This window comes from Peromyscus eremicus, chromosome 10 (genome assembly GCF_949786415.1).
Source record: "Peromyscus eremicus chromosome 10, PerEre_H2_v1, whole genome shotgun sequence".
NCBI lineage: Eukaryota > Metazoa > Chordata > Mammalia > Rodentia > Cricetidae > Peromyscus > Peromyscus eremicus.
The window spans coordinates 42,227,991-42,516,348 of record NC_081426.1 but is presented as its reverse complement, the minus strand read 5'-3'; the positions used below and the strand labels follow the sequence as shown (position 1 = coordinate 42,516,348).

The window sequence follows — 288,358 nt, the reverse complement described above, 5'->3', positions numbered from 1 at the left end:
ATTGTTCAGTGTTTAGCCTCCTACAGTTTCTGAAGGCTGATTATCACCCTGAACTCATGAATATTTTCTGCGTTAACTGTCCCAGCCTCTGCTTCTACCATCACACCTCCTTCCCTATGGGTCTCTCTCCCTCTCTTGCCTCCCTCTTTCTGGTTAAGGATTCATGATTTCCTTGGGCTTGCTTGGGTGCTTCAGAATCTGCTTATCTCAAACACATCTTGGCTTGCTAGATTCAACGTAGTGAAATGCCATACACCAGGAGGAATGAACAGAAATGATAGAATTTCTCGTAGATCTTAAAGCTCGAGGTCCATTAGCAGACTGTTAGGTTGAGTTCTTCAGGTACCTCTGATTATACTTGTGTACTGGTCTCCTTCACATCCTGTTCTTATAGGGCTCCTCCTGTATATGCACATCTCTGGTGTCATTTTCTCTTTGTATGAGGAGCCAGAAATATGGAAATAAAGATCCACCCTCTGACCTCGGATAACCTTAATTATGCACCCACCCCCTTGATCTGTCTGATTTTCTTCTCTCTTTTTCTTTTCTCCCAGTCCCTCACCTCCCAGCAAGGCTGGAGATTGAATCCAAACAGGAAGCAGAGCTTCAGGAATGTTAAACAATTACCCTTTTAAAGGCCTTATTTTCAAATCAAATCACACTGATGCTTAGAGGCCAAGCATAGGAATTTTGATGAGCTACTTCAGGTCTTATCAATCTTTTTTTTTTTTTTTTTTTTTTTTTTTTTTGGTTTTTCGAGACAGGGTTTCTCTGTGTAGCTTTGCGCCTTTCCTGGAACTCACTCGGTAGCCCAGGCTGGCCTCGAACTCACAGAGATCCGCCTGGCTCTGCCTCCCAAGTGCTGGGATTAAAGGCGTGTGCCACCACCGCCAGGGTAGGTCTTATCAATCTTTAACTTGATCATATTAGCAACATCTTCTTAGTGACCTGCTTTGTAGTTTGAGATTTTAAAGAGTTGAACATTACCATTTGGTAGGAGCTGTTTGTTTTTCTGGCAATTCCAACCACTGAAATGTTTACCTTCAGTGTACCTCCATTATTAACACTTCATTCTATTTGATGATCCCTATTTCAAAGGGATCAGAGAATTCCAGGAAACTGGCAAGCCCACATCCACTGTTAAACTTCCCCAAATTGTTCTTGGGACAGTCAGATTAATCTTGTAAAAATGCAAATCTAGTCAAGGCATGCTCTCCCTTGATACTTACAGGAAATCTCTTATAAAAATCCAAACATGAATCACAAACTACATTGTGTGGCTCTTCTGGAGGTCTCTGTGCCTAACCATATTCTCTGTATTCAGTTCCCATGCACACTCATCCATCCACACCTTACCTCCTCCATCCTGGGGAATTTGGACTTGCTAATTTATCTCCTTAGGCTGCCCTTTTTTAGGTTGACCTAACTCACTAATTGTAGGATTCTGGAAAGAAGTTAACAAAATGGACTGCCAGGAACGGAACGCTGTATCTCAAGTCATCCAGAGAGAGACAATAACAAGAGCTGGGACTATGTATAAGGGATCACACAACTTTGGTTGGGGAGAGTGGGGATGAACACAGCCACTTGGAGAACTGGGAGGCTACAGTGGTCAGGAAGTAGAGGAGGAAATGCCTGCACCTCTCCTCCCTCTCTAGCCTCTTCTATGGAATCCAACCTGGAGGCACAGTATGGTGAGAAAGGACAGGATAAGAGGTAATGTCACCTCTCCATAGATTCTGGTAGCAAATTTCCCTTTATTACACTTTTCATAAATATAGCCTGTTTTAATTTTCAAGCCTATTACAAATACTTGCTCACTATCTTGGGGTCTAATTCTGTGATGTCAAAAATTATACCAGTTTTATCTACAATTGTATCTCTGAGCCGGGCGGTGGTGGCGCACGCCTTTAATCCCAGCACTCGGGAGGCAGAGCCAGGCGGATCTCTGTGAGTTCGAGGCCAGCCTGGGCTACCAAGTGAGTTCCAGGAAAGGCGCAAAGCTACACAGAGAAACCCTGTCTCGAAAAACCAAAAAAAAAAACAAAAAACAAAAAACAAAACAGTTGTATCTCTGATTCCAACCTAGGTCAGGCATACTGAAGAGACATAAGAAATAGATATGAAATAATTGAAGGAAAGGAGAATTATCTATCTGATCAAGAAATGACTGTATTTTATTTTTATTCTTTTCTCTGCCGTGTCCCATAATGAGGTCTGCTTGGCTCCTTTAGTGACTCTATTGATGACGATCAAAGTTCCTTGCTAAACACTTAGATTTGAAAGTAGAATTTGTCTCTGGCAAAGTCGGTTATTGTCCCATCCAATAATGGTAGCACTAACTCCTCTAGCTCCTCAATTGCATTCATCTCCTAAGCTTTGACAACACACATGCAAAGGACTGTGGTGGTCCTTTCTCCTCTCAGCTCCCTTCTATTTTAATAGCATATAAAGCAAACTCTAAATGACAAGCACAAAGTTGTAAAAACAGGAGAAGTTGAGTGATGGGGGATGACATAACTTAAACATGTTGAATTCTCATACCGTTTTTTCCCCAAAGAAAATTGTTTATATTCTATGCAAAAGCTCTTTGGATTCTCCAGTGTGTCTCTTTTCAGGTTACATTCGGTCTTGCCTTTCATCCTTATTTGTATGCCATTGAGCTGTACATGTTAAAACCAAAAAATATTTCATACAGAAATCAGCTACCAATTATTTCGCTCTTCAAATCTGTGGGGGCTGGATAGATGTAGGAGGCAGATGATAGGATGCCTATTATAGGACAATGTCTTCTAGACTTGGCAGGGACTCTGTATCCATGAAATACCAGACATGGTTACCTAAACAAGATCTAAATGATGACAACATCTGTTGACAGGAAACATGGATAGAGAAAGTTCTATGAAGTTACATTCCTAGGTGGTGAGCTGCCAGCAATCAGTGGCTCCTGAAAGAGCAGAAACAAGCCTTTCTCAAGGACAAACATTCTGATAAGTTATCCAGTCCCAAGTGTTCAGCCTAAAACATATGTATGTAAAATCAACAGCAAATGGGCATATATATATATATATATATATATATATATATATATATTGTGTGTGTGTGTGTGTGTGTGTGTGTATGTGTGTATCTGTAATGATGGCAATGGTAGAAGAGGTCATGAACTTGAGAGAGATGGCAGATATGTTACAGGGGTTGGAGCTGGAGTCAGAGGAAAGAGGGATGGGAATTATGTGACTGCAATACTCACATAGGAAATTCTCAAACACAAACTTTAAAATTAAAAAAAAAATCTTGGAACCAATACAATGTTTACATGAGCAGAAATAAATTGTGAAGTGATCCTTGAACATACATGAAAAAATTAAATAAAAGAAACTCTGAAGGGGTGAGCACTTTAAGAAAAACAGCTGCTTACAGAATATGATTTGAGATAGAATTTTCTTTCTACTAGTCTAAGGTCAACAACAATAGAATCTTATTGCACACACCAGAAAACAGCCCTGTATTAAGTATCTTGACATTCACTAAATGTCAGCAGTTAAGGTTGAAATTTTGAAGAGCCACTAAAGCAAACTGTCTACTCTAAGTAGAGCCAATTAGTGAAGATAATAACAAATTTAATACAGTAGTTAAATGACATCTTTAGAAAATGTGTTAATGTATAGAGCTTTCTTTAGAAATATATTCTAACTGCCAAGCCAGTTTCTAGCAAGCTTACTCAGATAATTTAGCTGTCTGAGAATGACTGTAAATATTATGCAAGGTTTGCCAAATTTCCAAGAAAAAAAATGACTGAACAAAACATAGTATTAAGTATAATTCAGTGTGTCACTGATGGTTTGGAAGGAAACAGGGAGTCAGGACTGAGTCTTTTCAGTATCATAAACATTTCTCAAATGAACAAAGGATCTGTTCAAGAGAAGACAGGCTAGAAAGATTACAGACTGGTAGTCAAAAGGTCATTGCACTGTTTAATGATGTTGCAAAGGAAAATAAAAACATTAATATTGTGTTTTGTTTAGTACATTATTATATATGCACTGTTTTGGTACACATCAAAAAATAAATCCAACTTTATTGCTCAGTTGTTTTAACCATAGGCTTATATTACTGTGGATTTTTTTTTCAGGAATTAATACTTCTTTTAATTCATTATACGTAACATTTTAAAAGTTAAAAATAATTTTGGAAGTGACAAGGGTTTGATATTTCCTTCTAACCCTGAATGATTTTTAAGATATACTTCCTGTTTGACATGATTTATGGATAATGTAACATGAGGCTATGATAGGATACAATGAAGTGAAATGTTGGCCAAAATAGATGCAAGAAAAATAGAGACTGTGGTGTCAGGCAATGCTCAATGGTTAGATAACACAAATCAATCAAAGTAAGTCGTCTACCTCATATAAACTAATAAGTCAGAATTACCTTTGAAATACCTAATGTATTACCCTCTTATCTCTCCAAATGTGACTTTACACAACAGATTTTTATAACATCAGGTGAAAGGTTAATTGTGACTAAGTGTCATACAATATTTAATATGCAAACACATGCTGTTTTGAGATGTATGTAGAAGTGGAAAGTTCATTGCCTGAGCATGCTTATGATATGAATCTACCAGATATCGGATTATGCTGTGTTCTTCCATGGATAGAGATTTCACAAGGAATAGAGACTGAGAAAATGAGAACCCCAACTCCAGTTAATTTGAGAAACTTAAGCAGATTTAAACAAGTTAAAATGTCTTAGTGATTGCCGTTCCTGGCATACTCAAGTGATTCAGTCTCCCAGAAGACAAGTTGAGAATTCTTCCTCCCAGTTCCTCTGGATTTGCCACTCAATCACACAAGACACTTTATTCATTTTTTAAAATTGATTGTATTCACTCAGTCTTTTCATAAAAAAGTAGAAGGATTAATCATAATAGTCTCCATTCAACTTAGAGTCTTGATAAAGAAAAATAAATCAATTAAAATTTGAGAACAGCTTTGCTTTCTGAGATGCCAGAATACTGAAGTTTCCTTTAAATCTCAGCAACTCTTCTGAATGAAGGACTGTAACACAGTGGCACCTCTATAGCACAAAGCTCTCTCCGCACACCAGAGCCCACATCCTTTGGTGATGGGTCAATAATGAGTGTATTGTTGAATTTGGGGTGCACAGGGTACTTATCTATCTACAGACAGATTAGAGAATATTATCTAAGAGGTATTTTGAAATGACAACTGTTAAGATATGTGGCATGCTGTGCGAGATGTTACTTAATTACTTTATGTTACTCAGTGGAGTGAGGAACACCCCGAGATGATTGTAAGAGAAACTGGTTTTGGAGGAAGAGGAACAAAACTCAGTGTTTCTCAAAGAGGGAAAGCTAAGAAACCTATGTGTCCCTCAGCAGATTTAGAGAGTAAGAAAGAAGACAGTGGTTTTTTTTGAAGAGCAGTCAGGAGAGTGGAAGTAGTACATCTCATCCCATGGTCTGAACTTCATCACTTTCTGGGTCAACAATCCACAAGGGCCAATCCTGTATCTTACCTGCCTGTGCTATGCAAGTGCTAGAGCTATGTGTGCAAAACTCTAGGGCAGGCTGCACTTCTAAAGATTTCTAGGGCAAGGTAGAGGGCTGGCTCACATCAATTTTCAGGAAAACACAATAATCTAAGCAGAACCCATGTAGAGGTGAGCACAGCAACACACGCATTCCTGTAATCTCAGGCCTCCTACATGAGATGCAAGGCAGACACAAGAGAATCACTAGAAGGTGGCAAGCCAGCAAATGTGGTACATACCATAGTGACAACAAAACACACTTTCTCTCAAACAAAGCAGAAGGTGATGACTGACACCCAAGGTCTCCCTCTGACCATCCCTCAGTCACCATGGCATACATGTGCCTGAATACATACATACAAACTTGAAAATCCCTTAATAAAAAATTAAAAAACACCTCTATTATGCATTTTAAATTATCTCAAAGATGATACACATATATTTATGCCAATTTACCTCTGATTTATAAATGTGTGTACCATGTAATAGTGTAAATAGGCATCTTGGGCTCAGGATTGTCAAATAGATATATCACAAGCATGAGTATATAAAATCTATCTCCCTCTTCCATTCAACTTTATCATATAACTCTAGTTCATATACCTCTGGAGTATATCCCTGCAAATAAAGTCCAAATACTTGTTAATATTAAATAGATTAATAAGCAATGATTCTGGTAGACTGTGGAGATTGTGTTCAAAATGCTACATCATTGCTTCATATGTACTGTGACTTTGAATCTGTAATTTTATTTAACTTGGACAAAGTTACGATGTATACTTCTTAGATACTGCCTAAATAACTAAAGTCCAAATAGGTCAAGAACCTGGTCATAAGCTATTTGGTCAGCATTACTGGGCTAAACTATGCTATCCCAAAGTCAAAAAATGAAGTTCCAAATCTCAGTAATTTAAAATGTAACTATATTTTGAAAAAGTCTTTAAAGGGCATGAAGCTAAAATAAAACCTACAGAGTAAGTCCTAATCCAATCTGGCTGAAATCTTTATAAAATACAAACTAAGGACATGGAAATATAGAAAGGGAGGGATGGAGGGAAAAGAAAGGGAAGAAAGGAAAGAGGAAGCATAGAAACAAGGAGAACAAAACCATCCATAATCCAAGAAACATGGCCTCAGATGAAACCGACCACCACTTTGACACCTGACTTAGGGTTTCAACCCTTCAGGAGAGTAAGAAACAGGAGAATGATGACTTTAGATTTGGAGGAACTCAGTCTGTGTTATTTTTTGCAAGTCCTAATAAGCTATTAATTCATAAACTAGATTTAATGATGTCTGGATTCAGAATGAACTGTAGCTCAAATTTCCATAAACAAACTCAGCTTGCTAGAGCTCTAATATTTAGAGTAATTTAGGTAATTCTCATTATGCCATCTGTTAGTTGAGGTCTTGCAAGAAGGAAGTCACAATGCAACATAAGTTGTGCAAGCATTTAATCAAGGGAAGTAGATGTCAGAGAGAATTGTAGGTAAGCCTGGAGGAGTTAAACTATGATGAAAGTCTGACCCCAAGTGAAAGATGGAGAAAGAAATTGGTGGATATGGTCTCAACCACTAGACCATATAATGGCAGTCCTCTTAGGAGCTTAGGAAACAAGCTAGCTTTGAGATGAGTCTCATTGTCTACACAGATAAGTCTGTCCTTTGTCCTCCACAGACTTAGTCATTCTCCAGAAGAATTTGTAGGAGACATGGCCACAATACAAAAATATGCACGAATACAGCAGCTACGAATTGCTCAGCTACAAGTTTGTACAGGGATATAGGCCAGTGAGTACTCATAGGCATCTTATCTTCTAATTACATGACAATAGGAAGTATTCTGGATTTCCAGAGATGAATTATGTTGATAACAACGTAAGGAGTTAGTATATACAGTCATAAAATGCTTGCAGAATATGTGAGCATGTTGAGGGCTTGAGAACAGTTAAGGAGCAAAGGAATATAAAAGCAAGTAAGTAACAGTAGAGGAATAACTATACCCCTTTCGTCAGCAAATTTGCAAAACAGTCAGAGTTGTGTATGCAGAAAGTCAAATATACAGTTAACAATAATCTCTGAAAGGTTGTTTAATATTATGTATATTATCAATGTATATATCTTTAGTTTCTTTGCTTTAACATTATGTACACATGTTTATGTGTGTGCATGTGCATACACATGTGGAAGCCAGAAGTCATCATTCACCAAGAGCCCTTACTCTGACTCTCTCCATCTAATTTTTTAAACACGTTCACTCATTGAATCTGAAGCTCACCAACTCACCAGGGATCCGGCTGTCTTTGACTCCCACCCTCACTTCATTCCCAGCCCTTAGGGTTACATGCGTGCACTGCCTCACCCAGCTTTTTAGGTAGATGCTGGGTAATCGGAAATAAGGTCCACAATCTTGTTCTGCAAACACTTTACTGACTGAACGATCTCACCAAGCCTGAATTTAAGTTATTTTGAGTGTACTGAAATAACCGATAAGATTATTTATCAAAGATTATATATCAATACTGTGATCTAATGGATAGTATTTCTCGGGAGGGTAATGATTTTATTTGGAGTTACAATTTTAAGAAACTAGATCATAGCAGAGCAAATGCAATATAATATTCTAAGACTCTCTCAGGTTTAGAAAACACCAACATGATGAATGGTGTGATTCTGATCTAACTGTCCCATGATTTTATTAAATGACAAAATCAATGCCAAAACTAAAAAAAAAAAAAAAAAATAGCTGTTATTGAATTGAAATGGAAATTTGACCTCTACAAGACACCATTTTGGCTACCCTGTCATGACAGCGTTTTCCTTATTAATTTAAGTAAACTTTAATATTCCTTCCAAACTTAATATTTTATATTTTAAAGGTGTTAGATTCTGATGAGCTCATTTTTTTTTTGGTAATTTTCGAAAGCCTATGGCATGTCAGATGTCTTATTCCAATACTGCAGGAATTTTGAGACTCCCTTTGTTTAGGGGACAATCAAGTCATATGACTATGATACTGCGCATGGAGGAGGCAGGGTTTGGATGAAGAGCTAGAAACACTGAACATAAGTTTTCTTCAGTCACAAAGGGATGGGGAGGGAGTCCTGAAGAGGCAGTGAGGTGTCAGAATTTGTGGATGAGTGTGTGGAGCAAATGCAAGCGTTATGAGTGACAAGCTCCTGGAGACCAATGGGTAAAGCAAAAAGTGGTATGTAATTTTTATCTGGGAAAATATATTAAACATAAATTGGGTCATTTTAGCCATTTAAGCATATAGTTCAGTGACATTAAGTACAGGTACAGTGACAATATTGAGCAGCCATCATTAAAATAACTCAAACTAAAGCTCATATCCACTACTTATTCCCATTGATAGCTACAATTCTCTCTGCCTGAGTGAGTTTTATTCTAAGTATCTGAGATATTTAAAAAAAACAGATTTAATATATTTGGCTTTAGTTTCTAACCTAATACAACTAGTACAATGTTTTAAGCATTCATCTATATTATAATAATTTTGAGAATGCCATCCATTTTTAAGATTGATAATAGTCTAGTGTGTTTATATTATACTGCTTATCTTTCTTTCTGAAAACCATTTTGAGGCCAGTTTAGGCTTCTTTCGTGATAAACTAGCTAGGAGAAAATTCATCCAGTGTTTTTTCAATTATGCCATAGAAGCAAAGTGCTGAAATTAGATTCTCAATGTAATAAGCAAAAGCATTAACACATCCAAAGAGACATCTGTTGAATATAGCGATAGACTGAAACAGGGGCTTTCTCAACAGCACTTTGGAAAGAACATTTTAATGTGACTACTGATTATTCTTTAAGGCCCTCATTAGGCTGAGTTTTGTAGGCTTGGAGACAGTGAAAACGAACTTCACATTGTAAATGTGTTTTTATACCTAACCAAGAAATACAAGCATTCAGCAGAGATATGTGTGCCTATAGATTTGGTGACTGAGAACGTTTTCTATAAATCTGAATTATAAATGATCATTTATAATTCAGAAGCAGGTGCAATGCAAGTGTGCCAAGCTGTTGTGATGAGAAGTGTTATTTCCCCAAAGTTGGCCCAAAATAATGCCGTTTATGAGAATATGGAAAAGTACTGATAGAAACACTCATGTGCTCTGAGTATCCTAAGCATTTAAAGACTTTTAAAACAATGGCAACTTGAGAACAGGATAGTTACAATTAAGACAGATCAGAACTTTCAGGAATAAGAATTGAGTGAAGTCTTGAGGGATCCCAAGGAAAGCAAACACACCTCTTGTAATGTAACCAGAACATAGATGTGGTAGAAGCAGTCTTTCTAGAGTTAATGAGGAAGAACAGCAATGCTAGGTTAGTGCTCCACAAGACAGCAAAGGAGCCAATTATTTTCATTTATTGAAGTGGCTGCATTTTATTCCTGTTCCCTTAGCTATCCCTAATTATAATCAAAGTTATTATTCATCTTTTTGCCCAATTATATCTTTACTGTGCATTTATTGTTGTTACACATTTCATCTGGAAATAGTTTTAAAATTAAATTAGATAAATATTAACCTAAGGTTATATGAAAAGATGATCCATCCAAAAGTCATTTTAAAACTAATTTCATGAATCTTAAGCTGATGGAAGTAATACCAATCTAAAATTCGTATTATTTTTAAATAAAAATCCATGTGTCTATTAAGAGTGACTCAACATTTACCTTCTAGTTTATTAAATTTGTATAATTTAGTCTATTTTTTTAGCCACAGTGTTTTTCAAAGACTATAGACTATCACAAGGCATAAAATATAAGTTAAAGAAAAGGAAACACATGGGTATGCTGATGTAAGGGGGCACTAGCTTATACTCTACAATCTCCAAGAGAAAGAAAGAAGAAGAGGGAGAGGAAGTATTCATGCACACAAGTGTTTATAGATGACAAGAAAGTCATAACCTGAATTCTAAAAAAAAATAAAAATGAATGTGTTAAAAGAGGAATAAAGTGAATTTCACTTACATGAAGAAAGTAAAATCTGTAAATGTAAAAATCTAAAATAAAATGAAATCTGTCATGTACAGAGACTTAGATTATGAAACAAAAATCATTAAAATTTTAACATAAATGCCATGTTTCACATTTGTCATTTCAGTGTGCACACAGTGTGCTGTGTGCTGAAATCAGTTTGGAGATATGTCCATCTTGTGTACATTGGAATTGATCTCAGGATATGTTGTTCTTGCAAGTCTAGTAATAAAGGCGACCTCATTAGTCTGTAATTTTTCCCCAGTTTTGCACCCGAAGCAGAATTCTCTTGTATGATCACTTAACTTGCTTGCAAAACTTTTTTCAAATGCAATTTTTGCTATTTCCCAAAACCAAATCTACCATGTAAAGGTTATGGATTTTCCTGGCACTGAACATTCAAAAGAACACACCATGAATCCGGTGGGCACTTGCCATTGGGAATTTCACAGGACGCTATGCACTTCAGTAGGATCATTAGATTAAGTGTGCAGCTCCTCCAGGGACTGATGCAAAATGCACTCTTTTTCACTTACCAGTGTAATTTCTCTTGCAGTTAAAAAAAAATTAAATCAGGTGCATCAATTTATAGCCACACCTGTATGCTTCCCATAAAGACCAGGGCAGTGTAGACATGTTCCTGTAACAGCAAATCACAGGACATTCCCATTGTTTTCTCTTTGTTGTAGTAATAGTGATTTCTGTGTCCCTTATGGCTTCTAATTTCTTCAAGACCTGTATTCTTCATAAGAGACAGAGATATGTATAAGAAGCAGTAGGGAAGAGACTATAATTGTCCTTCTGGGTCAAAGCCTACAGTTAGGTTATGCCTGTTACTTCCTAGGAAGCTGGGCATGATCCAGAAAATCATGTCTGTCTTTGAACATCAAAGCTCATTATTTTGTTTGAAAAGCAGTCCTTAGTATTTCCTTAACATGAGAACGCACTGAGGCAAAGCAGTTTTCAAAGAGGCTAGAGTTAGAGTACACTGTAGGTTTCTGAAAATATGTAGCCCAGTGACTTTGTCTGCAGTTTTACTAACTATTCATAAAGATGTACTTCCATCCTAGGGAGGGAAACAGAAACAGTGATACCTTTTGTAGATGGTACTGATGTACAATAAATTAGAGAAGGTATGCAAGAGAGAAGCTGATAGACTTCAGTGAACTGTAATACAGATAAATGCAAATCTGCAAAAGAGAATGGATATGATTGTGATTCCCTACATGTACAGAAAAGAAGTGGATGATCGATGTTTAACACAAAAAAGTAGAGAAATTTGCCAAGAACAAATAAAATCCATGAAAATTCTACCAGATAGCAGTTCCCATGCATAGTCAAGGCTCAGAATAGAATGTGGTGAAATTAACCCTCAAGATGATATAACATTATCTCAGAACTTTAGTCATTCATTATCATTATTATACTTATTATCTAACATGTACCACTAACTGAGCCAAATATTGAGTATACATTGTAGATAATATACATTTGAAGATAATATGTATATTGAAATTATGTTTAGGATCATGATATGTGTAAAAGTAACTGCTTGTGTGTTCTACAACATCTCATATGTTTGATTGGATTTGAGATTTTCACCTGTGAAAACCAGATCAGTGAATGAATTCTCTTACCTTCCTTGGTTTATTATGAACGAGGCTACATCTCCTCCTTCATCACTTCTGAAAGGAGCTGCTGGGTGTCTGTTTTCACGTTCGTGTGTGTGTGTGTGTGTGTGTGTGTGTGTGTGTGTGTGTGTGTGTGTGTGTTTGCAATACAGTATATATTTTGCAAAATGTACAAGGCAGTCAAGAAATCTTGTGATGCTGATTTGGAGCAAAAGATGAAAGGAAAAATGGGTGTCTGAGTCCAAAGTACTACAGAAATACTAAATCATTTAATGTTCTTGCATGAAGTATTCAGTGAGTATCACCTTGTATTTTTCAAAAAGGAAAATTCCAATAACTAAAAGATCTATTTATATTTATTTTAACCCATAGTACTATTAATTTTGTAAGTAAATTTTGATTTTAAAGAAGACATTTTATATCACAGAACAACTCTTTGGCAATCAAAAAACTCTGGTTGCAACCAAAATCTTTAAAGATATAATGACCTCCCCAAATCATTTTTCAACTTCCCACATGAAAAAAAAAAAAAAAGATCATAGGTGGTATAAGGAAAGGATGTTTGGGGTGGCAATCCTAGAAAATAGAAGGTTTCTAAGGCAAATTCTTTAACAAAACATACCTCAGATAACTGGGTATGATTTTTCTTTGAAGCTAGAATGGGAAGGGCTAGGTCCAGCCCCAACTTGGTATGCCAGTCTGTGTTGACTTCCCAAAGGAGGCCTTACCCTCTATGAGGAGGGAATGGAGGTGGGATGGGGATAGGTAGAGGGGAGCAGGAGAAGAGGAGGGAGACAGAACAGGGGTTGGTATGTAAAAGGAAAAAAAAATTTAAAAAAAAAATAACCCACTTCTCTCTTCCAATCCTGCCTCCAATCCTCATTTCTGAGCAGTATTGCTTGATGGAAAGATTTTGGCAGGCACAATGTGCTTAAACAGGTTTGTAATCATCCTAGATAGGAGGAGGGCATTTTATTTCAGACTAGGAGCAGACTATGAAGTGGAAGAGTCATTAGAAACAAAACCAGATAAGCTCCAATTAAACTAACTGCTCACTGGCAAACCCCAGATGCCTTGGAGGACAGCTTTGCTTAACTAAGGTTTACAAAACAAACAGGCTGGTTTCAGGGGTCCATTTGGAATAGCCCATCAAAGAATGACTCACAGTTAGTTATTTTGGTTAGATCACTTCTCATTTATTGTCCCCTGGGCAGTGGGTGGGGATGGGGGGTGGGGAGGGAGGGCTGTAGGGAATCAGGACCACTCTGTGGCACCACTGTTTTCTTCTGACATAATTACTGAGGAATTCAGGGAATCACTAAGTTCAGGTCTCTTAGTTGTATTTTAGAGCCTGGCTGCATAGGGATGTATTTCTTTCACTAGCCTCGCTTTCACAATGACTTTCTGTAAACCCTAGGACATGATTACTGTTACTCCTAAGATCAGTCCTTCCCAGTCCTTTGTTCTTTCATGGATTTTTTTCTTGTGAGGTATATCTAGTTTTTGAGATAACTCACTTTCGCTTTTCTGTCTTCTACAAAGAGTAAAAACGCTGTTTACCCATTGGTTCCAGCCAGGGATCTTTGGAAGCCACCATTGCCAAACTCTAGTTGTTAGGACTTACTAGTCATTTAAGAATGATTTTAAAAGGCAGAATTTTTATTCTTGCTATTTATATTAATTATAAGTCCACTACTCATCATAATACACACTTACACTTTGGTCTGAAAGCCATACCTTTTACAGTGGAATACACACCTTATGCATCAGGAAGCCTTCACGGGGATTACCCGGAAAATCACATGGCATATTTACAGGGACATTAGCCTTCAAATAGAAAGGAGACTTTGCTCTGGGAACTTTCCAAACTAAATTTACATCCAGGTGTTATGTTTCATTGAGAGTGTGCACCATATTCAAAATATAGATCATTAAAGGCTGCATGTAAATTTCAGAAAAATTAGTGTCAGGAGAAATACATAGTATGCTGAAGAAGCTGCTGAGATTAAATAAGAGGGAACCCAAGGTACCTATCAGAAGACCTGTTCTTCCTTCACACATCAGGTCATGAAAAAAAAATACAGATGCCAGATTCCTCAAATTTGAACATTTCATTTTGAAATGAAATGTTATCAAACCATATTTGTTGAGAAATTCATCATCAAATTCATCCAAACCTTTAGCATAACTTGAGAAGTTATTTTGTCTGATCCTTTAGGTAAGTTATATATTGAAAAATGATATAGATAGATAACTAAAGATATGATGTACTCATGAGCTTTATTAAGTAAGTATTAATACATTATCAACTACTTGTCAATTAAGTAGGCAGAATTAAAATAATTCAAGCTTGCTGTGACTAGGCATATCAGTCTTTATTCAAAAAGCACTTCAGTAAGTGGGAAATGTGGATGATCCAAAGGAACTCATTAGCTTTACCTGAACCATACATATATCATCAGTGATCATATTCTCCTGGATATTTGAGCAAGATATAATTTACCGATCAAATGACTGGGAACTTTTAGCTTGCAGTGGTCATGAACTGAACCATTCCATGTGACCAGACTGTTATCAGGAGAACATCATCAAATCATTCTAGACATCTGACCTGCAGTTAACAGAATCCCAGGACCACTGGTGTTTTACAAAGAACATCCCACTTTAGTATATGATTAATTTCCACAATAGGCCTATACTTAACATGGAAGGACCTATACATTAGTTATTCAGATGTACTAATAAGATATTGGTAAGCCAGAGCCAAGTAACACCTTGATGATCCCTCTGCTTCCAGAGTTGTTTCAACTCTCTCTCTGTTTCTTCCCTGATTCCTTTTCAATGTGTTCACATTCATGCTTTAGCCATTCCCTTTTACATAGTCCACCATCACCACTTAAAATTTTAAAATCCCAATGAAACCGAAAAACAACCATTTTAAATTCAACATCCAGTGTCTCATGCAGTTGTGCTTTTATCTCACTGCTCTTTTGGAGCAACAACACTCATATTATAAGCCTGAAGTTGACTTTTAATTTAATGGGAATCTGCCTTACTTCTAGTTTTCAGTAAGTATGGAAAGTTTTCTCTTCTTTTTCAGTTTCTTGACACAGCCTTTTCCTCTCTTCTTAACTTCTCAGTTCTTTCTCATTTTCACTAACAATTATCTTTCTGGTAACTGTCCAGTACTCTGCTCTTGGTCAGCTGTACTCCTGCCTTGGGTCATCCTGCACACACACTCTCATGGTTTGAACACAGTGCCATGGTAAACTATCTAGATATCCCAACAGTTATGATAAAGTAAACATTATGCTAGCTTCACTAATTCTATATGGCCAAATTCATTCTTTCTTCCTCTATCTCATCCATCAGTTTACCAGGCAATAAATTTGGAGTCATCTTTATACTCTTTATTATTTAATCAAGCAATCAGCCACAGTTATTGTATACCTCTAAAGCATCTCTTGAATTTTCCCCTCCTTAATTCATTGCTAGTTCAGTTGACTGCACAGGCTTTTCCTTCTGATGCCCGAATGTTACAGTTCTAAATAATATCATGTCTTTAACTTATGATGATGTACCTCTCTTCTTTCCCACACTTTTTAAGATCACCCGATAGCCAAGAGGAATGAAGATACAAATCTGATCATATCACTGTCTTCCATGAATTCTTGAATAACTTTTGATGAGTTTCAAATGTCATAGAGTGGCACAGCTGGCTGATGTGATTGGGCTCAAGGCATATCACACCAGCCCCATTTGTAACTGCTCACCACTTTGAACTAACTCATTTCCAATGCTATGGAGTTTCTAACAGTTCCCCCAAAACGTATCATATCATATAGCTCTAAAGTTCCATATCTTTCATTAGGCATCACCTCTGCCCCGAATTCTGGCCTTAACCTTATAAATGAAATAATTCTTGCTAATCATTTAAGACTCTGCAATACCATATGACCCTAGATGATGGGTGTGCATAATGCTCGATGTGGCTGCTTGTGAAAAGAAGCTGCCATGTCTATTTAGTAAGACAACAGCAACAGCACCCACTTAGATGGGAAATAACATATCTTGGGCTCCTCACTATTCAACCACTAATTTGGAAAAACTATATGTCCCTGGAAAAATCACTCCACTACTGTGGTTTTAAACTTCTGTTTGCCTTTAATAAACAATTAAAGTAAATATTCTCCAAATTCTCTTTTGCTTCTATTTTCTGTGTCCTTTCTCCAGGAACAACAACATTTCAGAATTGTCAATAAATCAGCAGTGTAGTACAACTACAAGCCTTGTTGTTTATTGATCATTCCCAGGTAAAGTGGCTTTTATATTAAATCAATACATGTGTTAAATGTATTCAAAGTAATTGCTTTATATACTTAAAGCAAACAGTGCCCCTAGAAATGAGAACTTCCTAGCCCCACCTTGTGGACCCCAGGGTTACTTTCTGTTTTCTCTTCCTTGATGAAACCTACCAGCTCTGGAAAGAGAAAGCAGAAAGGAAGGAAGGGGCATGCACTTTATACTCTGTCCCAGACTCACATCTTATCACTGTCATTAACTTCCTTTGTGATATTAGCAAAGTTATATAACTATGTTCCTTCACTATTAAAGTGGGTGCAAGTGCTACTGTGGGACATCAGTAGATCAAACATATGTCAAACTCAAGACAGTGTGTATGAACAGTGGTGACATTCAGCTGTTATACTAATTAGGAGAGAGAAAAATAGGCAAGAACGGTTGCTAAGTTTTTCTCAATAAGGAGGCATTTATACCACTGTTGGTAATGGGGAATCAATGTTATATTCTTGTGTTGGCTTAAAAAAAAATTCAGATATGAGTTGAATTTACTGATTTGTTTTACAGACAACAAAGATAAAGGTCAGGGATGTCAAATGACTCATCCCAAAACAAGTTGCCACCACCTGATACTCCAGAGACTTGAACCTATGCCTCTGGGACTAAATGTAGTCCCTTTCGTTGGAACCACTTTAATGTTGGCTTCTATCAGAATCACCCATAACACTGCTGAAGCACTGATTGCTATGCTGACCCTTGAGAGTTTGATTCAGTGGGTCTGGAATGGCCAGGGACTCACACTGTGAAAATGTGCCATGTGTTGCTAATGTTGTAATATGAATTGTGCTGCTGCAGATAAATGCATTCTGAACTGGTTAGGAAATGTTCTCAGCTTTCTTAGACATGTCACCTGTAGAGACAGAAAGGGTATGAATGCCGAAACTGCATGTCTTGTCTAATTCCTATTGCATTTTGTATGGGGAGGCACTGAAAACGTCATCATGTGCAGTCCTTTCCCTTGCTGGCTTTTGCCAGCATATGCTTAGATAAGAATATAAATTTCTGAAAAATCATAGTCCCAGATTTATTTGATAAAAATTGCAGTTTGCCTTGGCTGATGTGTGTGCAGTCATACTTAGAGCTTACAGAATGCTCTGTGAAAGCTGTTGTGTCTGAGATGAGAAATTGGCTTATGGGAATCATCATTTACTTTGTGCAGGGGGAAACAGTGCTGCCTTTGTATTTCCAAGGAGAAAGAAAAATATAGCCCAGTGCCTTCTGCAAAGATGAAGCACGAAATGAGTGGAAGGAATCAACAATGCCATCTATTTATCTCCTCCGAGAAGAGGGCAACATGGCCTATTCCTAATTTTGTTTGTTAAGTGTGCAGTGAGGACTCCCTGCTCAGGCTTCCAACTCTTACATCTGCACAACCTGCTAGAAAGGGCTTTAAGGAACTTGAAAGTGAAATTACCATTGGTAAAATTGTTTCTGAGGAGACTAGCCTTTCACTTGGTGCCCAGAGGAAAGAGAGGTGAGAAAACAAATAGGCAAGCAAGGCAAGGAGAAGTCACTGTCACAGACTTCAGATTCAATTAGATCCCAGCTCTAACAAGTGTCTCTGCAAAAGGAGAAGCCATTTTTAAACCGCTCAGTTTCCTTATTACTATTAAGTACAGATAATATACAGCTCACAGTGCAATCCTGACGGATAATGAGGTACGTATAGGTGATTTGCCACCACCTTATCTTGAACAAAGAAGGCACTCCATAAATTCTTGTCTCTTCTTTCATTACCTCATTCCCTTTCTCCCACAGCCCCTGCTCTGCAGGAGGCAGCAAGCAGCTGAAAAGGTGCCACTTAAAAACCCTACTTTTCTCATCCTTCAATTAGGTAAAAAAAAAAATTCTGCTCCACCCAGCTCCAATATGAAATCTCCAGGGTACCTCTCTGCACTTAGAAACATCAGGTGCTCTCCACTTCAGCACCCACCTTCTAGGCAGGGCAGGTTGATCATGTTAGCATTCCAAAACCTTAAGTTACTTTGAGTATGTTTTAGTTTCTCCATTAGCAATATCTCATGAAATTCAATTGTGTATTTTTTCCTAGAGAAAATTTGGAATCATTTTATTTATTTACACTTCAATACTGTATATACAAGAGTGATGTATTACCCCTATTTATGTTCATTAAAGGTGGAATAAAGTGTAATTGTGACAGTGAATATTTATTAGTTTGCATAGATATTTTACCAACTGTCATCGCATCATAAAAACAAAAAAAAGAAAGAAAGAAAATAAAAACACTGACTGCATGTCAAGTTTGCCCTTGATGCTGGGGACCATGAATGAAGCTGACAACAATTCTGCCTAATGGCATTTAGAGTCAAGTGAGAAAAGCCCACGAGTGAAGGCAATGCATCGTCTATATCACTGTGTTAAGGGATAAGGAATATGAAGGAGATTTATTTATTTATTTATTTATTTATTTATTTATTTATTTATTTATTTATTTTTGGTTTTTTGAGACAGGGTTTCTCTGTGTAGCTTTGCGCCTTTCCTGGAACTCACTTGGTAGCCCAGGCTGGCCTCAAACTCACAGAGATCCGCCTGGCTCTGCCTCCCGAGTGCTGGGATTAAAGGCATGTGCCACAACCGCCCAGCTCTGAAGGAGATTTAAGGAGCTGGGTTAGAATTGGAAATACAAGACTGCAGTTTTGACTAAAGTACCTTCCAGGCTTACCAAATTCAAGGTCAACAGATCTCTGAGTACAAAGGCCCTGAAATGGAAGTGTGCCTACTATAATCAAGGCACCATAAGGAAATCTGTGGGGTCAGTGTGAGGAAAAGTCAGAATAATAAGAGATGAAACCAGAGAGTTGTCATCTCATACTCCATTGTAAGTGACATCTTATTTTTGTTGTTGCTGTTCCCTTTTTTATTAATTGTTTTTATACAATGTATTTTGATCATGTTTCTCCCTTTCTCCACCCCTTCCAGGTCCCCTTCCCTTCCCCATCCAACCTGGTCTATGTATTCTCGCTCTACCTCTCACTCTCTTTCAAAAAGGAAACCAAAAATCCCCAAGAAACAAAAATAAAAACCAATCAATACAAAAATACTCCACAAAAGCTGGGCGGTGGTGGCGCACGCCTTTAATCCCAGCACTCGGGGGAGGCAGAGCCAGGTGGATCTCTGTGAGTTCAAGGCCAGCCTGGGCTACCAAGTGAGTTCCAGGAAAGGCGCAAAGCTACACAGAGAAACCCTGTCTTGAAACCGCCCCCCCTAAAAAAAATACTCCACAAAAAACCCACAAGAATGGAAATAAAAATCAGACAAACTATCAATAGGACAGAAAGAAAAAAAAGCCCAAACAAAACATTTTTTTCTTTTCTTTCTTTTTTTTTTTTTTTAGAGTAAGACCTATTGGAGAATTTACACAGACACACCTCATGATGATTTGACTATATTTAAAAAGGATTTGCCCCGACCTTTCTCTCCACAGAATAGACTATGGGGAAGCAAGCACATAAGATGATCATTTGGATGCCTCAGCCAGGAAGAACAGGATGGGGGTTTTTATCTGAGGGGTCACAGTGAGATATTGGGAACTGACCAAACACGTTTTCTCATGGTTTATATGGGAGCCGCAGGTTCTCCTATACAGCAAGTCTGGAGTAGCTGCTGTTTACCTACCCGGGGAAGTCATCATCCTGAGAAAGCTGGAGGAGGTGGAAATAGTCTACCCAGCAAAAGCCAAATGGTCACAACAAATTATCATATGATTTCATGTAACCTACTGAATTCTCCTTTGTACCGCTCCTTGAAGACTGCATGCTTACTAACACATGCTTTGGCTCCCTTGTTGGTACAGAACTACACACATCACTTTATCATCTGGTTATCCAGTCATTACTTTACAAATAACCTCTTTCAACTGGAGATTGAAGGAAAACATCATCCTGTAGTCCTTTCTCTTCTATCCCTCACAGTTAATTGCTTATAGAGCCTATTGGTTCAGTTGCTTCTGTATCTCTGTGTTCAGCCTACTCTCCTCATGTAGTCTATGGCATTCCAATTCACTTCCTACCTGGCTTCCTGAAAGCTCCTTTTCCTTAGTCTCTTTGCCTTTAGTTCACTAATCCTCATACCTTAACCCCAACCAATTCTGAATATACAGCAGCCATAATGACTTGTCCAACTTGATGGTCTGTTTACAACTAACTATTCAATGGTCCCCCAGGCTTCTTAATGTTAAGAAAGAAAACCTAATGCTCTTAATGGCCTTCAAATAGCCTTTCTGGCTGGACCTGCCTATGGAACTGCCACATACCTTGAAGTAGAATATTTTCCTGAGACAACTCTTCTTCTTTGTTGTCTTTCCCAAAGCAATCTTATATGGGAAAATGAGCTGTTGCCATGTTTTAGAAAGTGTGCTTTCTCCCATGGTCATAAGCTCCTTTGCCCACTTTCTCCTTACATGTAACATATTTTCTCATCTTTTGCTACCCATGTTCTTCCTTCATATGGCAGCTGCATTGAGGCTTCGTTCTAGGTAATCTGAGTAGTTTCAATTGTGACTGATGTTTTCAATGAGTTCCAATGCTGAACAACTTTTCCTCTTGGTGGAACATCTCACAACTGCTTTCCCAGTTCTGCATTCCCTAGGGGTCTACTGATGCCCAGAGAACAAGAGCTACCTCAATTATATATTGCTATACACCACTAGCACTTTTTGAATTGCCTTGAGTAGAATGCAAAATCATAAGCAGTGTATAATTGATCCCATGAATTATGTAACTAAACACACTGGTTAAAATATTCAGCATCCTCTCTTGAGTATCTGTTTGTAAAATCTTCCTAATCTTATTTATATCTAAGGCCATGACCTTATACTCTGTCACTGAAAATGCACTGGTATATTGGAAAAAAAAGAAATGTAGAAGAAAAGTCTAGGATTCTGCTAATTAAAACTTGAAGACTACTACAATAGACCCAATTAAGATAAACTTCCTCTTATCTTTTCCTTTAAACATACAAATACAAGCAATAATGATATGAGACAATAAACCTAATAAGGTATCTATATTATGGCTGTAAGCATTTACTGTGTTACATTTGAACATGCCTTTAAACATTATGTTTTCTCTTACCTGCTTGTCCTTTAATCACATGCACATATAGAGAGACCTATAAGGAGCCCTCATGCATTAACTTGTCTACAACAAATTGGCCCTAGGTTACAACGTAAGTTGAAAGATGGTAATATTTCTATGTTTGATACAATGGGCCATTACTTCTTTGTCTTGATTCTCATGAAACAGCATTTGCTAAACTTTCTGTGGACCTCTCTCATGACTTCTGCCTGTGCCCATTTATCTACTTTTTCTCCTGAGAAGGACATTTATTTGGTTTCCCTCCTGTGTACATCTTTGCTATGAATTCTGCATTCACCCATGTCACTTCAGTTATTACCATTATATGAGGGGCTTAATCTCTAACTCTGACTCTTTTCTCAAGGCATGGATCCACATTTTAAATCATCAGCTAATCTCTCCTTGGATTCTCTTTTTCCCAAATATAATATTATTCACCTTCACAGAAGGGATAGAGTGGCTATCTGGATAGTCACGCCTAGAGGTGGTGATCATAGGAGTGTGTTCCCAGTGCTCTCATTTACTAGGTGACCTATCAACACATAGAGATTGAGCTAAGGGTTTGCCTGACTCCGAATACAACAAACAGGATCATCCTGTTTGATGCTTGAAAGTTGGAGGTGAATACATGCACTGATAGAAATAAGCACTGTAAGGTTAGCTGAGATAGATGGGGGACTGCCACTCAACTAAATGAGTTCCTCTGTTCTGCTGCTTTCTAAGTCTTGATGCTTCCATCCTTCTTCAAATTCATGAGTTAGCTCAACTTATTTTCAACATATCCAACCACGTTATACATTTCACTAATTAGTACCAGTGAAACTCTGGCAAGCAATTGCCCTTTGTTTTACAACCAGCTAAGATGCTGCTTGATGTCTGCTGACTTCAGCCTGAGTTTCATAATCTTTTGTTAGCTTCATTTTTCCATCTGTGTGACTGATGGTCTCTACATCAGATTGGGAACAGCCTATCTACAGGGCTTCTGTCCTCTTGCTTCTTTTATCTGTTCTCAGGTTGTTGTAGTTGACTTTAATTTTTACTATAACTATATGAAGCAAAAAGGGCACAACTATATGTGTCTTATTCACCTGGACTGCTCATTGCATCTTTATTAAACTTTCTTATAGATATGTGAGGCTTATCATCTTGGCTCCATCATATGTTAAATCTCTTGGGTTTCATATTAAGTGCAAGTCTAGAAGGGGAGGTAAAGGAGGTACACATACTGCTGGTTCCAAAAAGATGATGAATGTGCATGAGAAAGTAGGTTTAATGTGCAATGGGATTTCAGAGGCAGCAGCAAAGAGAGAGGTTAGAAATCAGCAGGAGGGTTGGTGGAAAGAGAATTGCTAATCTCAACTTTGGACTGTTGCTGATAGAATCCATGTGGTATACATGTGAAGCCCTATATGAGAAAAGGAATTCATCTTCTGCCATGTAAACATTCAACCACTCGTTATGGTAACTCTATCACCAGCAAGCTCTTTTCTAGGTGCTAGAGGCAGCATGATGTCACCAGTTACTAAGAGGGCAGCATACAGGTAGCATCTATACAAATAGAAGAGATAGAAAATGAATATGCTAAAATTTTTTAAAACTGGATGAATTCAGAAAGAGTGGGGAATGCTGCGCAAACAGAAGTACTGGCATTTGATGGAGTGTAACTGGGCAACAGTGACACAGAGTAATTTGCATGGAGTTGATCCTGTAAGCATGTGATGAGAAAAATTAGAAAGGGCACAAATTTGACAGAGGGGTCACTGTGTACAGAGAGACTCTGAATCACAAAGGCCAAAATAGCAATCATCTTGATTGACTCCAAAACCTGAAGGATATATATATATATATATATATATATATATATATATATATATAGAGAGAGAGAGAGAGAGAGAGAGAGAGAGAGAGAGGGGAGAGAGAGAGAGAGAGAGAGAGAGAGAGAGAGAGAGAGAGAGAGAGATGGACAGACAGAGAATCAGAGACAGAGAGACAGAGAGTGTAGTCTGTAGTAAAACTGGACTGAAATGTTACTAAGAAGGACCCAGAACATAGTGGGTGTGGTGAGAAATCCACATGCAATTAAGAGCTACCAGAGGGCTATCAGTATGGAATTTACACAAAGAACATTCATTTCAACTTGGCTGCTGTGAAAACTGTACAGGTGCGAATGTGACTGTAGCCAGCCAGGTGTTTGTTACATGGCAGCTTGCCACATGTAGCTCTGGAACATAGCAAGGGTCATGTTAGCATATTAGTAAGAGTGATCAGGTACAACTTATGTTTTTGAGGTGGAGCCACCAGGGTGTGTTGACTGCATAATAACAGGATGGCCTGGGTGTTCCACCATATAGTGAACACTGAATGAATAATGGTTAAGTCATTAAGAGGAAGGGTTGAGTTGCCATTCTTGGTCCAAAGCAGACTCCATGTACTTTCTGATAGATGTCCATCTCTCTTCTTTCCTGCTCATTTGCTGCCTCTGGAATCTCTCTACACTTTAAACAGATCTTCTCATGCACACTAACCTTGGTGTCAGCAATATATATATATATATATATATATCTTTAATTCTCCTTCTAGCCTCTAAGCTCTATGGTATTATTTTTATCTTTCACAGCTCTTGCATGTCTTACACATGGAACAAAATAAGTATGAGTTGTTCTGAGGAATGACTGGAAGCAGAAACGAAGTGAAGCAGAAAGTCAGTGAAGGAAGAGACCTTAGAGAAGTGGGTTACTCCTCAGTCTAGCCTCCCGGAACCCGAAGAGCTCTCCAGAGACTGAGCAACAACACAGCTGTAGTTGCTAAGCTCTGCCTCGATAGGAGGCTAAGGATGGAGTGTCCAAGGCAGGTTTGAGGCTGACGACCCACTGTGACTCTGGTTGGCTAGAAGACCAGGCTCTCCTAGCAGAAGCAGGTTCCTAGCTTGCTCTACCGCTTCCCAGCTTTGTAATGTGTGTCTTAACCATTCTAAATCACAGCTTCCTCATGTGTAAACGTGGATATAAAAGAAAGAGCTCCAATCTGGGTACTGGAAATCATTCTCATTGTTCTGACCAGGAGAGGACTTAACGTGCCCTCTGTCCTGCCCAAATGCTTTGACAGCACCAAATCCATCGGTTGCCCTGACAAAACTGTGAGTCAGGCACTGGACCAGTCCCCTGTTATGAATCACTAGCATAAAGCACCACAGCAACCAGCAAGAAAAAAAGCTCCCTAGACACACAAGAGAAGAAAAAAGAAAACGAAACATGGACAGGGAGCCAGAATTACCTGCTTGTTAAACCCAGTTTTTCTGCTGTTGTTGACCTGAATAAAACAAACCTTCATAGCTGCAATGTTCTCATTTTTAAAATAGACTGCTATAAGACACAATGAGACAAAGCCTATAAAAGTACAAATAGAGGCAAAACTACTCTAATAGCATTGGTACATGCAGATGTTGGCAGAGTTAAACTGGATTTTTAACTGAACTGTGTAAGAAATCAAGGTGGTATTCTTAGGACAAAGCATGCTGTCTCTAAAGAGAGTTCTCTGACCACTGGAAAAAGTCATGATGTCATGGCTTAGTACTGTCTCACATTCAGATGAATATGGTATGTGTGTGCATGACAGCGTGTGTGTGTGTGTGTGTGTGTGTGTGTGTGTGTGTCCGCGTAAGTGCAAGGTTATACGTGTGCCCATGATGTGCATCCATTATGATAGCAGAGTAAGACACAAGTCACCTTCTGTGACTCTATTCCTATAAAATGGCGTCTCTCACTGAACTAGAAGCTCATAGCTTAAGCTATGTTGACTGGCCAACAAGGTTACTGATATTTATTCCTGTGCCTGAAAATCTTTATGTAGTTGTTGGGTTTCAAACGTGGGACCTAATGTCTGCCAAGCAAATAATCTTACCAAGTGAATATCTGTACTACTCTCTACACTGCACATTTTAGCTGGAACTGAAAACATCTGTAGCTGAAGCGCTTAATTCAGTTCTAGTTTTATCTACCCTAGGATGTCTGAGACAGTTCATTGGGGTCTTGTGTGAGAGTTCTTTCTCCAGCTGAGAAATAACTGTGCCTCCACCATCACCTGTGATCCTCCTGGACACTGCATAAGAAGGAGTCTTATCATTTTCATATATATATTTTCATATATATATATATATATATATATATATATATATATATATATATATATATATCTCAGGGGATATTCCTGAAACTCACTTTGCTCCTAGACTTTTCTCCAGGTATGTCTGACCACTAGCATGAGAGAACAATGTTCTTCTGTCTGGGCATTGCCTTGTATACTCTCTAAATGGTTGAGTGTTCCTTTCCTAATATCTCAAAGTGTAAATATGAAAGTTCAGAGATAGGATGGCTAATTAAAGTTGCCTATTCCTTCTGGGAGACAATTATCTTTCTATGTACTACACATGTGTGCATGTGAGAGTGCACTCCTGCACACACACGTACATATACACTTTCATGAACCATTATCCCAATGAGCTTTCTTTTTCCTAATCCAGTAGAGTCACTGTGTGTAGATTGTACTTTAGACTATCTTCTTCCTTAAAGAAATGTTTCTTTTCAAAATAATTTTGGGATTACCAATCTTTGAATGGTCGGCAGAATAATAGTCCTCTAAAAATAACTACATCTGAATTTCTAAAACGTGGGGATGTTTTAGGTCATATAGTAAAGGGTACTTAGGTTTGGTGAAATTAAAATTGTCAGTCAGGTGATCATAAAGGAAGTACTATATTCTTTATTATTCTGTAGACCTGATATATAAACAAACATGGTGGCCAGGAATGCAGAACAGTTCATGTCTAAGTGATGATGCAAGGTGGAAAAGACTCACAGGATGATCACCCAGGAGGCCACCAAAAGCTAAGACAGCCTGGAACCTCTGGAAACTAGAGAAAGAAAGACAGTAGATGCTTGCTTTAAGCTTGTTCAAGTAATGCAGGCCACCGTTACCATAATTTTAGCCAGTGATAGCCAGTTCAGACTCTGGCTTCAGAATTTCAGATAATGAATCTGTGTTGTTTTAAGCAACAAAACATGGAGTAATTTGTCATAGTAGCAATAGAAAATGGATACAGCATTATCCATTTACAGCACTACAATCACAGAAAATAAGCAACCTGAGATATCAGTTGGGATGCTAAGTTTGAGGAGACAGGTCATGAAGATAATTCAAGAAGAAAGAGACCCTTTCCACTTCCCGAGCTTCTGCATTTAAAGCAGAAGAAAGGGCTGAACACATTTTTTTCTTTGCTGGTTTATTTTAAAATTAAGACTTGAGTGATTATGGATGAGTGATGAGTTAAGAACACTGACTGCTCTTCCAGAGAACACAGGTTCAATTCCCATGCACTTGGCAGTTAACAAACATCTGTAACTCCAATTTCAGAATATCTAACATCCTCTGCTGGTCTCTGCAGGCACTGAATGCATGTGATGCACAGACATACATGAAGGCAAAACCCTTGATACACACAAAAGAAAAACAAGTAAATATTTTTAAAAGTAAAACTCGGTCCATTTCCTCATTCGTAGGCAGCTCCAGCATCACTGGCTGCTACTTCACAATGGATCCTGGAAGCTATGCCTCCATTGATGCTCCTGAGTTACGATAGTCAACATTTAAAAGCAGTAACACAGAAACAAGTAATATTAGTCTATCCTTCATGACAACCTCACATGCCTTCATTTTGAGGTCAATTTCTCTGATGTTCTCTCTAGAATTTCATTCTTCTGTAGTGTGCATTTCTTTCCAGCTTGTGAAATAGCTGGTGTATATGTATTTTAACTCCTGTTGACATAGGAGGAAGAGGGCCAAAGTCCTGGCTGTGCCACCTTGCTATCAGGCCTCAGCCAATAACCCCAGAGAACTCACACTAAGAGAATCAATGTCAGCCATGACCATGACCCACTTCCTGCATCGCAGTGGACCTTCTCTAATCGTCCATTCTCTCAGTCCTCTGTTCAACATGAATGGAGAAGGTGGGCAGCTCTCAGCTCTGAGAGATAGGACATGACTCATGGGTTTCATTTACTCTGACACAACAGAACAGAAACAGGATCTCAATGATAACTACGTCTTTCTTCACACATGCTTGTATGTTCACTACCAATGGAGATGGCATAGGAAAAGTAGGGAGAGAAGGCAATTGGGAAAGAAGACATGGAAAACAAGAGGATTTGGAAACATTTTGAAAAAATAATTTTGAGGACTTTGCAAAATATCATGTGAAGTCCTTACAAGTCTATAAAACAACGTATAATCCAGAACATTGCTCATTATCTCTGCAGATTTAGAATGCATTTAAGGCTAAGCTTGCTGGGTTCAATTTCCCAAAGCCCTGCTCTGGTGCAAGGAATGAGGTAATGCAGTGTGAAGAACACTCTCCAGGCTCTGAGCATCATGCATGCAAGAACTGAGAAAATAAAGCTGATAGCATGGGTGTGATGAATCCAGGCAGTCAGGACTCTGTGAGTGGGGATGTGCCTCCACTTGAAATCAGACCTTGCAGATAGGACTAAACGCAGTGTGGCTGGTGTAGTATCCATGTAGATGCCATCCACTCTGTTTTTTTTAAAAGCCTCTGCTCCTTTCCAAAGGCCATGTTGAAGCAGTTGCTAAGAAAGCCAAACTGAACAGGTTCTCTGTGTGTGTTGCTGCAAGGACTCTAGCCACCGCTGGAGCAAGAAAGTAAAACTAACTCAAGAGAAATAATTATCTGCCTGTTGCCTTTTCTGTAGTCCTTGTTTATTCCTGCTTTAGACCAAAGTTGGGTTATCAGTGGATTGCTTAAATCTAACGCAAGCCCCATTCTTTTTCAGGTTCTTGAATGTCTCACAGCCAGCCATAGATTTGGTTATTTCTTCTCTTACATGGCTCCCGTCCCCTTTTCTGATTCTCTCTCCACTCCCTTCAGTTTCTCTCCCTCCTCCTTCTATTTGGAGCCCCTTCCTGAAATCATTTCTTTCTTATTTTTCATTTAACCCTGCTAAAGGAAGGAATAAACATTTAGACTTCAGGATGGCATTAGGGACATCTTATGTTTTTGAAGACCAGTGACATATTAAAACATGTTAATCATTGTGCAATGGATTGTGATTTATTTTAAGAAGAAATTTTAAAAAAAGATAATGTTCACACAGAACACACACATTCCTTTACATATATGATTCCTGCATTTTAAGTGAGGAATCCTGAGGCCAGGCCCCAGTTCTTCCATATCTGGCATGGAGTTCTGGAACAGTTACTTAAGCTTTTGTATCTCAGCATCTTCAAATATAAGTATTAATATTATTATATTAACTATCTCTACAGGATAGTATGGCAGTTCATAGAGACAATCTGTATAATGCACACAGTACATTGTATGCCAATTAGTAGGGGGCTCAGAGTTATTCATATATTGGTTATAATATAGTAAATGAAAAGATAATCATTATTGTCATGGAGAATCTCTGTCCTAAGTGAAACCAGCAAGGTGGCATATAACAGTTTTTAGAGAGAGGCCACATGCAAAACGATGTGAAAAGAGATAAGAAATTGCATGCTTGGAAGAGAATAACAAACCAGGAACCCATGCAGTTTAAGTCAGAAAAGAGACAAGAAGGGGAGGGAAGAACAGGGAACTAAGGGAGGGGAATAAATTGTAGGGAGAAGGAAAAGGAAAGAAGGGGAAAGAGGAGAAGGAAAGATGCATGTCACCAAAAGTTGATCTTCAAATGAAAGTTTATAAAACATCTTAATAACCAGATAATTTCTTTTTATGATAATTATATAATGTACATGCTCTGATCACAAGACACCTAGAAACTATTATAATAATACACTGTGTAATGTTGCTGCAAGTTTCTTAAGATGAAAGAGAGTTCCCCCTCAATTCACTGTCTTAAAATGTGATCAGCCTTATGGATTCAAGAGAGCACTCGGATCAGGAGGTTGTGTTGCTTAATTGTTTAATGGACATCTATATATGTTTTTTTGAAAAATCCATTTAAGACACATTTAGCAACCTTTCAGACTGATCTCTGAGCTAAGTGAAAGCATGAGTCTTGTTGGCCAGATAATTCCCATGGAGACCATACAAGGAGTTCCTCAGTGTAACCTAGGAATTGCAGGATGAAAAGGCATTCAATATCTCAGGGCAGAGAAGTAGTTTTGAATAGAATAGAGACATCTGAGGGTGAACAGTTTCCATTATTGTGGTGGAAAAAAATCTTTTAATGAGAAGATACCCAAAAAGTTACACGTCAACATTGTCTGTCCCTTGCTTTCTCTGTGGGATTTTGATGTTAAGAGGCCTCTTCTTACTACTGCCCAGTTAATCAACAGTTTGTGGATACCCTTTGTCCTGCAGGGAAGGCTTTATACTCTCAAACTCAGTTATAAAGACTTGTGTTAGGCCTCTTTCTTTATTGGAACCTCCCCCAAAATGCCAGACATACTAATGGCTTACTTTTCTTTCCTTCAATTAACTGAGAGAATACATTTTTCCTCATATCTGTTTAATTTCTTAATGTGTCATCCTAGTATTACTAAATTGGACAGGATTTAGGTAAGCTTAGAGATTTAAAGTCATTTTGGTTTTTTACCTGAGCCCTTAGATCTCCAAGAAGTAGATTTTGCCTCTTTTTTATGCATCTTCATTTTTTAAAGGTTTATTTATTTTATGGGTATAACTGTTTCCCGTGTGTGTGTGTGTGTGTGTGTGTGTGTGTGTGTGTGTGTGTGTTTGTGTGTAGGAGATGATAGCTGATGCCCAAAGAGACCAGAAGAAGGTGTGGGATCCCCCTGAAACTGGAGGTACACTGTTTTGAGATGTCATGTGGTTTCTGGGAACTGAATCCAGGTCATCAGCAGAAGCAGTAAGTGCTCTTAACCTCTTAGGCACCCCACCAACTCCAGCATCTGTATTTAATAGGAATTATTTCAAAAGGGTGTGTGTGTGTGTGTGTGTGTGTGTGTGTGTGTGTGTGTGTGTGTGTGTAGGTAAAGACATCTCTTCTCCATCTCCCTTATGTTTATTATCTGGACCTGCAAATTAGAGTAACAAGACAAATTAACAGGGTAAAACCAAAGAGTTTATTAACACATGTAATGTGTATAAATTTGGGATACTCAGACATTCAGACAAAGTTTTCTGTTTATTTGGTTTTCGGTCTTTGGTTTTTTTCAAGACAGGGTTTCTCTGTGCAGCCCTGGCTCTCCTGGTACTCGTTCTGTAGACCAGGCAGCCTTGAACTTAAAGATCTGCCTGCCTCTGCCTCTGAAGTTCAAGTGCTGGGATTAAAGGCATGCACTACCACCGCACTGCAAACTCAGACAGAATTTTAAGAGTTAGACTTTGCAGATTATATGCCATTTCAACAAACAGTGATACATTGTGAAGAAATGTCAAAAAGAAGTGGATTTGTTCTTCTAGGGGTGATAAATTACAGAAAGTAAAATATATGGTGGAAACTAATGAAAATTAAGAGCTGTATAGGCTCAGCTCAGTGCTGCACAGTAGAGGGAGAGTGCCTGCCAAGGAGGAATTTGTGTATTTATCCTTTGTCACATTAGACAGAAAGTGAAAGTCACATATCTCTTTTCATATATCTTCCATATCTTAGTTACCTTCAGCTCAAAATAATCCTTATAACAAAGTGACATATACTGAAATGGCCATTCTTTACACTATCAATTATTGTTTAAGTTTAATGAGGTCATATGTACAGTATAATCTTGTTTGTATTTCTGAAGAAATAGTAGAATAGGCAAGATTGACAGCTAATATGTCTTTAAAGGCATTTTTTCTACTGTGTTCCATTTAGTTGTATATTTATATGGAGTCAAGAGTATGGGGGTTGCATTGTTGCACACCTCTGACTGGTTTAGTACAAATGAAGGCAGGGTAACATTTTAAGCAGTTACAAAGACATGAAACTTATCAGATATTATCATTGATAACATCTCAGACTGAAGCTGCCACTAAAGAGAAGGAAATAATCAATTTAATGTTTCAGTAAGTCATCTCCTTTGAGAGATTGAAGGATCACAGTGGATCAGTATCATGAAAGTAGAAATCTACATTTCTCTTTCTCTGGCTGGTCCACAGATGTGGCCTCACCCCCTTACTGTTCACTTCTCTAAAAGCTTTTGCCAGTATTTTTACCTCACAGTTTCTTACCAGAGCCCACAGATAAAGTACTGGCCACTACTTTGTGGCAGAGTGAATGGAGTGGGGAAGGGCAAATGTATAAGACCTAACACCTATGATATCTATGTTTAATGCTAATTTTTCCAAGTGCTATTACTGAGCACAGACACATTGCTTAACTATTTAAATCTTGAATTTCTTCTTTGTTGATTAGAGTAATAATATGGATAGTAAGATTTATGAAGGGACAAGGTTTATACAGAAAATTACTGGCACAATACAAATATTGATGGCTATTATATGTTGAATGAATTGCTTTCAAGATTTTAAGTCCTGACTTTACCCTGTATTGATAAAACCTTACAAAAATAACTTCATTTCAGTGCCATTTTGTTTTTACTTTTTTTAAAGCAAAATATGTGGTTGAATGGTGGTTAGGGAGATAGTTCTTTTGAACATTTAATCCAAAATGAATACACTCTCATAAGGGACAGCAATAGTGGCTCAAATTTATTCTTGGTACCCAGGAAGAAAAATAGCTCTGTAACTATGGTAATCAACAAGCAAGTCTTTCTGGGGCAAGAACTAGAACCCATCTAGGGCAAGAGCAGCACACCCAGGAAAGGGCACAGCTACTTCATCCAATGAGACCCTGCAGAGCCTCATAAGCATTAACATTCCAGTTATCTCCCAAGTCCTAAGGTGGAGCGAGGGTACCACAGACTGTGCTCAGATATCCACGTTACAGATTAATTTTCATAGCTGCTAGGTCAGAAGGTTGTAGCATTTCTGTCTTAACCTGGCAGCACTGAGGGTCATAAAGAGTTGTTTCCTCAAGCAAAGCAGACCCAGGATTTAGTTCAAGTCTGTATAACCCAAGTGTGTCTGACATCCTATTTCTAGTAAGAATGAGAACTCTTGTAGTTCACAATGTTTACCTCTGTTTTAAAACTCTCGGCACCACCCCTCATACTTGACTTACCCTCCTGTGCTGCTGTTGTGTCTTGTAGAGCTATCTATTCCATAGGCCACTGCACTCATTGGTCACCTTCTGTCCGGTGCCTCATCTCCTACTAAAATTTTCCCAAAACATGGGATGGGAATTGTTCATTATTTTAGCAATAGGGTACCATTCAAAGCTGATAGTGGCAGCTGGATAAACACCAGGGAATAACTGGATAGATACCTATTGCTTCTCAGGCATGGTGCCCACAACTTGGCAAGCATGTTAACTTTGGTTTCTTAGCCTGTAAAATGAAGATGATCATAATACCTATCTTACTGAGCTATGGGGAGTAAGTTAATTCTTGTTAATTTCCCATACATTTGTGCCCATAGTAAGTGCTTAGTAAATGTTAACTGCTATTAGAGGCAGTTTATTTCCCACAATTTCCTTTAAATTGAGAGCTCTAACTGAAGTATCATGATACTAAATTAAGAATGTGAAATGTTTTCAAACAAGTTGAGTGTCTTGCAGAAGCTCACAGAACATAGGAGCACAAAGTGAGTTTCTTAGGGGTCTAAGATATGGCCAGGAAGCACTCATGGATCCCAATGAGCTATAGGTGTCCACAGTCCTGATTCTCCTTGCAATTCCACCAGTATTGATGGCCTAGAATTAGGCAGATCGGAGAAAAGCAGCTAAGTGAGTAAGCCAGTGTGGTCCTTGCATGGACCAGAGTTCTGGATTTCCTTCAAAGCTGCCTCTTGCCTTGGAGTGGCTTTGAGATTGGAGAGTGATAGGATCTTTGGGGCTAAGGGCAGACCAAGATTTCCTGTTGATCAGGATTGCTGGAGTCAAAGTATACACTGATGTATTCTGAAGCAGACTCTTTTTTTTTTGTTTGTTTGTTTGTTTGTTTTTGGAGATAAGGTTTCTCTGTGTACCTTTGTGCCTTTCCTGGAACTCACTTGGTAGCCCAGGCCGGCCTCGAACTCCCAGAGATCCGCCTGCCTCTGCCTCCCCAGTGCTGGGATTAAAGGCGTGTGTCACCACCGCCCGGCAGAAGCAGACTCTTAACAAGAGGACCTTGTTCTTTCTTTTAAGCAAACACTGTGATTTTTATCATCAATTAAGTTTATGAAACTTTGCCTAGCAGAAACTGAGGCTAGACTTCAGAGTGGTGCTCATCCTCTGACCCTTAAGTGCTCTTCTCTGCGCTGTCCTCGATCTCTGTTGTTGTGTAAACCCGAGGACTCAGTGGGTCTTGCTATAGTGTGCTCAGGGACCAGAACAGCTGGAGTGGCAGAGTTGATCTTGGCTACGTAGTCGTGGAAATGTTTCAGTATTATACTTTTCTCCACACAAAAAAAGAAAGCAGTCACAGGGACTTTGGCACCATCCACTCACTAGAACTGCCCCTCCACCCTCCCCATCTAGAGAGCAGGCTGAGCTTTCTCCCAGAGGAAGCTCTGGGAAGCAAAAGCAGCGGCTGTAGCAGAAAAGGGACACTGGTGCTTCCCAGGCAGCAAACTAGCTCACACAGCCTTGCCCAGCCTGGCATCATCAATGCTTGGAGCACTAGCTCTCCGGGGCAAGTTCCTTGGGAGTGTCTTTTCTCCACGGACCCTGAAAAGTCTAGGTTCTCCAACAGATGTTTCTCCCTCAGCTCTGAACTCAGAACACCCACCTGCCTGCTGCAGCGCAGGGTCCGGAGCCTGGATGCGCTGTAGCTGAACTGAGCCCCTCCAAGCAAATGCAAGCATCAGCATGAGAGGCTGGACTTTAGCCCAGGTCTGTCCTCACCCCGGGGGGCCGCCTGCTTGGCACTGTGCATCTGTGAGAAGCCGCTGCTCACTTTCCCCCCTTGCAAGTCTTTGTTCCAAGCCAGACATTGCTCGGATTCTCTAATTAACTCCCTCCACTCCAAAGGGGTCCGGAGGCTGTGATGCTCTGAGAGCTTAGAGGATGCTGACTCTAGAGTGGGAGTCGGAAGGACTGCAAACAGTGGGTATTGTTGTGATTATATGTGCATCTCTGAAGCTGCTCCATTTGCTGGGACTGATTGATTTTTCAGAAGGTAAAGTGGTCGCTCCCAGTCTGTGCGCTTGGTCAGGTCTGGTTCTGAACTGGATACAGATGCTGCAGAAGTTGCAAAGGCTTAATGCCCAAAGCAAAAGTTTTAGAATATGCATGCTTGACATAGAGAGCAGCCTAGCACCTGGACAGTTCATTTCTGTTTACCTGGACAGCTGATACTGGGAGGGAAGTGTTTTGTAGCCTTCTCTTTCTACTCGAAGCCAATTATTTGGGTTTAGGGTGATTTGTGGGTTAAATGTGTCATCCTGAGTGCTTGCTCTTGGTTGTCAAGTTCATTTTGGCTACCACACCTTGAGGTCATTGGTGATTCCTTCCTCTGGAAGAGTCTTGAGTTTTGAGGGAAATGCCGTGTGTGTGTGTGTGTGTGTGTGTGTGTGTGTGTGTGTGTGTGTGTGATTAGTTAGGAGTTGCTGGGCTGCTGATTATGATGTGAAATGATATAAACTGGAGTTAGCGGGTATTCAGCAAAAATTTGCTTGAACATTTACTTTGCAAGTGTTTCATTTACAATTGCCAATGAGCCAGTTTAATCATTTGTCTCCTGACCAGGGAACCTGTGCACACAAGGACAGCACGATGCCTCCGAGACGTTATCTCTCTAATAAAAATCTCACCTTTACTATCTATCCCAAAGTCAATCTTATTATTGAAATAATGGCTATCCAAAGAAAAAAGTTGATTAACTTGGCTTTTAACTATTTGAATATACATCTCCTTGGAAGTTTTTAACTTTAGTCGCCTGAAGTTAATTCTGTATACAAGCTCTCATTTTTTTCTTCTTAAGTGAAAGAATTTAGACTCTGGGGTCCTTGCTCATGTTACTTCCAGTTACATGTATGCTGAGCTATGAACAATCATCTCTCACATGGTACATGATGAGGGATATGGAAATATTTAACTCTCCATACTTATAATAATCATTCTAATTTCAAGAATGATAGCTATGAAGACATCATCACCAGTTACATCAGGTACATGTGTTGTTTCTCATAATATGTTAATATTTATCAGTATGTTATAATTTCAGTGTCCTTTCCCCTCTACAGAATAGGTTCAATAATGTATAACATTGTTAAGTCAAAATCCATGCAAAGTTCTCAGGCAATTTTCACATTTTTAAAGTATTCACAATATATGGCAAGTTCTGCTTATGTATAATGAAAAAGGTACTGTAATGAGATGAAATAAGACCAGAGAAGTTGATTTCTTCCTTATTTTACACAGTAATTCCATTTAACTCCTAATTGAAAAACAATACATAAGTAAACTTCTAAGTATGTTAAACAACGGTCTTTAATTCTCTTGGGATTCTGCCTCAATGGGTTAACATGGTATTTATGTAAATCCAAATAGAATAATTTCAATTTCTACAATCACAATAATATGTATTGATATCAAGTTAGTCACCTATTAGTATTTGTTCTCTGGATATGGTGTTCTCACAGTTAGTGTACTGTGATCAAGGAGGCTTGCTTTAGAGCTGAGTACCAAAGTCGAGAATCACCATGGAGATATTTGAGGGAAATCAACTTTGCCTGTACTGTAAGACATTAACTACTTTTTCTGTCATTGGTGATTGCATTATAGAAAGTTTACAATTAAAAGCTTCAAACTAAAGACCTGAGGCAATGACACTGATTTTCAGTTTTAAATCAGTTAAATTAAGTGTTGGGATTGACACTTCAAGTTGGAGCTTCAAATGTGTGGTAATAGAATTGTAAACCCAACTCTCCTTAATAGATTCAATGAATTTTGAGTTGATTTGAATGACAGCCTTGGGGTGGATATCCAAGTTATTGTTATAGATATACTTGAGTCTCTCTATGTACCCATAAATACAGATATACCTACATATTTATAAATAGAGTGTGATGTACAATAATCTGAGATAAATCTGTGTTCAATGAACCAGTCTTAATTATGTACAGTGCCACCATATAGAGCATAAGACCCATATTTATTTGGTATGAAGAAAGATTGGTTTTGCCCTATAATACATTTTAAATAATGCTGGTCTAATCCAGCTCTCTTAGTTTATATAGATAATAAACAAAGGTAGGTGAGTTATCAAAAACCAAGCCATCTGGGAACTGAAAGAAGACCCAAGTCAAATACCACTGAGTTCTACAGATTGCTTTTCTTGCCACAACCTTCTGTTCTTTCACTGGCTTCTTCTAAGATATGTAAAGAGAATAAATAAAAACATACACAGAGAGATTTTTCTTGTCTAGGATTAGCTCCAAAGACCAAATAAACCATCAGGGAGAAATACACTCACAGAAAATAAGATCATGCAAGAGCCAACTGATTTATGTGATGCTTGGACCCCAATCTAAGTATGGGATCTAAGCATACTAAGACTCCTGACCCTCATTACAGATTAGAACAAAAAACAAGTAGTCTCCTAAGCATCCTTCCAAATTCTGCAGTGAATTTTAATCATCATTGACTTATATCCAATGATACTGAGTGGTAAGTCCATGTAGAGTCAAGTGATGATGAGATTCAGGAAGGATATGATAGCTGCAACTGAGTCTTTCTATATACACTTCTTCACAATATGACAATCTCTAAGCATAGATAAAACCAACCAGAGTCTATAATTACCAGCCGTGTTGGGAATCAAGAAAATGGTAGCTAAAATTCAAGCCACGAGATATCACATTAATTCTTTGTCCTGGCAATCACTAAAAAGCAGACCAGAGCCAGGTGTGGAGGCTAATGCTATTAACCTCAGCACTCAGAGCACAGATACAGGAAGATTTCTGTGAGTTCAAGGCCAGCCTGTTCTACATAGCAATTTCAAGGACAGCAAGGCTTCATAGAACGATCCTGTCTCAAAAACCAAACCAACAAACCAAACAAACAAACAAAAACAAAAACAAAAAACCACCAGACACTGGCTATACCAATATAGATTGCAAACCATTTCACTGAGGTTATGATGCCAATCAATAAAATGGCTCACAATATGCCTAACTTGGAAGAGTCTGCCATAGAAACAAATGGTGAGAGAAACTATTTCCCATATTAAATAGTTTTCCAGGTTTGACAAATTTAAATTAAAAATCTTCAATTTAAATGCAATATTTAGGAATCAAAGGTTTTTTTTGTAAAAATAAAAAACTAAGATGAGTAATGGAGGTTGGAGAGATGTCTCTGTGGTTAGGAGCACCAGCAGCTCTTTCAGGGGACCAAATTTGATTCCCAGCACTCACTTAGTAGCTCATAACTATATGAAACTCTAATACCTTCTTCTAACCTCCCAGGGCATCAGGCATGCAAGTAGTATACAGATATACTTGCATGCAAGGCATATATACAGATAAAATGGTAATACAAAATGAATAATGGAGTATTAATATAATAATTGAGGTTTTACACATAGTCACTAAGAACAGAAGTAGGGAAAACATAAGATTGATATCATTTCATACTTCTGGAATGTCATCAATATCATATTGCATTCTGAATATGAATGTTGAATGTTGGGTTTTGATTGATATGATGAGATGCTGAAAATGAACATTAATGGAAGATTCCCTCAGAGACCTCACATCATAGTAACAGAAATCATTCTCAAAGACAATAAAAGAAATAAAATTCTGAGCATAAACCTAGGCAATGTTTCTCGGAGGCAGCATTAATGTGGGAAATCTTTAAAAAGAGGTCTATGGGAGGCTTTCTTAGAAAAAGAGAACTACTGCACAACACCTAGAAGTGAAAAAAAATTTTCTCAAATTGGAGAATGAGGGAAGAGAATTCCAATTTGAAGAAAGAGTTAAAGCTGGATTCTTATGCCCCAGGACTGGGTGGAGTATATGGATACAGGAAGGGAATATTTATTCCATATAGAACTGTGACTGATAAGGTCACAGAGCATTGGTTCCAGTTACACTCATTCCCTAACTCCTCAGAGCCATTGACTCTAATGCTTCAACTTTGACGAAATAATTAAGGGTAAGAAATATTTCACATAGATTACCCAGAGGGTAAGTAAAAGTCTGTTCAGAACAGAAAAACTAGCTAAACAATTTATAATTCACATGAGAAAGATGAAAGACCATAGAATTTTCTCCACAACAAAATACAGTTTCAGCAGAAATTTCCCAATTAATACAATATCTGTGGCCTGCAGCTGTTCTAAAACAACACTTCTTTCATTTCAAGGAAATGTGACTTTAAATATCTTGCTTATGAGATAAGAAATGTGGAAGACACAGTTCATAGTTCTTCATATAGGAGCTCCATTGTGGAGAGACTGAAAAATTCTGATAGATGAAAGGATCTATCTTTCTTTCAGTATTTTCAATTGTTCTGTGTATTTTAGAAAAATTTCTACAACCAAATATAGAAAAACACAATGTAATTCACCATATATGCCTCGAGCAGTTTCAATAATGATTCATATCTGGACATATGTGTCTTAGCAATAGTATCATTCATTTTTTTTTTTATTTTCTGCACTATGTATTCTGTTTAACCCTAGAATAAGAAGATGAATAGAAGATGAGTGAGTATTCACATTAAAGAACTCTTAGTTGAAAATGGAGACTGGGCAGACAAATCAATAATATATATTATATGTCATATAACATGATATATATATAATAAACACACACACACATATATAATAATCAATCTATTCCATGAAGATTGTAACTAAATCCAAACAAAAAATTCAGAAACATTCAGAGATGGACAAGATAGAGGATCCTTTAAGCTGTCTTGTTATTGATAAATAGAAACATATCGAATTCATATGCAAGAAAGGTGCTTATGCAAGTACTATATATAAGGCAATGGGTGACATAACACTGCTGTAGAAGCACAAGGACCTGGTGCACCATATGGGGTTCCTGGAACAACAACAAGAATGTGTGAAAAGTAGACACAGTTTTATTTCTCCTTGGTTTTGATCATCTATGATGTTTAGCACTGTTACACACACACACACACACACACACACACACACACACACGCACACACACCAATCGCACAAATGTAATTTACTTCATGCACTAAGAGTAGAATCCAAGACCTGCAAGGACATTTTCAAGTATCCCTGGTAGCCTTAAAATTGTTTATTACCTGATTACAATTTTGAAGATTTATTTTTCTGATTTCATAGGAAAATTCCTCTCCTACTGAATTCTGTGATACATGAGGACCTATGACCCTAGGAATTAATTTAAGCTGAAATATCTAGTGGTGAGCAGCAGATGCCTGACTCGGATGGACTTTGGTTTGGATGGGAAAACAACACATCCAGTTTTGAAACTAGGAAAGTATTTTAGATTTAGAGCTACAGTTTATCATATATGCATGAAGCACCTACTGTGTGGAGGAGAATTGAAGACAGCAGGATATTATTTTCATGTCCTTAAGAAGCTTACAAATTGCTTAGAGACCAAATGGCTCATGAATAACTTTTGCAAGATGGGAAAATATCTTGCTATACAAAAAAGCAAAGCTTCTAGAAAAAGCTCCTCCTATCTTCTCCTGGTTGCTAGATTTCAGGGATGGGTGGTCGGGGTTTCATGAATGAAGGTGGTAATATCTGAAACCTCAGGAGTTAAAAGATCAAAGACTTTGACCACTGGTAGAGACTAATGCTAAAGTTAGAGATATCAATTATAAATTTTTATAAAATGCAGCTTCCTAAGCTGTCTTTTGAGAGTCACATTGGCACGAATAGTAAATAGGTCTATGGATCTAGTTAAACACCAGGTGTCTTCTCTGGACTTGGCAAACTGCTTTAGACTGATATTCCTTGGGACTATGATTCCATTTTACCCATTTGCAGAACTCATTCCCTATGCAATTATGTGGAGAAGAGCTGCAACCTTTACTGGGTGGTGAAAGTAAATGTATGGAACAGGGTTTCTATCTCTCAGTCCCTTGCAGCCATAGACATCATCAGAAAAGCATATCTGTAATCGAATAGGTTGATGTGATTTCCCACTGAAGGGAGATGTACTGCACTACACAGGAAATGTAGAGCATATAAAAAAGAGGGTTTTGGCAAATATCAATGATTTTGGAGTCTATGGTGAGTACATTTGAAGAGGATTTAAGGAAGCAGGGCATTGATCTGTAGTGTGTGTTGCTAGGAAGATAGTGACTATCTCTTGGGTCATCTTAATCTCATCCACAAGTAACAAAAAGTAGACAAAAGTGAAGGCTATAATTAGTACAGAAGAGATAGTTATTTGTGCAGTAAAAGAATAGTCATTCTTCTGATTGAAAGATTCTGTTTTTATCTCTACTCAGATGTGATTTCAGAATGGCCTTGTTTTAGTCTGGATCAGTCATGAAGATAGAACAACGGACTCTGATGTTCATATCCTGTGCATTCTCTATATGAGAGAACATGAGAACACTAACATGAACTAGTAAGCCAGGCAAGCCCCTGCTAGATCCCAGTGCTGCTTGTCTATCTCAAAGAGGATAATGAGAAGAAAGTGAGGGCAGAGAGGTCAGGAGGTTTGATTTTTCAAACCCAATTCAGTAACTCCATGCAAATTACTAATTTCTTGCTTGAATTCTAGTTCCTTTCTCTCTAAAATGCTGCTGCTGATGCCTTGTCTTGATGCCAAGATGTTGCAGGGAATGAAAAAACTGTAAGGAAAATACTGAGTTCTGTGTCTCACCCATGAACAGGAGCCCCCGATCACCTACCTTCTAACTATATTGGATAACAAGAGCTGTTTAAATTCCTGGGGCTAGACCAGTGGCTCTTAAGTTTCAGATGTCTCAGTACTAACTTGATAGCCCAGGAAGTCACAGATTCTGGTGTTTCACCCTGAGTTTCTGATTCAGTGAGGTCATGATGGGATCTGAGCCCTTACATTGCTGATGGTTTCTTCAGTTGGTACTGCTTGTCAAAGGACCACAGTTTAACAACCACTGAGTTAGTCAACGGATCTGAGAGACTAGACCCTCTGAACCTCTAACAAGACCTCCAGTTTAGTGAAGTTCTTCATCTATTGGACCTTATTACAAAGTGTTTAATGGCCATATTTTTCTATATTAAGTTTATTAGTTTGTGGCCCATAAAGCCTGACACAACTCTTTAGGAAAAAAGTGTGGACAAAGCTACAGTAAAGCTTTATTAATGCTTAAATTAGAATTCCACAATATGCTCATGTACCATGAAATACTTTTTTGTTTAAGTTGGAAATGGTCAGTATGTTTGTCACATGTTAAAATATTTTTTATTCATTTTACATACCAATCACAGAATCCCCTTTCATCCCTCCTCCTGTTCCCCCAGCCCCTGCCTCCCCCTGACACCTATCCCTCATCCCCTCCTCAACAGGGTAAGTTCTCCCATGGGGGGACAGCTAAGTCTGGTATATTCAATTGAGGTACAAACAAGCCCCTCCCCACTAAATCAAAGGTGAGCGAGGTGACTGACCATAAGTAATGGGATCCATAAAGCTGGCTAATGTACCAGGGATAGATTCTGATCATACTGCCAGGCGCCCCTAAAACAGATCCAGCTACACAACTGTCTCCCATATGCAGAGAGTCTAGTCTGGTCCTATGCAGGTTCCACAGCTGTCAGTCTAAAGTTTGTGAGTTCCTTTGACCTTGGTTCAGTTATTTTTGTAGATTTCCCCATTATGATCTTGACCCCACCCCCTTACTCATATAATCCCTCTTCTCTCTCTTTGCCTGGACTCCCGAGCTTGGCCTGGGGCTTGGTTGTGGATCTCTGCATCTGCTTCCATCAGTTACCATGAAATACTTGTTAAAGTTGTTTTTTAGTTACTTCTATATAAAGCAATCCTTATCTGGTATGTGGTACAAAACATAAGAAATAGAATAGATTTGGCATACACTAGCAGGGCTATCCTTTGTTTATCCTGTAAACCTAATAATTCTGTAGTTCTTATAACTTTTTATATAACTTTGAATTCAATATTAGAACATCAATATGTCTATATTAGATTACTAAGCCTTCATAAATATTTAACATTTGTTATATTTTATAATACTTTAGCTTTATAGTTTTCTCAGTATTTGAAAGTTATATAATAAAATCTTTGCATATGATGTTGCTTATATATGTTGTATTATGTTTTTAGGTTAGAATCTTGCAAGAATAATTTTTGACAGGACAAGAAAATAAATTGCTTTAACTGTCTTGACATTTATATAAGGTGTGTTTGTTTTATAAAATGATCACACAAATTCATTTGTTACACTGACATGTGGAGAGGTTGTTTTTAGGTGATTTGAACTTACCAGATTATCAAAGCAGCACTAAAGGACACTTAGTCCCCTATTTTGAAGGCAGGCTCTAAAGGTGATGTTGGGAATTTATTGACAACTGGTGATTTCAAAATACTGTTTTACTGTACTGCTAACATCATTTATATATATATATTTGGAAATTTAACTCTGTTCAGGCAACATTCTCATTGTAGCCTGAAGATGCTCCACCTTTTTTCTTCTCTTTTTAATTAGAATGTGCTTCTCTTGTGAACAGGGCTCAGCTATTTGTCAAATATGAAATCTAACCCATCAATCCTGGCAATGAGAAAGAATTAGATTATTCAATTTTTAAAAGATGGAAATTTTTGTACAAATTAATTTAGATTTTGTAGCTCTCTAGATTTGTATATCTCTAGAAAAATTGATGTGAAATTATTGCTTTCCATATTCACATGAATGTTTTCTAAGCCTTAAAGAACATGGGTGAGATTATGTCTCTTTTTAGTTTATATCTATGTTGTTGTTTGAGTATGAAATGTTACCCAAAGAATGTCATCCTCTGAAGGCTATGTCCCTAGCTGGTTGATTTGGTCATAATGAGGTGATTGTATCAGTAGGGCTGTGACCTAATCACTCCTAAATCCACTTATATGTTTATAACTTGATGGTATTCCTGAGAGTTGATGAAAATTTGGTGGCTGGGTCTACTTTCAGGAAAGAGGGCGTCAGAGGCATTCCTTGTCCTTGTCCCGTTCTTCTAATACTCTCTACTCTCTGGCTTCCAGGAGGTGACTAGCCTCCTCTATCACATTTTTCTACCTTAACATAGGCCCTTAAAAATAGAGGCAGTAGACTATTAACTGAAACCTCTTAAGCCACAACCCAAAGCAAACCTTTCCTCATTGAAGTTGCTTTCCTAGGATATGTATCACTAAGAAGAAATCTTCACTAATACACCCATGCTCTTTTCAAGTAGGGGAATGGGGCATCTTGCTAACCGTGACAGGTCTGGAATCAAAAATCATAGGTATTTGAAGACAGAGGTTACACTATGCTCATGAAGCATGCTTAATATGGGTCCAAGAAAAATCTCTAAAGCATTCTGAACCCTTCTTCATGTTCATAAACTACATATCCTAACACCATAACATTATTTTTAGAGAGTTCTGAGTCCTAGCAATGATTTTGATATCAAACACACACCCTCAATTTATTATATAGCAAGTCCTCATTAATGCTTCATGTTATAGATCAAATGTTCTCCAGTGTTTAAGTGTCCCGTCTTTTTACACAGTTATTGGTGGCAAAATACTGAGCATCATGAAAAAAGTTGTCAAAAACATAATGTGATTTTGTGAATTTGTGTTGTTACTTGCCCTATAATCAGTTCTATAGTATCTTAAAGGTATTTTATTTATCCATTATGATACACTATGCAATTTGATCAAAGATACTAATAACTAGTCTAGTTTATTTGCTGCTCAATGCCAGAATTGGTGTCAAACTGGAACCTTTAGAAGGTGAAGTATTTTTTGTAGTGTTTCGTATTGCCCTATTCTAACATTTCTCGCAATGCAGAGACTTTTCTTTTAAATCAATGATAAGTGAAGCTATGAATGAAAATTCCTCAGGGTCACAAAATCAGGATAATGCATTTGAAGTTGAGTCCCAGACTCTACTTCATATGCTATACAGTTATAGACACATGACTTTATAGTTCAGCCAATTTGTAGTTATGAAGGACCTGTCTGCACACATCCTTTAATGAATAAACAAGAAAATATCAACAATTTAGCAGCAGTGATGTAAACTGATGATGTGATTCTCGATTTAAACAAATTGCAAGGGAAAATGGATAATGATAAAACAATGAGAAAACAGACACACCCGAATGAATAATCAAATGATACGTCTGTCCTTACTGTTTCCAGCCTCTTGAACACCACTAGCTCATTGAAGACGAAATTAGTGCAGGCTTCTCAACATCATTTGACTGAAAAGTGAAGATTAACTCCTTCTCACAATTGTGACTGCTTAAAGAGACCCGAAGGGAATCAGTCAGTTCATTGCTTCACAATCAGAGTAATTACATAGCTAGCACTCCCTTTGAAAATGTACCTCATTAAAATACTGCAAGAGCAGGATTCCAGACTAAAAGTTTAATGCTTACAGAGGAATCTAGCCTCAGTGTTGTATATCCCTCCTACAGTGAGTCAACAATAAAACTAATGTACAGTTTAATATTTTATAGAATTTACTCAAGAAAAAAGTGCAAAATCAACAAAGAAATTCTGATGATGCAAAAAATCTTTATAAGCCATGGGGCTGACTTATCTAGCTAATATATTTTAAATACACAAATTTATCAGTAACAGGGATTGTTCCTGTCAATGACTTTCTAAGACTGTTAGGGAAAATTTTCCATGATGTGGGTGTCCTCAACCTACTGCACCACAGAGGCACCAGATTATGCCAGATCTATAGGGGAGAATTTGAAGTCTGTGATGTTTCTTACCAAAGATATGCCACCCTCTTAGAAGAAATTTAAGCTTATCCCAACAGTGGAGGGAAGTATGTCCAATGGATAAGAATGGCCTGGGACCTCGAATGATAGCAGCCCTCTAATCAGCTCTGCATTCTGAGAACTACTCATTTTTTTGCAAATGATATTGGTTGTAGCATTTCCTTATGGCACCAGATTCTTCACTATGAAACTTACACTTTGTGTTGCAGAATGAGTCAGAGAAAGACTGCTGGTATAAGCAGCATAGTATGTATTCTGAAATGCCATGCTGTGCTTAGAAACACTGTTGGAGTGTCCAATACAATATGAATTCTGAGATGCCAACAGTGGTCTGAAGAAATTCCCATGAATCAACAGGCTTTAGAGAAGAGACTGAGAAACCCTGACTATCCTTCCCTTCCTTTACTTCTTAAGCCTTCTAAATTTAGGTAAGGTCTGTCTCCATAATTAACTATGGTAAAAAGCAAATGAAGACAGATCTCATAGGGAGGGTTAATTTAAACTCACATTCTTAATGTCTTCTGTCTATTTCTCTTTGATAAGAACAAATCTTTAAATTTTGTCTTAAAGGAAGTAAACAAATGAGAGATTTCTAAACTTTCTTTTACTATAGATTAAAATTGACCCTCTTCTCTGTCATCACGAATTACTCCACAGAAGATTGGGTTTTCTTTCAAAGAACAAGAAAATTGGTGTCCAAATTAATCAAAAATGCTTACTTCCGTGGGAGCAATTAAGCGCTTTAAGGATAGGAACAGTCACATCTCTGTGGCCTGGGGAAAATAAACACTGTGAGCCTCAATCCTGCATAGCAAATGGTTCATCATAACTTTAGGCTTAACACTGAGTTAAGCTGGGGAAAACCATCAGGAAATGAGATGAAGACCAGAGGATTCAGTTAATTATAACATAAAGATTGTGCTTAACCACAGCAACAGTACATTTTTTTTAATGTCAAAGCAATAGCCTTTTGCTGTAATAGTGTGTAAATTATAGATATTTCTAAAAACAATATCTGAATGACTATTTGAGCCATGTATTTTAACTATGGCTAACATATGCATTTCTGTCCTCAAATCAAATCAAAATTTTCCTTTCACTAACAGCAGAGTCACTAGTTGAATGTAGTGGGTTTGATTTGGGGTGTATATACCCACATACATGCCACTTAGTTCCTATGGAAGTCAGAGGACAACTGGTGAGGGTTGGTTCCCTCTTTTTACCAGGTGGATTCTGAGGAATAAACCTAGTTCCTCAGGCATAAGAGCAATTGCCTTTACAAACTGAGCCGTATTCCCAGGCCCAGGTTTGAATCCTTGCTCTATTATTCATGAGATGTTTAGTCTTGACAACTTATATCATTGTTCTAAAACTCAGTCTTCTCTTACACAAAACAGCAACAGATCTTTATTGTGTTATTGTAATTATTAAAGGCTCAGGATTTTTTTTATAATTTATAGACTAAACATATATAAAATGTTAAAGCATCCAGTACCATTGATAACTCCCAGTAAATCTAAGTTCTTTAGTAGTTAAAATACATTAAGATAATTTATACAAAAAGTGTAAATTGTTGAATAATCCACAGTCATGTCAAGCAGAGACTACATTGTTAACAAAGGACAAAATGAAGAAGTTGACGTGGACCTTTGATTACAAAGAAGATGCAAGACAAGTGTCTGATTATCTGAGTTAAAAGAATGAAATTACTAAATTATAATTAAAAATAAAATTGAAATCCATTATGCTGTTTAATTTTATTGTTTATGTGTCACTATGTGTGAGTGAAGAAAGAACAGCCAAGTGATACCACAGTGATTTAGGAAGATGTGTTTCCATGGGAACCAAAGGAATGGTAGTAGAGGAGAGGGATCTGTTTTCTTCCCACTGACCTCTTGATTCTTTGCAACAGAAAGTCCTGGTTTCATAGGTTAACATAACTTGGATTATTAGTTATAAAGTCACTTCTAATCAAAATGTGAGTAGATATGCATTGGTTAATCTTCCCATAAAAGGGTATTTCAGTTTGTTTTCATTCATGCAAGGTCTGCAGCTAGGATCTTCTGGGATTTTGATTCTCACATGGAATCTCTATATCTTTCATATACATGTCTTTTTGTGAGCCAGGCATCATTTATTTTTTGCACAGTACAACAAACATACGATCATTTATGAGGCATGGATGGAAGAGTGAGTTATCTATATTTATTTTCTTTTTTACTTCAGTTTTCTTCCAGAAAAAAGAGAAGGCTATAAGAGCAAGCAGGGAAGTATGTTATTTGTGACTATTTGTTGACATCCTGTGGTCATTTGAAGTAAGATTGGGTTGCTTTCCTAGGTCTTCACTTCTCAAAATTATAAATTCCCTTCAAAATCTCAGAAATCAGGCCTTTATTTAAGACAATCTTCTATGATGAGTGCTTTAATAATAGAGAATAATAGATAACATTTTAGAGCAGATTTATCTTATTTGATGCACAAAAGATCTTTAAGAACATTCCCTTTGTAACTGGGCATGCTGTATGCAAACCTGTAATTTAGAGGCAAGAGACTTAGGAGTTCAAAGACATCCTCAACTACATAGTGAATTCAAGGCCATTTTCAGCTACAGGGCATCCTATCTCAATGAAGCAATTTTTTTCAATATTAAATAATTCCATGTTTAAAATTGTTATTTTGGGGGGTGTCTGTGTGATTTTCCTTGAGTATTACCATTGAAAAGACAATAAATACTAACTTAAATTGCTAACTTCTTCTATTCTGCTTTGTTGAGTCATTTTATTAAGATTTTTCTTTGAAAATTTCATACATATACATAACATATTTTGATAAACCTTCCAACTTTCTCTTACCTCCCTCCCATGCCTATCTTCTTCCTTCCCCCTCTCAAGTCTCTTTCCCAGTTACATAGTTTTGTGTGTTTTTTCTTTCTGTTTTGTAACTTACTAAATTTAATGAGGACTATCTATTTGACTGTTGATTTAGAGATATTCATTGGAGTTTGGTGGGTTCATCAGAGAATAGGTAACCCAAGGAAATGACTCCCCCTCTCCCAGAATCTGCGTTGGTTACCAATAGCTCAACAATGTGAGACAGAACCTTTAAGCAGCTCTCCAATGTATGTCAACTATTGGAGGGCCCATTCTCATGGAGATCATGTATAAGCAACAGCAGCAGATGTGAGTTTCTTATTGAAATTGCTGTGTCTTGTCCAAAGGTAGCTTTTCTCAGGCTTGGTCTCTGTCTTCCAACTCTTCCATTCTTTCTTGGCCCTCTGACATCTTTTCAGAGCCTTTGAGTGATGCTGTAAATGTCTTCCTTAACCCTGAGCAGTCAGTCCTGAGCACCTTCAGCAGCCATGGTCTTCAAGTCTATCATTGTTCAAAGGAGAAAGGAGCTTCTCTGATTAAGGCTAAGTAAGCATTGTCTATGAGTATAAACATAAACATTTAGAAGGCAGTTTGATACTTAAGAGGCAGAGGCATGTGGATCTCTGAGTTTGAGGCCAACATCTATAGAGTGAGTTCCAGGACAGCCAGGGCTACACAGAGAAAACCTGTGGAAAAAAGAAAAAGACAAAGAATTCCCCCATTAGGGCTTATTAGTTACTGTGCTAAGGGTTTTTGACTGAGCTTGCTGTACCAGTATGGATTCCCTATTAAGAAGCAAGCCTCAAATCAAATCAAGTCAAATCAAAGAGCTGTTGCTTACTGCAATAACACTTGTGCCACTATTCCACAAATGTGCACATCTTACATATCAGGTTGATATTGCAGTTTTTTCTTGATATTGCATTTTTTAATGTGAGGAATTTTACATAATTGCTGGTAGAAAAGGAATATCTCATAATATTCAAAATTATAGAAATATATTTTGCAAAATTGGTCCATGGCATAAGTTACTCCAAATATCAAAATATACTTACGAAGTATAAAACTCTTCAATATATATGATTCCTATGAATGATCAAATGTGTCCAAAGTCACAGGAAGAACTTTCTAATTCTCTTATATAAAACTGCATGTCTATTCCTTTTTATCAGAACCCTCTTGCTCCTTAATCTTCCATTGTTTGTAGTACTAAGGCATTGATTTCTAACAGATTTTGTTTTATCCAAAATCTATTTTTTTTTTGCTTTGGGGAAGCTCATTGTTAGATTCCTAGCACATCACACACACTGGGTTCTGAATATCAGTTAATTTAAAGAACACTTTTGGGTCAAAGTTTCAGTGGTTGTAGACACCCATTCCTTCAGAATGACAAATCCCTTCCATATGGCTGAGAGCAGCAATTCTCTGCTATGGCAAAGGCTATTCTAGGGCATTGGCTGCAGGGTGAGTACACATAAGAGGCAGAACAGAGACCAAACCCAAGCATCCAGAACCAGAACAACAAATAAACTGAGAAAATTCTTTATTGCTTTCCTGGCTGTGACCAATTCTGTCAAAGTGCTTCTGAAAAAGTCACTTAACACTAACAAGGCCAACCAGGCCTGCCTCTTCCTCCCAGATACTGGTTTAATACTCCATATGGCATAAATATTATTATTACCATGCTTGCACTTGACTCTTTATAAAATGCTTTAGGAATGTAAGTAAAGATATGTTCAAGAAACTTAAATTTGGGGTAAGGGGTATTCAAAATCAGTCCAGGAACCATACTTCTATTAATTATTTTCTTTATTTCAACCTAACTGTGAAGTACTAGCAAAGAAACATGCCACAACAACAACAACAAAACCACTTTAGAAAGTGCTCATTCCTTAGGGATGCACTTATCCTTTATAGTCAATCACTTCATGCTGGTCCATTCATCTATGCCTGGCATAAAGTCAGATAACATTGATATTAGAGACATCACTGGCAAACACTTCACTGAGCCTGGTGTTTTCAAAGCATTTATTATCTTATTTAATCCTTGATGTGATTCAGTGACGTGAGTAATCCCACTTCCCTCATTTTTCAGCTGATGTGCTTTGTTCCTCATATCACAAGTCTGGAGATCCAGAATGTAGGCACAGGCACAGGAAGACTTCTTGCAGAATTCAGCTTTAGCAATCATTATCAGCTCCAGTAATGACACTGTTTCTCAATAAATGTTTCAAAATGGGACCAGAGATGTACAAACAAAAATGCCATAAAATGTGATGGAGGTGACCAGGGGCACAGAAACTGACTCCATTTATGGAATTTAGGAGAAGTCTCAGAAAAAGAGATCTTGAGTTATTTTTAGACTGATTAGCAACTTTTTAGGTAGAGAAAATTGACAAGAAAAACAGGAGAGAAAATTTTATAATTTGTGTCTCCAAAATGTACTTTTCTTAGTTTCTAGTAAGTCATAGCAATATTTTCCTTATGGGTAATAAATTTAAAAATAATTTCCATATTTTGGAAACTTTTTTTAAATTATTTATCAAAGTCCACACTGGTAACTCTCTGAAATTACGACAAGTAAATGTTGTCTAAGTGCATATTATTATAGGCTAGGCACTGTAAGAACACAAGACAGGAAGGAGATGCTGTTAAAGTCAATTTCAAAAGCTGGTCATTTATGCTTGTCACTTCTGCCTATGGGCCAAAAGGGGAACTGCATCATCTACTTGGCACTATGACTATCTTCTTTTAAACTGCTCTTGGATAATGGACTTAGCTCACATGAAAATCACTTATTTCCAGCCCTCACTGTTTCCAACTAAACTCTTTACAGCAGGCATTAATGGAGACCTTTCCAACCAGTCCAGGTAATCATTTAGAGATTTATATGCACTTACAGGCTTTAACAGATACCATGATGGTTGGATTTCAATTTTGCTTGACATCCCACAGCTGTGAAGAATTAATCCCCAGTGTTGCAGCCAGCCATGTCAATTTTTTCACAAGCTGTACATGTCCATCTGTCATTCCCCCGGCAGTAGGATTTCAGCAACTGTGGCTCTTCCTGCTGGTGAAAATCAGCATACCTCTTCCAGAAATGCTGGATGTCAGAGACCCCAAACAGGGATGACTATTTTGATTCTTCCTGTCAACTACAGACCGTTCATAATTGAGCTTGAATTCTTTTTTATGAAGGGATGTGTGTCTCTCAAAAGGGATCAGCCATCTTGAAAACATTCCATAATAAACTTCTGAAAGAGATGTTCTTGCTGATCTCTGAAGAATTAGGGGCATTTAGAAAACTGAGTCTTCATTTCATTCTCACTTTAGTTGAGGGTTATTCTATGTGTATGTCGCGTGTCCTGGATTCTGCTTACAGGAATGTGTTGTGTTCCCCTTCATCAGCTTTTACTGTACAGTAAAGGCAAGCCATCTGTGCTGTTCTGTCCTCCAGGGGAAGCTTTGGCTTTCCTGACTTACTCAGTGGCACAAAGCTGTAAGACAGTGTGCTAGGAACTCTGCTTACCCTTTAACTTCACCAGTCCTCTTCCTTTTCAACATGCACTTCCACAGCAATTACCCTCCCCTCTAGTGAAGAACCAAACACTGCAATAGGTTTTGTAGAATTTGTTTCCTCACAGATAGAAGTTCCATGGCCATTAATATTTCTGCTTACCACATCCTATGGATCATAAAACTGAATCTCCCCAATCCAGTGAATTTTCCTGCCGGTCTTCCCTGCTACATTTCCCTTACGATAATTTCTATTAAGTCTTTATTCAACAGGTTTCCTGAACAAACCAGAGGACCAAAGAGTAGCAATTTGTGTAAGAGAAAATGTAGTATACAAATGAAATCTTGACCTGGCTCAAAGACTTGATTCATCATTTTCTAAGATGCTGGAATCGAGACCCAGGTTTCTTGTATTTCCTTAAGGAGTTTACCAGACAGGCTCCTGAGTCAAATCCTTGTCCCCATGTAGGCTGCCCTTGTAAAGGAATCAGAGATCAGAAATTCAATGAGCCAACAATATCTCCTAAAACATATGCAAATTGAAGCATTATTTTTAGATAATTCTATATTTTCTCAGACTGGGGATTAAATCATAATTACTAATGTTCTTAAAGTAGTGCATAATTGTTGTGCTTACAATATCCACAATAGTCCCCAGAAGGTATGCACATGCATCAGCTTAGTTAATTGCCTTCCTAACCCTGTGTTATGAGAAAAACCCATATCTGAAGGTCATGGACAAGAAATTTCAAGAGATGCGGTGGGTGTGTAAGGTTCCTTCTCACCAAACACAGCATAAAGCTTTAAACTCAGGCAGACCTATACACAGTCACTCTCCCCTCTGCTGTGTGTTAGATGTGAGAACGTGAGTTTCACTTTTCTGTCAGCCACTCACAAGCAATGTCTCAGACCCTTTTCCTAACCTTTCTCTGAACTTGAGTTTTCCCACCTGAGAAACGAGTTAACACATTATGTATTTGTTATTATGACAAGTAGTGATGAACAGAGTGTGCCCAACACTGCATTTGTCCTCCTAGTAACCATGAGCAGTTGTATCCCATTATTAAAAATCAGCAGCAACATCAGTAACAAGAACTGAAATGCCTACTTTCAAGGTCACTGGTGTATACGAAAATTTTTGGAATTTGGAGGAATAAAAACTGAAGTATATCCTGGGTCTTTTATTTCCTAGTTACATTATTCTGAATAGAGTTTAGGCTCAATGTCTCTATTTTTCTCTGCTCATCTCTTTTCCTCAGTTCTTGTTTTCCTCTCATATTTCCTTCCTGTGGTTCCCCTTCTACTTCCCCTTCTTTCCAACCTCTCAGCTTTCCTTTTTCCCTCCTTTCCTTCTTCCCCTTCATTCTCACTTTACTTCCTTTCTTCCTTCCTGGCTTCCTTCCTCTCCTTGTTACCATTCTTCTTTTATAAAACAAGACACTGTTAATAAAAGATATTAATACACACTAGAGTTGTCATAAGGCTCAGCTGAGCATCAGTATATAATGTGTCTGTACATTACAGATGTGTAAATGATAGCAGTTGTTTTATTCCTCATTTCTGATAGGTGCTTATTTCACTATATCATTTTGCTCAGTACAATCAAAAGCTTTTCTCTACAGTGCCTCAGACATTTATACCAGTGACCACTCATTTTTAAGAAAGAGATTCTGCTTTATTTATTTCCTTTACTATGAAGAAGGTCAAAGCGAAATAGAAGTATTTGTATTCCCTAATCATGAAAAATACATTCCCTTAGCTTGCTTTTATCTCTATTCTTTCTACTTACCTTTCATTTTCAATCTATTATTGCATTTTTATACCATAAGCTACTTTGAAAACATCATTCTATTCATTTCTTAAATATAAATTCTAATTCTTTAGAATTTCGTGCATGAGTACTCTATTTATATCATTTCCACTCTTCCTTCTATCCCCTCTAATACTCCCATTTCCATATCAACACTCTCTACAATTCTTTACCTATTTTTTAGATTATTATTGTTATACACACACACACACACACACACACACACACACACACACACACACACACCATTGAGTCCATTTAATGTTGCTTGTATGTGTCTAACAGGGATTCTGTGGGATTAAATAATGTAATGAGGGGCTTGTCCTAACCCTGTAGAGAACTGATTCTCACAATCTCAGCTCTTGACCTAGGGATGATGCTTTGTGAGATTTCCAATCCCTGTTAGAGTGTGTGATGATTTGAATGAGAATGGCCCTCATTGGATCATGTATTTGAATAATTAGTCCTCAGTTGGTAGAACTGTTTGGGAAGGATTAGGAGGTATGGAATTGTTGGAGGAAGTAAGCTACTGGGGATGAGATTTGAGGTTTCAAAAGCCCAACACCATTCCCAGTCCTCCCCCATTCTCTCTCTCTCTCTCTGCATTCTGACAGTGCCTTGAAAGGATGCCAGGGTTGTAGCCATCATAGAGAAGAGTCAGACAGGGGGCAGCAGGCCCTTGGACAAATTGTTCTTAAAACAAAACCAAACCAAACAAACAAAAAACATCAGAGGATGTGCTGCCCCTCTGCCCCTAGACCCACACAATTAGGAACTGCACAAAAACAAGTTCCAGACATTTCCTGCCGTAACCTAAAGGATATAATATAGCATAACTGTCATAATAAACAAAGCACTAGATATGTCCTGTGGGATGTTTTCTGCTGTTATAGATTGTATACCATAGCTGTCAGGGGGAATGAGTTGCCTGCAGATAAAAATGGGATGTCTAACTATCAGAGGAAATGAATCTACTGATAATATAGATACAATAACATAAATTGCTAGAGGATATGGCAATTTTCTTGCAGCTGCAACTCTCCAATCAGTTCAAACCAAGTGTCTCTAACCTGAAATAAGCACCAATCCTGAGCTTGTAACTATATAGAGTTGGAATTCCCCTAAATCCCTAGTCAACTTGCAACATTAAAAAGATTCTTTGCTTTTGCATTGGATTTGGTCTCCTGGTGGTCTTTGGTGGACTCTGGGATACAACAGTCTTAAGATATAAACTTCAGTTTTCCACTCCAGCACCATGTTTGTCTGTCTTCTGCCATGCTCCTTGATATGATATTAATGGACTCACCCTCTAAAATTGTAATCCCCAATGAGAAGGATGCAGCTTCTCCATCATGTTAAAGGGACACTATCTCACAACAGACTTCCTGGTCCTCTGGCTCTTACAATCTTCCCAGCACCTCTTCCAGGGAATTTCTTGAACCTTTATTAGGTATAAGGGTTAAAATTTACATCTATCATTTGGATTTAGGCACCCTGATGCCAATTATCAGTTGTTCTCTGGGTTTTTACCACTTCTGCATTTCTGTTTTAACCCCAATCTGTTGCAAAAAGAAGATGTTTTGATGAAGGATGATAGCTACACTTATCTATGGTCATAAAGAGGAGTATTTAGAACGCAATTAGGAATTATTCTGATGAAGGATAGTGGCTATCAATTGTTCTAGGATCCATGAGCTCTCCAGCTACTGGTAAAATTATAAAACATGATAGCTATATAATAATGATTATATAATATTTTTATGATAAATAATAAACAGCATCATGTTTTTTGTGGATGTGACTTCTTTTGGAGGTGAAGGCTCATTATTCTTAAATGCAATTTAATTTATTGTAAGTAAACACTGAATGACCACCTAGTCTCACTCCACTAAAATGGTAAGGTAAATTCCTATCAACAGGTTTAGAACTAAATTTAGAAAAATAATATGCAAATTTGAAATAGGAGATTTTGGAACTTCAGTAAGTGTTAAGAGTATATAAGAAGGGATAGCAGACGGGCTAGTAACAAACTCACTGAGCACTGCCAAAAAGTAAAACTATAAAGCACATCTCACTACTTCCAGTTCATTCAAATAATAATCATTTCAATTATACCACAGTAACCTCTTTTGCTCTCCTGTAAAATGGGAATATAAAAGTAGGAAATTAGTCATATTGAGTGTCATCTCTTAAATTAACTTGGGCACATCATTTCTCCAGGAGTTATGAACATAGAAACACAAAATTGAGAAAGATGTTTCTACCTGGCCCTGTTTTCCAAATTTAAGTGAAAAAGAAATCCAGAACACTAGAAGGCAATCTGCACGAGGTGGTAGTTAATGTCCTCTATAAATGATGACTTTTGAGAAGGAGGTTGAAAGAGATGAGACAATCTAGGCCATTTGCTAGAAATCTAAGAGGATGGTGGATAATAGGATTAGGGAACTCAAGCCATATCATAGGAGTAATAATGTAAGTCAGGGATGACAAATAGATTTCATCTTGCCAGCCAACTGTAGCTAATTGGCTGTCAAGAACATAAAATTGAGAAAGATTAGAGGATGCACCTCGGCTCTGCAAGATAGGGCTCTGTGACTGATTAGTGATGTCTGCCAAAGTACAGGCATGCTAGCATCCAGCAACTAATATCTCTATTCCATAGGCAGTAGCTGTCTTACCTGTTTGTTTGATGATTATTCCACAGTATCTTGGGATCCTTATTGTTGTTAGTGATCTTTGGTTATATCTTGATTAATCTCTTCGCTCTCATAGTGATTATTCTTTGTTGACTAAGGCAAACTATAATTGAGATTTTAATTATCTCTATACCAAGCATAGTATTTTATCTACTTTAAATATGATTCTAGTGTTTAATTTTAGCATCTCAAGCATTTTATTAACAAACATGTGCTTTGTGTCCACTTTGGACAAAGTAACGCCTGTGTTATGCCCTTGGGATTATTAATAAGATGCAGGTTTAATATGGAATCTCTTCAATCCTTCCATATACAAAGGACAAAATCATTCTATATTGGCAACTTAGTATACCTGACATGGATCATGATTTATTAGGGATATGATTTATTATTTTTGAACCCATCTGGTTTTCTACATTCCTGTAATCATTTCTATCTCTAGCTCACATTTCATTTGAGCTAATACTTGCTCTTGAAGATAACTTTAATTAAATGTTATACAGATATATATGATGCATAGTAGATGTATTTTATAGCTTTATAACATAAGGATGTTGACTTATGATTTGTTCATAATATTGCCCTTAAGCCATACACAGAAAACATTCACATTTTTGTTTTTGTCTTTGAGAAGAGCAGGTAACTATTTTCTGTGTCTCTTCTTGTATACTTGCAAAACACATTCTCATTTCCAGAAGAAGTGGCATCTAACCTGGCTGTCTGGGGTGACTGATTATTGGAGAAATATTAGTAAGATGAGAGAGAGAGAGAGAGAGAGAGAGAGAGAGAGAGAGAGAGAGAGAGAGAGAGAGAGAGAGAGAGAGAGGTATGACATGTATCTCATTGATTCTGCCCATTAATAAAGTGCCACTCTTTGCTGGGTATTTATGATACACAGTGCTGGATCCCAGAGATTTGGTACAATTCTCATGACACTCTAATCATCATGTGGAACAAACAGACAGACAAGAATGAGAGGTGGAAGTTCAGGCCATGAACTACAGGCAAGTCTTAATGGTTTCCTGTGGGAGAGACACTGATCTGCTTGGAATGGATAGTACAGGGGAAAGGGAGCTGAACACATCACTGGCTAAATGAAGAATGGGGAGTAGAAATGCATATTTTTGTGTCATCAAATATCAATCTTATAATCTTGGGAAGAACATTGGTCTGAACATTCAATTCTCTCCCATTTGTCTATATCATCTTTGGTTGGTAGCATTAAGCACTGAAACTTTTGAAAGCTCTGGAGAATCCCTACGCAAATAAATGGGACTTGTTCACATAAAAAAGATTTCTGAGAAATAAACTCATTATTACTGAAAATCTAGGTGTTACAAACACATTTTAAGAAGTGAAAGGAAGCACATAAAATCTGATTTTTGTTATTTATCTATGATCAAACCATCAGAAGGGAGTTAAGTATAGTGATAGTATAAGATTATTGTCATGATAAAAAAGAGCCAAGTTTGGTCTTCAACAAATCTATTTTTTTTTTTTTTTTGGTTTTTCGAGACAGGGTTTCTCTGTGTAGCTTTGTACTTTTCCTAGGACTCACTCTGTAGCCCAGGCTGGCCTCGAACTCACAGAGATCCACCTGGCTCTGCCTCCCGAGTTCTGGGATTAAAGGCATGCACCACCACTGCCCGGCTTTCAACAAATCTAATCTTCAACTTACAGAAGAATAAATCAATTTCAAACGGATTTTAACAACTGTTAAATCTTTGGCTACTTAAATGAACCCAGATTTTTATTCCCCCCCCATCCTGTCCTCCCCCACAGGAAAGTAAATTCATAAATTCACAGAAACAGAGCAATTCAAGCCCAATGTTCAAATTACTAGAATAGACTTCTAGTCTGGTCTCATCTATATCAAAACTTAATACCTTTAAGAAGGAGTTTTCTATAAAAGAAATTAATTTAATAGGCGATTCAAAGATCTAAGAATGTCATCTGCAACCCATTTTCAAATAAAAATATAGATTGTATATTTTTTTTTAAAAAAAGAAGTTTTCTTGAGACTATCTCTTTTAGTAACATTGGAAGGTCTACCTATAAAGTCTCGCCAACATGACTGACTAAACATGAGTTGAACAAGGACAAAAGTAGACATACCAAAGTAGACATGGGAAACCCACAAGGCTTCACAACCCTACACAAAAACAACAAGCAACTAAAGAATGCTGAGAGAAGGAAAAACAGTCTTCTCCAGTGAAGAGCACACTAGTTGAATATTCAATACCAAATGGTTAGCCCTGAAAATTATGCATAGAAATAACATTATACAGACTGAGTATATTGTATTTGTATTTATGAATATATATATATATATATATATATATATATATATATATATGCATGTCACCACAATTTATGACAAAGGAGGCCATGAATCTGAAAGAGAGCAAGATGTGTATATGGGTGAGTTTGGACAGAAGAAAGGGAAAAGTGATGTAATTGTATTATAATCTCAAAAATAAAAGAAAACAGTGGGTACTATTGTAATTTTCATAAAGAAGCATATAATGTCTATTCAAATAGGTACTTCAGTGTGGGGTGCAGGAAGAGATAACATGTAACAGCAGTGAGGTTTTTGTTATGAAGGAAGCCATCTGACAACAATTACATATATCTAATCACTTCCAGGTTACATTATTTTCTACACAATATTAACTTACTAGTAATTGCAGTATTTTTTTTAACCAGGACTTTAAAATAATACATCTAAAACTTCTACCAAAATATTTGAAATATATAGAATTTCCCAGGATTCATAATATATTAGTATATCTTGGTCTCTATAAAATGATGTATATTAATCGTGAACAGCATGTCTTGATAGCAAGTTTACTTTTTTCCAGCTCTAGAGTCTAGAAATTGGAGATCAAGTTGTCAGTTTAGTAAGTTCTTAAGAGAGATATCTTCTTAGCTTTGAGAATATCCATCCACCTTTTTTCTGTGTCCTCACATGGCTCCACCTTTATGCAGATGGAAGGACGAAGAGATGGTAGATAGATGATAGATAGATAGATAGATAGATAGATAGATAGATAGATAGATAGATAGGTGGATGATAAATATGGACATAAAAGTGTTAAATTCTTTAGTATGTTTTTTTATAAGGTCACCAAACCTCCTGGATCAGCCTCTTTCAATCTGAAGTGCTTTACTAAATGGCCAATCTTCAAATACAACCTATATAAATTTCAGGGGGCTAAAAACATTCATCCCACTTTAAATTCAAACATGCATTTTGAAATTAAAGTTAAAAAATGAGTCAAAAATAACAGAAAAAATGCAGCCACAATGTTGTATAGCCTACATTCAATGTTACTTTCTTGAAAAATTCAGCTTTAGATTGGTTTGGGGGAAGTCAAGTTGGTTTTGTAAGAGTCTTGGAGCAAAGCGCCATGATTGCATTAATAACTGCAAAATCTGATTCCTGAGCTATAATCTCATTGACTTCCACATCATATGTCTCTCCACTGCTTACAAAGGCTAAGCCTGTGGACCTACAAAACATAGAATGCCTTTAATGGCATCACATTCGCCTGTTCGGAGTATTGATTGCATCAACGTGGAGTTAAATTGCCACCAAGAAATCTAGTTAGATCGTTATTGGGTGGCTTGGGGATTTTGATTGCAGAATGGCTGAGTGGATGTTTCCCAATATCAGAGACAAGTAACAGGGATTAAAAGAAACTCAGGCTTATTCATCATGGCCAGCTTAAGGAAATGGAAAGAAAAGGTGTACATAACAAAGAAATCAACTGAGCTCTGGGCTGTTTTTTCATTTTCTACTTACCATCATGACTCATAGTCAAAAGGAAAAGGAACGAGTTAAAAAGACTCAGGAGCCAATATAACAAAGAGTCAGGCAGCTAAAGGCTGTATGCTACAGGTCAGGAAGGCATTTACTTTCCTTCCTTTACAAGTGAAAAAAACTGTAATTTTGTTCAGTGGCAGACACAATCTTTGCTTCATCCAATTAGTAAACCATATGAGAAGAAAGTTCAAAGCAATAATCCCATAGTCAGCTCTCCCACCAAGGGTCTTCAATCTGTGGCTGTAGAAACCAGTGCTACACACATATCATATGAGATTCAACTTGATACAAAAAACACAATGTCTGTGTTCTAACATTCAAAAATTATTTTTGCGTAGGGACCCAGATTTCAACCCCTCTCTTCCCTTTCCTTCCTTGGAATATAATATGTAAAACCTCCAGATTATTTTTTAATAACTGCAAGCTAATTGGTCATTATTTGCTAGTTAGTAATACTTTATATTTTACCCATACTTGAGAACATTGCCATTAGTATTATTTTATGAAATCTCAACTGAAAACAAAGGAAGTAATTTTCTTTTCTTTTTTTATTTAGAGAATATTTTATTAGTTTTTGTAATCAAATCCACATAGATAAGACCTTACACATTTAATACAGTGTGTTACCCCTGTACAAATGGAAAAAAATTAAGTTCAACATTTCTAGACCAATATGGCTGTTAATTTCTGTACAATGCCAACTCAACACGGTAAACTGGGATACTTTTTCCAAAGTTGACAGCACAGCTAGTTTCCAAAAATTCAAATTATATATATATATTTATATATATATATAAATATATATATATAAAGATCAATAATAGCAGTATGTTATGCATCAATAGCAGCATTAGCTTTTCCAGGTTCTGCAGTCACTTGAACAAAATTGTAGAGACATCCAGTACACTCCATTAAAAACAAAAAAAAAGAAGTCATTTTCAACATAAGCAATGCTGGTATTTTGAGAAGGCAAACGTGTTTTACTGGTGCCCCTTAAATAATCCATGCCCACTTCCAGGTGACTACCTGAGTCTGTCTTTCATAGGGATCAACCCAAAACCAAGTGCTTTAGCAAGGTTAAATTGGGCAAAAGGTCATATCCCACAAAATTTGTGGTGGTGGTTTGGCAGCTGCCTCCATGCAGCAGTGTATAGCAAGTAAGTAAGTAATCCATCTAGTCAGAGTGGACAGTGGCTTCCCTCACTAGGATGATTCAAAGCTGGGGTGGGAGAGAGGAGCAGAAGCAGTGGCTAGGGTCTCAACCTTGCCAAGTCTGGTCTGCTATACATGTAGGGGAAAGACTGGCCTAATGAATTGAAAAATTAAAGTTATCATCAAATCTCAATGGAAATGAAAAGCCTTGGTCAATATCTATTGATTTTATGTTCCTGAGTCTTGAAGTCTTCCAATAGGACACATACTTTACTTAGGCCTTTGGGTTCAGATTTAACTCCTAGCTCGTCAGCACTGCCAATAAATGCAGTGCCATTTTAAAGCAGGAAAATGAGCTGTGCTTTGCCTTTGGGGTTGCAGAGTTTCCTCAGAAAAGGATGATTTTTGTTGTTGTTGTTGTTGTTGTTGTTGTTGTTGTTGTTGTTCTGCTCCTCTTTACTCAGTCTGTTCATGGCTGTTTCACTGGATACCAACAACAACCCTGGAAAAACAGAATATTCAAGAGTTTATCACTTTTTTTCCCCAGATTGTACAAACTCAGTCTCAGGATATTGAAGAGGATTGCTCTACTAGTGAGCTATCCATGTGGATCTGGGATCTGAGATTACAGAGCCCATTCCCCACCAGTGGCACCATATAAAGAGATCAGATGAGAAGCTACCTAGATGATACTGTGATGCAACCTTCACATGATACCTATTCAGTACATATTAACCATTATGAATGTCAGTGATTGATTGTCATTGCTCTTGTATGTCTGTCTCCCCTTCTCAGAGAGAACAATAAGGAAGTCAAAAGATGCTTGTGACATCCAATTTTTTTTGTGCATCGTGATTGTTTTTATCAGGAGGAATGACCATTTACATATAGAACAACTGACTTGCATATATAGTAATGTAATGGAGACTAGGTTACTGGGCATATGAGGTGACTGATATTCAGCTCAAATGCACAAGGGCTTGCCAAAAGCTGGAGAGGAGTGGTGGTCAACGGCTTAACATCTGGAAACCCTGAACATGAGATAGCACCAATGGCAAAGTGGTATGAGTTACAGAAGAGGAGATAGACTTGAACTTTGTCACTAAAGACTATGGGCAGCAGAGAGAAGAGATATCAAGAACCCCAGAGAAAAAGAATCCAAGAGCCCCTTTCTAGCCCTCAGCATTACTTAATGCAACGTGTTAAAGAAATACCATAGGCAAACTGTCTTCCAGGATTCTTGTTCAAGACATCCTAGTGGAATCTGACTAGTTTCACATGGATGAATTTTGTAGAACAAACCACAGTTTGTAAACCACTGCTGTTGACAGTGGGGGACCACTGATTGCTTGTGATTAGGCACCTGCTCCTAATTCACACTGATGAATTTATCTCCATGAATTAGTTTGAACACCAAGACACAGTGATTGCCTTATAGTATTTAAGGAACATCAGAAGGGAGGAAGAACAAGATGAGGATGGAATGAGAGAAGATACTGCACTCCTGAGGTCAGCCTATGAAACTGTGTGGTGCAAACTCTGAACTGCAGGCATTCTACTTTCTACGCGTACACACTTCATGGATTAGACCAATTGTCATTTACTTCTGCTCTCTGAAGAGTGTCTACCTCTTTATCATACCCACAGGCCTTGTTTGCTCCAGCCTGGGCCACTCTTGCCTAACTTACTTTAACCCTATCTATTGTCCTATACTCCATAACGTATTCTCATTTTGAATTATCCACTTTGCCCAGGAGATCTGGCCCTAGTATGTACTTGTTTTCTCCTCCTTTAAGCTTCAAAAGAATTTTCACCTTAGAGGAGGCACCCTGACAATCAGTTTTACTACTATAGGTTGCTTGGTCGTTTGTTTGTGTTCCCACATATTCCCTTCTTCACCAAAACCACTGTGGTTCAAGCCATTCTAATTCAGCATCCTTGTGGCCTTGTTTCTTTACCTACACCTGCATCCAAACCACCTGGACAGTGTCTTTTCTGGAACAATTTCTCAATAAATATCCCTTTAATAATTATACCAATATACTGTTGAAAGGACCCCTGCCACTTTTGCCCCATTTCTCTTCTCTAAATCTTTTTATTTTCCTACCTCATTTCCTTTTCTCACTAAATGACACTTGATTTGAATGGCTGTCAGGGGAAATACAATGCCTGCCACTGGAACCTGTCATCATCCACCTGAGCCCATTCCCCCCACACCTGTCACCATCTGGAAGAATACCCAGTGATTTCAGACTGTGTGGACTTTATGAAAATGGAAACATGTTGGAGAGTCCCGGAGGGCTAAACCATTTTAAGAGCCCTTGTGAGATTTAGAAGAGAAGGTATTCTTTTTTTGGCAAGGAGTCTGAGAATTAGGTTACATTCTAAATTAAGTAGGGCAAAATTTATCATATATGGCCCAGTTCTGCAATTAGAAACTTGCCCCCTACACACACACGGGTAGGGGGAGACACATATAGGAATGCATGCATGCATGCACACATACTAATTCTAATTCAAGTTGATATAACATAACAACAAAGAGATTTAGCGTTTATAGTAGGAAAGTTCTTTCATGGGTATCATATTATATAAAAATGAGGAAACAGCATAGTTGTGACCGTACCTATTTTACTGATACAAAATCAAAAGATTTCAAGATGGTGGCAGAAACTATACAGCTAAATTCAAGTCCTGTAACCTATGGGCTCTGCTAGGGGTTATTCTGGAATCTCAAGTAAGAGTCAGTTTCTCTTATTGGAGAATGAGGTTCTTGGGTGATCTCCAAGAAGATGATTCTCCTACTTCCCTTATTGATGGATAACTGATTGCCAGTCTGAATCCGCTGGTCTGGTTAGGGCATATAGTTTATATTTCTAGCTATTATAAATAGCTATTAAATGATGCTTATGATGCTGGACCATGGTCAGTATTCTGCAGAGGCAGACATTAGAGCTGAATGATCTTTTTATGTGATAATTCCCCTGAGTTTTGTAGGCACGAGCAGAAGTTGAGGAATATCTACTCTTCTGCATGCAGTTCTACTCCCATTTATGTGGGCTTTATGAGAGTCACTAAGAATTATTGAACTGATTTGCAAGGATCTTCCTGTACCTGCAAGAAGCTATAAATAACTTGAGTTTAGCAGAGATGAGAGTATTTGGCAAGCGAGGGATTTCAAATGGAAATTTGAATCTGTAGAACCAAATAGGGTTATTTTTTACAACTGTGCAAGTGACTATGTCTGAGTAGATACCACTATTCCTATTCCTAAAACTTAGATTTATTTTAGGATGAAGGTGAGCCAAAACCGATACCAGATGTATAGCCTGAGGCTCTGGGAAGTACCTGGGTTTCCTGGAGCAGAGGGAAAGTAACCAGCAAGCCTTTCTTTCTTTCTTTCTTTCTTTCTTTCTTTCTTTCTTTCTTTCTTTCTTTCTTTCTTTCTTTCTTTCTTTCTTTCTTTCTTTTCTCAAGACAGAGTTTCTCTATGTAGCATTGCTGTCATGAACTCACTCTGTAGACCAGACTGGCCTTGAACTAATAGAGATCTGCCTGCCTCTGCCTCCTGAGTGTTGCCTTCCTACTTTCTTTGTCTTGGAAGTTTACCAGTTGAGGATCTTCTGTGGGTTTGTATTCCAGAGGAAGCTGTTTGGACTGACACCAAATAAGTCACTGTATTTCAGGATTTTAAGATTGTTTTATCATCTAGTCAAGCAAAGGTGAATTCTCCATTATGCCTTGACAGAAGGGAAAACCTGGGCTACTGAAGAGTGTGCTGTCAAGTAGTGACAGTGAGTGAAATAAACAGGTTGAGTGAATAGTCGTTGTTCGATTTATGGGAATGTAGCTAGAGTCAGAGTTAAGGTTCTGCTTCAGTCCTTCGTAAGACCACAGCATGGATCAAAGCCCTGATTTGCTTAGGTATGGAACTGTTCTGAGAGATCCTATAGATAGATGCCTTGTAGACCCACTGCATCTGAGAATAATAGGGAGTGTAAGATGTAGGGTTGAATTAGTGTACATAGCAATGGGGAGTGTGATAGCAATAGAGCTGTATTGTGCTTGATTCTACATGCTTGACCACAATCCCCCAAAGACTTAGACATGAATGCTCTCATCTGCAGTAGATAAAAGAAACTGGGTTTCAGAAAAAAAGCACCTGGTCACGGCATCCTAGGATTATTGATACATTATGCTATTTCTTATTTCAAACTTCCATAATCAATATTTTCACCCCTTTTCGTGGCTTCTCTTTCCTAAGTCTTCCAAGACTATGCCCTTGAACATTTCTTTGATTGATCTATACTTCCAAATTTCTAATAAATTAACAAAACTGAAGACATGGTGTTTTATTGAGCTTGTATAGGTTCTCTATGCACACTCCTTATTACAAAGCTGATTTGATCTCTTACACATATCACTGCCTGCCCCTCTGTGTGCAGATAGTGCTACATGATGACATGAATATAGGTTCTCAAATCAGAGACAGCTGGTATTCAAATGCCAGCTCACCAGTTTATTAATTGTATAGACACAAACATCTATACTGAGCTCAGCTTCCTCTCCCATAAATTGAGATTAACAATTCATCCTGAGCCTATTAATATAATTAAATGTGAGTTGAATGGAATTTTCTGTGCCATCTAATTAGCATTGGCAACACAGTATTTCACAGGATAGGGGGATGCAGTAGTCAAAAAGCAAGTTGTAAATTGCAGAGAAGGCTTGTGAACTTAGGTATTGGTTGTTAAACATTAGTTCTAACTCAAATGGGCACTTCTGCTGTTAATAGTCAGGAGAAGATATACCATTGCGGGATGTATACTATTTGGCATCCTCACCTCTTTCTAAGAGCATGTCTAGCTGAGCTCCACAAACCAATGTATCTTGGCAACCTCTCATCCTTTGAAGAACAAAAAGCACTATAACACACTTGAGTTTCTCATCAGAAAGTCCTAGCTATTATATTGTTAAGAAATACATTATATTGTTAATAAAGACTGGCATAAAATGCCTGAAAAATTCTAGCTTGACTCTAAGAAACAAACTAAATGCACACATTTAAACATGCTACATATATGTACTTTGGGATTTTTGTTATTTTCATAAGTGTAGTTCTTAATCACAATGATCCTTGTTTACACTTGAAATGAATAACCTCAAGGCAAAGTATCCAGACTGCTTAGAGTTACCTATGAGGGATTAGTCTCTATGATGGACAGTGCATCTTTTTGGACAATCTATGTAATGTTCCTTGGACCTTTGTTCACCTATCTAAGCATTGTGGATAACAGTGGCCTTTCCACACGGTGGAAACAAAAGGGGATGACATACATCAGGGACCAAGAGCTTAGATGATCTCCAGAAAGAGTAAGCTTGGCATCTCCTTCTGTGGTTGCAATGTCCTTGGGGGTCCTCAGGATGTAAAGCTGTATAGTCTTTGGGTCAGAGGAATTAGGTTGACAGATTTCATGCTGAGAGACACAGGCTGAGTTCATTTCCCTTCTTGAATCTAGTTGGTTTCTCTGAAAGAAGGAAATAGTTCACCATGGATTATCCATCATTTGAGATGCAGAAATTAATAGTACATGTCATTTCCCTTCCTATACTTTCCTGCTCATGGCATCCATGGCAGAAACCCACTTAGAGAAGACAAGGTTAGAGCCATACCAAATGTCAGTCACACCTCTTCCACCATACTCTTGACTGAGATAACCCACATTTGCTCTTCTCTTCAGTTGCCTTCCAAAGATATCACCTCTTAAAGAAGCAACAATGGGCCACCTCTTCCTGCTTTAGTGGGTGGTAAAAAAATTATGATCTTCAAACTCCTTTCCTTCTGCACATCTCCTGTTGCTATCAAGCTTCTCTTAAACTTACAGTCTCCGCATTGGTGAGTCTTTGACCCCTGACCTCTGTTTGTTTTTCACTCTCGTCCTTGCTGTTCCAAGAAAGTATGTACACTCTCTATACATACATTCTGGCTATGATGGTGGTGTTTTCCAATCTATCTGGGGTCAAGTCTATATTTCAAAATAAATCTGGACTTTCGACATTATACAAATGATGAACTGTGAATGTTTTCAATGAAAGATCAAAGGTTGCACACTACTTTCTCATCATTTTTTATATTCTTGGTAAATAACATCTTATCTCTGTCTGTAACATGTGTCATTCCTGTTTTGTTAGAGAGCTCTACTTCAAAACTAATAACAATGACATTTTAAAATATAAGACTATACAACATTCTTTAAAAGAGTTAACCTTTCGCTGTGACATTTCATTGGGCGTCTAATTAGCAGTAACATTTTGTTGTTTGCCATCTGAAACTTAAGAGGTCTGTAAGCCTCAGAACCCTAAGCATGCTTAAACAATCGGTCATCATAATGAGGATTTGCGTCTTTAGAAGCTTCTCTTCTTTTGCCCTTCTTCCCCATTCCTTCGACCCCATCATGAACTTTTGTAACTCCCTGTCTGTGCTGGTTTTTCTAGGAGTAGAATATTTCTCCTTTATAATTTTCCCTTTGAGGTGACTTTTTTTTCCTTTTTGCCAATTATGAAAAGTTCATGCAAGCTCCACTTTTGTATAGTCAAGGGACATCCTTAGCAATTTGTCTAGTAAAGCACAGGAGAAGTTCATTATCAAAGCAGAAAAAAAAAACCTGTTATTTCATACTTTCTTTTATTTTGCATTATGGACTATTTCAATTCTTAAAAGCTTTATTCACACATACATTTATGTTATAGATGTTGATATGAAGTAATATCATGCAAATCATTAAATATTCAAACATTTATTATTTAGGTTTTCCTATCCATTACTTTCATATCAACTTTCAATGGGGAAAAGAGAAATCAGATTATTATCATGTCAAGTATTTTAAAAGCACTAATTCATGTAATTTCACAATAATCCTGTAAGGTAGGATTGTTATTTTCATTTCATTAAGACATAACAACATATTCAGAGTCTTAAGAACTAATTATTTTACATGTGAAATGAGATTCTTATTTCTCTGTCTTCCTGGATAATTGCCTAGGTGTTAATTTAAGAAATAACATTTTCTAGAAGTAAAGAGGTAAGCTATACACCGTGTCAGTATTCTAGACGTCGATGAGAGCTCTAGTCAGAGCAGTGAATATTGGGAAAGGACTATGGAGCAGAGAGCCAGAGACAATAACAGACAGTAATATATATATATATATATATATATATATATATATATATATATATATATATATATTTCACAACAGTTCCAGAGGTTTTGATAGGACATTGAAAGTGAGGTTAGAGATGATGATCAATGAGACCAGACAAACAAGGTGGGTAGCTAGTGAAAGTGTGCAGCTCTTTGTTCAGATGAGAAGTAAATGTGTAGGTGCTGTTCTTTTGGGTTCTGATGAGAAACATGGCTTGCGGGGGATGGGGGGTTGCCTGCTCTTAACTAGAGTAACAGAAGCTAGTTGTTTGATTCCTCGGTAGACTAAAGATGAGTTACCAACACCGAACTTCGGGAAGGATTGCTAAAAGCTGATTAGTGGACCCTATAAAGTGCTAACAAACAGCTGAGAACACTGGCTGGGATTGTCTGGGTTCTGACTATCCTCTAAGTCATTCAGCACCAAAGCAGATGCACAAACTTTTATTGTTTTCTCTCTGTTCTATTGATTTTGCCCCAGTCCTTAAGGGAGCAGTAAACTTACACCGAACAATGCACATACAGGCACACAAAAAAATCTTTTGTATGAGAAAAACCTTGGGACTTTTCAACATATCCAAAACTGCATTTAGTATTCATGGTGACATTTGCATGAGCTTTTTATCTCTTGAAAGTAAAAATGTGTATTTATAAGAAAACCTATTCATGCTTGGCTGGCTGTTTCTTTTGTTGTTACTTAAAATTGAAAGCTACCAAACTCGCAGTTACTTGATTTAGCTTCGGTAACCTCGAGGGGAAAAAGAAATATTTCTCTTTTTAAAAACTATCATTAAAATATGAATGGAGGAAAGATTAAATCTGTTTAAAGCTTGACTTTAGTAAGATGCAGAATAATTATGGCCTAATGAGTTATCTCAGAGGCTAGATGGGCAGATTGCAAGTAGGTTGTGACCAAGGAGTCAGCCACTGAGAGTCCAGTGACACCATCCAGAATAAACACTCACTTTAACCTAATTAGATCTGTGAGGAAACTTATTGAAGCCAAAAGAAAGATTATATCCTTTCCCCTTGTGTGATTAAAAATTGATTCTAAATAATGAAAAACAACCCCAAATATTAAAATAAAGTGAAGAGAGTTCAGTGTTCAGATTTTCTTCATCATACAAGTGTTCATTATTTTTCCTCCTTTTCACTGTAGTGAATTCTTTTGATTCCTTAAGGTCACCTTTGGCTGGAGGCATGTCCTTCTGAACTGATCCAAAAACTGTGCCTATACACTTGATGCAGGTGTTCCAGGCTCAGCCAGCCCATGTCCCCAAGGGGACTTCCTCACTCCTCTTCTCTGTGCACGGAGTAGGAAAGACACTGAAAATGACATCTTTTTCATTCAGCAAAGGCTCAGTGTGCTGGTCTGCCTGCCTGAAATCATGGGGTAGACATCGTTGAGGTCCCAAAGTAGCCACAGGGCAGACTTACAAGACTGACTATTATTCCTTTGTGATCTGCACTCTGCCTTTAATAACTGAGGTTTTATTACTAGCCATTTTTCAGGTAGCAGCCTTGAGCTACATTTAATTTTGTTTTCTTTAGAGCTGGATGGGAAGGGGTGAGGAGCAAAAACTGAATAAGAGAAAATCTCTGCCTGCTAACTACTTGTAGGCCACCTAAGGCTACAGATATATGCAAACAATACTGAAGAAATGAATGTATGTCCTTAAATGCTACAATATATACTTTTGATGCTTCTGACAGGGTGGTGCGTTAGTCAGATTTTCTGTCTCCAAGACAAAATACCTAACTTAAATAGTTTAAGGGGAGATTCATGTCACGTTTTCAGTTCCCAGTTGTGGGCTCCATAATTACGGGTCTATCATAAGGTAAAGCATCATGGCAGCAAGAGGCTACTCATTTCAGAGCGACAACAATAGGAACAAAGAGAATGAGGACCAGTTTTAGGTTTCAAAGATATATCTTCATTAACCTATTCCTTCTAGCTAAGACTCATCTCTAAAATTTCCACTATGTCCCATCGTGCCATCAAGATCTGTGAACCATGTTTTTCAGCACATAAGACCATGAGGGACATTTCATATTCAAACTATGAGAATGAAGGTGGTAGGTATGGGAGCTCCAGCTGGATGGAAGGGAGCAGTTACTTAAGCATTATAGTGGGTAGCTGTTTCAGCTTTGACCTGGAAGTACTACCCCCTTTGGGATTCTGTAACTGTCACGCCTACAAGGCAGAGCCCAGACAGGAGCCTTTAAGACCCAAGATCCAGATGTGCCGGCTCTCTTGGTTCCTGGATCCTGGACGCTGGAGGTAGATTGAGCAGAGTTTTCCAGAGAACACCTCTGGACTGCACTACACCTTTCCCTGGTCCTGTAACCTATCCCTTTACTTGTAAGTTACCCCACAAAATAAAACTCCCTTTTAACTACGTGGAGTTGCCATAATACTACAACCAATATCTGGTGCCCAACGTGGGGCTGGAACCCACGACCCTGAGATAAAGAGTCTCATACTCTACCGACTGAGCTAGGTGTAGCACAGTCCAGTGGTGTTCTCTGGAAAACTGCTCAATATACCTTCAGCATCCAGGATCCAAGAACCAAAAGAGCCGGCACATCCGGATCTTCGGTCTTAAGGGCTCCTGCCTCAGCCCTGCCTTGTAGGCATGACAGTTACCTAAGCCTCAATGGGGGTAGTACTTCCAGGTCAAAGCTGGAACAGCTACCCTGTTCTACAAAGCATGGCTGGTTTGGAGAATGTCTGGATAGATATGCTGAGAGAAGGGTCACCATGTTCCAGTGGGAGAATCCTAAGCAATTTTTTTTTTTTTTTATAATATAGAGTTAATTTTTCGCAAATACTATAGAGTTATTAAAGGACATTGTGCAAACAGATGATTTGATAAGATTATTTTTCTGAAGAATTCATATTAATGGTAGTACAATGTTAGCATGGAAAATATGGACAGAAATTACAGCTGAAGCCAAAGCAGTAGTACTGTGGTAACTTTTTAGGTTTGTAGGCAGTAGAATTAGGACTTTAAAGGTCTAGAGTCTGTTCAAATGTAGAGACAAGTGGTAGCCAAAGGTACAACGTGATCCCTAAGTATCTAGCTAAATAATAGGGTTAGTTCAATCATGTCACCTCTCAGGAAGTATGTTCTAGAAAGCATCCTTGAGTGTTATCTGTTATTGAACTTCACAGGATAACGTGAATAGTTAAAATTAAGAATGAAAGAAGTAAGAGTTTCTTAAGAACAGATTGGGAAAGAGTAATCAAGGACTTGGAAGAGGCAAATCAGATGGAAGGAATTCAAGAAGGACCCAGAGGGCAGGAGAGAGGGCTCAGTGGATAAGAACAATAGCCACAGAAGCACAAAGCCTTGGTTCATATTCCAGCACCAATGTAAAAATGCTGGGTATGATCACATGTACCTATAACATCAGCATATTAGGGAGAAGAGACAAGAGGCTTCTGGGTATTTCTGAGCACCAGAGTAGTTTCTAGTACAGTGTGAGATCCTGACTCAAAGGAATAAAGTGGAGAATGATAAAGCAATACTCAGTTTCCTCTTCTGGTCTGCACATACACTCTTGTTCATGCACTCTCATGTATGCAGAAACTACACACACACACACACATACACACACACACATACACACACACACACACACACACACACACACACACACACGAAGATATTTGATTTAATAGTATATGGTGTATAATGATCTAGTAAACTGAGAAGGAACAAGGACAGTCTCAAAACACAGAGAGATATCATGTGTTTTATAATCTTTCATTTTATTAATGCTCTATATCACATCAATTGAGTTGTACGTGACTAATCAGCCTGACATGCTACCTCCATTCTATATTTCTTATTGGCATGTGGGAGCTTTTGATTCCTTCCAAACTTGTAAAATTATATTTTGCTAGGAATTTACCCATTTATTCTGGGTCATTCAGTTTATTGGCATATAATTTCACATGATAGTTCCTTCTGATCCTTTAATTTTGAGGGACCAGTTTGTTGCTGTGTGTCACAACATGTGGGTTCACATAGATCCATGGAAGGAAGACTCAGAGGCATCTTAAGAATGAATCTAACCTTTCATGGCTGCAAGGGAGCCCAGCCTCAAAGGACTGAAGCACTTTCCCTTTGCCTCAGGCCAATTTTATTTCTCTCCAATACAATTTATCCAGTTAATTTCCATATGCTCAAAACAGCCTGAAAGGTGCTCCCAATAATACAATGCCAAGTGCAAATTCCTTGATTTGTCAGGTACCATGGTTTTCCAGGTTCCCTGAATCAAGTTTTGCATAGGTCTTTGTATTCTTGGGAAACTCTGAGACAAGATTCACATAGAGGGCAACAAGGGAAACAAAAGGTGTCTGCTAAACAAAAGATGGATTAGGGCTAGGTGCTAATCTGGAGCCAGGCCAGGTGCAGCTCACCAGGAATGCCACCACACCTATTGGACTTTCCAATTTTGTTTCTAATTTCATATTGCATTTCTCCTTCCCTGTCCATTCGTTCTCCTCCCCCTCTATCTTTCTCCCTGCCCCTGTAGAGCTAAGGATTTGATTTTTACTCTTTTCAAAGAAGAAATAGTTCTCAGATATATTGACTTTTTTCCTTTAGCTTTTATGATTTGTATTTGATATACTTTTGTTCCAATTTGCTAAATTTGGATTCAGTTAGGTCATTAGGTATAATGTTAGACCATTTTGAATTTTAAAAATGTTACATTTATTACTTAAAGTTTCCTCCTATAAGTACTTTTCTGTATCCGATGGGTTTTAATATATTTTCATAGTCCCTCATCTCAAAATATTTAGAAAATATCCCTTTGACTTCTTATCTATTGGTTGTTCAAGAAAATATTCTATACTTTCTTAGTATTTGTGAATTCTCCAAGATAATTTCCATTACATTTTTTCATTTCTCAGTATTGTAGTATCACTTTCGGTAAGAAGAATAAAATATGAAGACATCATAAGCACTCACACAAATACATGGCCTTTATGCCAATGTTTCTTTCTGCTATTCCTCTTAAAAGGGAGTAAACTGTTCCTGTGGAATCAAATCGTGTTTTTAATTATTAACAAGCTCAAATAATAGTTACTTAAAAATAACAGTGCCTAGACAAATGATAGTTTAAAAATATATGTTGTTTTGTTATTTTCCATTTTAAAATATAGTTTAAAATCTAAATAAATCTAGCACTTTTATTTTGTTGCAATTATCAGCTATATATAACTGCAAGGGTGTTAGAAAGTTGTAAATAAATCCCACACACACTTTAATTTAAACTCTTATAAATACTGAAAACAAGTAGCTGGAATTCAGTCTCAACCCTCCCTCCAGAAGTTACAATGCTAGCATGAAATGTTTCTGTCATTCACTTTTCTTTTCCATTTTTGATAAAGTTGATCCACAATGAAAGCAATGTTCTGCTAACAAAATGTCTTTTTCCTTTAAGACAATTATTATTATTATTGTTATAATTTCAGAGAACTCTAAAGGTGAAACATTAACTCAAATTACTTAAGGTATATATATTTATATGCTTGAATTATAAATATTATAGTTTTCCCATTTGCATGTGATATTATTACTCTAGGAAACAGCAATTTAAGATTTTATTCCCATTCACTTCTTAACCTTTTTTGCTCACAAAATTAATCACCCACATTCTTGCCTCTCCTCTCTTCTCTCCATTCCCCCCTTCCCCTCCCCTCTTTCCATCTCCCTCCCTTCTTCTTTCTCCCCATATAATGTGTTACAGCTTAGAACTGGATATGTAAGTGAAGATACATTGCATTTCTGATCCTCTTGCCTCCTTGAGTGCTTCGGTTACAGGTGTATCTGAGAATACCAAGTCTTAGGCTTGTGTCTGCTAAGCAAGCATTCTGATAACTGAGCTACATCATCTATTTACTTATTTCCTTGGGCACAGGCTATATAGTCACATTTCTGAAATAAAGCCAGCAGAATAATAATAATAATAATAATAATAATAATAATAATAATAATATAGGAAGGCTGCTTTCTGATATTTTGCCTTTAATTTCTTGCTTTGCATAGAGAGAAATGGAGACTGCTTTTGGTTAGATAATTATACCCAGCAGCCAAAGCCATGTTTTATCCAGCAGATAAAAGTAAGTGAAGGTTTAAGTACCAGAGGGCTACATGAACTCCAAGACATCTCATAAGTTCAGTAGTGTTGAGTCAGTGCAGTATGTTGGGGTGATTCATGCATGAAAATATGTAAAACATTCAAATGTCCACAAGTATGAGTGAATTTTTTATTTCACAACACCGGATTCTGAACTGACAAGATGATTGCTCCAAGAGTACTCTAGAGGTTACCTTTAAGTTGCAAGCCCACCTCATGTAGAACATGGTTATATAGTTCGCACACTTATTTTTATCATTATAGCTAAAGGTCTCTTTACTATAAGAGGAAAATGCAATAAATAAAAAGGTAGCTATCTAGTAATGTAATCGATGAGTGCGACATACTTTTCACCCCTCGTACACAGAACAGAGGAGTGGGGATAGAATCTGAATGCGTTCCTGATTTTATCTGTGTACCCATGTCCTCGCAACTCAACTCTTGTTTCTCTTTTTTGCTTCTTTTCTCTTTTTTCTTTTTTTAAATATATATTTTTTTCATTTTAAGTATCAACTACAGTTTCTCTTCCTTCTCCTCCTCCCGATCCCCACCACATCCCCCTCAAGCCCAAACCCCATCCACTCATCAGAGAGACAACACTGTCTGACACATCAAGTTGAGGCAGGCCCAAGACCCTCCCTCTGCATAAAGGTTGAGCAAAGTATCCCACCATAGGGAGTAGGCTCCAAAAAGCCAGTTCATACCCCAGGGATAAATTCAAGTCCCATTGCCAGGAGCCCTATAAGCAGACAAAGCCACACAACTTTCACCCACATTCAGAGGACCCAGTTCAGTTCCCTGCAGGTTCCCCGGCTGTCAGTCCAGAGTCAGTGATCTCTGGCCAGCTCCAGTCAGCTGTCTCTGTGGGTTTCCCCATAATTATCCTGAGCTCCCCTGCCTGTACAATTTCTCCTCCCTCTCTTTGACTGGACTCCGGGTGCTGGGCCCCAGGCCTAGATGCTTCCATCAGTCACTGGATGAAGGCTATATGATGACAATTGGGGTAATCACTACTCTGATTACAGGGAAAAACCTGTTCAGGCACCCTCTCCACTATTGCTGAGAGTCTTAGCTGGGTCATCCTTGTGGGTTCCTGGGAATTTCCCTAGCACCAGGTTTCTCCCTAACCCCACAAAGGCTCCTTCTATCAAGATATCTCTTTCATTACTTTCTCTCTTGGTCCCTCCCCCTTCTCAACCATCCTGTTCCCTCATGTTCTCATCCCCCATCCCCTCTCCTCTCCTCTGCCCTCTCACAGTTAACCCAGGAGATCTTATCTATTTCTCCCTCCCAAGGCATTTCATGCTGTCCCTCTTAGGGTTCTCCTTGTTACTTAGTTTCTCTGGGTTTGTGGATTGTAACCTGGTTATTATCCTTTGCTTTACATCTAATATCCACTTATGAGTGAGTATCATGCTTGTCTTTCTGGGTCTGGGTAACCCCACTCAGAATATTTTTTGTTTTTGTTTTTCTAGTTCCATCCATTTGCCTGCAAATTTCATGATGTCATTGTTTTTCACTGCTGAGTAGTACTCCATTGTGTATATGTACCACATTTTTTTAATTTTTTTTTCAATTGAGGGGCATCTAGGTTGTTTCCAGGTTCTGTCTATTATGAATAATGCTGCTATGAATGCAGTTGAGCAAGTGTCCTATGGTATGACTGAGCATCCTTTGATTATATGCCCAAGAGTGGTATTGCTGAGTCTTGGGGTAGATTGAGTCCCAATTTTCTGAGACATTGCCGTACTGCTTTCCAAAGTGGCTGCACAGTTTTGCACTCCCACCGCCTATGTTTCTCTTTAGCAAGCAATGCTAAGGCCTCCAACACCAGGCATCTCTTTCAGTCTCAAATCCCTCAAGGTGAAATTTAGAAGGAGTTATCTCAGCAGGCCTGAGATTGGTAATGTCAGGTCGATATGTGTCCCTGTCACCTTTGTCTGACATCTAAGAACTAGGGTTTCAGGAAGACGCACATTATTTCCTTAGCTGACAAGAGCGGGTGACTGCATCCAAACTAGATGTACAAAACAATGCACTCCTGCAAGCCTTCTGGGAGTTTGAAATCTTAGCAGCTATGAAGCAGAGGTTGCTTACAAGACCAGATCTCAATAAAACTCCCTACACCAAGTCTCTAATGAGCTTTCCAAGAGAACGACATTGGAAACTGGTGTGACAACTTGTTGCTGAGGGAATTAGCTGAGTCCTATGTGGTTCCTTTGGGAGACAGCTCCTGGAGGCTTGCACCTGATATCTTCGGAATTTTCCCAATTTTTCATTCTCCTTTGATAATGCTTTGGTGCCTTTCTGCAGCACACAATAAATCATGGCCATGAGTTTGACTTTATACTGTATCCTGCTAGTCCTAGGAGCAACTGCCTGAGCCCAAGGATGAGTTCCCAACACATACTTGCATCGTACACAGTGGCTTATTCTTCGTCTCTAATTTGTGCTTCTAGCTGGGTACTAGCAATGTAAATTTTTGGAAGAAAATAGTCTTCCAAATCATTTCAAATGTAATTGTTGGGCTGGCAATATGGTTCAGTGGGTAAAGGCGCTTGCCACTCACTGAGCCTGATGCCCTGAATTCAATCCATGGGACTAACATAATGAAAAACAGAGTCTCCCAAGTTGTCCTCTTCCCTCAATAGTTGAACCATGGCACATGTGTGCCCACATGCATATACACACAGGAAAAGAGAAAGAAATAAGGAACTGAAATAGTATTTTTATAATTTTAAAATAATATTTTATTAATTCTATAGGAATTCCATACATGGTGCTTTGATTATATTCATCTGCCCTGCTTTTCCAAACTCCTTCCAGATTCCCTCCCTCCTCCCTAAGCTCTTTAATCCCCCTTCCATTTCTTTTTGTTGTTGTTGTTTTGTTGTTGTTTTTGTTGAAGAAGACACTGTCTCTGAGCGGACTTCCTGGTCTCTGGCTTGTACTGTCTTTCTGTACCCTCTCCTTGAGTCTTATATGTGGAGTTTGTATTATACACACAGCTTCCAATGGAGAAAAGTAATCAATAGTTCTTTCACACTGTAATGCTTATGAACCACAACTGCAAGATGAGCAACACAGCAAGATATTCTGAAAGGCGCAATAGTGACATTTATATCCTGGGGGTAACCAACAGCTACGAAATTGGACTTAAAACTCACTCAATAGGAAGGAATTCATGCCTAACACTAAACTTAGCCAACCACAAAATTTCACTTAAATGTTGTCTCTTGATTTACCTTCCTATCTGAGAAACATATTAACTAACAGTAAGTAATGATTTAATATTGATTATATTTTTCCTTTATTTTATATTAGATATTGTCTTAGTGTTCTATTGCTGTGAAGAGACACCATGCCTATGGCAACTCTTAAAAAGGAAAGCATTTAATTAGGGCTTGCTTGCAGTTTAAGAGATTTAGTCCATTATCAGCATGGCAAGAAACATGGCAGCACACAGGCAGACATAGTGCTGGAGGAGCTGAGAGTTCTAAATTCAGATCCACAAGCTGTAGGAAAGAGGAAGAAACTAGGCCCCCAGTGACACACTTCCTCCAACAAAGCCACACCTACTCCAACAAGGACACTTCTCCCAATCTCGCTGAAGTAGCACCATTCCCAAAGGACCAAGCATTTAAAAATATGGGCCTATGGGGGAGGCATTCCTATTCAAACCACCACATATATCAATGCCAAGCATTTTGTATACCCAAATAGCAATGTCAAATGAACCTATGTAGTGTTTACTGGGTGCTTCCGCAGCTCTAAGTTTGGCATATAACATGTAATTTCCTGACTTTCCACTATGTAGCTCAGTGAGGTCAGTAGTTGGCATAGCATTCCCTTGGGACAATATTTGCACTTAGGTTCTAAAATTATTGACTTTAAAATTTACTATTATGACTATCCCAATTTCTTTATCTATAAATAAGTACTGACAGTATGCTCCTACATACTTTACTGTGAATATGAAATGGCTTCACATAACACATGGTGTCCACACAGTTAGTGCTTCCTCCAGTACCTGAAAAGTACAAAATCACAGGCGCAGATGATAACTGCCCAAGGTCACTCCCATAAACACACAGGTGGGTCTGAGTTCCCCTGGAACACTTGGCTCTGTATTGCCCCTAAAAAAAAAAAAAAAAAAAAGATGCTGCGAGTAGACAGGAAAGAATATATGTTGTTAAACATGTTATAATTCTTTTCATCCCTTCCAGTTCATTTGAGGAAACTCATAGGTCATTGTTATGCTTTAGCTTCTGAAACTTGGTATCTTCTCTCAATTTCTATGGCAGCAAAGAATGAGAAAGGTTTGGATCCTCTACTTATTAGGCAAGTCCCATAAGAAAATGCCCTATCATAATAACCCTCCCCCCATCCAGTGTTCCATTTGCCCCATCTTGTGATTCTGACCCTGTTTTCCTTTGTATTCGCCATGTACAACAGCCTTGACAAGATGGGATTTGTGCACATCAAAGCATTTCAAATGAGAGCCCCTGCACCTCACAGTTAGCAGTGTTGTACAAATCTGAATCATTTCGAATCTTAGCCTGGACACACAAAAGAAATGGATTGCTTGCTAGAAGGACTTTCAGACACTCTCCAGTGTTACATTTATCCTCCTAGAACTGAAGAATCCGTGGAAGCGAAAAAACTGCCAACTTGAAATTTCAAGTAGTTTTCTTATTCATATCTCTTGAAAGTTGCATATAATTTTTAGGCTTCGATATTATATATTTTAGTTCATGAAAATTACATTCTGGAATAATTTAATTACTTAAGAATGATATAATGATACCGTGCTTTCTTTTTTATAATTCCTTTGTTCCAAATAACCTGTGGTAGAAATAAGTAGAAAATAGTTGCTTACACTTCAAAGCAAGAGCCAAGAATGTAGAGAATTCTTAATTTTAAATATAAAGCTGAAGGCAAAGGGGGAATTGCATTTTAAGGCCAGTTATACTAATACATGAAATAAGGACAAAAAAAGAACAATGCTTTACAAATACACTCATTGTGTCCTTTCCTTGTACTAGGGGCTTTCACGTTTGTCTCCGAAGAATGTGGAGACACATACATTTATATGCTTGACATTTGACATGGTAAAGAACAAAGGTCCTTCTAAGGTCTTACTGCTCAAAAGCAGTAGAGGTAAGGATCATTCTTCTATTCATGCTAGGGATCTCGTATGTAAATAATGAGGATACATGAGGCCCTCTCCACTCCAAGGCTTATTGTCTATGGAGTTAACACTCAGATGGGCCTTGTTCCTTTTTATTACAACATAATAAAGCATGTCAATTTTTTAAGCACTATAACCAGCTATTTTTAAAATTTTCATTTCTTTATGTGTATGTTTGTGCACTTGTACATGTGTGCTGAGGTATGCATGTAGACGTCAGAGAACAGATTTTAGGAAATGGCTCTTTCCTTCCACCACGTGGGATCTAGGGATTGAACTCATATTGTCAGGATCAGTGGCAAGCACCTTTACACTCTGACCCCTCTTTCCAGCTTTAACCTATTGTTTTTAATACCTCTCATATTTTCCATGGCCACCCTGATCATTACAACCTTCCAAATAATTTTTATGTAATAGATAACTGAAGATAGAAGGTAAAGAGTAAAGTCTTACATTGGACTGTTACACATAAACATCATGTCTAAGACTCCTTTTTGTATCATAACATCTCAACAGAAGAGAAGTTTACCCTGAAAATTTTATGGTTCAGATTATAAGTCCTTTCATTTGTGGAATAATTTTGTTTGTTTCCTAACTATTTAGACTCCACTTATAAATGTCTAGGTTAAAATATGTACTTCTTCCCTTTAATTTCAAATGCTTTTCTGTGTTAGAGACTATATACTACAAAGAAAGACCCATAGCATGTAGCTGGAATTTTCCTGCCTGACTCACAGTCAGGACGAATCTCTCTCACCCGCCAGTCCCACAACCACTCAGACCCGACCAAGTAAACACAGAGACTTATATTGCTTACAAACTGTATGGCCGTGGCAGGCTTCTTGCTAACTGTTCTTATGTCTTAAATTAACCCATTTCTATAAATCTATACCTTGCCACATGGCTCATAGCTTACCGGCGTCTTCACATGCTACTTGTCATGGCAGCGTCTGGCAGTCTCTCAGACTCAGCCTTCCACTTCCCAGAATTCACCTCTCTCCTTGTCCCGCCTATACTTCCTGCCTGGCCACTGGCCAATCAGTGTTTGATTTATATATATAGAACGATAGCCACAACAATAGCATCCTAAAGTGAAAGATTCAAGTGCATAGAAGGGGGAAGAGAAATGAGGAAGAGGGTATGGTAACCAGTACTGGCAACCCTGCAACCTCCAGTAGGAAAGACACCTGGCTGCCATGTTTTCTGCTGAACCCACACTTGGTAACACAGCATCAAGAAACCTGTAGGAATATAACAAATATGTGTTGAAAGACTGAAGTAAGCTGAGGGATTCACTGCCAGGCTCAGGGATCATAGATTGCCCATAGAGAAAATGAGACTCTCCCCAAAAGGTATCAAAAGAGGGGAAAGACAAAGAAAAGATGTCCCCAGCATCAGTCCACACTATGTACTGCTTAAGCTATGCTATCCAGTACCACTTACTTACTTTATTATTACGTAAGTAAGGAGTTGATCTATACTTAAAATACCTCTTACAAACTAGATCCAGAGTGCGCAAAAAAGAAGTTGTTGAGGATTTTTTCCTGTGCAGAGGTGGCGATGCCCTGAACACTTACCGAGGAATCTTCTGGCAGGTTAGCACCCCATCTGCTTGACAGTTTAGGTTTAGCAGAGGCAGCAGCAGCAGCAGTGGGCTTGTTTAACAGCCCTTTCAACTCAGTGGCTTAGTGATTTGGAACAATCCATCCCTACATAAATAATTCACAAAGAAGGAAATCTCTGCTGAAGAGTCTCAGCACTTCTGTTTTAACGCAGGGCTGTTTTTCCTGGGAAGGAAGGAAAATAAATTTTAAAGGTCTTGTTTACAAAATGTCAGAGTTCACCATGTGGTGAGAGGGGCCATCCTGAAGGAAGACCAAGTTAGGGTTTCAACGTGGCAGTCTCTTCCACATGTCTATCAGCTATTGGGTTTTATCCAGACATGTTTGCTGGCCAAACAACACAGATTTTCATAGAAGAATCTAATTTTATCCCTGTGTTCTGAAAGGACATCATTTTTTGTTAGGTGTAAAGTGTGTGTGTGTGTGTGTGTGTGTGTGTGTGTGTATGTGTATGTATGTGTGTGTGTGTGTGGTGTGTGTTGCAGGGGGTTGAACCCAGGACCTTGATCATGCTAGGCAAGTGCTGTACAGCTAAGCACTCTATGTAGCTCCTTGTCTTTGCTGAGTTTTGAGGATTTTCTTTTGCATATAAGGTAAATTTGGAGTTATTTCTTAATAATTTTTGCAAAGGTATCAAGTCTTTTGGAAATTTTGCCACTTCATGGAGTATGTATGCTAAGCACTCAAGGAGGAAAAACTAATCAAAAGCTTATTCTTGGGCCCTAATAGTAGCAAATAGCTTAGGAAATAAATGACATCTTTCCTGAGACAAATCTCTCCATTTGGTTAATACAATAGTCTTAATTTAACCTGCATCTCTAGAAGCTGTAGAAAAATAGCATGTGTAATTACTGTTATGGGATCCTTTCAGTGACTTAAGATGAAGCCCTGTGTTACCCCATTCTAACAAATCTCCCACCTATGTACATTTATTGTGGTTGGTACTTAAGTTCTTTAAGGAATAACATCCTGTGTTGGATTATTATACCTATACTGTCCAGTACTCCCAAGTAACTTTCACATAATAGCACCAAAAAACTTCTCTTGCCACTATCAATACCAGGATCAATATTTAATTAGCAACTCTTATATAATAAGTGTGCTTGGAATATTCTAGGTTGTCACAACCATCCTACACTGGGAGGTTGTCACAACCATCCTACACTGAGGGTTTGTGGTTGAAGAATGGGATTCAGCGGGATGAAATATGACTCAAACTTATATATTTATATAAGCTGTATCAATTAGTACTGATTGGAATGAACTCATTTACCTCTATTGTTGCCAGAGTCTTCCAAATGCTTTAGTTGAGAAATAAGTAAGACCAATCTCTCTTTGTTTCTATCTATTCCCCCACACACATCATTCTATTCCTGTGAGAGAGAAAGTGCAAATGAAAACAACAAAAGAAAGCCATGATCATAATCTTAGGTAGAAATAAGTGCCATGAGCTGGATATGATAAGATAAAAAGGGAGATTATGCAATCTACTTTTAAAAAGGAATTACTTATTTTAAATAAGATAAGTAATAAAAAATTTTTGTCTAAATTTGTCAAATGTTACTGGACTGGACATTGTTAATATATATAGTGGAGTTTTTATCTGAATCTGTCAAATGTTAATGGACTAAACATCTTTAATGTAATCTTTACTGTGTATATCGTATATACTTATTGGACATAATTTTTCTTGTATGAGTTATAAACTTTTTTTAAATTTTAGACAAAAAGAGAAAGTGGTATTGTATTCCCCCAAATATTGTGCATGCTAATAAACTTTTCTGGGGTCAGAGACAGAGCAGCCACAATATTAAACATAAAGGATAGGCAGTGGTAGCATATGCCTTTAATCCTAGCATTCTAGAGGCAGAAATCCATGTGTTTGAGGATACAGACAGGCATGGTGACTCATCACGCCTTTAATCCCAGAAAGCAAGCCTTTAATCCCAGGGAGTGGTGGTAGAAAGAAGAAAGGTATATAAGGCGTGAGGACCAGAAACTAGGAGCATTTGGCTGGTTAAGCATTCAGGCTTTTGAGCAGCAGTTCAGCTGAGACCCATTTTGGATGAGGACACAGAGGCCTCCAGTCTGAGGAAGCAAGACCAGCTGAGGATCCGGCAAGGTGAAGTAGCTGTGGCTTGTTCTAGTTCTCTGATCTTCCAGTTCACCCCAATACCTGGCTCAGGTTTGATTTTATTAATAAGAACTTTTAAGACTTTCTGCTACAATGAGCCCCACACATGGACTGGCAGGATAGAGTATGATGAGGTTAAGGAAGTGCAGCAGATCTCTGAAAGCATGCCTACCTAAGGTGTACTGGATCAATGAGAGTGAATGAGAAGGCCAAGCTGCTCCCCAACCTGAGAGCATACTTTTCTAGGGAGAAATAAGAGAGTCTGCAGTGTTCTGTGCCAATCTACACTGAAAGACTAACATATTAGAAAGAAGGGATTTGTATAAGAGGACCTTTAACAGTAAGCAGCATTCATGTTCCTTCTCAATTGAGCAACTAAGGAGGCGCTATAGAAACAATTATATTGAAGTTAGGGTAAGGATAAAATTTGATCATCTGTTTCAGGATAACGTCCCCAGCCCTGAGATGTTATCATCAATCATTTCCAAGAGTTTTTGTTTTGTTTTAGTTTGGTTTGTTTTTTCGTTCTTGTTTTTGTTTTTTTCAAAAATTCAATTTTCTTTCAAGATATTTTCTCATGATTATCATTATGAATAAGCTATCTGTATTGATTAATCTACAACATTCCTAAGAATGGAAATAGGTATGGTCTTGTCACTGTTGCATTTGAGGACAAAGCATAGGGTGGATGTGATGAACATTTCTCAAAACAGTGAGGAAGCATTTAAACAATGATATACACACTCCTCTGGGGAAATTGGTTAAATCTAGAATCATCTAATAATTAAAAATGATAAACTAAGGGAGTCAATGGTATAAGGATGAAACTAAGAATAAAGAGAAGAAAAGGGGGATGAGAGGGAAAAGGAAAGAAAAAAACTGAATATGACTACAGAAAGTGTATAAGGTATTAAGCAAACACAATTTAGGCGAATGCAGAAGCTAATCATATCATCAGTTATTAGGAAAGGCTTTTCCATGATGAGTTTAGCCTAACTGTTGCTGCAGGACACTTCAGGTTCAGAATAAATGGCTCTGATAGCTCGGTAGTCATGCGTTCCATGGGCAGGCCTTTGCCAGGGGCGGGTGGTGGTGGTAGTGGTGGAGGAAGAGAATTTTTTTGTACTTTTAAACTAGATTTCTATTTAGCAGCATCTAGACCTGCTGTGATTATAAGTCATATTATTTCTGACTGTTTTTGAGTGGATGCTAAGGGCTACCAATTAAAGTAAGTTTCTGAAATCTCTTGAACTCATCTATACATGGAACAAAGAAAAGAAAGTTCATTTCCCTTTCCTCATGGTTTCCCTCTTCTATATTGTAATTCCAGTTCTCTTTCTACTGAATAGCACAAAGGAAAAAAATATGAACGGAACAGCAATACCTTCGGGATAATGCAAGCAGATTGCTTTCTGGACAGTCGGAGCAGTGTTATTCTGCTGGAGAGCTGGGACTGAATGCTGTAGCTCTATTTTGATGCAGCTTTCAGTGTGGGCATACTGATTGCAGAACACTGATGATTTCACTGATTCAAAAGCTTTGATGAGAACTATGAGTTCAAGGCCAAAAGGACAAAGGACATAATAGGATTTGAGAAAGGGACAAATACCTTAAAAAAAAAAATCCCTTAACTTTTCTCTCATCTGTTTTGCCTCATTTTCTCTTTGAAACATACTTTTTGGTGAATGTTTTTTTTTGTCAAATTTAGCTCTGTTTTTACTTTCTTAACACTAGCATAGTAGTGAGGGAGGCAGAGGGGAAAACAGAAAAAGTCAGCTTGGCATGATAGGGTATATCTGAAGGACTGAATACCAGATACAAGATATATATATGGCTGTACTGCATAACTGAAAATCTCTTGAGACAGAGGCAGCATCACCATTAGACCATATTGTGTAGTATGGTAACCACAAGGAAGTCAAACACTTCTCCATTATCACTTTGATGTGATGTAAATAAGAAAGCTTAGTTGGGGTCAAGAAGAGATGCCTTTGTGGAGAGTAGAATAGTTAAAAGAACTTTAAGGGAGGAAGGAGGATGTCTTACAAAATAGGCAGCTCTGAGCAGGTAAGCCCAGAAGAACTCTGAAAAATGAACTGCTTCACCTGTTTCTTTAAACTGATTCTCTTAGAAGGAACCCAAGTACATATACTTTGGGACAAGATAAAATGTTCTTCACTTACCAAACCATGAATCCAAACACAGTATGAGTGAAAAATTAAAATTCAGTTTGAAAATACCTAACTCCATTGTTCATAAGAATTTTTTGTCATTAAAAAAATCAGTCTTATTCATTCTTTCCAGTGGCAAACTGAGATAAAATACTTTATAATTCTTACACATAAAATAAAAGGTTTAACATTGATAGTGTATGTGAAATATTTTTTCTGACTCATGGATCAAAAACAATTCTGTTTCAATCTATATATTTGTTTTCATATACATATTATACTCTCACATACACACCTAATTATGAATGTAATTTCTTCTTTAGACAATATTATTCTTCTACAGAACAAAGAAAAGATTTGCTATATTTCTGTGAAACTTAAAGATAATTTTAGTAGAATGCAGTTTTCGAATAGTCTGCTAGAGTATATAGGTCTTCTTTGTATTGCTCAGAAAGAAAGTTGATGTTATATTAATTGATATACCTTAATTCACTGACCATAAAGCAACACAAATAAGTTTTCTTCTTTTGAAATGCCTGGAAAAATATCCCTAGTCAAATATCTTTATGGTTTTATTTTTATTTTTATTTTTTTTGGTAATTCACCCTTCCTACAAAGTAACGAGCCACTTCTTCCTCCTGCCCTGTGCCCCCGCTGATCAACTCTGAGGGTGAACTTCAAAAAGCATTGCTGATATCTCCCTTGCAAGAGCTGGTGCATGAGACTAGAAAGTGAAGTTATTTGAACAATATTTCTTCTTGAGGTACATAGGAGGAATTTTCATGTAGAGAATAAACAAGATTTGGTGTCACTTTATAAAATAAAATATGCTATACTGGAAAACTATAAACTAATATGCAAGACTATCATTTGAAGGAAAAAACCCTCCAGGCTTTAACACAGAAGTCACTGTAGTCCTCTTTTGTTTTGTTTTGTTTGTTTGTTTTTCTAGGCATTGAAATGATCCAATGGTTCTGAGGGAACTGAATTCTCAGAACTTTCTGCTAATTCCTAAACATTCTGGTAGAAAGTCAGGTTTGCTTGTAAGGGAACTTAAGGCAATATGTTTTTTAAAAGAACTACAGCAATCATGATGTGCTCTCCAACTAAAATGGCTTCTACCAGGGATGAGGTCCTACCATAGGAACAAATTCTATACAGTTTTGTTGGATTATATTTGAACCTTGAAGAGTCATAGCATACTTCAATTATATCTTAGGCCACATGCTCAAAAGCAACTAAAGTCAAAGGGTGTCCAGTGAATAAAAATGATAACGTTTAACTGTGATGAACTTGGTTATTAGCTCTCATCCCTTTTGTGTATGTGATATGTTTTTTTTTTCTAAATTTTAGGGCTCATTGCTATTAGATATATCAAATGATAACAATAATTTCCTTAATTGAGGCTGCAAGAACACAATACCATAATGTGAGTGTCTTGTAATTAATAGAATTTTATTTCTCACAGTTCCATTAAAAGAGGAATCTAAGACCAAAGCATTGCTAGATTTTATGTATAGAGATGGCCCATTCCTGCTGCCACTGGACCAAGTTTAAGAGACTATTATTTCCCCCACTGAATTACTTTGGAGCCTTATAATGAGAGAAAGTAGTTAATCATAAACATAAGGGCTTATTTCAAGACTCTCCATTATATTCCATTTATCTGTGTATCTACACCAAGGCAATATCTCACAGTATTGATAACTGTAGCTTGGAGTGGGTTTGGAATTTGGGAAGTGTTAGGTCTGGGAAGAGTTAAAGCAGAGAGAATACAGTGGATGGAGACCATTGCTGCACCAATTGACTTCTAAGAAAGAAAAGGAAAAGTCTTCAGGGAAAACTCTGACTTGTCAACCAGCCCATGAAGACATTGTAGGAGAAGGCAGTGAAGCCTCTCTGTACTCAACATCCCCTCCTTTACACTGAGCCATTTGATTGGGGAATTGTGAAGCTGCGAACTGCTACCAGAGATTTATCTGCTCTCATCTCTTTGTATAAAATGGTTTAAAATTAAGTCAGCCCATTTCAAAGCATGAGATACAGGGAAATAAAAAGTTAGCTTATTTGTACTCACAACCTATTAGTGTTCCCACATTCCTATACAATTTACAAGACAACATGCATGGCCCATGAATAATGAACCATGGGATCTGATTATCATGAACAAAGTCAGCACTGCATGAAAACAATTTACATTTTAATTAATTGGGCATTTATTTTAAAGCTTTTACAATGGGCAACTTGCTATATGACCTTGGTAAAAAAAATTTTATAAAAGCAAATGATCATTTTTATGTCAAGTAAGACAATTATTTGTTTAGCAAAAATGAATGGCAGCTATGTAAGAAATTAACAGAGAAAACATGCTAAATCAGCACATTTTTGTTGCTTTTTTTTCTAACATGATGTCTTCTATGGCTTTCCCTCTGGTTAGAAAGATAGTTTCCACTGAGGCTTGGTTTTGTTTGTCTTGTTTCTTGGGAGAGGAGGTAATGAACTGAATAAAAGTCTTCACTTTGATGTTCCCAGAATATTAGGGGTGTGGGTATATCTCGTTAAATCTCCAGGAGAAAATAATTTTCATGCTAAAGAGAGGGGAAATCTTCCTTAATTAGTCCAAAGGCTACCTCTGGCAGCTGCAGCACTCTTGGAATTTTCTGATCCAGGTGAGAGGATCAAGAAAACACTAGAACAGCAGTGCCTTCATGATAAGCCAACTAGATTGCTTTCCAGTCAGAGCAGCACTGTTCCACTGGAGGGATGATATTGAAGGAGGTAGTTCTGTTTGGATGCAGAGTTTAAAATAACGACGCTGATGGTTTCACCGAGTCAGGGTCTTCGATGAAATGACAAAGGAAATAAAAGGATATGGAGAAGAGACAAAAAGGCAAAAAAAAAAAAAAAAAAATTCTCCTGAATTTCTTTTTCTCATCATGTTCTGCTTCATTTTCCTTGAAGACATACTTAGTGGTGTGTGTGTGTGTGTGTGTGTGTGTGTGTGTGTGTGTGTGTTGCCATATTTTTCTCTGTTTTGCTTTCCTATCCATGGAGTAGTACTTAGGAAGGCAAAAGGGGACAAGAGAAAGAAAAAAACAGAAGAAAAGGAGAACTTGACAGGTCTTGAGGGAAAGGATACTTGAAAGGTGAAAGGAGCTGGTTTCCCTTGTCCACATGCTAATGATAAAGGGTGGACATGAATACATAAATATTCACATGTATTCATTAAACCAGATATTTGGTGAGCCTAACATGACAAGAACTAGTCTAGATTCTAGCATACATAAATCAGAGCTCCTGCTTTCTCAGAACAGCCCAAACTTAACCTAATGTCCACAACTCCACAAATGCTACTTATCTTTTACCTTTCCTTATCTACAGAATTTCAATCTCTGTAAATCTATTGCCTTCTTCCCAGACACCCAAGCAATGACAGTTACTTAATTTATCCCTCAAATTCATCTTATATACCTATGAAAAACATGAATATTCATTACGTTATAAAAAGGCCAGGACTCAAGCTAGAATGAAAGAAATTAAGTGTTTTTTATAGGCAAAGGAGCAGATAAAAAATATAAAAAAACCTAGAGAGGACAGTATCTATACGGTGTAAAATAGGAAGTGATAGATAGTCCTATGTGAATAGAATCATAGGAGCAGATGAGGAAAGAATACTGAAAAATAGTTAAGTTTTGAATACTGAAGAACTCTCACTTCCATATATAAGAATGTGGTTTGTATCTGCTAGGCAATAGGAAGGTATAGTCACTTAAACTCGTCTCTCAAACGACTATAGAAATCCTGACATGGATTTCACACCTAAGCATGTATTGAATGAATTAGTATTGAATGAAGTATGTAGTGAAAGAATTTAATAACTGAAGAATTTTTGTTGTAAATATGTTTTAGAAATATTGATCCCATCAAAGTATGAGATGTACATGAGTCTTGGTGATTGCTTGTGATATTTTGATGATGCATTCATGGAAGAAGGCAAAAGCAGCTGATTAAACAGAATTTTCTTTGGCCTTCTGATGATCAGAAGTAATCAACACCTTCCCTTTCCAACCTTAGTTTATAGTGTTGAAGAACATCACCCACAAAGTACCTTTCTCAGTTGTTATTCATCTACCCCAACAACAATCAGCAAACATATATTGAAAGACTACTGTTAAGTATGGACTAAATACATATTTTGAAATTCATTTGGTAAAGTCTGACCTTTCGCCTCATCAGAAAGCAACTGAACCTTCAGATAAAGAAGAGGGGGTTGAACTACAATGAGGTAATTAAGGTAGGCCTAATGTGCTATGACTATTATCCTTTTAAGGGAGGGAAGAAGAAGAAGAAGCAAAGGCTAAAAGGACCACTGTGAGAAGGTGACTATCTGCAAGCCAAGTGAAGATACCCCAGAAGACACTGAGTCTGATGACTCTTTGATCTTCTACTTAAAGACACCAGAACTTGCCAGGTGGTATCTTTAATCTCAGCACTCAGAAAGCAGAGGCAGTCAGATCTCTTTGTGTTCAAGGCCAGTGTAATCTACAAAGTGAGTTCCAGGACACCCAGGACTGTTACAAAGGGAAACCCTGTCTCAGAAAACAAAACAAAACAAACAAAAAATAAAAAAGATACCATAACTTTGAGATAAGCCATTCAGTATTTTGTTAAAGTAGTGCTATCAAATTAAATGTGTATAATGCTATTTCAACCCTGGAACATTCTTGGGTTCTGAGAAAGCTGAAAATTCCCTCCTTAGAAACAGCTCTTCCTCTTTCCTCCCACCATCCTCCCCTTCCCTTCTTCCTTCTCAAGATACCTTATGCTTGCTTTCTCTTTCCTGCTAAGTCCTCCAATGACGACAGATAAACACAAGTAGAATTACATAGAGTCTTACACATTAGTTTTGAGAGAAAATAAAATTTGAAGCAAGTGCATGGGAAAATCTCATAAAATTTAAATATTATTAGTTTTTAAGATTACATTATTAGTTGAGTATTTTATAATCAGAGTACGGGATGAAAACTGTTAAAGCTTAATTAAATTAGCATTTTGTTGAGGACTCTGCAATCAATGGTACTAGAGAAATAGATTAGTTGTTTCAATGCTGTGCATTAAGCATGGATCATTTTGTATTAATTTTGAAAAATATGTAATATAGTTTTTTTCTGCTACAATGAGCAACAAACTTTTAAAAAGACTGATAACACGAGGAATGAGGAGTCGGTTCAGTCAATAAAAGTGTTTACTGTGCATGTTCTAGATGCATCTATAATCCCTAAACAGACAAGATAGGAGCAGATACAGGTATATCATATTCTAGGAGTTTGCTGGCCGGCCAATCTACATGAACCATTGGTTCCAGGTTCAGTGAGAGACTCTGTAGAAAAGAATATAGGTGGATAGCAATAGAGACAGAATCTCACTCCCGACCTCTTGACTTTCATACTGACATAGAAGGGCATATGTACTCATATACACATGTGAACAAACTTACACACCACACACACACACACACACACACACACACACACATACACGGTAAAGAATGTGGAAATTACCATTTTATTTGTCTTTCACAAATTCTTGAAAGCCTCAAAATTATAAATGAGTAACTAACAAATAGTTCCAGATGAGAGCATTGACATCTGAAGGACTCTGCCTGGGTTTTGAATAGTGTGTAGTTGAAAAATCAATGTAACTGAATCAGTTGTACTCCATCCAATAAATTGCAGATGAAAAATTCCTCTGGGCTTTAGAATCTTGACTCTGATTGTTACTAGGTTGTCTGTGAGTACTATTCTATTCTACCAGAAAAGGAAAACTTGTCACATAGAGAAGTGTAGGAAGTTCTATACTTAAATCCCTTCTCCATTCATTTTGCCCTCTTAGGATTGAAGTAAGAAGAAACTCAGTGCAGTGGGAGAAGCTGTTCTCTAAATTGTTGCCTCTATAACTCTTTAGATGACTGAGAGGAGCCCATCAAGGGAAGGCAGGCACCCCATGCTGTGGTTGATTTAAAGTGGTAATCCAATAGAGCAAGGGTGTAAGGACGGGAAACCTGTCTGAAGAAGGCAGAGGCTGATGGGAATAACCAGACTGTCAAGATAATACAAGTCTAGCAGCCATTTACTAGTTAAGAACTCTTCTTTCTTCCCATAACTAGCCTTTGCTGATTGATGAATTATAGAATAGTACCACCAGCCTGCCATATATACAGACTCTGCATGTAACCATTCTGCCTTGGGAAAGAGGAGATATCTCTGTAGCTAAGGATGCACTGCCTTTTTCCCCCTTTTCATTACTCCATAGTTAAGACAGCCCAGCATCTAATTGGTTGTATAGCACTTCCATTGTAGTAGGTATTAAAATGAATCAAGGGTATAAAGGGTATGAGAGAAGAGACGCACAGGTTACGTATGAAAATACAATGTCATTTGTATAAAGCGTTTGAACATTTGAGGATTTGGTATCACAGGAGAGGCCGACTCTAAAATCAATGGCCCAGGAATAGTGAGAGAGTGCCATATTTACAAAGTCTGTATGACGCTCTCCTCTCCCCACAGTACCTGCCTGGTTTTTGACCAGTTAATTTGTGATGTTTCATCTACTCAACAGTTAACTGTTAAGAGCTTAGGTTCCAGTAATAGATTATAGGGTTCAAATTTTGGCTTTCCCAGTTGCTGTGTCATTTGAGCAAAACACTATCTTTCCAGGTTCATGGTCTTTTCACTAGATGGGGTGGATTGTGATACCTTTCTCATAGGGCATGTGGTGATGACTGAGTTAATACATGGAAGGTTCTCGGGAGAATGCCTGATGTAAGGCATTAGACATAAAGGAAATATGCTGGGAATAACTGAAAAACTAGACAAAAGACTTTAAGTCAAATGGAGGGTAACAGGAAAATAGCATAAATGTAATATATGAGTGAAAGAAAAAGCAACCAAAGAAGAAAATATAAGAATTAATATACTCTCGGAAAAAAATAGAACTAAGAAACCTCAAATAAAAGAGCATAAAGATGAAAGTGTGAGTCATATAATAATAATTCAACATAATCCTTTGCTCTTTATTAAAAAATGGAGTATTTAAAAAATATCCATTTATACTTCTTAAGGTAATTTTAGTTCCTTTAGTGATTATCCACTTGAAAATAACAGTTTCATTTTTGCAATATTTAGAAAAAGGCTGTGGTCTATAATTTATGTCATTAGTTTTCATTATGAACAAAAAAGGTTGCTTCCTTTCCCTTCACCTAGTTGAAACAGACATGGCCCTTCAAAGCAGGGAGCCATTGAGCAAGGTTGTAATGAGCAACCCTGGCTGAACAGGAAGACCAGCTTTAAATCCTTACTCAACCTACATTGGCTTTGCAAATATTTGTCCCATGAAAATTAATGGACATTTGAAAGTGCCAAACAAAACACTGCCCTAAAATAAAGATCTACATAAGACATGGTTCTGTCAAGCAGAAGGAAAAACACATGGAGCTGAAATACACCATTAAAATTCTGGTTTGCATAGGTAAGCTCATCATACATCTTAGACAGTTTGCAGTGTTTTCAAATCCTTGCTCTCTATCTGTATTTTAAGAATTTGTCAGCACTATAAAGAATAATGATTCTGCATCCAGAAGCAGCATACTGCTATTGGCCTCATATATTTTTATCCCAGTGGTTTATGAGACCTAATTTTAAATTTCATACCACACATAATGAGGCTAGAAAATGCTTTCCATATGAGAAACAATGGCACAATATTAACTTCTTACAGCTTATCTCTGTTAGATATGTTTTTGTAAAGCATTTTTCATGTTTCTTCATTCACTCAAAAACTAAAAAAGATACATATTTTCATATTGCAAGTACATATATCAAAGGTAATCGAGCTGGTTAATTTACTCTGAATTCCCTTTTATTAAAGTATTCTGATATATCATCAGGATGGGATTGAAATTGGGGCCTGCATGAGGACACTGTGGTTCCTTGCATATCATTCCCAACCCACAGTCCCTTATCCTGGGACTCAACACAAATCAACTGGTCTGTCTAGGGCTCCTTGAGAGGGGAAATTATCTGAGCTTCTCCCCGGGTGGGGTGTCCCACAGGTGTCAAGAATGTTTTTTCTAATTTTTTAAACTTTAGACGGGAAATATCGCATGTCCCCAAAGAGAATGATCAAGTTACATCACTACTAAACTCTATTACCCTTTAGACTATGGACAAAGATGAGTAATCATTTTCATTGTGGTGAGATGTCCAAAAACCAAAATGTGTCAAGGATTTTTCTGGGATAATTCACTGGACATTTAAAGTGACCCTGAACCAGTGTCAGTCTCCAGAATTCCATAGATCAGAGCTGATATGGCTCACTTCTCTGTAATAACTTTCAAAGTCTGGCTTGGGGAAGATCCCCAGGTGAGCTTCTTAAATATTTCATCTTTCATTTCTTTGGTCACAGAATCCCACTCTGTGCCTGAGGTTGACCTCAAATTTAGAGAAATTCTCCTGCCACCATAATACTGGGATTACAAGTCTGAACAACCAGGCAATGATGGGGAAAAAAAAGATTCCTTTTTAGTGCTGAGCATCATGGTACATTCTGTAATCTTAAGACTTGGGAGGTGGAGACAGGAGACTTGCTGGTTTGAAGCCAGCCGGGCTACAAGTGACTTTTTGTTCAAAACTGAACAAGATCAGAAAAAAATGTTTTGTTTTGTTTTTTTTTATGATTCTTAGAAATAAAATACCTAGAATGAAGTTCTGTTACATATCATGCTTAAGTTAATGAGATAACTAAATTCTTACCTGCTCATTCTGAAGATAACTTGCCTTTGAGCATCACAATAACTGCCCCTATTTTTGGTATTTTTATGGTTCTCATTAGTTCGGTTGTGATCCCAAGGTCACACAGCAAGTAGCAAAACTATGATTCAGTCTCTTGCCTTGTTATCCTGTTATTATTGATTAGGTTTTCATTGTAGTTTTGGTTTTGTTTCTTGTATTTTGAGAAGATCTTCAGCTGTTTCCCAGGCTTGCCTGGAAGTTACTACAGACCCCAGCATACTCTGAACTCTTGCTTCATCCTCAACATCCCCAGGGCTGGGATTCTAAACTTGTGTCACCACACACAGCTCAGAGTTTATGTCTTAATGTGTAGTAAATCTCTGTCATTGGTACCACTTTTGTTTGAGTCTGGTTATATTTTGATACGATTCATTGATTGGCAGTTTATTCTTAGAATAGTGCCCTCTACTTATGCCTCATTCACAGTGAATTAAAATAAGAATCTGAAAATAGAGGCATTCCAGATGACTATATAGCATGTTGTATATGGTACCTTCTAAAATTTATGTACTTACAACCGCATGCAGATGCTGTTAAAATGCAAATTCTGATTCAGTAACGCAAAGCAGGATCTAAAGCATCTGCAGTTTTTATAGAATACCAGCCAAAGCTGAAGGATTATCACATTTTAAATAGCAAGGGCATAAGGAAAGAGCAGCTCAATGTGAGAAGAGGTGACAGGAAGACTCAGCGGGACCACCACCAATTAATTAAGCTTTGCATTTTCTAGGTTTGTGAATATTTTCTTGGGTGAAGTACGCACTATGATAGCAAGTTTGCTAATCTCATTGGACTGTGTTTTAATGGTCACATTAGAAAGTGCCCTGTGAAGTAAAACAAAATAATAAAGGATATGCAGATCCCACCAAGATGAATCTCATACTTCTTAAATTCAGTGTGCCAGCTCCAACACTGACTTCAGATCTTCGTATAAATGCAGCTCTCTGTCAGGCAGGTTTTTCAATTCTCTGTGCACATGTGATCCCGAGATCATAGTGAATTCAATGGATTTACCCACCTAGAAAATAAGATAAGATCCATAATTTCCCTTGCCCAGGAAGTCATTTCCACTAGCTTCCTATGAAATTGTACCCTGAGAGCACAATATTGCTTTCTCTCCATAAAGATATCTTATCTCAATTTCATAACTCCCATCACTTCTTATGACCAGAGAGTGTTTTAACAGCACTGCTTTCGCACACTATTGAAGTTTATTGCCAATGCTAGCTTCCTTCCTATCTTCCCCAAATCCTACCAACTGCTGTTCTAACATAAGAAAATCACCAAGAAAGGCTGGTACCGCCTGAAATTCTTAAGCCTCAGCTTTCCAGTGACCTTTTCCATCTGGTGTCAGGTTTGCTAGGATCTGGCAGTTCAGATGGTCCCAGTGAAATGCTAGTTGTGCTGGGAACCCTTGAAAAAAACTCATGGCTTACTGATAGATCCACTCTTCATCCTTTTCAATTCAATGAACTTTCATCAAGTATGCAACAAACATGTATTGAACATTGAAGATCTTGCTGGGGAGAAAAAGATGGGTTAAGCATGATGGGATTCCTCAAGCCAGTTTTGTACACACACTGCCTTCAATTTTAAGCTTCTATCCTTGTGGGAAAAACATCCTTGGATTCAGCATCTACCTTTCTAAAGAGTTCTTTTGGAGCTTATTCAAGTTAATATATATTAATATATATAATTATTTTAGTTATTTACAGTTTAGTCACCACAGACATTTAAAACACGATAGTTTTGGTTTCCCACACTTCCCTCTATCCTATCCCTCACAGGTCTGTAAGAGACAAGGATTCTGATCTATTCGACACAGTTTTAAAAGCTTTGAATTAAGCTGGGCAGTGGTGGCACACGCCTTTAATCTCAGCACTTGGGAGGCAGAGTCAGGCAGATCTCTGTGAGTTTGAGGTCAGTCTGGTCTACAAAGCGAGTTTCAGGAAAGGCACAAAGCTACATAGAGAAACCCTGTCTCATAAAAAAAAAAAAAAAAGCTTTGAATTAGGGAGGAAGATATAGGCGAAAGAGGTATAGGAGGAAGAGAATTTTCCAATTTGATTTAGTTTTGTATACAAAATCCACCATCTATCCAATAGAAACCCTAAGGTCCCCAGGAATCACCCCAATGAGTATTTAATGCAGCTTAAGCATTAACTAGTATTTGCAAAATTTAATTGAGTGAAACTAGGATTTTTCAGGATTAAAAATTTAGCTTCATTTTATTTACAATGAGATCTACTCAGAATGAATATATGGGGATTATGTTTTATTTTAATAATATACTCTGGAGGATCCCAGGGAATTTAAAGTCTCTTTGTTTCTGTTTTGAGGGTTCTTGGAGATTGAACCCTAGAAATTTGGCTTACTAAGCAAGTATAATGCCTAGCATTGGACTACATCTTCACTCATAACTGAAAGGTTTAATGGGTTGTTTCATAAACCCAGTAAATACAGCCAGTCTATTCATGAGCTTGGGTGATATTTCTTCATGGCAATATCCTAAATAGCTCACTATTATTCATTCAGTAGGCAAACCTTGAAGTTATAAAGTTTTTGATGAATGTCACAAAACTTTGAGTGTTATATTATCTTACCCTTTACACATAGAGTGAGACTATTTTTTAATTTAATTCTTTAAATTTCTTTTTCATTTTTAAAATTTTATGTATATGGGTATTTTGTCTGCATGTATGTGGGTGCACCACAAGTATGCAGTGCCAATGGAGGCCAAAAGAGGGCATTAGATCCTCTCGAACTGGAATTAACAGTGGTTGGTGGGCCACTCTGTGGGGGCTGGGAACTGAAGAGCAGTTAGTACTCTTAACGCCCCCACCTCATCAGGACTATATTTTTACACGGACTATTTCATATTTGTGTCTTAAATTTGACTGTGTGACTAAAAAGAATTTTACTTTGAATATTTTTATGTGGTCAAGATAGTTTCCATGTAATAAGAAGATTCTAGAAAATATCTATTGACTTGCCATGGCCTTCTCTTTTTTGTCACAGCATAGCCTTCTCAGTGTCATGATAAATTGTAACATTATAGGTTTTAGTTTTTAACAAATTGAAATACTGAGCTGCTTGCAGATTTACCTGCATCAAGGACAATATTTTACGTTGTGAGCCTGCCTGAACACATCAGTTACTAAGAAGCAAATTAGTAGGAGAAGCCATCCATATCCATCTTAAGGACATTGATTTGTTGTCCCTGATTTTTCCATTGCTTTGATAGAGGAAGCAGGATTAAATCATTAGGGATCTTTCCACCCACACTGATAAATTGAACGTAAATTATATTCATATTTATATGATATATGGATTATCATTTATGTGATACACACATGGCTAACAACATTGTAAATAGTATGAGTTCATCACTTCCGTTGATTTAATCAGTTGAAAATCTGCACTTACTCTCTAGCTGCCTGAATTTGAATCCTTCACTATTTTCTGGTGGGCACATAGTTACCTAAACTTTCTGAGGTCATGTATATCACAGGGGACATTCCCAGCTTTCACAATTTCAATGATGAGTGATAATTTATAAAAAATTGTAGGTTTCCTACCATGCTATTTGTGGGTCTCATCTCAACAAGACACTAAGCATTAAATATAGGCTCCTCATAATCCAGTGTAATCTCATTTTAGCTGACATCGTCTTCAAAGATCTATTTCCAAAAAAAGGGGGAGTCACATTCTGAGGTTCTAGATGAACATGAAATTTGAGAGACAAAATTCAACTCAGAACAATGTCCTTGTAGAAAAAAAAAATTATAAGGGATTGAAATCCTAAATCTATGTAGAGGCCAGGGAACCAAGAAAAATGTGCTAAGCAAAACATTCATACTGTAGTGTGATATGAGGTGAAGAACTACAGAGAGAGAGAGAGTACTTCCTGTCCCAAAAGGGCAGCTGCTAGACAGACCTAATTATTGCCATGAAAGAACACACATGGTGTTGCAGATTTTGCAACTTTTCATGAGCTTGAAATCTAACGTTTTAAGTGAAATATATATTAAAACAAATATCCTATAATTTAACAGAGAGAATTAGAAGGCATCAGCTCTAGCCCAATAGGAATCCATTTGCAATATCAAAATTATGAAAGGGAAGTTGTTAAGGAAATGTTCCTGGCCAAGAATAAAATAGGAAGTCTCAAGTTTGGTTTCTCATTTGATTCTGACCTAACTGCTCTGGGGTGATCAGGCATGCTGAATTTTCAGAGGCATTCTGGCAATGCTAATTCGCAGGCAAGGTATGGATTGCAAACACTTAGTGTCATTGATTATGTTATTGGATTCTCATTCCAGCTTCCTAGCATGGAGTCTCCTTGTCATACAGTCAATAAATATTTATTGATTAAATTAACAACTGATAACCTTATAGAAAAGACCCATTGTTAAATGATGAAGAATAAGTACTGTGGCCTAAAAGGACTGAGCCTATGGAAGTAGCATCTCCACTGGAACTTATAATGGATTAGATGTTATTTCTTCTCATATTTGAAGGATTTTGCAGGAACAACTACTCTGCTCATTCCTTCAATTCTCCGAGATTAGTACGTGCCATATATTATTAGCTCCATTTTTCAGATAAAGAAATTGAATCTCCTGGTGCAGCCTTCTCTTCAACTGTATTATTATTATGTACCATTAAGAAGATGATGGATGGCCTATAGAAAATGAAATGAAGACTAGTTTTTCTAGCAAAAGGAATATGAGTCACTAAGGCTTCAAGTGATAATCGAAGGTAGAATAGAAAGTCTTAACCAAGAAGCTACAGAAGGAAACAGGAATCAGACTATGACAGGAAGCAAATATCCTTCTCTATGTGAAGAGTGCACAGTGAGACTCACTGAATAAATGAACTCATACATTGCCTGGAGCCATTGTTACTGTAACATCCAACTGAGAATGTCAGCCCAGGGACTGGGCAGATGGACAGGTGGCCTACCCTTGTACTGCCTGCCATGCACTGGCTGAACACCTCTCTAGCTTTAATGTACTTAACTGTAATTTGTCTTTTGTATTAACCACACATGGTGCTCTTGTGAAAGTTGAATGAGCTAAGGCATGTGTTGCCCCTGCCTTGTAGAAAACACTGTCCATTATTGTCCTAGCCCTGCATTTCAGGAGCTGTTTGCATCCTCCCTCAGAGAAAGGTCATCACCAAGGTGAAATTTGTTTGCCTTTTCTGTACTGTGTTTAACTCCTCTGGGTCCACATTTGCCATCTCAGCTAAAATCTAAGCTATATGAAACCAAGAACTGTGTTTTTGCCAGGTCTGAGTAGGTATGCAATGAATACTGTTGAATGAAACACCAAGCTATATAATATTAGCCATTGTCTCACAAAACATGTTTTTACCCATTTTACTCAGAGTAAAAATCAAAGTCATTATGATGGACTAAAAACGGTAGAGGACATTAGAGAGAGAGCTTGAATGGAATGAACAAGATCAAACAAGTTGTTTTCACCCCAAAGTTCTATCAATATATTATTAGTGAAGAGTGGACAGGCAATTGGACAACTATAACACAGGATAGCCTGGACAATGACTAAGATACACACCAAATACTGTGCATAGGGTTGGTAGAATGAGATTATCTGCTATATACTAAGTATTCTATTAGATTCGAAACTAAACTTTATAAAATCAATATGCATTAAAAACAGTTTTCAAACTGTATCTTGATCTCTTACTATCAATATCAATATCACTCAACTATAGTTGTCTTTCTGGTTAAATACACAGTTAACTCATCAAAAAGGAAAATCTGAAGTTATAACAATCTATTATTAAAGATGTTCAATATTTCAACAGTTGAAAACTGGGCATGAGTAGAAATGAAAGAGTTAGCTTGAGAAACATGGTAACCTTGTAGGTCTGATACGTGTTTTTATACCAAAGCAGATTACTGTTACAAGAATAATGTATAAGAAGAGACTTCAATGTGGGTGCTTAATGACTGCTGTATCAAAGAGACTTGGCTGTTATTTTTTAAATATGCCATTTGCTTTGGTTTCTGAGCCTTAAGCACATTTCTCCAACCATCCAATGACTAATGAAGGAGAGACATATCTAGCCAGGAGCTGTGTGTACCTTACTTGAATCTCCTTCCCAGTCCCGGAAAGAGCAAAGGCCACTGTTCTTATTTCTCTCCTGGTGTAGGTAAGATCAAAGAGGCTCTGTGGAATTAGGCTAGTTTTCCGGGCTTACAAACAAACAGTGCAGAATTCTAACTTAAACTAGTTATCTTTTTTACTCTGTGGCTTTACTATGATGCCCCACCACCACCACATCCACCCAGTCTTCAGCTTCTTCTTTCCTGCAAATTGTATGTTTTAGAAATAGCATTTTAAATGATGTAACACTCTTCTAGTGTTTGTGGTGTAGTGAAGTGGCCCTTCAGCCAATGACTGCATTAATGTATGGGGGCGGGAGGTGAACCACACTGTTTGCTAATACTGTATGATCATGAAATGTGTCCTGTGAATCAGGACATTTTGGAGCACAAAGGGTTTGATAGCACCAGCTGTTAGGGCAGCTTACAGCAAACCGGTAAGGAGACCTTGTCACTCTAATTACAAAAAGCTACTGATAACCTAATATGCCACACAAGAGACATCCCAATATAAGACATTTTTGTAATTCATACAGAGAAGAAAGGAAAAATGGATTTCAGCCAGGAATCCTAAAAGATCACAAGGCCGAATGGAGATGCAGCTCACAGACAGAGTACTTGCCTAGTACAGGCAAGGTCAAATAGAATTAAATGGAAGGAAGGAAGGGAGGAAGAAAGGGAGGATGAAGAAAATAAGGGAGTGAGGAAGGGATGGGAGGGAGGGAGGAAAGACAAAAGAGAGGGAGGGAGAGAGAGGGAGGGGGAGGAAGAAAGGGAGGAAGAAAGGGGAGAGGAAGGAAAAGAGGGAGTAAGGAAGGGGTGAGAGGGAGGGAGGAAAGACAAAAGAAAGGGAGGAAGGGAGGAAGGGAGGAAGGGAAGGAGGGATGGAGGGAGGGAGGAAGAGAGGAAGGGAGGGAGGGAGGGAGGGAAGAAGGGAGAGATGAGAAAACAAAGCACCAAGAGAAACTGACACCTCTTTTCTCCAGCCAGCAGCCATTGCTCTCTAGCTAGATGTGGTTTCCCTAGAAAATCAGGACAGTTGAAGTAATTTAGAGTGCAGACATATCAAATCAGCTACAAATGACTGGTAAAGACTACAAGCATCCAAAATAGAAAATATCTTTAGTCCCTTGATTTTCAGATTAAACGTGTTCACCCTGTGTTGGATGTGGAGAGCTGTGCCACTTTGGTTGTCTTGTGTATTAAACTTGCTCAAGGGAACTTACAATTATTATTATTGTTACTCTACTGACTAAATGCATTTCACAACGGTTCACCAAGAATAAAATCAACACAAAGTTAACAAGCTCAAATGAATGAGTGGTTAACTGAGTCAAGAATAGAGAGAAAGAGAGTAAAAGCAGAAACAAGAAAGAGATAAAGGGAAACAGGAGGAATGGGGAGATACAGTGACAGGAGGAAGGAGAAAAGCAGGAGAGTTTATCAGAGAGATGAAAGGTACAGGGTAGACAAAGACAAAGACAAACGGACAAGAACTAAGAATGAAACAGAAGGAGCAAAAGAGACAGGCATTAGGAGAAAGCAAGGACCCGACAGATACTATAGAATTCATCATTGAATACATGGGAGACGAGCATCAGAGGACATCAAGGACCTGATAGATACTATAGAATTCATCATTGACTACACAGGTGTCTTTAGTTCCCCTGGGTGGAGTCAAACATGTTCACCTTCATTGTTCCTATAGATTATTTCCAGGCAATTCCATTGTATGCTGATTGATTCTTTCTTAGTTAACTAATAGAGAAAGTAACTGCTTTATAATCAGGCAAAACAAATCAGGCCAATTACAAAGGCTAGCTTTGGGCATCTAAAAATGAGGCATTAAATTAAGCACAAGTATTTCTCCTAATGGTGAGCCATGGTAATTTCTGCTCCTCTTCTTAATGGTGAACCACTAAGGATAGGCATAGGACTCAGTAAGGATTGCAATTGTGTAGACTGTCAGGACCTTTTAGAAAGTATTATACCATAGTATGAATTCTGAAAGTATCATGTGCTGTGTATTTCAGGAACAGATTTGACAATATGTACTGAACACTGAGAGAAAAAGAAGGAGGTAATGTATGTGCAAGAAGAATTCATGAGCTCATCTAAAAATAAATACTTTAACAAATAGATAACATTTGTTACTAGTGAAAAATATATGTCCTACCTTGAGTATCCAAGTCACTGTTAATGAATCAGCCTGTTGCTGACTCCAAGGAAAACACCAATGGAATCACAGTGCCTCTGAAGCTCCAGTGGATTTTGTCATAGATATTGATCCAGAGAAAGGCACTACATCACTCAAAATGTGATTGGCCATTTTCTTTTACCTGATATTCACAAGCTTAGGAGCCACAAGTAAACATGTGCATAATTTTTAAACCTAAGTTAGAAAATGTACAGGTCCTGAATGATGGAGTAGGAGCCTTTATCTCAAAGCAAAACTGCAATGTTTGCTATCCACTATCCTGCAAAATGAGAAAAGATTATCATAATTCTCATTATTATAAAAACTGCCCCTCCCCCTTACCACTATCAGAATTTGTTGAGTTCTTAATTCATGGTCCTTCATTCAGAATTGAAACATATTACTTATATACGATGGTGTTCCTTGTGTATCAGAAAAAGACAGAAAGTGAAAATGAACATTTGCATATAAAACTACATCACCAGAGCAATGGAGGAGTCAGCTGGATGAAAAATCTATTTGTTTTCTGTAATGGAAAAAACTTAAGATGAAACTTCACCCACAAGAGTAGAGAATGCTCTTCCATTGACAATACTTCAATGGAAGTGCCCCATGGATGTGCACAATTGGTTTTTACTTTTTGTACTCTTTCGTTTCAGGAGTTTTGAAATGGTAGCATGTCAGCAGCTTTGGTTTACTTATAGATGCAAGATAGGCAGTTGGTTTAGTTTTAATAATAACAACAGGATTTATGAAGCTATCATTAGACTTTGTGGTTTATGTTGCCAATTAATTTAAAGTACTATATTTTTATATTATAGAATCCAGTAGTATTACTTTAACAAGTTAGTTATACAAATGATTATATAAATAATTCAATAATGAAGTTAACACTTTATTTGTATATACATAATGTATACTTTGATAACCTGAAAATGTATGTGATGCCTTCCTGTCTCATTGATATATGTTTGATAAAACATGACTTCACTGCTCTCCACTCAAGCATCCTTTTTAGCCAACATATTTTTAGTAATGTCTCGATCTACGTAACTCCCACCATAGTCTACCAAAAGAAGTCTACATCCAATCCCTGTTGAATATCTGATATACTGTATGTTTTTCTATATATGTTTTACTATTTATTCTTTATCTTCTGTAATCTAAGATTCACAAAAAAATAAGGTGTTTTTAATGTATTGCACTGGAGTAGTAGCTAGTAGGTACTGAAGAAACAGTTGAGTGAACGAATTAATGAACAAATAGAATTTTATCACAAAAGAACCAGAGTTATCAAGAGAAATCAGTAATCTAAGCATCCCATGTGTTAGCGGTTAGGGTAAATGTTGCCTGTTGGCTACCTCACAGCAGAGACTTTTATGTAAGCACTGCACATACAATTATACAAAGGAAACCATTTGTTTGTAAATACACATTTATAATAAACATTTTGAATAGTTTAGTATATAAATGATTATGGGATGTATGGTAATTTGTCTCTGAAAATATGTCGTCTCTGTGGGGGTGAGCTACTATGGTAACTTTCGGGTTACCTCCCCGCCCCCTGATTTCCTTTTAGTATTACTGCTGGAGAGTAGAGCGCCATTCTCTAACTCTGTCAGCACTGTCCTCATCAGAGGAGCTTCACACTCAGCTACCCTTTAAGGACATGGGGAGAGTCTGTAGAAAAGTAAATTATGTGAATTCTAAATGCATCTCTAATTACAGCCCTGTAGATGATGTTAGACTTCTTAGTCAAAAAAAGTACATAGTCTGTTTTCATGCTTTGGTGGATATAGATTAAACAATTTATATATTAGACACTGTGAAAATGGTGGAAATACAATAACGAATGAGATACATAGTTACAGATTCAATTATGCAGTTGGATGTAATTCTATCAATTTACAGAATTGGGATTTGTCCTCAGTAGCTTTTGTCTCTCTATTAGGTTCCTAAATTATTTTGAATTAACTATATATTTTATGTATGACATTTCAATTCCTCTATTGAAGCTTTAGACATACTTCTTGGTATTACATTTAATTGTGTCCTAGCATCTAGAAATTGCAATGTATCTTCTTCTTCATATACTTTGGGCTACTTGGAATTAACATGGACCCACTCTGTAGGAAATATAAGAACCACATAGTGGTAAATTCCACTTACCCCTTTTCAATCTTCATGCTGTTTGTTTCAGAAAATTTTCATCTGTAAATATCATAAACTTCACAGTACATTTTGTTTTTAACATATATGATAAGGCAACAAGTTTTTTTCTATTAATTCAAATGTTGTGAAATTCTATAACTTTTAAGTTTCTATCTGGAGATTTATGTGTCCATATCACATATCATGATTTGAATGAGTATAGAAATCTGGTTTCGTTCTTTTTGTATCAAACCTGAGAGCAATGAAACATTATTACATTATCCAAACTGTAATGTATCCCACAATACACTATACCGTTGTATTCCTCCCTCATAAGTACTTTTTTCTTTTTTAAATTTTTTTTTCATTTTGGTTCTCTGTGATTCTTTTTAAATTTGTCTTGCTTGGGGGCATTAGGGCATTTATTTCTTCAAAAATCTCTCTCTGTTCTCTTATTCTCCAGTCATTTTTACATTCTTGGTATTTGGCACAGGTCCCCAGACTCTCATTAAATATCTATTCCTATTATTCAAACTTGATTTATTTCTTTTGTTATCTGCTCAAGCTTTATAACCCATTTGTTAGCAATCCCCCAAATGCTAGTAAGTCACACTAAATAAATGAAGTTTTGTACCATTAAGGTAAATTTTAATTAAAATATAATTACACCACTTTAGTCCTCCCCTTTCCTTTTTCTAACTCCTCCCATGTCTCCTCCCTCCAACTTTTTCCATGCCCCTCTGACTTCCTACTTCCTTTCAAATTGCTGGCCTCTTTTTGTTTCATTTGTTTACACACACACACACACACACACACACACACACACACACACACCAGCACAAATTTACAAATAAAGCCTGATGAATATGTTTTTGTTGTTTGTGTGAATATGATTTCAGGGATGACCACTTTAATTGGATATCCAGCTAGGAGGCTTATTGCTCAGAGAGAGTAATTCTCTCTCTCTCTCTCTCTCTCTCTCTCTCTCTCTCTCTCTCTCTCTCTCTCTCTCAGCAGTCATTAGTTGCTGTAATTCTTTGTCTAGGGAATAGATCTTATGAGATTATTTTCTCTTTTTACATTAGTGTGTCTGTTGATTTTGTCATTGTCCAGGTCTTGTTTAGGCAGCCAATTCTAGGAGGCACAGTCCCATAATAAACTCCCTGGTCCTGTGGCTCTTAGAATCTTTTTAATTTTAGATATCTCACTTTCCACCTTCTTGCTTTTTTGTGTTGCTTTAATCCCATTTCTGGAGAGTTCCCCCATATTTCAACCATCATTTTCTTTGAAGCCATTTATTTTTAATTCCAATATCTGTGTCCATCTGAATTCTGTTCATATTCCTTCCTTTTTTTTCTTGACTATGGGTTATGAACTGCCACTTCCATTGCATGTCAGGAGGTGCCTCATAGTATAACTGACACTCTTACCTCGTAATGTAGAAAGTTTAGGTTGCATCGACTCTCTTTTATTTTTAATTTTATAATTTAATTTAATTTTACATATCAGCCACGGATTCCCCTGTCCTCCCTCCTCCCACCCCCTCCATCCTCCCCCCAATCCACCCTCCATTCCAATCTCCTCCAGGGCAAGGACTTCCCTGGGGATTCAGCTCATCATGGTAGATTCAGTTGAGGCGCATTGACTGTCTTTAAATAGTAATTTATATTATTCTAGAAAATATTTCAATGTGCAGTTTTAAGTATTTCCAGCTTTTGTTTTATTTCCTTTTAACTGACCTACAATTTGGGTTATCATGAGAATGGTCCTCACTCTTGGAAATTATCCTTCCTCCCATGTAGCCTTTCTGAGCTCAAAAAGAATGACAGAGGCCTTCAAAACCATTGGTGCCTTTAGTTTTATCTTCTTTTCTTATAAGGGTGGGTAAAGTTGTGTGTGTGTGTGTGTGTGTGTGTGTGTGTGTGTGTGTGTGTGTGTGTATGTGTGTATAACTGAGCCAGAACTTCAATACTGCTGAATACTTGGGTCTTCTATCATTTTATTCTTAGCCCTGAAGCAGCTTCTGCTGCCTCATACGCATTATGATACTCCATCTCGAACTTGCATTTCCCAACCCTTACTCAAAAATCTACTGTGTAATCCTCACACAGGTTCCAAAAACACTCCTCACTAGGTATAAAAATCACTTCTCTGTTTCCTTAAAATTACAGCTACTGCAGAAGTCTCATTCATGTCTGGATCTCAGCTCAGTGAGCTTGGACTTCATCTTTATAAACTCTGTGGTGATCATGCTGCAAGTCAGAAAGAACCCTTATGGGTTCACCTCTTGGGTTTCTCTTCTCCCAAGCATCCACAGTTCTATACTACTTATTTTCTATGCTTAGAATAGTTTGCCTTAAAATGTTTATTCAGGTATATGATTGTTCACAGGGACAGGGCACCCAATAACACTTATTCACTGACCACTAAGTGTCGTATTCTCCAACACTATATCACAGTAGGAAGATACTCTTTAAATATGTGCTTTTGTAGTTAGTTATACTGCCTGTTACGGAAAGAAAGGGGAAGCTACAGAAACCATGCTTTCTGCTTTATTGTGTTAGGCACTCCTCAGGGACCACTCTTAGAACAGAAATCACAAGGGCGAATGGCCATGAGCGAGGCAAAAAGGAAGAGAAGCAAAATTCTAAAGTTTATATGCAGATAACAGCCTATTCAAAGGCTCCAGGGCTGGAAGGAATGTGGTATATTCATATAAAGAAGAAAAAGAAGGTCTAATATTCTCTGGGTTCACATGACAGAACTGTTATTGGGTCAATATTTCATATGTTATTCCACCTGACGGCAACAACTTGTTGAGCAGACATTGTGCTAAGCTTATATTCCTAGAGAGGAAAATGGAAATATAGAGAGATTAAGTAATCAACCCTAGATTTGTACTATGATATGACTAGGGGCTGACTGCCTCCATGTCTGGACACTAAACAGATACATTTTTAAGGAGAAAAGTGTAGCATGAGCTGACATCAGAGAAAGAAAGGAAGAAGGATGAGAAGAGGAAGAGAATTAATCATGGCCACACCCTGCTCTATACTAGCTATTTGTAGCTACTTTTACTTCACCGAAATAAAAATACCTGATGGAAATAATTTCAAAGAGAAAAGGGTATTTGGTATCACTGGTTCCTAGGGTTTCAGAGCATCATGGCAGGTAAGGCATGGCGAGTGGAGCAGCTTAGATCATGCTGTTACACACCTAGGGTAGAAACTTCATCTTAAGGCAGATCAAGAAGCAGAGTGAGACAAAACGTAGGCAAGGAACACATGGACTGAGTTACCTACTTCTTCCAGTTAGGCCCCATCCCCTGAAGATTCCAGAATCTACCCAGATAACACCATTAACTAACGACCAATCAATCAAAATATATGCCTAAGGGGGGGGGAATCATTCTAATCCTCATACTCATAAAACATAAAAATGTATTCACAAAAGAGACATTTAGAATCATTGCGTGAAGAAAACGCAGATGCCTAAAGTGTAATGCAAGGCCACTTAGAGTGAAATAGTAAAAAGCAGGGACTTCTAAAGTTTAATTTAGAGTGACAACTTGTTGATCTTACCAAATAAGAGGTGAGGCAACAGGGGTAACTTTAATAGTTGTGAGTAGTTGGGGAGGAGGAATCTTCCCTTCCCCACATAAAATTTGAGCTGGTAAATACCAAAGTTCATGGAACAAACAGGAAATCAAGCAACCAGGAAACATCTCTTTTATTTCTGACAAAATTACAGAGTCTGGCTAGATGTCAAGAAATCTAATCTGAAGCAAAGAAACCAGGACAGAAGTTCCCTTGGGGTCGGTCTGTGTCCCACTACAAAAGGCTAGCAGAACCTTCTTCCCCAACCTCTTTGTCTCCTAGCTATGACAGGGTGTGATAAGACGAGATGCTGGACCACTAGGGCTAGTAGAGCAAACAAGCAAGAAGTCTCTCCCCGCAGGCCAGGTGGAGACAGAAGGGACAATTTGCCAGAGGAAAGTGTCTGAACTGTTTCAAAGGCAGACTGGGGGTAGAGATGTTGACCATCGGTGAAGGGCTGACTACTAAGAAGGATGTAGCACATACCTTACCATGACAGAAAGGAAACAACAGAGAACACAACATGCCTGCCTGAGAATGAAATGTAAGACTATAATGCCTCAGAATTTCCTCAGGAGGGGGTGCCTAGGTGAGAGGGTTCTTCCAGAAACAGAGAAGGAGGAAGCAAATTGACATGTATGCTACAGAAATCAGACATAAAACATAGAAATTGATATTGGTCTTTATACGCCCAATGTGAATTTATTGACCTTTTATTTTATGCCACAGCATCAGCCTACTCTGAGGAAGTCAGTGAGAAGGTTGTTTCACATTAGCTAAGTGTCCAGGCTGGGAGGACGATTTGTGAGTTCCTACAACGTCAGAGAGGATGATTTAGCCAGTGATCAAGGAGCTAGAGCAGTAAGGAGTGGATGAAAAGTGCCACATTGTGATGCACTTTCAGATCATGTGCAGACTGGGGGACCTTGGTCCCAGACAGCACGAAGTTCTAAGAGCTCTCTTAATCAGGAGGATGATCTGTTGTGATTTGCATATTTACCTCTTCATTTTGTCACCCCCTCACATAAGAGTTTTAGCTGCTGTGTTTTCATGGTGAGGTGGAGATAGATGTCTAGGTTCAGGGTCAGGGCTTGCTTAAAATCCCAAGGCAGGAACAATAAAATAGAAAAAGAACAGAGGGCATATTTGCCACATCCCCATCACAAAGAATTCTAACTTCAATTTAATTGATTCTCTTGGGGTTGCTTTACATCAGACAGCTTCCAAACTAGTTCAGGGGAAGCAATTTGTATTAATAAGCAGATACCGGCTTTCAGGCATTTTGAGTGGCTAGGATGTTGTTGAATTAAAAGCCATGGGTTCCTGACAAGACCAGTTGTCTTGGGTACTTTCTGGATTGCCTATGGAGCCACCACGGGTTTCTGTAAGTCTCCCCCAACTGCCTGAAGTCATGGTTTCACTCTGAGTTAACACTGTGGAAATACACCGTGCTTGCTTTGGAACGGCTTCACTTGAACAAGCTCCATTCATTAACGTCACTATGTGAGAAATGTGAAGGATTTCCAGATATCCGGACTCCTCAACATATGCTAATGAGACTGCTTGTCAAGGACATTGATTTTCTCACTTTCAGGGAAGGCAAAGGTACTATCAGGTGATTGCTGTGTGTGTGATTTATGAGGGCAGTCACCTCCTTTGTAATCAAAGAAGGGAGCAAGGAGAAGAGAAGATTGTGTTGCAGGCCCTTGACACTGGTTTGAATATTGAAATTTCAATCCAACTGTTTCCAGTGGTATTTGTTATGCTTTCGATCTGAGACCCAAAATAAGCCACCAAATTTTACTCTTGTCATCCACTGAAAATCCTTTCACTCTGTCTTTCTTTGGTAATCATCACCTTTAAAGCAACGTAAGAACTTTACATAAAAGGTAAATAAGGAAACCAACTTTGGGGGCCCTAACCCACTGTCTGTGTTTGCCTGAGTGAGCAGCCTGAGTGAGCTGGCCATCTCCCCATCCTGCTTGCCCAGCTTGCCTGGTGACCCCTGCAGCCCTGGGAGTCCCTCTGTGCAGAAGGCACTAACAGAACCGCTCATGTATTTTCTAGGTTTCCTCTACGCTCAGAACAACACCAAGCGCAGCATTAAAGAGCGGCTCATGAAGCTCTTGCCCTGCTCCGCTGCCAAAACGTCGTCTCCTGCTATTCAAAGCAAGTTTCCTTTTCTTTTCGCCCCCAAATTGTTTGCTTTGCTTGTTTAGGTCCACGCGCAGTGCAATTTCTGTTTCTAAAAAGAATCGATATATCATCTCCCGTGAAGCAATGTCTATTTACAGCTCGTGTTTATCTGAAACACCGCGGTACAAGCAACAGGTGCTTTTCATTTGGCAGGCTGAAAGCTTGGCGTCGGTGTTGGTAAAAGAGACCCATGCTTTCTGACATCGAGGCATGTCTGCTTCATCTGAGGCCTGGGGACTAGCCTTAGGGATTGCTTTGCCTAAAATGGTTGCACAGCAGCTGACAATTTAAGCTATATTATTTTCCAAGTTTCTTTTTTTTTCTAGTTGCAACATAAAATGTCCATATTTATGGAGTGCCATGTGGTGTTTTGATACATGTATATTCTGCGTAATGCTCAGATGGATAAACATATCCATGTTCCCAAACATTTGTCTTTTCTTTGCTGCCAAATATCCAAAACCCCTACTATAGCTAGCTTTTCTGGGATAAATGACATAGTCACCAATGGCCACTCTGATATACAATAAAACCTATATATAACTTAGTAACCATAAATTAACCTTCCTCATCCCTTGTTCCAAGCTATGCTTCTCGGTACCTGGTACATGCTATTATACTTTCAACTTCTATGAAATCATCTTTTAAAAAGTCTATGCATAAGTGAAATGATGCAGTATTTGTCATTCTGTGTCTGGCTTATTACAGTTAATGATGTCCTGTTCCACACATGTTCTCACATATGACAACAATTTATTCTTTTCCAGGCTGAATAGTGCTCCTCTGTATATATGAACCACATTGAATATACATATTTACCCAGTAATAGTTTCCTAGTAGGTTAATTGTTTTTCTTGGCTACAGTGAATAGTTGTGCAATAAACATGGAAGATGAAAGTACATGTGTCTCTTTAACATATCAATTACATTTACTGTAAAGAGGGATTGCTAGATTATATGATATATACACATATAGAGGCATCTATACTATTTTTATTCAATTTCTATTGTAATTTCATTTTTTAAGCATAAATTTCTTTCCCTTTGTTTATCCTCTGCCCACATTGGTTAAGGTTCTCTAGAAAATCAGAACCAATACAAAAACACAATCATAAGCACATACATATACGTGCACACATTTACATATTCTATGTGCACATATGTACATTCCTATGTGCATATTTATGTCTAAACACACACACACATAAATACAATTATTTTGGCTTATAGGACTGTAGCAATGGATGGGCTGGAAAGTTAGGCAGCATTGATGCTGTGAAATAGAATTCAACACCTCAACTGATTACACAGGACTCACTCCCCAGATCCAGAGTAATCTGTCCTTTACTTGTAGTGTGCTGATTGTAGCCATCACCACTTTTATATACTGCCTCCACATCAACACTTAGATTAGTGTTTGATGGAATAACTGAGCACTCTGGCTTAGCCAGGTTGACACATGAAACTAACTAGTGCACTGGTCTGCCATCTCTTTCTTGACAACTGTGTGGCATCCTTGTGGATTACAGATAGAGAGCCCCTAAAGGGAGGACATTGATTAATTTTGTAAAGATATTAAATGCCACTGACTCTGTAAACTTAAGAGGAGTGTATATACAAAAGAAAGTTTATATTAATTCATTTCCAAGCATCAAACAACTCCTAGAATCAGACAAGAGAAGGTGGTCTTTCCTACTAAGAAAATAGAGCATTAAGAATATTCAAGCTGTCTGTGAAGAGACATATGTTCACCTAACTTCTTTACATTCTGCCGTATCATTTTGTAGAAAGCATTGATTCAATTGGTAATTTAAACTATAAATACCACCACATTTCACAACACAAATGGAGAAAATATGGAAGGAACTTCAAAAAGAAAAGTATATTGAGTCGAAAGTCCTATAACTAAAAAAACAAAGCAGTTGTTTTGAATGATAGTGTAACATATTAGTGAGATTTAGCAGGAATGTGGACCCATTCAGTGAATACTTTTCATAAGCTAGTCCCTGTGAATTATGTCGAGAGCAGTCAACAAACCGCATTTCAAAACACAGAGCAAATTCCAAAATAGTAAGTACATGGTAGTCTACCCAATTAAATCTTGAATAACAATAAAAAATTATTTTTTTTCCTAGTAGAAATTTCATGTGCAAAATCAGTAAAAGTATTATTGTGGCACACTGTTTTATTATTTTTTTTCATTGCACACTTACATACTTCGCACTTATACACACACAACAGTTCACTAGTAAGATGTAACATGTCAGCAGCAACCTACAAGGCTATAATACAGAGGAATGAATGAACAGCTTTAATCTGATACGGTGCTGAAGCTGCAGGGTTTAGCACGGCTTGTCAGAGATGACTGGCTATTAGAGCAATTGTTTTTCTCCTCCCAAAGTGGAGTCAACATTACCAAGTCACCTGATATTTGCTGAAAACATAGTCATTCATATAATATATACAGTTAAAATGTAAGTGTCAAATGTATCTCCATATTTGCTTAGGGAAGAACAAAATTGTCAGATTCTGCTAGCATTTTCCCTGCATGAAATATCTAGCAAACGCAAATCAGTTTAACTCTGCCCTACCCTAAAAGGAAGTTTGTTGAAATTACAGCCAAAATGTTATAAACACAAAGAATGAGAATAACCAAAATCTCATATTTGATAAATTCAACATCCTCATCCATTAGGGAAATAAAAATTAAAGTAGCATTAAAACTTTATTTCATGTCTTTCAGCATGGTTATTATAAAGAAAATGAATAGCAACAAATTATGGTGAGGAAAGAAATCCCTATATATCCACTAATAGGATGTAAATACAGCCTGACACTATGGAAAACATGTGAAGACTCCTAAAATATCCACAAGAAGATCTAGTCTATGACTCAGCTAACTCATTTCTGGGTATATACCCAAAGGATGCTAAGTCAATATACAACAGGGATACCTGTACACTCCTGTTTATTATAGCACTATTCAGAACAGCCAAGTTACAATATCAATTTTAGGTGTATATGAACAGATGAATGAAGATAATGTCATATGAATAATAGAGTTCTATTCAACTATAATGAACAAATGTATATAATTTGTTGAAAACAGCTGTACATGAGACTATTACTATATATATTATAAATATAATATATATAGTCAGTTTTGAAAGACAAATATTTCATATTTTCTCTCATTTATGGATACTAGATTTTATAATGATACATTATATATAATATATGCAGTTATGCTTAAAATATATACACATGTAAAATAACTACATGTTATACTTGAAAGAAAATTTTTGTAAAACCCAGGAACATAGACAATTAATATATACTAATTTTTAAAAACTAGAAAGTAGTTGTTGTTTACATCATCCTAAACACATAACATGATTTGTGGGCCCTACACATCTTCAGAAGACTCTCCTCAGTAGCAGCTATTTTCAAGTATCCAACTCTCACAAGAAAACCTGTCATGTAGGAATAGCTTACTTGAAAACAGGACAATGAATCCCATTACTATGTGTCTTAGTTAAGGTTTTTTATTGCTATGAAGAGACACTATGACCACTGGGAACTGTTGTAAGAAAAACATTTAATTGAGGTGGCTCGCTTACAGTTTCAGAAGTTCAGTCCATTACTATTATGGTGAGGAGCATGGTAGCATGCAGGCAGATGTGCTGCTGTAGCTCAGAGTCCTTACATCTTGATAGGCAGGCAACAAGAAGTTGACTGTCACATTGAGGGATACTTGAGCAAAAGAGACCTCAAAGTCCACCCCCATAGTGACACACTTCCTCTAACAAGGCCACACCTCCTAATAGTGCCATTCCTTTGGGGGCCATTTTCTTTCAAACCACCACATTATGTTTGTTAGCCAAGTGATCATATTAGCTCCCTTCTGTGGACTAGATACTAACATTTGTGCACAATGTAAAAATATACCATGAGAATATGGGGTGAGAGGTGGGTAGATTAAACAAACAGCAGATAAGCAGAGGCTTATAGGCCCCTAGAAGAAAGGTATACTCATGCCATGTCTGGGCTTAGAGAAACAGAAGATGAGTCTTGACTTACCTGAGAAATTCTAGGCATGATTGACCTCTGAGTGGCAGTGGGAATATTCTATACATGACATCATGAGACTTCCAATGCTGTGTGTCTGAGAGCTAGCTTCCTATAGAAAAGCCTAAGCTCTTGCTAAGCCATGAAGCACTTTGGGCACAGAATTAGAAAACCTAAAACTTGAAGGATCAAGGGAAGACACCTACCTGGTCTCCCCATTTAGTATAAAAGAGAATCACTGGTCCTCACCAGATAGCAGGATTGCTTCTTCTGAAAACTACCGATGAGACCGTAGCCATCTTTATGTAGCATTTTGCAGTGTGCCTGAAAAAGCCCATCTATGAACATGTCTGTGTTAGCCTCCCCCTAAGAGTGAGTTTGCTTCTTCTCCTTTATCACGGCCTGTTCTTGACCACCACCTTCTCCATCCCTCCTCCTCCTTCACTTTATAGTCACTTATTCAATGCAGACTTTAAATATTATTTCTGTTGTGCATGATTCACACTAAAACACTAAAAGAAGTAGCTCATGGTAAAGAGTTTATGAAAGACCATATCTTTCCAAATGTTTGCAAGTAAAATATTTAATAAGGGGTAAAAAAAATGCAATATTCCACATTAAAGTTTTAAGCACATATCTTGATTCTGATGGTTGAGAAAACTGACAAACCAAAGTTCAAAATTGCAACTACCTTAGAAATATTTTGGAAAGCTGTGCCTGTCTTTGAAGACAAAGAAGTAATTGCTTAAGGCAATGGTCTATGTTCTCTTCTCCACTCAACCCACCTGGTAGTAGTTGACAATTAGAAATTGATGTAATCTAGTGAGCATTAATTTGAGGTGTAGAGTTCTGCCTTGTGTTAATAACTACTGAACAAGAGTGAGAAATGAGATAAGACAAATAGAGGCTAGAAACATCTGTCTAATAAATTAAGGATTGCCTTGTTCAAGTTTTGACCCACTCAGCTATCCCCGATCACTGAATTTTCCACTAATCTTTGAGTGTCCATCCCAGCCTAATGGCCTCACTCAGCAGTAGTCTAGGAGTTCCCCTGTCACTTGTCTGGCATCACCAGCTACCCACTTTCTGTTCTCTCCTCCCCTTTTCGTTTCCCCACCCACCATCTGACTGCTCAGTGAACTAATGTCAGTTTTCTCTCTCAGATGTAAACTCACCTCTTTACATCTTGTGCTATGGCACTGGTTGTGTCCACTGCATTTTTCCAAGAATAACTGAAAGAGATAGAGAGACACACCATCCGAACACATATTGGATTCCTGTTGTGCTTGTTACTAAATAAATTCCTGGACTATTTTGCCCCACAGTTTCCTTATTCATTCATTATTCCACAGTCTTTGATTTATTTAGAGAGATTATGTGAAACATTCATGATACTCTAGGAGAGGAGGGCATTTTTCAAGTTATATCTCTCATGAAACTTATTTGGGAAGGTAGAGATAACATGAAACAAAGATAATCCCCTCCTGATGTGTACTGTGAAGGAAGCAAATGTGTGGTGATATATTTAAAAGTGGATGTACGCTATGGAGATATATGGGCTGGGTCAGGGCAAACCTCACTAATGAAGTAATGTCTGAGAGCCTGAAAAGAGAAACTGATGGAAGTGAGGGGAGGAAGGGAGCATAGCATATTGGAGATACAGAAAGCTTTCTGTTACCATCTAAAGATGTATTATTATTGTCATAGGATTAAATAAAATAGTTTACATGAAGCACCATTAGAATAAATAAATGACAAGTTGTAACCCAACAAATATGACCTGAGAAGGGTAGTTATTTGTCACATAAAATATCTAAAAAAAACTTGGCACAGTACAACGAAACCTTCCCAACTTGCAGAGTTAGGTTTCCAGCCCCTAAGCCTATGTTTCCAGCAGTTTTCAGGCAGAGCTGTATTCATCACCTCTGGCATCCACTGAGAAGAACCCCGTAATTTCCACCACAGTTGCTTTATTCATAGGCCTTCAAATTAATAAGGAATCTGGGAAATCACTGAGTGTGAACTTCTACTTACAGGAATGTAGATTTTACATGTTCCCCTCTGTCCTCTTCTCTCTGATCCCATGTTTGTCCTTCCTATTGGCTAGGAATGAGAAGCCAGAACGTCAAAGTGTTGATGATAGAATTCAGCCTCTTCACTGAAAGCACAAGGAATGGGTAGAGAGAGGGTGGAGCCAGGGGAACATATAAACGTATTACGACCTAAATTCTGTACATTGGTAGAGCCAGAAATTGCTGACTTCAGATGCAGTACAAGTTTCAAATTCAGTCACGTGATTTTTTATATATATTCTTAATCCTAAAACACGGCAACTAGCATATATATGTGTGTTGATGGATGAATGCTTGTTTATATAATCAAGGAGCTTGAGAACCCATTTCACATGTGGCTTAGAATCAAGAATTTCCAGCAGCAACACAAATGTGACTACAAATTGCTTTTACTTCCAAAACAAAATATGGGCTGAGCCTATGGCTGTAACTCTTAAATCAATAGCCAAATAATTCACTTTATCTCTAAAAAGTAGCAATAATTTTCCTGTTTATTCAAATGATGTTATCATGACTAAAAGGGTACTTACTGATAATAGCCAGGAACTCTTACAAAAGAGGAAGGATTAAACACTTGATTATATGTGTGTTTATATTTATGCACATTTTTATTTAAATCAGGGTCACAATAGCACCCTTTTAGTAATGTTTCAGTGTTCTCATTCAATCAAAATCATTTATTTGCAAAATTAATGTTTTCGTTCAGAATTTTTATTGACTTGAGAAAAGGTAAAGAAGAGATGGGACAAGGTCATAATCCTTAGACTAGACTACTCGTAACTGATAATGCAATCACAAGCGTATTGGCATGAATAATTGCAAGGCATGATTTCCTAACTACAATAAGAGTCTTGGTGTCAAATGCAGCTTAAGGTTTTGGTAGGTCTTATTTTTCCTGGTAACATATTCTTCATGAGAATTTTCACATGCCCGTGTTGGCAGAGAATTCACCAGAATTTTTTTGTTGGTAGATTTTTTTTTTCTCAAAAGGAACATTCAACTGCCAACATAACGGCAATTAGAAACACAACAGCAACCCCCAGGAAAGTTCTTAAAAAGTCTGGTTTCTGACAAGTAATTAATCTCATGCTATATTTTCCTTGGTTAATTTAGCTAAAACCTCCAAACTAGGCAAATAGGAAAACTGATGGAAGATCTGAGGAATGATCCAGGATAATTTTTAAAGTTTATTTTTAGCTTTTTTTTGTGTTTTTTTTGTTTTTTGGGGTTTTTTTTTTTGGGGGGGGAGTGGGGAGAGAGAGGTACTTCATTGCATTCATGAGCTGTATAATTACTATGATCGGATTCCCAGATATTAAACTTACTTTGAAATATCTAATGCAGTTCTAAGTTCTACACAGCTCAAGTTATGAACTTACTATAATATACATAATCATGCAAGATGGACACCGTCCTACAGAACAGGAAAGTGAGGCATAAGAGACAAATTACCTTGCTTGATCACAGCATCAGGAAGAGACAGGGAAATGGTCTGAAGCCTGGAGTGGGGCTCCAGAGTCTACACAATTTTCCCATTATCTAGTTATGTTCAACATTTTGAACAGTATATACAAAGTCAATTTTAGGAAAACAAGAACTTTCTCCACTTACTTTCTTGAGGCCCATTTATCTGGAAACCTTGTGATAGATCCTTGAATGAATGTATCCTCTTTCTGGGATACTATGTTTAAAAAGTGGAAACTGTTATCAGGTCTTCTTTCATTTAGGGTCACAGGAGCCACAGAGATAACATTTCTCATTTTTGATTAAGGCCAATCATGGATGTTTTAGAGCTATATGGAATTCTATTGTTTCTTGGTATCTGAGCACCCATGATATGCCATATAGGAAACATTAGAAGCATCTTTTAGCTTAGATGTAAAACCAATTGGCACTATTATTTACTTATTGGTGATATGTGTTGCTAATTATATTTGTCCTCTGCCTTTGTTGTGGCTTTTTAAGGCTTACCTTTCTTCTAATTATCTTATTTCATCAGCATAAAATTCTTGTAAAACAACAAATGTGGAGGGTTGTTGTTTCCTTTTGATAAAATGAAAGAGGGGAGGCTTACCCCAAATCACATAAGTATACATAGTTACTTGAACGGTCTAATAACCAATGGAAAATATAGAACATTCTTTGTCCTGGTCCATTGTATATCTACAGAAAGAGACTTTATTAAATCATGAACTGCTTTTGACATAAGCCGGCCAGAGGCAGGCAACAGAACAGCTGTTACTGTGAACAGATATGGTTTATTTCATTTCATGGTAGCAGAGTTAGGGGGCAATATATTAAAGATAATAATACCAAACCAAAAGACAGCTACAGAGAACTCTATCTGAAGACTGCCATTACACTGAAATAAACACGTATGTCTAGATCAGTAAGGAACAATGAGCATAAAAAAGCTGATGGAAGAGGCACTATTAAATGGAATTAGCTCTGAGGATGTCATAGTGTGTGTCAGCTTATTTGGTTCAAACAGTTTTATGACTGATAAACTACACCAAATTTATGATGCTTTAATCTTTTACTCATTCCCTTATCTACAATATGGACATTATAATGATAAATATTCATTGAGCATGCACAGAGGGTTAGCAATGTATCTGACTTTTATGTTAGTGGACAATTGTGCTTTTATTCTACTGTCACGACCATGATCACAACTACTATAGTTGCTTGTATAAGACTGAATAATATCAGGTGTATTGTACAGAAATCTATGTGTCTGCAGAGCTCTTTAGAGAAGAATGATCACTTCATCAGAGGAGCTAAAGCAGGTACTGAAAAGATGAAACTTCACATAATCTGGTAGGGGGTGAGAAGAAAGGGAAAGGAAAGGAGAGAGAGCAGAAACATCTGCCAGGAAGCTGCCCCAAAAGTCTATGCGAGAGATGGTATCATCAGCCACCCTTTATTGAGTTTAGCACTATAGCACTAAGACAATTATTGTTAGTATTAACTGCAAGACTCTGAGATAGACACAGTTATATTCCTGCTTAAAAGAAAAAAAACTAAAATGAAAATAGAAATTAAATCATTAACTAGCAATCTCATATTTAATTAAAGTCAAAGAAGTTTAGCACTGTAATATCTGAGCTTAGGGAATACACCCTGAACTGTGCTACCTACAAGAGATGACAGGTCCAACAAGCAGGTGACAGTGGTGGAAGGGAAACTTCAGGTGGCCTGTGAAGGTGTTAATCAGACATAGTGGAAATAATTGCTGTTGCTAAGTGAATAATAGAAAAGAGATTTGACCAAAGGACCATGGTGGAATTGACCAAGATAAGAAACACAAAAAGAAGGACATGAAGTGAGTTCAAGAGAGTGGCAGCATTACTTCAGACATGCTAATTTAAAGTGTCTGAAGAAAATGAGTAATGCTTGAAAAAAAAAAAAGAGGCCTGAAAAAAATAAGCAAGCATGAAATAGGCTTTATTAATTAGTGTAACTCTTTCTTCTTATTTTTATTTGTTTCCTACTTTTTGTGACTATTAATTTGAGTCACATTTGTGGACCTGAAAAGCAATTTCAAAAATATTTATAGAAATACAGTGGAAAAAATCTTTATTTTTGTAAAAATGTTGAGTTTGGTTCACCACAATCTTTATTTTATTAATACTGTGATGCTGTTCACCAGTGTAGCTAACAAGAGCTTTTACTCACCTATTTTCCGTTTGCAATGAGCTAAGAAGTAATATTTAAGCTAAATGAGAGTCTAGTCAGTAAGACTGGTTTCTGCAGGCTTTCTTTAGACACTGAAATGGGAACCTAATACTTCAAACAGACTCAATTTTCCACTCCACCAGGTGTATAAAATACAGACTATTGCTGCATTATCTGCTTTGATTGCAGGGTTAAAGCTTAGCTTCTTACTTTCAAATTGCCTTCTTGCCAAGGGATTTAGAGTAGCATGGTTGATGCTCAGCCTTCCTTTGCTGAAGCACTGGTCCAACTTTGCCTGCAAAGTTTCATTATAAAGAAAGATGAAGATAAGACAAATTATGAAGATAAACTGATAGGGAAAGCCTTATTCATCTTCCAGCATAAGCATTTCTATCTGAAACTGTGTCTGGAAAAAACAATTATACATTAAAGATTTAGAATCCTGAATCTGCTTTGAAGTAAACATGTCTCTGTTGGGTATTCTGGAAGAAATTAAAAGCATCCTTAATTTACGTCAATTGCAGCTTAAAATAATTAATGCTTTAGATGAGTAAATGTTAGATGTTTCAATGACAAAATAATGTTATACCAGTAGAAAGCATGTTTGGATACCTAAGATACATCATGCACTGTGCAAAATCTTTTAATCTTTAAATCTACTTAATTGCTGTTATTATTCAATTGTCCTCATCACCACTATATGGATGAAAGACCCAATATTTGCAATTTTAAGTGAATTGTCCTAAATAATACAAGCACTACATAGCAACATTGACAGAACTCAAGCCCGGGTCATTTGGTTATTTGACAAAATCTGTATCAAAATCTACAATGTGGTAGGTATTTTCCAAGCTGCAAAAAGTGTATCCACAAATGAGCCAGTCATGAATCCAGCCATGTAATGATCAAATATCTAATGGAAAAGGTCATGGACTATGATTTTCTTATTCATAGCATCCTTCTAAGGCACAGTTGAAAATGATTGACAAACATCATTTCATTTCAACCTCCTGCCAACAGTGTGCACATGGGTTCATGAGAGACTAATCACTTTACTCAAGTTCACACAGCCAAGAACAGTCAGAAATCAGCTGTCCCATAGTCCCCACTCAGGGAGAGTCTAGAATAATGCCTCACCTAATAAGTAGGCAAGGACAATCATGACTGCTGCCATCTGTTGATTAATTAATACCTGCCAGTAAGTAATTCAAATATTCTTTCAAAACAGCTTTGTGAAGCTAACATAAATATCCCCATTTTATAGTTTTTTTTAAAAAAGGCAAGGATTAGAAAGTTTAAATACTTTCTTCAGTTACAGAATTGAGAAATAGACCCCGGGAAAAATAGATTTTTTTTTGTGGTAACTGCATAATTTCCTAGATGTAGTGAGGATGTGGTTCTAGTCACTATGTTGAAGAAGATACTAGACTTCAATGTTGAAAATATAGTACGATAAATAGTAACAAATCACATTATCAGTCAAATTTTACTATATATAAAATGCACATACATATATTATTCTATTTAATGACTTCAGGCACATAATCCCCTAATCTTAAGGACTATATTATATCATTAAACATATGAGGGAGCAAAGCCACACAGAGTTTTGTAACATTTTATCCTGGTCGCATGCTGAATTTCTAGTTTGCGTTTGGACTAAACAATCTTACATTTTTTGAGCATGAAAACTACATCAGACATAGAAGGAATACAAGAAAAAGTCAGATTGATTCTCAAATTATTTAATATTTCATTCTAAACAAAGCTATGATGGATAAGCATGGCATTACGATGCTAATGCTATGACTGATTCAACTACAAAACATCACCTACTACAGCAAAAAGCCATTACCCTTACTAACCTCAGCCAGCCTTTCTCAGGAGCAAATGATTGGAGGATTTTCTTTCATTTCTAGGTAACAGATTTCATCAGTTTCTGGCTACCTTCAACTCAAAACTACCTACTCGACCAGCCACTACATGTTTTAAATATTTTTTCCCTACAGTTCTTCCTTATAAATCTTGAATATACATATTTTAAATTGACATTTTCCAAAAATTCAACTTCTTCCTATTACCTTCTGGAGTTAAAATGAGTAGGAGAAAGCCTTTTCCTAGAAATTAAGGACTGGTGTTTTCTAGTTATTTCCTATAATATACCTTTACCCTTCCTCAACATTGTGTTTTCTTCTTTGTTTTCAGACAACTTGTTGCCAGTTCTAAACTTCAGGGTCAGAATTTTAGGGGCTACGTATTAGCTTTATATCTTCCATTTCTGTGTCCTTCACAACTTAGGTCTTTCCTTCCAAAATTTATTTTTTTCATGTATACAAACAAGGCAATAATATTTAGAATGATACAATGCTTAGATGCAACAATGAAAGTTAAGTAATTTCATTTACTGTAGAAATCACTTTGGGGCTGTCTAGCCAGTGTCCCTCTCCCTTTGTACATGATGCTACTTGAAATCAGGAGGTTATTGAAAGCCACCGATACAGGGTGAGGATATGTTTACTGCTGACAGATATTGTGACTGCCACTTGACAGAGGACTACAGTACCAGTCAAGTAAATGAGGCTTTAAGCCCAGTTCTGTCACTGATGCACCCAGTAGCTTTCGATGTACAATACTTGAAGGTAAGGCTCTGTATTTAAATACAAAACCACAAGTGTAAGACTTGATTCCAGTCCACTTTCATTTCCAACATAATTCTCGTTTCTGCTTAGAGACCATTGTTACTAATTACCTACTAGGATGTATATTTCTGCAAAGGTTTGGTTATCACTCACCCTTCCTCTCTGGAAGAAAGGACAGCAGAATAATTAATCCCATGAACCTCAGAATATTGATTACCGTCAAATGCCAAATTGTTCAGTTTCTTTCTCTGCATTAATGTTTTCATCCGTCAATCTGGAATGCACCATCAATAGAATGATATTATAAGTTTATAAGTTAGTCAAATTAAATTGTTTAGACACAGCAAGTTTGGTTTGGGCATTATTAAATTTTTAGGACAAAGTCTGTCACAATTCATGACAAAGTCTGTTCTCAAAGTCCTTTTTTGAGAATTTCACACATGCATATCATGTTTTGATAAAGCTTATCTCCTATTCTCTCTCCTCCAAATCATTCCCATTCCTCCCCACCACTTATCCTCCTGAGTCCATGTTCTCTCTCTCTTCCACCCCTCTCCCTCTCTTTCTCATCCTTCTCTCAGTACCCACTGAATCCACTTAATGTTTCATCATGTGTGTGGGTATGAGACCATCTTAGAGGTCTCGGGCAGCCTCTTGGAGCCCTCATCCCTGAAGAAATCAGACTCTCCCTCCCCTAGCAGCTGTCAGTCATCAGTAGGTCTTTAGAAAGGAGTGGGACTTTTTGACACCACCCCCTTCTATGCTTGGGATTTGTGTGTATTTGCCTTCTGCAGGTCTGTGCATGCAGTCACAGCTGCTTAGAGTTGATATGTGCAACAGTGTTGTCATGGTTAGTAAATACTGTTTCTCTGAAGACACCAACTTCTTCCAGCCCTTGGGAATTATTCTGAAAACCAAAAAACTAAACAATACAAAGAAACAAAACAAAGCAGCAAAACAAACAAACAACCAAAAAAAAAGAGAGAAAAAAAAGAAGAATCTTGTGGAAGTTGTAGTGTGGCCCATTGAGACACACAATTTACCATTTAGTTCATTCATGTTTACTTATAAGTGTTCATTTTCACCATTTTCGGTCTGGCTTAAGGCCTCTGGTTTCTGCCACACCACCCACCAATAATAGGCTCTCACTGGGGCTCCTCCCTGACATCCTGTCATTGTCCAGTGTCATAGAGATCCTGCTGTTTTGGATCTGCAGGTTCACCCCCCTTCACAGGCTCCAACAGTTCATAGATGGAGCGGATGTTGGGGTGGAACAACTAATAGCCCTGGTTCTGGGTCTGGGTGGTAACTGGGTTAGTCAACTCGGCTGGCCAAATTGCTAGCTTTTTCTCATTGTTGCTACCCAGATGAGCTCTTCAGCCATGCCTCGGCTAGCTCACCCAACGCAGCCTACAGCAAGGAACAGACCAGTTCTTCTCCTGTCAGGCCCTTAGATCCAGGTCACCCAACTCTATATCTCCAGGGCCAGCTCTACTGTTTTGCCCAGGCAAAGTGTTAGGCCCTCTCTCCCAATTGCTATAGTGGGAATACAGGCTGGGGACAGGGGAGCTGTCAGCTCTCCTGCTCTCATTCCCTCAGGGATGGCTTACCTGCATCCCTGGCAACAGAGTCAGCTCAGGTGTGCTGCCCTGTTGGGGTGCAGGGCCCACTCTCCTGTGTGCTGTAGTTGGTGTAGGGCAGGACTAGTTAGTTCTCTCACTTTCATTACCCATTGGTTACAAGGTCAGAGTGCAGATGTAAGGGGATAGGGAGATAAGTGGGATTGGAATGTTTATTGTGACATCCACAAAAAAAAAAAAATCAATAAAAGTAAAAAAAAAAAACAAAAACATGATTTAAAATGGAGTTACCTTATAACAGGGTGACAATGCTCCCACTAGACACCACAGACTAACAAATAAGCATCCAGGCTGTTACTTCCTTGGAGACTTTCCAAACATTGCAAGCTATTGCAATTACTTTTTGTTTCCTCCACAACATGATGGTCCGACACTCCTGCATAACATAGTTAAGTAATGAAATGTGGAGAGATCCAGATAGAACCACCTAGAAGCTTCATCCCTACTGGGTAGCTTCCATAGTGCTTGGAAGTGTTGTACATGCTACCAGGGGAGAGAAATAAGGCTCAGTCTCACCCACCTGTGAACTCTGAGAACTACAGTACAGACGGGCCTAACTTGACACGTCCACTAACCCAATAGTGGCATGGACATCATGGGGGTAAACAACAGATTTGTGATTGAGCCTTTCCACAAATGAAATCCAGATCTGGCAACATTATCAGGCCAAGAACCTGTGGCTAGTCAGCTCATAGGCCACAGGGGAGAACCTACTACTATTATTCTGCTAAATCATGCTCTGCTTCAAATTCCCTCTCTTCCATGCAAGAGGGAGTTATTTTTTTTATTAAAATATAATTACCTCATTTCTCCCTCCTAACCTTCTATGTCTTCCACCTCCAAAACCCACAGTCTCCTTTTTTTAAATCATTGTTGTTAAATGAATAAATATACATATAAATGAATAAACAAATAAATACAAACAAAAGAAAATTTTCTGCTCCCATTTGAAGCTAAGCACGTCATAGCTTCTATTTTGGCATTTTTAACACAGTGGACTAATTGATATCATCTTTCTTCATCTCTCTGTTTCCTTACTTTGGAAAACATTTATCATTGACTATAATCACTCAGCATTTTTCTTTTCCTGATTAGAATATCAATTTTTTTCTGATCTGTCTTTATGGAGAAATTCAATTATACTCTCTGTTTCCATCCCCCTCCTTCTTATCAGCTCCAATGTAGATTATGTCTGGGTGTGTAATGTATGCCAATAATCTTTTCATTTACTTCATCTACAAAAAAATCACTTGTGAACCTATCACCTAAGAAATAATAGCTACTGTCATAATAGGTCATCATGATCTACTCTGGTAATGATATGCTTAAAGCTGATAAAGAGCAATCCAATTAGGTGACTTTAAATAAATATGCTCTTGTGAGAAAGTTATTTGTGTTTACAAATAAGTCAGAGACAATCCATTCATACATGCTGTGAGGAATTGCTCTGGCAGCTCACCTCCGGGTTGTTATATTTTGTAGTGATTGAATTCAATCACGAAATTGCAAAGCAGTTCAAGTTCTCCTAGAATGGAAATTGTTATGTCATTGCGAACAAATACATTTAACAGAAGATGCTCAAAATAACTCACCATTTTCAAGGTACTGTTCATTTTCCATGTAATATATGAGTATAAAGTAGAATAACATACTAATTAAAGTTCTATGTCTTATTTTGGTCTTAAAATATACTCACAGGTTTAAAGAAATATTTTCAGACTGAAACACATCAGGGCTTCTGATTCTCAGAAAGGTCTATGGAAGTCTTGCAATCATCCAATATTTCTGAGGGTCTGATATTGTTCTTTATGGGCTATGTGTACATCATCATGAACTTAGAATTAATTACTCACATACTCACATGTGCACTTTAAAATAGCTCTTGGTGGGTGGATGGTTGAAGAGTTTTAAAAATAGAAAGAGTCAAGAGGGTTTCCAGGTCATCACCTTCTTCACATTAAAAAAAAATTGAGACTGTCAAACACTTGAAAGAGATGCTTACAAGGCCTGATCTAGGTTTGAACTCTCCCCACAGATGTCAAATGTACAGGAAGATGAAGCAAGTAATTTATGACAGGTGCTCTTCCATTATCATCTGCTGGACAGTGTGTAGACTTAAACTAATTTCATAATCCCTGGTACTATTAACTAACTGATTCTCAGGGCCAATATTTGTGAGCAAAATGAAAACTGAGCAATGGAAAGTCAGGTATATGGGTGTGCAACTTATTTCTGTGTAAGTCTTTGAAGTAACAATGAAAAGAGGAAAGGAGTTATGTGGTTGTCAGGAAAAATAGCTTTGTATAGTATTCTCCAGACAGCTTTACCTCAGGCCAATGTGGCAGACTTGGACACGAATGAAAAAAAGAAGACAGAAATCACCCCTCATTCTAGAGGCTCTGGAGGCAGTTTCCAATGTGCTGGTGAAGAACCTTCCACATTGTGCAGCATAGAGATGAGGCCTTGATCGAACTTTGTGAAACACCACCAGCACTTACCACTTGCTCAAGCTTCTCCTTATTTAATAATAGATAAAATAGCATAGGAAATATTCAAGATTATCAGGACGTTATTCCCATACTGATTAGTTTATTATCAGAACAGTTTAATAAAAGGTATACATTAGTAATAAAAATTCAGAGGGTATTGCTGTAAATAAGACAAGTAGGTTCAGGATTTAGCTAGACAAATTGATTCCTACTCAAATAGAATCTTGAAGTCACATGACTAATAGAAAATATAGATTATTTTTGGTATAGGGTCTCATGAGCCCAGCTGGCTTTTAAATTTGTTATCCATTGGGCCTTGAAGTCCTGATCCTATAGCTTCAGCCTTCCAAATGATGGGATTATAGGCATATGTTCAGCTTCAGTAGATAAATTTAAAAAAAAAGCGTCATATTGAATTTTGAAAGGTTGTCTTGTATAAATACATTCACTTCCTATCATTGGAATGCTTCACATAGTTTCTCTCTGTGTGTCTTCATGTCTGTGCTTCTGTCTCTGTCCTGCATCTTTGTCTCTCTCTGCCTCTCGCTCTCGCTGCTCTCTCTGACTGAATCACCTTCATATACCAAAGTTAATGCTGTAGGAGTGGCATGCCAGTAGTCTGATGAGACCTAAGTAAAGAAGGGGAACAGGGGCCAGCAAAATGGACTAACTAGTAAGGGTGTTTGCCTGTAATTCTGAAACCCACATATTGGAATGGGAGAACTGACTCCAAAAATGTTGATATTTGACCTCTACACATGCACTGTGATATATGTGAATCTCATCAGCACCACCACACATACTCATACAATAAATAAATTTAAAACAAAATCATTAAAAAAGGAACATATGACATCCTAGGGAAGAACTCTCTTTTGTGTGCCTGAGTGCAGAAACCACTTCAGCAACATGCAACATCATTCTCCAAAGGATGCTTTAATTGCTGCATTAGAAACATTGTGCATGGGCTGGAGAGATGGCTTGTTGAGCACTGGCTGCTCTTCCAGAAAATCTGAGTTCAATTCCCAGCAACCACATGGTGGCTCACAACCGTCTGTAATGAGATCTGACCTTCTTCTGGGGTGCATACATATATGGCAGGCAGAACATGTATACATAATAAATAAATTAATCTTTAAAAAAAGAAAGAGAAAGAAACATTGTGTACAATCTTGTGTTTTTAAAATTCAGGAAACATTCTCATGCTTCTTTGTAAACCATGTTCTTCTGCAGTTATATCCAGGAAGATGGAGACTTCAGGTAGGGTCAAACTTGCATAATTATGTTGGGCTATAATGAGCTTCTACAGTGTCTTAAGAAAAGTTTTTAGAAAGATGCCTATTTAAAAACCCATCCTGTAGTTCCCCAGTGATTTAAATTCCAGTTTCTAGCCCAATTATGTCATGGCCTGAGGGACCTGTTGACTCAGATGCAGGACAACATTGGCCCTTAAAGACATAAATCTAAGGAGAAAAGGATGTAAAGAGATAGCCAGGGACCTTGAAGGTATTTTGGGACTTTGTTGTCTGATCACAATTAAATCTGTTAGAAGACACATGAATTAAAATATCATTTGCATTCATGGTGTCTCAGGATATAAATGCAGCATAGCATCTGAATCAACTCCTTTTCAACATGCCTTAGTTTTTCTAGTTTTCAAGGGCCTGGGGAGGCACAAGAGGTCAGAGCCCCATTTGGGTCTGTGGTTTTTGTTTCAAACAAACAAGCATCTCCATATATGTCCACCTTGTCTTTCCTAGCCTTGAAAGCCTATGTCCTCTGTCCTTGCCACCCTCGTGTTTCTCACTGGCAGGACATCCTTTGCTAGCTGGAAACTTCCACACTGTACTTTGGCGCATTTTGACTGGTGATCACTTGAGGCACCTCTAATCTCCGAAGATTTTGGAGTATATTGTGATTATCTCTCAAAACAGCTGCTGACTTCAAATTGGCTAAACTCATGATCATTGGTGACAAAAAGGCACAGACTGATTCCCAGGTGTCATGTGGCCTTAAAGAAGTTATTTAAACTTTGTAGGGCCGAGTTTGCACCTTCTAAAGCAAGGCCATAGTGGGTATCTTGCTGAATTTATGTCAGTACTGAAATGAGATACCACACTGCCAGGCTCAAGTAAAAGTTCTGTAAATAGTGGTGAAAAGTCACCACATTATTTTTTTAAAAACTCAGCATTACCTTTAAAATACTAGAATGGTCAGGTACTGGAGACATCTGTTTGTTGCATCTCTAACTAGCAACCTGACTTTGATCTCTCTAGGTTAAGCCCAGCAGCATAGACTTATCATTCATTTTTCTCATCTGAAAAACCAAGTTGATAATTCTACTCCTGAGGAATGTTGTGAAAACCAAATGATGAGATTGGCCAGCAAACTTCCCAGGACCCACTGGGAAACCTAGGCAACAAGACATAGTTTAATTAGCTTTGTATCTCCCCTGAATGTGGTAGGATGAGAAAACAGTGCAGACCGAATGTGTTCAACAACAGAATTCTACTCTCTCAAGAGCCTTGAGACCACGAGTCTAAAGTCATACAAACAGTGTTTCATTGTCATTTTGTAGGGTCTTCATGATGATTTTCTTTTGTGAGCAGGTCTCAGTTGTCCTTTCCTGTCCTCTTAAATGCCCAGGCTTTTGGGGTGTTGGATTAAGGCCCCACTATTCTGACATTTTATAATCCTGATTATCGTCAGAAAGGTCCTGCCTCCAAATGCTGTCATGCAGATGGTATATCAGTCCACTTCTCTTTACTCACTTGATCTGGGTAGTTTATGATGAAATCAAATGGTTTTCTTAAATAGTTTTAGAGTCTGAAAGTTCAAATAGCAGGATGTCAGCTCTGATGAGAGCACATACAATGACCAGGGCATGTGTTGAACATAAAACCAGTGCAAGAAGAGGGAGGAGCATGATAACCTTCCATTAGCCCTAACTTTTAAAAGTTCCACCATCCTTTCACATTAGCACCCCATGAAAACTCTGAAGACAGGCTCATCCAAACCACAGTTGGATTTTAAACACTGGGCCTTTAGCATGTGGATCTGTGTGACACAGCTCATTCTGTACAAGTAAGAATCAGAAGTCAGATAGCACTAGATGAAGGGGAGAGCAGGAGCCAGGAAATGGGTATTGTTTACTTCTCAGACATTGGCAGTACACAGATGGCAAGAGCTTATCATTATTTTTACCACTGTTATTTCTCTTAGGAGCAAAAGAGAGAGTGTGAAAAAGTAAAGAGCACACTTTGAGACATCAGAGATCAGGTATAAGTCAGGTCCCTGTCTTTTCCTCAGTTGAAAAGCTGACCATGTATTGTTGTAACTCTGTGAGAATCAGTCACCATACGTGTGACAGATGGATGGCGATACTTCATTTGGGGAATTGTTTTAAAGAGATCTCATCTATCTCCCGGTGCACACCAGGAATTTAATCAGCTTCAGGCACTGTGTTAGACTCTTCCAGAATGCATGTTCCCACTTAGCATCTGACTCAAAGGTGACCCTGTAGGATTCTGCTCTGCTCCCAGGAAAGTTCTCACCCAAGAATCGGAGTTGATTTCATTCAGTGGTGCTGCTTTTAAAACCCAGCCTATGCTGGCAATTGATGATGATTTCAAGGAACTTTTATGGGTCCGGTCAGGTGCCTCCTTGAAAGAGAAACAGCCCTTTGGCAGGTCAAAGTCATGAAAAAGCACTAGCCAGTGGGAAAGACAAGGCAGCCCACAGGCAGACACGTGACGTGTGTTTCCTTTTGAATATCACATGAGATGATCACCCTATCATAGGACTTAATTCAATTACACTGACCCTCCAGCCTTAGGCCTTTTGTCTCCGATGTGGCATCTGTAAGTCTGTGACAACAGGTTGAAGAAACTGTCCCTTGTGAGTAGTGCAGTCAGACTTGCTGCATAGTACACGGGTTGGGAGGTTAATGCATTCTTTTGTTCCTCACTGCTGGAAAGGCCACTGGGTCTCCACAAGGTCAGGCTGTGATTGAAAAGAGCACTCAGAAAAACCAGTTACACTCTCCTCCACTTTTGCTTATGCTATATTTCTCAGAACAATAAAAAGAGAACACAGTGCTTCTAAAGAAGACATTTTAGGTCAGCTGGCATCCCACAGATTACAGTCTGAAAAGTTCTTCTCTTGGGACAAGCTTAAGTTCACAGGACTCCAGAACAATGGGAACTCTAACATCATCAGCAACAAGTCATTCATTAGTTATCCATCCACCCAATCATCGTGACTCCAGGGTAGCCATTAGACCAGAGGATATTCAGATGTGTAGGGCTGATTGCGTTTTTAAGGAACTCACAAGGGAGACATCAAATGTGAATGAGTTGTTATGCCATGCTCAGTAGTTCTCAACCTTTCTAATGCTGCAACCCTTTAGTACAGTTCCTCATGTTGTGGTGAACTCCAACCATAAAATTTTTTGTTGCTACTTCATAACTGTAATTTTGCCACTGTTATGAATCGTAATGTAAGTATGTGATATGCAGGATATCTGTGTGATATGTGACCCCCAAGGGGGTTTCGAGTGATGAGTTGAGAACCACTGCAAAACACACTAGATAGAACTGCCTGTGAGGCAGTCTGAATAGGCCTCAGAAAGGAGGCAGGAATTCTTGAATTAGATCTTTTAAAACTTGTATATTTTACCAGTAATACAAAAGGAAGAATGTTGTAGGTTGAAGGGATTGCAATTATATGATGTTTTTATTTTTTTTATTTTATTTTTTTTTTTAATTTTTATTTTGCCATACAATTCAGTTCTACATATCTGCCACGGGTTCCCTTGTTCTCCCCACTCCCGCCCCCCTCACCTTCTCCCCAGCCCGCCCCCCATTCCCATCTCCTCCAGGGCAAAGCCTTCCCCGCAGACTGACATCAACCTGGTAGACTCAGTCCAGGTAGGTCCAGTCCCCTCCTCCCAGGCCGAGCCAAGAGACCCTGCATAGGCCCCAGGTTTCAAACAGCCAACTCATGCAATGAGCACAGGACCCGGTCCCACTGCCAAGGTGTACACATGACTATACAAAGTTGAATCTTTCTACTTGACTGTTTCCCCTTGTGTTAAGTCTGAAGCACAGCATTTATTTGTATTGGCATATCTAAGAACACAGCACAAATCAGGCCGCTAATCCACAGCTACCTTGTGAAGCAACTTTTCCTACATCTCTCTATTCCAGGATTCATGGAGTAGAAACACTCATATTGGCTTCAATGAGTCAAGAGAAAGGTGAAGCCACTCTGTGTCCAACTATTTGAGTTTCTCTCAAAAGCCCATGCTAACTAAGGTCATTATGTTAATCAATGCCTAGCATCCTTTTCTGGGCTACTTCCCACTACATGTAGTTCTTCCAACTACATGATGTTAATACACTACTTACTTTCTCAAGAGTTTCATCCTTTTCTTTATTTTTAAGAATTTCATACGTTTATGAAATATGATATTCTATCTTCATTTCTCACCTTTAGCATCCCCAATCTCCCCATTAACATGGTACCTCCCAACTTCATATTGTTGCTTTTGTTGTTGTTGTTATTGTTGTTGTTGTTTTATAATCTACCAAGTCCAACTATAGCTACCCATACATGCAGAGATGTGGTTCTATTTAATGGAGCATGGGAAACCTACCTGTGGACACATCCTCAATAAATAATGATTCTCCCTTCCACAAACAACTACCCAATGCCAATAGATCTTTGGGAAGGATGAGGCTGGAGATGATCTACATTGTCTATACTGGGTTTTTGCCTGGCTTTCTATTGTATAGTCTTGTAAAGGGAACCACAGCTACAATGAGTTCAGGATTGCATGGAATGGGATAAGGGCGATAAAGATGCTTCATTAGGCTTGAGTACTCATCCTCTTATTCTCAACACTTTAGCCAGTCATGCATCTTTCCATTGACTACTGTCCACTGCAAAAAGAACTTCTTTAGGCAAGGTTGAGAGCAGCCCAAGTCTATGGGAATAAGCATTCATATTCTGAAGGCAATTTGATAACATGGTAATTTATAAAAATAACAATAGCAGATTTTACCCCAGGGCATATGATCTCTAAAGACTTGGAATTTTGACCAAGATTAAAATACCAGGTGTGAAATTCTACCCTGTGTAGCAGACCTCAAATCTATTAAGAAAACAACTCACTTCCTTTTAATAGTCATGCAAGTATTGCACCAGGGTGGCCTGCTATGTGATCAGATTAAGGGTGTGTGCTACCACCGCCTGCCTTCTGTTTACAGCTCGCTATGTGACCTCACTATGTGACCTCTGATCTCCAGGCAAACTTTTTTTATTAACATACAAATAAAATCACATTTCAGTACAAATAAAATATCACCACACTGTACAGCTTTTTAGTTACATGCAATGCCATTTTTGATTTGTGGTCTTGTTTACTGGGCTACCAGAGACTTATTCAGAAAGTCCTTACCTATGCCTACAAGTTGAAATTTGGTAAATGAATAAAAACGGGGTTCCCACTAATGTCTGAAACAAGGCACAGGTGTCCACTCTGTCCACTCCCATTCAACACAGTGCTTGAAATCTTAGTTAGAGCAATAAGACAAGAGAAGGAAATAAAAAATATACAAATAGGAAAAGAAGAAATCTAGGTACCCCTATTTGCAGATGGTATGGTTCTTAGTATAAAATACTCCACTAAAAATCTCCCTTTGGGGATAATAAATAATTTCAGCAAGTGGCAGAATAAAAAATTAACACAAAAAAATAGCAAGCTTCCTATAAACCAATGGCAAACAGCCTGAAAAAATGAATCAGGGAAATCTCATCTACAATACTCACAAAAAAAGTGAAGTACCTAGGAATAATGAATATTTGCTTCATTTATTTGATAAGCACACCCATTGCACACATTTGTTCCATTGCCGTTATTAGTTTCCTGCAAACACTTGAGAGCAAGAGTTAGGAGATTGTTCAGTTTCTCCTGATCCTCTACTCCTGGCTGAGAGCCCCCCACCCATTGCCCTCACTTCTGTGACCTCAGTAGGCAGGTGGAGGTTGTTAGTCAGAGGCAACACTGTTAGTGTCACTGACGGTACATCTTTGGCACAACAGCTACATGTCTACTAGTCTGTAACTGACCTGTGTGTGGGGTAGAGGTTGGAGGACCCCTAGCCATGGAATGTGATGAACTGTGAGGCCACGGTTCTCTTTAGCCTCACTCCTTTGTATCTGTAATCTGTAGCCAATGACTAATGCTTTCCTGCTGAAATCTTGTAGGAGAGAACTAAGCTTGAATAGAGAGTACTCACTTATGGCCTCATCTCACTCTCTACTGTAAAGATACTGGACTAAGGAGTACTGTCCTTTGAGGCACAAACACCCAGATACTCATGCACACCAACTCCCTCAGACTTGTGCTTATATGGCCATACGCTAAATGCACACACAGTATTAGATATTGCTTGAGGGTAGAACATTTCCTCTTGAGGAAATCTTTGAGCTCTATTGTATTATACAGAGCCAAACAGGATTCATTTTTGCAAGTTCTGAAAACTGATATATTAAAAAAGGAGATATATTACATTATTTTATTCCAAAATTTTATTAAAGTTTATAGCAATTCCCAGTCATATCAGCACAAAACTGCTTTTTTTTATCACAAAGCATCTTTGATAAATTACAGTGTATATATAGTCACAGAGTAAGATACAATAGTATAATAGTACTGTCTAAACTGACTGCATTTACTGCACAAAAGACTAGTTACAAGTACCTCGAGGCACCTGTCCTTCCAGCAAACTGCAGAAGGCTGGTGTATGGCCAGTCCAACTGAATTCTGTTGCTTTGCCTATCTCAGTTCTCAGTACCTGGTCTGAACTTTTCATTTGTAGAGCCCCTCCCACCCCCCACAAAAAAAAAAAAAACACCTTTTTTTGGATGGAACCCTCAGAAAGCATAGGCGAGTCCACCATGGTGTATGCAGGATATATGAAATTATAGGGTTTTTATACAGCAAGTCTACATTTAAAACTGGTACTCGGTCCACAAACAGAAATTTCAGTTTAAATTGTTGCTCATTTTGATACAATCCAAGCTGTTCTGGGAAAATGCTAGACATGTAAGATTTAACTTGGTCAATAGGACGTTTAAGAAAAATCATGCAGAAATATCTCAGTTTAATATGGAGAAGTCGGAGAAATGGGAGACTGCTACTGTCAGTGTGAGGACGCTTCCTGGAGAGACAAGTCCCTGAAATCTGGGAAACATTTCTTCCTGTTTTTCTGTGTTGTTCATTCCTCATCCCAGGGAGCAGCAATTAGACTTAAGTCTCTCTCTGGTTTTCCTCTGCAGACAGCGTGGAAGATGAACTGGAGATGGCTACTGTCAGGCATCGGCCTGAAGCCCTGGAGCTGTTGGAAGCCCAGAGCAAATTCACCAAGAAAGAACTTCAGATTCTTTACAGAGGATTTAAGAATGTAAGGACTTTCTTTTTGACCTCACCTTTATCCAGTTCTCAGAGAATCACTAAAAAACTGAGTGTGTGCGGGAGCGGGGCACACTGTCCTGTGAAAGCCCAAAGGCTGTGTACCCTTTCCCTCATCTCTCCTTGATTTAAATACAGTCAATACCCACTGGGCCTTTGATTGACTTTGACAAGCCAGTGTTGGTAGAACGTAATTGCCTGTTAGACAAGGATGAGTACTGAAAAGGGTTTCCTTAATTAAATTCTTTTGTTGGGGTTTGTTTTCTTCTTCGGGTGTAATGGGAGCATTTCAATAAGCCCTTCTTTTCTTAACTGCAAACTAGTGTATACCTATAAATTATTATTTGAGGCCACAGAAAGACCTCAAAAGACCCCGAAGACACATCTAAGTGGCAGAGGCAGAAAGCAGCAACAGGCTGTCTGGTTTCAGAGTCCATGTGAGGAAAGGCTAGAAAAGAAACTGCAGAACACCGTCCAAGAGCCACGGGAAATCTAAATAAGGTTCTTGGCCTTTCTTTTGTCAAATGAAACATCGGTGAAAGACTAACAGCAGAGACAAGAATGAATTTGGAGGAATACAATGTGAAAAAAAAAAAGAGTCTTGGTTGCAAAGATGCTGTCATCCTTATGAAATGGTTTTCTTTTATGTCTTCTCTCCCCCTCCCTCCCTCTCCCTTCCTCCCTCCCTCTCATTTCCTCTCTCCCTCTTCTTCCCTCCCTCTCCTTCCCTTACTTTCTCTCTCTCTCTCTCTCTCTCTCTCTCTCTCTCTCTCTCTCTCTCTCTCTCTCTCGTGTGTGTGTGTGTGTGTGTGTGTGTGTGTGTGTGTGTGTGTGTGTGTGTGTGTGTTGAGTTTGTGGCCCCCTTTTTTACTAAAGCATTGTCCTCTGGGGGGAAAAACATATGGAATTGTGGGTGGAATTTGATAGAGAATGATAAACAACTTTTACAAGTAGACCAGTATCTGCTATTTAGAATTCCTGTTTGGGGCAGCCTGAAAACACACTTCTGGACAAAGACTAGTTGTTTGGAAGGTTAGACCTCTCCATTCTTCTCCAGTCTTTTTAATTCAAATTTAGATTCATCAAATGAATGACTATCAATTTTCTTTGATTGTTTCTTTCAGTCTGTGCTAGTTGCCTGTATACTGATGAATAATGCTTTCAATATTAAAGGGAAAAAATATCCAATGCTTGACTTACAGACTGGAGCTTATTAACTAACTCCATTTCTGGTACTGGGAAAATTACTGTGGTTTACTAATCATAGAAGAAAATACTGTCATTCAATCCAAACCTTAGGGACCAGTGGGTTGTCATGGAGCATGGTTGTCTTTGCTCCTAATGTGCATGTGACCACACTTCTAGATGTATCATCATCAAGAGAAGTGATAGCATGGGCACCGGAAAGGATCAAGCTAATAATGTTACAGATTCTTCAAAAGCCAAAGAAAGCATGCTCTGTCTTTAAAGAGTTCATGGTCTGAGCAGAGTGTGAAAGCTTACTGTGGAAAATCCATTTGAAAATAGCTTCCTCTATCACTGAGTGTATGTGCATTAAATTGCACATCAGCCCAACATATATTTTCATCTTACACACACCTAAACCAATGGAAGTAGCTATAAGTATTCCTTTGTATATGTGTCTTTCTTTTGTTTATATGTTTCCAAGTTGGAATACAAAGTGGTTATTTTTATTAGGAAATTTTCATACATACTTTATTATTAGTCTTCTTCCTTGGCTCCCCTTCAACCTCTGTCCTTCTCATGCTGGGCTCCTTCCTGCACTAATTGGCTATGCTTTCATGGCATGTGTACTCTCTTGCCCTGTTTGCTTTTTTAATCCCCTTTCAACAATCATTTACGACCCCTCTGCCCTCTCATGTTCCTCTTTCCTGGTTCATGGCTTTCTCTCCTCAACACATACTATATATTAAAATCTAGCATCCGTATACAGAAAAAGCATAAAGCAATTGTCTATCTGGGCTTAGGATACTTTCTTTAATGTAATAATTTCCAGTTCCAACCATTTTGCTGTAAATGTTATTTTTACTTTTTTATATCTGCCACATTCTATTATAGGTATATCTCACGTTGTCCTTAGCCATTCACCTGTTGATGGATGGCTGCTTCCATTTCCTGAGTACTATGAATGGTATAGAAGTAAACACAGGTATTCAAGTATCTATGGGTTGACTTAGAGTCCTTTAAGTATATACCAGGAATGGTATGGCTAGGCAATATGGCAGTTCTACAATAATTTTTCTTTGAGAAATCTCAATCTATAATGATTTGTAAAGTGACTGAAGAAATTTATGTTCCTATCAACATTGAGTAAGAAGTCTCTTTCCTCACATCCTTACCTTCATTTGTTATCAATTGCTTTATTGATGATATACATTATGAAAGATGATACAGAGTATCAAAAGTTCTAATCTTTACTTCACTTGTGGCTAAAGATATAAAAAACATTTCATACATTTATCGGGATTTATTTGTATGATTCTTCTAAGGTCTGCCAATTCAGTTCATTGGATCATTGATTGATGAGAAGATCTGAATTTTTTGTTATTGGATTTTTGTAGTTCTTTATACATTGTAGATTAAGTTCTTTTTTTTTGAGGTATAACTGGTACTTTTTTTGTCTTATTCTATGGTTTACCTATTTAATCTGCTGGCAGTTTCCCTTGCATAGAATTTTTAAAAAATATAATCCTATGAATCCTTTCTTAAAAAATATAATTCTATTTATCAGTTATCTCTATCTATCTGTCTATCTATCTATTGATCGATTGATCAAACAATCTGTGCGTGTGTGTGTGTGTGCATGTATTGTGTTCTTTATGGGTGTGATGCATGCAAATGAGTGTGTGGGTACACATGCCCATGAATGTGCATGCAATTTCCCAAGCAGGATGCCATATGCTTTTGTATATCTTTACCACATTCTTGTACTGAGGCATGTCCCTTTTCTGAACTGTAAGTTTGCCATTTTGGCTAGCCAAAAAGCTCTTGGAATCTGCCAATCTCTCCAAAATTGGAGTTACAAGAACTAGAAGTCATCTCCAGCTTTCTACATGGGTGGCTAGGATTCATACTCCTGTCCTTATCTTTCTTACTGACTGCCCTATCTCCCCAGCCCTCCATTTGTCAATTCTTTAAGATTATTTCCTGTGTCATTATGTCTTTTTCAGAACATTCTTGCCTATGCTTGTTCTAGCTTATATATTAAGATGTTTGATATAATTTGAATTGAAATTTTTTCAGGGTGAAAGATATAAATCTAATTTCACTCTTTGGTATTTAGACATTAAGGATTTGTTGCTGTTGTTATTGCTTTTAATAACATTTTATTAATTCTCTGAGAGTTTCATACAGTGCATTTTTACTATATCTACTCCACCGCCAACTCTGCTCAGATCCATCTTTTAACCCCCTACCCACTCAACTTCAAGTCCTCTTCTGATTTTTTTTAACCCATTGTGTCCAATTTGTGTTTGCTTAAATAGTCTTGGGGGTGGAGCTCCATTGGACTTGGTCAACTTTCAGGAGTCACATCATTAAAAAAACTTGACCCTCCTTTCCTTGGCAGCTTCCAAATGCCAATAGGTCTTCAACTAGGGGTGGAATCTCAAGTTCACTTCTGTTCTCTATGACAAGATTTTGTTTGACTTGAGCTTTCCAAGGTCTTGTACATGCTGTAACAATCACTTTGTATTCATATGCCCAGCTGTTCTATTGTGATTGGACAACAGTGTTTTCATAGATACATTCACTACCTCTGGCTCTTATGATTTTTACTCCTCCTTCCTCAAAGATCCTTGACTCTTGGGGTGAGGTATTTGAGACATATAGCCCATTGAGTGGAGTCTCTTATCCTTTTCATGTTGTTTAATTGAGCATCTCAGCTTCTCTGATAATGGTGAAGAGAATATACTGGTTTAGAGATATAATGATGTCATTAGGAGTTGTTTTAATACTATGCCCATTTATCAGAATAGTAGTAGTTCTTACTTAAGGTCTGTGACTTATCTAGACACAGATTCTTAGCATTGACAATGCCAGGTATGTATTCAATTTCATGGAGTAGGCTTTTGATACAACCACAAAATTGTTACTCCCGTGACACTTAAGCAATCAGTGCACTAGTGTGTTTATATTGTCAGGGCAGCTGTTGTAGCTTGCAGTTTCACAACTGGGTAAGACCAATGAACATGTTTAACCTCTGGTAGTGTGCAAAGAACCATCAAACACTATGAAAACTAGCCAATAGGAGTAAACCTTACAGGTGAGCACCCCATTGATTTTCCCATGTTCTGTGACTCAAGTATGTGGTGTCTTTATCAATAGGGTCTTATTATAAAATTATATAGGGTAACCAAGGGCAGGGATGATATCTGGATATTTATGGAAACCCACAGCCAATAACTCAAAAAGAACCAGTTGGCCTGGTACTGGGGTTTTTATTATCCAGTTTTCCCATCCCAACATCAGCAACAGCATTTATTGAAGACGCTCTCTCTTCTTCAATACTTGTTGGTACCATGGTAAGAACAATTGTTGGCTGTGACCTCCTGATTTAATTTCTGTATCCTTCATTTTATTCTGCTGATATACAAGCTATGGCACACACTTGTAGATACAAGTATTCTTGATGATTCAAAGTAAGTTCCTTTGAATATTTCCCAAGCCTGCCCCTGACAGGTCCAATTTCAAGTACTATAGAAGAATATTGTTGTTCTGGCTAGTTCTATTGTCAACTGGACACAAAATATAGTCATCTGAGAGGAGAAATGTTTCCATAATATCAGGCTGTTGAAAAACCTGTTGGGAATCGTTGGGCTAGTAGTCTTAGATCCTATAAGAAATCAGGCTGAGCAAATCATGAAGAGCAAGTCAATAGGCAGCATTTTTCCAGGGCTTCTGCATTGGTTCCTGCCTTCAGGTTCCTGCTCTGCTTGAGTTCCTATACTGGTGTCTTTCAACAATGAACCCTGAGGTGGAATCATAGACCAAATAAATTCTTTCTTCTCCAAGTGGCTTTCAGTTATGGTGTTTCCTCACAGTACAGTAACCCTAAGTAAGACAGCTATGCTGCTCAGAGTCATCTATCTTGACTACTGCCTTTGTGGAGCCTCAAAGAGGCTAGGTAAAATCTTTGGTCCTTCCTTGCTATGAATAAAAAACAGGCCAGGCGGTCGTGGTGCACACCTTTAATCCCAGCACTCGGGAGGCAGAGCCAGGCAGATCTCTGTGAGTTTGAGGCCAGCCTGGGTTACTAAGTGAGTTCCAGGAAAGGTGCAAAGCTACACAGAGAAACCCTGTCTCGAAAACAAAAACAAAAACAAACAAACAAAAAAAGTTACTAAGAACATTTGCAATTCTACTAGACTCATTAGAATCTTTTTATAGGGTACAGTCATGTTTATTTCACACAGCAGCTCATCATCTGCCTGAATGTATTGATTCTATATTTAGCTACTTTTTGTTGGTCTTCTAAGTGCTTCTTTAGGAAAGCTTCCTTAAGTCTCATAATTTGGGATATCTATTATCACTTGTGTGACTGACTTGGGCAGAACAAAGAGGTAGGTGCTCATCACATCCATAGAAATATAATTAGAAAGAATATTGAGATGTATTTTACCAAGATTTTCAAATAAACCACTATGTGTCTTTTCAGTTTTCATACAACTGTGTCAATATATCTGTGAAGAATGACTTAAAAGAGGAAGGTGACATATCCTAGGGAGGAAGGTCCAGGGGATCAGAGAAAAAGAGGATAGAACAGGTGGCATCAGGAGGTCTTTCATAGATTATGTCCTATGCCAAGCAAGTTTTGGAAGAAGTACAGTATCTCATGTACTCTGTCTGTGTCAAAAGAAAGCTGTCATACAATGGGACAAAGTCAGCAGAATGTTAATCAATGATGCACAAGGAGAACATAGAATATCTCAAGTGCTTCAGAGACCAAGTACAGATCAGCCTTTTGACTGATAACCATAGCTCCCTAGGGCAGATGTAAGGGTTTTCAGGATACAAGGCTACAGCTCCCCCAAGGCCTTGGCTCCAGGCCATTACTGGTTCTGTCAAGTACATTCTTCCCTTTTGCAGAAGGAAGTGTGTTGTTTCTCCATAAGTCAGGACCTCAGGGAAAAGCTCCTAAGGCCCTGGCCCCAGGCTATTATTGACTCTCCCAAACATGTTCCTAATTTAAATGAGTTATGTTCCTTCTTCAGACATCAGGCCCTCAGAGAAAGCTTTGGATCAGCCTTGCTCACAACAGAAAGGTTTTTTCGTTTTTGTTGTTGTTGTTGTTATTGTTGTTTTGTTTCCCCCCCCCTGTGGAAGAGGAAAATATAGTATATGAAATTTCAGCCTGTGGTCTCTTGTAGTCGGAAGGTTTCTCCAGTCCCACCCAGCCCCTCACAGTCCAGACAAATCTCTCTCATCCATGGTCCTTCAGCTGCTTATAAAATAATCACTCAGAGGCTTATATTATTTACAACTTCTCAGCCATTAGCTCAGGCTTATTACTGACTAGCTCTTACACTTAAATTAACCTATAATTCTTATCTACGTTTAGGCACACGGCTTGGTACCTTTTCTCAGTTCTGCCTTGTCATCTTGCTTCCTCTGTGTCTAGCTGGTGACTCCTGACTCAGCCTTTCCTCTTCCCAGAATTCTCATCTGCTCACTCCACCTATACTTCCTGCCTGGGTACTGGCCAATCAGCGTTTTATTTATCAACCAATCAGAGCAACACATATTCACAGCATACAGAACGATATTCCACAGCAGTCTCTAGCTCTATTGTTCATGGGCCAAACATCCCTTTGGAAGAACACAGTGGAGACAAGCTGCCCACTTCATGTCAGGCAGAAAGCAGTGAGAAGTAGGCAGGGCTGGGGACAAGACACACCCTTCCAAGGTAGTTCCTCTTCACCAGTGGTCTACTTCTACCAACCAGCACTCTCTCCTAATAGTCCATTCAAGATGAAATTATCAATGGCTTAATTTAGCACATTCATGATCCAATCACCTCTGAGTAGTTTACTGGATTCAAGCATTCAACACATGAGTCTTAGGGTAAGACTTTATACCCAAATCAAAATAACACATAGCTGTGGTTGTCAAAGTCAAGATATATGCTTCTCAAAGTCATGCAGGTAAGAGATTTCTTAGTTATACCCTCCTTTATTCATGCCTCAGGGAGAAGCTATTGACCTCAATGAGGGTAGAGAACACTGATGAGAAGGGGTGTAAGAAATGTCAAGCCTTAGCCAAAAGTCAATACCAGAGAAAGGTAATCACAGAATAAAACTTTAGATGTGTTCATCTCAAAATTTTAGAAACTTCTCAACTTTTTTTCTCCTCAGAAATCTCATAATGAACCTTTTAAAACAGTAGATGGTGCATTATATCTAAAATGGTTGTGTAAAAAGGGACTCCTTAATGTAACCTCTTACATCTCTGGATACCTCGGCTGCTGCTATGTGATTATTCTCTTGTCACCAATGCAGGTCTCTCCATCTGAGGTCTGGATGCCTTTCATCCTATTTGCTGTAAATTGGAATCAAGATTACTACCATCATTAACCTTTGCAGCCAGTAACTCTGAAGTATGTCTTACACAAGTGCACTTCACAATAAATTGCCTAGCTTTCTTTCTTTTCTTTTTTTCTCTTTTCTCTACTACCACCCAAACTCTGTTCATTTCCCAGCTTTAATGTCCTTATCTCCATTTCATTTTTCTTTTTTTCTCTCTCTCCTGTTTTTCTTCTCATCTCTTCCTCTCATTCAATTCCTTTCGCCTCTTTTTCAGGCTTTCTTCCTTCCTCTGTCTATATTTTTCTCTTCTCTCTTCCTTGTCTTAGCTTTCATACCTGATGTAATGTGGGATTTTTATTAGATATGAGTGTACCCAATACACATTTCACATACTGCTTTCAAAGAAACATTGTTGGCTTGTTCAGAATGTAGTAATAGAAAATCAAACAACAGTAACCTTTTGATTTTTGTATAATACTAGTGAAATGTACTGCTGTAACAGAAGTGCCCTAAATCTTAGCAAGGCAGACAAGGGAGAAGGTCAGAAAGGCTCATAAGTTATTGGATGGCAACAATCAGAACCAGTTTCCATCAAAGAAAGCAAACCAACCATCCTGCTTCCTGAATATTAATTATCTTAAAGCCTTCAAGCTCAAAAATCCATTTCCCTGGAAACAGTGGAAAGACACATTTTTAATGAAATCTTTTAAAACTCTCCATATTTTGATTGAAAGGATAAACCATTCATCCACATTCAAAATAGTCACACTTGTCTGAAAGTGGCTAATTTGGTAGTCACCCCCGCAAATCAAGTTTACCATGAAGCCACATTTTTCCACATTCAGTGCACCTCAGCATTCCTTCTCAGTGTCAATATAGACAGTGAATAGAAATGGAGAACTGGAGAAAGAGAAGGTAGTGTGTGGTGTCTTCTTTCTCCCTGACGGACTAGTGGAGTCACTCACATATTCCTGTTTTTTGTTTTTGTTTTTTGTTTTTTGTTTTTGTCATATGCTGAGTCTTCAACAGTGAGCATCTGATGGAGATGGGAAGAGCAGGGCACAGCTTTTGACTGCCATTCCTGTGTCTCAGAACCACCTGCCAAGCCTTGCCCTGAAAGACTATGATTTAGTAGATATGGGAGGTGGAGCACATATTTTAATTTCTGATTCTTTTACAGGTGTTTAGACTACTGCTGCTTTGGGGACCACACTTTGAGTGTCATTGCTGTGATCTAGACATCATATTCTTGGGAGTCATTCACATTCAGGGTTTTAGCTTAGTTGTTTAAGCAGCTCCCTCAGCCTCAGTGAACTGTATGCTTTTGTCTTCATAAACTGGGACAATGATTGGAGCATTAAATTTACTTTAGAACTAAGCATAAAATTAAAAGGGAAAATGAAATATATAGTGCATCCTCACATAGTCAGCTTCTGTTGTGTGCTCCATCAATATGGGGTATGGGGTACTTAGGCCTGGTCTCCATAACTCCCAGGCACTCTCTTGGGTATTCAATTTCATAATTATTCATGAGTCTGGATGAAGCAGAAAAATACAAAATATTATCTACAGATCAGCAGTCTCAAATTTCACTGCATGTTGTAATCATCTGGGGAACTTTAAAACTTACAAATTGTTGGGTACTATGCTTGGCAATTTTGATGTAATTGCTCTGGGGTTGAGGGGAACTTGATCATCAGGACTTATATATACAGCTTTTTGGTTAATGATGATGTGGGGACAAAACTGAGAACTATGGAATGAAAATAAGAATCTAAAAGGATGGTGTAACATAGAAAAGCATTTTTTGACCTAATTGTCTAATTGTGATGATCCCTACACTGTCTAATATAAATTACTACAATGACTACAGTGTTTACACTGGAATCCCATAAGATGTTCAGTCGGTGTGTGTGTGTGTGTGTGTGTGTGTGTGTGTGTGTGTGTGTAGTGTCTGTGTGGGTTGAAGAAAGTACTGTGTTTTAATGATTTTGACATTGTTTGTTCTAGAGTTAGGTTATGCTCAGAAATTTTTTGCTTGTTTTAAATGTCCAAACTCCTACATTAAAAAGAAATCATATCATATATAATATACAGAAAGCTACGATGGAGAACCACAAATTTACAAAGTAATTAAAATAACTCTTTTAAATTCATAACTTTGATTAGCTTCTCTTTTAAACCCCAGTATAATTCATTTTGATTTTAAGATGTCATAGGTTTAAATTTCAATATGGTCCTGTCTCCTTGGTATTTCCTTTCATTAATTAATAATTTATAGCCCACTGTTCCTGTTTTTAAAAGCATAAGATGAGATCTGAACATAGAGGTCGACCTCTCGGTTTTAGTCACCTAGCTCTCTCTTCTCTTGGATCTTTACCTGCTTCCTTTTCTTCAAATGCTTTGTACTATAGTGGCTCAAATATCCAGTAGATTCAAATATATTTTAAGGAATCACTTCAATATTATTTAACATCTTTTTAACTTAATAAATATTGCATTAGTACCTCTTTTAACTAAAAATGTAAGATATTTGTGTTCTATTTAATTGACACATAAAATTGCCACTTACTTTGTAGTTGAGAAACACATCATTCATTTTGCCAGTTTTGAGCCTCTGGAGTCTAGCAATTACAGGGTTCTCTGATAAGAATCTTGCAGGGCTACAGGGTTGTATTGTTTGGTTTGCATTTCTTTATGCATCCTGGGAATACTTCCAAGCTCTGTGATTGCTGGCTGAATTTAATCCCTCATGGTTATTCTTGAGAACTCAGTTCTTTGCTGTTCATCATGTAAGGCCACTTATCTTCTAGCAGCTTCTATACTCCCTTGCCAAATACCCTTTCATAGATGCATTTCTAACATACCAGATCACTTCTTTAGGTCCAGCAAAGGGCAGACATTTGACCTTGAAAGCATAGCCATATATAGTATAGCATAATTATGGTGTGTAACATATCACGCCATTATCTTTGTAAACTTCTGCACTCAGCATGAAGAGACTCAAAGAAGGTGTGCCTCATTGGGGTCAGCAGTGGGAGTGTCATCTCAGTCAAATTTGTGAGTAAGCAGGAACAGTAGCACCTATTAAACCAAGTTCTGAATTGGTCTGGAGTCACATCAAATGCAGCCCCAGGCTCACCATTTTTCCTATAATCCTGTAATGACCTCAGGGAGGTCATCAAAGATAGCCATCAATTTTTTCTTGATCAGTACAGGGGTTTTGTTTGCTATTGGGATCAAAGGGACCAATGGGAGCTGAGAATTCTTTATGTACTCCACCCCTACACAAAGAACTTGATGGCTCCTGCACTAAGACTTTTAAAATAAATGAGAGGAATTGAAAGTGAAATTATAGGGATCTCTGTTTTTGACAAAATGCATTTGCATGAAAATCATCGAATCCTACTTGTGGCATTAAGGAGGAAAAGAGAGGTTAGCAGAAGCACGGAAAGAAGACACCAAGGTGAGGCTAGAGAGACACACTGCTGATTGAACAAGGCAATTGTGTTTTGTCGTGACTCCTTGGTTATTCCTCAGTAAAGCATTCATCCGCTGATTGGCTGATTGTGCGACTTGCAGAAAGCCATTTCTCTGGTACCTCCTGTCTTCCTGTCAGTGCATTAGTGATTACAATTTTTCTTTCCAATCATCAAGGGAGGTGGGTAATAACTGGTTTTGTTCATCTCTTGAAAAACTCAGATACAAGTTAAGCACAGTGTTACTCAGGTAGTTTCGTAGCTAAGTTTAAGTGTACAGTTAAAATGACATTTCCTATGCCACAGCCGAATTTTCTGTCAGACTTCCAAAAAGAAGAATTTCTAGGGAAAAGGTGGCCTTTAGGTCTGACCAGTGTTCATGGCCCCATCCTGATTTCCAATCATCAACATGGCATAGATGCTTTCCTGATCTAAAGCCCCGAGCAGCCATTGGCAGCTTTCTGCGCATGGTTGGGCTTCTGTAGACATCATACCACATTCCAGGTTTTTCACATTGTCTTTCAGAACACTGATATATCCTGGCTCAGGATGTCTATGTACATGTGCCTAAGATGATGAATGGCAATTCATGTTGCAGAACGTCTTCAGTTTTGAGTGTTGTCCATGGATCTTATAGCACTTTAGCTATTTCTTCACATCATTCTAAAATCACAATGAAAGCTGGGTGCTCACATCTTGAAATCTGTTCACTTGGGCAAGAGTTAATGTTCAGTATATTCTGCAGTATTTCAATTCCTCTTTGTTTACTTAGGTTTTTTTTCTTATTTTAAACTAATAAAATGTCATATTAAATATGTGGGACATATGGATGGATATAAATAAAAGTACCTGTCGTGCCTACATAAATTTATCATTACACTTTGCTAGTGGTAGTCACTTCTAACCAGGTAACTGGCTTCTCTATTTTTATAAACATATACATTTAAATACACACACACACACACACACACACACACACACACACACACACACACACTCAGCAGCAAAACTGAGGATCAAACTCAGGGTGCTGCAATGCTGGTCCAGTATTCAGTTATCGAGCTACATCTTCAATCCTACATATTCATTCATTCCTTCATGTACACAAATCCTCCCCTATGTGTGTGTGTGTGGGGGGGGATCCTTTTAACACAAATGTGTGAATAATACATGTATCTTATAAATTAACTCTTATTTCTTAAACATCAGCAATTAATTATAAACATTTCATCTGATGTTTAAACAACTAACATTCCTATATTGGTCAAGTGCCCTGGTCTTCAATATGTTGAGTCTGGCCTATCTGGTGGTCTAGTGAGTTGACTTCTCTTGCCTATTTAGAAGTCTCTTTGGTCATGGCAGGATGGCCATGCTCCTATTCTATTATACCATTGTTTTACAACATTTGAAATGTTGTAGGAACAATCTTTCCCCACATAACTCCTCACTTCTCTCCACTCCACTTCTCAAAATGAAAATAGAGTTTGACTTAGGACACTTGTTATGCCTCATCTGTGTGGACTAGGTTCACTCATGCTGTGCCTAGTTTTTTAAAAAAATTTACTTTCATTATATTTTACTCAGGGTCTTTGTCTCCCACCCCTGTCTGGCTTCAGTAAATTATCCTCTATAGTGTATATATTATATTACATATATTCTATATTGTAGATTCTACAATATATAATAACTCTGAAACAAGGACCTCTTTCTATATACCTAGACTCCTTTTTCAGAACCTCCTAAATCTAATTAATTACAAGCATGATCAGTAATCCAGGTTTCCACCCTCTCCTAGCTGCCTCCCATTTGCTTCTATGGTCTCCTGCTCGCTATATCTCATGCTGGGCAATGCTATGAAGAAGTCCAATGCAAGACTCTGGGAGGCCTTTCTCAGTTGCATGAAATATGCTGAATTCTTACAGCCATGAGTCATGACAATACTTGTGAAATTTTGTCTAGCAAGAATGCTCATTAGATATTCAGGGCCTACCATACCTAAATTCTGGAACTTAGGAAGCAAAGCAACTGTTCAACATAAACTTTATCCTTTGCACAGACAGTTTAGGCAGAATGAACTACTCCTAACTCTTTTCTGCACAGAAGTCTGCCTATTAGTGTGATTGTTACCACCCAGCTACTCTGAATCCCATTTCTCTATAAAAGCTCTTCTGAGAGGTGCATTTGCCTTACACTCAAACTTTGACTTACATTTTGGATAACTGATTTACCACCCCAGAAAAAAATTTAGAAGACACAAATTAGTTTACCGAAAGACAAATGAAGATATTTTTCACTGTATGGTGGTGGCTTTCACTCTGTCTTTTGAACTCCTGCAGAAACTAGTGTAACTTTTCTCATAATTATTCTTTCCCTGGGATTTCAAAGACAAAGGGTGTAGCAGGAAGGCTCAGCAGGTAAAGGTGTGTGCTACAGAGGTCTAATGACTTAAGCTCCATCTCTGGATCCTATGCAAAAGCAGATGAAAAAAAAACTGACTCCACAAAGATGTGCTCCAAACTCCACACTCCATGGTATGGATACCCAAATGTCCATCATGTATATGTAGAGTACAGTCCCCAGTTGTATTATATAAACTGCTGTACTTCCGTGTCCCAAACCAGCAGAAAGGTAAGAGTCACCATCTCTTGGAGTTAAAATGACATTTGCATATCAAGATAAAATGCAAAGATTCAGTACCTCACCTTTATTTGTATCAATGGCTCAACTGTAGTCACATGGAGCTTGAGGACTAACTGGACAGCATGATACATAAACTAGATTTGCAGAAACAGCAAGCACTATGGTGAACTCCATAAAACCTGCTTGTATGGATTTTTGGGGGGGTACTGTTTCTACATATTCCCCAAGTTTTATTCAACCTTCCCAAAACAAAATTGTTTCATTCTGAGGGTAGCATCCCAACTGATGTCACAAACTCAGATGTCACTTGAAGGACAAGCATTTAAAACAGTAAGTCCCTGTTTTATGGATGCTTTGAAGTCTCCTGATTGCCTTAGTGCTGGAACTTGGAACTGAATACACATAGCAAATTCAAAAGGAGGTTCATCCAAGGATGCTGTTAACACAAATTGTTGCCCATAGAACTCAACCTTCAGAGTACAGGTCTCAAACACAGAGCAGCAGATAGATTGTTGTGTGGTTCAACTTCATCCAAGGAGACTGTTAACACAAGTTGTAGTACATGGAGCTAAATACACACAGTATATATCTCAAACATAGAGAAGCAGGTAGAGTGTGATGCGAACCAACTTCATTTAAGAAGGCTGTTAACACAAGTTGTTGTCCATGAAACCTAACCCATACAGCACAGATCTCAAACATAGAGCAGCTGATATAGTGCTGTGTTGACCAACTTCATCCAAGGAGGCAGTTAACACAAGTTGTCAACCATAGAACCTGATATACACAGCACAGATCTCACACGTAGAACAGCAGGTAGACTGCTGAGTAGATCAGCTGCAACAGGACTTATCTTTCCCATTCTTTTTTAGAATATGTAATTGGTTTACAAAGGATGTTTTGCTAGGAGTGTAATAAATTATTTTTTCAAATTCAGCACACATTCCTTAAAGAGCATGCTGTGCAAGTATATATTTTGTGGTTAAAACTAAAAACAAATCCGGGGCACCATTTATCACTCCAAGTTGCTGGCAAAGAACCACTCCAGAAAAAAAAATGATAATTTTCCATTTTTTATAACCCCCACCGAAATGTGTTCATTAATATAAGTCTAACTGGTAATTATTCCAATGATCCTGACAGGCAATCAAATTTCCATTAAAAGAAGTTGCCAAAACTTGATGAGTCTGCATTGTGCTACATTTGGTTTGAGTGCTTAAGACTGTAAATCATCATAACTCTGCATTGATTGACTTAATTTGACAAAAATACAAGGGAAGAGAATATGTCAAAAGAAAATGTAAAAGAATGGGTTATGCCCTTACTTCTGCACTTTACAATGAATTATATTGAACATGAAGTACTCCTATTCTAGTAGAATTTTAGATTGAGTCAACATTTCTCACTTCAACCTTCCTCTAGTTTTAGCATTTTCCACAAGCATGTTGTAAGTACTCACTCTTTGTTCAGTACTTAACATACGTCAGTGACTCTGCTACTCGGTATATTAATGAGAAAAAGGGTTGAACCACAGATAAGGAAGTCCAGTGGAGGAAATGATAACTAATATGCAAATATAGACAAAACTCTCTGAGGGAAACCTAGAAAGTATTTGAAGGTCAATTATGTTGAGTTGCTAGGCTATGGCGTTCATTTTTTGGTCAAATGCTATTCCAGTTGTTACTGTGAGGTTTTTGTATTTGTAATTAACATCTATAGTTAATTGACTTATATTTAGGAATATATATATGTATATACAAACATATATATGTATGCAATAACAATTGATGAAACAAGAGTCCATATATGTGGAAGACAGTGAAGATGGGTATATGGGAGGATTTGGAGGGAGGAAAGGGAAGAGAGAAATATTGTGATTAAAGTACAATTTAAAAAAAAAGAAAAAATTATTTTAGATAAAGCACATTACCATTAATGTGATTGGAACTCTGCTGTGGGATGTTCTGTATGGCAAATGTGTTGCTGATTAGTCAATAAAACACTGATTGGCCATTGGCTAGGCAGGAAGTGTAGGCGGGACAAGGAGGAGAATAAAGCTGGGAAGTGGAAGGCTGAGTCAGAGAGACACTGCCAGCCGCCATGATGACAAACAGCATGTGAAGATGCCGGTAAGCCACGAGCCATGTGGCAAGGTATAGATTAATGGAAATGGATTAATTTAAGCTGTAAGAAAAGTTAGCAAGAAGCCTGCCACGGCCATACAGTTTGTAACCAATATAAGCCTCTGTTTACTTGGTTGGGTTTGAGCGGCTGTGGGACTGGCAGGTGAGAGAAATTTGTCCTGACTGTGGGCCAGGCAGGAAAACTCTAGCTACAGAACTCACACAAACAGTTGATAGACACAGGACAGAAACTCAGCCTGCTTTGAGAATAAGAAATTCTGCCTCAGGACTATAATGAAGGAACCTTGCCCAACTTTCCAGCCAGTCTGATTGTGGTATAGATTTTAGACTTGCTAGTCCACACAACCACATGAGCCTGTTCCTTAAAATACATCTTGTAGGAAAATGGAAGAAGGAAGATAGATGATAGATAAATAAATAGATAGATGATTGATAGAAAGATAGATAGATAGATAGATAGATAGATAGATAGATAGATAGATAATAGAGATATACATAGAGATTGATATATACATATCTTAATGACTGTGTTCCCTTGGAACTCTAATATAGCAGGTCTATCTGAGATTGAGAAGTTGCATGTCAAGCTAAAAGTATTATGAAAAGACCAATGAAAAATTTACTCCCACATGAAACAAATACAGAATCCCTGAGAAATGAAAGGATTAGTCACTATTTTCAAAGAACTAGTGGATGTTATTCTGGCTAAATCTCTGTGATAGGGGCAAATACTAAAGTGATACACCCTAATGACAGCAGGAGGGCATGGAGCAGAGGAAGCGGAGACTTGCAACTGGCTTAGAATCTTTGTGCACTATCAAGCCCCTGAAAGTTTTAGTAATGAATGTCTTGATCTGTACTTACACAAAGCTCTATTTTGGTAGACAGTGGACTTGGTTAAGGAGGAAGATTGAATAAAAGTTCAATAAGGCAGAAACTTCAGTCATTTAGCTAAGATACAATGATGTACCGGATTACATTTACAGTAGTTGAAATGAAAGGTACAGGGATTGGATCTGTATTTTGGGGAGAGAGACAAGATAGATGATTCTGAGTTTTGTGACAAATAGACTATTAGAGAATTAGTAGACTGTGAGTGTTAGGAGTTAACAATCAAAGACAGATTGAGTTTTCCAAAGTTTGATGAATTGTACTGATTTGATATATGATGTGTGATGATGTGGATCTGATGGGTGATTGGAACTAAAGATATAAATTTAAAAGCCTTATATATATATACATACACTATATATATATATTCATGCATACATACATACATACATGTACAAATTAAAATATATCATTGGTGAGTATTATTAGCATTGCTATAATGAACAGAATAAAAAACTGGAACCATTAAAAAATAGTTATTTAAACCAATCTGACCTAGTCATTACCTTAAAAATTATATGCATAAAGGTACAACTTATATGATACCAAACAGGATTTTAGAGAAATGCATAGAAACTTATTAGAATTAATAAATTATGCAATCTTTAGGAATGAGAGAGGAAGCTGGAAAACTAGCAAGGGGAAAATGGTTCATAAATATTTTGAAATCGTCACTGATGTATTTTGAAGATCAAAGATGTATGCCACCAAACAAGGAATGTCCTTTATATGCTGAAAACCCTGGATGTATAGAGTGTACTAGACACCTAGCAAAGGGCTTCTACATACAACAAATTACATTAGTTTAAAGTCAATGTACATAAACATTTAATTTATGGAACAGGAAACAAGAAAAAGCCCAGTCTTGAAATTGACCCCTCTCAACAAGCTGTTTGGAGACAAAACTAGGGAGAAGGGCTCAGTGGTTGTTTTGACTTCATATCCTTCTGTTTCCCCATAGCAACCTCTACTCACCAAGTAGAATACTACACAATGTACACATGTTGATCTGCCTTTAAAACTACAGAGGAACCTCTAAGGACCTCTTCCTTCCATCACACAGAATAGATACTGTTGCTGCAGAGAACACACTCCTGGACAGTTTAGGTTATCTGCCTTCTACTGCTCATTGATGCTCAGTTAGCAGACACAAGTGTTGAGGATGAGCTGAAACTCGAGCTGCCAAACCCTTCATGAAGATGGACGTTTATAAATGCCCTTCATTTAGGTCAACAGCAACAACCAGCAAATAAAACAATCAAAACTGTTTGTTTCCTAATGTGCCTTTTTTCTTTTGTTTTTACATTTTAATTAGCACACTGAGAACTTCATACAATGAATTTTTATATTTTCTTATTTTTTGAAATTACATTATTTCCTTCTTTCCTTTCTTCCCTCCACCTATCCTCAGCTACATCTCGCTCCCTTGCTTTCTCTTAAATTCATGGCCTCTTTTTCTATAATTGTTATTACAAATACAAGATGGCATCTCCTGGAAATCTCAGGGAAGCTACGCCCATGGAGTTTCATTGTCATAGCTGCCTAAAGGAGATCTGATCAAGTGTGGCACCAATAGACATGCAAACAGAATCAGGAAATCTCATGAGGCCTCAACCCCTTTACAATGTGATTTTTATTAGACATTTACTCCCTCATCTTCCAGATTCTTCTCCATTCCCTACCCACCCAACTTTGTGTTCTCTTCTTTCTTCTTTTTGAAGTAGTCAAGTTCCGTTGCTGCGTCCCATATACTCCTCTTCAATGTGTGGCCCTTCACGGAATCATTAGCAACCCACCAGGAAACATATCAGAAAGCTGACTTCCTTTTTCTAAGCAGCTAGCAATATCAATAGCTGATTCTCTAGGGGTGAGACTTCATGTTCACTCTCATCTCCGTGCTAGAATTTTCGTCTAACTTGAGCTTTTATAGGTCTTGTGCATGCTGTCACAATAGTCATGTATTTATATGTGAGACTTCCCTGATGTGTACAGAAAACACTGTTTCCTTGAAGTCATATACTGCCTTTGTTTCTTACAATCTTTCCATTCATCTTCTGCAATGATCACTGAGCCTTGGAAGTAGAGAGTGCAGCACAGATAGTCCATTTAGGACTGAGCATTCTACAACTTCTTTTTCTCTGCGCCATGACCAGTTATGAGTCTCTGTGTTAATTGCCATCCACAGCCAAAGGAAGTTTCTCTCATGATGGCTGAATGATGCACTAACCTATGATGATAACAGTAAATCATTAGGAATCAGTTTAATACTATGTCCATTTAGCAGAGTGATAGGATTAGGTTCTCTCCCCTAAGCATGTGGCCTGTCTAGCCACAGTTTCATGCCTGGATAAAAGTGCCAGGCATGCATTGTTTGTTACTTTTTAATTTGTTTTGTTTTTCATTTCGTTTCTTTCTTGTTGAGAGAGGCTTTCACATAGCTCAGGCTGGACTTGAAATTGCAACATAGCCTGTAGTGGGTAGCCATTCCAGCTTTGATCTGGAAGTTCCAACCCCCATTGAGTTCGGCAACTGTCATGCCTACAAGGCAGGGCCAAGGGAGGTGCCTGAAAACCCGAGATCTAGATGGGCGAGTGCTCTCTCTGGTCTGGGACCCTGGACGGTGGAGGTGGGCCAAGCAGAGCTCCAGAGAACACCGCTGGACTGCGATACACCTTCCCCAGACCCCGCGACCTACCTATCCCTTAATTTGTAAGTTACACCATTAAATAAATCTCCTTTTAACTACGTGGAGTGGCCTTAATAATTTCACCAATAATAGCCAAGGATGACCCTAAACTTCATATCCTCCTGTCATACCTTCTAGGTACTGGGATTATACACGTCAACCACCATATCCAATTTCATGTTGTGTTAGAGTTTGAACGAAGGCTTTTTGAAGGCAAAGTAAGTGTTCTATCAACTAAGCTATATCCCCAGCACCATGAAGTGATTTGTAAGGTATTTGAAATAGTTCTATGTGGCAGTTTGACTAGGAATGCTCCCCATAGGCTCAGAGATTTGAATGTATGGTCACCAGTGAGTGGCACTATTATGAAGGATGGCCTTGTTGGAGTAGGCTTAGTCTTGTTGGAGGAAGTGTATTACTGTGGTTCTGAAGCCCAAGCCAGACTCAGTGGCTGTCTCTTTCTCTTCCTGTTGCCTGAAGATCCAGATCTCAGCTCTTATTAAGACCATGTCTGTCTGCATGGCACCATTCTCAGTGCCATGAAGATAATGGACTTAACTTCTGAACCTTAAGCCAGCCCCAATTAAATGTTTTCCCTAATAAGAGTTGTTGTCACAGTGTCTCTTCCCATCAATAGATCACTGACTAAGACAGTCTGTATGCCACCAAATTTCTTTTTCTATTTTAGACATATTTCATTTAGATTTTCAAATAAGTCTAAATGAAACCTGCATAAGGTAGCTATTGGTGGAAGTATTAAGGCCACTCCACGTAGTTAAAAGGCAGGTTTATTTTGTGGGGTAGCTTACAAGTGAAGGGATAGTTTACAGGGCCCGGGAAAGGTATAGTGCAGTCCAGCAGTGTTCTCTGGAGAACTCTGCTCTGTCTACCTCCAGTGTCCAGCATCTAGCAACCAAGAGCCTGCATATCTGGATCTCTGGTCTTAAGGGCTTCTGTCTCGGCCCCACCTCATAGGCGTGACAGTTACCAGAAGCTTCAATGGAGGTAGTACTTCCAGGACAAAGCTGGAACAGCTACCCACTATAGGTAGCAAATAAAATACATATTATAAATTCTACAATATTAAGAAATGAGAAAATTGAATTTATCCAAAACTTGGTTCAAGCATCTAACTTCGTGTTTATCTGGTTAAAAGACAAATATTTAGAGGCCTTTTCCCCTTCATGTTATTATATAATTGAACTAATGATCTTTTTTTCCTATTTTAATATTTCTTTTAATCCCCTCCATAGACACACACTTTGAATCCTGTACATATTAGGCAACTCTACACAGTTATTTAGTTTCTAGTCTGTCCAGCTTCTTAAGTCACTGTGTCCCGTTTTACACCATAAAGAGAACCTACTATTTGCCAAGGCATCTAGAGAAAGGAAGAGCAACATAATCCAAACAGCAATTTAGTGCCTATCCTGAGAAAGCACATAGTGTAATTTCTGCACCCAAAATCCAAGTTAGAGCCTCTTCCTGTAAACATAGTCCAACACAAAGATCTATGTGAAAAAACAACCAGCCATCGTTTGCAATGAGCAAATTCCAGGAGAGGGTATGATTATTACCTTCTTGGCTAACTGTTACAATGTGTGGTCTATAATTATTTTAGTCCTGGTAAGTTTGTCCACCATGGTAGTGGGTGGGATTAGGGTGGGCAGTCATATTCTTCATGAAATTAATAACAGATTAAATATATCTTGAGTAAATATATAGAGTGAGCCGTTTGCTGCTTGTCAGAGGCAGAACTGAAGCTCCTTGTAATCTGTGTAATGAAGCGAACACAAATGATCTTTACTTGCTTTTTTCTGAAACTCCACATAAAACCACATGTTAGTTCCCTAATGGAAAACAAGCTTATTAGTGAGAACATTTTGTATGATATTAATAAGTGTTACTGATTGATTGGACAGATTATGTTTATTGACAACAGAATGGGAGCATGCAGTTAATTACCAGTTTAAAAAAAATAATTAGTATTTTGTGTGACTAGAATATTCTCTAACTGATCACAGCACTCTCTCCTGGAGATGGAAGAACATGGTGTTCAAGGAGCAAGGCTGTTTCCTGCAGGGTTCAGGCACTGGTTTTTTCATGTGCATCCTCATGCCTAGAGGCTTAGGAGGGACATGATTTTGTGCGGAGAAAACTAACATGGCCAGATACTCAATCCTGAATTCCTATCCCAGCTCTGACCTGACACTAGACATTTTACTATAGAGAACTTCCCTAACTCTCTACTTGTGTGTGGATGGGATTCTTATTATCCACCTCACAATATTCATGAAAAGATTACAAGAAATAAGGCATGAGATAGAGATGTTTTGATGAAGATGTTGTGTACCTGAGCCCTTACATTAAAACCATACAACAAAAACAAAACTGTGCAGATACCTTTATGTTTCCTAATAAAGGTAAATGTCCAGTCAATGTTCTTTTAAGGTACCATCAATATCAACTAAAACCTACCTTCTAGTTATATTAGAAGCAGATGGGGAAGCCAAACTTACATTATGATCCTTGAGGTTGAAGTTAAATGGCTTAATCTCTCTTCTGTATTTCAACTCAGGATCCTTTCTGCTACACCAAACTGCCCTGAAGTTTTAAGAACACATACCAAATCATGTCATCTTCAAGTGGCAGTTTATATATATTTAGTGCATTTATCCTGAAGTTACAATTTCATAAACACTAAATAGTCAGCCAGTGGACAGGATGTTTTTACTCCAGAAGTTATGGTCCAATACTGTACTTGTTTGTCTACATTTTCTACATTATTGCTATAAAATATGGACTACCTCCAATGTGCTTATTTTTTTTATGTAGAGACTGAACTTCAATAGCATACAAACTTCTCAAGGACATACAGTTAATTAGTAACTGAGACTGAATTATAAAAGTCTAGTGTTCCTGTCTTAAATCCCAGCCTAGAATTTCAATAAGAACACAGGAAAAGTCTAACAAAATGCAGAGTAAATAAATCAAAAAGATCTTGACCTTAGAGGGAAGGAATATAAATTTCTATATTAAGCAGGTAGATCCACAGTTCATTGTTCTTAGCAGCAAACTTGACCTAATATTAGCATCAGTTTCTGTCATGCACCTGCTATCTGGGGTTTCAAAGTGATCTATAAGGCAACAGAACAACTCAACAGAGGAAACAGCATATAGATTCGGGAGTATCTGAAGGTAACTGCTTGGGTTATATCCTGATTCCTGAAGATACTATTTAGCCTGTCATACCTCAGTTCCAATTCAAATATGGAGTTGGCCCTTTTGTCTAGACAATAAGCTGGGCTAGTTGGTACTCTGAAATAGGAAAAGGTGAAGGAACAAATTGGTAAGATAAAAAACCCAATCTTCTTTGGGGGCTTAAGGCATCTTTTCAGGCTCGAAGGCATTATGGAGTAGGTAATAGCACAATACACATGCCTAGGGTTCATAGGAAAGTTTCTGCTGGCCAATAAATATTGTGACATCAATATCTAGACTGAATTGATATCCATGATGCTGGGTGAGATCATCAAGAGAACTGGCTCGGATAAGGTCACCCTGACACTTTAGAAATATCATTCCAACAGAGTAAGAGAAATGAGAGTGGAAGCTGTTAGACCAGCTGGAAATATATTGCCGAAGTTCAAGCTTCAGATTTTTTAGGATAACAGATGTATCCGTGGTAATACCAAAATGTGAATCATACAGAGGAATGTAATCTCAACTAAGATACAAATATAACTAAATGCTATAAGGGGCAGTCCCATTCTTTGAATTTGTGATCTGAAAGCAAAGCAGGTGAAATTCCTTTGGAATTTATACTACTCATTTGTATTAGTTATTCCTCTATTGCTGTCATGAAACACCATGACCAAGGTCATTCATAAAATAAAGCATTTAATTAGAGGCTTGCTTACAGTTTTGGAGGGTTAGTTCATGATCATCCCTGAGGGAAGCATGGCATTATGCATGGTACTGGAATAGTAGCTGAGAACTCACAATTGTTCTGTATGTTACAGACAGAGAGAGTATGACACTGGGCCTGATGTGGGCTTTAAGACTTCACAGTCTAACCCCAGTAACATATTTCCTCCAACCATGTCACACCTCCTAATACTTCCCAAGCAGTTCCACTAACTTGGGGCCAACTATTCAAATAGATGAGCCCCTGGAAGCCATTTTCATTCAAATAACCACGTGATCCCATTAGGAAAACTGAGTTCCATCTTAAATCAGAACTCACAAATTTTATTATTCCAAGGAAAAACAACTTCTTTCTTGTAGACCATCACCTCCAACCACATATTAATTTAGCCTTCACTCTATACCTGCTATTGCCAATACACCACACCTCCACACTGAAAAGACTTGAGGTGGTAACAAAAGAAGCTGCATGCAAGGCTTCTAGTGTTTATGTCCTTTGGGGCATTTTCTCTTTTCAAATAAGTTTAGATATTTGAAAACCCATAAAAATATAATTCTCCACTTTCCATCACTCACATTGTTCAAGTTCATAATTGTGATTCTTTCTTATTTGTGACCAGCATTCATAAGTCAAAAATCTTTCATATAAAGAGAGTAGGATTATAAAGTGTTTGTGTATAAATCAATAAATAAGGTACATAATAAAATATAGTATTCAACCGAAGAGATTGAAGCTCACTTTGCTTAGAACACGAGAAAATGTAAGAAAAGTAGAAAATGCATTTCGTCTGTCATATGAACTTCTTGCTGTGAGCTGCAGCCCTTATTTTCATTGAGTATTGTTGTGCATCTGTCAGCCTCTTCTAAAGCTCGGAGGCTTCACACAAGAGGGATGCGTGGAGATTGGTATCCAGAGGAACACCTTCAGGTTCTAAAGTATCAGGATTCTACTGGGGCATTCTGCATGCATGTGATATCTGTGGATGGCAGATTTCCAAAATGATTTGTTTACTCACAAGCTGGCTGTTCAGTTGAAATAGTTAGACTAGATAATGACTAGTTGTGATTCTGTCATGGGCTCTACTAGTAGTTAGTGTTGTATGCTCATCAGTGCTTTCTCATTCATACACCAATGTCACAACCCAGTGTCTTAGAATACAGCCCTGTTTGAGGAAAAAATTTAAAGAATGAGGTTAAAAAGAATAATCAGCATGAGGCAAGCCTAACACGTGGCTTGTGTTCATATGAGAGAGACACTGGGTATGTGCTGATACAGAAATATAGCTATGTGAAGAGGCAGCAAGCAGAAGAAATTGGCAAGCCAAAGTGAGAGTTCTCAGAGTAAACTTATCCTGCTGAGTGGAAGCTCAGAATTCTAGGCTTCAGAGTTTTGAGGAAATAAATTTCTGTTGTTTAAGCCACACAGTATGCTGTGTTTAAAAAAAGAAAAGAAAAACCTAATACAGCTAGGTTGAAATTGCTCACAGCATGGGAATTCAACATAGTTATATTTCTTACATGATAGATAGATTCTATGTGAAAATAAATGGAAATGTACCAGTGCTTACAAAAAGCAGGAGCTGGAGTAACTATTTCTTCGGTGCTCTATTGACCAAAGCATATCACACAGCCCATGAGCCCACAAGAGAAGGGGCTTTTGACTCAATCTCTTCACATATGGAGTTGTAATATGTGCTTTTAGGGAGAGAAGAAATTGGCAGCCACTATACTGTTTTTGTTTTTTTTGTTTGTTTTTGTTTTTGTTTTGATACAGGATCTCACTATGTCAAGCTCTACCCACACCGAAACTCATTATGTAGTTTAGAACAACCCTGTACTCAGACATCTGTCTGTCTCTACCTCCTGAGTACTGGGATGAAAGGCATGAGCTGCCACACTTGGCAATGTTGAAGATTATCTCTAGTGCAAACCTAGTCAAGCGACGCTCACACTTCTTCCCAGCTCTGGGCATTGCTATGTATATCAGTCTGTCTTCACACTGATGATCAGCACCATATCTCTGCCTCCTAAGCACAGGAAGTATATAGATGTGTCACTATACACTTCAAAATCAGTTGATATTTTATTAATGGCATTGCTTTCAGGACAGTTTTGACCTTTTGTGTGTGTAATCTGTATCTCATTTCTGCTGGTTTCTGATATATTTTTTAATCCACTAGATACTACTAAAGGAAGTAGTATGTCTTATCTCTAGATTACAATCCTTTTAAGTTCTTTGCATTAAGATGGAGCTCACTTTTAGAACTTAAATGACCAAGCTCTCTTTTGGAAATGTGGCATGCACTGGCACAAGTGGCAATAGCTGCCACCATTGAAGATTATCTCTAGTGTAAACACTAATCAAGCAACACTCACATGTCTCTTCAGCTCGTGGCACTGCTATAGATATCAGTCTTCTCATCCCTAATACTCCACAAAATGATTAAGTCCTCTTTTTGAAACTTGTGGTATACATTTACTGAGACAACATTATATACCATTCATACTATTTAATTGATCTTTTTGTTATTTAAAATACCCTTTTCTATCTTACATCTTAATATCAAATTATTGCCTTTTTAATTTTTGTTGACAATAAAGAAACTAATTATAGAAGATTCTTAAATCTGTTCTATTGACTGCTGGACTTTCTCTACTTCAGTGGACAATAATGCTGTTTACTGTCATAAAGCCTGTTTTCAGCTACAAATTCTACCAATGGCAGAATCTACTTTCGATTTTTTTCTTATCCTCATAGCTCCTGTTCTCTCTCTCTCTTTCTCTCTCTCTCTCTCTCTCTCTCTCTCTCTCTCTCTCTCTCTCTCTCTCATTTTCTCCCCTCCCCTCCCCTTCCCTCCCCTCCCCTCCCCTCCCCTCCCCTCCCCTCCCCTCCCCTCCCCTCCCCTCCCCTTCCCTCCCCTCCCCTCCCTTCTCCTCTCCTCTCCTCTCCTCTCTTCTCCTCTCCTCTCCTCTCCTCTCCTCTCCTGTTTCTTTCTCTTAGTCCCTTAGTATGTACCAATCTTGGCCCAAAATTCCCAAATAATTCTCTTAGCATAAACTCAATTTTCTCATCAAAACTTTTACAAAAGCAAGGCTTATTCTCTTTATTTTACGTCCTTCCTAGGACTCAGATTTCAGCTCTCTACAAATTGCCTTCTATCCCTAACGCTCAACTAGAACTATTATTAATAAGTTACTTTTTTTTATAGCAAAGTAGGAGATGAATGGTTGAGATGAAAGTTTTAGATGTGAAGGTGAAATAAAAGAGGGTAATGGGCTAGAAATACTATAAACTTGATATACATGTATAAATTGTTCAAGGCATCAAAAACGTTAATAAAAAAATGATCACCTGAAAAAGGAAAAATTCTTCCTCTTTTTTTATGATAACAGAAGCTTATTAGTATTTATCTAATTAGACATTTGCATAGAATAGGTATCCCTCCCAGATTCATGTCTGCTATCTTGGTTTTTTATGGTGCACTTCCTTGGTTTTTATGGTGCACCCACTGTCTCACTAATCAGGAGGGTTTCAGTTTTGTTCATCTGAGAGTTTCCTTCCCTGCACATATCCAACAGCACTCCTGTTAATGGACACCACACAAACTTGTTCCCAAACTATATTGCACAATAACAATGGTACCATTTCTACTCAATGAATCCTAAGAACACCAACCTACTACTAAATACATGAGGATTCATCTGAAAAAAAAGTCATATTTTTCCACAATTCAGATGACTGGTTTTGCGACACTTCTAACAAATTCAGTTGTTCCTTTAGTTATCATCTAGTCTACCCATCTCCTGGCATGAACCCTTGAAGGAGTCGCTTATTTTGGATGAAAAGCTTAACAGAAAGTTTCTGGTTAGATGGAAAATATATTTTGTTTTGAACTTTAAAGTCAATGATAATTATAATTTTCATGCATGTTTAGCATTTCAGTAAATATTTGAAATATTTGCCATTTGCCAGATGAATAGAAAAAAGCCCTTAAATAGTTGTAATTATGAAGGTCAGGGAAAAACATAGTAAACTGGCCTCCTATAGTAGATAGCAGCAATATAAGAGTAAAGGCATATGGGGAAAAAGAGACTTAAGTTTTCTGGACAGAGTGAAAGGAATGAAACAGAATCTAGGGGAGCAATGGTTGAACCTACCTTGGTAGGCAGGGCACATCATAGCCATGGCAATGACCCAGGTCCAGGGAAGAAAAACAAAATCAACACACAGCAGATGGCTTAGGAAGAGAGCATTGTTCACAATGAAGAAAGCAACTAGCAACTAAAGAAGGCATTGGACTAGCATGGGATTGTGTACAAAATAGAAGTGTAGGAGTTTCTAAATGTAGAGTTTGAAATCTTTCTAGAGTCCTAGCTTAAGATTAAAGATGCTTAAAGGAGTGAAACTTGTACAAATTCTGCGGATACAATGAAACACCAAAAATTACTCACAATTATTAGCAGTTAATTGCCGCTTGAGGGAGTATGCTTGTAGATATGGATATTAATAGGTTGTCTATCTTCAGGAGATGGACCCACGCCCATTCATTATGGGCAACACTAAATGGACAGTGTATCTTTCTTTATTTTTAACAGAAGACTTGAAATTGAGAGGTGTGGAGAGTTGAAGGGAGATAGATGGAGTGGATATGATCATATTTTACTCTATTATTCCTTGTATAAACATGAAATTCTCAAAGAAAAAAATAAAGAATTTTTGAAATTACTATAATTAAAATTAAAATAGGCATAAAATGTACAATATCTTTTCAATTTTTGAGATTATAATGTAATCGCATCATTTCCCCTTCTCTTTCCTCCCTTCAAACTGCCCCATGTACTCCTCATTACTCTCTTTCATATTCACGATCTCTTTCTTCAGTCATTGTTATTTAAATAAGTGTGTGTGTGTGTGTGTGTGTGTGTGTGTATGTGTGTGTGTGTTTCCAAATACATAAGTCCAACATTCTCAATTTGTATAATGTTACTCATAGGTATGTTTTCAGCCGTTAGTGAACTTTCTTCCTCTCAGAGCGATTGACTTTTCTTTTGTAAGAAATACCGTCTCAGCAGAAAACATGGCTGATCTAACTTGTTAATGTTTGGGATGAGTAAAATAGTGACTCTTCTTCTTCTCCATTAAAATTCCTTTGAATGGTTCTAAATTAAAATATTCTGCAAAATTGACCTGAACATCAAAGCATGATTTTTGTTTCTGCATTGATATATTTCCACAGTCACATCTCTACATCCTCTAGGCCAACACAAATTCAGTTTACCATAGAAGAAAACAGTAGCTAACTGAGCCGAAATAGTGAATCTTTGATTTCAATAAAGATGAAGTTTTAAAAGTAGTGAGTCTAACAGTGGTCATCAAAGGCTTAAAAAAAGTCTTTAAATGAAGATGTGGAGATATTTAATTAAATTATTTATAATGACTGTTAGATAAGAAAAATATATTCCTAGAGATCTATCATACATCCAGGTGACTAAAATTAATGATGATATATTTTTGTTCTATAAAATTTGCAAAGAGAATCTGGGCATAGTGGTTCACACCTATAATCCTGGCACACAGGAGGCTGAAGCAAGATAACTGTGAACTTAAAGGCATCCTGTGAAATCATGAGAGTCTATTTCAAAACACTCTACAATAAATGAGCTGTGGTTATAAAGAGGGCTCATGACAAAAATGATAACTGGATGTGGCAATGCACTTGGTAATTACATAAAACTAATTATCTTGCAACTTATTTGAATTCAGAACATTACATTACAGATAATAAAAATTACATATCTACAAATTTTAAAAATATGTGTGGTTTAAAAAGAGGAAATCTTTTCATCGATGTTAAGCTATAAAATATCCCAAAAGTTTTGCGAAGTTTACAGGTCTTTTTCACTTTTACTCTAAAGTTTCAAGTAGAATATCTGGAGCTATTTTGAAAAGACAAACTTGGCCTTATCTCGCATGCAAAAACACTGAGTTAATAAATCTTCAAGAGGAAAGAAGTGCTACAGGGTCTTCACCTCTGCATTTGGGGACTAGTCATTCTCCCTTGAATGTATTTTCCCAGATCAGTGTGCAGGAAGATCATAATAAGAGTGAAGTAGACCTTGCGGCCAGATACCCACAGGGGACAAGGAAACTTGATTTCCTATCTCTTGACAGCTGGAGAGGCTTTCATCCTGCCCCCAAGCTGCTCCATCAGAGCTCCCTTTGTGAGGAACTAACTGTCCCTGGTGTCTGTAGCTCTCTCTTGTCAGCCACAGTTCTGAAGATCAGGCAGTTAGTCTTGAAAGCATTCTCTCTACCTTCTTGGGAAGGAGACAGTGAAATTTCAATTTCAAGGCATCTTGGGAAAGGCTCTGGCTTCTACTCCGTTTCCTGACAATGGTTCTAAAAGTGTTCCCTGAGCAGAGCTCTTTACAGGTGTCAGAATAGTGGGTTTGGAGACAAAAGCTGGAAAGTTATTTGACTTTTCAAATTGTCCTGTGTCTCACTATTCCAATGACAAAAGTGACGAGTAACTTAAGATACTGCTGTATTTTTGAAAGGAGAATGTCTTGCTATCCCAAGGTTAATCTTTTTCTATCCTTAATGTTGATATGAGTAAGTGTGTTCCACTGAACACTGCCACCACTTCATGCAATAGTTAGTCAATATTTTGCTGATTAGACCTTTGGAAACTTGAGAAGCTGACAGAGTGGGTAAGAGTACTTGTTCTGTGAGCATAAGGACTGCAGTTCAAATGCCAGCATCCAAGGAAACAAGCTGAGCTTGGTTACATATGCCTATAACCCCACCAACATAGGACAGAAATAGATGGATTCCACATAATTCACTGGTCAGCCAATCTAGCCAAAATGTGAGCTTCTAGATTTGTAAGAGACTTTGTCTCAAGGCAGTAAGGCTGTTTGCAGGCCTTATTAGCAGCTGAGATAAGAATTCCCTGGCCTTGGAATGGAATTTGTCTATGAGGTTCCTGGCAGCCAGTGGGACCAATGATTGATTTGTTACTTAGGCCACTGAGTTTTTCTTGTTAGGCCTCTTGTGAAATCTCAGTCATCATCTGGAGCCCTATAGACCTCAAGGCAACTAAAATTCATTTATCAGAAATGGCTTATAAAATGTAAATGAAAATTTGTTGTTTGATGCTTATAATTCTTTTTACCTGAATTCTTTGAATACCAAGACATAAGTAAGTGTATCACAGCTATGATGGTTAATCTTGGATCACCAGCTTAATTGGACTGAGAAGTTCCTAGGAGCTCAGTAAGACACCTTTCTATTGTGACTGAGATAGCATTTTCAGAGTTAATTTATTTAAGTGAAAAGAGCTGTTTTGAATGTGTGTAGCACCATCCAATAGGATGAAGACCTAAGAGGAAAGACACCTGGAGCAGAAAGTAGCCTTTATCCCATACGTTATACTCTCTAGCTCCCTGGCTACCTTGAAGGAAGCAGCTCTGGTCTGTTATCCCTTCCCATGATGCTCTGTCTCACCACACACAATAAGATGATAGACAAAGGTAAATACAGACAGAATCCTCTCCAAACATGTACCAAAGTAAGCACATCCTCATTTTATTTTTTCAATGTACAGTGTGTTTATTGGAATGTAAAACCATTGAAAGTCAAGGAACATCTGAATACATTCCTGAAATTCAGGAGCCTTCCCAAGTGCACCAATGCTTTCCTTTATTTTTTTTTCATTTCCTGGAAATTACATAATTTGGTCTCCCTTTTTAATAATTTATTTTTGTAATTTCATATGTGTACTGTTTTATATAATTTCTTCTCCCCCTTTCCTCCCTCTAAGACTTCCCGTATCCCTTTGACTTCCTCTCAAATTCATAATTTCTCAGCTTTAATTATTAATGTTACATATATGTACATGTAATAACTAAAGAAAATTATTGAGATTTCATGGGCATGGCTTCCCTGTCATATATAGAAGACACTATCGTATACCAGATGTCCTGGTTCTCTAGCTCTGACAGTCTTTCTTCCCCCTCTTGCACAATGCTCCTGGCCCCTTAGATGTAGGGGTGTAGACACATCCGTTATCATCCTGTTATGTATCAGTAGATGTACCAGTTATCAGCCTCCCACAGTGCCAATGTTACACAGGAAGGCGTATCCAGAATGGGTCTTTTGCAGGGGTGCAGGGAATCCAAACTCATACTCATGCTAGCACAGCAAGCACTCCTACCTATTGAGCAACCTGCCCAACTCCAGCCCTGCTTAATAGTGACTCAAGTCCTTCACCAAGCATTGTCCTTACTGCCCCCACTGACTCACTTGACCCCTCAGCTTGCTCTTGTGCTGTGTTCCATTGTCCATCTGAAAAAGAAATCGATTCTCAGCCTAGAGTTTTCTTCTCTTTTATCTCTTAAGGCAGAGTAGAAATGTTACAAGCCCCTCTGGTCATATTTCGTTCCTCTATATTTTGATTACGTTTTTATTGTTGCCTTCCTTCCTTTGTGTTAGTTTGTTAGCTTACAAATGCTTTTGGTGTCTCAGAAGTACCTACTAATATTTTCCACACAGCCCAATCCCACATCCCAGATGTGCTTTGATTCCCCCTAGCAGATTACTTCCTTTGTACATTAATGAAAGGATGAAGATGGTTTCACTTCCCTTGCACCCCTTGAATGTACATACTTATGACTGAAATATCAGAAAACACAAATGAAAGTGTTTAAAATGGCAAAAAAAAGTGTCTAACTCCAAACAGGAAATTGGGGATAACCTATTTCAGAGGTAGGGCACTCAACATTAGATATCATCCTTATATTTTTTATTATCCTCCACTCTAATCATTATGAGATTTGCAGCACATAGTTACCAGATGTGCCACCCTCAACCCAAGCATTCTACATTGATTTTAAATACCAAGTTTAAGAGTAAATATATTTAACACGGAACAATCAGCAGAGATTTACTGAAGGACTATTTGACCCGAACTTGGTCTATTTTCCATCAACAAACTACTCTCTCATAGTGAAAGGGATAGACATGCTGATGCAGTTATCTCAGGGAAGGAAGCATCCTTCCCTGATGGCATGCCATGTGGGCAACATATATAAACTTGGCTTCTACACCCTCAGGAAGGGGATATAGAATGGCTACCGTGTTTAATTCATTTCCATCATTTCTTTTATCCTCCTGTTCCTAATCCCCTGCCTCTAAAGTGCCATGTTTAGTGTTCAATGTTTTAGCCTCTTCCCTTTCCAGGCTAGTGTCTCCACCTCACCAACACTCTTGCTGCCCCTTTGTACTATCTTTCTCTCTGTCTGCTCAGGAATCACTTCTCCTGTTTTCAGTTTCTCTTTTATCATTGTCTTTCAAATGGGTTAAAATCTTCCCCGCACACATAAAAAAAGTAAACACAAGAAAACCAAATCCAAACAGAAACTGCCCTTTTCTTTTCTTCATGAAATATTAAAACTATTATCTGAACTCTGTCTTTCTTTTCTCAATACTCTGTCCTTTCAGGTCCTCTTGGCTCACACAGTTCTCCTTTCTGGCTTCCATCATCAACCACTGAAGTGAAAGCAGCACTGTTAATTTTCTTTCCAATCTAGTGTTTTACTTTCCAAGTGCTGTCCTCTCCTGTGAGCATTCTTATCCCATGCCTCTAGTCCTCTGCGAATTCCACATCTATCCACCCCTCACCTCACCTCCTACTGGCCAATTCTCTTTGTTCTCCATCCTGAGATCATGTATGTAGATATCTTTCACTACATTGAAAATTATTTTGGGAGACAAACCCTATGTGTCTCATCATTCTTTCCTGTCTGCCATGTGGTGCAGAATACTAGTTCAGGGCTTCACCTGCTTCAAAACTCAGCTGGACCTCCTACAGTCTCTGAAGTACCTTGTAACTAGTCACCTTTCTACAAGTAAAATTTGACAGCCTTGTTTTCCTCGTTTAAAAAGATGAGTCCCTAAGGATGCCATTGAAGTTTCCTCACAGGATGACTTGAAACGATTTTGTAATCTGTCTTCTCTCTCTACACACAGAGATACCCATGTGAACAAAAGCACACTATCTGCAGCAAAACTCACACTTAAACTGAAATTCCTGGGCTGCATGTAATATCAAATTAATCAAAGTCATTTAAATTGGCCTGAGCTGGTTATGTATGCTCTCAGCATGCCTCTAAGAGGTACACTGGCCTCTAAAGCCACAACTCTGTGTCATTCTGACCAAGTAAAAGGTAATTCAAATAAATAGAAGTTCTACTCCTTGAATTAGAAACACTAATATTAACCTAATAATCACATATTTTCATCTATGGACACAGGAGAGGGTTCCTATGTATAATCAGGTAAAGAACTACACTAAGTATAAATAGACTAGACAGACTTTTTAAAGGGAGACTTCTGTTAGCGCCTTAAGTCAACTGAAGACTAGGCCGTCCTCCATCATTCCTTTGACTCTCTTGAATTGCCTTGATGGCATTATCGGTGACATAGGCTCCAGATGGATACCTAGCCTATTCTCCAATTGTGCTGAGTTTATTTTATTTACCTACTTCACATGTATCAGTTATCTGTAATGACATCCAACATTCCAATTCTTAGAAGAATCAGTACTTTGAGACTTAACAAACGCTGAGGTACATTTCTTGAGACCCTGCCAAAGTTCTAGATCAAATTTCAGTCAGAAGAATTAAAAACTCCATAAAGACAAAAGATATTTACTACCTGAATTTCCATTTTAAAAATTGCTGTTTCTATGTCAAAAGATAATCTATTCTATTTTGCTTATTTTCCATTCATTCTTTTCTAGCTTGAATGTGTTTATGTACCTTAGTATCCGCAGATGTAAAATAAACATGGCTGGATCTGCACATGGTGACCACATAGAATAGTGAAGCAGAATATCAGCAGCACCTTGAGCAGTTGGAAAATCGTCAGAATTCTAGACTGAAGTGAGTTTCTTACTTATAGGAACAAGGCTTTAGTCTCAGTTGGTCTATATCTTTCTCTCTTTACTTCCCCTCCCTTGGTACCCTCTCTTACCCCCCTTCCTTCTCCTTCTGCCCTATATTGTTCTCTTCCCCACTTCTCACCCTACACTTCCACTGCCCTATCTCTCTCTTGAGGATTTTCCCATGGACTCAGACAGATAGGCCCATCAAATCACACTGACATTGAGATTGTCTCTGACCTGAGGTCACAGAGAAGACCTAAAATGAAAACAGAAATCAAATCAGTTCTATAAAGAGACGCCAAAGGGTACAATAAAATGAAAAAAAAAAAACAAAAAGATGACTCCAAGCATCTTGATTTATCCACAAAATGACTTTCAGTTTCAAAAATAGTTTGCTTTTGTGGTCTTTCTCCTCCAGCGACAGCAACCATGAGGAAAATTGTTTCAGGTGATGAACTAACTGCCTGTGCGAAGCTAAGTGCCCCCCCCCCCCCCCCCCCCCCCCCCGTTGCCAGGATGCTGCAGTTCCTATGGTCCTTTCCAGACTCACTGTGTTCTGAGTGAGTCTCGCTGAGTGCACACAGGATCATGTACCAAGCTGCACTGCTGGGCAAAGAAGCCTTCTCTGATTGCTTCTGCATGCCTGGCCTAAGCAGCACACTCATCAGCACCCCGGCAGGCAGGAGCCTCTCCAGGTCTGATTTAAGAGTGAGGGCTGAGTTCCAGCATGCCGCAGAGTAGGAGGATAAGAGCAATGTAAACACAGAACAACTCCTGAGATGAGCTACCACCGCTTGCCACCCCTGCGGAGCAAGCCAAACTTGGCAAGGCTTCATGCTTTGAAAATGTCTGATGAAAGAAGTTCCATAAAAAATTGCAAGGAAATGCATTTATCACCCATTCCTGATAACAGGAAAGCAGGATATTGCCCCCTCTTACTGTCAATGGTAACGACTGAACCTCATCCTGATTATGCAATTGACAACTAGAGAAGATAAAATTTGTACAGCAGGATCACAATTTATTTAATTTATGTCAGAATTCAAGGGGAAAGAATAAATGAAGGAAGACATGGGGAAGAGAGTGGAGAGGAAGGCAGGAAGAAGGGAGGGGGAGGAGAGGAAGAGGAAAAGGAAGAGGAGAAAAAGAAAGGAGAGGAGAGGAGAGGGGAAGGGAGAGGGGAGGGGAGGGGAGGGGAGGAGAGGAGAGGAGAGGAGAGGAGAGGAGAGGAGAGGAGAGGAGAGGAGAGGAGAGGAGAGGAGAGGAGAGGAGAGGAGAGGAGAGGAGAGGAGGAACCAGACTCTAGTTCTTGAATTTCATCAGACTAAAATTTCCAAACTCCAGCCTACTACAGTAGCTCCATGATGTCTAGTAATCTCAGTATCTCCTTGCATGAAATCAGAAGCACTCCTCTGAGTCTGTTTGTGGGGATGTTTGCAGAGGGGATTAACAAGAGTAGGGAAAGCTGTTCTGAATGTGAACAGCACCAAGCCATAAGCTAAGAGGAAAGGAAAGCAGGGAACAGGACTCTGGAGAGAGGAGTTTTGTCTTCCTCTCCTTCTAAGCTGCCAGGATGAGGTTGCTCTGCTCCCCCTCACCATGACAGATGAAATCCTCAGCCGAAACAAAGCTGGCCCCCTTGCAAGATGTTTATGGCAAGCATTTTGTTAGAGTGGGAAGGCTAACTCAGGCTCTCAGTCCCCAGTCATTGCAGGGTGTGGATGGTTGCTGGCATTGGAGTTGTCAGGCAAGTAAATCAGTATCTTTTCCACCACAAACAGTGTCCATAACAATATCACATACAGGTTGTTTTAGGTCTACTGCTGCACTGCACACAGTGTACAGGTCTGGTTTAACAGATGTGTCTTCATCCCATCCACAATCTATTTGCTGTAAATAAGAAAACATGCACACACAAGTAGCATTATACAGGCTGAAGAGGCCGTATTTTGGAATATATATGTTTATACATATGCATAAATTCATGTAACAACAAATAATGAACAGAGAGGCAGTGGCTTTGAAAAAGAGCAAAGAAAGGTTTGTGGGAGGGTTTGAAGGAAGAGAAGTGAGAAATGTTGTAGCTATATTATAACTGTAAAAATAAAAGAAAACACCACAAAAGAAGGAACATCAGTTTCTTGTCCTAAAGCACTTACCTCTTCTACTGTGGGTGAGAGGAGACAAGGCAGAAATCAGGTGTGATAGATAAATGACTGACAGCTGATTTAAAATCTAAGCTAAACTGGGCGGTGGTGGTACACACCACCCAGCACTGGGGAGGCAGAGGCAGAAGGATGTCTGTGAGTTCGAGGTCTATAGAGGGAATTCCAGGTCAGCCAGGGCTACGCAGGGAAACCTTGTCTCAAAAAACAAACAAACAAGCAAACAAATAAATATTTAAATAATTTTTTTAAACAAATAAATACTTAATAAATATTTATTTAAACAAATAAATATTTAAATAAAACTTCTGGCAAAATGATTGGCAGGTGGAATTGGAAATGGGGGTGTGTGCCTCCAAATAGTGACCCTCTTTAATTATGTCACTTTAATTAATTTACTCAATACATGTTTGTGAATATAATTACACAAATGTAAATAATTACCTTCTTTTAAAATATGAGGATTAATATATCTATAGATCACTTTCTTGGAAAAGCTGCATCCAGTTGCTAACTATATCATACAGAAATGTTACCTTCCAATCTCATTGCTGGTTTGCAATTGCTGATGTGTCTACTGTTCATTTTCTATTAATATTATGTGAACGGAAACGGCCTCAAGCATGAGTCATCACCTTCATTACATCGAGTATATTCCTTCACATGTTTAGTCTTGCCTGCAGGGCTTTGGATTGTCACATTCCTGATTGCATTCTGTTCTCCGCAATGACAAAATAAGATTGGCATAAACTCAGCTGGGAACACAGAGTAGCGGACTTTCAGGTGAACAGCACAGTGTTGACTCGCACATTCAACATCATCATCACAAGAAAGGAGAGGGGCACTCCATCTCCCATGCAGAGTCCACATCTTAGCTCTGCTTCAAGTCAGATCCATGGACAGCTAAGTGGCTGATCTGCACTCCAGGGTTCCTGGAAATTCCAAGTTTGGACTTGTATTTTGTATGACATTATCAGGATACATTTAGAATCATTACATAACATGTTCTTCAGGAACCCTGCTGTTAACCTATGGCAGGTATTCCAGTAGGAAACTCATTATTTCCCTGGGTTTCCTCTTTTTAGCAATGCTGGGAGGGATTTTCATCATGTCTTATTACTAGGAATGATTGTGCCTCTCTTGAGTAATCGTCTGCTTGTGCTTTTTTGCCACAAATACTGGGTAATGAATAGCTGACCATATTTTCTAGAAGATATATATGTATTTTCTTTCCCCAGTTTATAAATATGTGGTCTCAAGTGTCCTACAACCTTCTAAAAGGTATCTTCAATTTTGGATTCATATAAAACATATGTAGAGATATCCCAGGGATCAGTAAATTGATTCTATAAAGGTCTACATAGTAAATATTTTAGACATTGTGGGCCACGTGTGCTTCTGTTGCATCTTCTATATTTTTTCAAAGTTCAAGACTCAAGATTATAAAAACTATTCTTAACTCATGGGCCTTACAACTCAGTGTAGACAGATTTAGCTTACAGGCTATCACTTGCCAGCTATTCTGAAAATCGTTATGTGGCTACATTGTTGTGCTAATGTTAGAATTGTTGCCCCCAAAAGACTGTTTGGATTGACAGACAGGCGCTAATGAATAAACAAAGGCTAATGTTAACAGTAAATGACATATTTGGTCTTAATGAAAATGCTCTGAAGGCCACTCTTCAAATCAAGGTCTCACAGTTTTGTTTGTTTCAAAAAACAAACAAACAAACAAACAAAACCATGGAGAGAAATTACTTAAGCCCACAGGCCCCCATGCAAATTCACAGGGATGTGGATCTGTTCTACCTGGAGTGGAATTATGTTAATGTTCATACTGTGAAGGGCAATTACATTTCAGAAAAGCAGCATCATTCATCATGTTGAATATATGCACTATTTTGTTATCAACCAGCTTTGTATAAGTTTACTCCTATATAACTTGGTAGTGTAACTTGTATTCATAGAAGAACATGACAGAGTCCATAACCAAGGCCCTTGGTTCAAAACCCATTGCTGCCTTTTATAATCTTGGTGCCCTTGCTCCAGTTACTAAAAGTAAAACTAATTATTTACAAATGAAGTTCTCAGAACATATGGTTCTGTATACAAAATTAAATAAATAAATGGTGATAATAATATAAAAACACAAGGATGGGTGATCAAGAGAAAATTATATATCTAACATCTTCCCATATGTTTCTTTTAAAGTTTAGTAAAACAATGATAGTTATTTAGATGTTGATTATAGTGGGACTTATGGTGTGGCTCAGTAGTGAAGTGCTTGCCACTCATATATTAAGCCTTGTTTTATACACAAACACCTCTCAACAAAATGATCTCCATCTTATCTTCCATCTCAGTTTTTATTTATCTCCAGTTTTATTACTAGTAATTTTAGGTATTTTCTCCCTTCAACACCCTTTTCCCTTATTATGCACACAGCCATGTACAATGTGACAAATGGATATTAAACCATAAAATTATTTTAAGTAGCCAGACTAAAACATGCTTATAACAACAGATCAGTAGGACAGTAAATGTGATAGGGTCACTTGCCAGAGCCCTAGAGTATCTGCTATGTAAGTGTGGTGAGGGGCCTGAGTATTTGTATTTCTAGTTTCCAGGTGTGTGGATGCAGTTGGTACAGTAGTTACAGTCTGAAAAGGGTTTGGGTTGGAACAGCAAAAAGAAGGATGAGAAAAAGAAATATTTTCTGCCACATAGAAGAAGCAAGAAGGGATGAGGATGAAAGGAGAATTTGGGACTAACTCCTACATTCTGAGTCTGGTACATGACTAACAAGATGGAAATGACAGAGAAAGAACCATTTGCCAAAGACCAGAGACTGCACGAGGATGGTGATGGTGATGAGTTTTGAAGTAGGCAGGTAACAGTATTTATAGATAAGCAGTGACATGCAGATTAACAACAGAGTTTATGGTCAATGCTTCAGATCACCTATATCATAGAATTCTTACAAGGAATAAAGGGGACTATATGAACCAGAAATAAATGAAAGTTCAGAATAGAGCAAAAGCAATACTCATGGGCATTTTGAATAAAATAACTCCACTAATTGTTTACAATTTTACTCAAAGAGGAAAATGGATGGTCTCCTTTCTCTGCTTAAACTAGAAATAAATGAGATTTAATGTGCCCATAAAGTCAATTGTCTAATGAATCCATTCTATCATGCCATGAAAGAAAGAATTATAAGTACTGTGCTCTCACAGTGGACTCCCTTATCATAGACTGCCCTTTCCAAAGTCACCATCTGATATTCTCAGGCACATTTGATTACCATGATGGAAGACCCAGTGGTTTAAAACCAATAAATCATTTTTCTTTTCTCTTTGTGGTTTGTGAAATATATTCTATGATCTTACATCTATGTACCTCTGCATTAGCCTCTCTAGCAAATAGAAAAATTCTGTTACTTCCCTCCATTGAGTGAACAGAATACAAATGCAGACAAAACCAGAAAATAGGCTTTGAGAAAAAGCCAGTGCATTTGAGCCCTTCCCAGCTTGTAACTCAGAAATTTAATTTTTATATTTATTGTAAAAGTTGGCAGTGAGAAATATTATTACACAACCAAGAGTCATCTGGGGCTAGAGGGCTTGTCCTCACATCTTCAGTGTTAAAGCAACAGAGGACATCTCATGACTTAAGGGAAATGGAAAATATGAAATTGCTGTTTATTTGAAAATGTAGCATTTGCAAAATGCAATAGGTTCTTAGAATACAGATGTTGTTATAAAAGCTATTTATTGAGAAACCCAGTATTCACAAAGCCAACTGATGATGTAGTCTAGGTTATGGCCATTCATCAATATTCACTGTACCTACTTTGTTCATTTTATATTCAGTTGAAACTATTTCTATCGGGGATACTAAAATGTTTGAGAATTTCTTGTTTACTCTGCTACTTGAACTCTTTCACATATAGATCATTATTTTAGTTAATAGTAGTAGTAAAAAAGAAAAAAAAATGTATTATCTGCATTTATACCCCAGTGTTCAGTACATAGTATAAAAGACCTTGTCTATTTAATTCACTCATCCAGAATCCCTGTGAAGTATTATGACCCAAAAATAAATCTTAGAAACTCTTTTGGCTCCTTCTAACCTGGTGACATAAACAAGCAATAAGCTATTCCAAACTGTGAAATTTCTGAGTCAGAATGAATATTAAATTAACAAATATAGCAAAATTGAATTTTCATTGTTTTGAACAAGAGAGAATGTTATGAATACAAACTTGGTAAATTTTGTCTGCAGAGAAGAAATACTTAAACTCAAAGAGGAAAAACACCTCATATATTTCCATAGTCTTAAGCAATTTGTACGCCTTTGCTCATTTTGACAAAATGACAAAAGACACATCTTAATGATTGATGAAGATTCTGGTGTGAGCCGGGCGGTGGTGGTGCATGCCTTTAATCCCAGCACTTGAAAGGCAGAGGTAGGCAGAACTCTGAGTTTGAGGCCAGCCTGGGCTACAGAGTGAGTTCTAGGAAAGGCAGAAAGCTACATGGAGAAACCCTGTCTTGAAAAAAACAAAAATAAAACAAAAAACAAAAACAAAAAAAACAACAAAAAAAACCCCAAAGATTCTGGTATTAAACTAACATTATAGTTTTTAATAATATGTGTGTATGAGGGTAACTGAAGATATCAGTGATACATAACATATGCACATATACACATGTACATACTTTATTCTTATTTGTGGTACATTAGTTGAAAGGTAGATTGGGTTTTCTCCTGTGATGTTAGGCTCTATGTTCAGTTTTTAATTGTCTTGTGAAAAATACAAGAGGAAGAGAAAAAGTTCAACAGTGGAAATAATAAATAATGAATAAGAGCTAAAATTATTGGATACATGGAAGACAAGGTACAATGATAAATGCTTACTTAATCTGGTGTCATTTATATTTAATAGTATTGTGATTTTTAACTAAAGGCTGTCTTAAGTAGTCTTTAGTTAAATGTATAAGCAGACTATAAAGCAGACTATTTAAGATAAACTAGTCAATGTCATAACAATTAGAAGATACAAAATTAGCTTGCTTTTCTTCTTTTTTATTACATTTTTATTATTTAAAAAGTTTTTAAACTTAAATATATTTTGATCCTAGTCTTCTCCTCTCCCACATCCTTCCAGATCCTCTCCCCCTCCCTACCCACGGAAATTTAATAACTTTTTTCTCAAAAGAAAAGATAAAAGCCAAGACAACATCAATCACCCCAAAATTGAGAAAACAAAATAAAACCGCATCCAATAAAAGAAAACAAACAAACAAATAACAAAGAAACCCACTGTACCCAAATATAAACACACTAAAAAAAATTTTGGAGTCCATTATATGTTGGTCAACTACTCTTGAACCTGAGGCCTGACCTGGAGTGATTGATAAACCCAGTGTCACTCTATTGGAGAAAACTGATTTTCCTCTCCCAGTGGGTATAAGTGACAATTCAATTGTTAACCTTTACCCTAATGGCTAGGTTTTCCTTCCTCCCTCCCTCCCTCCCTCCCTCCCTCCCTCCGTCCCTCCCTTCTTCCCTCCCTACCTTCCTTCCTTCCTTCACATTTTAGAAATACAACAAAATAAAATATAATAAGATAAAACAAAAACCATCACATCAGAGTTGGACAAGACAAACCAACAGAGGTAAAAGAGCCCAAGAGAAGGCATAAGAATTATAGTCCCACTTGTTCAGACACTCAAGAATCCTATAAAAATAATAAACTTGAAGCCATAATATATAAGCAGAGGACCTGGTGTAGACCTGTGCAGGCACCTTGCATTCTATGTGGGTCTCAATCTCTGTGAGTTCAAATGACCTTTGCACATGTTAAGAGGGTTTTGTTTTCTTGGGGTTCTCCATCTGCTCTGGCCTTTATACTCTTTCCAACACCTCCAAAGGGGTTCCCTGAGCTCTGAGGGAATGGATTTGATGAAGATATCTCATTTAGGGCTGAGTGTTCTAAGGTCTCTCACTGTGTCTCACAATGTCTAGCTGTGGGTCTCTATATTTGTTCTCATCTGCTGCAGGAAGAAGCTTCTCTTGAAGGCTATACAAGGCACTGATCTATGTATATAGCAGAATATCACGGGAAGACATTCTATCACTACATTTTTAGACCAGTATTATTTGATTTTATCTTAGGTCCCTGGGCTATCTAGTCTCTTTTGGTCACCCAAGCAGGATCAGGTACTGATTCCCTCTCATGTAGCTGGCCTTAAGTCAAATAAGTTATTGGCCACAGGATTCATGCTACCACTACCCTGCAATTCTTTCATTATAGATAAAGGGTATGTGGTTTGCTAATTTTCTTTTTTGGGAGTGTGCAGAGGATGTTCCTATACCAACGATGCTGAAATGTGAGGCTGAAGGCTCTGTGGAGGCACCAGGCTCGACAGTGCCATCTTCAATGAGGGGTGTAGTTGTTGTCTTCAGCAATGGGGCCTTGCTGTCATTTTATAGAGAGCGACCTATAGTTTTGACAGCAGCCTGGGTTGTTTTAGATTCCAATGGGGCTCCTTTGGCCAACTACTCAATTAGATGTAACCCAGTCCCAATACTGGAAGCTTTATTTGGTGACAACAAATGTCCAAATAGGACTCTGTCACACTCATTATTTGGTGGTTTCACTTAGATCAACTTCATATATGTATATATTATAGGAAGTTTCTACTGTATTAAGTTTGTATACTACCTCTCAAATGCCCCTAAATTTTAGCTGCCTCTCCCTGTATCCCCTTCCACAGACTCCTCAGTCCTCCCTCTCCCCAGTTGATCTTCTTGTTACCACCTACCCTGTCCATCCAGAACTATGTATTCTATTTCCCTTTTCTGACAAGATTTATCTGTTTTCTCATTCTCTTACTCTATATCTACCCTTGTAGCTTGGTTAGAATTGACTTCACAGCTAATATCCACATATAAGCAAATACATACCATAATAGTCTTTCTGGGTCTGGGAGGATTTTGATTCTGGTTCTATCCATTTACCTTCAAATTTCATGATGTCAATTTTTTGTTCATGATTTTTTTTTTATTTAATGCCAAATGCTGTTTATTGAAGGAGGGAAAAGGTCTTAAATACAGGTTTACAGCACAATGGGAGAACCCTGGAGGGCAGAAGTTCGCTACCGATGTTTTACAATCTTGCATCTAAGCTGTTAACACCCTTTATGCAGGATACACAGACAAGGAATTTCCCTTAAGCATTCAGGAGGATGGAACTGGGAGGGAATTAGCATAGGGAGGATATCAAGGTCAAGGTCAGCAAGCAAGGCAACAGTTAACCAAAACAGGGGCCAGGACCCTACAGGTCCCCCTTTTACTAAAAAATGAGCTTCTGACTTAAGTTGCGTGGGACGTCAGCAGATCACCTTACCTGTCATGGAGATGCCTGCCCAGGCCATACAGGCGCTCTGTCTTAGGTTGGTGAGCGCCCCCCAGGAATTACCCGTCTCTGAATACTCACTATCATACAGGCTCAATCGTGTGTGAGCTGCAGAATTAACTGCTGCCAAAGCATGATGTGAATTTTTAATGGCTGACCAATATTCTATTGTATAAATTGACCACATTTCCTTTATCCATTTTTCTGTTGAAGAACATCTAGGTTGTTTTCAATTTCTGGATATTATGAATAGAGCAGCAATGAACATGGTTGACCAAGTGTCTACTGTGGCCTTCCACAGAGATGCTTTATTCTAATAAGGCATCCTTTAAGTATTTGCCCAAGAATGATATAGCTGGATCTTGAGATAGATTGATTTCTGTCTTCCTGAGGAACCACCACACTGATTTCCACAGTGACTGTACGAGTTTGCACTCCCAGTGGCAATGGATGAGTGTTCCCCTTACTCCACATCTTCACCAGCATGGGCTGTCACTTGTGCTCTCAGTATGCTTCTTTAAAATCAAGCAGAAAGATAGACTCTGAACAAAAATTCACATGGATTTTGAGTTTAAGAAAATAGACACACTACTTTTAATTACTAGGTCAAGAATACTAAGTCTGTGACTTAGAGGATGATTGAATTTCTGAGAATCAGGAAAAGAAATAAGTAAACAAAAATTAAAACGGAAGGTAGGACATGCTGAGATTAATGGAGACAAATTTTAAGAATAACTACATTATTTATTGCTAAGGGCTTTGAGCATATTCTGTGGCTGATAGCCTTTCTGTCTCTCTGTGTCTGTGTGTCTGTCTATCTGTATATCTATCTATCTATCTATCTATCTATCTATCTATCTATCTACCATCTATCTATCTCATGTAATTGCTGTAATTTAAATAGCATTTACAGTGCTGCATCTCTATACCAACTTGTCATGATCCTCAGGCTCCCTGGGCACATTGCATATTCTCAAAGTTACTGAGGGTGACAATTTCCTCATTTTTCCAGTCATATAAAACACTTCTCTTTTATTTTTTCAACTTCTATTAACAGTCAACTGACAATTTTTCTAAACTTTACTATTTCCCTGCTGCTTTTAAAGTTTCCACCTACTTCCTAGTTCAAAAGCAAAAGTCATATATTTTAGTAAGTTTTGTCATGGCATCACTTAGCTTCTAAAAACTTCCAAGTTTAGACTTCAGCAAAAGTTAGCTTTTCCTCTGCAGCCAACCATACCGATATTTAGAGGATAGATACAAATATGTCTTCGTTTAGCTCATTGCTTTGTGAGCCACTACAACAACTTTTTCCAGTGTGTCTCTGTTGTCAGCACAGCTCACCCATGTGCCTGTCAACTTGGAGCCTAGATGATCTTGACTGGAATCTCATAAATGCCCTGTGGTTGGCAACTGACCAGTCATCATCTGTCTTCTCATGATAGGAAAAGTGCAGAAGAGGAAGGCCATTACAACTGACTACAGTTTTCAACCTCTTGAAACAGGGTTCCTGAGATAGAGTTGTAGGTGGTCCAGGCTAAACTTGAATTCCTGTTTCCTCTGAACTCTGTTTCCCTAGTGTTGGGATTACAGATGTGTGCTACCTGGCTGGAGTCTTTTCATGGTTGCTCAAGCACATCACTTGGTCAAGCCTAGTGAAGCTCTGGAAGAAAAATGACCAAGGAGATGAATTTAAAAGGAGATGAAATTCTACATAATGTTTTCAGTGCATTTCTTTTAAATATCCATATTTTAAGTCCTGAATATTTTTTATTGAATTGCTTTGAAGTGTTTTGATTCATTTTTATCTAGAATGTCTTCTATGTTTGAGTCTGTAAAGATGTTCATTTTAATTGTACCTCTTAAGATTTGTCCTCTGTGACAAGTTCAACTATAAATATTCTGGATTTCTCAGATTTTTTATAGATTATAGAAAATATCGTTGATTTAACAAAATATTACAGAAAAAATATGATGATTCTTAAGCTAGAGGAATATCATTCTATCAAAAGTGTTTTAAGATAAATAAAAACCACTTGCTAAGTTTACTTGGGAGATAGGATTTTAGAGAGCAGAGGTTCCTTTCCTCTGGGATTTTCAATATAAGCAGCATTCTTACAGCTGTGCTAAAGAGAGAAATGCCAACTAGTTAAGCAGAAAGCTACTGTAAAACATGCAGAAGGGTTTCAATGAATTTTTTAAGTTGTGAATTTAGTATGAAAATGCTCATATTATTTGGGGAAGGTTTAAAGATATGCTATAAAGAGACATGCTCTACAGAGGGCTTAATTTGTGGCTTACATTTCTTTTTATAAAAGCCTTAATATTTTTCCATATGATTAGGAAATTTTCATAATTACTTCTTCATGGTAGAACTCTCAATTTAAATCTTCAGAACTCTTATTTTATACTCTGAGAATATATATATATATATATATATATATATATATATATATATATATATTCTCCCTGAATTCAGCTACTAACTAAATTATCTTTGAAATATCTTTCTTGTCTCTTTGATGACACTGAACTATTCTTGGTTTTTAAAAAAAAAGTTCAGATCTATTATTATTATTTGCAGGTGATTTCTAGCCTTTACTTGTGTGATCCCTGAGCTTTCTCTGTGTGCATGCATTGTTGATAACTACATTGCTTGGAGTCTGCTCTCCCCTGATGCTTGCTATGAGAAACTAGGTTCCTGCATGCTCTGGTGTGCCAGGACTAGTGTTATATTTTCACAACTCTATCTACCTCAGAGTACTGGTCCTGTGTTGTCACTGTTGATTCTTCTACAGATTACTGCAATGATAAAGTTACGTAGCATTATGCTCATTTGGTAGGAGAAATAGTTGTGGATTCATATCCAAGGTATTCACCATTAAGTAAAAAACCAGCAAACATGAAGTTTCCTAGAAAACATCTTTGACAATTTTCAGAAACATTAAGTGTTTTAATCAATATGATGTGTTCATAAATCCACGAATCATACATTTCTGCCGTAATATGCAAATTGCCTTTTTGGTCTCATACCATTTATAGTTTCTTTCTTAGCTAATTACAGATATTTACTAGGCTGCTACTTCACAAGCTCTCTGCTATACACAGGAATCTAGCAGTGAAAAGGATGTACAAAAATACTCCTTTCTTCACAGAGTTTAAAATCCAATGAGCTACACATATTCAAACAAACGAGCTACTGGAAGATGAACTGAAAAGAATTTGAGGGAAAAATAGAATAGTTCAGAAAAAAATGATACAATAGTATTCTTTAACACCTCCTTAAACACAGGAGAAGAAACTCAATTTTCAGAATAAACTGCTTTTAAGTATCACCAGATAGTTAAACCTTGCAACTTATAAATACATATGAGTACTTAGAAAATTCTGTCATAAAATGTTTGCTTTTAAAAGAAAAATATTCCATATTAGAATTCCAATTAAAATAAGTTATATTAATAACAACAGTAAATAATGTAATTCTGTTGCTGTAAACATAAAGAAAATTATACATTACATTCTCTAAATTACTAATAGCATAACTTATCTGATCAGTAATCAATAAACTCTTTTACATTATAAATGACTATTTTGGATTCAGCAGGAATTAGAAAGAAGATTGTGAATTAATTATTAGATAATAGCTTTGCACTTAAAGTTAATATACTTAGAAATATTCCTTTATGTACAGTTAAGTACTTCTCTTGCCTAAATCTAAAGTGGCTTTTCATTGAGAATTTCTTTAATCATGCTGCACAATAAAGTCACCATGAGAAGAACAGAAAGGAAACTCTTAAAGGAAAATTAAATTGCAGGCAGAAAAGAAATTCTTTAAAGGAACATCAGAAACACAACACAGCATTTAATATTTTTTTTTTACCATTCTCAGACAGCAACTCCAAAATGTCCAAATAGACCAATTTTACCCAAATAAAGCTGTCCAAAAATAAATTGTTAACATCCAAATCGGTAGAGGATATGGGTGTTGGAAAAGAAATTTCCAGATATAAATCTGTTTATTACTGTGAAATGTGAAAACTACCTGTCAAGATGTAATGTGGAAACATGGGGATATTACCATTTGGCCATTTCCAATTTAGCTAGATCAGCTTCCCTCTATATGTCAATATTTCAAAAGGCCCTTCAGACCAATTTCATAATAAATGGGTCTCTCAACAAGGACCATTGAAACTATACCGATCACGACACATAATTATCCTTAAAAGTGTATAAACCAAAAGCATTTTTTTTTTGAGACAGGGTTTCTCTGAGTAGTTTTGGTGCCTCTCTTGAAGCTCGCTTTGTACACCAGGCTGGCCTTGAACTCACAGAGATCCGCCTGGCTCTGCCTCCCGAGTGCTGGGATTAAATGAGTGCACCACCACCGCCCGGCCCAAAAGCATCTTTTAGCTTACTCTTTTATGCTTCCTTGTGATGGAGGTGAAGGGTGTTTCATTAAGCTCATAACTACAAAAAAAAAAAAATGCTATGATAGTATGGGACCACAGAAGACCATGAAAGAGATAAGGAAAAAGATAAAGAGATAGTCTAGATTCCTTAATTTCTAGTCTAATAGAGTCCCCTCACCAACAAATGGTAGCTCTTTTGGCAACTCATCCAGTATACCTAAGAGTCAAAAACATGGAGAAATCACCTATAACCAGATATTAGAAACCCGTAGTATACTTTGAACACTTTATACTTCTTTAGAAGCTGACAAATGAACAGAATGGAGCGTACAAAGGTAAATTTTTTGATGATGGTAATAATTCTCCTCATTACATAATAAACTTTTTATTTGATCTAACAACAAAACTAATTCATACTCATACTACAAATATGAGGAAATGAAGAAGAGTGTAATGAAAAAAAGTAAACATTGTTAATTGCATTGTATCTTTCATTGTGATTTTTCCATAAAAACAACCCAGTATTGGCATTTTATCAAATTGTTACGAAAGACACAGTAAGTAAGTGCAAAATATACTGCCTCAAGTGTGCTCTGAAGGTGTCTCAAGCTAATTTACAGGCAGACCTTCATGAGAATTGGACGTGTTATCAAATAACATGCACTGATCTGAATAATTGCCAAATGCAGCAGCAAGCGTAGTCCTAGGTAATTGGATTTGAACAGGGTTCTTTCTCTGGGAATGCAAACTCCAGCTTCCCAAGTGGTTTCTGCATAGATGTTTGGGAAGCACTTTAAGTCATAAAGCCACTGTAGGACTGGCAATAGTGATGGAATAAACTTACAGGAATGGGACTGTAAAGGAAACAAGCTAAGGAGGAAAGAATTGAGAAGGGAAGGGAAAGGGGGAAAGTGGAGAGGCCAGTAAGGATAACACAAAGGACTGGAGAAAAAGGGAAGAGCTGTGCACAGCTGTGTCCGAGAATTACTTTGGGTCATAAATCTGTTCCCAGGACTTTAGTTACTAACACTAACCAAGAAAACATGCAAGAAAGAAACATAACTAATAATAGAACCAAAGTTCACAGTTTTACAAAATTTTATTTCTCAGGGATATTTTCTCATATAATGTAAGTCATACATTGAAATGGGAAGACAGATCACATTGTTACCCTTTCTCTTTTAATTTTATTATTGCACAGGCCTCATAGAAGAAAATCAGTGATCAGACTTGATTCATATAAGCAAAAATAATTGTGAAATTAATTTTCCTTGAGATTTTAAATTTTCCTAAACATGAACTTAGGGTTTGGACACTGTTTCGTTGTGTTTTTATTTATCAATTATTTTGCACAACTTCCGTGGCATACTGATGTTTACAACAGTTCTCAAAAAACCACATCTTTGGGTTATGAAGAAAAAAATACATAAAACAAAATGTATTGATTTTTGTATCTGAAGTCCAAATGCAAAAATAATAGCTAAGAAAAATGGGGAGTCATTAATCTTCTTTCTTTCTGTGTACTAAAACTCACCAACAGGAAAAACTGTGTTTATTCTGCTTCGTCTTGAAAAGATCAAAGATCAAAAAAAAAAATCCACCTTATTTTGGTGAACCTAGGATATTTTGAGCCATGTGAAAAAAAAGACTCATGTTCATAAAACTGAGCAACACACAACAGAGATTTATTTTTCACAGCTCTGAAAACTGAGGACCAGAGCACCAGCAGACTCATTACCCCTGGTTCACAGAAGACTATGTTTTTCTGTGTCTTCACGAAATGGATAAGGAAGAACTCTAGAACTCTTGCTCAAAAGACCCAATAGTTTCCATGTGGGTTCTTTCTTCATGACCCAAAGATCTCTAATGAGCCTTCACACTGGAGGTTATATTTTAACATACACATTCAGGGACACAGAAACACTCCAGGTATCATGCACCAGATCCTTCCAAAGGAAGTCTATGTATTTGTCTGTATTAATTCTAACAAAAGATGCCCGTGTTAACTCCTAGTGACTCTATAATGGTCACAAGAGGGGAAGTAACACATGCAATACTGTGGTCCTATTTATTAAATTAATTAATATGGTTTATTACTAATGTTGAATTTGTTAGGATGAACATTGTCACACTGGCATAAAATAGAGGGGAAAACATATTCATGTTATTCTGCCAAAAAAAATCATTTTCTAAGTGTAGGACTAAGGAAATGGTCCTTAGAGAGTCCTATCAGTTGTGGAAATAAAAGAGTGGTGAGAAATGATACATAAAATACTATTGATCCAACTATTTTCTTTGACAAAAAATGTGTTCATTTTCACTTGAGCATTTTAACTATTATAGAAATTGTTTTTCATCTTACTGGAGATCCTGGGGAATAGAAAAGCCAAAGATGTTTTTGCTCCATGTTGAGAGGTTATATAGGACCACACCACCCCTGGATTTCTCATTTTCCAACAAAGATAACAAGAATCGGAGTGTAATGCTATGATGATTTACATTCAAATATTGGCCTCTTCCTGGGAAGCAATGAGGTTAACAACTGACAAACCAGAAAATAAAAATACCTGGGAGCTACCACAAGAAAATTCTTGTTTTCTCTTCCTTGTGTGTGAAGACCATAAAACCTGCAGCTGCATGCCTCCCTAGAGAAATAACTGATATCATAGACTTATCTAAAGTAATTCTCAAATAGTATCTCTCAGTGATTGAAATAATATTTTTACCATATTTTCAAATAAATGTCTTGAACATACATCGGCTCTTAAAATGAAAACATGTGCAGATGTGAAATGGAAGAGGTAGAGTTTGTGTTATTTCATGATTATTTTAAGCCTAGGCTTGCTGGGTATTCTGAGGAAAGTGAACTTTTATGTATTAAGTAAATCAATTCATATATTATATTTAAACTATTATAGTTAATAAAAAGAAAGATAGGAGTTATACTACTTCAGTTCCTGGGGTAAATATATTTATGCTTGAGCGACCTGCCTCTCATAGCCTCCAGCCTTGCAGACTCTCATAACTCCATTTATATTCCTTTTATATGTATATATTTTTAAAAACTTCTGAAGTAGTAGGTTTAGATATGGCTTTTCAACAGCCCTGAAAATTGAGCAGTCATAGACCAAAACAAAGAATTGGAGCTATTTTATATTATATATTATTTCTCTCCACAGTTCAGTTCCCACTAATATGCTTAACTCTTAAAATGGCATCAAGGAGGCCTTACTAGGACTTTCAGTAAGAAACAGACTCACCCAAATCAACTCAACCATGTTCACATCTCAAAAATAGTCACTATCATCATCATTAATGAAAATGAAGAACAAGATTCAATGGTAATTCATACACACACATTAATGTTTCTGAGTTATCTATATCATTAAGAACAAAATGGTTTTTCTCTGTGTTCTTGCTCTATTTTTTTTCAAACTTTAGAGATGAGAGAAAGAAATCTTGATTCTCAGACTTTCTGAAACTTTTATCCAGCTGTGATAAATTAAACTTCAGTCAGGACATGGTAGTTGAGAAGCAAGAATCCAGAAGGGCAAGGAATCCTATTTGGTCTGTTTAGAGGCAGCCTCATGCAGTCGATGCTAAATAATTCTACAGATAAATATCATGATAAGTTAGAAATTTAGTTCTAACAAATGAATGAATGACTGTCTTTCTAATGCGATTGGGACTTTTGCTGAGTAGATTATGCAAATGATTGCTCAATTCTCTCCAAAGCCGTGTATAACAGGTATAATTGTCCCTGATACTTGATGGGGAATCCAGTACATTCCAAGAATACCAATGTTCTTGGTATCTCTCTCAAGCCCCTCATTTGAAATGGCTTACTATTTGCATATAAAACATATATTCTCCAATATATGTTAAATCATCTCTAAATTATGTACAATTCTAAGGCAATGTGAATACCATGCAAGTAATTGTTATGCTGTATTACTCAGGGAAAAGTGACAAGACTCATGAGTGATTGGTATGGACAACAGACATCCTTGGCCTAACTACAGTGCAATAGAGATAGAAGTTATAAGGCAGGCAATGATCAAACCAGCCATTTGAATGCTGAGGGAGGGAAGGTGAGCTATAACTAGAGACCTGCTTTTATCTTCATTTACATAAATGTAATATAGTGATCAATGTTCAGCAAAGCTAATTTTGCTTTATGAAACTTTCTGGATTATTTTAATAATATTTCCTATCTGCATTTGGTTGAATTCATAGGTGTAGATCCAACAAATAATGGTAGCCAACTGTATACTTTACCTACCTTGGAAATGGTACAAACATTTGATGTTCAGCATAGTTTGTTGACCTTGAGTTATCTAACCTTGTCTGAGATCATCACACTCCACACTCAGGCACATTGACTATCTCTTTAGTGGATGACCACACGACAGATTTTCTGTGTGCTATTACCTTGTCCTCCTGCCCTCTATCTCATGTTGACTTCTCTGTATTCTATAGGTCTCTGTTTAAAAGTAACATTCTTTGGGGTGTCTCTAGAGCCTTTCCAGATTTAGCCCTTCCACTCTTTCTTACAGAACTTATCACCACCGTAGCCAAACTATTACTTTTACAGCTTGTGTTTAGCCTATCAAATAGACCTTAAGTGCCACATGAAGAGCCTCCTCTATAAGACTGATTGTTTTAATTCCTATTTATTTCCATCCCCTCATATGTAGAATATATTTCTAAAATACACACTAAAGAGAGCTAGAGGTGTGACTCAGTGAGTGGGGTCCTGGGTTCCATTCCCACTATATGAACATACTTTTGATGGCTAGTGTTAAGTGTCATCTTGTCAGAATCCAGAGTTGAAGATCACCTGGGAGAAGGACATCTGAGCGTGCCTATGAGGGATTGCCTTGGTTGCATTAATTGATGTAGGAAGACCTACTTTGATGCAGATGAGAAGAGGCAATTGAGCAGCAGCATGCATTCATTTGCACTCTGCTTCTTGCCTGTGGATGCACTGTGGCCAGCTTCAAGCTCCTACTGCCTTGACCACCATGTTGTAAAGTATTGTTCTTTGACCTTAGGAGCTAAAATAGATCCCTTATCCCTTAAGTTTCTTTTGTCATAGTATTTTATCATAGCAACAGGAAAAGAAACTAAGAAAATTATAAATGTACATGTATATATCAAACCATTAAAGAAGAAAAAGTCCTCAAGATGCTAAACTTATTTGAACTCCCACAGACATGTGACACGCATAGATTTTAAGCCAGATACTACCAAATTCCCAAGGCAACAATCTGAACAATGTCTAAGAAAATGGGATAATCGTTTGGGATTCCCAAACCTCTTTGATAAGTGCCTCAGAAATTAGTAAAGTACACCTATGAAAGCATTTCAAGAGAAGGGTGACTCAGCAGGTAAGAGCATCCCTGAACATGTGCTGCAGCCCTGAAGCTGCAGAATCCAGTGGATTAGAAGCGGATAGAGGTGAACACAAGCAGAACCATGCAATCTCTCCCTTTCTCTACTCCATGGCCCCTTGGGGCAGCAGGCTGTGTTCCACCAGTTCCCATTCAGAAATCTCTGAATCTGTCAAACAAAATGAGTATTTCCTCCTTTAAGTTGTTTGCTTGAGTATTTTGTCACAGTGATAAAATCCTAAGACAAATGTCTTCCAGGATGATGCTCATCTAAGAAATCACATTCACTACCATATGCTAGCGTTCCTAGTGTCTCTGGTCTAGGATAACTTCAGAATCCTGGAAACCTACCCTTTTGACCAGGTTAAGAATTTTTTTTTTCTTTCCACAGAGGGGTGTTGTCTTACTTTTAAACAAACAATTGGGACAAGTAGAAGCTTTTGAAAAGGAGCTGTAGGCCGGGCGGTGGTGGCGCATGCCTTTGATCCCAGCACTCGGGAGGCAGAGCCAGGCGGATCTCTGTGAGTTCGAGGCCAGCCTGGGCTACCAAGTGAGTTCCAGGAAAGGCGCAAAGCTACACAGAGAAACCCTGTCTCGAAAAAAAAAAAAAAAAAAAAAAGAAAAGGAGCTGTAAATTATATAACGCTATCAAAGCAAAGTTAATTTGTTGATATTGAAAATTGTACTGCGGTTATATAAGCAGATGTCTTAATTTTAAGAAGTATATGGGAGTAAGAAACTCTCTGAATTCAAATAATTAGATGATATTGCAGAACAAATAAAATATCTTATTTATGAAAATTGACAAAAGCTAGTAGGTGCCTGAGGTGCCCCCAACCAGCCTGGCTAATGTGTAATGGAATATTTCCCAATTCCAGGTGGCTACAGTTTGCATATGATTTATCTTTATTTAATCTCTTTAATAAATAATCATAAGATATGTTTTATGATTTGAAAAAAACTGATTTCAAAGTTTGAAGTTATTTCCTCATAAAACAATAAAGTAGGTTTACACAGCATGACTCCACACCCACAGTAAAGTTTTCACACTCAAATTTTGATATTTGTTTTTGCTGTTGTTGTATCAGCTTGCTAGCCTTCTTGTTACCTAAAACCTATCACTACTATTACAATGATGATTATGATGATGATGATGATGATTGTTATTATTATTTTCTTCATTAAAACTAATAGTGCCTTATCATCAAAAAGTAATCATAAATTTAGGCAGTGCTGCCTAGAATCTAGAATGGATGAAATATCATTTCTGAGCTCTTATCTCTGAAATAGTTAAGTCCTCTAGGTATTCAATTTAGGAGTAAAACTCACTGACACTTTTCATAAGGAAGAAATAGCTTTCTTGACAAAAATGTAGCTGGATGTGCACCGAGTTTAAGGAAAGATAAACCCTGAAAAATAAGGACAAGAAATTGTAATTCCAGTTAACACAGAGAATACTACTGCCCCCTTGTGTTTCAATAGGACATTAAACCATAAAGAATGTTCCATGACAACTGTGCTCTGTATCTATCATCTGAGCTCCAGGGAGCCTGTTGAAGAGTTCTGTGACTGCTGGCTGAAGTTAACAAGGCCCAGCAACACCTACAAGCCACCAAATTACATAAGTCACATGGAGAGATGCTGGAAGCACTCTCACCTGGAGCCAAGGCACAGTACACTTCTGGCAGAATGGAGCCAGGAGACAGTCCAGTTCCAGCAGAATAATTTTTTTTGCAATGAAACCTTCTGACCATCTGCTAATTGTCTGTCCCCCTCAGAGAAGAACCACCAGGCAAGGGCAAAACAAAATAGAAATTTCTCAAGCCATTGCAATAGACAGGTTGTATTTGTCAGGGTAAACATTAATTTGTCTTACAGCCAAGCTGTAGAGTCTCAGTGATGCTCCAGGAAACTGCAGGAAAAAAGAGAGAAGAGATGAAAGAAATGCATGAACACGTGTGTGCACCACACACATGCATGCACCTGTCCACGAATGTGCACTCCCACATAGGAGCACATGCGTTGTAGACATAAAAAGTTAGCTGTTTCATGCTGTTCTGTCTGATAAGTTTCAGTATGATATTGGCTTTTTGGATTTTTGTGCCACTTTGCCCAATGTTTGGGTATGAAATTTGTTCTTGTGGATATCTGAGTTATGCTTCTCATCACAACAGCCTGAGAACTCCTGGGGGATGTGGATATGCCTGCTGATTTGTCCGTGGATCTCCAGGGTCCCAATAAGTGCTTGCTATAAGAATACCTGTTTACTAAATAACTAGTGGTTTTTGTTTCTATGAATTCATGGGGTTCAAAGACATTGTGATAAAATTACACATTTTTTCATAGTTACAATAATGTTTGATAAGAAGCTTAGTAATACGTAAATTTCTGTAGTCTAACCCCAGCTCAAATCCCAGGTCCCCTGATTAAACCTCTGTCTGACCTTGGCAACGTTCCTTAACCTATCCTGAGCTAATTTGTTACAAACCATGTGGGAAAATAGCTGCTTGCTATGAGGATTTAATGAGAACATGTTATCTCTTCCACTGCCTGGCTCAGAGCCCAGCAAACCATGGGCAATCATTAAAAATTAGTTTTATTCACCCTCCACAGCTCCAACCTTCCCTCAACAATTCTTTGGATATATGTTAGAGAAGGTATTTCAAACTCGGAGTCTACACAGAACAATTCAACTGTATATATCCATCTATTATGATCATCACAGATAATATATGCTTATGTCTGGAAGAATTGTCACCAAACTCATTTCAGCACATGAACTCATTTTTGTCTTCACATTCTGTCAGGAGATACATACAATTGTAAGAATATTGAAGGTTAGGTTAGGATGTTTGTAGCATGAATCTTAAAAGGTCTTATTAATAAAAATAAACCTGGAGCCAGGTATTGGGGTGAATGCTGGAAGATCAGAGAAGCAGAACAAGCCACAGCCACCTCACTTTGCCAATTCCTCAGCTGATCCTGTTTCCTCAGACTGGAAGCCTCTGAGTCCTCATCCAGAATGGATTTCAGCTGAACTGCTTGTTGCTCAAAAACCTAAAAGCTTAACCAGGCTCTATTTCCTCACCTCACGCCTTAAATACCTTTCTGTTTCCTGTCATCACTTCTTGGGATTAAAGGCGTGTGTCATTATGCTTGGCTGTTTCCAGTGTGGCTTTGAACTCACAGAGATCCAGATAGATCTCTGCCTTTGGAATGCTAGGATTAAAGGTGTATGCCACCATTTTCTGGCTTCTATGTCTATCTAGTGGCTGTTCTGTTCTCTGACCGCAGATAAATTTATTAGAGTGCACAATATTTTGGGGAACACAATATCACCACAGATTTTATTTTTACTACAAGTAACGGAAAATCATTCAGTAGCATTGGCATAGCCAGTGAGGAATGTGTATAAGCTCACATTAGACGTTCATCAATGATAGGACTAATGAAATTATCAAGGATTCAGGATTAGCTATTGTTCCAGAAGATGAAAGTTCAATTGCAAGGGAACAGATGAAAGTTCAATTGCAAGGGAACAGAATGTTGCGAAACTACCCAAATACACCTTGCTATAGTCATGTAAGTGAACATTTGCCTCAGAGTATTTTACCCTTTCTGACTGAAAAACTAATTCTTCCTCTTGAGAATGTTTTTAAAAGTTGATTTTCTTTCAACATCACTAGGTTGATGCCATGCCAATCTGAAAATGGTTTAATCAATCAATAAGATCTGCATAGTGAAATAAATAAATAAATATGCAACACACCTATTCATAGGCTTTGCAAACTGAATACATTTTGCCATCCTAGCTGGCTCTTAGAATGTTCAGTGACAGCCTTCCCTGAGTCCTCATACTCTTCAAGCCTCTGTAAAGTAGAAGCACAAACAGTACACTTGATGGCTAGGGTGTAAGAAGTAAACTATTTGTTAGCACAGCTTCTGTCCTCTGATACACTTGTGAACATGTGTTGCTGTGAAAACTGGTCAGGTCCTGATGAAAAGTCCCAGACAATGGTAGGTTGTTTGATTCAGCTGTTCCTTCCTGGCGCATCTCCTGAGTCAGGGATGTGTGATATTCTGGGCATGCAGGGTACTCACAGTTCTCTGCACGTGGATCTGCACACATCTCACTGTAATGAGCTCTCTAACAACTGTGCTGCTTAAGAAGGTAACTCCCCGGAAGAAGCACCAGCATACCTGGCACCCAATCCTGCCTTGTGAAAGACTTCTCCCTTCCTTCTTCCATTGGTGGTATAATGCTTTCTCTTTTGTGGCTCTTATCTGAAAACCTAAGTTCACTTGATCGGTTTTCTTTGCATAGTTCTGCCTATAATCTGCCTTTGCTCCTACCCAGAGGTGTGTCAGTCTATTCTCTTTATCAGCTAGACTACCAAAAAATAGTTTGAAAAAAAAAAGACATCAGCAACATATAATTCTGTTAGTAGGAAACCAAGCTTTTCAGTTTAAGCATTCCACAATGGCTATCATATATAGGTCTTCAATTGGACCAGGATGAGTATAAGAGTTAATAAAATACACAAATACTTTAAAAACACAATTACAATGATTTTAGAAAAATAACTCAAAATATTTATTTCACAAAGACGTTTATTTTTAATACAATGTATTTATTTACTCTGAGAATTTCATACATAAATACAATTTTTTTTTTTTTTGGTTTTTCGAGACAGGGTTTCTCTGTGTAGCTTTGCGCCTTTCCTGGAACTCACTTGGTAGCCCAGGCTGGCCTCGAACTCACAGAGATCCGCCTGGCTCTGCCTCCCGAGTGCTGGGATTAAAGGCGTGCGCCACCACCGCCCGGCACAATTTTTTTAATCTTATCCATACTCACTTCCCTTCTAACTCCTCTAAAATTCCCCCACACTTCCATGGGTCCTACAGATCAAACTCAGGTTGTCTTGCTTGGTGGCAAATATCTTTATCCACTGAGTTTTGACACAGGCCCTATCTATAAATGTTAAATTAAAATCTTAAAGCTGAAGGAATGACATTTAATAGAAGACAACTACTCAAGAGAAAATAACTCAACTAGAAAAGTGGAGAAATAATTTTGGGATTGATGTTATAATTATGCTCTATTGTTATATGCCTGTAATTTCATTACAATATTTCTAGTGCATTTCTTTAGAGCTATGACAAACTTGTATGAAATGCTTAAAGGTTTCTTTATGAGGTAAAAATATGAAAACTCATGACATATTTCATGAACTAATGTTCTTAGTAATTTCCTGTGAATATATGTGTCTGCCTCCAAAGTACCATTTCTACACTTTTCATGATGGCAGCATTTTTAATGTACTTTCACTTATGAAAGCATCATTGGAAATACTTTTCATTTAAGCTAGTGAATGAAAGGCTCCTGAATTTATATTGACACTTACTTCTCCAATCACGACCTTTATTTTCCTCAGCTATCATTTACAATTACAGCATCCTCCTGTATTTGAGAGTCAATGCTGATGATATTAGATAGAACAAACTTAATTTACAACACAAGAGTAGGAGACCTAATTCACATCTACTTAATAAAATCATTGCATTTAACTAGACCTGTCCTGTTTTGGGTTCAATCATTTTGATAGATGCAGTTTAACCTTGATGGATTGCATTGATGTTACAGTCACACATTCTATGAGGGAGCTCTGCTTACCAAAGTCTGGCTGCTATTGAATGAACAATTCACAATGTGCAAGGTAGAGAATAAGATATCATTGTACATATTTTATTTATTAAGTCTCATACCAGCTCTCTGAGGCCAATGTTATTTCCATTTTATAGAAAAACACAATGAGATAGGAAGATAAAACAAACGGTCTCAACTTACACAGGTCCTGAATAGCAGAAGGACTTACACTTAAGTTTTCTACTTGACTTGAAGCCCAAGACTATTACCATTGTACTATCTTGCTCTAAATATGGCCTGGCAGAAAATACTGACAGTCTCAGGGATGAAAAACATTTGTGACATGGTGCATGAGCCAAGATTATTGCTAAGACTCAGCAGCCCATTATGGAACTAGGGGCAATGATTGTAACTTTGGTGACCTTGATCTTCCTACCTTTAAAACAGGAATATGAAATTTATTTATCTTGAAAATTGCTCTGAACACTGAAGTTTCCTAAATCTATCATCCATAGACTTGGGTCTGCCATTTTCTTTTTTTTTTGTTTTGTTTTTTTTGTTTGTTTGTTTGTTTTTCGAGACAGGGTTTCTCTGTGTAGCTTTGCGCCTTTCCTGGAACTCACTTGGTAGCCCAGGCTGGCCTCGAACTCACAGAGATCCGCCTGGCTCTGCCTCCCGAGTGCTGGGATTAAAGGCGTGCGCCCGGCTGTGCACCACCGCCCAGCTGTGCGCCACCACCACCCGGCCCATTTTCTAATTAAGAGGTTGGTAGTAGTTTTTCCTTATGGCAGTTATAGTCATCTACAAACTGGAAGTAATATAAGCATCTATCCATCTGAATGAGATAATCCATGTCAAATAATCAAGACAATACCTGAAACATAGGAAGTTATCCTGTGTTCATTGTTATCATCACATCATCATTATTTACCAGGACAAAACAAACAAACAATAAACATTTAAGCTAGGAGGTGGTGATGCACACCTTTAATACTAGCACTCAGGAGGTAGAGGCAGTCGGATCTCTGAATTCAAAGCCAGCCTGGTCTACAGAGTGAGTTTCAGGACAGCCAGGGCTACACAGAGTAACATTGTCTCAAAAAAACAAAAAGAAAAAGAAAAGTCAATAATTACTAGTATTAATATCAGAGTAGTAAAATATCTATTTCCCAGCTGAAACTGATCCTATCACATATGTCATGATATAGTTAAGATAATCAAACAAGCCATCAGTAGCACAGCTACATTGTCCCAAAGAGCAGAAATCTCATCACCAACTGACAAATTTATAGCAGTTATGTACAATAAAATAATATTCCATGGTTATTGAATTCTAACCATATCTTGGTGGGGGTTTGAACAGTAATAGTGGAAGCACACTTGTCATTACATGTTAATGCAACAACAGACACTTGGAAACCTCTACATCCTTAATCTTTTGATGCAGCAACACATACAGAAGTCTTGAGCCTAAATGCCAAAACTTTGCCCATAGTGTTTTTAGTGTCTAAGTATTCATGAGAGGGACAATTACACAGTGAGGAAGAAGATAGAGTGGTCCTGAAATAAAGGCAACAATTTCTATTTAAAAAAATAAATAAAACAAACGAACAAAACAAACAAACAAACACAGTTCTCTCTATGTGTCCTCTATCTTTCTCTTTCTCTGTCTCTGTCTCTGTCTCTGTCTCTCTCTCTCTCTCTCTCTCTCTCTCTTTGTGTGTGTATGTGTAATCAATGGCTCCAATTTTGAGTGAAATTGTGTCCTTTTGTGTGTGGATTTCCTTATCACAGGCACAATGCGAGAATCTGGTTGCCAATCAGACATTGTATGCTTTTCCAAAAGAGGATATTTCCACAGGTAATCCTTCAAATACCATGGCCATGTTTAGAGACCTAATGTGGCAAAAAATGATCCAAAGGCAAGAGTACATAACAATTGATGGGGTCATAGAAGTATAAATTTGGTTCTAATGAACTTTATATTACACAAGAATTACAATGGAGTTATTTAGAACTCTCTTCTGTATCTGGATGCTCAGAATAATAGGAAACATATGAGATATTTTAAAAGTATTTAGTGGGGCTGGGAGAACTGGCTCAGGAGATCAAAGCAGTTGTTCTTGCAGAGGATCCAGGTTAGGTTCCCAGCATTCACATGGAGACTCACAACCATCTGTAACTCCAGTCAAAGGGTATTCAGCACCATCTTCTGACCTCCACAGGCAACAGGCATGCAAATGATAAACATACATACATTCAGGCAAAATACCTAAACACATAAAGTAAATAAATCTTAAAAAATAAAGGCACTCAATAACACTTGTTGAGGGCTAAGGGTATAGCTCAGTTGGTATGGTGTGTACTAAGCATGTATGAAAATTTATTGTAGCTGAAAGTTTTCCTGTGTCCCACTCAGTCTGAAGCCACTCTGACCCAAGTAAACACACAGAGGCCTATATTAATTATAACTGCATGGCCATGGCTCAAGCCTTTTGCTAGCTAGCTCTTATATCTTAAATTAGCCCATAACTATTAATCTATGTATTGCCACATGTTCCATGGCTTTAACTGCATTATATTACATGTTGCTCCTTGGGTGGCTCTCCCAGCCTTGTTCCTGTCTCTCTCCTTGCATTTCCCATCTGCCTCTAAGCTGCCTTGCCATAGGCTAAATGGTTTTATTTATCAACCAATCAGAGCAACACATATTTACAGTACAGAAAGACATTTCCCCCATCAATTTATATTCTATCTCTAGCCTAATATAAATTATATGAATGAATGGATTTGGAAACAACCATTTTGAATGAGGTAACCCAGATCAGAAAGACAAATACTGTATATTTTCTCTTGTTTGTGGACATTATATTTGAATCTATTGATATGTGCATCTCATTTGGAATAACCACAGGTCAAGAAATTAGTAAAGTGCCATGGGGTACTATCAGAAGACAGAAGATATAATACATTGATCTAAAGAAGCAAAGGGAGATAGAACAGGAATGGTTAAATGGAGTTGAAAATGGAGAGAAAAGGGTAAAGGAAGGAATAACTAACACCAAAGAATTCCTGAAAAAGTCAGGAAATACTACTACTGGAGAAGCTTCATACAATATAGTAATACATATGTAAAAAGAACGTAAATGTAGTTACCCTATAAAGGGAAAACAATTATATTAATAGGTACCATAGGCTAACAAATAGATAGTCCAATGTCAGGAATAGATTACCCCTATTGAGGTTGTTGGCCAGGGAGTTCCCATAGACTCCCTCTAAATATTACAAGTTATTTTACAGTGTTATTGGTTATCTTCCATAACTTGACATAAGACAATATTGCAGAAGACATCACATACTTGAATTGTAGAACATGAATAAATGAAGCTGGTATTGATGTGGAAACTTCAACCCTACTGGCTAGCTTTCATAGTACTAGAAGTTGCTATGTATGTGATTGGAAGAGAAAAGTAATTAACAATCCTATCCAGCTGTGATCCCTATGAGCTGCAATAATAACCCTCTTGAAAAGATATGCCCACTGCTGTACATATGTACAAATGTTATGAGAGTAACCACACTCTTTCTGATTGGATTTAAGACCTGCTCCACAAAATGTAATCCATAGTTGGCACTGTAATGAGATGAAAGCCTGTGGGAGATAAATCATAGCTACTAGGGGGGAAACCTATTACTATTACTATTACTCTGCAAATGGAACCTTAAACCAATTCCTATTGACTTCTTGTTATATACATACATTACTGCATCTCTCAAACTATGTCTTTTTGCAAAAGACAGCAGTTAACAGAGACCCACAACTTATCAAGGTGCAGAGAAAAAGCAATTGCGGAGTATCCCCCCCCCCAAAAAAAAAACCACTAAATGGGACACCTATATTGCACTCTGATCATTGTGGAAGAGGGCATGGAAAGACTATAAGAGCCAGAGGCAGTGGATGAATACAAGGACATGGTGTTTTTCAGACACAAAGGGCTGATGTATATATGGACTCACAGTGTTGTAGCATTACACCCTAGATCTGTGTAAGCACAAGCAAGAGAAAATTCCAGCATGGATGGGGAAGGAGAGCATGAAATAACACTCCCCTAGCTGAAGAGCTATTGTCAATTGATATCTTCCAGGAAAGGGAGAGTTATTTTTCTTTAAGGGTGTAGGCACTAATCGATTGATCTAACACACTCCAGTGGATGGTCACACAATTAAGAGTGTATTAGCAGCACTAACAGGTCTTGGTAGGTTTTACAAAAATAATAAATGGAATAACAATCTTGGGCTCTGTAAGAAAAAGAACATTCTCTGGCTTATTATTATAGTCCCAGAGCCTAGATTTTATATAAATGTGTAATTCTACTATGAAAATTAGTGTAATAAATAAGAAATGGATATGAAAACTTTACCTGGTGGGACCTACTGCCCTCAAACTCAAGGAAGCATTTCATTTGCCAAAAAATGATTTCACCAGACAAACACATATGAGTAAAACAAACATTTATGAGACAATCAATTTCTACCAATCTATTCATATTATAGAATATATTTATCAGTTATACCTCAAGACTTAAGGTAGCTGTCAAGTTCACAGAATAAAGCCAGCACTTTGTATTTGACCCTTGTTTTCTGCCAGCATCACTTAAACTGTGAGGACATTTTCCAGTTCTGACAGTGCAAAAATTTTCCACCTGATGGCAGAAAGCCAAACGTTTTCTTTCCCTTTGTGGCCACAAACAGATGGCTCATGGTTAAGTAGCTAATAAATCAAAATTTACATGTACAAGTAGGTCCAACCACGAAGTGTTCATTTATGCTTATAATTGGCCTACTGATGCCAACAAGAGTTATTTAATCAAAATTTTTGAGTGATTGAGTATTTACATGCTATTTTATTTCTTTTTCAAAGTTGCATATGTTGATTTTAACTCTTTTATGTATTAGCCTTGGTTGCCCATAAGAAAAACGAGTGAATTTTATATATGTGTATGAAGATATATGTCCACATATCCAAAAGGCAAAAGAGGAAGATAGCAAGGGAAAGAGAGAATGGAAGGAAGAGGGAGGAGAGTGAGATCGAGAGAGAAAGACAAGGAGGAGGAGGAAGAGAAAGAGTAGAAGAAAAAGGCAGGAGAAAGCAGACTGACTGACTGACTGACTGACAGCTAAAATACCTTGAAAGCTTTGCCAGTGCAAATTCTTAAGTGCTAAGTGAGCAGGCTGTACAATCAGGAAACGTTTGCAGCACAATAAGGGCATCCCTATGAGCCAGAGATGTGCCCACATTACAGCTGAAGTCTAGGGCAGTTTCCCAGGGAATCCCCTACTATTTAAGGCTGTCAGACTTTGCTTTTTCCAATAACTTCAATGAGATTGAATGAATCTCACCAGCATTACAGAGGAGGGATTCCTTTAGAAATGATCACCATTTTAAGTGCAAATTTCATTCATAAACACATTCACTGAAACACCTAGAATAAGGCCGGACCTTATTTGGGCCCCAGGTCACAGGAAAAAAAAAAAACACACACACACACACACACATGTAATTTAGCCATGGTTTGGTTTGCCTGTTTGTTTTTGTTTTCATTTTTTAATGTTTGTTTTTCCTTTCTTTGCTCCAATACTCTTAGATCTCAGAGTCATTACAGTTTCCATAGAACTCTTTTTATTTAAAAATAATTGTAGTAGCCTGGAAAGTCCCAAACCTACTTCCATCTTCCCCTCCATCTCACTGGACAGCCAAGGACTTTCTGGTCTACCTCTGTACAGGAATGGAGATATTCTGGCTACCTGCCATTGATTGATCAATATTTTGGCAGGTTCTGTAAACATAAACTCACATCAATGCTGTCAGTCTAAATTATTTGCATAGCAAAGGTACTACCTCACCTCACACAGGAACAAATGAGGAAACAAAATCCCTCCCAAGGAAGCTCATTGCAGTTGAAAAACTAATTGACTTATTGGAATAAACAAAGCCCACAACAGAAAAAAAAAAAAACTTACTAGTAAAGTGATGAAGATTTTTAAGGCTTAAAATTATTGTTGATTATTTTCAGTAATAACTATTTTTTAATTTTACTTTTAAACTTCATATATATTTACTGTATTTATATCAACTCTCCCTTTGCTCCCTCCAATACCTCCTGTTAAAGATATTTATTATTGCTATATATTAAATATATGTATATATGTATAAACTTATATGTGTGTCTATACATATAGCCTGTTGAATTCATATAGTTTATATATATATATATATATATATATATATATATATATATATATATATATATATAGTTTAGGGCTCACCATATGGTATTGAGTAACTGGTTGAATGTTCATCCCTGAGGAAGACTGACTCTTTCTCTTCCAGCAGTCATTAAATGCCTATAGTTTTTCATCTAGATGTGGGTCTCAATTAGAGTTCCCCCATCCTCACTGCATGTCAACTGGATGGTGGTTGAAAATGCCAAGAAGGGAGCTGACCACTGAGCTGGTTATCCTGGGTGCTGTAAAGAAGGCTAAGGAAGCCATGGAGAACAAGTCAGTAAGCAGAACTTCTCCATCGCTTCTCTTTCAGTTCCTGCCTCCAGGTTCCTCCCTTGAGTTCCTGCCCTGATGCCCTTCAATGATGGATTGTAAGCTGTAAGATAAAATAAACCCATTCCTCCCAAAGTTGATTTTGGTCATAGACCACAGCCATACAATGCAAAGGAGGGCAGTGCTCAGTGTGAAAAGACATTTTAATCTTCAGATTAAAGGTATTTTTATTCCTTGAATATGTGAGAAAAGAATACTTTATTCCCCGCCCCCTTGTGTGTTTGTGTGTGTGTGTGTGTGTATGTGTGTGTGTGTGTTTGTGTGTGTGTGTGTGTGTGTGTGTGTATGTGTGTGTGTGTGGTAATGATGGTTAATCTTTTCTGTGCCTCTTTGCACAGCAGCCAGTTCTATTCAAAATGTATAAAATCACTTTTATGAAGACTTTGCTAATATCACTTCTTGCTGCTTTCTCTAGGAATGCCCCAGTGGGGTTGTTAATGAAGAAACTTTCAAGGAGATTTACTCGCAGTTCTTTCCACAGGGAGGTAAGTACAAATGTGGACGTGTTAACAAATTCGCAGAGTTAGAGTTATGCATGCAATCTTGAGTTTAGTTTAATCTTTCATAGTGTGGCTCTCCATTTTTAATCTTCATGTGAAAGAATTAATGCACAGCATAGAAGCTCATAGAACTGTGAGTGTATCATAAAAATAAGCTACATTCAAATCATTGAATCTCGAAAAGGCTATTTCTCAATTTAATTCAAGTAATCTGGTATGCTGCTCAGCCCAATGATTCTCACGTGCACACTGCTTTCTGACCTTTATTAGGGGTTCTAAAAATGGCTTAAGGCTCTATCGAGTGCATCGTGCTACTCATTTGATTTTTCTCAGCTCTCAAAATTAGGGCAAATGCAATTACCTTCAATTTACAGATGTGAAATCTGGGGCTTAGCGAAGTTAAATGATTCGATTAGGGTCACCTATCAACTCAGTGGCAGATCTGGGTTATAACCTAGATTTTTTTTTTTTTGTATAGCTCTAGTTAGTGTACTTTATGCTATCTTCTTTTCCTTCCAGTAAATTCTTACTATAACCTCCCACCTGAGAAAACTAATAAAAATCTAGATACTATTTTAATAGTAATAAAAAACAGCATAGTATAATGGTGAGGCCTGCATGTTAGAGATGAGTCAAGAGACTCATAGGCTACTGTGTCTTCTCTAACTTGTTATTGAGACCAGTGTGTGCCCAACTACATGAGAGGAGAAACCAGAGCAAAAGGATGTAGCCCCTCTCCAAATATATAATCCTGTAGTCTCTTTAGCAGAAGACAATATAAAGCCAAGTCAATATAAAATATGGCTAAGTGCGGCTTCTGAGATGTGGAGTTAAAAATAGTACTATGCGAGCCAGCTACAGACTTAATTAGATGTTCTGCTGAATCATGGGCAATTAAAAAGAATCTAATATATGCCTAGCTCTGGAAAGCCTTCTCCTTCACCACTCAACCCCCTTCCCTGGGATTTCTCTTTCCTGTAAGTATGGAAATTAATGTGCAGAGAGACAAATTCACTTCTGGAGTACATACTTAAGTCATCCATAGCCTCATTATCCTCTCAGGAGATTTTCTGTTCAGGATGATGTCTTTCAGAATTAGAGGGCAGCAGAGATCGCAGGGTATAGGTAAATGGAATGTAAGCAAAGAGATAGCATAAAAAACAAAGGTGAGAATTTGTGGGAAACTGACAGGATTTTAGTAATTAACTAAGTTGTATGGTTAAAGAAAAAGAGAAAGTGTTGGTGATAATATCCAGAAGTCTGTCATGATTGCCAGGTAATTTGCTACAAGAAGATTTGGGATATAATGATCTCAACTTTGAACAAATTACATTTAAGTAGCCAAAGAGCACTTAGTATCAACAAGAAATCAGTAGAAAATAGAATCAGAAGAGAAGTCAGAGAAAATGACAGAGATTTGGAGCTTACTAACATTGAAATTACTTGGAACGGTGTGTCTATATAAAGTAGAAAGCCTCATGAGTCGGGCATGAGGGACTTGAAGAAAATATATATCCATGAAGGCTACAGAATGGACAATCAGAGACACAGAAATAAGTACAAGGAAAATTGGCAGTTCAGAAGGTAAGAAAATAGAGACATTAAATTTAGTATCTTCCAGGAAGGAAAGGATTTGAATACATCCTCAGGACACAGCAGCATGGAAAAGGACATGGAAGTCATTGTTGAACTTGATCTGAGCAGCTTTCATAAAGGGTGTCAGGCATAAACAAGAGCCCAACTTCAGAGGCTAAGGGGGTAAATGGGAAGTATGCAGACAATGACACCCACTAGAGAAGGTATTTGAAGACAACTAGTCAGGGAGAGGTAAGAGGTTTAGAAGAACCAGAAAGAGGGTGCCAGGCAGATACGGAGGATGAACTTGTTTTTGTAACAAAGGCTGAAACTTTACATACGAAAAAAGGATCTTGCAAAGAGAGAACTTCAGTAGCTTAATACAGAGGGCTTATAACACATAGCACTCCAATCTCCAGGAAGGCGCATACCTAGTCCTTCATTTTACCTTTGAAATCTACTCAACACAGGAGGCAACTACTGCCTCTTCCTGTGCTTGTGGCCACAGTAGACTTTGCCATTTACCTGACTGTAACCTTTCTAGGGCACTTATCACTCAAAACAGCAAAACCAAACAATATCATCTTCCAAAGGAAGTTCCACAGTATCTGACTGGCCTCCCTGGCTGGGATACTTCTTCCTTTGACCATGATAATGTTAATCATGAGATTTGTAACCAATTCCACCATTTTGAGTCAAATTTGAAGCAAGCTTTAAATCAAATAAAATCTCTGGAATTCCCAGCTGAGTGGTCCTGAGACACACGTTGTAGGGATTTTTAAGGACAAACCCATGTGGACACCATATTTTCCATGTGGCTTAGCTGTTATTTTCGAAGAACTACAACTCATAGAATCCCAGGAATTTAACTAGATCCTGGGCAGGAGGGGCTTACAGGTTAATTTTGGGGTCTTACACCCCTGCCTTGGCACCCACCTTAATTGGTGGATCAAACCCTTGACACTGTGATGAGTACTTGTTTATATTTGGATCTAACAACCATCAGCTCACTGGTATTCAGATAGCAATCATCATCAAGATGAGGCATCAATGATAAAAGAGCCAACAGTAATTAGCAGAAGCAGAAGGGCCAATGGCCCTGTCATGGCTGACATCAGAGTTACTATCTAGAAGGAGCCTGGAAATGGATGGGGCACCAGTCATTTGTTTTATCTCAGATACCCATTTTGTAATATTTCTTTGAGTACAACCACATTATAATCATGAATTGTTTGTATATAAATAAAATTTTTTTCCTTAAAGTTACATAATACCTCTTTGTTCTGAATAAATCAGGCCAAGTGTCCTACCATATTGCAGAACTATTTCAGTTAATGAATTTACCTGTTGATAAATCTGAGCCCACTTTTCTGGTATGCCATTTGACAGCATAGGTAGCCATTCTGTTTCCTATGCCAGGAAGCTTCCTTTTTATTTAGCATTGAAGTCTGTTACTACTTCTAACTGAAATTAGGTCATCACTGTCAGGCCCCAAGAAGGCTGAAAAACTAGCCAAAGGCTGAGCAATGGGGCATTCTTCAGAAGCATCTGGTTAGCTGGCCCAGCTGAAGAGACAGGGAGCAATCACATCAGCTAAACTGATTTACATCAGCTTTCAGCAAGTCCAGAGCTCAGCAGTTTGCAGTCCACAGATGATCCCTGGATGGTGTCTGTCAGACAAGTGGAAATATGTTAAAACAAATAAAGACCAGGGACAGGAGTCTTAATTAATTAGACTCCTTAATTTAGGAACTTAAAGGAAAACCTTACATTTGAAACTTTCAGGCCCGCAGTCCTAGTAACTGGGGAAGGGTAGGAGTCTCAAAGGGAGAGATCCAATTCTCAGGAATAGCCAGGTGTGGAAACATAGACTGTACTCATCTGGAGTCCATTTGGTCTGTGAGAGGTGGATCCAAGTCCTATGACCTCTTTGCCTCCTGAAACTTCCTGAAACCCACATTATAAAAAGCATGAACATATTTTCCTCTGTCCAGAGATCCAGATATATGGAGTGGACAGAGATGCTTTAGCCCGATTATAAGCATCTTTAAGTCTATATTTAGAAGACAACCAAAGGAAATTTAAAATCTTGTGCTTGTGACTGAATAGTAAATAGTCAGTGCTCTACTAGCTTATCAGAACTCCATTGACCAATGTTAAAATTCTAAACCTTTGAAATCTCAGTATGACAATAGCATAGAAAAGGGAAGAGAAGTTTAAAATATTTCCCATTTTTTATATACCTTAAATCATTTTTTATAACTCTACAACTTGCCTTTGTATATCATAAATCACTTTTCTGAGCCCTTTAGAACTTATTTAAGCTTTTATATCCTTAGACTTTTATGTACCTTAGAACGTATTCTTCAACCCTCAGAACTTACTTTGAACCCTTTGTTTTCATCTAATCGTTTTCCAGCGATTCACGTAGTTGGTACTGAGAACAACCATTACAAAGCATGCCCCTTTAGTGAAAAGTTACAGCCGAAACCTGTTTATCCTTTAGTTTGAAGCCTGTTAGCAGGGCAAACCTCTTTGCCTTTTCTTAACAAGAGACCTAGTAGCTCTAACTAACTAGTGAACTAAGAAGGTGGCTGCATGCTGGAGATGTCTTTCTGTATTCCGTGAATGCGTTGCTCTGATTGGCTGATAAATAAAACACTGATTGGCCAGTACCCAGGCAGGAAGTATAGGCGGGATAAACAGACGAGGAGAATTCTGGGAACAGGAAGGCTGAGTCAGGAGTTGCCAGCCAGACACAGAGGAAGCAAGATGTGAAGGCAGAACTGAGAAAAGGTACCAAGCCATGTGGCTAAACATAAATAAGAATTATGGGTTAATTTAAGTGTAAGAGCTAGTCAATAGTTAGCCTGAGCTAATGGCTGTGCAGTTTTAATTAATACAAGCTTCTGAGTGATTATTTTATAAGCAGCTGCAGGGTCCATGGGGCTGGGCAGGACTGGAGAAAACTTCAGCTACAGCTGCAGCCTTGGGATAAGGAGATGGTTGCCTGTTGCTTACAAGCTGACAAAGATACAGCTAGCATAGCTTTCAACACCATCAGATATCCGAGAAGGATAAATTATATAAACTATAGTGGAAAGTATCCATTACAATGACAGAAACCAGTCCAGAGTCCATTACATGGACAGTCATCCCTATCCCCAGTAGCCTCCATGGCTTTGAGAACAGAGCTACTAGGACAGCATCAGTCTTCAGCTACCAGGCCCAGAAGATGAGAGGCTTTTCTGTGAAGAAGGAACATGAGGAATTGGCCTTTCTTTGTCTTGGAAAAGGGGGACAATCAACTCTCCAGTGTCTTGCTTGTCCACAACTTGAATTGGGTTTTGGCAATAGACAAAGCATTGGGGTAGTTTTGCCCATTGTTTAATGTTACCACAACCCAGGTAGAGTCATCATCATGTCCATTATCTTCCTGAAGATCTTGGGGGTCACTGCAAGGGTCTGCAAATCTCTGTCTGTCGTAGTACATTTAAACATCTTAAATGCCACATTCAACAGATCTCTGATAAGTTTAAGAACCATTATCTATTAAGCATATCTGAGCAAACAACCCTGGCTTATTTGTTTTAGTTACTTACTTTTGGCTAGGCCTTGAAAATATGCAGAGGGGGCTAAATAAAGCTGTTTTTTTGTAATTAACTACATTAGTACTTAGAATGACCATAAGCACAGCTTTTAAAGCTTAATTATCTTTAACAGTTTAATAAAAATAATTTTCGAATTGAAGTTCTATTAGTATCAAGATAAGACTTTTTTTTTTTTTTTTTTTTGGTTTTTCAAGACAGGGTTTCTCTGTGTAGCTTTGTGCCTTTCCTGGAACTCACTTGGTAGCCAAGGCTGGCCTCGAACTCACAGAGATCCACCTGGCTCTGCCTCCCGAGTGCTGGGATTAAAGGCGTGCGCCACCACCGCCCGGCATTATCAAGATAAGACTTTTTAACTCATAAACGCAGTCCACAAAGAGAACAGGAACTTCATTTTCCTTGTCTTTACACAGTGTACCATTATAGAATATAATAGTTTTTATATGACTCAGTTTACCAAAATAGCTACAGCTTAACAATGTTAGCAAAACCAAGGAGGCTAGACATACATTCTTAAATCAGCCCATGTTAGCCTGAATAGACCTCAGGTAAGGAGAGACATTCTCTAAGTCAGTGGTTTCCACATTCCCAATGTTGCAGTGTAAGATAAAAATACCTCAGTCTTTGGTGTTCAATGCTTGGCCCTAACCCTTAACCTTTTTTTTCTTGAGACAGGGTTTCTCTATGTAGTTTTGCGCCTTTCCTGGATCTCGCTTTGTAGACCAGGCTGGCCTTGAACTCACAAAAAAATCCGCCTGCCTCTGCCTCCCGAGTGCTGGGATTAAAGGCTTGCATCACCACTGCCCGGCTCAAATTCTTAACCTTTTATTTACCTGTTTATCAAGATCATATATTAATAAAGACAATGTAACAAAATATTCCACAGAGCAACACTTCAATGTCTCTGAAACCAATACAATCTGGGTGACTCTTACATTACAAAGTTTGGCTGCCAGCTGTATGTTCTTATATATGAACACAGGAGGTGCACTTTTAATACCTTATTAAATAAGTATTGTGTTTAAATCTTATCTTTTATAAACCTTGTTTCCAAGACAGGACAGTAATTATCATACAAAAATCCTATCCTGGTTTAAAAGTTTCTTTGGTGACCTGTTGTTTCCTTGGTTGGCCTATACCACATGGTTGCCCTTAACGAAGATGGTGGTGAAGCCATATGGCTTTTTTTTTTTCTATAACACTAGCAAAGATGACTTCCAGCCAGGTGGCTGCCCAAAGAAGGTGGTAAAGTCACATGATATTCAACATCTCCAACTCTAGCTGAGATGCTGACCAGTCACATGTTGTTTATATCCCCAAATGGAATCATGCCACATGGTTCCTTTAAAATTACCTATGTGAAGCTGGGCAGTGGTGGTGCACGCCTTTAATCGGGAGGCAGAGCCAGGCAGATCTCTGTGAGTTTGAGGCCAGCCTGGACTACCAAGTGAGTTCAAGGAGAGGTGCAAAGCTACACAGAGAAACCCTGTCTCGAAAACCCAAAAATAAATAAATAAATTAATTAATTAAATTAAATTAAAATTAAAATTACCTATGTACAGATTTTTTTTTTTTTGGTTTTTTGAGACAGGGTCTATGTACAGATTTTTAACTATCAACCCTGTTACAAGTTTTAGATTAACTTTTTTGTTACAGATATTACAGATTTTTAACCATAACCAATAAATATATAAGACAATAATCCCTTTAGCTATTCTATTTTTTTTTCTGTCTCAGTTCTTGACTCCAAACATAGAGACTTTAAAAGCATACCTGAGTATGAAATAGGGTAAGCCATAACTCAATTCTAGAACCAGACTTTCAATAAAGTAGAATAGCATAAAACAACTTCAATATTATCCATACCCAAATGACATTTGAATGCCTATTACATTAGCTCCAGTGGCCAGAAAGGCCAGAGGTAAATTCTGAGCCTGGGTGGCTGACAGGTAAGCTCACACAATCAAGACAAGTCAGAAACAAACCTGCAGTGATCACAGTGCATCCATGCATTACAAAACAGACAAACAGAACTTTCCTTACCTTCTCTAATACTGTAATTTCAAGGCTAGAGGGGCAATGGGACTTTCTGGTGTAGCCAGAGGTTGTAAGAGTAGCAGCTGGACAGTCTTGTGAGCCTCCACAATATGCAGTTATGGCACATGATACTGGAGTTACAGCTGTGCTCCAGGGACCAGCTGAAGCAGGGCTCACCTGCCAGCTTCCACGTGGGGCCATGGGCTTTTCTTTAAAGCTGTCTATTGATTCCCAAGCCTGGCTCATTGAAGTCCAAGGCCCTAAAGTTCCACTATTTCTGTTGTTCATCAGTTCAGTTGCTATGAGTCAGAAAGACAGATATAGACTAAGATAAGACACAAAGCCAAAATAACAACAGAGAACATAAAACCAGAGGACAATAGAAAACATGAGACAATGACATTTCACAGACAGAGTCTTCTACTTCAGAGACACACCAGTCTGACCAAGAGAAATTGTCTTATGGCCTTATACAACCCAGATGTTAGGAAACCATTAGGCTAGGTCTCCTAAAGACCTTCTTGGCTCCCAAATCCATGCTCTGTCTAGCCCAACTCACAGCTTGGCACCCAGTCATGAAATGTCCCTAACATTCCTTAGCTCTGTTGTGCAGCCTAGACATTGGAATCCTGTTGACAACCAAACCACCAGACCTCTCTGTGTAAAAACTTCATGTTTGGGCTCCCAGCCTCATCAGGAAGTTGTCAGGGCTTCAAGGTCAGAAGAGTGAGTTTGATGGCTGTGGCTGAACTCCCCAACTAACCAGAATTAACCAGTGGGTCATGCGACATCTCCCTTTACCCCAGTGAAGGATTAGGGGGTCTCGTCAGGCCTCCTACATCCCCAGATAGAGTATCCCATAACCAAAAATCCAGAAAACCAGGCAGGAAATTCTCACAGCAACCTAGCTAAAAAGGGCTTTTCTGACTTACCACAAAAGGAGGCTTCCATAGAAAATGCTTGCTATTTCCTTTTTTCAAGCCTGGCCATTCACTGCAGGGGTTCCCAGAGCCAGAGAAAAGAGCTGGGTTCCAGAATTTGAGGTTTCTTATTTCTTATTTCACTGGTGCCTCCAAATGCTTAACTTGAGATTTGCAAGAGAAAAACTAGTTCTACCATTGAATTTGAGCCAAATTGAAGCAAGTTTTAATTAAATATTAAATACTGGTCAGGAAGATGGACTCTGGCTAGGTCCACTCCCTGGAATTCCCAGCTAAGTGGCCCTGAGACACATGTTGCAGGGCTTTTTAAGGACAAACCCATATGGAAACCATATTTTCCCATGTGGCTTGGCTATTATTTTCCAAGACCTACAACTCATAGCATCCCAGGAAGTCACCTGGTCCTTGGGCAGGTGGAACTTACAGGTTAACTTTTGATTAACAATACTTTGCAATGCCTTACAATACCATCTCACATGGTGGCTAATTGTTTCATATAAAAATTAGATTATCTTTGGTTTGGTTTGTAATCCAATTAGTTTTGGGCTTCTCGGTAATTTTAAGACAACTCTCATATTTATTAACAAAACAGAAAGTTTGAGTAAAAGTGGTTTTCTAAAATAATTGAAATTCTAATAAAACAAAGGAAGACTTTATTAGATGGAAATAGATATATTGTAAGAATAACCCTTCTGCCCTATCTTGTGACTTCAATGCAGAGAAGAAGCACGTCCTATTGGACACAGGGCAGCTACATACTTTAACCTCCTATTCCACTTTGGTTTCTGTTGCTGTGATAAAACACTCCGACCAAAAACAACACGGGAGAAAAGAGGACATTTCATCTTACACTTCCAGGTCATATGTTATCATTGCAGAAAGTCAGGAGAGGAACTCAAGGCAGAAGCTTCAAGCAGAAACCACAAAGGAACACTGCTTACTAGCTTGTTCAAACACATTTTTTTAAATACATCCCAGGCCAATGTCCCTGGGGATGGCACTCCCTACAGGCCAATCTGCCCTGGGCAATTCATTATATATGGTTCCCTCTTCCCAGGGGATTGTGGATTGTGATAAGTTGATAGCTGAAGCTAACTATGATACATCATATGCCATGGTTGTAATACTGTAATGATTTCATTTTCTGCATTAATGAAAGACTAAATTATAAGGCCCCAAATTTGATCCCCAATATCAAATGGAAGAGGGGGGAAAGAGAGAGAAGATTTGATACCATCTGACCATCTGATTATTTCATATAAATCTAAATTACTTTAACATTTTTAAAGAAAGGTCATGTGTACTGTCTTTGTGTCTACCAACATAGAACAAGGTATAAATATCAAAGCACAAACACAGATGGAAATCGTTGGTATTATTTTTTAGTCAAAGTTATTACACAGTACAGATTATGTAGCACTCCACATTAAAATGCTTTATTTAAAAAATATTTTTGCATTAATAATATCTACTAAACAGAGAAATCTGTATTGCAAATGATTATTCTCACAAATTTGAAGAGATTTGAGGCAGAACAATCATTTTCTGGCTCTTAAAAATTCTTTGATTATTCATGTTAATTGAATGCATAAATCTAAAGGTACATCATTGAAGAGAATGAGATATTTCAAAGAATGATGACTTACCATTTAAAAATTAATATGATGCATGGAAATTACATATCACAGTGATGCCTGCAAAGGAAAAATGTTCCCAGGAAGAACACAATCTCCAATGGCAGGCAGATTCATATTGTAGCTGTCTACATCTCCCATGGACTCATAATTTATTCAGGTTGATAGTCTGAGAGAGCAACAGGTTTCTGTCATTATGAACAATAACAACAAAGTGTCTATAAATCACCACATTTCACCATGTGCTGCACAAATACTTTATCTTGCATACAGAAGCCACTGCCCAGTGTGTATTGTATTAGCTTTCTGGCTCTTTCTAAGGCTTGGTAAGAGTTTGCTAAACATGGCTTGTTTGGTGTTGTGAACGGATGTCAACACAGACATGTTGAAGAGAGCATCTTTCAGGGGGAATAAAGCTTGCCTAACATAAATAAATGAGATGGTGAAAGGCTTTCTGGTCCTGTTGCCTGTGTGTCCAGGTGTTTCTCTCTATGTAGTAGAAGTATTAAGTGTGTAATTCTTGGCACATTAACCATTGTAACATCTTTGGGGAAATGAAGGTTTCTAGACTATCTTTGTTTGTATTATATGAACTTTGCACATTGACTATGCTAGATCCTCAGTTAGCAGCTATTAAAGAGATGAATGAATAATACCAAGTCAGAAGAACATGTCTACAAATATCCTCTGTGTAGCCATCAAATATGAAGCACTTGAAGCACATATATGACTTCTCTGAATATAAAGATTAAATTAAATAATAAAGAATGTACAAGTTACTATATAATACATGTATTTCTCCTTCCAGACTACTATATAACAATTTTCAGTGCAGCTATTAGGGAGAATTGTGAACTGGTCTATTGTTCTTGCTGTTATTTTTGAGGGGACAGGATGCTTGAACTCAAGGCCTTTCATGGCATAAATACATCTTCTACCACTAAGTTCCACCTCTAGTCTTAGAGGACTCAGTGACAGAGACTACTATTCACACATATAGATCTACCTTACCACAATGGCAATGCCATAGACTGTGTATTCAAATACATTAGATTACTGCCACCCCTTGTGCTTGAATCCAGATGGGGTAGAGTTTCAGTGAGAAGAAAGAATCCCAGCAAACTGTTTTTGCTACTCAAACCTGGAATGTTATCACTGCTCAAGACAGTTGATTAAACTATTAGTTGAAAGCCAAGCATTAGAACAAAAAGATAATTAATATTCACTAAATGTTTAATGAGTTCCTGTGACTATGATAAACTCTTTGCATATTTAATATCTCATTTAAACTTCATGATGGTTCTACAAAGTACACACTAGTATTGTTATTATTTATGGACAAGAAGACTGAGTCACAGAAGTGTTGACTGGCTCAAGGCCACAGCGTTAATCTTTGAAAAAGCTGACATTCAAATTCAAACACTCTGATTTTATTATTCTGTTAGCCAAATCTCTCTGCATGATAAACTTAGGCTGGAAAATTGGTACATTTCTGAGAGAGTTGCCAAGGTGCACTGAAGAACAGGAAGTCCTCCAAATAACATCAGTGTAAACCGTGAGTGTCATTACTACACATCAAGCTTTGAAATTAATGGAACACCATTTGAGAAGAATAATTATCACACACCTATATTATCTTGTTTTGTAATTAAAAATCGCAAGCATTGTCTGTTATGAGCCATTATTCATGATGAGTTTTGCTAGCTCAGGTAAAGATATTTACCTTGATTGTCTAAACAGGGTGACAAGAGACTCACTTAATTAAACTTATTATAAACTATGCAAATTTTTTTCTCCCCTGGAAACAAATTTAACATACCACCTATAAATTCCTAGCTCCTTGGAGCTGTAAGGAGTTTGAGAAGTATGTGAAAAGTTTTATTGAGTACAAAACAACTTTCCAAACCTGAATAGGCTGCCAAGTCTTTATTACTCTATAATAAAATTTCCCAACAATTGCACTAAGTCAATTGCAACCAAATCCCTGGTCCCCCATCCAAAATACCTTCTTCCTAGAACTCATCAATACTGCCCAGGCATCACTCTAGATATTGCCAGTTGTACATACTGTATGAACTCAATTTGGGTGCCTGCTTAACTGACTGAAAATAAAAAGTTAATGGGACTGAGAAGATGGCTTAGATAATTGCCCAAGTATGCACAACTGAGCTCTGATTCCCTACACTCACATAAGTGCAGGTGTGGTGAGATGCATCTGTGACCATAGTGCTGGCAGGGTGTAGGCAGGTGCTTCCCAGAGGCTCATGGCCAACTAGGCTATCTGAAATGGTGAGTTCCGTGTTCAGTAAGAAGCCCTGTCTCAAAAAGTAAAGCAGAAAGTAATAGATAAAGATACTCACACTGACACCTTGTGTCCATTTATGCGTGTATGTGCAAATACACCTGCACATCCAGGCATGAAACACACACACACACACAGAGAAGGGAAGGCAGAGAGAGAGACGGGGGGGGGGGGGAGAACAGTTAAGGTCAGTGATGCATTATATTGTATTTCGCAATGAGAGATGAGTAGAGCTGCTACCATCATTTTTGAGAAACTGAATGTGCAGTCAGTTTTAAGATGCATGACCTTCATGTTAATGACCAACAAGTGACACTGATGAAACACTGAGGGAAAACAATCCTTAGATAGCTCCCAATCTGTAGAGTGCAGAGAGAAGGTTGGATTTCCTCTGGCAGAATGTAGAAACTTTGAAAGACGAGGAATATTGATACTTGTTTTGATTTGGAAAAGTAATTCCCTATCCTTGCTACCCTGATTTAGCTCCTTGACAGCCTTTTAAAATCAATTCATAATGTCAAAAAGGAAGAGAAGTTATAGTAAATCCCAGTAAAAATAGAAACCAAAAGTCACAAAATAGAAATTAATGAGCTTTTAAGCAGAAGATAAATGGCTAGAAGCAGAAGGCTGAAAGGTTACATTCTTGTGGGGTGAAGCCTAAAGGCTAAAACCCATGAGATGTAGCATTTAACATAATCATGCAAATTTGATCAAGAATTGAGCACAAAAGCACTTAAAGACTAAAGCTGGGCGTTAAGAAAAGAAAACAAAGAGAAATACTTTTTAAATGAAAACTGAAGAAAGCTCAGAACCTAGTGAAACAAAAGAAAAGCAAAGGGAGGAATGGAGGTGCCATGAGAAGCAAACCCAGGGGGGGAGTGAGATTTCCGAGATCTTCAGTGACTGCATCCAGAGGAGGTAGGGATGCCAAGTCATTCATATTTTTACTTATTACCTAGAGCATTGAATCCCACCCGGAACACAAATAGGATAGTAGCACCGTACTGCATGCAATAACATGGGAAATAAGAATCTCAGGGTCTACAAAATCCTCTACATCTTAACCACCAGAAGCTGCCTAAGTTACTACTGTCCCAAAGCCAGGAGCCAAATTTATTTTTTCATGGGACAACCTCAGAATGTTCATGTCTCATATCTACATCTTAGTGACTATGTGGCATTGATCAAGTTCCTCAACCTCTTTAAGTCCAAAAATATTTCTCTGAGCTATAAAAACAATGGCAATACTAATAATGACAGGGGTATTAATGATATCACTCCATCCATGTCTCATTATTTGGCTTTTTACTTCTTTACTAATGGAGATAAAATTTTGCCAAGCACCAAACAATGTCCAGACATGTCTCCATAATCTTGGCATCCACCTATGGCACCATCACTACTCATTTCAGAGTTGATATCAAAATGAATGATCTCATATTTTGACATTAATCCTAGCCAGAGGCTCACAGAAAATATCACCAAGGGCCTCAGAATGTAGCTCATTCCCAAAAATCTCAAGTTGCAGTTCACTAAAGAAAGAGGGTGGGCAGCAGAGATCAAATACACAAGTTGAAGAAAAAGAGGTGGGCTATAGAAACACTAACTAAATGATATTCCTTTTTTAATGTTTCAGACTCCACAACATATGCACATTTTCTGTTCAATGCATTTGATACCGACCACAATGGAGCTGTGAGTTTTGAGGTAAGCCCTAGACTCTTGTTCTACCATTTATCTTAAGACACTCTGAAAGGGATTTTGATCTTTGTAGCAGAAAAGTTAGAGGTTGATATTTGCTCATTTTTGAAAGGTCCAAAAACACCCCCTTCCTCTTTATTATGTTGCAATGTAGTTGTTCTTATCTTTCCAAAGTTGGAAAAATTACAACCTACTTTTAGTGTGCTTTCAAATATGTGCTATCTCTTCATGCATGGCTCTCCTCAGCAGCATGAGGACAATCCCAGAAGGCAAATGATTTATCTGACATTTACAGGTACTTACTGTGGGCTAGTACTTGGATATATAGATGTAATATACTTAATCTCTGATGCAGAAGCCTAGTTAATGTAGAGTAATTCAAGATATTTAATACAAAAATGCTGCCTTCACCAGCCCCAGAGTTTGCAATGAAATTAAAAATGTTAAGTAACCTACAGCAAAAGCATGCAGTGCTCTTCATGAAGTACGAGATATGATAACCTTAATAAAAATGTGTTCTCTCTCTCTCTCTCTCTCTCTCTCTCTCTCTCTCTCTCTCTCTCTCTCTCTCTCTCTCTTTCTCTCACACACACACACACACACACACACACACACACACACAGAAGAGATTAGATAGATAGATAGATAGATAGATAGATAGATAGATAGATAGATAGATAGATAGATAGATGTTTACTCTAGCAGGATAGAGCTAACAGTATATTTAAGTGTGGTTGCTAGGAGAATAAATGGAATATGCACTTAGGATAGGTGTCTGTGACTTTTACTTTTGTTAAGAAAACTGGGAGAAGAGTGTTTTGTTGACAGATTTGCTTACATTCTGAGTGACTGTATTTTGTTTCTGGGCAAATTAAGTATCTATTATCTTACTTTGTAATTTCAGGGTCAGGGAGATGATAGACAGACAGACAAACAAACAGGCAGACAGACACTAAAGCATGTGCATTATAGCATTTAGGAGGTATGTTATTTAGGGGATATATTTCCTATTTTGAGGGAGTAGAGGAGGATGAAGCTGACATACATGTAAAGAAATTTTAATAAGGACCCTGACAAAGTAACTGAGATGGTGGAATGAGACTAGCCAGGGAAATGAACCAGAGGCAGAAGGGACCAGAACAGCAAAGCCTATCTGATGGGTTTCATCAATTGTATCTGGAGAAAGTAGCAGAAGCTGATCAAGGGAATACAGGTTTGATAAGGGAAGCATGAGGCAGAGCCTGGGTGGAGACTATCACCCTGGAAATAAAGAGAAAACATCTGCAGATCTTCTGGAAGACAGAATGCAAGTATATGAGCCAGAAAAAAGGGTTGGGAAAGGAAGCAAAGAGCACATCTCAAGCAGGCTGCCAACTAAAGAGGTTGAAGACTGTGCTGTAGGACATAAGGACCTCTGAGGAAGTTTCAACAGGGCTGTTTATGTGTGCGAGCTATGTTCCTGAAACTGAGAGTGCAACTAGAAGCTACTTATTCTAAGAGTCCAGACAGGACCTGATGAAAAACTGAACTTCAGTAAAAGCCTTTGAGATGAGGGGAGAGATGAATTCAAAATTACTAAACATGAGCATTACAGAATTGTAACCATCTGACATGTTTAGGAGGGAAAACAGTTTGGGCTTGGACAACACTCTGAATACAAGGCTACATGGAGGCAGGCTGAAGAAAGAAAGGTGGATCGTTGTAAACTATCCATCAATGGTACTAGAGTAAAATTTCCAGAATACCTTGTCGTGTGTACTCTGTCCTGGTGAAGACCTCATGTCATGGATTTGAAAATTCTGGACCAGAGATATTAAACATCATCTTACAAAACTTTACCAAGAAATATCCTAAGAAGGGAAGGGTGAAAGGTGCTAGTTATTGAGGAAGTGTGAACTAGGAAGTCAAGGCAGGATGAGCAGGGTTATCCTGGATGCAGAAACAGCAGTTACTGGGCCAAAGGGCAAAGTGCAAGGGTGTTCTCGATCTCCTGAAATACTACTTCTAGTGACAGCATAAGACTTCCTGAGGGGAATGTCTTATCAGTGCTTAATCCATAGTGCTAATACCAGCATCGCCTCAATACACCTATATTGAAAGTGTAAAAGTCAATAGTCTAATTCACCTAATTAGAAAAATCATAGTTAATTACAGAGAATGGCAGAGGCAAAAACTACTAGGGATTTCATTACTAGAAACAATTTGTGTACCAGAAACATGATATTCTGCTATCGGTGTCTCATAGAACTTTGCGTTCAATTTCGCATGTACATTAACCTATTGTCAACTATGTGGGATAATACATAGCAATGCTTTTATGATGTTTATATAAAACACCAGTAATTATAATTAGGGCTCATTTTAATTTGGGAGGTTAGCTGTGACAATTATATGTGATATGCATATTGATATAATGCCTTTACTTTTAATATAAACTATTAATTCCATGCATGTCAATAAATACTGAATGAAAATCAAATTTTAAAATGGGAAACTGTAGTTATATTTCAAAATTAATTAGCTACCTGGAAGGTATCTAGAAGATAGAAATGGCTTGGGAGGGAACACACTTTTAATAGCAACAACCAACAGCAACAGATTATTATGATTTTGAGATAAATGGAAAATGGAAGATTGATAGTATTTGCTTAAAGGTGAATGGCAGAATTAACAAGTCAGAGGGGACATGGTTTTGATTATGACTGGATTCAACCTCCTTCTTGCCATCAAGTGGCTGTGGAACCCTAGATTTAGTATTCAAACCCTCTAGTCCTTAATATTCATATCACTACAACCCCAGCAGTGATGCAAATTCACAAGTTAGCATACAAATGGAAAAATTATAATAGGAGTGGTGGGTTTGGTTCTGAGCCTGCCACTAAATAAATGCTCAATATTTATTAGATTTTTAGCTATAGCATTTATTACTTTAGGCTTTTTCTAATAAAGGTAATTAATTCCAGCATTTATCATCACATTACAATAGATGACACAGTAATCTAGAATAGTTAAACATATTCAGGCAAAGACCTAGATAACTACCCTGTGACATTATGACAGATTTTTAATCTCATTAAAATAACATTTACTGTATTAAGTGCTTAAATGTTAGTAACAATAGCTACTCAATGATAAAACAAACCCATGCTTATTTAGCTTTCATTATTTTAGGCATTATATTGAGTTAATTACATAACATTAATTTCTGCAACCCTTCAGTGTACTATGGATATCTCCTTTTAGCAAATGAGAAAGGGGAGTCACAAAGTTAAATATCTTGCCATGGTTATGGAAGTAGAATGTATAACACTCAAGATTCAAACTCAGGCTGCCTGGCCTCAGTGGTTGGCACACATATAGTTCTCCAACCTCATATACATCTTGCACCTGAAATCCCCATAGCTGGCAGAATTTTGTCTTTAAAGAGACTTTAGACTTTAGAATTATAACAATATAAATGAATAGATAACTGATAGATAATGTATATACATACAGTGCATGCATAGTATTAATGTCTCCAACAAAGCATACACTAAACTATAATCAAATGTGTTATATATATCCAACAAAATATGATAAAAGCCACAGCAGCTGTTGGCCATTGCTGTCCATGTACTCAGTGAGCACATGCTTGGGCTGTTCCCAGACTCTCCTGTACTGAGGTGGGGTTTAACTGAGGTTTTATAAACAGGGAGCGGTGGGAATAATTTTCCATCCAATCTCCTCTGTGGAGATTGCAACATCAAGTATTTCAGAAGACCTTTCAGCATATAGAAGGTACCTAGATTCTTGATGAACCAGAGACCCCTTTGCTTTATTTCATGGTGTATAAGTTATAAATTATCTCTTATTTTGAAATCATTGGTAAAGCTTTTAGTATCTTTTGATTAAGGTAATAGATGGTGATAATATGTAGATAGGTAGCTAGATGGTAGATAGACAGAGGATATATAGGAGACAGATGATGACTGATAGATAAATAATTTGATAGATCATAGGTATGTAGCATGAGTCTTAAAAGTTCTTATTAATAAAATCAAACCTGAGGCCAGTTATTGGGGTCAATGCTGGTAGATCAGAGAGACAGAACAAGCCACAGCTATCTCACCTTGCCAATTCTTCTGCTGGTCTTGTTTCCTCAGACTGGATGCTTCTGTGTCCTCATCCCAATGGCTCTCAGCTGAACTGCTGCTAGAAGCCTGAAGCTTAACCAGGCCAAATGCTTAACCAGCCAAATGCTTAACCAGCCAAATGCTTCCAGTTTCTGGTCCTCACGCCTTATAAACCTTTCTGCTTTCTACCATCGCTCCCTGGGATTAAAGGCTGCTTTCTGGGATTAAAGGCATGAGTAACCATGCCTGGCTGTTTCCAATGTGGCCTTGAACTCACAGAGATCCAGAGGGATTTCTGTCTCTGGAATGCTAGGATTAAAGGCGTGTGCTAACATTTTCCAGCCTAAGTATCTTGTGGCTTTTCTGTTCTCTGACCCCAGATAAGTTTATTAAGGTACACAATATTTTGGGGAACACAATACCACCACATTTCCTCTCTTTTTGTCTAAAATTAAAAAAGCTTGTAACTAATAAAGAAAAACTATCTAATAAGTATATACAATATATACAGTCAAAAATTACATTAATGATGTCTAGTCCATTAACATTTGACAGATTCAGATAAAAAATTCCATTATATATAACAACGTCCAGTCCAGTAACATTTGACAAATTCAGACAAAAAATTTTCATTACTTATCTTATTTAAAATAAGTAGTTCCTTTTTAAAAGTAGATTCCATAATCTCTCTTTTTATCTTATCATATCCATATTCTCTTTTTTTCTTTTCATAATAGATTCAGTAGTCTACCTTTTGTCATTTTATATCTTCCCCTTTTTCTTCAGTGTAGATTCAGTGATCTACCTATTTATCCTATTGTTTCTTTATCTTTTTTCTCAGAGTAGATTCAATGATCTATCTCATACCTATATTCTCTTTTTCTTTTTGCTTTCTAGGGGTGAAGATATCTTTAGGGAAACTTGAAAAGAAAATTTTTGAGTTACTTGTCAAGTCCTGTATCATTTGTCCAGTCACTGATAGTAGGAAAGTTCAGGGCTTGTTACAAGTCCTTGCTCAAGTAGTCTGTCAGGCTGGATCATCTCAGCTAGCCATCTCAAAATTGTCCTTAACAGTTTGTAGTCCAAAGTAGATCTTTCCGTGGTGTTAACCAGCCTAATGGCTTTACCATAGTCCATGTGGAATCATCATTGTGGAGTCCTGTCTCTTTTTGAAGATTTCAAAGTCACTGTTAGGCATGGTCGTGGTTCCCTGCAGACTTTTTTTTTTTTTTCCTCCTCTGTGGTTTGGAGTAATCACAGTCTGATAAATGTCTGTCTCTCGGAACCATGAACATTCTTCCCTAGAACAGAAAATCTTCACAGCAATTTCTCCCCACCATTTGTCTTGCCAAACTTTTCCAAACTGACCTTTGCCGATGCTTTCTTGTAACACAATGGTCCTGGCAATTCTTCTCTGAACCAGCAGCAGTAAACCCTTTGTCCCAGGTAGCAGCATCACTGCAGTCACCAACACGATGAGAAGGAGCTGGCAACGTAGAAGCAGTAACCACTGCTTCCATGGTCCCACCACTGTTTGTGGCTCAGTCCAGGCCGAAGCTTCTCCCAAGCCTCCTAGGCCGGCCTCAAACTCGGGATCCTCCTGCCTCTGCCTCCTTCAGTAAATCCTACCGGTGTGCCACCACAACCGGCCAAGTGTAGCTCAGGCCTGAGCTGGGTTCCACAAGGCCACAGGCAAGTGACTTTTTCATGAATTCGTACCACGAACGTTGGGTGCCAAATGTAGCATGAATGTTAAAGAGTCTTATTAATAAAACAAACCCAGAGCCAGGTATTGGGTTCAATGCTGGTAGATCAGAGAGACAGAACAAGCCACAGCTATCTCACCTTGCCAGTTCCTCAGCTGGTCCTGTTTCCTCAGACTGGAAGCTTCTGTGTCCTCATCCCAATGGCTCTCAGCTGAACTGTGTTGCTCCAAAGCCTGAAAGCTTAACCAGCCAAATGCTTAACCAGCCAAATGCTTAACCAGCCAAATGCTTAACCAGCCAAATGCTTCCAGTTTCTGGTCCTCACGCCTTATAAACCCATCTGCTTTCTACCACCACTCCCTGGGATTAAAGGCTGCTTTCTGGGATTAAAGGTGTGAGTAACCATGCCTGGCTGTTTCCAATGCGGCCTTGAACTCACAGAAATCCAGAGGGATTTCTGTCTCTGGAATGCTAGGATTAAAGGCGTGTGCTAACATTTTCCAGCCTAAGTATCTTGTGGCTTTTCTGTTCTCTGACCCCAGATAAGTTTATTAAGGTACACAATATTTTGGGGAACACAATACCACCACACACCACATAGGTAAGAGATAGATAGATGATAGATATGTTGGTAGATAGATGACAGACAGATAGATAGATAGATAGATAGATAGATAGATAGATAGATAGATAGATAGATAGACCAGCATGTTAGTTTAGTTCAAGCTTTGGCACTAGGACTCCCCAAAATAAATTTATAACACTAACTTTCAGCATCTCTCCCACCTTCTCAATATGTATTCTTTAGTTCATAATTTTTAAATTAATCAAACAGAAAATGAAAGTTTTGTGCACTTCACTATATATTAGAGACAAAAACCACGATGTATGAAAGGCTGACTTGTTCAGTCATTTGGATAATTGAGAGGGAATCAGAATTGAATGTTATTCATCTGGAGCACAGCCTCTAAAACCTGGGGTCTTAATGGGCAGTCAGCAAACTGTCCTGTAAAGTACCAAATATTTTTGATTTTGCAACTCAGGCAGCCCATTATAGTCCATTCTACCAAACACAATCACTACCAGGTAACTCACATTGCTGAGAATTTCCCAGATTGCTCTTGTTATTGAAGCTGAGTTGAAATGTTCTTTCTGTCAGAATAATTCTGAAACACATACAATTGCTACTACAGGTAATTGATGAGTTAGAGCTGGAAGGAAATCCTATTTGTAGACAACTCAATTCCCATGGAAAATGATATGTGCGGCACCCCCTGGAGGTAGTCAGTCGAGGCATTACCCCAAACTAATAGCTCTGTTATTCACAGTGTTGACTAAAAATATTTTCATACAAATATCAGTTAAGTTTATGGAAAAACTTTTTAGATGTGCCATTTTGCTAAATGGCATAGCTATTTTCTTTGAAATGTCAGGAGGGAGTTATTTTAGGCAATGTTTTTTATTGCTATAGAATTCCATTTTTATCAAATGTATTAATCTTTCTGTTTCATTCACTCACACACACACACACACACACACACACACACACACACTTTCTTCTTGGTACAGAATTCTATTCTTATTGTTTTCTGATCATTCCAGGGGCCTCTGCTCTCACTGAAGGTATCCCTAGATATTGGTCAGTTTCATTTATTCATTTTACAAATACCCCTCAAGCACACTATGTCAAACACCCTTCAGCATGCTAGAGGCAGTAGTGAACAAAATAGGAAAAATTGCTTGCCATGGTGTAAGTTGTGTCCCCCGAGTTTGTGACTAATTTCTGTAGATCCCCACCTCTTTTCAGTGTGAGTCTTCCTCACCTGGGCCCCGTGGAAACATTCTGTGGATTCCCCAGGACTGGAGTCCTGCTTCCTGTAGTTCAGCTTTTCTTGTCATCCCATCATTTCAACTTCCTCCTTTACTAACATCAGAGGTCCAGCACCTCATGGCCTGAATTCTCTCCCTCCACTTCTTGTCACCTCCAAGTGCATGTCCTGTGACTTCCTGATGGCAAAGGCCTTCATAGTCACTGAAATTTTGGAAACAAAAGAGCATAACAGGACAAGAGAAATATACATACAATGAACATCTATAACTGTTCCCATGGCCTGGTGACCAATCTTTTCTTTTTAACTCATTCTATAATAACTGGTTAATATTAGCTGTGTTTTACACTTGCATACGAATGCAGGTAGCACAGAAATCCCATGTGATATGCAGTTTCCTCTGCTGTATCATAGTTTAATCAAGTATGCTTGCTCCAGTTCATGAATTAATATGGACACATTATCATTAACTAAATTCCATGCTATATTCAGATTTCTTCGGACTTTACTGGATGTCCTTTTTCTGACCCAGTACCTCATCTAAGATGGCATTTCGTTTAGCCCTGCCCACATTTCATTTAGACATCATGTTGTCGCCTTAGCCTCTTGTTAACACTAGCAGTTTCTTAGGCTTGCCTTGTTTATAACCAGCTTGACAGTTTTGAGGAAGTATTGCTCAGGTATTTGGTAGAATGTCCTTCAGTTTAGATTTGTATGATGGTTTGCTCATGATTAAACTGGGGTTATTGGTTTGGGAACTGAAGAGCGCAGCAGGAGAGGGCTATTTTATCACATAGAATGAGTTCAGACTGTCAAAATGATTTATGACTGTTGATACTGACCTTGTCTGACTGCCTAAAATGGCGTTTGTCAAATTTCCTAGTACAGTGTCTCCCCATTTGCAAAATAATGCTCTGTAGAAAGAAGTCATTGTGCGTCAAGCACATGTAAGGGCAGCACAGGAGGTAACTTTGTCATTTGGAATTCTGCGTGGACAATCTGTCCTTCTGGCTCCAGGAAGTAATCAATAAATGCAACACTTACTTATATAACTACGGGCTTATGGGTATTTATTTTATATCTTGCATGAAAAGCTGCTGTGACCCTACTTAAACTGTTGATCATTCTGTTCTATTGTAGTCAAGAAGAAATGTTTTGCTTGGCTCTGTTGTCCCTTTGACGTACCTCCATTTAAAGCTGTTGAGACCAAAATGTGTGTCTAAGGAGCATAGAAAATTATGTCACACAAAAAATTCTCAGTGCTAGTAAGGTCAAGGGTTGTGGTTATAATCTGTTCAGTCTCCATGATTAGAAATCAGTATGTGTGGCTCTCAGCCTGAGATTGTGACCCTGGACATAGAACGATTATTCGAGAGTCCCTTTTAGCTTCTCCTGTCTTCCAATAGCTTTTATGTCAGGACGCATACACACAAACTGAGTCTGCTGACTTTTTAGAAGTTCATTTTCTAATTTATTCATTCATTCATGTAAAGAATTATTAATTCCTGCCAGTCTATGATAGTGCACACCTTTAATCTTAACACTTGGGAAGCAGAGGTAGGTGGATCTCTATGAATTTGAGGCCAGCTTGCTCTACAAAGTGAGTTCCAAGCCAGTCAGAGCTACATGGAGAAACCCTGTCTCAAAAACCAAAAAGAAACAAACAAATACACAAAACTATGAATTCCTAACACCTCTAAATGTTCTGTAATGTCACTCGTAAGAAACTGAAGTAGAATGGAGCCTCTCGTTCACGTCACCCCACAATTTTCTCCTACAGAGCCAGCAACGATTGTGAAGCACATGTTTGTAGCTTGATAGTCTACATGACCAGAGGCCTCGGCTTCAGTCCAAGCTAAAAGGGAAGCCTGGAATTTGAATCAGATGTCTGGTTCAGCTTGCAACACTGTTGTTTCAAGCTCTGTGCTGTGATTCTGATTCTGTCACATCCCTGAGCACTCATCCATAAAGTAAATACAACAGGACAGTATGCATTCCTCAGGCGACATGAGCAGCTGGCATTATCCAACACAGAGAGCTGCTAACCCAGACAGCCCTCACGTTAGCCCTCTCTAGTCATTATTACATTTAATTTCTGTGTCTTAGGGCCCCTTACCCACCAGTTCTTCTTCCTTATGAAAATAAGAGAGAACTGTGAGAAACAGAGAAAAACGTTTGCTGCAGAATCATTTCTAAAAAGGAAACATTTTAATTAATTTACATATTCAACAATAGGAAGTACTGAGAGGAGTTGTTTTTACATCCATGTCACTATGCAATGTGCAAACTTCAAATTGAAGCCATGGAGGTACTGAAATTAGAGTTCAGTGACCATAACATGTTAGAAAAATGGTGAGGGGAAAATGGAAGGAGAATATCATCACCATAACTTCAAGTTCTGGTCCATGGTTGCATAAAATTACATTTCCATTAATGTGTGTTTGTATCTCTCTGTGTGGTAGTGGATTGCTATTTAAAACATGATTCTTGGGGGCTGGAGAGATGACTCAGCAGTTAAGAACACTGGTTGCTCTTCCAGAGGACCAGGGATTCAGTTCTCAACACCCATATGGAGGCTCACAACTCTAGTTCCAGGGGATCCAATTCCCACTTCTGGCCTCCAAAGGCCAGTGAATGCAAGTGTTGCCCAGACATACATGCTGACAAAACACCATATCATAGAATAAAAAAGAAATCTTTCTAAAAATCTGTTTAAAATGATTCTTACTGTGATTCAAAACATTCAGAAGGCATGTGACTACATTATTATATCAAAACAGAAAATTACTCCTTCTTGGTAAATATGATACATTTTTTTCTGAGTCAACCATACAATTACTTCAATGATGTCATGAAGGATTTTCAGTGATGCGGCAAAATACTTGTAATAAATTAAACATACCAAATAATATGTGATGTGGTTAGTAAATATTTAAATGCAACAATGAGATATTATGCACCATTTTATAGATCATATTTAACATATGCATATGGTATAAAATATATACAATATCTATAATGTATTTAAGATAATATTATGGCTTTTATTATAAATATATGCTCACATATATGTGAGAAAATATAGAGTGGAAATATTTAATATTAGTAGATGTTAGACTTATGTGTGCTTAGATTATTTTCCAGTACAGTTTTTATATAATTATATATTATATTTCTTATTGTATTTATTGTACACATTTATGAATACTGTTTAACATTTATCAGATCCTTAAAGGTCACCAGCAAGGTTAAATCAAAGAACTTCTAATTTAGTGTAGTGTAGCTATAATCACGTTCTAAGGCACTAATTCTTTTAAAAAGATACTACTCCACCTAGAAGGCCCACACAGGCAGATACCACCTGGAAGGCCTAAGCAGGCCGGCCAGCTATGCTGCCATCCAGTCTCAGACCCAGTGCTTTGAGTAGGTCCAACCTAACATCAACTCAGTCATCAAGCTGTGTGAAGGAGCTGGCCCGGCAGAACCGGATATCATTACCGTATAGGGCCACCCCGAGCATGAAGCCTCTGGGGCTGTAGCCCACCCTGCTTGCACTGCTGGGAGACTGAGGGCATGGGTAGTGGTCCTGCCTGCAGGCAACAAGCACAAAGGCCAGGATGTGTGGTAGCCTGGAGCTCTCACATAATCCGCCCCCGATGCCCTGCCTAGCTGCAAGATCACTCTGACTCTGAACAACAGCAGGATAGCCGTGATGAATCTCAGTGATGGTCCAGTATTTACAGTATTTACATTGAACCAGACCAATGACTGCTTGCAATGAATATTTTCATGTAAATCTATTTGGGCAAAAAATATACTGTACCACGCAATGCAGTTTCCAGTGTCATTTCATCAAAAGAATATGTAATGGAGAGGTGGAAAAGATGGAAGAACAGAGTGGTACATTGTGGAGGCCTACAAAGGTTTCCTAGTGAAATCTGAGCTTGCTTCACCCAGCAGGGCTGCATTTAGATGATTGCTTGACCACATGTGTAGTTACCAGGTGATTGGAAAGGGTCTGCACTTGGCTGAGATGGGGGAGGTCTTTTGCTCCACCCCTTGGCATTCCTATAAATAGCCCTTAGAAGAAACAGGAGGGACCGGTGGCTAAGGATCCAGGCCTTCCTGAGGCTATCCTGTGTTTCTATCTGTTTCTCTCCCCTCTATCCTTCTATCTGAATCCCTTATCCCTCATTCCTCAAGAGTACCCTAGGGGAAATAGTGGGAGCTGGTCTCCCAGCTGGCCTCCCACAGTGCATGCTCTGTGGAGAGACGTGGAACTAGAGATGGCAGTGACAGGAGGGAGAGAAGGGCAAGGTCAATGGTGGGTTTGGCGGTGTGGTGTGCAGCAGCCTGGAGCTTGTACACATGCAGCTCATTAACACGCTGCCCAGCAGCATGAACACCCTGGCTCTGAGCAATGACATGATGTCCAAGATGAAGAATGGTTCATTTTCTGGATTGGACCTCCTCAAAAGACCTCCTTGCTCCATGCTGCTGCCATAGGCCATGTTAAATTCTGAGGTTCATGTGGATATCCATCCATGGTCTGGGTGCTGGAGGCCATGTCAATGTTGGAGGCCCATGCTCCCCCAGAGGCCAGGTGGATGCCCTTAATCTGTGCTACCCCAGGAGGAAATGTTAGTGTTCATTGTAGCTGGAGAGTTTTTCTCCGGGTCCTGCCAAGCCCAGCAGTCCCTTAGCCCACTTATAAAATAAACATACAGACACTTATATTATTTAAACTGCTTGGCCATTAGCTCAGGGCTATCATTGTCTAGCTCTTACTCTTATATTCAGCCCATTTCTATTAATCTATACTTTGCCACATGGCTCGTGGCTTACTGGTACCTTACATCTTCCTTGTCCTGGCAGCGGCTTCAGGCTTCCCTTCCTGTTCCCTTAATTCTCCTCTCTGTTAGTCCCGCCTTTACTTCCTCTCTGGCTACTGGCCAATCAGTGTTTTATTTATTAACATATTTGCCATACAGAACATCTCACAGCAGTTCATGATCCAGGTTGCTGCAGAATGTCATGTTGGGGTCAATGGTCCTACTGCAGTTGGAGGTTGTGTTGATGTGCATGATCACTGTTGTGGAGGTGCAGGTGTGTGACCCATATTGCTGCCTGGTCATGTTAATGTCTGTGGTCTGTGCTGCTGCCAAGGGCCCTTGCTGCCACTGGGGGCCATGTTGATGTTCATGGTCCATGCTGCCATTGAGGCTATATTGGGATTAGGGTTGATATTGGTGGCCAGTAATACCACTGAAGGCCAGGTGAATGTCCATGATCTGTGCTGCAACCAAGGGCCATGACTGTATCTGTGGTCTATGCAGCAGCTGAAGGTTGTATTGATATCCATGGTCTGAATTGCCACCAGAGACCATGTTGAGGTCCATGGTCAGAGGCCATCGTCTGTGGTCTGTGTTCCTGAAGAAGCCAACATTGATTTCCGTCATCTGTGTTACCACCAAAGGCAAAGTGAATGTCCATGGTTTATGCTGTTGCCTGAAGCAATGTGGATATCCATGGGCTGGACTGCAGCTGCGAACCATATAAGTGTCTGTGGCCCATGCCCCCAGAGGCCATGTTGATGTCTGTAGCATATGCTACCACTGTGGACCATGATGATGTCTATGGTCTGTGCCGTGGCAGAGGGCCATGTTGATGTCTGTGGTTTGTACCACCACCAGACAGCATTCTGAGGTCTGTGGTACATGCTGACACTGGAGGCTATGTGGATGTGCATGGTCTGTGCTGTGGCTAGAAACCATGTTGAAGTCTATGATCCATGCTCCTACTGACCGTAAAGGGCAAGGAAGCTACATTTGCAGTAGTATCGATGACTGCAGACTCACAGTTAAAGAAAGTATAGACAAATTCTAAATGGTCTTCTTAAATAAAAAATTCAGAGCCAGAAATTGGGGTTAAAGCCTGAGAGAGATCAGAAGAATAGGAATAGCCACAGCTAACCTTACCTCACCAACTCCGCAGCTTCCAAAAACGAGATATTTCCTGTCTACCCACACCTATATGCCTTGCTGTTTTGCCACCTGATTTGCTCTCTCTGTCCAGCTACATCACTTCCTCTTCCTGCCCAGCTCTGTCACTTCCCAACTGTCTGTACAGACCTCCACACCTCCATGGTTAACTAGTGTTGGAATTTAAGGTGTGTGCCACCACGCCTGGCTCTGTTCCCAGTGTGGCCTTGAACTCACATAGATTCAGACAAATCCCTGCCTCCCAAGTGATAGGATTAAAGGAGTGTGCTAACATTGCATGACTTTTGTGTTTACTTATAATGACTGGCTTTTTCCTGTGATCTCCAGGCAAGCTTTATTTATTAGAGCACAAATAAAATATCATCACCACATTGCCCCCTTTTTTGTCTAAAATAAAAAATAAAAGTTATAACTAATATAACAAAACTTTATATAATAAGTACAATAACTACATACAATATATACAAGCAATAAATACATCAAAAATGTCTAGTCCATTTGCATTTCACAAATTCAGAGAAAATATTCCATTATCTATCCTACTTTAGTGAGTCCAAAATGTACCTTATTCACTTTCTATCCTATCTTGTATTACCAACAGAAAACTATCTTATGATGTCTTTCAGTATTACACACTTAACACCTCTTAGTGAGTTTCTTCTGTGAATTTCTTAACAAGGAAAACTGTAACTACAACTGTCTAATCATCAACTCCCTCAGAGACCTGAGGAAATAATATTACCTAGAAAACAGGAAGTGCAAACAAGTGACTTCCAAAAAATGTGAATTATGACAGAAACAGCCAGCTTCCTGGACAGTCACCCAAGGTTTCTCTGCACGTTGGCGCATCATCTTTGGCCTACAGGCTTAGCATATCTGATAGACCCATTGTGAAGTAGGATGGACACAAGACCTACATCTCAACCTCACATTCAGTGCAAGCATTCCATGTACCAGATAAATTTGAATTCAGGATTTTGAATTCTGGACATTGCTAGGATTGTTGGAATTTGGCTGCCCATTCTTCTCAGCTTGGGAGTGGCATCATCTCAGCAAGAAGAGAGATACAGGCTTCTGTGACAACTTCTACTCCCATCTTCCACCCACAAAAAGCAACAGCCTAGACAGGAAGCCATCAAAGAGAATTCTTAGAAATTGTGGTAAGGATGTTGAAGTGTAGCTTTTCACAGCTGATGGCTTCTGGCAGGGATGTGGGTGAAGAAGGACTCAGTTTTCTTTAATGGCTGGCCACTGGAGTTTGACCATGCTCCAGTGAGTATATGGGCAACACAAATCAGACCTTTTTTCTCCTTTTGTTTTTGAGAGGAAGGACACAGGAGGGGGCAGACCTGGAAGGACTGGGAAGTGAGTGTGAGATCAAGGTGCATCATGTGAAACTCCCAAATAACATTATGTTGGAAAAAAACAAGACATTACTATGTTTCAGTCAAAATAAATAAGCCATCTCTTCTATAGGATAAAGTTACACTATATATAATCTTGTTAAACATATGCATATATCTGTACATAAATATATAAATATGCAGATATAATGTTACACATATTGGTATCTTTAGTCCCAAGCAAAATGTCACTTTAGTTATTTCCTGAAATTTCATCTTCCAAATATTTTAAGTAAGAGAACAAATACTGTGGAAATTTGACCTACTTAAAAGGTCATGTTAGAGAAAAATCAGTACTTTATAAGTTCCTATAAAACCATGCAAGGAAAACAAGTCACAGCACACACAAGCATATTAATGACTTTCTGCACCAAGGCTGTCACCTTTGTAACCTTTAGTGAGTCATTTAATGTTTCCTCCCATCTGGACTTGGTTGCAGCTACCTCACAATGGGTCATTCTCAGCCAGGGTGGTCTTTGACTGATAGAAGTTAAGAATAACTAATCCTCTGGGTAACTGTGTAAAGGGCTGTCAGATGAAAGGCCACTGCTGAGCAAGACCAGGTAATTACCATGTCAGACCTTGCTGTCTTCCAGAGAAGGATCTACAACAGTTATACTTTTGGTTACAAATGAGTTTATCAAGTATATAATAAGCCAAATATAATACAGAGAGAGAGGAGGGGAGAGAGAATCAAATTGGGCTCTAAAAACCTCCAGCAGAAATCAACTGAAGAAGCCTCCTTAAGTCAAGTAACTGAATGTCCTGATAGGGAATCCTAGGCAGAACAGAGTCCCCTTGGGCAGGCTGTCCAAGTATAAGGACAAGTAACACCAGGAAAGTAGTATCATCAAATTGAGAGCGCATAGACATCCAGCAGAAACTGACTAGGGAAACTGAGGTCATCAGCAGTAGTTTCTATTCTTTCCCCCTCAGGCATTTTTATAACACAGGATAAAGAGCAGTAATCCCGTTGGAAGTGGTTTAGCTCTAGCTATTTTAATAAAAAGATAGTTTTACTCCTGTGCTATTTTGCTCTCCCCCTTCTCTGTCACAGAGTTAGGGCAGGAGTCTTTCTCCAGCCAAAGGACCTTGTACCATAGCCACTGTTTAGTGTAAGTCTGCTCAAGATGCTTAGAACTTAAGAGGAAGGTACGCATGAAAGGAGTACTTTCCCTAATAGCATTAGAAATCATAGAATAACTGGTGACAACAGTGTGATCTTTATTGGCTCACAGGAATGAAAAGGCCAGACATGGCTCTGACTGTACACTAAGACTGGCCCAGTTTGTTAGAAAGATGCTATCAGCAGCCCTTGGACTTGGCGATTGACTGTTCCTGTCATGCAGGAAAGAACACTTCTAACCTTGTTAGCATTCCTTACAAGAGTCCAAGAACCTCAGAATCACTTAGACCTGGACTAGGTTCAGTAATATTTCAGCCACAAATATGATGCTCTTGGCCGGAGGTGACAGGCCATGTTCTATCACTAGAGCCAGAGATGGTCTTGGACTTCTCTATTGCTGCATGGACCTCTAAATAGAAACAAAGCCAAATGGAATATCCCTTTTCCTAAGAAGGCAAGGGACAAGAGTCCTCATTTTGTTAAAGAGCTCTCTTTCCATATTTCATTTTGGATAAACTGAGGGAAATTTCAGTGCAGATCAGCATATTAAGCTATCATTTATATAAAGAAAAGGGGAGTGCATATAAATAAATATACATAGCAACAAAAATTTGTTGGAATAGAAATAGCTAATTTCAGTTTGGGAATGGGGGGACTTTCCACCAGACATCTTACATAAATTTTAATTTGTGAACTGTATGCATGCTAACTGCCCCAAAGGCACCACCAAAGAAAGAAAAACACTATATAAAACCTGGGACAGGAAAACAGCAATAAAATGATGGAATGCAGAAAAGGAGAGAGAATTCAAGTTCACCCAAAGGGCAACTTTTGGATTTCCCTTGCTTTTTCATTTCTATCAAGAGATTATCACTCTTGAGTTTATCACATTGTAATACTGACATTACTTTATATAACAACAAATACATGTGATTTTTCTCTGGTTAACCTGGTTCCCTTCCACTGTGATCAAATACATTAGCTGAGAGTTCCACAGAGTACAGTTTCATGGCCAATGCCCTCTCAGGGACTAGCAAATGTATCTTAACTCTTTCAATCATCATAAAATCTTTGTGAGGGAGATATTGTCCTCATTTTTATAGATATGAAATTAGAGTAACAGGATGCTATTTTGCATCCAGGCACTGTGGCACCAGTTTTTTCTACAACTGCCCACATGCCAATTATAGTTCAACTTCTACTTAAAGAGCAAAGATTATCTGCTTCTTATGGATAACTCATGGATATTAATTTTTCTTTTAAAAATTGTGTGTATGTATTGCATGCATGCACATGTGCTCATACTTTGCTATCTAGGTACTAATGCATAAAGGTACAATTTCTAGTATCATGGTTAATTTAACTTAGTTTCTAATTAGATGAAGAGTAGGACATAGTTCATACTTACCAAGAGCCTTGAGGAACTGAAGACTAAAAGCACATCAGTAATTTTGGAAACATGATCAAAATCCAGAGTGTTGTTAATTGTGCTACCATCAATTAAGAGGGAATTTTATCAAATTCTAAGTTCTATTTTTATTGCTTTTTAGGATTTCATCAAAGGTCTTTCCATTTTGCTTCGAGGGACAGTACAAGAAAAACTCAACTGGGCATTCAATTTGTATGACATAAACAAAGATGGCTACATCACTAAAGAAGTAAGACATGTTAGCTATCCTCCGAGATAGTTTTGACTAACTTCAAAATATTAAACAATTTCAATGATTACTTTAAAAATCACATTTTAGGAAATCAAAAATATTTTGTGTGATGTTGGTAGAAATGGGCTACATTCTAATAAAAAATGCAACAGAAAGGACTCATTTGTAGTAAAACTCCAAAGAAAACACGAAACATATTATGGTATCCCCTTTATCCTATTGATAATATGGGGATCCTTGGGAATGGCAGAGGCCTCCTCATGTCAGGTAGACAATAGTTTGGGGGGGCAAGGTTCCCAGAAAGTCAACAGCCACCAAAGCTATAGCACCCAATGGCTGCCAGGTATTTCTCTTTGTTAGGGGTGGATCAGGACAATGGTGGGCTCAACAGAAACAATTGGAAGTAAGCTGACAATGAAAGACATTCACAAATTAAAATGCTGGTTTATTGATTTAAAACAGCAGGAGAGAAGGCAAGAAATAAGGGATGAGGGAAGGTAACCACCCTTAGTGTAGGATGCTAATAAGACTGAAAGAGCATTCTGCTGGAAGTCTGGGCATAGTTAATGGTCATAACGGCTGTGTTTCTCTCTGCATTAATATCTTCCCCAGAGTGAAGGTTTGAACAAATGGTCCCATTTGAGAAAAAGTACTCAAGACCAGTGACATGAACATGCCTTATGGGATACACAGACTCAGTGTGCCAGGACACCACTGCTTTATTAATCACTGGTTGTCTCTTGTGCTGAGGATACATGGTGTTAGGTTAGATGTCATCAAGGAGTACTAAATTTAAGCCTTCATGAATAGATGCACTTCTTGTATATTTGGTACAGCATTTGGTATATTCATTGCCTAGGTACCTCAAGATCACTGCGGAACTAGAGAATGTTAATAATCTTAGTACTTCCCATTTGAACTATTTTTTTTTGTTTTCGTCAATACTGAGAACTGAATACAGTGCTAATGTTCTATCCCTTTTTGTGTTTAATACAGCTCATCAATTCTGCCTACATCTTACTTATGTCTTATACTTACCTATGTTAGAAACATCTTTTAAAGTTTCACTCATTTTTACAAACGGCTTTATCATGTAATCCATACTCTCAAAAATAAATACAAATAGAATTGTATCCTCTGCTTAATCTAGGATGGGTTTTATGTCAAATAGTAAATGTGAATATTTAAGTAATTAGACATTATTTTTCCTTTTATAAAATTAAAATGGCATGGCAAAAAATAGTTTTTACTTTAAAAGCTAAGGAAATGTTAAGGTGCTTTCTAGTCAAAGTATTTGAATTCATATTGTATGACTTCTTCAGTTAAAGCCAAAATAAGAAAAAGTGATTAAAAAAAACTCCAAGAACTTTTACTAATTAGTTGTAATTAATAGTTTTAGTTCTAAATGTAAAACATTTCTAATAAGTAGAAATCAATAAAAGTGTACTAGTTCAGTAAAACAAAGTCTATACATGTTTGGAGAATTAAAGCATTAAATCAGACTATTCCTTTCCCAATCAAGTGAGATAAATGGGAATCTACTTCATTTCAAAACTGAAATCTCAGTTGATTGCTACCTTTGGATTCTACTGCTTTGGGGGCTGTTTGTTTGCTTCTGACAAACCAAAAAGTACCTCATAGAGAACTTAAGAAACAAACAAGCAAATGGACCACTGTGAACAGAGTCTCCTAATGCATCTTAGATGGGCTTCGTCACACTTAGTGTGCAGCCTCACATGAATGCCTTTCCATTTCAGGAAATGCTGGACATAATGAAAGCAATATATGACATGATGGGGAAATGCACATATCCTGTCCTCAAGGAAGATGCTCCCCGACAGCATGTGGAGACATTTTTCCAGGTGGGAATGAAAGATGGGAGGGAGGAAGGGAGGGAGAGAGTGAGGGAAGGAGGGAGGGAGGGAAGGACGGAAGTTATGAATAGATTTATTGATACTTGCAAAGCACCTTGATGGAAAAAATGGCAAGAAGAATGTTTAATTACAGGGACAGAACAATAGGACACATACTATCTTAATTTCATAATTTGGGCTTTTGAATTTGTTATTAAAGACAATTGCAATTCCATAAGAGTCACTATATCCTGAATACGCTATTCTCTTATTTCCTAAGTGTTGTCATGCAGTTCCTGTTAATAGTAACAAATTCTTGATACTACTCTCCCATTTTATAGATGAAAAATCAAGACTGTACACTTCCATGTAATGTAGGAATCCTGTCATATTTAGAAAACAGTTTAAGTGACTCATGCTTCAGATTACATGGAAAAGGATACAACCTAGGATGATTTGGCCCCACCATTGTAGGACGTCACTAGTTCCTCCTAGCATGCAATTGTCCCACAGAACATATGATGTGCTACATTCTTATCTGTTTCAACCTATTGGGTACGGGAGGCGATCAAAAGGCAATCCAATACAATGCTTTGTTCTTTTCTTTCTCAACAGAAGATGGACAAAAATAAGGATGGTGTTGTTACCATAGATGAGTTCATTGAAAGTTGCCAAAAAGTAAGTAAGGAAAAGAACTACCCCTTTTGTTAGCATCAGCTACAGTGAGCACAGCCAATATGAACTGAGCAACACAGAAATCCAGTGCATAAGCCGAGCAAGATAAGGAGACCAACTTCTCACCTGAAAACAAGCAGATTTATTTGCACATCCAATGTGATAGCATGCCTATCCTGAGGCAAAAATTACACGTGCACTCCCTTTCTTTGTGGAAACCTTCAGAGGTTACTCATTACTGATAAACAAAAACATAGATGCTGGGTGGGTGGTGGTGGCGGTGCACGTATTTAATCCCAGCACTCAGGAGGCAGAGCTGGAAGATCTCTAAGAGCTCAAGGCCAGCCTGGTCTACAGAGTGAATTTAAGCACAGCCAAGGCTACATAGCGAAACCCTGTCTAGAAAAAAACAATAAACAAACAAAAAGCAAAATCAAAAACATAGATTTAAATTACTATTTCTGAAGCTGGAGAGGTGGCTCGGTGGTTAAAAGTACTTGCTGCACCTCTTAGAGTACTTGAGTTCTGTTCCCAGCTCCCAAATCAGGATCTCACAGCTCCATGGAATCTGACACCCTCCTCTGGACTCTGCAGGCAACTACATGCTTGTGTTCACATACCCACACGCAGATATATACACATATATACATAATGAAAAAATGAAACTTTACTTTTTCCAAGACATAGTTCATTTAAAATGCTATGTTTATTTATTGTGTCATCATAGAATTAGAAATCTAGTGCCCCAAACTATGGAAGTTTGTATTGGTCTTTTTATTTTTTTATTAAGAAAAATTTTTCATTCATTTTACACACCAGTCAAAGATCCCCTCTTCCCTTCTCCCGCCCCTGCCAGCCTCCCCTCCCAACCCATCCCCTACTCCCTCTCACAAGAAGGCAAGACCTCCCATGTGGAGGAACATTCAGTAGAGGCAAGTCCAAGCCCTTCCCCCTGCCTCAAGACTGTACAAGGTGTCTCATCTAGGTAGTAGGCTCCACAAAGCCCACTCATGCACCAGAGATGGATTCTGATAGTCAGGGGACCTCCTAAGCAGATCAAGCTACACAACTGTCTCACCATGCAGAGGGCCTAGTCCAGTCTCATGTAGGCTCCACAGCAATTGATTCAACATTCATGAGTTGCCACTAGTTTGGTTTGGTCGTCTCTGCATGTTTCCCCATCATGATCCTGATGCACTTGCTCATAGAATCCCTCTCCTCTCTCTTTGACCGGACACCTAGAGCTCTGTCTAGTGATTGGCTGTGGATCTCTGCATCTGCCTCCATCAGTCATTGGAGGAAAGTTTTGTGATGACAGTTAGGTATTCACCGGTCTGATCTCTGGGGCAAGCCAGTTCAGTTAATTTAAAATTTGTCTGTGTATGTATGTTGTGAGGAAGGAACATGCCATGGCACACATTTGGAGGTTAGAGACAACTTGCAAGAGTTGCTGCTTTGTTGAGCGGTGGTGACGCACGCCTTTAATCCCAGCACTCAAGAGGTAGAGGCAGGCAGATCTCTGTGAGTTCGAGGCCAGCCTGGGATACAGAGTGAGTTCCAGGAAAGGCACAAAGCTACACAGAGAAACCCTGTCTTGAAAAAACAAAACAAAACAAAAAAAGAGTTGGTTCATTCTTTTCTCATTGTGAGTTTCAGGGACCGAATTCAGGTCCTCTGCAAAGTATCATTGATTTAATATACACGGACAAAAAGTAGTATTTTGGCTGAACCCAATAATTGTCCCCACTTATAGAAATAAAGAGAGAAAAATTCTTAGGAGAAATCTAGTAGTTACATGTTGCCTGGAAATCTAGACTTAGCTCACCTAGAGTGATTCAACTCCATGCACGAGTAGAGCTATAATTATAAATAAACATGAACACGTTTGCTGGGGTTTTCTCCTCCTTTAATGGCTCAATTTCAACTTTCCTGATGCCCGCTTGCTTCTCAACTCAACTCTCAAAGTCAACATCTCTGGAAGATTTAAAGTGGTGACATCGACCCACTTAGTGGTGACATAACTCAGTTGGGGGAGTGGCACTACCAGTGCTCCAGCTGTGACTCACCCCCAATCCACATGGCTCACTGGCAGTGTTCACCAACAGTGCAGACGTGCCCCTCAACAGCCCAGCTGGTCAGTGTAGCTCATTTCTAAGGAACAGGGTAAGCCGAGCCCAGCCACTGTACAATGGTTTCTCCTCACCAATCATTTCTCTGGCATTCAGAATCGATTCAGTTTTAAAGACTCCCACAGGCCATACAGATTTAGCAATCACTGACAGCTAAAGAGGCAAAATGGCTGTAAGCATATTGATTATTCTCTGTCCTAGAACATGGATATTTGTAGACTTTCTGTGCTTTGGCTTACAATCTACCTAAAATGCCAAAGTTCCTATCTCTTCCGCTTGGATAATCTCTTGAAGCTCACCATTGAGGTTCTCTAAAGGAGGAAAACTAATACAATGGATATTTTATATATATATGGAGAGAAAGGGGGTTACTAGATTGGCTTACAGAATGCAATTTCAGTAGTTTATGAATGGCTGTCTCACAATGGAGAGCCTGAGAATCTGTAGTTCTTCAGTTCACTGGCTGCATGTCTACACAGTCTCAATCTGGCGCTGGAGCACAAAAGACTACCAAGGAGCTGCTGACCTTCAGTCTATGTGGAAATTTTGAAGAAGTTGATTCTAATATTAGCAAAGGAATACTGTAACAACTGGATAGATCAACTAGCCAGCAGGAGTAAAAGCAAGCAGGCAAGAAGCAAAGTTTTCTTCTTCCACCCACATTTAAAGTGGTTCTTCCTGCTTCAAGTAATTTGATCCATTAAATCCATCCCAGGACTGCCCAGCAGCTTGTTTTAGTAGATCTCATGTGCAGTTAACAACCACCATTAGCCATCTCATTCACTGTTTTGATTCTGACATCATTTGAGAAATACCCTGGTCTAGTACCAAGTAAGACCTAAATGAAATATCTAAAGGCATACTCAAGAAAGCATAAAATGGAACCTTGTGTTTATCTGTATAGAATGGAGAACAGACACATTGGCCCACACAGAGCAGCACAGGAAGGGCAAAGGCCATACTTAGGGGGTACAGCAGTACTTTCCATTAAAAACACAGCAGATAAACTCCTTCTGTTTCTCCCTTACAGGATGAAAACATAATGCGCTCCATGCAGCTCTTTGAGAACGTGATCTAACATGTCAGCGCATCCTCGCTGAAGAGGGAATGTGAAGCTCTCTACACACTTACAAGATGGAGCCGCCCCTTCTAGCATAGATTGCTCAGCTTCACACTGAGGCATATTATGCAAACAGCTTTGATTTAATATAAAACAACCCCTCCTAAAAAGAGTTAAGTTTTCCAGTTCCAAGTCTGCATCTTCTCCACAACATCAATGGGGTCATGAAATGTGTTCACTCGTTTCAGACTCTGAGAATATTCAAAAGGCACAGAATCTGGAATAGTTTTGATCCTTAGCCACGAATTACTGAGGCTTTCACAGTTCAGTGATTTTAAAACACAAGTGGGTCTTCCTACTCGTTTGTATATGTTCAGTCCTGGATTTTAAATGATTTTCTAAAATATTTACATCTGCAATTACTTTCTCGAAAGTCAATGAACTTTCATTTAATTAGAATCACCTGCCACTGAAAAATGAATAAAGATTATTGAAATTTAAAAAAGACCAAAAACACAGTCCCAATTTCTATGGCTTCTCCACCTGCTGTTAAAGTCATTAATGTATTTGGCATTTTTTAAAGAACATCTAAAAAATTAGTTTATTATCAGATGTTAGCATATACCTAAGAAAATTATTTTAGTATTTGTTAATTTTCCATATTAAAGCCAAGGCTCTATATAATCCACGTACCTTTGGACCTGTTTGATCTTACATGTAGACTGTTTTGTATTGTGTCATGAAATAGAAATTCAAAGTGTCATAAAAACCAAGGATGTTTACAGACTTGCAAAGGGTCCAGATGTCTGTCCTCCAACACCTAGTGATGCTTATTAGCAAGCAACCCTAACAGCAGTAAAGGGCAATTCTAGCCACCCCCAAACTCCCTAATGTTCTCACAGCATGTTTATAAGCCATTCAGGGACAGAGAATCCTTGACTGCCCCAAAGGCACCAAGAATGAATATCAAGCAAAATATTCTTTGAAAACACCAGTGATTCTATCATATTGGAAATTACACATAAGACTGTATAGAAAATGATTACAAACATTAAACAGTTCATCTGAATTGCATTATGATTTAGCTCATCATAGAACTTAAAGGATTCAGATTCATTTCCGTGATCTTAAGCCAAAACTGTAGAGTTGCCACAGCAGTACTATAGATACACACACCTTCCCTTGTGTAGAAATATCACAAGTACCAAGAGGATACAGGAGGAGAAAATTTGCAACTGTCTGCAACAATAAATCAGGTATCTATTCTGGTGTAGAGATAGGATGTTGAAAGCTGCCCTGCCATCACCAGTGTAGGAATTAAGAGTAGTACAGTACATGTACACTGAAATCTGCCATCGCGTGTTTGTGTAAACTCAATGTGCACATTTTGTATCTCAAAAGGGAAAATAAAAGCAAAATAAAGTGTTTATTACTCTACTGTGTCTGCCATGGGTCTTTATGTTCTAGCAAGTTTTATACTCAATTACTAGATTTAGACTGTCACTTTCTTTGGGTAGTGCTGCCTACAGAGAAAACCCAAAGCAAGACAGAGGTCAGGCAGCTGCTATAGCAAGCATGGTCTGAGAATGTGACAAGGTACTATAGATCTGAGGAAAGGGAGGACCCAGGACCCAGAAGCAAAAGCCCTGGTGGAGGATGGGCAGGTCTGTAGTATGGTGACTCAGCAACTGCTTGTATTCCTTCAACTGAAAGCTGTGCAACTATCTAAAATAAGAATTGCCAAGGGGTCAACCAGATGTCTGTGGGAAGAGAACAAGGGAGTGCACCATCTAGCCAGTGTTTAGAAGGCATGTAGCTGCTGCCACATAACAATGACTGCCTGTCCCCATGCTTTCCAGTGTGTGGCTATGGTTAGGATTTGGTGTGGCTTTCCAAGTTCCTGCAGCCTCTGTCCTGCCAGGCAGACTGAAAGTCTTATTCCCATTTTTCTATTGCTCTTCCTCTACTCCTTCTTCTTGCAGAATCATCTAGAAGTTTCTAACTCATTAGAAACTCTGGGCTGTACCCCTAAATTATGTCTTAAAAAACCAAGTAACTGAAACACAAATAAGTACTACAATATCACTGAGTACATGTAAAGGACTTTAATTTCTGAATATCTGCATATGTACATCATCAGTATTTTCAGGCTATAAAATGTAAAAGTAATATTTACTTAAATAACGTTTAGGTAGTTTTAACAAGTTGTAATAAACAACATACTTGTAATAGAATTTTCACATTTAGAACAAGGTTTTTAAACTGGAATATTCAGGAAGGAAAAGATGTTCCCAAGCATTCCACATTATAAAATACATATTTGCACATACCAGCTAATAGTGAAGTCACAAATATATACTTGCTATCTTAAATTTTTACAGTCTTGGTAAATATAAAAACCAAATGGCCAAAACCAACCTATAAAAGAAGTGCGCAGCTACAAAGTGATCTTAGAAAGGCTGTAAGTAAAAATATATTGGAAAATATGCATATAGATGAGATCCGTAAATTCACACAGATGACCATGATGCAAAACCCTCACGGAATTCACCTTTTTCACCAGCACTTTAATTGCTTTCCACTAGCACCCGTGCATTTTGTTGACAAACGGCTTCCACAATGAGCTCTCTAGAATGACACGGTCCTGGGAGCCTACTTAATTTGAATGAACGGTGCTGGGAGTCAGGGTGACCCCAACTCAGCAGAGGCCCACTGCAGCCACTGTCAGTGCCTGAGGAAGTAGCCTGGCTTTTGCTGGCTCCCTTATTCAACAGCAGATAGAGCAGTAGGTTGGGATTTTGGATTTGATGACGATAAGACTTCCCTGTCAACAGAAGAAAACATCGTCATTCGAACACAGTCACCCAGTAGGCACTACACTTACAAGTGTTGCTTAGGAAGTATCCAAGACCCAAACAAAAGGAACACAAAGGGCACGACCCAAATTACAGAATAAACAGAACATTTTTCTGAGGGAAATAAAACAGATAACAACCTTTAAGTATCTAAGAAGCAGTGAAGAGTCAGAGCAATATTTAAATGCACCTTCCCTGCACTCCACAAGTACACTGGGGTAATTACTTCTCTGCACCCAAAACCCTGACTTAAAGGAAGATACCAGCAAAGTCTAGCTCTGAGGCTCATACTGGAGACCAAATGAGTTTACTGCTCATGAGGACTCAGCAGAATACTTGTCACAGTTCTCACATACTCTAGAGAGACAGGAAGTGCAGGGAATTAGCCTTACCCAAGACAGATGCCCATGGGGCTGAGGACAAAAGTTAAATTGTCCGTTTGTAAATACTTTCATCTTAAGACTGGTATAGATCAGTTATAACAAAGTGTCTCTGTGCTGTAACAAATGTTTCCATTTGCCCAGTAGCTGAGCCTTCATATTATTATAATCTAGAAAAATCAAAAGCATAGGAAACTCCTATACTAAAAACTCTTGGTTTTTAATTTTGTATTTTTTTATTTAATGTGTATGGGTGTTTTGCCTGAATATATGTCTGTGTACCACATGTACAGAGTGTCCAAAAAGTCTAGAAGTGGGCACTGGATCTTCTGTGGCTGTGAGCCACCATGTGCATGCTGGGAATGGACCCTGGGTCCTCTGGAAGAGGAAGCAGCATTCTTAACCAGTAAGTCATCTCTCCAGCCCCAAGAATTTTTTTTCTAAAGACTCATTAATACTGAAGAAGCTTAATATATGTTTTTAAGTTCTTAGAGAAAGAGGAGCATTCCTTATATTCATGAAGGACAGCAAAATAGCTCCATTAAGCACTGCACTAGCCACGGCAGAAGAAATGCACGACATTGACTCCAGTACAAAGCTTTTTTAAAAAAAATTAGATTCATAAATTCATTAAGTGTATGAGTGGTTTGTTTTCATGCATATCTCTGCACCATGTGCATGCCTGGTGCCTAAGGAGGCCATAAAAAGAATGTCCTGTCCCCTTGGAACTGGAGGAACAGGTGGTTGTGAATCACCATGAAGGTGCAGAGAACTGAACCCAGGTTCTCTGCAAAAGCAACAAGTGCTTTTAACTGCCAAACCATCTCTCTGGCCCCTACTAAACTTTCTTTTGCAATGACAGAAATTATTATTAAAATATAATGTAGGACACACAAGGAACAGTGAAGACGGAGGAATATTTAAGATCCCTTATAACCACAACCCCTTTTTCTTTTTAAATTCAGTATCTGCAATATCTAAAGCTAGTAAGATTGAGTAACAACAGAAGGAGTCCTCTCTCTCTAGGACCATAGACTGGCCAACTACAACATCTGTAGGCAAGATCTAAGCAACAATGTTAGGTTTCTGGAATATATCTATATTGTAACTTTCCCAATCTAACATACAGACATCCACAAATGTCACATGATGATCCTTTCTCTTTTTCCTGATCCATTCCCTAACACGGTTTCCTGAAGTTACAGATTAAAATTGACCTTCTGTTCACTTGCATTTCACAAGGGAGGAAAGGGCAATACATTTGGGATTCAGACTCTTAGATGATCAAGTACATTTACCAGTAAGTACTTCATCAGAAATGGAGACACTGGTCTGGCTATGGGCTGGTTCTGCATGTCCTCGGTGTCTAAATACAAATCTCCTGACTTGAACTTAAAGACAACAAAGAAATGCATGTTCTAACAGCCCTTTTGAGGCTTAGTTCCTCTGCATAAACTTTAGGTGTTCATTGCAAAAACAATATACTCAATTTAAGGATTATTAACATAAGCAGAATCAGCTAATTAAGGCATGGTCAGCAAAACATTGTACATAATCATATATATTTTCTTCTAATTAATTATTTAGAAAACATGGAAAATGAAAGTTCTACATTGTTAGGCTAACTAGCTGAATACATCTTTCAAATTATGAAAATGCAGTTAATTTTGCTGATATCATATAGTAATAAAATTCCCATATTCCTCCCCTTGAAAAGTTGGGAAAAAAATCAGATCAACTCTTGCAGAATGTATACATGCTATGCTAATGTGGAAATGGCATTTCCATGTACAAGGAGATTCTAAAACTCAGAAGAAGAAAACAAGGCAGATTAAAGGGGAATCGAGAACCAGGAGCACAGGGAGCTCAGGTAATACCTGCTTAGCTCACATAAGGACCTGAGGTTTCTTTCTAGTACAGCCAAGTACAGAAATAAATAAGATACAATTTTTAAAAACTTTTTTTGGGTTGGGCTAAGTTAGTCATCCTTCAACCTTTTCACAGGTCAAAACAAAGTAAGTAAAACAGTTTAAAGAGAAAAACTAAGAGTACACTACCAAGACCACTTTTATTTACCCGCCTGGTTCTACAAAAGCCATCTTAAAAACTATACCATCCCAGCCAGGCGGTGGTGGCGCACAGCTTTAATCTCAACACTGGGGAGGCAGAGGCAGGAGGATCCCTATGAGTTCGAGGCCAGCCTAGGCTACAGAGTAAGTTCCAGGAAAGGCTCCAATGCTACACAGAGAAATCCTGTCTCAAAAACAAACAAACAAACAAACAAACAAACAACAAAAAAAAACTATACCATCCCAAAAAACTAAGTTCTTAGTCTGAAAGATGACAGACCAGATATTTTCAAATTAGACTTGCAGCTGTAATGAGTTAACATAAGCTAATCACATATGGATTCTCCGAATAGGACTGAAAGTCAATGTACAGAAGCAATGCATGCTTACAGGTACAGCATTCTACTTACACTCCCGCCGTGCTGCTCCAGCTTTTGCAAGGCACTGGTGATGGGTTCTTTGAATTTTTTGTCCATTAGCCTCTTGGAAAGCTTTTGAAGATTGGAGGAGAGGGAATTCCAAAATAAATAAATAAAGTTGCCATAAGCACAAGTAACTTTCAAAGATTTCTTAATTAAGAACACAAAGTTTGTTTCAGTAATGTTTCACTAAAATTTACTTTATAGAGATATAACATTTGGTTAAAAGTTGAATTTATGTGCTGTGGGATGTTCTGTATGGCAAATGTGTTGCTGATTGGTCAGTAAATAAATCACTGATTGGCCATTGGCTAGGCAGGAAGTGTAGGCGGGACAAGGAGGAGAATAAAGCTGGGAAGTGGAAGGCTGAGAGAGAGAGACACTGCCAGCCGCCATGATGACAAGCCGCATGTGAAGATGCCGGTAAGCCACGAGCCATGTGGCAAAGTATAGATTAATAGAAATGGATTAATTTAAGCTGTAAGAACAGTTAGCAAGAAGCCTGCCACGGCCATACAGTTTGTAAGCAATATAAGTCTCTGTGTTTACTTGGTCAGGTCTGAGTGGCTGTGGGACTGGCAGGTGACAGAGATTTGCCCTGACTGTGGGCCAGGCAGGAAAACTCAAGCTACATTTATGTCCTTTCAAGCACTACCTATTCTACAATATCTGCTATGATAACACATTTTCTGGGGCTGGGGAAATGACTGACTTCAATTCCCAAGACTCACAGAAATAGTTGGGCATGGTGCCTTATGTTTATAATTCCAGCACTGAGGAAGCAAAAACAAAAGGCTCCTTGGGATTCACTGCCTGGACAATGCAACCTAACTGGTGAGCTCCAGGTAAATGGAAGACTCATTTTTCAGGAGGTGGACAATATTTCTGAGGACAACACTTGAGATGGTTCTCTACATTCCACATGTATGCATACATGCACACACAACCACACATGTACTCACACAGAAATAAAGTTTTCAAAAGCATGGCATACTTTTCCATTTTGTCACATGTAAGACCATGCAGAGAACTATGACAGAAAGCCATACCTCCAAAGCACATGTTACCTAATAATAAGAGGGAACTAAGTAATAATGACTGATGGAGGAATCAGATGAGAAACCACAAAACTACTTATCTCTGGTTACATCCTAAACAGACTCTAGCTAAAAACACAAGAAGTTTGTTTAAACGGGAGAGCATATGTGCAGGCAGACAGATGTGCAAGGCACTAGCAGAGAAGCAGTGCTTTGAAGGTAGTCGGGAACAAAGGTACCAGTATTCCCATATAATACATGCATTTCTGTGGACAACAACCTAGATATTTCAGCTCCAACTAGCCATGCTCTCAGGTAAACATTCTGGAAACACAGTCAACATAGGTTTAATAGAATGATACTGAGCACTTTTTATTATAAACCTCAAGTCAGCTTTGTAAGCTTAATCCATTAGGAAATATTGGAGAAGCAATGTCTACTACTAAACTATTCTGTGACCCACTTAGTCTAATCTTGTTGCTCAGGATAAATAGTAACACTGACTGTCAAAGTGACCAGATAGAGAAACGCCTGAGTAAATAAAGCAAGCCTTTGGTTTGTCTTCTAGGGGAGGGTTTTCCAGAGAGTAAGTTCATGAGGCTCTGCCCAAGGAGTGGACTTATCCTTGTTGGATTCTTCATGTGGTGGTGTTATTGAGAGGAAGCAGGAAGTGGGAGGTGGGGGTTAGTGGAGAAAGGTTACTGAGACCCTGAGCCCTTCCTATGTGCCCATCCATATCTCATGTCCACTATGAAGTCACCTGTTCCGCACTCCCATCCTTCCCGCCATGAAGGACTGACACCTGGAAAACTTTGAGACCAGACAAATCTTTCCTACGGTTCGGTTGTTTCTGCCAGGTATGTTACTACAAGGACAAGAAAATGCCTTTTGATGGATTTGAGCTAGGCTAGTGGTTGATTGAAGACTGGGGTTATGAGGACATATGCGCAGCTACTCTACTCTCTGCGGTACTCACACTTGTAAGCAGATGTTTCAGATGGCCATTCAGAGATGGGCCAACGACCACACTTAGCTGTACGAGTGCATCCAGTCCTCTTTCAAACACTTCATCATCAGAATGGACCTGTGGGGCCAGTGAAGAGGAAAATTAAAGCCAACACAACCCTCTGAAAGAGACTCTGGTTCTCTCATTCGGAACTTTTCCATGGCCCTTTGTGAGTAATTCTACTTTTTACTTTCAGAACAGACTTTCTAGTAGAATTAGTACACTTACATCTGAATGGGACTTGTTCGTTGGTCTGAGGGTGTGGGGAGAGGTAAAGGGACAGAATGGGGAAAAAAGGAAGGGAAGATAGGTTAGGGAAAAGAGCAAGCAGGAGGGGGACAAGTGGGATTAAGCATCTAATCCTAGAAACTGCTCAACACAGAATTTGGGGAGTAAGCTTTAATGCACCGTATCTAGAGGTAAGCAATTTCCACCAGAGAAGGGCAGTTACTAAGATTTAAGATTCATCTAGCACACAGAGCCCAAACAGAGTAACCTGAGGTTTTCTCCTCTAACTACCCAAAAGGTTTCCTTTTATTCCCAGGACCCTGAGACATCCTCTAAAGTGGTCCAATGCACAACTGTAAAACTCTGAGTAACTGTGGTTTGACATTGCACATACCTGACAAACCCAGAGCTAAAACACTAATCTGCATGTACTATGGGGAGGCAAGGAGCAGACAGTGTTCTCCTGGATCAGAGTTTTCATCCATATCATCTAAGTGGGAATAATGAAGTCTAGGGAAGTCAATGACTTACCAGAGCTGCCTTCAGCACAGGGATGAGTCTAGGTAGCAAAGGTACAGCTTTTTCAGGAGCGCCCTGGACCAGAAGTAATTCCCTAAAGCCCTCCTTGGACACAAAGGTATAAGGATGCTTTGTCTCCCTCAGACCCTGCCAAAGACAATACAGACACAGAAACATGATTCATTCGCTATTCTCTACCTTTTTATTATGTTAATAACCACAAAACTCAATGCTCCTAACAGAAGTGAAACTAGAAGTTTGCTAATGTCATTCTAATCACAATGAGCAAAATTTCAGCAATTATTTTTTATTATACCAAGAAATCATGTAACAAAAGATACAGGATGCAAAAGTCTCTACCCTCACATGGAATGAAAAAAGAACGACAGCAAGAAAAGGAAAATCAACAGAGTAACAAAAAGGGAAGAAAAAACTAATGGGATAAAAAAGAAAAAGTTAAAAGAAAAATAAGGACAGATAAGTGGGAGAGAGGTGGAGGGAAAGGAAAACCTGATGAGAGAAGATAAAGAAGCCATCCAACACTGAGATCACTGCTTCCTAGGGGACACTGAAGGACAGCAAGGTGCCCACTGTGTGTTCTGCACTAGACCCTCAATGTACTCAGTGAGTTCCTCCAATGGATCTCCTCCTTCACATTTAAATACACTAACATATTTAGAAAGGCAGTCCTGTGTTGGCTGGGACAGTGTTAGAACCAAAATCTGCTGCTCACAGCGGGACATAACCTGAAAACACAATCTGTGTACAGCACTGTTCATGGTGCCCTTCCTCCCAAGTGCCTTAGAAAAGAGTGGTCTGTACAGAGATCCACGGCCAGGCACCAGGCTGAGTTCCGGGAATCCAATTGATGAGAGAGAGGAGAGATACTGCAGATGAGGGACGTCGAGATCATGATGGGAGGATGTGCAGAGATGACGGAGCGCACTAGTAGAAACCCATGAACTGTGGACTGGTGGCTGTGGAGCCCCCATGGGACTGGACTAGGCCCTCTGGACATGGAAGATGGTTGTTTGGCTCAAACTGTTTGGGGGGCACCCAGGCAGGGGGATCGGGATCTGTCCCTGGTCTATGGGCAGGCTTCTGGTTAATCCGGTGCCTGTGGTGTGACACTTTGCACAGCCTTGGTGCAATGGGAAGGAGCTTGGACCTGCCTAGGCTCAGTGAGCTGGGCTCTGCTGATTCCCCATGGGAGACCTTGATTTGGGGGATGTGGGGATGCAGGGTGGCTTGGGAAAGAGGGCTGGGAAGTGGGAGGAGGGAGGGGGGAGGTCTGTGGATAGCACGAGGAGTGAGTAGAAATTTTCTTAATAAAGAAAAAAAAAGAACATAAAAAAAGAAATTGCTTTTGGAAAAAAAATTATAATAGTAATAGTCATGCTGTAAGGTGCGTTCTGGTCTTCAAAATAGTATTTGAGACAAACTACTTATTCACTAAATACTTGTATGCCCTAAAAACTAAAAAAAAAAAAAAAAAAAAAAAAAAAAAAAAGAGTAGTCTGTACTCATAACTTAGCAGCCATTACTAGAGGACAAAGAATGACATCTGACGTTTGAATAAGATCCAACAAAGTGAAGAGAAAGGCAAGAGCAATGCCCTGGATCTCTCCGTGAAGCAGGTTTAAACAAGCAGCAAAGCCATGTCACAAAGGCCAACTTCCAATAGTCTGTCAATCGGACCTGAGTATCTGCTTCCAAATAGTGGTCAAATGGCCCCTTCCCAGTGTCCTACCATGCTTTCGACAACAAAAGCACCAACACGCAAATCATTCTCTAAGAGGTTCAGTGCCTGTCCTACAGTACCTGGGTCTTACTCATTTTTGAGATGGAAAATCGAAAGTCAAAGCTGAAATGGATCTCAAAAGTGGTCTGTCTGTCCTCCTTCCCCATTACTAAGTGAGTAGGAGAGAAAGGAAACTGCTGCCTAGTACGGAAACTCATTTAACGGGGTTGGACCACAGGTTTATACATACACAGGACTGATCTTGGCCACTGAGATAGCGTGGCAGGTAAAGGCAATTCCACCTAAGCCTGATACATGTGATATCCCATATGGTGTAAGGAGAGAAGTGTCCTCTGACTCCTAAACCCACTCCACGGTACAACCATACTTACACACTCACATAACAAAAAATCACCAAATGTTTTAGAAGGACTGGTATTAATGAGGTGTAAAGGCAGAAGCCCTTTACTGACTTCACAAATTAAAGTACTTTGTACACTCTAATCATTTGGACTATGTAATGTATCGCTAGTTTTGATTAGTTTAAAGCATGGTTTGCTATTTTTTATAAAAGATTTATGTCTAAAAAAAAAAAACTAAGTATGATATACCATCCATTTCATTTAGCTATAAATCCCTATTAGAATTTCATTTTTATAAGACTAGTCAAGCTATTTATTTTATATAAATATGTGTGTATGTGTGCACATGTACACATGTATGCATATAAAATGTCTTGTATATGTGCACACACACACATATATAACAATCACAATTACTTGCTTAGAATACAATATTTTAGTGTCTCTTGCTTGATATTTATTTTTAAAAGGATAGAATGAGATGTATTTATAAGGTACAAAATAACAATGAAATTTTAAAAATATTTTTTCTATTGGCACTCAGGAGAGCTAGAATGTTTTACCTCAGCTAAAGTAATTAGAAGCGGGTCAAATGGAAGAATTTCAGGCGGGCATTCCCACTGTAATCTGTGTTTTACTGAGCCATGTACCAATCTAAAATACAAAAGTCAGAAAAAGTAATAGGAACCCCATAAGCAAATGCAGGGAGCTTATCACACAATACTCTTGCAGGAACAGAGTCGCAGTAGAATTATTTTGTGATATACAGCAGTATTACTGTACTCATAGGACATGGACAATGTAAAGCAGGTAAACAATTCTTCATATTCCCACATTACCCACAAAACTGTTTAGTAAGCTTGTATTGTAAAACTTTGAATTTATATTTTTATTTAAGCATGTCACTCTCTCAGAATCTTGATATACATGTTGCACCGATCTTTCTCAGACACAATTATAACAAAATAGGTAACCTACAGAAAATGAAAACATGTAGTAATAAGAAAAGGTAAGGTTTACAGAGAACATTGGCCTAACACTGGTAACACTAATAATCTGAAGGCAAACCTGTTTTATTCCTTGTTAAAGAGAAAAAACTATGGCTAGGAAGATGAAATGGCCTGTTGGAGGTTACAAGCAGTCCTGAATTAAGGCCTCTCACTGTCCCCCAGAGCCATTCCTGAACCATAACTGATGAGTTTACAATTCAGTGCGCTACGGTCCTGACTGTGAATAACAGGTCACTCCCAAACATCTTCTTGGTTTCACCTGTCTCTACAGCCTAACTTCTTCACTGCTACAGTCACAACTGCAAGTGGTCTCACCAAGGTATCAGTTTTTACATTTCCAGAAAATCTGATTTACTCTGGGGAAAAGAACTCAGAAATTTAAAATCAGATAAAGCTTCAGTCTCAGTGTGTGTGAGACAGCGTCTCATGTAGAACAGACTGGCCTCAAACCACTATGTAGCCATGGTGACGTTCCTCATGCTTCCCCATCCCAGTGCTGGGATTACAGGTATCGAGGACCATGCCAAGTTTATGGAGTGTTGGGAGATAGAACTCAAGGCTTTATACATGGTAGAAAGCACTGTATCAACTGAACTATACCCCTAATTACTCAAATTAGAATCTAAGGATAAAATAGCAATACTAAATTCAGGAATGCTTTGTTGGCTTATTTTTCACTTCAAATTTGAAGATACCATTTTTAAAAAAATGCATTTTTGAAATTCCAGAACCAAACATAAAAACTGATGTTGTAGTTATCCCTTCTATGACATTAAAAATAAAATTCTACCCCATGAAGAACATGAAAAAAGGCATCAAGAATTTTTCCAAAAAGAAGCAATAATAGCCATATATACTTATTATGAAATAATATTCCACTGTCAGTATTTACATAACCAACAACGTAGGGCTTTTTTATTTGCAACTTGCAAGAGCCTGTGCATGCTTAAATTAGTTGTAACCAAAGAGGCACACTCAGTTCAATTTAATTTCTGAAATTGTTTGGTGTTTTACTATAGATCTTAGTAATTACATATTGGAGTGGAGGTGATTTTTGCCAACAACGTCCAGGGATTGATACCAATTCAACAGTCAAGGTAATAAGTCACCTTGATTTAAATCTCACTAGCAAATAAATCTTCAACTAATATAAACTGAATCACATATTGACTTCACTCAACTGTTTTGAACCACACAGTCAGCTACGCACTGCATCGATTTTACCTGCAAGGAATGCCTCCTTTAGAGTAGATCGCCGCAAATGCAGAAGGGGCTCGTGACTGTCCACCGAACTGAAATTCAACAACAACAACATCACCACTACCTCCAGTTCCTGATACCTTCCATTTTAGTCCTGCTGAGACCAGAGGTTAAAACAAAACAAAACAAAATACCCCACTGTGTTACTTTGTGCACATCCCTGGTTCAGCCACATGACTGGAAAACACACACACACACACACACACACACACACACACACAAAACCAAGCTGAGAAGTTATTTTTATCAATCTCTAGTTTGGCTCAAAGCATTGCAGGAGGCTGGAACTGTGCAGAGCAAACTATCTTTCCACTTTCTCAGCCAGTCTGAATCTTCAAAATGAGGGCTAAATAAAGAATTAGGGAATTGAGGATAGGGGAAGTAGAGATTTGCTACCCATCACTGTATGTCCCACATGTCCATCAGCCAAGCATAGATATGTAGAGACTAGGGAATCTATTTAACTTCTTCTGTGCAACAAGGGATTAGGCTTGGTAGAGTCAAAGATCAGGACCCAGTCTTACAAACATATAACTGAATGCATCTTCCAGATTACAGAAGTGGTGCTAAGGACAGAGAGTACATTTATTTGTAGCCAGCATGATATGTCCTGCATGCCCTTCGGCCAAGTATAGATATGCAGAGGTCAGAGAATTTGTGTAACTTCTCCAAATTGGCTTTATACTTCTATTAAACAAAGGATCATATTATGATTTCTGGTGGACTGAATTTGTAGAACATAAAGGAATAGTTGGAGTTTTATGTGACTACAGTAGCACATGAATAATTAATGCATAGCAATTGAATAGTTCACTGACATTAGGAAGCAGGATAGAAAATTAGAAAGCTGACATACAATTAAGAATGTAACAAAATTAACATAACTAGCTCAAAACTAGCAAAAAGGAAATCCATGAGAGCATTCAGAATAGTTAAGCTGTAATCAGCTAAATGCCTATTTCTTGAATAGTTAAACTGTAATCAGATAAAGGCCTATTTCTTGTGAAAATGTACTGCCTGAGGAATCTCTACTCACAGGGTTAATTGTTTTAGGGTTGAGTTTATCACTTGGCCGAGGATGAACCCTTCTTGCAGCCTCTGGAGAACTGGTTAATGAGGAGGATTTGCTCCGCTGACCTGTCATCCTGTGTTTTACTTGTGCACTTGAGGATGTCCTTTGATCATAATTACCTAGGGAGAAAAAAAAATCAGATCGGTACAAAAGACAAATAAGCAACAGAAACTCTCCCTAACACAGAACACAGACTGTATCATTAACAAACCTGGCCTCTCCCTTTGAAAAAGCAAAGTTCTGTACCTGTTGCTCTGTTTCTCAACTGCACACCTCCAGGGTACTCCGATTTCTGCATGGCTTCCCTTTCACTCTTGCAGTTAATGGAATGATTTCAGAATCTGTTGATGTGCCATAAACACAAGACCAAAATGAATTTACAGATGTGGGTATGGAGGCCCAAGCTTGCCATCTTTTTTCAATAGCTTTCAACCTTATTATTGAGGCAGGATCTTTCACCACGTCCAGAGCTCCTCTTATTAGCTAATGTGGCTCTAGTGAGCATCATGCAAGAGATTCCCTGTCTGTGTCTCCTAAGTGCGGAGATGAAAGACAGGCCACCACAACCACAAGGATTCTGGGCGGTCAGATTCTTTACCAGCTGAGCTATCTCCTCTGCCCTATTTTCTAATTTAAATGAGTTTAAAAGCCAACAAATCTCTTCATTTGAAAAGCTTTTGAAGTCTAGAAAATAGAGCTTCCAAGGTTTTTAAGGATTCCATGTAGTTTGTGTCATGTGTGTATTCACATATGCCTGTTAATGTGTGAAAGTAGGTGAGGCCAGAGGTTGGCATTAGGTATCTCTCCACCATTTTGTGAACCAGGCTTTCTCACTGAACCTGGAGCTTATAGATTCTACTAGGCTGATCTGCAAGCTCCTAGGATCTTTTAAAAATAATAGTTGCTTGATTTTTAGACAGGGTCTCATTATATAGTTCTGGGTGGCCTGTAGCTTGCTTTGTAGACCAGGTAGGACTTGAACTTAGAGATCTGCCTGCCTATGTTTCTGGAGTGCTGGGAGTGTTTAAAGGCATGTGAGAACATGACTGGCAAAAATAATTATTTTTAAGGTATTTTTGTTTTTATTTACTTCTTATTCTCTCACACAATACATCCCAACTGGCCACCCCTCTCTCTACTCCTCTCAGTTCCGACTCACCACCACCACCACCACCACCACCACTACCACCACCACCTCCACTCCTCTCCAGATCTACTGCTGCTCTGTCTCCCTTTAGAAAAGAACAGGCCTCCCAGGGATATCAACGGAACATGGCATAACAAGATACAGTAAGAATAGGTACAATCTCTCATATGAGGACTGGACAAAGCAACCCAGTAAGAGGAAAAGGGTCCCAAGAGCAGGCAAAAGAGTCAGAAACACCACCATTCCCACTCTTTGAAGTCCCACAAACACCTCAAGCTAAACAACCACAACTAATATGCAGGGGACCTACATGGAGTAAAACCATTCAAGCTCCGTAACTGCTGCTTTAGTCTCTGTGAGCCCTTATGAGCTCACTTGGTTGATTCTGTGGGCCATGTTCTCCTGATGTCCTCAATCTCTCTGGCTCCTTACAATGCTTCCCCCAACTTCTTTGGCAGGGATCCTAGAGCTCCGCCAAATGTTTAGTTGTGGGTCTCTGCATCTGCTCCCATCAGCTGCTGGAGGAAGCCTTTCTGATGATAATGGGGCTAGGCAGGGATGGCTGAGTGGTTGAGAGCATGGGCTGCTCTTTCAGAGGTCCTGAGTTTAATTTCTAGCAACCATATGGTGATTCACAACCACCTATAAAGGAACTTGATCCCCTCCTCTGGCATTCAGGAGCTTATGTATATGACAGAAGAGTTTATGTATAAGACAGAGCTTACATAAAATACATAAATAAATATTTAAACAAAAAATTAATTGTTAATGGTATCACTCTTTATTTTAAAAGATAGAGTAAATATGTTTGGTTAAAAAATATATATCCACTGACAAGCACGGACGCACGTAGCTCGTGAAAGAAAAAAACCTTTCCCTCGCCTTTAGACTACTTTTTTCTTTAAATGACTTTAGGTGGGTGGTGTAAAGGGGTAGGGACAAGAAGAAATGAAGAGGTGAAAAACTTTGTTATAAATACTGTCCAAGTAACCCCTCGTTTCTTTCTTAGAATTCTAAGTAAACATCGGAATACAGAAGTCCACTAAATGTGGAACGCCTAAATTATGTCACAATGTCAGAAGGAAAAACAACAAACATAATACAAATCCCCTGTCACTGAGCCTCTGCCTAAAAGGGACTGGTGGCACCTGTATATGCTAGGAAACCACTGCATCTTTGTTTTACAAATACCAAATTTCAGTACCCACCTTCCCCAGTTTAAGACCACTGGACTAATCTAATTGTCCGACAATTTTCTTCTACTCTCTAATTAGAAACCTAGAGAGCCCCAAAAAGTGCAAAAGGCGCTCAGCTAAAGCAGCTGCGTTCCGTCTGCAAAGGTCCTTCAAACCCCAAACGGACAACCCTATTTCCTTTGTTATCACGAAGTAAAAATCTGCTTCCCATCACCAAACCCACCCACTTCGAAGCACCTAAGTTCAATTCAGCTCCAGGGTGTTGCTAAAGTTGAAAATGAGGAAGCGTGTAGACACCGCTAGAGGAAAAAAAAAAAAAGCTTTGAAAATTGGGAGACAGGGTGAGCGGACTCCAGTTGGAATACTCTGAAGTTCCCAGAGCTGCTCTGGTGTCCCTAGCAACAAGCTCGGGCGGCTCTAGCTAAGGGACGCCAACCTGGAAGGGCCCCCACGCCGAGACCCCGCCCTGTCGCCCGCGCCTACCGCCTGCCACGCCGCTCGCGCCGCCCCCCGGTGGGGCTGCAGTCCGGCCCTCCGAGCCCAAGCCAGCGGCCCCCGCAGCGGGGAGCCGTGATCCAGGAAACCGGCTTCAAGTAGCATACACATCCGGCGCCGCGCGGTGACGTCACACGCGCGACGCCCGTTCTAAACCAATCATAGGGAGGCCACAGAGGCGTTTGGGAGGTTGCCGGGCAACGACTTGGCATTCTAAGGGTTACTGTCCAGCAAGAGCTCAGGTAACCGTCTCAGGTGACAAAGGAGCCCCTGGGAGACCTTAAAGGAAGGTTAAGTTTTAGTTTCCAGAGAAGATACGCTGATTCTCTCTAGACGATGATTCTCTCCGGTTCTCCAGTCCGGCTTCTCTCCATGTACATGCTTAGGTACTGACTACCATGAGGTTTTAGCTTCCTGTCATACTAATTCTTTTCCTGTCATACAGTACGACTCCATTTGCTGTTTCATTCAACTGCAGAATGCTTCCCTAAATGTGTAGCTATAAACATATTCTTTTGTCTTTTGGATTACATTCATGAAATTGGTGCTGGAGGAGAATGTGTCCCTTTGCAATTCCATATGGCTATAGAACTACATCCTTATCGAGAGAGAGACGAGAGAGAGACAGAGATAGAGACAGAGACAGAGACAGAGAAACACTGGGCTGGCTGTGGGCTTTTGAAAAAGCCCAATGGCACACTTTCTCCAACAAGGCCACACCTATTAATCCTTCTAAACCTATCAAAGAGTTTTACTCCCAGGTGACAGAGCATTTAAATATATGAATGGGGCCATTCCTATTTAAAACACCACATATACCCAGGGAGCCTATAGGGCCGGATATATTCCCATGTGAAAGTCACATCTCCTTTTTGCCATGATATAAATATCTGTTTTTACCCTCCTGGTGATGATATTAGCAGGTGAGATCCTGGGGAGATGATTAGTTCATAGTGTGTGTGTGTGTGTGGGGGGGGTTACCACCAATAGGATTTGTGCACATAAAACAGGTGAAAGACTGCTCAGCTTTTCCCCCATGGAAGGATGCTGTGAAAGAGCACCATCTATGAACCAAAAACCAACACAGAATATATTGGCTTGTGCCTTAATTTTAGACTTCTTAGCTTGATAATGAGAAAAAAATGATGGAAAATATATTTTCCATTTATAAACTACCCAGTTTATGGCATCTAATTAATAGCAGGTTGAACAGGCTGAGATATGTATATGGCCATTCCAGGCCTAAAAATAAAAACCCCAAAGATACTTACGCTAGATTACTGCAACATGTGGCATTCCTATGCCTTCAAAAATAAGAACTATTAAAATGACCTTCTTGTAGTATGTGGAAACATTATATGACATAAAGAATGGCTAGTGGAAGTATGCCACGTTAAATACAGGATGATATTTTACATATTATTTTGAATCACTTGTGATTTCTCTGATTGGTTGTGTTAATTATAAGTTAATTGCCAGCCATTTTTAAAGAAAACCTTACAAAAAACAAGAAAACAAAAAACCTCTTCTCTCTTGTATAAATTACAGACAAAACAATCATCTCTGCTAACTATTCCCAGGCTCTATCTTTGGGAAATGTGATACAAAATGATTGCCACTCTTCCTTGTCCAAAGCAGTTAGATACCATAATCATAAATAATTAAAAGTAAATTTGTACATATAAACAATTTAGCTATGATAGAGACCTCTCAGGTGGTAGTAAAGGAAGTGAACAGAGACAACCAAATAAAGCCACAGTGTATTTGAAAAGGCCGTAAGGAAACTTGATCATTGGTAAGCTAATAAAAGCACACATAGTTTGAAAGCAGGTACGGATGAGTCAAGCCATTCCCAGAAGTCATAGGTTATTAAACAAAATTACAGCGCCATAAGATTTATCTCACTAAGTGTTGTTGGAAAAGGAGGACTTTGAGACTCCCAAACAATGCAGGTGATTGTCACTCTTGTTCACCCAGTACTGGTTGGTATTGCCTTATTGCTGAAGATAGCATATGTCTTGGTCACAGCACTTAGTGAAACCAAGCCAAAACTTGGCTAGAGGCTTCCTTCCTGCTGGCTATCTTTAATGATGCCAGAATGTGTTGTTATGTGGCCTATTTGGAGTGGGGGTGGGCATTATGCTCAGCAACCTTATTTGGCTGTAGATCTTCTGTGCAACACTGCCAACCAGCTGTACAAAATTGACCTGCTGGTGCTTAAATGAGGGAAAGGGTCTTTCGGAGTGAAGGAGGTTTCCTAGCCTTATGTGGGCTTTAACTCAGGTGTTAGGGGGCTGTTATATTATGATCTCTCAAAGAATTTGTGAGATGAGCTATACTATTTTGTGAATTTGAAGAATGAATTTTATAGACCATGTAAGAGTGCGTTGTAGAAGGAAGTTTTTCTTTAGGATTGTTGTTGGGAACTTAGACACAGAGAGCAGGTGTGAATCCTCAAAAATGGTATGCCGTGAAGTTGATAGTCTAGAGGCTCTTTATAAGACCTATGGTAGGTATGGTGATGAGGCATGGGGAGATAAGCTGGTCAGTGTGGGTGGCCTACCCGTGAGGTGTATAGGTGCTTCTCATTCTTAGTCACATCTCCATGCATAACTTTCAGGCAGTGGAGCTTCTTAAGGTTGGAAAAAAAGGGGAAAATAGATATCAAGACATGAAAGCAGCTTCCAGAATCCAGTTCTGATATTTCTGCCCAATATAACTAAGGTCATTTCAGGTTCTGGATAATCCCTAAACTGTTCAACTAGTTTCTATCTCCTGTTTTCCTTAGTGTAATAGTGGCAAATCTGTTATAGGGGCAACTAAACACTTTATATTTGGATTTGATGTCTGCTGTACAAGAGAAAATTAGTATCTGGTACTATAAACCTTCTCAAAATCCTATGGCTGGGCAGGTCAGAGAACCTAGGGGAGGATGGTGTTGTTGCTTTACTAAATGGGCATGGTGTGCCTCTCAAGATGCATTATAAATAACTATTTATGTCTAAAGAGTAATGTTGCTGTCATTTTGGCTTAAAGAAGTGTCTTTTCATTGTGGTCAGTTGTTGTCAAGGTATGCAGAATAAATGACTGTTGAATGCCCACCCATAGACATGACAGGGTTCAGGGAACACCATGGTAAGGAGAGCAGAAATAATTTAAGAGCAACAAGAAAAAAAAGGGGGGATCTGTGCACTCAGCTGTTTTAAGTTCCTGACATAAAGGACTGTAACTTTAAATTGTGAGTCAAATAAACCCCTTTCCTGTATGTTGCTTTTGTTGGGGGATTTTTATCACAGCAACAGGAAAGGGAACTGAAACTCATCAAATTTCAAGCATACAGTCCAGTGTTATTAACCAGAGTTGTCATAATTTACCTCTCAGGGTGTAAAATGCATGCTGCACAAGTATGAAAGTCCAGTGTCCAGATGGTCAGAACCAAAGAAAAGCTAGATATTGTAGCACCCTTCTGCATTCTCAGTGTTTCTATGGCAATATGGTAAAGAGATACTGGAAAATCCCCAATGGAGAACCCCCAGATATATACAGTGATAAACAAGAGACGCTGTCTCAAACAAAGTGAAAGTTGAGGCCCAGAACTCAAGGCTACTGTCTGACCTCTTTGTAGGCACCATGACAGAATCTTGTCATACATATGAATATGCAAACATGTACAAGTATAAAAATAAAACTGATTTAAGGTCATAGGAATCCATATAAACGAGAATAGACCTTCCAGTGGGAAGTCTATGCTCCATAAATATATCTTCTTATTCAAGCAAACCCCACAGAAAGCACAGAAGATTTTTTGTTAACCCATATTAAAACATACTGCATATTTAAAGCAAAAAATCTTAATATACAATGAACAGGTATGTGATTAACTAATTAATAGCTTTCACGGGAAGCAAAATAAACTCATTGCTCACTTAACCAGGCAATTGGATCTCAAAGCTGCTTGAGCAGAAGGCAGTTTATGCTGTTCATGAAGCAAATTGAATGGTTTTATCCCAGAACTATGTTGTGTTGGCTTTGCTTATCAGTGTAACAAATACCAATACTTAAGAGGTAATTGAATGCACATTTATCCTATTCTGCAGTTCTAGAGATAAAACCTGAGTCTGATAAAGCTACAATAAAAGTGACTGTAAGGCTATGCTTCTTTCTAGAAGCTCCACAAGGTTTATTCCGATAATGAAAATTTTGTTTGGCTTGATTGACACCATGAGGCTCCTCTCCTCTTACTAGCTTTAAGCTGAGGTCCTTTGCCAAATTATAGAAACTATTTTACTCTTACATTGCTTCTAATGACTCATGTGTTGTATAAGTTTCAAGCATTAGTCTAGTTTTTTTCCTATTTAAAAAAGTACCTGAAGTTTCATTACTGATAAAGGAAAGAGACTTATTTTGCTCACAGTCTGAAAGGTCACCCTGTAAAGGGCAACTGTAGCTGTGTCATAGTTTGAGGAGCTACATCATGGCAGCACTGTACACAAAAGGAAGAAATCACACAAACTTGTGCCTCCATCATGGTAGCTAGCCTTATACTCTCCAGAGAGGAGTATATAAAGCTCTCCATTCTGGAACCTAATCAAATAAGGGAGGAAATATTAAAATAAGAGCTAGAAAATGGAATAACTACAGTACTTAAAGCTGTCAAACTCAAATGCAGTAATCAGATGTTCAGATAGGATGCCAGGAAGGGAATGAGGAATTCAAAAATTGTCTTCCACTAAGCCCCTCCCCTTCTCAGAATTAGCATAATAGGGATCATTCTTCTTACATTGGAAGTTAGTGGGATTTTTTCATATCCAACCGTATCCAACTCTTCTATAATCTATTATTTATTATATAAATATATGCTGTATATTTATTATGTAAATGTATTCTATAATTATAAGTATAATATAATTATGTATACTAATAATTAGAATTAGTATATTTGTCCAATTTCAAAATCCTTAACCCTAAATGCATTTTCCAGTTCCTTTTTGTGGACTTAAGAATGATAGAACTGTAGGTCAAAGTGCTTGAGGCTAAGCCCGACAACCTGCATTCAATCCCCAAGACACACATAATGGACAGGGAGAAACAATTCCCACAAAGTTGTCTTCTGACTTTTGCACTGTGGTGTCCACAAACACACACAAGAGGAAGAAAGAAAGAAAGAGATAGAAGTAAAGAAATAACCAAGTTTCCTATTAGTAGCATTCACTTCAGAGTTTCATCTTTGAATAATCAATGTGTGACCTAATAACATCATAGAATTGCTTAAATGGAATTTGTTGAGAATAAAAAAATCAGTTTGTTTTGTTTTTATATAATATAATTCTTTCTAGGTCAGGAACAAGCATAAGTGCTCTGAGCATACCAAGATGAATTGTACAATGTCCACAAAGATCCAACAACAAATTAATATGTCACAAATAACTACAAATCAATGAGATACACACTCCAATGGAAGCATACCAAAAAATGTTATGAATAGTACAGCTGATGGAGTATCATTCTGCTTCTTGGTCATGTGAAAGGCTGTAATGCATTGACTTTCAAACCTGGACATGATGGTAAGTAGTTTTTTCAGGATAAGAATCTGAACCTAGACTTTAACAGCTGAGCCATCAGAGGAGGCGGGGTGGGGTGGGGGGGTGGGGAGTAGGCAGGAAGCAGAGGAGAGGAGGGAGGGGATGTCCTGTGGTCAGGATGTAAAATAATTGAAAAAAAAAGAGTTAATAAAAGAAGAAGAATCTGAAGAATTTAACTGCAGGATAGAAGATGGCTATCTAACCTTGAGCCTCTAAAACACCACCAAAATTGTGGAACATTAATGCATCACTCCCTGAGAAGAAGGAAAAGCAGGGGAAGGGACAGCAGTAGCAACACAGATTCATATGACAAAATGGATGATTGACCTATCAGAACTCAAGAATGAATCCTCAAGCATTGTGAGGGTTAATCTTCATCTTCAGCTTGATAGGATTTAGAATCACCATGGAAACACACTTTTGTGTGCATATATGAGGGTATTCCTAGAAAGGTTTCCTGAATGTAAATCGAATCATCCACAAGCTGGGGTCATGAACTGAACAAAAAGGACAAAGTGAGTTTAGCGTCAACATGCACCAGTCTCTGCCTCCTGACTACAGATGAAATATAATCATCTGACTCCCACTCCTACTAACATGACTTCCATGAGCCAAAATAAACCCTTCCTTCCTTAGGTTACTCCTGTCAGGCATATGGTTATAAATAATTAATATAAATGATAAGAAGTATACATCTTCTGCCCATGAAAACACAAAGTGACCACTCTCCGGAAGACTGAGGGCCAATCATTTAAGGAGACTAAGGCAAAAACTGTCAACAAAGTTGGAGACACAGAACTTTGACTTCCTTTACTGAATGACATGTGGGAAAATTCCCTGGTACTCTGGAAAAAGTCTACAGGATTGTTCTCCTATAAAGGTTATGTGACACTAAGCACAATTGAGAATTTGTCTGCCATACAGCGGGCAGGGTAATCTGAGACCACTGGTCCTCATACTTGTCTTCAGCTCTGACAACAACAGTCAGGCCAGTTGTCCCTGAATGGGAGCATCAGCAACTCTTCACATGAAAACTAATCAAAATATCCAGGAGCTAGTGTTCCAGTGAAATTCAAAGCCATCATCTTATACTTTCAGTGATCCCAACTGTTTTTGCTCTTCTTGATTGCTGACAAACTCAAAAGCTTTGCTCCCTTTGCTTCTCACCGACTGGGGTCCTGGACTGTAAGTGGGGAATGGTAGCTCAGAGGAAGCTTGCATCCATCACTTCCTGCCTCTTGATTGTGAATGGGATGTGATGTGATTTGCTGTCTTAAGCTCCTCCCACCCCAGTATTCAACAATAGTGGACTGCACACTTTAAACACGAGTTAGAATAAGCCCTTTCTCCCTTAAGAGGCTTCGGTTAGGGTATTTTATCCAAGCAAGAGAAAAAACCAAGACAACCTCCATCTTCAAAAGACCTTGGTGGTATTTTCCAGAATATTTTGGGAAGAAATACTCTAAAATGGAGCTCCTAGTCTATTGGATTTAGGTATGGCAGACCCAGTTTATTGGGGGATTTATTAAGGCAACTCCACGTAGTTAAAAAGGAGGTTTATTTTGGGGTAACTTACAACAAGTAAAGAAATAGGCTACGGTATCCAGGAGAGGTGAAATGCAGTCCAGAGTGTTCTCTGGGGAACTCTGCTCGGTCTACCATCCAGTATCCAGGATCACCAGGAACCAAGACAGCCGGCATATTTCGGGTCTTAAGGGTTCCTTTCTTGGCCCTGCCTCTGGGGTAGGCCATAGGTGGGTGTGACAGTTACTGGAAGCCTCACAGGGGGTAGTACTTCCAGGTCAAAGCTGGAACAGCTACCCACTTCACCAGTTAACTAAGAAAAACAATAAATAACTTCAATTATTTATTATTGAATATTACACAGATATTATAAAAACTGGATGAGAAATGAATATTTTAATCTTCAATGAGAGTTTGACCTATTTTGAGAGAGAAAATAAAATTGTTGAACTTTGTAAGTGGTCTATTAGTAAGCTAAAGAAAATGAAACTATGGTCTACTGTGTATTTGTATGTGTGTATGTGTGCACACACACGTGTGTGGGGGTGTGGGGTGTGGGGGTGTGGGTGTGTCCTTGCTGTGTACAGGCATCCAGATATTTCAATATTTATAACCACCTATCTAACATTTATAATTTTTATAATGTTCTATCTAACATTCTCTATCTACCTATGCATCTATATAATAACCTGAATAAACATGGAGAAATATATGGGCTAAATCATCTTCACCAAAAGTGCATTATGACATGGATAAAGAAACAAATATTCAAGAGAAATCTTGATAATATTCCTAATTTGAGTAACTTTCTGTCATAAATGAATACACTAGAGTAAATTGTATATGAAGAAATACAATAAGTATTTGGAAATGTATCAATATAATTCAAATTGTTTTATAGATATTAATCATTTGTGTTAAAAATAATACTTATCTTGCACACTTAACTTTTACAGTTTGAAATTCTTCTCCAAGTAGTATAGATCCATTATCTTAAATCTGAGGAAAACATAGGCCAGAAAGTACTAACAACTAATTCAAAATTAACAATGGACCTGATGTGAAAGACCAAGAGAGCAACAGGGTATTATATATTTACTTCTAATTATTTCTAACAATTAGACATAAATTGGTATTACCAAACACAGAACCTTTTGCTACCAGCTACGTGAATAACCATCATAAAACCTAGTGGCATACAAAGTGCAATGTAAACTGTATGATCTAAACAGTAGCAAAAATACTGTTGGGCTTTAACTAAATATATAAAAATATAACAGTCTGACAAAAATAAAATAAAAAATAAACTAATGGCATAAAACAGTGAAGACTTGTTGGTGCCCACAATTCTGTGTCTCAAGATTTGGAGCGGGGAGGGGGGGGACTTAGTGGTGCTCGTCTTGCCCACAGGACATCAGACGAGTTTTTTCACTTGGTTGCATTAGGTTCAAATCTGTTTGCAGGGGTGCTATTCCATATGTCACATCACATACTGGATTTGGGGCTCCTCACAGCATGGTGCTCCCAGGATAGTAAATCTTCTGACATGGTGACTGACTTCCAAGAAAAATTTTTCACAAAGGATATCCATCAATGTCTTAAATCTCTTAACAAGCCTCTTGCTTTTTTTCTAATATTATAGTGGGCAAAGTGAGTCATAACCCAAGTTCAGAATCACAAATGCAGGATTATTAGAGCATCATTGTTTGATACAAGGCACGTGACTGTGAAACAATAAAATTTTATGGAACAGATGTTGTATATGGTGAGTGTGACTTTTAAGTGTCGCTATTAAGCAACCGGGTATACCTAAAGGAACAAATGTATCTATCCGTCCTGGGTATTTCAGTTCATGAAGAGAAAGACTATGATCTGTAGGTCAAATCTGGTCAGCTAATTGTTTGTCTATAGCCCACCAGCTATATGCAGATGCTTCCTAAGATAATGAGAAGATGCTGGGCTTTGGTGGCACATGCCTTTAATCTTAGAACTTGGCAGACAAAGGCAGGTGAATCTCTCAGTTTGAGGCCAGTTTAGTCTACAGAGTGAGTTCCAGGATAGCAAGAGCTACACAGAGATACCCTGTCCAGAAAAAAACAAAACAAACCAAACAAAAAGATAATGAAAAGAACAAATATGTGTGTAAAATTACAAATTCAAATTTCAGTGTCCATAAAATTCTTTAATATGTAGTAATGTTGAAATCACACACACACACACACACACACACACACACACACACACACACACAATACACCTTAAAATATTGAATAGTAAAATTAATATGGGAACCAATGTGGTCAAGTATGCATTTTGTGTGGCCCACTCTGTTAGAAGTAATGTTCGGTTGCCTAGGCTACAGTCCCCAATTATCCAATCAAATACTAATCTGCCTGTTTCAATGAAGGTGGTTTGTATAAAGAATAAAGAAGGGGTGTTAAGGACAGAGATAATAGATGTTTTTACCACTGTTAAAATTATTTTGCTTTCAGATTTTTTCTAAATAATTTGATTAGACTTCATTCAGTCAGTTTAAAGCACCGAAAAAATGGAAGTTTTTCCAAAGAAGAAATTTTGTCTCGGATCTACAGAAGCAAATCTTGCCTGAGTTTCCAACTGCTCCACCACTCCATTTCAGCCCTCTCAATCCTCAACAATTACAACCAGTTCCATGAAATCTCTCCTTTCTCTGCCCCTTCCTTCTCCTTCTCCCATCCTCAGCACCTTCCTCCTCCACCCTGATTAACTGTTGAACCCTTGTATGGATATTTCAGTGCCAAGCATAGTAAAGATGTTCTAGAATAGAATTCTAAGGAATACAGTTTTGGACTAACTTTGGAATAGTTTAAACTGAGACTCTAATATAATTAAATTCACTAATATTTCTATTTTGTGTAATAAAACCTTAGTGGTCCATTAGTCTAATACAGCAATAGAGATTTACATAACATCAGAGCTGATTGATCCCAGGAAATCACAGTTAGCTCTCACTATCCACAGACAAATGTGAACACTGAATTGGTGATTGGGAAACAGGGGCTAATAGAGCAGATACATCCATTCCGACATAATGTATCTATATCTCATACAGATTACAATTTTAAATCCTAAATGCCATTCCCTTGTCAGATCCTATTCTTATCTTATAAATGAGCATCAGTGGCTTGCTTGTGGTTTCTGCACAGGAAGGGACCAGAGTTGGCATTCAAATTCTCGCCCACTGCCCTTGGAGATGTAATATTTTGTTCTATGCTGCGCTGCTCCCTCAGTTGCTATGGTCTGGCCATGTCTACATAACACAGGAAACAAAGTGGCAGACTGTCACCTTGTTTCAACTGGGCATGTCTATGTCAGACAACTCAGCATTTCTGCTGGTCTATGCAAACTGGTGGATGACTACAAAAGTGCTGTGAGTGTTCCTTTTGAAGTTAAAAAGACAATTTGGTGACTAGATGAATCGGCAAGCACGTTGCATGTGAATAATGAATATTGACTTCATTATAAAAGGCAAAGTTCTGAGAGCATGTATTTGATACCTGAAAACGCTGCAGTCGAGCTAATGAATTTAATGAAATCAGCTAGTTGTTCCTAACTGCTCTAGAGAAAGTGGGAAAATAAAGACTGAGCTGAATTTTTAATTTATCAACTCGAGTGCCACACAAATAACCTGAAATCACCTGTCTTCCTTAACAAAGAAATCCTTATTTTCTGTATCTGAATGGCTGAGATTTCTAAAAACCCAAACTGCAAATAGATGAATGCCAAACGAAATTAAAATTCTAATCTTTCATGGTATCTGCCATAAACATGATGGTATTGACTGAAAACAATAGTCCCAGCACTAGATAGGTTAATACAGAAAGAAGGATTGAGAGTTCAAGGCAAGCCTGGGATACATGGTGAGACTCTGTCTTAAAACAAGAAAAGAATGGAATCTTGATAAATGGACTGGCACATTCTGATAAAGACAGGGATACCTGAAACCTAATCTTTGCCAACTGAAACAGCACTTCACTCCCACCCGAGAAGGTGGGTGATAATTTACCTGAGGAAATTTCTCTGAAGAAGCTACCTGTCAAGTAAGCTACCTGTCAAGTTTCCTCCACTCCTCCTTAAAAACTATACTTCCCTTCTCTGTTTCTAAGCCAAAGACTAGGCAGCAGTCCGAACAGGTACCCACAGATAAGGCATGAAATATGACCCATGAGGAGTTAGTTATGCCACTCACCAAAGACATGCATGAGCTTTCCCATTTTCGTTGGCAAAAGTCTAGGGAACTTGCGTGGGAATGGATATTCAGGGTGCAGAATAATGGTGGAATGAACATAATGTTGGATCAGGCTGAACTTATTGATGTGGATGTGCTAGATTGAGATCAAGACTTGGAGTATGAAGTGTTAGAAGAGTCCTCAGTTGGAATTTTTCTAGGTTGTTTGAAATATGGACTTTTAAATACATTAAATGAAGTTGAAATACCAGAACTGCTTTGATATGCTGTAAATAAAGTAACTAAAGATAGAAATATCAAAAGCCTCTGACTACCTTATTCGACAGTAGTACAACAGATTTATTTACCCTGCAGGATCTGATCCACTCCACCCTTGGAAAAGACACATTTCAACACCACAACTGGGAGTAATAGACTTGAGGCCCAAATCCCAAGATCCTTGAAAAACTTTGTAGTCAATTCTTTCTGTAAGTCAGAAATGACAGTGGAGACTCCTATCACTGATTTTAGGTCTGTAGATGTGATGAGAATAAATGAATCCCAGAATTCCAGGGCCAAGAGATAAGAATCACCAAAGACAGGATAGTATGATTAACATAATGAACAGCTTCACTTGAGGAGTGATGAGAACATTATGACTCACTGACACCTATGATATTGGCTAGCTACTCATGGTATCCCTAGCCAAGAAATAGATGGGAAGTCTATTAAATTCTTACCTAGATTCGTTACTAGAAAAGCTTATAGGCCTGGTAACAGAAAAACAAATATGAATCACCCAAATCAAGACAGCACCAGAGTACCAGTCAAGTCTCAAAGTCTGAACCAGTTCACAAACCCAGAGCTCCTTAAGGAGACAGAGCTTGAATTCCTTAGAAGAAGGACCTTGATAGTTGGGCTGTGTGCATGTATGTGTGTTAATCTCTCTTTGAACCCAGAGAGAATAATGGCTTTTTGAGGAGGTTACTATGCCCTGGGAATGAGGCAATAATGACACTTTTCATAGATTACTGAACATTGGATTTGAACTGACACTAATTCCAGGAAACTTAAATGTCACTGTGGTGCACTAAGTTAAATGGGGGCTAATGAAGGTCATGGGATTCATGGGATCCCACAGCAGCTCCTTCAAATCTTTAAAGCTATGCCAGAGATTTTGCCCCACTTCTTAGATGAACAACTGTGGAATAAAAGTTATTACAATAGAAAAGGCCTAGTGGAAGCCACCAGAACAAGCTTTACCTAGGAGAACGGTGAGCCAAATTCAATTATGCATTCTAGGAAGGAGATCAGAGATAAATACCAAGAGAAAGATTTATAATTATGTTTGTAAATTTGTATTTAAATTGCAGGGACACAAAATAGGAAAAGGTGGTAAATACTGTGACTTCTCCACTTGACTCAGCTATTTAATGGAGGAAGTAATCTTGAAGCTGCAGATGTCATAAGCATAACAGAGTCACCCAGTGGTAGCAACAGCAACACATGTGGCTTCATTCCTTGAGAAAATTGACACCACCACTACGCCCATATTTTATATGTGACTCTTGATCTGGAAAACTCTTCTCCTCCACCTCTGCTAATAAAGAGTACCAGAGGCAATTCATTTCTAGCCAGCAAAACCAGGAGTGCTCTTTGCCGTCCTACTTCTCAGGTCGGTCAGCTCTCCAGGCCTGTAGCCACATTTCAATTTGCAGAGACAAAGTCTCTCCCTTTATACCAGTCTACTTCATTGATGACATAGAAACTGGACCTAGTGACCAAGTAATGATGCTGGACTCAATGCTAAGACACCTTCCTGTCAGGATGTAGGGAACAGATGTAGCCGAACTTTAAAGATCTTGACCTTGGCAAAATATCTAGGAACACAGCAGGTCTCAGTGTATAGAAACATCTCTTTTCAGGTGAAATATAACTTGTTGCAGTTTGTCCCACCTACCACCAAAGAGGGGGCAGATACAAAATTCAGTGGAATATTTTTTTCCATTTGTGTAGCAACATATTTGCGCTGGCTAGTTCTTTTTTGTCAACTTTATACAAACATAGTCCTCTGAGAGAAGGGAACCTTAACTGAAAAAATGCATGCATAAAATTGGGCTGTAGGCAAACCTTGTAGCGCTTTTTTCTTAATCTTTCTTAATAAAGTGATTGATGAAGGAGAACCTAGTCCAAGGTGGATACTACCACCACCTCTGGGCTGATGGGCCTGGGTACTATCAGAAAGCAAGTTGAGCAAGCCATGAGGAGCAATACAGTAAGCAGCACTCCTCCATGGCCTCTGCATCAGCTCCTTCCTCCAGATCCCTTCCTTAAGTCTGTGCCATGACTTCCTTCAAGGTTGGACTGTGACGTAGATGTGTAAGGAAAACAAACCTTTTCTGTCCCACATGGCTGTGGTCACGGTGTTTTATCACAGCAATAGAAAAACTAACAAGGCAATATTTATTAAATGGTTGGAATATGTGTTTCTAACTCACTCACTTAAATACCGTAAACTTGCTTGTTTTTGTTGAATCCCAGGGCATGCGCAGGCTCTGCTGCACTGGGCTGCTGTATTGCCTCATCTATACAATCCAGCAGATCCAGTGATGTATGAATGCTGGGAGCAAATGGCTTTGTTAGTTAGAACCCTGAGGAAGGCTTCCATTTTACACAAGTGCATGGTGAGCAGCTTTCCAAACCTTCCCCCAGTTCTTTCAAAGCCTTCATATGTTCCTCTGTGCACTTTTTTGATGTGATGGTTACTTTTCTGACAAAACTTCATTGAACTTCTTGCAATAATACTTGGCCAAACGTTATTCTGGATGTTTCTATGAGGATGTTTCAGTGGGGTTTGCATGTAAATCAATAGTTGCAGGGTAGAAAAGAAGCCTCCTTAATGTGGGTTGGCCTTGCACAATTAGCTGAAGGACATAATGGAAAAGAGAAGTGATTTTTCTATAAAGCAAAAGGGACTTCTACATCTGAGAATCTATGGACAGGGCATTATCAGTTCTTCCCTGGGTGTTTCCCTCCCCTTTCTACATCCCTTCCCCCTCTGTCCTTCCCCTCCCTCCCTCATTTCCTTTCACTGTTTTCTGAGACAAGAGACTTACTACACTGCCTAGGTTAGTCTTGAAGACCTAGGCTCAAGAGATCCTGCCTCAGTTTCCTAAGTAGATGAGACACAGGTGTGTAATACACACACACACACACACACACACACACACACACACACACACTAGGGGAGCCGTGGCAGGCAGCACCAATAATATATGAAAATGTTCATCTGGGATTCCATATTCCACCTTTTAATCTCACAGCCTCTACAACACTTGGAGGTACGAAAAGACTTTTATCTTTGGTCCTTACCAGAATCTAATGAGATCAGTGCGGGAATAAGTTAAGCTGTTTAAAAAAAGGCAGAATGAAAGTAAACGATGACGTTTCTCTATCAGTGTGGTGTATATATTTGTTAATTAAAATTAATAAGTTGTATACAACCTTGTAGTCTTCACTGAGATGATAGACCAGCAGTTGTCAATTCTTGCTTTTATCACTTTGTTCTATGTGAATAATTTCAGTTGACATTATTGAGAGATAACTGATTATTACACTTGAAATAAAAATATAATTGTCTTATTTACATATTGCCATTTTATTTGAAGTTTTACAAGAATTGAGGCTTAAATAATAGATAACAGTGATGTGTTGGTTGCAAAGGAAAGGGATGATTCAATACTTTGGTCAAATTTTCTTGTGGCCACTAGATGGCACTAAATAACCAGCTCTCATGCTTTTGCTTCACAGAAGTCCTGCCTTAACTGGTTTCTATTGTCAGCTGGCAAATTGCAGAAAAGAAATATAAAAGCTATTTGCTGGAGATTTTGAACAAGATAAAGGTTTCATTAGTAGAGAAGAGAACACATTTTGTAATTCAATTGCTAGCAGAATGATTGTCTTTATTGTTATATATTTGTACAGTTAAAAGCACAAAATAGGATCAGCACAGAAACACATAGGAAAATGCGGTAAGGCTAAATGCAGTAGGCTTTAGCTGGGAATGTTTATCTTGACCAGATATCGAGTGCAGGCAAATAAGTCAAATATAAAATGTCTGCTGAGATGCTTTGAGAGATACTTGGAACCTCATAGAATAGACTGCTTGTTGTTATATCATACATGGGCTCAAGAATACCAGTAGGGCTTGGATTCCAGGAACAATGCTTTCTGCTTTAGAATTCTGACTGAAGGTAAGGAGAGTTTGTTCCACTAAGAGCATTTGCTTGAAGGACCGGGACTTCAATGTGATCACTAGTTGGCACTTAAGGGCTACATTAAATATTAGACTTTACATGAACATTAAGTTTATGTTTATGTTTTTTCAGTGATGGTCAAATTGCAAGCTAGAGCTACGTTAGTCATCATTTGATCTGTGTTTTTAAAAAGCATTCTATTGTTTTTAAAAAGTGTAGGGGCAGGATTCTGACCTCAAAATGCATCAGGTAGAATCTTGGGTAAGTGGAGAAGAATATTAAAAAATCCAACGAACAGTGTAGGCTTTGTCTTCTAAAGCCCTAGACAGAGGAGTATTAAAGCCCACAAATATTGACTGAGGTATTCATAGGCGTAAAAACTTGTTCAAACAAAAGAGGGAGATATTGGTGTTCAATCGAGTGCTTCTCCAAAGGGAAAATTGCTAAATAGCTATTCAAATGTAATGGCATCTAAATATAGAATTTAAATGCTTTTGTAGATAGGCTACAAAAAAAATCATTAACAATCAAAGTCAGCATAATGACTCTGGATCCACCAGCCCCAGTTCCTTAGTTTGAAGCCTTGTGGAGCCCTGATCATGCAGGAGTCTACATTCAGGCTTTCCAAGAAGCCAGTGTTTCAGAGCATTTTGAGTACCATGATCCTTCCTTGAGTTCATACCTTCCTCCAACTCTGAGGATCGGACTAGAGGCTCACACAGCTCAGCACAGGCTGCAGGAGCTGCCTGCTCCAGGATCTGTTCTTATTTTGAAGTAAATACCACCCCCAGACTCCTTTCCCTTCAGAGTGATGGCCTGGAGTCCCCTCCTTTAGATAGCCATGGAGGGAAATAAATGTGCATGTGATGGTTGCTGCTCTCCAGAACCATTCTCCCTCCAGGTAGTAATTAGGAAGGAGTTTTACAGGACATTTAGCAAAGGCTCCTGGGGAGTCTGAAAGGGTTAATTTCTCTCTTTAGACAATTACTCTCTGAGCCACTTCTGGGAGGAAATCTACTTTATTCTGTTCATGAAGACGTGAAGCTGGGGACTGTAGCCAAGAGGTGATGGGAGATGTGCGTTGCTAATGACGTTAAAAGGAGAAAAGAATAAGATGCCAAGGGCCTCAATAAATCAAAGAAAAGACCTTTTAAAAATAGTGAAATGTGGCAGATGGCATGGAGAGCAATCGACATTCTCAGTCCGTTAGGGAGACTTCTTTTGATGCTCTTGGAGCCTCTGATACAAAGATCTGTACATAGATGGTGTCTATTTAATATTTATTGAACTGTCATGAGTGGGTCACAAGCACACACACACACACACACACACACACACACACGTCAGATACATACATGCTGAGACCGTTGCTCCTGCTCCAAACTTATCAGATGTCCGATCTTATTAGAGCCATTGTTGCTTAATTTCTAGGTGGGTTTTGTTCAGTTCTGATTTCAAGGCTTTAAAGTTGAGCATGGATTCAATAAGGCGATAAAGATATTTACTGATAAATACGTTTGATGGTGTAAGGAAAACAACAGGCTATCTCTGCCTCAAAGAGGATTTCCACAGGGTGGACAATTCCTCCAAAGGCACAGTCATTCCCATATCAAAGACCAAGACATTCCTTGAAGTTGGCCAGACTTAGGAAGAACAGCAGCTTTTCTGTGCTTATTTGAAAACTCAGCTTCTCAGTTTGAACTCCCCCTTCACGGATGTTTTTTGTGACACCCCAACCCCAGGCTATGTTTTCCCTAACAAACTGGGGATAGAGGGCACAAGAAGGGGATCAAAAAGCTGCTGAGATGATGCAAGGAGTTGTATCTCATGGTTGCTTTTCAGTCTCTACTGATGCTAGGCCAATTCAGCATCTGTTTGCAGTGAAATGACTTTCTTCATACTTTTGGAAGCAGCAATAATTCATCCCCCAGAGACCCTGTCCTGTCAGCCACCCACCACAGCTTCCCAGGGCTCATTCAGTCCAGTCGGGACTAACAATAGTCAGCAGATCTATGGCTTCAGTGACTTAGCTCCCAGCTGGCATAACATATAACATAGGTTTCTAGATTCTAATGACCCACCCTGCTTTCTTCGCTTCACTTGCCCAGAGGAAGCAGCAGTTTCCTGCACTGTATATTTTAGCTTTTTTTTTTTTTTTCATTCCAGTGACCTGTGTAGTTCTCACATATCTTGCTAATCCATTTCTGTCCTGAACTCCTACTTCGGAGAATTACTAGACTCTTTTTTTGCTTTCATTTTTTTTCCCCCAGCAGACCCTTATACCGTCCTCATTCCTGTCTCTGTTCCTTACAGCACTGCATCACCACACATGCCGACAGCAGGTCTCTACTTTTCCATTGGTCCCCATCCACTGTTTGAGCTGGAATTCCATGGGAGAGGTATTTATGCTTGCTTCCCTTCCAAATCTTCAGCCCTTGAAGCATTCCATTATGTCCTCGTTACCTGTCTTTTGTTGAAATCAGAGAGCAAATAGATGAATGAAAGGGTTGGGGGCTGTTTTAAATAAGCAGGTTCATTAAGTCATTTTGGATGTGACTGTGATTACTCTTCTGCTCTCCACGACCCAAACCAGCCCCTTCCCTGCAACACTTTACCCTCAATAAACTAAATTCAGCTTTAATAGTTTAGGTTAGTGGATCTTAATTATCCTCCCCATGGGGCATTTGGCAATTCCTGAAACTTTATGGTTATCTTGACTGAAAGATCAAGTTACTTCTTTAGTCTGGGCAACAGAGGCCAGGGCTGCTGCTAAGTATCCAACAACTTGGGCAGTCTTCTCGTCTCTCCAATAAAGAATTTTGTGATTTAACCCTAACCCCAATGCCACTGCTCTTGAGAAGTCCTGGTCTAAAAATTCACCAGTTTAGAATCAAGCTATTGCTTAGCAAGTACATTAAAGCACCATTTGGTTCTGTTATTTATGTCTTGGTCTATACAAGGTCAAATATTCACACTGGAAAAAGAGACACCTTGTTTGATCACAGCTGAAGACTCAGATGTCTCTTTAAAAAAATTACATTTGGATTTGTGTAGACAGAATATCTGGATGGCTAGCTAATAATTTCACTCCTTGGCTAGACTCTTTTGGGAGTTATTATTGATGGAGCCCATGATTAAAAGTGGTGTAGTACTTAGGTATCCAAAGGGGCACAAAGAGGGGTGGGAGGGTGGGAAGTGGGCTGCACATGAAGCTACAGAGGAAATCTTTCAAAGAACAGTGTCTTCTTTTTTTATTGATCCAAATCCCATAATAATAATTATAAGGCCCAGCTGTTCTCCCTCCCAAACAACCCAGAGAATAGTCATTAACTGGAGATACAGAGTTTTAAAATGACATAAATCACTTGGCTATTTGAAATTTGAAGGTCCTTTTGGATGAACCAGGTGGTTTCCTCCTGGACTTTAATTATCAAAATCCATTTCCTTAAAAAAAAGAAAGAATTGACCCACTTGGGTAATTGCTATTCTGATGAACTCTAACCCCTAGTTTCCTTTTCTACTCCCACATTTCCCTGAACAAGTTCACTCTATCATCTTCTCTACCAAGATATCCACAAGGTATATTTTTCTTCTCATTGTATGGCAGTAATCCCATCTAACATATCAAATAGAGTACAAAGTGCTGTGTGTCTGTTGTAAATTCTCCCGGCACAATTCCCAGAATCATTACTTAGTGTCGTCCTCTTTCCAAATGCTACTTACTAACTTTTTAGTAAAGGCATTTGAGCCTTGGTTCTTATTCATCATCCTTTAAATTATAATGTCTCTAATCAAATACTTAAAGACAACCATTAAAAGGACATTTAGTTGGTTTCACGTACTTGCTGATGAAATTGCAGTTGTTTAGAGCCATTAAATATAGTATGTCCCAGAGGGTTTCTATGAAATTGGCCAGATAAAACAAAGATGTCAAGCTAAATGTAAATATCAGAGATACATAAGCACTTCCTCCTCCTCATTGTATTTCTCTTGCAATATGTGAGATATACTTATAAGTTAAAAACTTGCTGTTTCTCTGAAATTCAAGTTTAAACAGGTGACCTCGATTTGTATTTGCAAAATTCCACAGCCCTACAAGTCTATTTACCAAGGTTTGTGGCTTTATTAGCTCCTTTAGTAACAAAGTCTTTTAAAATGACTCTTCTAATGAAGCAATGCTTGTGGAATAATTCAGATCCATTGGGATATTCGCCTTGGTGAAAATAATGCAGATGTTGACCTCTGGCTTGAAAACGTGAACCCAAGACATCCTGAAAGGCAGCTTTTCTGTGTGAACCATTTGCCAGATGCAGAGCTGCTCTTTCCTTTAGCTCCTACTGTGGCTAAATCTCAGCTCTCTTCCTCTTCATCACAGCTCCCTTAGGGAAGCCCACCCATTCCCCTCCTGCTTGATGGTCAATGGAAGTGGCATGTGAAGAAACAACTTCTTAGCCATGTCACATATGCTCAGTGAACCAGAATGGGGCTCAGCTGATCTGATTACCTGAGTTTTCTCTTGATTAATTCTGAATGACACAGAGAAATCAATCACAAGGGCAGCCCAAATAATCATCAAGTCTGTTGATGCAGTTACATAAACTTGACCTTTACCTCCTCTCTCAATCTATGCTTTTTGTTAGGAGATTTCAACAGATAGGAGGGAAAAAAAAACCATCACGACCGTATGTTCTTCCTCAGAATCTGCTTCCTTAAAACCATTATTTTTCTTTTACTGATTGTATTAGATACAATTTACTAGCCCTAGGAATACTTTACTTTGCCATTTTCCTCCTTACTTAGTTTTTCTACTAAAATAGACAGCAGGCTATAAAAACTTAAACAAATAAAATATCTACTCTGCATTGAGTATCTATCACTAAGCACTGCACACATGGCAGTTATATCTCAAAACCCTTCAAAAATATTCCAACATAGACTAGCAATTTGTTCAGTGAAGAATATACTATTGAAAATAAAACTACTTACTTTGACTTTTTGTAGCTTAAGGCACTGTGGTAGAAGTTTCTCTTCTAGGTAAAAGCCTCTTGGCTTGCACTGATGTAAATATCTTTCTGAAAATTTGAAGAATTCTTAATTAGCACTAATTTGTTAATTCAGGGGAGAGTGAGTGAAATTCTGCAGGTTAGTGGATATTCCTACCGGATGGGTTGCAAACACTAAAATGGAAAGCCGTACAAGAAAGAGAGGAAGATGTACAAAGCAATAACGACATCATGGCACATTGTGGATGTTAAAAGAAGGACACAGAGAATGATTTGATCAAGTTTTTTCTAAAAGGTCTACTAGGATTACCATATGAGTCTATCACCTGACAGAAAGGTTTTCATCACAGAAAACCACAAAGGGAGAGCACCGGATGTGTCAGAGAAGCATGGGGCCAATGGCATCTTTTTAAAGCCCAAACATTGGAGGAGGCTTGAGGACCAGGTGTGAAGCAAGGAGAAGAATAAGGACAGAGAAGTGAGGAACACATTGATGCTTCACTATGAAGTACTGATAAATCTAGGGGCAGAGCCTGAGATCTTTATGTAGGCAGCTCAAGTAATGCTCTCCAATTCATGCTCTCCAATTCATGCAAATGGAGAGAGTGTGTGGGCAGTGTTTATAGATTAACAGTGAAAACTAAGACCCTCCGGGGGTGTCAGTAATAGCAAAAGGGAAAGAAGTTTGATTTGGAATGTGAGACACACATCACTCTCTCAAACATGTATTATGTCTGATGCTGGGTCCTCTAAAGGTGCTCCAGGAGGGAGGTATTAAAATATTTCAACTTCTATAATAAACTTCCTGTTACTATTTAATAAATTACTACAAGAGGAAAGACTGAAAATAAAACACAATTATTGTATTAGAGCTTTGAAACAAGCCTCAGAAAATAAAGTGGTGAGCAACTGAGGAAGATAACTCAGCATTGAGCTGCATACATATACACTACACTCATACTAACATGAACACTTGTGTTCACATACACATGAACACATAACACACACATACACACACACACACACACACACTTACTCACTAGAACACATTGAAAGGACTGTATTCCTTCTGAGAGATCTACTCTGGGATCTACTAGGTAATCATCTCATTCCCATCCAATTCCACCTTACAGAGGTGTACCTGCTTCTCTTGGCTTCTACATCTTTACCAACTTCAAAGGTGTAGGTAGCCAGTTACATCTTCCTCAGGCTACATGTGGTATAACATATTTGCAGGTGGCAGGAATGAAAACATAAACGTCTCTGAAGGGGCAACATAGCTTTGTGTGTCCTTGTTTGTTTGTTTGTTTTGTTTTTTGTTTGTCATTTCTGCCATGTCTGGAGCGATGACTAAAGTTCTAAGATCAGGTTCAGGAAGTGGACACAGTACCTCATCTCTAACCAAGAAGCTATCAACAATTGACATCCACTTGCAAAGAAAAAAAATTATTTTTTTCCAATGGAGTTCCATTGAGTATGTTAACCATACTCAGGGGCAGGTCCCATGTCCAGCAGTAGATGACCAACACAATAGGAACTCAATGGTATTTTTGTAGACTTTGGTCTCATATGATTTTCTTTGGCCATTTTATTTTACTGGCTTTTTTCTTGTGTATTATGTTTCCCAATTTCATGTTTTTATTGGTTTTGTTCGGGGTGTGTGTGTGTGTGTGTGTGTGTGTGTGTGTGTGTGTGTGTGTATTTCCTGTTTTTTTTCTTTTCTTTTCAAAAAATTCTGCTTTTTATTTGTTTGTGTTTGTTTTCTAGGGCTAGCATTGGGTAGGTGGGTGGGGAGGTGGGATGGACCTGGGAAGAGTGTGGTGAGAGAAAACTATGACCATAATATATTGTATGAAAATTATCTCCAATAAAATGTGTATGTTATATATAAATTAATTATATATATTTTATAAACAACAGAGTATTTTCTAGTACCCAATCCCTAGATAGAACACATTGCCCTAAGAACCCACAGGGTTTTTGAAATACAGGCAAGAAGAAGAAGAAGAAGAAGAAGAAGAAGAAGAAGAAGAAGAAGAAGAAGAAGAGGAGGAGGAGGAGGAAGAGGAGGGGACGGAGGGGGAGGGGAGGGGACGGAGGGGGAGGGGAGGAGGAGGAAGAAGAAGAAGAAGAAGAAGAAGAAGAAGAAGAAGAAGAAGAAGAAGAAGAAGAAGAAGAAGAAGAAGAAGAAAATTGTTCTATCAAGTTGTCAATGCACAGGGATGAATATGCAGCCTGTGGACCTCAAGACAGAAACCGCTTAAATCTGAGCACCAATGTTAATAGATTTATTGTAACAGAGAAGCAGGCCTTCTTCTATATGTTGCTTATGCCTACTGGGCACGGATCAGTCTGGCCAAAGTACAGGAGAAAGGGCATTGTGAACAGTCAGAATAGAAAACCAAGAAAGTTTAAGATCTTTTCTAAGTGGAATAAGCAGTCCACTCCCAGTGGACCGTGCCTTCCTGTTGTCAGGCTGACGAGCTGTGCTGGAAGGTTGTTTATCTTTAAGAAAATGTATCTATATCTTTTTACTTGACAACTACAATATAATCTGTCTGGGAGTTGTTTATCATTTAAGAAAGGGTGAAAAAAAGTCCTCTCTCATAAAGCGTTCAAATCCGTGAGCAGAAATGATGATAACATCACGAGAGGCATCATAATTTATCTGGAGCATGTAAATCACCAAAGGCCTCCTCTGAGGATGCTTGCTAACATGATGAATAGCTCTGCAGGTTGGAAGAGCAACCCCGAGGAATTCACCAGCCAGACTTTGACAGGAGAGCTGCCCCCCAGTCTCTCCAAGCTGGGAAGAAGGAAAGACTTAACAGATTTAAAAATCCAGTTTTGAAACCATGTGGGAAGGTTTTACTTCAAGACTTCATCTGCATGGTATAATAACGGTTGGAATAGATCAAGATGGTTGCTGCTATGGGCTGTGCTGGCTTACCAAACTGTATTTTCACCTGATTTTTTCTGCTCTTTCTTAGCTTTCTCTCTTTGCCAGCATGACTCTACTTAGAGCCAAACAATCCAGTATTTTCCAAGACAAAAGATTTCTAGCGTGTCCTTTGCTAGCTCTTGCATACACTAGAAGTTGAAGTGCGGGAAAATGGGAAGTCTTGTATTGTGTTTCATTTCAGAAAACCCAACATTTGTAGTAAACAATAGACAGGTATCAGTTTCCTGAGCTTTCCATGTACTATTCTGTTCAGGTTTGTATCACAAAATTCTAATTAGTTGAGACAACTCTTGTGGACTGAATATTTGTGTCCTTTAAAATGTGTATGATGCGGACTCAGCCCCCTCGATATGATGGGATATGACGAAAATACCTTTGGTAATTAGGTCCTGATGAGGCCATGAGGTGAAACTTCTGGTGGTGAGATTAAGTATGTATATGAGAACACAACACCTGTGCAGTCTTTCCTGGGCACACATAGAGAAACACTAGGCAGACCCCAATGAGAGTAAGACCATGTACAACCAAACACAGGGGTGCTACCAGAAACTGTACAAACCATGGCCTTGTTTTTCCTTAGCTCTGCTCTACGAATTAAATGTCTGTTGTTTAGACCACCAAATATATGGTATTTGGCTGTAAATACAATGTAAAAACATTGATAACTGGGTAGGAAATATTATATTGTCCATACCCACATTATAGTACTTTAAGGATTGAGAGAAATCAGCATATTACAATTAAAAATGAGTGTCAGCAGTGACTGTAAGAAACATGAATTGACTGCTCTGTGTCAGATGTTATGCTAACCAAACACATTGTGTATTTCATATCACTTAATTCTCACAGAAGTTGTTTATTGTAACATATCTTATTACCTATCCATATTTAATAAGGAATTAAAGTTTTGTTGTTTTTGTGAGACATTTATTCACTCTGTAGCCAAGGCTGGCCTGGAACCAGTACATAGCTCAGGGTAGCTTCCACCTCCCAGAAGTCATCCTGCCTCAGACCCCTGAGTGCTGGGATTACTGGTATGTACCACCTCAGCCAGCTGAAATGACAGAAAAATTCTAAAAGTACATTGACCTGACACCTGTGATGTGATCCAGACTGTGTCTGAGGGAAGAGAGTCTTGCTCTTTGCCTGTCTGTTTGTTTCTTGTGGCTGCCCTACCAAGGTACCACAAAACAAATGTCTTAACATAAGTTTGTTCTGTCACATTTCTAGAAGCTAAAATCTTGGTTGAGGCAGGGGAGGGCCATGCACCTTCTGAGCACTCTTTGGGGATGAATATTAGTTGATATTTAGTGTTTCCAGTGGTTCCAAGCAATTTTTGGTGCTTTCAGTTGTAGAACATGATTCTAATCTCTGTGCCATCTTCATATGGCCTTCTTCCCTGTATCCTCTCTTTTCTTACAAGGACTCCATCCTTTTGCCTTGGTACCTAGTTGAGGCCCAAATGAACTTAACTCACTGAGTGTGTAAAGACACTAGCTTCAAATAAGACCACAGTCTGGGTCACAGAGCTTTGCATTTTGAGGAGACACTAATGATACTAACCTTTCCAACTTACCTTGTTTCGTTCCTGATATGACCAGGGTGGGTTTATTCCCATGTAATTGATATGTTAAAGGCGATGAGATTAGGAAGTAGAGCCCTTGGGACTTGATTATGTTATGGAAGGACCTAGACTTTCAAAACAGAAGCTATGAGAAAGAACTCTATCCTTCCGTAGGAGAAGATGTCAAGTTGAAATCTACGAGCCAGCAAGTGCTGTTCTACATGATATCACATTGGTTTTGAATCTCGAACATCCCAAAACCTAGAAACTCAAAAAATATATTTTTGTTGTATCTGAGGCTCTAACTTTTTCAAATTTTGCTAAATCCACTCAAACATCCTAAGACTACTGTCCATGTGAGGGTTTTCTTCTGTGGGAAGGTCTGCTGCTTGTTCTTCCTTACCTACTATCCATATTTCTCCCACCACTCCTCATATTCCCTACTATCTTTGATACCAGTTCCTGATCATCCTTACAGATACATCTTTAATAGGCTGTAATAAACCTCACTCTGTTATGGAATGCTTTATTTCTTGTCCACTTCAGTTACTTGATACAAAATCATAAGGTATGTCTAGGAATTTATGCTTATGATTGTAGCTATAGTTTTCCTGGTCCTGCCTGGCCCATGGTCAGGACAAACCTCTCCCACCCACCAGTCCCACAGCCGCTCAGACCCAATCAAGTAAACACACAGAGACTTATATTACTTATAGACTGTATGGCCATGGCAGGCTTCTTGCTAACTGTTCTTATATTTTAAATTAACCCATTTCTATTAGTCTATAAGTTGCCACAAGGCTTGTGGCTTACTGGTATCTTACATCATGCTTCTTGTGGCGGCTGGCAGCATCTCTCTGATTCAGCCTTCCTGTTCCCAGAATTCTCTTCTCTGCTTGTCCCTGCCTGGCTACTGGCCAATCAGCCTTTTATTTATACAGAGCGATATCCACCGCATAGTTCATTACTATTTAGAGTTTCAAGTCCCAACCACAGGCTTATTTGCTACTTAGAATCTGAATCTCCTTTATGTCCACCCTATTTGTCTTAGTTAGGGTTACCATTGCTGTGCTGAAACACCATGATCAAAAGAAATTTGGGAAAGAAAGGGTTTATTCAGTTTACACTTCCACCTTGCTGTTTATCATTTAAGGAAGTCAAGACAGGAACTCAAACAAACAGGATCTTGGAGGAAAGATGCGATGCAGAGGTCATGGAGAGGTGCTACTTACTGGCTTGCTTCCCATAGGTTTCTCAGTCTGCTTTCTTATAGAACTCAGGACCACCAGTCCAGGGATGGCACCACCCACAATGGGCTGGGCCTTTCCATATCAATCACTAATTAAGAAAATGCATTACAGCTGGATCTTATGGACACATTTTATCAATTAAGGTTCCCTCCTCTCAGATAATTCTACTTTATGTGTGAAGTTGATATAAGACTAAACAGCACACTAAACAGAGTATGCAAGAGAACAGAAGAGAATATACGCAATGTATTAGGTGGAAGAAAGTGGGGAGGTTAAAAGTGATCTCTTTGCCTGGGGTGTCTCATCTTCACCATTACGAGGGAGGATCCATGAAACTACATATAGAATATGTTGTACACAGCCACTGTCTAGCAACTAGGAGCCGTGTGATAAAGCTTTTATACCATCGCTCCTCTTCACAGTCTCCAAAGGTAGTTTATGACGCTTCTCTGGTCAGCAGTTCCTCTCTTACCATTATCTTCCTTCTCTGCTAAGTTTTTGGTAACCTAGAAACTTTCATAGAAATGTTTGCCTGGCAGATTCTTGTCTCCCTTATCAGATTGGCTTGAGACAATGAGTTTCCCAGGCTCCCTATTGTCTTAGTTCCAAAGTCTGGCCGTGAACTTTGTGACCCTCTCTTGATGATGCTTACTGGAAATAAGAAAAAAAAAAAAAAAAGCAGAGAGAAAACTGTGGTCTTTGCCTTCCAGTAACAGAATGGAGTCTGTTTCCTTGGGGTTTGGCAGAAAGAGGCGCTGGTGGCAGCATGACACGGTCATGCCTGCCTGCTCACGGTTCCCGTTCCACTTGATGCTCCTCCTAAACACAGACAGGGGCCATGGGGAGCCCACAATACAACCTGTCACCAGGCAGCCCTGGGAAACACAAATCTTGTTTTAGAATAAAACAAACAAACACCGGTCTTTGAATGCTCTCACGCCCAAGGTCACTTATGTCACCCACGTGGCCCGTGAGACTCCAGAGAAACATAAAACCAGCGAGAGGCCCTTTGATCTTGCACCTTCTTTGGAACATTTTAATCAATTAAGCGTGAAGTCCCTCCACTTCACTTATGCAGGCCTATATATAAAATGACTTTGGTCTGCCTGACACTTCACTGCATCCAAGATCAAAGATGGAAACAAATGTCAAGTGCAGCCAGGATGATTCGAAGGCTTTTGCCCTGCACTCTCCTCCCCCAGCTTTTAGAAACACTTCTCTCACAAGGCCAAAAAGGAGAGATCTCAGGTATCGATAGAAACTCACACACCAATGCACTTACACACACACACACACACACACACACACACACACACACACACACACACACACACTCCTGAGTGTTGAAAGAGTCCTTCAATTAGACAAAGGAGAAACTAGCCGAGAATGCAGGAGTGCTCCATGTGAACAAAGTCTGCCTTAAAGCTAATCATATGTTTTGAAGGAAAATAAGACATTTTGTTGGTGGAGTAATTGTGAGAATGTTCTTCTCTACGAGAAATCAGAAAAGGGTTGCACTCGGAATCAACAAGACGATGGAAGCAGGCACTGGATGCTTTTGACTCTGATTTGCACTCTGAACTTAGCATCACACATAGGGTTCCATTATCCTCTTTAATAAGACGCCCTCCCATGTCTGCTTGGCCTCATTGCAGGGAGGAGAGCAAAAGAGTTAGGAAGACTGAAGTGTTCTACCATTTTCCCATAAAAAGAGAGTCACAGTGTTCACTTGGGGAGACCTTCAGGCCAGTGCTAACATTTTATATATCATTTCATGTTTTTCATCATAACTATAAAGATGACAGAATTTGTCATTTCTATCCCCCAGATGTCAAACCCAGATCTCAGCAGTTCAAAGGCTTGCTCCAAGTGTGACTGTGACTTCTACACCTCTGCTCTCTATTGGCGCCCACTTGTCCTGGCTCCATTGTGTCATCTTTCACCTATGAGCTTTATTGTATGAAGGATTTGCTTTGCTGCAAACCCTGAAGACTTTATTTCTTGATTTTTTAAAGCACAGACAGCTATAACTGCTGATCACAGCTCTTGGTCAGCATGAGCTAACCAATGTCAGGACCCTAAGCTCATAAATCCCTAGTCAAAAGGAAAGGCAGTGCAGACCCATTGTGGGACAACACAACCCATCTTCTTGAAAGAGAAAAAGAATCATAGTTCATTATTTACCAAGTTGTCCATGCCAGACACAGCTCTGGTCACCTTGCTCAGATTACTATTAATCATTCATACAGTCTTGTGGTATAGGTGTTATTTTTTTTTTCAGACAGAATTTCACTTTGTAGCCCACATTAGCCTTGAATTTTAAATCTTCCTGCCTTAGCCTTCCAAAGGCAACATTATAAGGAATATACCACCATACTCAGCCAGGATACAAACATTTTTACCCCCAGTTTAGAAACCTAGAACTGAGAATGGGTACAGGGGGGAGGGAGTCTCCACAGGGGACAAACACTCAGGTAGGAACTTGGATTTGAGTCTTGGGTCCCTTTCATGCAGCTTTTTGTTGTGCTAATTAATCATCTTGTTACAACAGTACATTTTCAGAATCCAGACTAGGATGGCTTTGGTGTATTCCTCCTCCTACGGTAATGAAGACATTGTGCTCTTAACCAATTCTTCTGACAGTTTGGGAGTTTTCACAAGTCACTGTGGTCCAGCCCTTGACCTGTCCATGAACACTCAGCATGTCCAAAATGCCTACACCAAAGCAATTGATGAGTCGTTGAATTTAATTCTTACTTCATATTGAAATGATTTCCTGATGCTGGCCTCAACAGAAAATAACAACTGCCTGTTCAGAAGATCTTTAAAACAACTAGCTTTAGATGCTGTCAAATTAAGCAAAATAGAAATTTAAAAAGGAGAAAATGAAATAAGTTCTCAGTCTAATTCCTGGAAAAAGGTGAGAATCTGGAAATAGATCCAAACTTTCACACAGACAGAGCTGAACTACTGTCACCCCCTGAAGCAAGTGGGGAACTGGGAAGTGAGGTTTAGAAGGGAAGACAGCATGACTCTGCGGCTTCCAGTGCTCGTTAGGAGACCTTGGCATGCAGATGACTTCTTCGTCATGTCATTTTTTTTTTTATAGTGTAAGTGGTTAGGACCAGAATTAGAGGCACTGAGGAAACTAAAAGAATCAGATGTCTCTGTGGTCACAGAGCATCCCAGCTGGCCAGGAATTCTGAAATGTAGGGTGTAGTTTTGGCTAATGACTCAGTAGAAAACCAGCAAAGGGAGATGTTTCCAATAAAGGAAGGAATCGGGTCTCATCAAGGACATTTAGTTGTTCTTACATGCTCCTATTGGGTTTGGGATTTCCTTTCAGCAGAGGCAGCAGACCAAAAAAAAAATAAGAAAGAAAGAAAAACCATGTCAACATAAACACTGCACATAGGAATGGGAGGTCTCTGGTAATATTACCTAATACTTACTGATGGTTTAATATGCTTTTATTCTAAATGAGAAACACCATGTGTTGATAAGAAAATGGAGCTCTGAGGGTAAATTGACCTAACCAGAATCACAAAGTGATGCATGCTGAAGATGCAGTTTCACATTTGACATTTATCAAGAAAGGTTCCTTACTGCACTGCCTTACTGCAGTGGCTCCTGTGACGTGGAAGAGCAGCAGAGCATTTTGAGAGTTTCCATTTCATACATAGTTCTTCCAGTAGGTTAGAGAATTTCACATCATGTGAGGAAGGGGTTTGGCTATCCCTTTATCATGATGCTTACTTTTTCCCTGAGCAGAATTCTTTTATCTAAAATGTACAAATTAAGGATCTGAGGTCAGTTTCAATAGGACGATGATTTCAGAACCTGAAAGAAATCACTCCAATCAAATTTCAGCCAGTGAAAGCTCTTCTGGGAAAAGCAGCCTTTTCTTTCCAATGGAATAAACTAAAATCTAGACAGAATAAAAGACAGTAAAGCCATAGAGTGACGTAAACACCCTAAGCGGCTGCTAGGGAAAGGAAAGCAGACAAAGGTGACATCACCACTTTACAGATCAGGAAGCAGAACTGTGACTCTATTCATCATTGATGATATTTTAACATGAGTCACCAAATATGGGTGACTTGTCCGTTCTAGTGCTGTCAAGAGGCAATAAATAAATAAATAAATAAATAAATAAATAAATAAATAAATAGAAGAATGTGAGGGTTGGTTTGGTCTTTGCATACCTGTAACCCCTAATCTTTAGCCTGCAGCAGAAGGATCAAAAGGGCAAGACCAGATGTGTTACCACCCAGTGCAATGCTGTTAGAGAACAAGAAATAGGAAGGAAAAGCTTGTGAGCTTTGGCCAGAGCACATTGCCTAGGTAGTGTGCCTCTCTGTGATTCTATCAGAAGTTCAACCATAGGGGAACTCAGTGTTCATAGGTCTCTGTGTATAGGTTCACTCAAAGATAGATTTGTATTAATTGTGGTAAACTATGCACCAATTTGCCAATGTAACTACCCTTAAATGTATAGTTCAGTAGTGTTAACTGCATTCACACTGCAGGGCAAACATCAGTTTTAGCTATTTCCAGAATTGAAATCATCTCCCCACTAAAACTGTGGTCAAAACCCATTAAATAATTTTCTAATACCTCTTTCTCCTCCCAGACCCTGGTAATATCAAGCCTGGTTTGTTTGTTTTGACTGTATGAGTTTGACTATTCATTTCATACAAGTCTTAGTTCTGCTGTGTCTGACCTATTTACTTTCCATTATTTCTTTAAGGTTTAAACACGTGGAAGTATGGATAAGAATTCTGCTGTGGAATGTAGTTCTATATGCTGTGAATGTGTGTTGCTCTGATTGGTTGATAAATAAAACGCTGATTGGCCAGTAGCCAGGCAGGAAGTATAGATGGGATAAGTAGACAAGGAGAATTCTGGGAAGAGGAAGGCTGAGTCAGGAGTCACTAGCCAGACACAGAGGAAGCAAGATGACAAGGCAGAACTGAGAAAAGGTTCCAAACCACATGGCTAAACATAGATAAGAATTATGGGTTAATTTAAGTGTAAGAGTTAGTCAGTAATAAGCCTGAGCTAATGGCCATACATTTCATAATTAATATAAGCCTCTGTGTGTTTATTTAGCTCTGAGCAGCTGTGGACCAGGCGGGACACAGGAAAACTTCTAACTACAGAATTCCATTCTTTTTGAAGGTTAATAATGTTCCATTATTAATTCACATAAAGAGAATTTTGTTCATTTATTTGTTGATGGATTTTAAAGTTGTGTCTTCCTTTGCATCTATTGCTATGATAAAATGCCATGATCAAGAGCAACTTGGGGAGAAAAGGAGCTTAT

At 38.3% G+C, this 288,358-nt stretch overlaps 2 protein-coding genes across 3 annotated transcripts; one reads left to right on the top strand and one right to left on the bottom strand.

Moving 5' to 3' along the window:
• The first annotated feature begins 135,985 nt into the window (after positions 1-135,985).
• On the top strand, positions 135,986-241,296 carry Kcnip4 (potassium voltage-gated channel interacting protein 4). Its single transcript, XM_059275863.1, has 7 exons — positions 135,986-136,114; positions 202,450-202,519; positions 216,268-216,338; positions 234,061-234,168; positions 235,929-236,033; positions 236,640-236,702; positions 239,859-241,296. The coding sequence occupies exons 1-7, from the start codon at positions 136,013-136,015 to the stop codon at positions 239,904-239,906; spliced, it is 567 nt and encodes a 188-aa protein (XP_059131846.1). The 5' UTR covers positions 135,986-136,012; the 3' UTR covers positions 239,907-241,296.
• Positions 241,297-241,978: 682 nt separating this feature from the next.
• On the bottom strand, positions 241,979-256,812 carry Pacrgl (parkin coregulated like). 2 transcript variants are annotated; one of them, XM_059275861.1, is made up of 10 exons: positions 256,673-256,812; positions 254,093-254,195; positions 253,811-253,965; positions 252,739-252,806; positions 251,068-251,158; positions 248,414-248,548; positions 247,625-247,732; positions 245,603-245,683; positions 244,422-244,514; positions 241,979-242,712 (listed from the first exon to the last, which is right to left on the bottom strand). In XM_059275861.1, the coding sequence occupies exons 2-10, from the start codon at positions 254,142-254,144 to the stop codon at positions 242,656-242,658; spliced, it is 840 nt and encodes a 279-aa protein (XP_059131844.1). In that variant the 5' UTR covers positions 254,145-254,195; positions 256,673-256,812; the 3' UTR covers positions 241,979-242,655. The 2 variants fall into 2 exon arrangements, with proteins under 2 accessions (XP_059131844.1, XP_059131845.1); XM_059275862.1 differs by lacking the exon at positions 244,422-244,514.
• Between the last annotated feature and the right edge of the window lie 31,546 nt (positions 256,813-288,358).

What these genes read in the sequence shown, in the direction of transcription:
- Kcnip4 (XM_059275863.1), top strand. Translation starts at nt 136,013, where the DNA reads ATGGCTACTGTCAGGCATCGGCCTGAAGCCCTGGAGCTGTTGGAAGCC. An exon ending in ATGGAGCTGTGAGTTTTGAG is followed by an intron (nt 216,339 to 234,060) that starts GTAAGCCCTAGA and finishes ATTGCTTTTTAG; the next exon opens with GATTTCATCAAAGGTCTTTC. An exon ending in ATGGCTACATCACTAAAGAA is followed by an intron (nt 234,169 to 235,928) that starts GTAAGACATGTT and finishes TTTCCATTTCAG; the next exon opens with GAAATGCTGGACATAATGAA.
- Pacrgl (XM_059275861.1), bottom strand. Translation starts at nt 254,144, where the DNA reads ATGCAGAAATCGGAGTACCCTGGAGGTGTGCAGTTGAGAAACAGAGCA. An exon ending in TTCTAATTACTTTAGCTGAG is followed by an intron (nt 248,549 to 251,067) that starts GTAAAACATTCT and finishes TGTCTTTGGCAG; the next exon opens with GGTCTGAGGGAGACAAAGCA. An exon ending in TGGAGCAGCACGGCGGGAGT is followed by an intron (nt 244,515 to 245,602) that starts GTAAGTAGAATG and finishes GTTGTCTTTAAG; the next exon opens with TTCAAGTCAGGAGATTTGTA.